The following is a 243,793-nucleotide window of genomic DNA, read 5'->3' as shown; positions in this document are numbered from 1 at the left end:
AGTTCTGGAGGCTGAGAAGTGCAAAATCAAGGTGCCAGCAAATTTTCTATCTGGTAAGGGTTTTGTCTCTACCTCCCAGAGGACATCTTCTTGTGGGATTCTCAGGAGACTGAAGGGCAAAAAGACACTAATCCAGTAATGGGGGTGGAGCCCTCATGTCCTAATAGCATTCAAAAGGCCCCACCTCTTACTACTATGACATTGAGGATTAAGTTTTTAACATTAATTTTGCAGGGACACAAACATTCAAATAGCAGCACTAGTTTTTACTAAACAACCACTTTTCTTTGTGTTTGAAATTTTCAAAATAAAAAGTTGACGGGCAAGAATAAGAAGTTGCAACACGACTTCTTTAAAAAAAATTCCTTGGGGTTATGGTTTGGTGGTAAGGGGGGGTCACTTCAAAACTTATGAGAGGCAGGATTATAGCTCTGTGCATTTTCGATAAGATGTTTGGCACAATGCTTTTTAGGAGCTTAAGTTATACTTTCTTAAGAGTTACGATTTTAAACAGAGACACTTGAGAGGGAAGAGGATGCAGTTCCTGCGTTATGAAACATGTTCTATAGCCAGAAGCTTTAATTACAACTTCTTTGGAGTTCATATTATATCGTCCTCATTAATCCCCAATCAGAGGGTTGAGTCATCAAAATAAATCTGCAGGATTTACTTACAGAGTTTATTATTGAGCAGCTCTGCTTCAGTTTCCAGGGATATGATATATGACACCCTCTGCCCTTTGACTGCTGATGTGTCTCCTGATCTCCAAAGCCAAAGCAGAGTCCAAGATTAGGGCAACATCTACTTAAGGGTGTGTTTCTGCAGGTGCTGGTTGGGACATGACGACTGAGTGTAGGAATGATTCAATGCTGAGAACAAAGTGGAAACTTTACTGGGGAAAGAAAACACTTCTGGTAGAAGTTTAAGTTAATGTTCATGTATAACCCTATCAATTGCCCCAACGAGGAGGTCTACACAGGACGTGCGTGAGTGCGTTTGGAGCGGGGATATCTTTGTAAGGTGACTTGGAAACCCGACTGCGGTTCTTTGGAGAACCAGAGGTTTCTCGCGGGCCCGGAAGAGACGCAAGACCAGGATTTCTTCTGGATTTCAGGAAGGACGAGACCCAAGGCAGATTAATGCACTCATTCTGACATTGGTGAATTCAAAGTAGATTCTGATCAGATCACCCCTCCCCCTGCTGTTTTCGGCCCCGGCACTAAGCAGGACTCCCCAAGCTCTGTCGCTTGCGGCGATTCGCTGTCCCAGGAAATTCTCCGTCCTCAACTCGGAATCCGTGTTCCTCGCCGGCCCCGGGAGACTCCCCTGGCTGCCGGCATCACCCCACTCTGGTCGCACTGCCAGCCCAGGCTGCAGAGAGGGGACAGGGCATAAGAGCTGGTCGACTCCGGGGAAACTTCGTCGCCAGACATGCCTGGGGTTTTCGGGCTTCCCCAGCGCCCCCACCCCGGGCCACGCTGCCAGCATTAAAGTGGCGCCGCAACTATCTATCGCTGCGCTCTGCCAGGCGGGTTCCGAGCCGCAGAGACCCGGGCGACCGGCAGCGCCGCTTCAGCACCGAATGCACCCAGGAGGCGGCCGCCGCGGGCCAGGGGCTCCTGGCAGGGGACAGGGAGTGCAGGGAGACTTTGCGCCACGATGCTTTGTGTTCCTGCCGCAGGGACGCGAGGCGGTCTCTTTCCACCAGACTTAACCCGCCCGCAGCAATAGCCATGGAAGTTGCAGCGGCGCAGAGCGAGAGCGGACCCCTTGGCGCCGCATCTTTCTTGGATGTTTCTTCTCACAGGCCACTTCTTTCCTCCTTTGGGTAAGTGGACTCAGTTTGTAAATGGTCAAAGAGTAGAACTGGTGGTGATGGAAGCGAATTAGAGCAGTACAAAGCGTTCATGTGGTGATTGTTTTCTTCGTCCTGGGAGGGGGGTCTTTCTAACCTCACCCCCCACCCCAGGGCGGTCCTTCCCAAATCACGCAGTTTAGGAAGAGTTGCGTTTGATTTCAGGCACGTTGCAGTGGAGGGTGCTGGGATTTATGTATTTATTTATTTTTGGTGCATTTTTCTCGCCACAAACTTGTCTTTGAAAACATTCCAAGAAGGGAGATTGAAAGTGGAGGTTAAGAGGAAGCCCTAGAAGTTGACGACTGGGGACAAGGTAAGACGGGAGGTATCCAGTGATTTAACAGGGAGATGATCCTAAGGGTCAGTGACTAATGTCTTGATCCCAGATCAGCAGCTCTAGACCCTCATCCTGCTCCCCACCCCAGGGATGTCAATCCCAGTCCTCCTCAACCCTCCAGTAACTGCCCCGCTGATGCTGTTCTGGGGAAGGTCTTTCATTAAGGGGGACCAAACATAATTTCTAGGGAGGACCTGCAACCAGGGATGCTAAATATATGTTTGGTTGATTGAGTGATGATGTATACTAGGTCTGCATTTTGTGCCACAGAAATCTGTCTTGGACAGTGAACTAGTTCCTTGATGTTGACCCAAGTATAACCCAATTTATTTTGCAAAGGAGCAGGGACTGGAGTCTTGGATAATATAAAGTATAGATCTTCATTACCCCCAAAGAACCCAGCTGACAGCTTCACAGATTCATGGGTCCAGGGACCAGATGAGTTCACAAGGTTCTGGCATTAAAAAGTATGGGCCTTTGGTTCAGGCAAACTTGGATTTGAATCTCTGTGTTGTGACCTTGGAAGGATTTCTTCATCCTCCGGAGCTTTGGTCTTCTCATCTGATTAAGGACTCCAGTAGGAGCTTCCTCAAAGAAATGTAGGGAAGATGAATGGTGAGGAAATAAGAGAAGCTGAAGGAGCATCCAATAATTTCAGTTTTGCTTGCCCATCCCTGGAGGATTCAGAAGGGAAGGAATCTTTCTCTGCTGACACCTCTCTGATTTGGATGGAGGTAAAAACATTGCATTGCAGTGACTGGGCCTGCGAAGTTATGGAGGAAAGGGCAAAGCAAGGCTTGATGGCCCTTCTTAGAATCAGCTCTCTTCCGGCTTGGGAACAGAATTTCCACTCTTTATGGTGTCTCCGGAAGCATGGATGGGAGGGGCAGAAATTCTGAATATCTAGTTTCCCTGTCTTATCCATTGTCTCTGTCTTCTACTAGAGAAGGTAAATTGTGAAGGTAGCTCTGAGGCACCTGGGGAACCTGCCCAAAGGGCCGAGGAGTCAGAATAGTACCACAGGAATGGTGCTTTCCCTGTAGTGGTCTGCAGAGAACCCAGGGTTCCAGCTTAGGCTGTCTGTAGGGTCAGTGACAAAGCATTTAGCAACTTTCCCATAGACCACAGGGGCCCTTCATGGATCTTGCCCTTGGACTTGGAGACCTGGATGTGATGGGGAAAATGGGGGATGGATGATGGAAAAGACTCTGCTGACACATCACTCCACAGGGCTCTCAAGATGCCCTGTAGTGGCATGCAATTCAGAGAGCAACTTCTAGGGTAGGGTTTTAGGATCACAGCTGGGTGGCTGGGGGAGGCAGTCACTTTCTCTTTCATAAGCAAAGGCAACAACAATCTAACCTGACCTTCCAGAGGCACCAGACTCTAGGTCTCTGTCTTACTGTTTTCCATATGGCTGGCACCTAGCACTCTCAAGGCATGCAGAGGTGTTCAGTTGATGCATATGTTGAATGAACAATGAATTTTAAGTAACCTTATCTATACCCCAGAGTAATGACTTTAAAGACTTCTGTGGAACACTGCTGCTTGCAATTCATGCCTTCATTTAATGAGCATTCCTTGAGCGTCTACTATGTGCCGGGCCCCATTGCTAAGCATCCCAGGGAATTTTATATTGATACTTCAGAGTGGCCTACTCCAGAACACTATCTGGCTTTTCTGGAGACTTCAACACAAACCCATGTGGTTTCCCGCAGGGGTAGAGACTAGGGGTGGGGACAGCGCTCCAGGTTTAGCCACTTTCTGGGAACATGCTTGGGAGTCTCTTCGCACTTCCCGGTCCTGGGTCTCTGGGCTCCCCAGGGCCACCGCTCCCTGTTGCCGCCCGGCCTTGGCAACTCTTTCCTCCGGGGCCCGCGGCACTTCTCTCCAGCCTTCTCCCCAGCCTCTGAGCGGAAGCCCCAGTCGGGTTGCCGGTAGCTGGGGAAGGGACCAGGCTGCGCCTGGGGAACGAGCTTCCCCGGATGGGGAGATCGCAGCCAACGCCGAGCAGTCCCAGAACAAAAGGCTCATGGCTGGCACTGGCCTTCTTGGAGTGCAGTGGGGACGTAGGTTCGGGGCTCAGGCGGGAGAACCAGGAGCGGGAGGGGACTGGAGTGAAAAAATGAAGTGACAAAAGAAGGGGAGGAGGCGCCCAGGGTGGGAGCGGTGAGAAGAGGTGATCCCCGAGGCAGAGGTCTGCGGCGGGGCCGCAGCAGCCCTTCCTCCGCCTCCTGCAGAGCCTTCCAGGCAGCCAAGCGTGTCTCCGGCTGCAACTCCACGGAGCGCGCCGCGGCCGCCTCCCAGCCAGCCCACCGGTCGGCCGTGCCAGTAAGTAGCAGCGTGCCCGCCGCTCGCTCTCGCCCCGCCCGGCTTCCCAGCCGCCGCGCCCGCTGCCTCCCGCCGCCGGGCGGGCAGGTCCGCCACCGCCCACCGCCCGGGGCCGGGCGTCCGGGCTCAGCGCACCTCCGGGCCAGGAGCCTCCGTCCGCCGCGCGCCCTGCGCTCTCCCGGCGTCTGAGGCGCGCAACCGGGAGGGTCGGCTCCGCCGCGCGCTCCCAGGGCGCCGCGCCACCCCTCCGTCCAATGGCTTTCGGGGGGTGGGGAGTGGGGGGCGTCGCCCGGGGGCGAGAAGCGCGGCTGGGGTGGGGCGTGTGCGCTCTGTGCCGCGGAGCTAGGCTGACGTGCCCGCCAAAGCGCGCGTCCGGGAGTGTGTGTGCGAGTGTGTGTGCGAGAGTGTGTACGTACACGCCTTCGGGGGCCGGTGACACTGCAGTGGGCTTCTCCCCAGCCTCGGCTTTCCGGCTGCTCAGCCCCCAACCTGCCGCACGGCTTTTGGAAAGCAGCTTGGTGGCGCCTCCTCTGCCCCAGCCTTCCTCTCCATCCTTTCATTCGCCCCTCGCCAATCTTACTTTTTCTTTAACCCACCCGGCCGCAGACGACCACCCCACAACCGTTGCAGACACCCAAGCCGTCTCTAATTCTTCCCTAAGCCAGTATTTCCCCGCCTTTCTTCGGAGTTCCTCCGCGAGCCACTCCAAGGCACCCCCATCCTTGGAAATTGTTTTGTTGGGCTGCTGTACCGAGGCGTGTAAAGCTCCAGGGCTTTATTATTATTTTGATTCTTTTCATTTCCTCCCCTTCTGGGCAACGGAGCAATGAAATTTCCAATCGAGACGCCAAGAAAGCAGGTGAACTGGGATCCTAAAGGTTGGTATTGCCTACTTTTGGCTGCCCTTGCCCTGCCTCCATCCCCTGCCTGTGCGCGCTTCCGAGTGAAAGCACTCTTGCCCCGGCAGCGTGTGTCCTGAGGCTGGGAAATGCGCCTGGGAACCGCAGCGCGGGTGGGAGGAGGGCGGAGGCAGCGTGGGTTCGGAACCCAGATAGCGCCTGTCATTATCACATAATCATTGTCCCTCCTGGATTTTTTCAAAATCTATTTAAAGATACAACAAGCCGGCCGCTTGGTTTGAAATCGCACCAAGTGTCGGTATTTGCGTTTGACTTTGGGTGTGCAAGTGTGTGTGTGTGTGTGTGTGTGTGTCCTTTGTTTCTGGTGATCTTTGTCTCTCTGGCAGATGGGTGGGGTGCTTCTCCTGGACCTGGAGCTGTACCGCAAGCCCTGAGTGTCCTCAGTGGGAAAGGTTTCCTGGCAGCAAGTGAGACTCGGATCTGCAGCCACCGTCCCTGGGGATGGCCGTTCGCTTAGGGCGCGGAGAATAATGGAGCCCATAGGGCCTCCGAGTCTTCGTTCAATCTTATTACCAACCCCGGCAGCTAGTTTGGCTTAGGTCGGAGCAGAAGGGGGCGGGGGAGTGGTTTTTGAGAAGGGTGGGGCTGGCAAGGGCTCTGGGAGGGGTCGCTCAGTGTGCCCGCCCACGCAATGGTGTGGTTTACTTGCTTTTACAAATGTTGGTCCATGTGTCCTCCCTGCAAAAGCCAGAGTTATAGGCAGATTTGTGTAAACCTAGTGTTGGTCTCCGCGCCTGAAATTAGCATACAGATGTTAAGGTTCCTCCCGAGTGATTAATAAGGGAGCTGAACACATTGACACCCGTGTCCAGTTGTAAGCAGATGCTCTTCAGCATGTTCTTAGCCCATCTGAAGGCTGAGCTGGGCTAGCTATTGCCTCTGGAGTGTGTTTTGGGGTTGGAATTTATTTGGGATGTGTGTGTGTGTGTGTGTTATGTTTAATGTTCTTTATGAAAGCATTTCTTTTCCAGAATGGAAACAGGAAACCCACTCAATTTGTTAAAGAAATGTCTTATGAATTGACAGGTAGCTGAAGACTGAATGGGGAGGTATTGCCCTTTAAAAACACTTTAAATACAATCCAGACCTGCCTTGTCTTTAATTCTCTAGGAATATTAAAAAAATTTTTTTATTCCTGCAGAACATATTTATCAAATCCCAAGCACAGTCTTAGGCACTGGAGATACAATCAGAACAGGGCAGGCAAAAGACTCTACCTTCTTGTAGTTTACAGCGAAGGAGACAGATCTAAATTAATTATGGAGGAGTGTGTAATTAAAAGTTTATGTATGCTTCTTGAGCATCAGGGTTTTAAGGAAGTGTTTGACAGACGAGAATGACAAGGACTAAAGGAGGCAGGTGGCCAGGGAATCCTTCCCTGAGGAGATTAAACCTGTACTGAGACCTGAAGTAGTAGTTAATTGACCAGTGAGAAGGGGAATTTTTTGCAGAAGAGGGAATGCCAAGTGCAAAGGTCCTGGGGCACATACATTTGAGAACCTCTGAAAAGAGGTTCATGACTGGAGCACATGGCAAGGGAGCTTGTATTTTGAGATGTGACTGGGGGTCCGAAAGATCAAATTCCAAACCCTTGGTGTCGTTGGAGGTGGGTAGGATTGTGGGGTGGGAGGATGCGTGCAGTCTTTTTTTTTTTTTTTTTAATTTAATTTTATTGTAAACAAATGAGACACATGTTGTTTCTCTGTTTGTACATCGCGTGCAGTCTTTAAGTACGGAAGAGTTTCTAGCTGAAGAGCGACATGATCTGAACTAAGTTTTAAAATAAAGTCCGTGTGGCTCTTGTGGATATGGGGGATGATATACAATGGTGCATGGGCCGGGGGGTGGCCGTGGGGATGGAGAAGTGAAGGGAGGAGGGAGCTCTGGAGAACGTGAGGTCATCGGGAGTGGAGGTGGCGCCACCGGGGCCTGGAATGGCAGCCACGTGGGACCACGGTTGAGAAGGCCCATGACTTCCATCTAGGACTTGTCCAGGAGATTCCCTGGAGTCACCAAAGTTGTGGTCAAGTGGGCAGTTTTCTCGAGGGTGGAGCAGAGGTCTTCCGGGCTCTCTGGCAGAGAGGAGCACTGTGGCACTGATTTGTGAAGCTGGCCTCGACTTTCTAAAACACATTTCTGTAGGAGCATCATTCTACAGAGGCACGTAAGTGGAATGCAAATGACCTTTCCACGTGTTACAGTGAAGAAAAGAACGGAAGTAGCATCTGCGGTTACTGTCGTTGTCACAGAACATAAAAAGACCCCAATAAACCAGTGTTACATACCAGGTGTTTTATGTATGTTATTTTGTATTTTCAAAATACCGATGCATGTTAGTGTCCCATGTGACCCTTGATGGCCATCGGGAGGGTGCTAAGCTGCCTTCCAGTGAGGTGCTCTGACTTATGCATGGTTGTTCCTGATGGTGGAGGTGACAATGGTCTTTCCTAGTTGGGGACAGAGGCAGGAGGAGAGTAGGGCTTGAGAGTGGTGACTTAAGTCTATGTAGAATTATGTGCCAGACACTGGCCTAAGGATTTACATATATTAACAATTTTTGCAAAGATCTTAGGGAAGAGGTACTGTCCTAATTTCAGAGAGGTTAAGTTACTTGCCTAAGATTGCACATCTGGGAGGTGTTGGGGCTGGACTGGAATCCAGGTTCTTAAACACATTTGGGGTCTATATCTCTTAAGTTATTGGGACCTCTGACTCTTGCCTGACGGGGCTACCAAGGATTAGGGACAGGAGAAGATCATTGGGAGGAGGAGACAGAGGAAGAGAAGCTGAGGGGAGGAGGAGCAGGGGCAGCAGGAAGGGGGAAGTAGTCCTCGAGTGAGCTAGTGTCCCTTCAGTTTCCTTTCTCCATCAGCTCCTCTAGCCAATGGGACCTTCAGTTTTCCATCTTATGGACCAGTCACTGGTCACTGGGCAGACCTTGGTTATGTTCCACAAAGGTTCAGTGTTATACACCAAGTGTCTTTGGCAGAGCAAAACAGGGGAACCTAGCATGTGATAGGCAGGTGAGGTGCAGTTCACATTTCAGGGACTGCAGGTTGGGGTGTCAGACCCTCAGGTGGAGATGCTCAGGAGCTATGGAAGGAAATTGTGATTATGATGTTTGGCTCGCAGCTCCATTACCTGACAATTTAATAGCACCAAATGAAGGTGGTTTGAGAACAGATTGGTTTTGATTGCTCTTAGATGAATTAAGCAAAGCACTGTCAAGAGGTGTATGTGCACAAATGAAGCCGGAGTATAAAACGATTAGTCTTTGGTGGGCTGTGTCCTTCCTCCATAGTCACAGAACTGAGCCTTCAATTAAGAGGGGTGCTGTTTGGGTAGAATCTAAGTCTTAGCTCTCATAGCAGAATTTATATGCATTTTCGATCACAGGATCATTTAGTAGTGATTTTCTGTTTAAAATTAGAATTTTCTTTCTGCTTATATGTGTTAATGGCTTTTAAAAGCCAAATGAAACCAGTTGCTGTAGCCCAAGCCTGTAGTCCCAGCTACTCAGGAGGCTGGGGCAGGTGCATTGCAAGTTTGAGGCCAGCCTTGGGAAGTTAGTGAGTCCCTGTCTCAAAAAATAAATAAATAAAAATAAATAAAAAATAAACCAGTGAGATCAGCAAACAGTAGTGCCATGGCTTGAGGCAGGCGGATCAGTATAGTGTAAAAAACTGTGAACTGGGGGGGCCAAAGAATGAGGTCCCAGAACCAGCCGTAGCAACAATTAGGTGTGTGATTTTGAACTTCTTGTTTAGCCTTTCTGGGCTTCCCTATCTTCCCATGTAAAAAGGATCCATTGACCTGGCTTTTGTGAATCTCTCTGGCTTTATCTGACCTTTGGACCACTTGACTTCCCTTTGTTTCTCAAGTCACTCTCATTTCTGTCTCAGGGCCTTTGTACTTGTAGTTTTTGCTGCTCATGATGAATGTTCACTTGTGTGGATGAGGGGTGGATCAGAGAGGATGGAAATCTCTAAGCATCTTGGAAATTCCAGGTCCCCTCTATCTACATGTGACAACATACAAATAAGGAGAAAGGAAGAATGTCTCAATAATGGGGCATCAGAAAGGACCCCAATATTCCCACTTTCCCCCCAGCTCTCAGAAGTCTGTGGAGCACTGTTTCCTTTTCCACCGGGAACACAAAGGCTGAATGGGAGTGAGGTAGGGATGGGAGGGTGGGCTCATCTAGCCTGATAAAGATATGATCAGTGTTCTGTTCATGAGGGATCACATCTGCTGTTGGAGTGTGGCTATTTTTCGGTACTTTAATCCTCTTAAGAAAGAGGCAAAACCAGGATCTTGGAGCTCACTTTTTGTGCTTACTTTTTCTCCCATGCATACTTTAAAGCAGACTTCCAAAGAGGCCCGTGGTGTATGTGAGTAGCACGTTTCAGTTTACAGAACGCTTTTCACAAATGATCTCATTTGTTCTTTAAACAACCCTATTTTTGTAAGATACGAGAGTCTTAGGTTTACTGATGGGTAGACGAGATGTAGAAAGGATAAAGGTACACGCAGGCAGAGCTGGGGCTAACCAGGACTTCCAATGCTTCCATCCAGAGCAGTTTCCCTCCGGTTTTCCCTTTTGCCAGAATCTCTGTCCATGCCATACTCTCCCACTCCTGCTTACCCCAATGCAGATGTTCCTCCGAGGGGTTTAGAAGAACCTGACTCTCTGTGGTCAGGAAGCCCTTGGGTGATGGCTGAGTTTAGCGGGCTTCCTCAGGCTGACGTGGTCATTACCCCAGGGGTCAAGGGGAAGACCCTGGCTCTCATTCTGCTGTCCTGGCTAAGAGATTTCAGCCTCTCATGAACAGGAGCCAGGTTCAACTTCTAGGTCCCTTAAGTGCTGTCTTTATTAATGTGTTTGCAAATACACATTTGCATAGCTTAGATTTTCTGGAAGGAAAATTATCTATTTTTGATTATAATATCCAACTTTCAGGAGAACACATTCCAAAGGGGAATAATGTGCCCAAATCACCACAATTATCTTAGAAAGTACAGAAGAAGGATGTTCCAAAGATGCTCTGGGCCAAGATTTGGCTCAGGGCTCTTTTCCAGTATTGTCTAAGGGAACTCCTCTTCACCAATCCCAGTCATGCAGGGTGGAATTAAGGCTGGATGGTGCCGGGCACAGTGGCGCATGCCTGTAACACCCGTGGCTCGGGAGGCTGAGGCAGGAGGATTGTGAGTTCAAAGCCAGCCTCAGCAACTTAGCAAGGCCCTGTCTCTAAACAACTACATATATATATATATATATAAAAGGACTGGGGTGTGGCTCAGTGGTTAAGCACCCCTGGGTTCAATCCCCAGCGTCCCTGAAAAAAACCAAGAAACAAAAAACAAACCCCAAACAACCCAATAAAAAACAAACAAACAAACAAACAAAACTCTGCTGGATGGGTTGCTTTTGCTCTTCATCCTGTCTCCAAAACATCTGTGCTTTGACTTTATCTTAAATCAGGTACCTTTAAAAAAAAATGCAATCCAGTCTTGTCCCAGACTGGGAAACTTTCTTCCACAGCTGAAATATAGTGTGAGGTATATCTAATACAGGCACAGTGAGTCGGTGGGTTCCTCTTTGCTTAACTTATAGGGACTCACACCCAGAGTGTTTAATGATGAAGCAGAAAGAAGCCATTATACCCATGGTCAATCAGGAGGTGTCAGTTTGGACACAGCTCCTTTGACTGAAGCAGAAAAATGATTAATAGTAATTGTTTTCCGCCCAGACTCAGATTCTGTCATACAGGGCACTTACTAGTGAACCAGGGAAGGTTAGCCTTGGCGAGGGGCTCAGCTCTTCTTGGCTTGGTTGGGGAATGTACCTAAATGGGACATGAGGAGTGAGGTCACCATGTTGGCCACTCCCACTGGCTGATTTCTCCCCTTGAGAATCATGAAGTCAAAGGGCCCTTCCCTCACAGGCTCTGATCCTCTGGCTCCCTGGGTGGAAGCTGGATGTTTGGTCTGCGTCAGGCCCACCACCATCACCCACAATGAGTGAAATAAGCACCTCGTATTTACTTCCTGGAATATTTATTTGTGCTTTGTGGACACAGTTTGACAGTTTGAGCTGTTTTTTTCTTTCTTATTGGTGAGTCCCATGAGTTGAAAATGAAGCCTGACTTCTAGTCCTCCACTTCAGGTTGGAGAATGGTGGTGAGGGTCACTGCCATCGGCCAAGGAGAGAGTGGACGGCAGGGCAACTGTGTTCTCTTTGCCACACCCAGGGTCAGGCATCAGAGGTCGTGAGGTGGGGTGGGATTTGAGGGGACTCTAGTGTTTGTACTTCTAATAGCTTTCGGTCCCATCACTGCCCCTTTCTGTGGAAGGAGCTTTGAAGCAGCTTGGAATAGTGGGAAAACAGGATTGGAGAAGACACGGCTTGTTACCACATATAACCAGCAGATCACAAGCAGCTTCTCCTTCCTTCCTCCCTTCCTTCTCTCCTTCCTCCCTTCATCCCCATCCCATTCCTACAGAACTCTCATCTCAATTTCAATTTCTTCTGCAGCACATCCTCATTTCCCCCATTCAGCTGCCCAACATTGGGGTAATGGTGATGTTTTCAGTTTAAACAAAAGACACTTGACGAGGCAATGAGATTTGCCTGATGATAGAGAACTTGGGAGTCACAGTAACCTTTGTAGACAGCCAAAAAATGTCAATATTTTAAATTCTGATATACAAGCTAGCAACCGTTTTACTATTTCTGGGAAATGAGTTTCATATGTGCAAGCAGGCCTGGAGGTCCCCAGAATAACAACACATCAAACATTTTAGCAGCATAAAGATAAATAGCATAACCTAGTGACTTCATGTGACGTGAGCCTGGCAGGCTGAATGGGGACGCTCTGTGCTAGGTGTGGTACCTGACGGTGAATATCACCCACTTCGTCAAGTGAGACAAGAAGTCAGGCCACACGTGTCTAAGAAAATGGGTGAGGGGAAAAGCTTAGAGGGGAAAAGTTTATATCCACTAACATATATATATATATATATATTTTTTTTTTTTTTTTTTTTTTTTTTTTTCTTTACAACGTGAGGACAGTCTGTTGTTAACTATTTTAACTACAGACCAACGTGGGTCAGCTCCTGGAGTCTACTTGGGGAGAATGTTGCTTTACACCAATGACATTCTTTTTTTTGTGTGTGTGTGGTGGAATGTGAGGCAATATGGGAAATGGTTCTGGTAAGTCTGGTTCAGTGTATGCATTACAATACCCTGAATGTGGTAGTCATTTAAGTTGGACTCTAGCAAGATGTCACCTTCAGTACCATGTGAGAGCACAGCGAGGGTGGGACCTGGGTCTGAGGGCTGGCTCTGACACTTGCATGGAAGAGGAGGAAGTTGGATAATGATCACTAAGGTCTCTTTGTTTCCCGATTGTCCTAATTTAACCTGCATCGTTTACTAGTGGCCGATTTGGACAAGTAATTTCATTTCTCTGTGACTTGGTCTCCCCTGTAAGACAGAGATGATTACTTCCTTAGTCTGTTATGCAGATTAAATGAGGTGGTGCATGCAAAGCTCTTGGAAGAGTGCCTGAGCAAGGTCAGGGCCTCCTGAGTGACAGCCCGTGAGTGCTGTTTCGAAGTTCTGTGGATGCAGGGCAGGCTTCAGCTCAGCCTCTTGAGAAGCCTCTGGGTCACTGTCCAGATCACCTGGGAGGATGGCCCAGAGCAGACCCACCGTTTCTGAGACCAATAGACTCCCAGGGTTTTTGGTCCAGGTTTAAGAAAAACTTACGCTGTTCTGGCTAAACCAGACAAAAGACCAGTGGAGGAACATGATTTGGAATCACAATACTTCAGTCTGAGTAATTGACTAATTTTTTTGGCTGTACATCTTAGTCCATTTGAGCTACTATATCAAAATACCATAAATGGGGTAGCTTATAAATAGCAGAAAATTATTTCTCACTGTTCTAGAGGTTGGGAAGTCCAAGATCAAGATGCCAGTAGATGTAAATTTGGTGTCTAATGAGGACCCATTGTCTAGCTCATAGATGGTGACTTCTTGCTGGGTCCTCACATGGCAGAAGGAGTGAGGGGTCTCTCTTGGGCCTCTTTTATAAGGACACGAATCCCAACAGTGAGAACTCTACCCCGCCAGAACCTAACCACCCTGTAAAGTTCCTACTTCCTAATACTATCACTGTAGGGGTTAGGATTTCAGCATATGAATTTTGGGGAGGTCACAAATATTTAAACCATCCCACTGCGTGGAACTTGGTCAAGTCACTTAACCTTCCTGATCATTAGTTTTCTTCTAAGTAAAATACAAATCACAGTAAAACTTCGCAGTTGCTAAGATGGTCAATTGAGATAAATGAGATTTATGAACTGCTAAATTCTAGACCAGCATTTCCCCAAGTGTACTCTATTACATAACAACTAGTCTCAACAACTACTCTGAGAACAACAACAACAACAACAACCAGTTATTGTCAAGTCAGTTTGTAGGGTGGTGTACGCTGAGTCCTTCATGGAAGGTCTCCCAGTACCTTAGCATGTTACCATATTGCTGTGTAACCCCAGCATTGAGTGGCTTAAGCCAGTGATAAACATTTACTCTTTCCTGGCTTAGGGACTGGGGAACAGCTCAACTGTGTGGTCTGGCTAGGAGTCTCTCAGGGCATTGTGGTCCATGTCCCCGGGTTGCTGTTGTCTGATGGTTTACCTGGGGCTGGAAGATCTGCTTCCAGGATGGCTCATTCATGGGACTTGCAAACTGCTGTAGGTTGTGGGGAGAGGCCTCACTTCCCGCCAGTGTGGGTTTCTCCGTGGGCTGCTTGTGTCCCCTCAGTACACAGTGACTGGCTTGCCCCAGAGCAAGTGATTCAAGAGAGAACAGGGTAGAACTGGCAATGTCTTTTACGACTTAATCTTAGAAATCACATATTGTCACTGTGACCATGTTCTTTTCATTAGATTCCAGTCTAAGTTCAGTTCACATTTGGGGAGGGGCGGGAGGAGGTGGAGGTCACTTTGGAAGGGAGGGGTGTCAGAGAATTTGAGGATATATTTTAAAATCCCTGTGAGCATTTTCTTCCTGTATTTATTGCCTATGTATTAAGTTCTAGGCACTATGCTAAGTGCTTTAGAGTCATTATCTCACGTAATCTTCTTTATAATCCAAAGAAATAGGTGAAATTATTCTCTCTGCTTTTTAAACAAGTAGGCTTAAATAAGTCCCCCATAGTTATGGGCAGTGCTGTGACTTGAATCCGGGCTCGTCTCCCTCCGCCTTGTGCTTTTTCTCTGACGATCCTGCAGTACAGAAATCTGCTTAATTTTGTCCCTGCATTTTCAACTAAACTGCAGAACCATGATTCATTTAACTCCTTTTCCCCTTCCTTGTACCCACTACATTATCCCCAAAAGAAAGTGAGCATGATGATGGTTTGTATAAAACACAAATATATGGTCCTTTGATAGATCCCAGGATAGCCAGCAGTCCAAACTTTTGATATGATTCAAATGCAAAAAGCGGCTACAATGCTCTCTCACGTGGGAACCATGCTGTGCAAGTCTGTTAAAGATTAACAAAAAAATGACCACACAATCTGCCCTGTTTTTCCCTCACCGGAAAACCAGAGGTTGAGTGTGAAAGCTCATGGTCCCCCTTCTCAGAGACGGAGAGCGCTCCTCTTGGATAAAGCTGGAAAAGCCGGGAGGGCATCTGGGCTGAGCTGTAGGAATGCCTGGGAGCGCATGTCTGTGCTTCTTGTCTGGGGTGTTCCTGGCACGGTGGCAGGCGAGGGTCTGAATGGTGTGACTAAGGCACACGTTAGAATCTCACCCCACGGCAGGGACAGTGTGCCTGTGGGTGCTGGGCACACTCACAGATAAAAGCCACGGGTGGAGAGAAGACCGTTAGCAGTCCTTGTCATGTTTTGAGTAAATATATATATAAATATATTTTTGATGCCCTTGTTTTTTCTGTACATTCTTGAAAAAAAAAAAGGTTTCCTGGCAGCCGGGTACCTTTGATGCCTGGGGTTCCCACGTTTCCCAACGTTACACGCTTGGCTTCCTCCTGGGGCGATTTTGTATTCTGAAGGAAGTTTTGGCGCTTCTGTGTTCGGGCGGAGGAGGGTGAATGGCGTCTCCTTTGAGTGCTACTGTGGACTTGAGATGACGGGGAGCCGGACATTGTTGGCTGTGTCACTTTCTGCACAAAATTACAAAGACAGGGTCTAGGGCAGGGTGAGAGAGGGTCGAACGAGGCTGCCTGAGGCCCTGTCACGTTCCAGAGGCAGCTGTCATGGTGTCTGTAACCACAGCAACCAGGGGCCAAAAAAGTCTGGGGATGCCCATGTACCATTGTACCAACCCTGCGTCCTGTCACTCCCTCTTCTGTTCCTTCATCCTGGAATCCCCCCTCACCACCGTGACCCACGTTGAGGGTGGTTTCTACACTGCTTCTTTTTAGTTTCCAAGGAACTCTACACTTCCTGAGACCCTGTCGTCGCTTCCTGGATCCACAGTGGTATTCACTGTGACCCAGACCAAGCCAATGCACATCATTTCCTTACCATGTCCACTTTCACTATGAAAAATTGCTTTGTAAGGCATGGAGTGTTCAGACTCTAGATATAACTAAAGCCGTGCTTAAAGATGGCGGCCCACGGCACTCCATGTTTCCAACAGCTCTCTGGGTTAGATCTTGAATTTTTGAATGGGTTCTTAAGGAACAGAGAAAGCCAGTGAGGCATGGTCACCAGAGCTCCAGTCTTCAGTCAGAAGATTCGAATCTTGACACTGGCTGGAGAGGGAGGTGTGGCAGGGTGGTATGAGGTTGGCAGGTGGGAGGTGGTCAGATTATGCAAGGTATACCAGGTTATATTAAGGAGTTTTTTTTTCCCCCTGAGTTTAATGGGAAGACCTGGAATGGTGTCAAATAGAAAGATGAAACAATTAGGTTTTAATTCTAAAGTTTATTTAAGCCGCTCATAAATCAACCAACAGATCAGCAAATGTTTGTGGAGAATGAAGGCACAGGCACAGTGCTGGGTGCTGGAGTCACCTCGGGTGTCTGTGTCTTCTTGTAGGAATTGATGAAAAGCATCTGGGTGGAGAGAAGCTTTTTTTTTTTTGACATCTTTGGTTTATGATAACCCATTCCAAACCTGCAGTTTCCCGTGGGAGGTGTATCTTAAGGCCACGGTGATTGTGTGTTCAATTTGTTTGCTAAAATAATCCTTTCCCTGGCTTTGTCACACAATCCTGGATCCTGTGATAATCTGCATATCTGGTACCGACAAATCAATAAACCAGAAGCCGTGGCCTCTCCACATTCTCATGTACTTCAGACGTCTCTTGGAAGCATACGGCCATCAGTCCAGCATAATGGGCTTAAGAACAACTGCCATAGACCCTCCTCGCCTGCTGTCACTTTGTTCCTGATGTGTCCGGGGGTATTGCAACATTGAGGTATTTCTCCTTCGACTACAATGGAACCCCTGCGAGTCCTGTCCTTGTGGCCTCAGCTCAGAAGGCACCCCCAGGGCCTGCATTAATGAGAGGCTGTCTCACTAATCCTTTCTCTGCCTGGGTGAGAACACAGCTTCTCTAGGAGCATGAATGCCTGCTTGTCAGGCAGTAATCTCTGCATTCAGCTTCGGCTCTAAAGACAGACACAGCTCGCAGCCACGGGGGGTGGGATTTGAGGAGCCTTCTAAGTTGTGCCTACATGACCCACACTGCTCCTTCCCATGGCTACCAGGATGCCTACGATCCATCAGTGACTTCATTCACCAGCTGTTGCCATTCATCCATCTGGTTATTCTATAAACACTTATTGAGTAAGTGTCCATAGAAATGGGGCTGGCCGCTGAGCACAGAGCAGTGAGAAAGCACCAGGGCTGTGCACCCAGAGGATTCAGAGTCTGGCCACCAAGACAGGTGTGCAATCAAGGAATTAGGACGTACCATGATCAATGCATTGGTGGAGATAGGGATTAAAACTTCCTCTCCACGTCTTCTTCAACACGTCTTGACAAAGTGTAATTGGAGTTCCTCAGGCGAGGGGCTACCTCTCGGTGTCCGTGGGCCCAATGGAGCTAGTTGTACGAGCTGGGCCAGGAAGAACTGATCTGGGCGAGAACAGAGGTGTCATGTATTGATGGACTGGCGCAAAGTCAGAAGGGAAGAGCTCAGAGGTGCTCTGCCGGGAGCAGACAGCGCTTGGGAGGGCAGGAAAGGGCCCTGAAGACACACTTCCACCAGGGCAAACGTCCAGGACTCACCAGCTCACGTTTAACTCCCTTCAGAAACTGGGAAGGACTTTTGAGAGCTCTAAGCCCAGTAAAACTTCTCAGAGAGGACACTGAAGTCTAGATTGGCTGTCCTTGCCCAGACAGCAAGGAAGGGTCAAAGCGAGTCTTTGAACCCCGTGTGCTCACCTCCATTATCCAGCGGTGCCTCTTGCGCTGATGGCAACATATGCTGAGTTTGTCTCTCTCTTCTCTTCATGAAGAGTGTCAGGCACGGTGGGGCACACCTGTCGTACCAATGGCTCAGGAGGCTGAGGCAGGAAGACGGCAAGTTTGAAGCCAACCTCAGCAATTTAGTGAGTCCCTAAGCCACTGAGCAAGACCCTGTCTCAAAATAAAAAATACAAAGGACTGAGGATGCCGTTCAGTGGTTCAGCACCCCTGGTGGGCTGGGAGGCCGGAAGAAAAGAAAAAAGAATTAATGAAAAGCTGTAGGCTCAGCCAAGAGCTGGAGTGTTATTGATGCTGAGGTTTCTGCCGGTCAGCGGCAAGTGCTGATGTGCACGAGCTCTCCACCTCTTGGAGAGACAGCCATCCAGCCAGCACAGATGTTTGCTGAGTGCCTTCTTTGTGCCAGGCACTCTTCTGCACCCTCCAGGTACAGTGATGAACAGGATCAAGTCTCCAGGCCCTTGAAATGTACCATGTTGCCAAAGCTCAGCATCCCTTACAGACCCTCATGTTGACTTCTTCTGCAGTCTAGAAATCTGTTTCAGGCACACATTGGACAAGTCGAGGGGTTCAAAAATGTTACAGCAAGAATGAAAACGAAGGCATGTGATATGTTACATTGCTCTGCAAAAAAATGTTTCGCTTGGCGAGTTAGGATGAAATGAGCGTCCATCCTGCTGAAGTCAGTAACAGTCCATTAGAAAATTCAGTGATTTCACAGAAGGGCTCCCAACTGGCTAGCTTGTATTTAAATTCTGTTAAGAACTCCTGTTAATGAGGACTGTGCGTCCTGCTCATGAACACTGAGAGGAGAGGCGAGGTTGGGTCTTCCCCATGGTAGTGGCATGTAAATCGATCTCTAAGGAATTGCAGTGTGAGGTACTTAAATACGCATGTGGGTCCGCACACAGGCGCACACTCTAGCAGATGGGAACTTTTTGCTACACACGGTTTCCAGAGTGTCTAAATATATGTCTTCTGAATAGGGGGAGATTGGGGCTTCTCTTTGGGATGAGGCTGGCAGTCTCTTGGCCGCTGGGTCAATAGAGGATCAAGGATGCCAGCATGGGTCAGAAGAGCCTAAGAAGGCAGCAGATGGCTGAACTGGCTGTGGTGTCCGTCAACGATTCAGGGGTCCTGAGAGTCATACCTGGAGTTTGAGGAAGTCAGCGAGGTCACACCGATGCTGGCAGGGCTCTCAGCTGAGTGGGGAGAGACTGGAGGAGCCGTCCTGCCCGAAGCTGCCAGTGCTTTCTGTTCCATTTTGAAACTGGTCCTGTTGACGATGGTGCTGATGACCCAGTTTTCTAACTGGCTGTAGCTAGAGGTGAGATGTGTGATGGGAAGGTGTGGGTGGCCCCAGCTCTGCCACTTCCCAGCTTCAGATCTGAGGTGCATACTTACCTCTCTGAGTGCACGTAGCACCCGCTCCCTGAGATCCAGAAATGGTAGCAGTTCTCGCCCATGAGGGATGGGGACCGTTGTGAGACTTAAATGAGATGCACGCAAAGAGCAGAGCACAGTGCCTGGACACCAGAAGTACCTACTGAATGATGGCAATGATGTAACTGGTAGCAGGTTTATTTTTTTCTTTTTCGTAGTAGATCTTTACGGAGGGTCTTCAATGCATTAAGCAAAGTACTCAGTGCATAACACATAAGATATAATTTATTTCATTTCAGGAAGTGGGCAGGCATCCAGTCTGAGAACTTCTGGAATTGCTTCTTGGTGCTAGTGGCCTTGGTGACCTTGAGCAGGTTGAAGCACACCATCTTGCTCAGGGGCTGGTCCTCCTCCACTGTGACAATGTCACCGATCTGGGTGTCCCTAAAGCAGGGGGACAAGTGCATGGGCATGTTTCTACAGCACTTCTCACAGCAATGGTACTTGTAGACATAGTGGAGATAGTCCCAGAGGATTATAATGGTCCTCTGCATCTTCATCGTGGTCACTACACCTAGCAGGGTCTGCCCTTAGATGGAGAGGTCACCAGGGATGGCCTGTTTCTTGACAATGAGGCACCCTCAATGGCCTCTTTGGGTGTCTTGAAGCCCACACCAACGTTCTTGTATTGCACGAGCTTGCCCGTTTCTGCCAGCAGCACCCTCTTCTTGTTTTGAGAGGTGGGTGGCTGCTTTTGGTAGCCATGCTCAGTCTCCACCTCTGCCATCTTCCCGGCCTCCTGGGGAAAAAAAGCTATGATTTATTCTCACAGTAGCCTGAATCACTTTGCTTGTTCTTTTCCAGTTAATGTCCTGATATTGAGTCAACCAACCTAGATATTTGTTCATGACTTTCAAAGAACCTGTTCTATATCTGTTTAAAAAAACAAACAAACAAACAAACAAAAAACCCAAAAAAACCCCCCAAAAACCAAAATGCTAGCTTCTATAAGATACATACCATAAATTTACCTGTTTAAAAATGTACAACTCAGTGTTTTTGGTATATTCACGGAGTTGTGTGACCATCACCACTATCCCAATTTAGAAATTATTCACAACTCAAGAAACAAATCCCACACCTGTTAGTAGTCACTTTCCATTTCCTCTCAGTCTCTCCTAGTCCCAGGCAACCACAAATCTTTCTATTTTATGGATTTGATGATTCTGGACATTTTCTATAAATGGAACCACATGTGACATTTTTCACTTAGTGTAATGTTTTCAGGGCTCACTCATGTTGTGGTGTCCATATGTATGCTGAATGAAGAAATGAACAATCATCCAGGACAGTAGTAGTAGCTCCATTTTGAAAACAAGGAAAAGGCTGATGTAACTTGGTCATGGTCATCCCACTGGAAGTACTTGAGCTGGGATTTGCACACAGTTCTTGGCTTCAAGGCAAGTCCTTGGTTCCTCTTGCCCCCTCTGATCTCTGGCCGGACTTCCACATCAGCTGAGCTTCATCTCTGTAGGCGAGTGAGTCCTACTTGGGAGGTTGCCCTGGGTCTTAGACCTGACTGATCCTCGTTGCTATGATCATGGGAGTCCCTGATATTCTCCAGCTACTTCACGGAGGATGTGGCTCTATGACTGTATACCCACATGGTGACCTCTGAGACATGCATTAGTCTCAGAGGTCTCCGTCAAATTCTTTTGTCCATTTCCCAAGGATTAAAATATGACCTTGTGTTTTAGTCAGCTTTTTTGCTGCCATAACCAAAAGATCTGACAGGAACAATTTTAGAGGAGGAAAAGTTTATTTGGGTCTCATGGTTTCAGAGGTCTCTGTTCGTAGATGACTGGCTCTATTCCTTGGGCCCTGATGTGAGGCAGAATGTCAGAGTGGAAGTGCTTGACAGAGGCAGCTGGGAGCAAGGTACCAGGAAGGGAAGGGAGGAAGCGGGGTGAGAGAGAGAGAGAGAGAGAGAGAGAGAGAGAGAGAGAGAGAGAGCACACTAGCTCTGCTCCACAAGGACAAAATATGTACCCCAAAGGCATACCCTCGGGACCTACTTCCCCCAACCACACCCTACCTGCCTACAATTATCCCCTACCAAGGGATTAATGCCCTGATTAGGTTAAACCACTCCTAACCCAATCATGTCACCTCTGAACCTTACTGCACTGTCTCACACATGAGCTTTTGGGGGGATACCTCACGTCTAAACCATACCACCTGGGAAAGTTGCAGAAACGCAAACGATGGGAGAAACATACTCTCTGGGTTTGAAGCCAGGCCGTCCAGTCACCCAGTGTGATGAAGGAAAGGTCATCTTGCTTTGCTCGTCTTTAGTAGTCGATGGAGAAGAAACACTGGAGTGTAAGATGGCGCCCTTCCTACCGGCATCTTCTCCCCTTCCAGGACTTCTCTGGAGACACAAGATTGGGTGTCCATTCCTTAGTTGCTGAGACAGTAGTGTGGGTGGTGGGCACGGGGAAAGGCTGAGCACAGGTGGCCCCCTGGACAGGGAGGCACATTTTGTTGATTACCAGGGAACTAAGTAGTCTACAAAGGTGAGATAGCACATCCGTGAAGTATTAGTCTTCCCACATATTTCCCCCAAAATGGCAGTTCTAGCCCATGCTGTTCTAGGGAAAAGGCTCCCTCTGATCATTAAAAATGCAAATGAGTTTTCCACGTTGCTTCTACCGAAGAAGGACAGTAACCTTGTGTACTTCCAGGTTCCTTTAGAAACATGACACCTTGCTTTGCTGTAAAACTAGTGGGAATTGGCCCTTGAATTAACCAAGTGCCTAGAAGCACATGATGGATCATATGTGCTTGTCATAAGGGAATGTGGTCAACTGTAGGTTTCTCATGCAAGTGGTTCCAATTCTGGTCTCAGCTGATGTGAGACTTTCAGTGTCAGCTCCGTACGATGTAGTGGAAGCCCAGTGCCTGTCCTTGTCCTCATTGTTACCAGTCAGCACACGCTGACCAACTTCTGACTGCCAATTCTTGCATGTTTTCCCCCTTTTTCTTATTTGAAACAACTTTGCTGCTCCATGGAAGGCAGAAAGTGGTGGGGAGGTAGTGCACCCCCAGTGACAGATGGCAGATAGCGCATAACCACCGCAGTTCCCTCGGTCTTGGGGAGGAGAACTTGGGAATATGTTTTCCCAGGTGGGAAAAATTCCATTTGCCTGCAGTGTGGCTAGCGTGACGCTCTATGTTTTATCAGTGCTCCTGGCTGCCTTCCCTTCCCTAGCTCCTCCTCTCCAATCCCCTCCTGGTACTTTCTTCACCTTCCAAACCACTTGTGCTCAAATCCTAATTGCAGGTTCAGTTTCTGAGGAAACCAAATGAAGACATATGGGAAAGCTTATTCTCCCTGCTTCTCTGCCCCATGGGAGTGAGGGGAGAGGCTTCGGTGCCCCAAGATGCTTGACTTCTCAGGCGGACTAAATGGATCTCAGGGGATGTAATATTAGCTACCTAGCAGCTCTCTCCCCAGGACATCTTCAGTACGAATCCTGGTGCTGGTAAGGGATCCAAGCAGCTGGCAAAGAGAGGTTACGGCTTGATGGGGCTTGTCCCAGTTTGCTTTCATAATTCTCCTTCTCAAAAGAGGGCAAAGTGAAGTAGAGTTGATTCTCATTATGATAATTATTATGTGCTACACTCTTGCTGCACATACTGAATGAGCAAATGCAAACCATTTCTTCCAGGGTAACACTGGGCAAGCTTCCTGCAAATCTCTGGTTCAGCAGGCTCGTCCAGTGATCCAGACATAAGCTTGTTTTATGTGTGTTCCTGTTTGAAGTCCCCTTATCACGTCGTCACATAGTGTTGATTCATTTAGCATGAGCTTATGGAAACAGCACTGTTACTCATGCCTGAAGGAAGCTTATCTAGCACATATATTGTCTCTAAGACACCTCACGTCTTCTTGCATACAGGGACTCTAGACACTGCTTCATTTTAAAGAGAGAAATCACCCACAAAAAGTACAGAAATGTGAAAGAGATGGCACTAACTAGATCACAAAAGGGACAGACGCTTGCTTGCAGTCTGAGAGCAGGAACAAGAAGTCAGAATGTAGCCTCATTCAGCCTCAGCTCTGGATGTGTGTATCAGGTGATTTAAAACATTTTCACTGTGCTGCCCAGGCTTGAAAATGACCACAAAACACCATGAATGTTGATTTTGGGGTTACAAGTAAATTTTATCAAATGGCAAATAACGAGGGTCAAGTGTCTTCCTTTTTGGGGAGTTGCGGGTACTGGGGATTGAACTCAGGAGCACTCAACCACTGAGCCACATTTCCGATCCTATTTTGTATTTTATTTAGAGACAGGTCTCACTGAGTTGCTTGGCACCTGACTTTTGCTGAGGCTGGCTTTGAACTGGAGATTCTCCTGCCTCAGCCTCCCGAGCCGCTGGGATGACAGGCGTGTGCCACTACACCAGGCTTCTTATCTCACCACAGTAAGACTATTTTGGTTCAGTGTAGTTGTAATCATGTGGACCAGGTTCTGGGACAGATACTGAGATGTTAATGGGATGGTCCCTGCCATTAAGGGGCATCTATTCTGATGGCCCAGGGAACGCCAGCTCCAACACAAGACAGAATATGTATTTGAGAAGAGAGAAAGAGTTCTGTGGGGATGTGAAGACGGAAATTGAGGGTAGGAGCCAGGAAGGACTGGAGGGAAGTCCTGGATGGATCTTGAGAAGCATTTGACATTTGAACACCCATACCAGATTGAAAAAAGATTCAGTCTGTCAGAGCGACCTCATATTCTGTGATCAATAGCTAGGCTACCTGTGGCGTTTCTACCCTCTGATCCTACTTCAGTCCTCCATGGATGAAGGGGGTCTTCTCCCACTTAAGGCCAATCCCTCTACTTCCACTGGGGACCCTGTTGCTCTTTGGGACCTGTCTTCTCCTGAGCCATCAGTCTCTCCCTCTCCACTTGAATATTTCTACCTGCAGGTAAATGGGCTTCAGGATCGCCCACCATTCCCCTGGACCCCCGTCCCCTCCAGCCCCCATCTCATTCCTCTTTGCCCTTCACAGCAACATGGCTGGAGAGAGTGGTCTGAGGTCACTGTGTCACTTACTCACCTTGCATTCTTGCTGAGCCACCCCACTTCCTGGGGACTGCTCAAATGCAGGTCAGCAGTAGACCTGCATCATCTTTCTCTGAAGTGTCCATTAGGATGCTTGCTGCTGTATGTTGCAGAATGTCCTGCTAAAGTGACTCACACGATATGGACATTGACAGCTAAGAAAGCGGTGTGCTCACTGAACAAGGGTGTTCCAGGACTGACTCAGCAGTTTTGTAATGCCACCAAGGGCCCAGATTTGTTCAGCTTCCTGCCCTGTCTTCCTTCATCACATCAGTAAAGGCTCCCAGGTGGTGGCAAGAGAGCCAGCAGCTGTTATGTCCTCAAATCAGGGGAGGAACTGAAGTGGCCTCTTCCCTTCCCTTCTCTTCCCTTCTTCCTTCCTTCCTTCCTCTCTTCCTTCCTTCCTTCCTTCCTTCCTTCCTTCCTTCCTTCCTTCCTTCCTTCCTTCCTTCCTTCCTCCCTCTCTCCCTCCCTTTCTCTCTCCCTGCCCCCTCTTTCTCTCTTTTTCTTTCTCTCTCTTTTGGGGATTTAACCCAGTGGCACTTAACCACTGAGTAACATCCCCGGCCCTTTTTGTTTTTTTATTTTGAGATAGGGTCTCACTAAATTCCTGAGGTTGATCCTCCTGCCTCAGCCTCCTGAGCTGGGATTACAGGCGTGTGCCACTGTACCCTGCTCGTTTGTTTCTTTCTCTCCTTTCCTTCCTTCCTTCCTTCCTTCCTTCCTTCCTTCCTTCCTTCCTTCCTTTCTTCCTTCCTTCCTTCCTTCCTTCCTTTTTTATCTTGGAGGATTTTTCCCCTGGGAACCCCTGCACATACTTCTTATGTCAACCCCTAAACCAATCACTAGCAAGAGGGAATGGTATTGTCCTTATTATACTGGACCAGTGAAGATTCATTTCAAGTTTATGAGTAGGGTCAACTTTCTTTGAAATGCTGTCATTTAACCAACATTTAGGTAAAACTGGGTCTGTCAGTAGGGTGGGAGAAGGGTGAGTGTGACCGTGACAGGCAGTTTTTGCACATCTTCACCCCACACGGGTTTCGATGGTCAACAATTCTGCCCTTCTTAAAGTCCTTCCTTCTGTCACTTGTATTTTTAAAGCATTTTATATTTTTAATGCTCCATCATAATTATCCACAATGGTGGGATTCATTGTTACCTATTCTCATATGCACGTGACAGAACAATACAATTTGGCCACTATCATTCCCCAGGATTCCCCCTTTCTGTCACTTTCTTTGTGACACTGTATTCTCTGGGTTTTCCACCTTCCTGGTCAGTTTCTGTCATGTTATTCCATTTCTACGTGGCTGAAGGCCCACATGCTTAGGTGGAGGCCCTCTGGTCTTGGTCTGTCCATTACCCCTAGTGATCTCTGCAGCCCCTTAGAGCCACGACAGTGGCCCCACTTCGAGTTGTGTACCTCCAGCTGCCTCCTTGATGTTTCCACTCATGCATCAGGGCTCTTTCCCACTACAAAGACTAACATAGAACTGTGGAGTGTGCTTCCCAAATCTGCCCGAGGAACCCCAGACTTCCTCATTTCAGCAAATTGCACCACCATCCATCTATTAGCTGAGACTTTTTGCAGGAAGTGTGAGTCCTCTCTTACCTGCTCCTGCCATTGCACACTCCATTCAGCAGCCATTCCTGTCCACTCCACTTCTAAAATACATCCCTGTTTGATTCTTTCTGTTTCTGCTGCCTGCTCCCTGGCACCATGCATCTTCTCGGTTGGATGACTGACACAGCTTTTGATTGGTCTCCTTACTCCCGCCTCTGGTAATGGTTTCTCCATGGATCAGCCAACATGAGCTAACCATTCTGTATTGGGCCTCTTCCCAGCAGCTGAGGTCCTGCTGCTGGCCTGCCATGCCCTGAGTGGTGGCTGCTGTTAACTTCTTCTCCCGACCTTGTCTTGAGGCACCTCCCCCAGCTCTCTCCGGACTTCTTTCTGTCCCTTTGACAGACCAGCTCTTCTTTACCGGAGGGCCTCTTCAGGACCCGCTGTTCCCCTCCTTGAGTTTTCTTCTACTCATTCTTCACACGCCCAGCTCCTCCTCACCTCTGAGATCTCATTGCAAATGCCACGTCCTCAGAGAAGCTTTCTGTAACCACCCACTCCTGCCGAGCACCTTCTGTCATAGCATTATGCCTATGACTCCCTCAACAAAATGTCTGTTAATTTTATAAACGAAACTGAAAAATTAATAAACTACAACTCCTAAAATGATATCACCAAGAAGTCAAGGGAGGAGAGAGTCTGAAGAAGCTGAACTTAATTGGCAGTGCTAAACGCTCTTGCAAAGACTGAAGATAATGGTAACGATAACGAGGGCAACAAAGATGATGATGATGGCGATGTGATGTTGACAGTGCCAACTACCATGTATTGTGAACTTGAAACTGTGCCAGATGCTTTGCTTATATTTCCTATTCCTCTTCCTTCCTTCCTTCCTTTCTTTCTTTCTACCGGAGATTGAACCCAGGGGCACTTAACCACTGAGCCACATCCTCAGCCTTTTTAACATTTTATTTAGAGATAGGATCTCCCTAAGTTGCTTAGGGCCTTGCTAAGTTGCTGAGGTTGGCTTTGAACTCACAATTCTCCTGCCTCAGCCTCCTGAGCTACTGGGATTACAGGTATGTGTCACCACGCTTGGCTATATTTTCTTATTTAATTCTGACAATGTCTCTACTGTCAGAGAATGTTCTATTTCCATTTTATAGAGGGGAACACTGAGACTTAGGGAGGACAGTCACACTGTCTACTATACAGTAGTTTCCAATTCATATTTTCTATGTAAATAAGTGAATTTTCTCCAGATCCTGGAGTTGGTTAAGTATGGTTTAGAGACAAACTTAGGTTTGAATGAATCCAAAGTTCACGTTTATAATCACTGTTCTATATTTTCTCAGATGATGGAAACAACCCTTAGTGAATTGATAAGAGGAAATACAATATAGGATAGGTGTTTTCTTACTTATTTTAAAATTATGAGGAGTAAAATGAATTTTAAGGTCAAAATTTCCTGCATTTTGGTCTCTACCCAGTTCATTTGAAGACATAGTTGAGTTTTGGGAAAGTATAAGGAATAAGTTCACACTGATTGATTTTCTTACTGAAATACCCTGAAGATGTGCTCTTTATGCCTTGAGTGCAGAGAAGAACTGATTTGCTTGATGCTATGGTGGATGCGTCCCACACCGAGTTCAGTGTTTGGCCATCAGGTAGGACAACGGTGTTCAATGTTTTCTGGACATGCTGGTTTTTGGTTTCTTCTAACATGAAGCACCTGTGCAGTCTTGGGGTGTGCTCAGCACTATTAGAGACTGCACAAGACCTTACACAACATTATAGACACAGTCTTGCCCTTGCTGAGTTCATAGTCTAATTAGGGGATGAAACATAAATGTGGGTAAATGCAAAGTCACAAGTGAAAACCACTAGTGCCATTGGCGAAGAGTGACGTGACCCAAGAACATGAAGTGGAAGAAGCTGGTGGTTTTGAGCTTCCATGGCTCAGGGGGAGGAGTATGCATAGTTTGGTGAAGAAAGAGGGGAAGATGGTTCAGCACAAGCAAGTTTGGCACATTTGTCAGATTTGCCCAAGGGACAAAAAGGGCTGAAACTTGTTGGGAAGGAAGCAGGGGGAGTTTGAAAAAGGGGGAAACTCAGTAGAGGAGGTGGGATTAGGATGGTAGTGAGAGCTGCTCGGGTTTCTGAGATCTGATGAGACCTGAAGGAACATTTGTGAGGGATAAACCTTGCAGTGGGTGCCTTTGGGAGCAAAACGAGCTTCAAACTTTTTTTATGATTATTTTTTATTTTATTTTATTTTTTTGGTACCAGGGATTGAACCCAGGGGCATTTAACCACTGAGCCATATCCCCAGTCCTTTCTTTGCATTTTATTTAGAACAGGGTCTCTCTGAGTTGCTGGGGCCTCTTTAAGTTACTGAGGTTGTCTTTGAACTCACGATCCTCCTACTTCAGCCTCCTGAACTGCTGGAATTACAGGTGTGCGCCACCGTGCCCAGCTTCAAACTTGAAATACTCGTCAGGACAGGCTTTCTTAAGCTCCTATACCACCTTTACTTTTTAATTTTGAGGGAGCTATATTTAAATATCACCCATAGCAGTATTTACTTAGTAGTTGATTTCACTTTTAAAAACTTAAACAAATTTAGCTTTGCTGTAAGCTACAATATCTACTATACTTAATACTTTCCCTTAAACTTCTAACCCCATTTAAAAAACTTAAATAACCATTGTTTTACCACAAGCAGTAGTACCTATGAAAACATGGATATTTTACGCTTATTCTATTTTTCCTAGTGTGTGTTAAAATAAACCTATGGCCACTGCAAAGAGGTCACATCTGTGTGTCACCTAAAGTTATCTTGTGGATGGCCAACCACACAGTTTTGGGAACACCCCAGGATGCTGTTAGAAGTCTGTAGTTGTGACATGATGAAACAGAATGAATGGGATTCAGCCTGCATTTATTGAATACTTAGCATGTTTAACCCCTTGTGTTGGAGAAAATGAAAACATGAATGAGATGTGATCTTTACCTGGAATGACTTGGGAGCCAAGCAGGCAGAGAGAAGCACGCCGATGAGAAGGTGAGATGTAGGATCCCAACCCCAGTCACGTGGAGCAGCTTTTAACCATGCCATCTGACATCAGCCTTGTCACTTGAGTGGCTGAGTGAGCTTCCAGTCTGGAACTAAGGCTGGTAAGCTCTTTCCACATGCAGTTCACTTGGGTGAGTATTTGCCAGGCATTATGTGGTACTTTTGGGAATATGAAGGAGATGACTATGTTTTAGGGAGTGATAAACCAAAAACTAAAAGATGGAGTGGGAAGCAGAGTGGGACAAAGACCACAGGGGAGATGCAATGGGTGTAGGCTGAGGGATTGTGGGAGGAGGAGTGGGAAGCCAGCTCTGGGGCCCAGCAAGGCTGCCTGGAAGATGTGGCATTGCAGATGGATTTGGAAGGGTGAGATGCCAAAGGCAGCAATGGATGGGTTTCCAGCAGAGGGAAGCATATCAACAAGGCACCAAGGAGGGAAACTGAGGCATCTGTTTGAGAAAAAAGCAAGTCTCCAGTTTGGTGGGAAGAAAGGTGGCTTCTTGTAGGCACCTGAGCTACTTGGCTGAGTGTTGATTTATTTCTGTAGGCAATCAGGTTCCTCGGAAAACTGTAGGATACAAGTTGCATTCCAGGTAACAGTGAGGTGGGTGTGCATGATCCAAATCAGAGGGAGGGATAACTGCAAGATGGAGACTGTTGTGAAGAAAGTGTAGCAGTCTGCGTGAGGAATAAAAAGGTTGTGAAGGGTCACAGTGACACAGGTCTGGGCCAGAGGGAGACTGGGGGAGGGGAGAAGGATGGTCTAAATGGTTAGTACCAAAGGCTGGGACCAACTGGCCTCTCGCACAGTGGAATCAATCATTTCTCTTAGATTACAAAGTCATCTGTAGGTATGGAATAATGGGGGATGTTGATTGATAGAGGAAAAAGATAATGATCGTGGTTCTAGTACGTGACGGGTGAGGAGGCGGAGTCGTTATTCTTCGCTGCGAAAGAACAGAGGCGGCCGAGCTGTAATTAATTCCTTTATTTCATCCGTAAGCATACTCAAGGAAAAATAGCCTATAATTTCTCTGTGGACTTGCATGTGTGAGAGGCATGGAGGTTGTACTGAAAATGAACATTTCTGACTCTTGACCTGCATAAGGGTAACGTGTCTTGGGAGAAAGACCCACTGTATCTGCAAAAAGTCATGTGAATGAATCATTTTTATCCATGAAGTAGGTATTTCCTCTTCGATTTCCCTATCTATAGGAACATTTGCATGATCTGATTAGTCTATTTTGAACCTGGGTCTTCCACCTGAAAAGGATCTGACAGTCAGTGGCTGTGGATGAAATTCTGCTTTCACACAAAAAGGCTCTAATGAGAATCTGTTTAAGCAAAGAGCAGATGCTGGCTGAGCCCGAGCAGAGTCAGGGATTTAATGTTCCCACTGCAGGGCAGAGAGAAGGGGGGCCTGGGAAATTTCCTCAGAGAACCTTCTAAATGTGTGAATCTCCAAAATCCATGCCCTTGTCATCTAGTCATTGCTTCTAGAGTTCTGGTGCTTTATCTGTTTTACGTAATGCTTGCCTCTGTGTACCTGGGAGGGAATGCACCGATTTTAATTGCAACGAACAGAGCAAAGCAACTCTTGGGAGCTGCACTGGGCGGGAAATGGAGGTTGAATTCTCCTGGTGGAAACTTCTTTTGAGGTCATGATTCACGGGACTTCATTCCCAGCCTCATGCAGGGATTGGTTCAGATCCAGAAATAGTTGGAAGTCGATAGCCAATTTAGTGCTACAAGAAAAGAGAACGTGCTGTTCAAAGAATCTGTATCCCCTGTTATCAAAGAGGCCAATGCTATCCCAGTTAATAGCAACCCAAAGTGTGCCCCGAGGATGTTGCCAGATGTTTCTGAATAACCACCTTACATCTTATGGTCTCAGACACTGCAAACCTTAAAATAGCATCTACTTTGAAACTGGCTATTAAGAAGACACTAAATTTTTTGAATCTGTTACTAGATCTAGGTCTCCAATCTAGCAGCAACACACTGGAATGAAGTTTATTTATTTATTTTTAAAGTGGATTTTAGATGGCTGGTCTCTGAAATGGTGGGTATTTAATTTTTATCACGAATTTCCTAGAGCCTTAACATTTTCTTTTTAAATGATAGAACCCCATAGTAATGTAGTTTAATTCATTTATTCATTTATTAATGTAGTTTAATTCATTCATGTAGTAGAAATTCATTTATTCATGTACTTATACATGTATTTATTCATTAAACAAATATTTGTTAACTGGTGGCCAGGCTCTGTGTGGAATCCTGAAAAATAAGGATAAGATCCATGGATTTTACTTTTCTATTTCCTCAAAAGAAATGTTCTATTGCCGTACATTAATTCTAAAATGATTTTTAAAGACTCTTGAACATTTCTGAAATCAGAATGTGTCTTAGTACTAATGATATGCCATATTTTAATTGGCACTTCTAATTTTTAGAGGCACACGAAGAGTAATGTATTTTGTAATTGATGATATATTGAATTTGCTAGGAATATTTGCACAAAACCAAATCAACACCAATGTAATGGCCTCATTTGGAATCAGTACTTATGTTAAGCCTCTAACTTTAGGCAATAAGATGAATCCAGAACATCAGGACACAGATGCCTGGATGTCAGGTTTAGGGGAGAAAAATCTGAAGGTGTTTGAAGAAGCTGTGTTGGCAGGAAGAGAAGTTCTCCTGTGCCTCATGTCTCTGCACTTCTCTCCTGCTTCATAAATTCATTGCAATGTGACTCTACTGGCAGCAGGAGAAATGAGAACTAGCTGGAAGGGCTGTGGTATAGGAGATGGGGACTCACAGCAAGAGAGCTCAGGATTAGTGTGTGTACCTCCTGATGGTAAAGAGAGCAACAGATCTACCCTGTTACAGCGTCCATTTATCAAATGGCCTACTACCATTGCCCATTTCAAATATGCTATTTTAAAAATAACAGCCCTGCAAGTTAGGTTTTCTTTTTTTATCTTTTTTTTTGGGGGGTGGGGTGGGGGAGTACCAGGGACTGAACTCAGGGGCACTCGACCACTAAGCCACATCCCCAACTCTGTTTTGTGTTTTATGTAGAGACAGGGCCTCACTGAGTTGCTTAGCATCTCGCTGTTGCTGAGGCTGGCTTTGAATTCTTGATCCTCCTGCCTCAGTCTCCTGAGCCTCTGGGATTACAGGCGTGTGCCACCGTTCCTGGCCTGCAAGTTAGGTTTTTATTGAGCACTGTTCTTATCCTTGTTTCCTGTGTGAGTTGGGCTCAGAGAGGATGAGTGACTTACTTTACATCACACAGCAAGTATGTGGGAGAACCAGGGTTCAGGCTTTGGTCTACAGGGTATCAAAATCATCTCCACTTCTAAGGTGCTGCACAGTATCTCAAATCTCAAAACGTGCCTTGATTTTATGTCCGGCAGCGTGAGGTCTCAGAAGCCAAGCAGGATTAGATTATGAAGAGCTACATAAAGAACTTTAGAATCTAAAATTTGGGCCACTGAGCAAGATTCTACAGATGTCTTGAGTAACTTCCTTGTATTTTGTGGGTCAGGCGCACAACTGGGCCAGATTGTGAGGAAATGATACTCAGTGGGCCCAGGGAAGTAGTAGTTTTCCTGGTGAGATAAGGGCTAAGTTTGAAAATTTTTACTTTAATTAGACCCCCAAAAGCAGAAGTGCTATTGTAGCTAGGATTGCAGGACTCAGCGATTGGATATTTTAATAAAGTCCACAATCCCAAGAGAAGCTTGCTGCAGGGATGAGCAAGTCCATAGTCAAACAATTATAATTAAGTTTCTAATATTTAAGATGTTCTCCTGTCAGTGAATTCCCTTTAGGTTTTGGACATCAAGGAAATTTAAAATATTTTGTTCATTATTTAAAATCACTAGGTGATTTGCTATGAGACATTGATACTAAGATATTGAACCAAGAAGAATTTTACAAATGTTAAGAAAGATTCTAAGCTTTCAAATGCCAAAGGTAGTTGTTCAAAACTGGGAACTAGAACAAATTCTAAGTTAGCGCCTATTTGTAATTTCTTCCTATAAAGGCAACAGAACAAAGTAGATTTTTTATTAATTTAGAGAAAATTTCTCCAATTACTGGTCAGAACAATCATCTTACATTGAAGAGAACTAGAGTCTTCTAAATTAGCATGTTAATGAATGCACAGTGAGAAATTTATATGAAGGTTATAGGTGACTGTGTTTAATGTTTCCTGAGAGTGGGGAGCAACATTCTCAGTGCCTGAGAGAAGGTTGGGCAGTGTCCTTGATGTAGGAGGAGAAGGAGAAGGCTGGCAATGTTTCAGGCCAGGGATTGAACTTGGAGGCAATGCTTTGCTGCTGGAATTGGTCTTCTGAAGGCTGATCTATCTGTGGACTTCGCCCCTGTAGCCCCATGAGGACATTTGTATGCTTCTGTTGATTGAGACTTGAACCTCTCTGGCAGGAACACCATCATGGAATCAATGAACCTCTTCCAAGTGCTGGAGAATCCTCCCCACCTGCCATTGCAGGTCAAGCCCTGAGAACCCAGGCCTGATTGTCCCAGGGCTTGTCACACTGCACACCCCCAGAGAGCAGCATTCACAGTGTCCTCCTGGAGCTGTGCAATTCACGTGGCAGCCCCGAGTTTGGACAGACCTCTCATGCCCCTACCCAGAACGTCCAAGTCAGACCTGTGATACACGTAGCTTGGCAAGCCCCCAGCTGGGGTCCCAGATGCTGGCGACCCCTTCTGCCAACTGCCCTGGTCTCTCTGAGCAAGCCTCCTGCTGCTCCTTCGTAGTGCTGTTTCTTTCTTCTAGAAGGTACCTTTCTCCGGTGACTGCTCTCGTAATGGCTGGAGACAGCAGATGGTTTCTGAGTTAGTTTGACCTCTTCTTAGCAAGTTCTGCATAGATGACTGTTCAGTCTTGAGCATCAGGACCTCAGTATGAACCCCAACTCAGCAGAAGCAGCCCCCATAACCTTGCCTTGTGACCCAGACACCCTTCCTATGAAAGCTGCAGGGAAGTTTATGAAACGGGCAGATGTGGCGCTTTGTGGGGTACAGCGGGGAGCCAGGGGCAGGGTGCCCAAGACCGGCTCCTGTGCACAGTCTGAAAACCACGTTGCTTGGGAAAGCCAAACAGGGTTGCCATGTCAGGGAGCGTTTCCCACTATTTATAGTTCTGCTGTGTTTGGATTGTTTCTGGTGAAACAACAGTTTGTGCAGGTTGTGTGGGGATGAAAATAAACCCGGTGCTGCCCATTTCCGTGGCAGAGGACCACCTGTTGGGCCACCGTGGTGCGCCTCTTCACTGTTTACAGTTCTGCCAGGTGAAATCCTGCTTCCCTGCTCTGGACACTGACCAAGGAGCTTTTGGTGACTGCTGTACTTCTGTGCAGACTTGCTGGGTGGCTGTTTTTTTATTTTATTTTATTTTTTTGTGAATGAAAAGATCTGCCTCTGGCTCTGCATGTAGCAAATGCACCATGTACAGAAATTGTTTTACCATTTTCTTGTGGCTGTATTAACTTGGGGCTTTGTGCTTTGTAGAAAAGTCAGCAAGAATCCTCCATAAAGCTTTTTCTGTGAAGGGTTTCATTCTTGCAGATAGTAGAGCGTTCAGGAGGTCCATCTTACTCCATCAGTTACAAGTTCTGGGATGTTTGGTAAATCACCTAACTTTTCTGGGCCTCAGTTTCTCCATCTGTTAAATTGGGGCAAGAGCGAACCTGGGTGCTGGACCCTTCAGGTTTAATGAAAACATTCAGTGAATCACTAAGTTTGTACTGCTGCTGAGACAGGCTATCTCTAACTGAATGGATTAAAGCAACACAAATTTATCCTTACACTATTTTGCAGGTTACATTGCCTAAGCAACTGCTGTGGGGCTAACGTCCAGGTGTCCACAGGGCTGTGTTCTTGCTGGAAGCGCCAGGGCAGCACCTTCCCTTGCCTTTTCCAGCTTCCAAAGGTTGCCTATACTCTTTGGCTCTCCACTTTATTGCCCTGACCTTTATTTTTATTTTTTAATGTTTTTGTTTGTGCATTTTAGTGATACATAGTAGTGAGGTCATTTTGGCATAATCGTAAGTGCATGGAACACAGTTTCCTCCATTTCCGTTTCCATTGCTTCCTCTTCTGCCCACCTCCTCCTTTCCCCTTTCCTCTTCCTCTGCTCTACTGGTCTTTCTTCTGTGGTTGCTTTATAGGCATACATAAAGCTAAAACTCACTGTGGTTTATTCATACACATACAGGGCATAATTTGGTCAATTTCGTTCTGCAGTTCCTCCCTTCTGTTTTAATGGGATCCCCCAACCTGCTTTCCCCTCTTTTTTGCTTTAGCTTTTGCATGAGAGAACACAGTCAACCCTTGACTTTGAGTTTGGCTTATTTCAAAGCATGATGTTCTCTATTTTCATCACTTTACCAGCAAATGACATAATTTCGTTCTTCTTTATGGCTGAGTAAAACTTCATTGTGTATACACACCGGGTTTCCTTTATCCATTCACCTGTGGATGGTCATCAGAGCTGGCGTGGCTCTTGTGAATTGTGCTGCTAGAAACGGGCTTGCATGTATCTTTAGGCACTGCAAATGAACTGTCTTGAAGCCTCACCACCACTCTAAAGGAAAGGTATTATTCCCATTTTAAGGATAAGAACACTGAGGCTTAGAAAGCTTAAATATTTTTTCCAAAGTCATGTAGTTAATGGCACAAGCTTAGGACCTAGGCCCAAGCTCATGTGACGAATCGTTTCAAGGCACACTACCTTAGACAGGTAGCTATACCTTGGGCTCACTTCTTAACAGGGTCTGTAAATCCCTGATTGAGTGGCCCTGATGGGGGGGCAGGTAGGTAGTGGTCCCAGGCAGGCAAGTGCTACATTCCTCTCAGCACTTCCAGGGAGGGCCAAAGGGTGCAAGTTCAATGTTGTTTTCAAGTGAAGATAACAGAAGGTGCTATTCATCCCCCAACGGGTTCCTCCCCAAGATCATTTGTCACCATGCTAATGGGGTCTGCTTCCACCCGAGGGAGTTTGTGGCTAGAAGAGGAAGAGACAGTGCAATTCTGGTTCCAAGATTAATATGAAACCACCTGGTGGTTTTCAGAGGGAAAAAGGAGGCACACTCAGGTGAGTCAGAGGGAAAGGCAGCCTTTCAATCCGGGCCACGGAGGGCAAGGCTGGGTCCCACCTGAATAACGGATTCAGTGGTTATGAGACTGGCCCGGCTGCTGGGTGACTGGTACCAGTCCACCTGATGTTGACCTGGTGGGACGAGGGGAGGAGGGGGCGGTCACCGAGGGAGCCTGTCCAGAGGGTGTCATGGACTGGCAGAGGAGAGCACCGTGCTGATGTCGTCTGGCCCCTTGCCTTGGCAGTGCCACGCGTGAGCTGGGCAGGCTGTGGGTGCCTTAGGGATTGCATTTGTATTGCCTCAGTTTCTCTTGGGACAGCTTCTCTCTCTCGGCCCTTAGGAGACATTGCATTTTAGACATTTTTGCGGATGGGGCTCCTAGAAAAATATTTATGTTGTGGTGCATAGAGTGTCTGTACATCCTGGTCTTTTTAGAAGAGTCTTGATTTTGAGTAATTGATTTTTCAATAGCGACTGATGAAAGGAATGATACATGTAATTTAATGGTTGAATATTTATCAGATTTTACATATTTAAAAACCATAAATCAGAAAAATTCAATGGCATAATATGAATGACTTTCTTTCCTCCCAATCTTTCACTTTCCTTTCCTCAGCCTTCCTTCCTTCCTCCCTCTTTCCTCTCCTCCTTCTCTATCTCTTTCTTCCTTATTATGGGATAGACATTTGGCTTGCAACTTTGGATGCAAAGGTGAATTATTTCTTGTTTCTGACTGTCAGGGATTTATAGTCTGATAAGAGGCTTTGTCTGGCAGGATGCATTAATTGAGCATTTATTATGTAGCAGGCACCGATCTAGATTCTGGGATACCATGATGCATAAAACAAACTGAATCTTATGTCCTAGCTGGGTGGTCTATTTTCTAATGGGAAAGGACACACAATGAATAAGCAAATAAGTACAGGATACAATTTTAGCTAGTACTAAAAATGAAGTGCTGGGAGGAAAATAAAGCCAGGCAGCAGGCTAGAGAGTGACTGGCGGGGCTAGTGGCTTTTTTTTGCCATGGGATGATGAGGAGGAAAGGAAGGGGCTGCCCTGCACAGATCTGGGCAAGAAAGTTCCAGGTGGAGAGAACAGTAAGTACAAAGTCCCAGAGACTGAAGTTAACTTGGACAAACTAGAAGACCAGGGTGGCTGCGGGTGTTGAGGGACAAATGGCAGGGGGTGAAATTGGAGAGGTGAGTGGTAGCCAGAATGTAGAGAAAGAAGGGAAGGAATCCGGATGTTCCCGGAGTGCAGAGGGAATCCTTGGAGGGGTTTCAGCAGCGCATTGTGGGGATTGGACTTACCTGTAGGCCGGCTGGGGGAGGTTGAGGTGGGAGCGAAGAGCCGTGGTGGAACATGGGATATGTGAAGAGTAGAGTAAACTGGGCTGGCTGTGGGCGTCGGGCAGAGTGGAATCAAAGATAAACTGTGGCTGAGGTCCTGGACAAGTGGCGGTACCATTAACCAAAGCTCAGGAGTCTAGGGGAAGAGGCTGAGTTGGAGTGTGTCTTGTGAGTGCAGCTGAGACTTCTTTACAAATCATGCTCAGCGTGAGCCCCTAATTGGACACCTAAGTGGAGATATTGGGTGACCGGTGAGTGCAGCTCCTTGTCAGGGGTGCGCACTTTGCTTTGGGCGGGGCAGACCCCTGTGGCAATCTAAGCCACGATGTCAGTGCCGAGGAAGGAAGAAAACAATTTCCGTGAGTGTTGACTTGTGACTGAGACCTTGAACCTGAACTGAGAATAATGGTGCAGATACTACTTCCAGACCAAGTTTTTGAACTGAAACTGTCCAAGGGCAGCGTGGGGTAGACTGTGCAAGATGTTGTGCTAATTGCTATGGGGCATATTGAGATGTCATGAGAAGTCAACAAGTTAAAGATGAAGACAAACACAGTTGGCTTTCAGTGAACTCGTCTCTGGAGTAGCTGGAGGCTACTGATAATCCATAATGGTAGTTAAAATAAAACTAGTCAAAACAAGACGCAAAAGGAGCCTAATGCAAACTTACTCAGTTACCATTGCATTCCTTGCTCAGGAGTACATTTGCTGTTCTGTAGATTTTACCTATTAATCAATCATTGTTCTAAGTGGCAATTACTAAGTATTTGTTACAGCCATTCGATATACTAAGTACGCAGCAATATCATATATTGAATTTGCAGCTTAATCCAGTGAGGCAGAGTTATGGTTTGGATCTGGAATGTCCCTCAAAGGCTCCTGTGTTGAAAACTTGGTCCCTACAGTGGTAAAGTTCAGAGGTGGGGATTTTGGGAAGTGGTTGGATCAGGAGAGCTCTAATCCATTCGATTAATCCATTGAAGGATTCATAGTAGGATGGTATTATTGGAAGTTGGTGGAAGCCATAGGAGGTAGGTCAGTGGGGGACAGCATTATTGGAAGTTGGTGGAAGCCATAGAAGGTAGGTCACTGGGGGATGGCATTATTGGAAGTTGGTGGAAGCCATAGGAGGTAGGTCACTGGGGCATGCCCTGGGAGTGTATCCTTGTCCCTGGCCCTTTCTTTGTGCTCTCTCTGCTTCCTGGTTGCCACGGGCTGAACAGCTTTGCTCATATGATATGGATTCCTCCTCTAAATTCAACCACCAAGCTTGTTTTTAGGTAGATTAGATCATATTCGATATGTAACAGAATGGAATATACAACAATATAAATATCTACTTAATGCATTGGTATGTCCAAGAGAAACATGGACCACCAAAATATATTCAGACTTTAAGAAAAATACCCTTTCTTCAAATGGAATTTTATATCTCTATCTTAAATTGCTAAAGTTTGAACTTTGTCCAATTGAATTTCCACTTAAAATTCAAACTTTTAGAGCATTTCAAGGAAGGGTTTTGTTCTAAAAGTTTGAACACCTTTGATCTATTCCACACTGCTCTTGGATATTTTTAGTTCAAAGATTTTTGTCTGTAAGTAGTATTTGTGTCATTAGTCAAACTTCAGGCTCAAGGTCTCAGTCACTAGCTAAAGTCTTTCCTACTGGCAAAATCTGCATTGCCATCCACTGCAACCTTTAAAGTGCCAATGCAAGCACAAATCCATAAAATTAAATGTCATCGAAAAGGGAGGAAGAGTTTATTCTATTTTTAAGACTTCAGTTTAATTTAGATCATATGCCTGGGAGGACTACCTGACTGATTTTGTACACAATATGTCCCAGAAAGAGTGATCATATTGTGGTTGTTGTTTTCAGTTTTCCTTTTCAGATAAGTTTGCTGGATGCAAAGTGATAGAAAAGAATCTTAAAGTGTGATTGTCACTCTTTTCTTTAGCAGACAGCAATGTTTGATAAATACATACAAAAGTTCTGCACTTGGGATGAAAAGAAATGTGAATTTTCTGATGCAAGGATGTTTCTCATTCAGGCCCCAGCAAGCTTGACCTAGAGATGAAGCAGGCTTTAAAAAGGAGGGGTTGCCATGTATGGCTGTGCAGGTTGTGTACTGAGCAACTGTGAACAGCACCTTTTGGAATTGTGCAGGGTGGCAGCACTGTCAGGAGGACCTGGATTCCAGCTTCTGAGGATTCCTTAGCATGGGAGGCCTTGGTAGCAAGTATTACATACTGTCATTTCCAAGGAGTGCCTTTCTGTGCCTCTAAAACTTATACTTAGAACATTTCTTCTGGAATCTTTGGTGAATTTCCAGGAATAAAAAAGTGCTTGGTTTGAGCCAGAGTACAATTGTGCTGAAATGGAGGATCTTGGGGATAGAGGTAGTCACCCTTCATGTCTGGCCTCAACTGGCTTAGCTCACTGATGAGTTCTGAGATATTCTCCAAAACAGGTCTTCTGAACTTCAGCGTTTGAACTCTGAGGTGTGGCCTGGTTACCTGCTTTTCACTCCCACTGAGATAGAGTCCTGAATGCCAAAGATGGAAATTTGGGATTTTAAAGGACTTGGTACCAAATTAAGAAGCAAAAGTTAAATTTGCAAAATTAATATGAAATCATGGCTTGAACTCCTCTCTCAGAGAACGTCATGTAACAGAACTCAAAGGTGGCAGGAAGTCCGAATGTAGAGTTGGATGGACACTGGTTGAGGGAATTGGACTGGTTGATATTCACATCCCCTTTAAGTGAATAATTATGTTATTAATTTTTTGATATAGGTATGTAACAGTGGAGTTCTTTGTGCATTTCATTCATTCATTCAAAGTATTTGTTGAGTGACTGACATATGCCTGGTTCCACAGTAGGCCCTGAGTATATAAGAGTGAACCAAGTGAGCAAGGCGCCTGCCCTCAGGGAGTTGATAGTCTAGTGGGGAGGCTGCTGGGATGATAGCAAAGCAGGAAATAATATACTTACAGTCAGGCTGCCTGGATGGTAGACAGTAAAGGGGAAGACCTATGTATTGTTCAAGGTTCTCCAGAGAAAAGGACAAGTAGTATATGTATTTATCACATATATATATATATGTATATATGTATATATATAATATATGTCTATATGTGTCAAATTAATATGATATATATCATAAATATGTATTTATTATATATGTCTCAAACAAGTAGGATATATATGTATCATGTAGAGAGAGAAGGAGGGAGGGGGAAGGAGAGTGAGGAAGAGAGAAAGAAAGAGATATTTTATAAGGAATCATCACACATCACCACACCATTATGGAGGTGAGCAGCCCCAAGATCTGCAGAGTGAGTCAGCAAGCTGGAGAACCAGGAGAGCTGATGATTTGGTTCCCGTCGGAAGGCCACCAGGCTTTAGGCCTGTGCACAGACAGCATTTCAGTCGCAGTTGGAAGGCAGGAGGAACTCTCTCTTATTTGGGAGAGGGCCAGCTTTCTTTCTCTTCAGGCCTCCAGCTCACCCGAGGGAAGGTAGTCTGCTTTACTCAGCCTGTTGATTGAGGTGTAAATCTCATCCACAAGCAAAGACCATCACAGAAACACCCAGAATAAGATTTGACTGACTATCTGGGCACCCTGTGGCCCAGTCAAGTTAGCATAAAATTACCCAGGCTATTTAGACAGGCCAGAAAAGGCCTCTCTGATGTGGTCACATTTGAACTGAGACCTAAAGGGTGGGAGGGAGCTGGCCTTGGGAGGATTGGGAAGGCTTCCAGAAAGAGAGGAACTGAATGGAAACTGAATGAAGGCCGGGAGACAGAGGGCGAGGGGGTGTTGTGAGACGGAATTAGAGAGGCAGGCAGAGGCCGTCACCGGACCTTGGAAGCCATGGTAAGGGGCGTGCATTTTGTTCTAGATGCAGTTGTGGGAGGCCCTGACAGGTTTGAGCAGGGAGGGCCGTGAGATGATTGGTGTTTTGAAAAGACTTTTCTGACTGCTTTGTGGGGAATGGATGAGGAGGGGGTGCCAAGGAAGTGAGGATTGCTGTGAGGGGGCTGTGGCTAAGCCTCCAGAGAGATGGTAGCCTGGACTGAGGGTAGTGGTAGGGAGCCAGCGGGCAGGGGCTGTTGGTAGATCTACTTTGGAGTAGATGACAGAACCTCGTGGAGACGGACAGAGGGAGGGGGACAGACAGTGAGGCTTGCCTTTTTGGCTCGAGCACATTAGGTGGCTGTTAGTTTTAGAGACACATGTGAACCCGTGTACCAGGCAGCGCGGTTCCCAGCAGCTAAGTCATGGAACCAGCCAGGTGTCTGTCAACAGACGGATGAATAAAGAAACTGCAGTGTCTGTACACAATGGAGTCTCATTCAGCCATAAAGAAAGAGAATGAGATCATGTCATCTGCGGGAAAATGGATGGAACCAGAGAGCATGGAAGTGTGGCAAAATAAGCCAGACTCAGAAAGACCAGCATCGTCTCTTTTCTCTGTCCATGGAAGCTAGAGGGGAAAAAGAAAAAAGGTACCTCATGAAAATAGAAAGGAGACCATTAGGGTAGAAGAAGATTGGGGGAGGGACCGGAGGAGGTGAGGGGAGGTTTTGGGGAGCGAAATTGATCAGAGTATGTTATGTGCATATGCCAATAGGCCACAATGAGGCCCCTATTCTGTATAATTCATATGTACTAATAAAAAACATAAAAAAATTGGGTGGCGGTTAATATCTCTCTGGAAGATAAGCCTTCTCTTTGGTTGGGTTGGCCGGCAAGCACAACTTAGTCTGTAAGTTTGAGATACCACCGAGGTATCTCAGTGTGAGACCGGAGGCATTTTGACACACACATACAAATCAGGAAACTCTACCTTCACCGAACTCTTCCATCTAGAAGCTACCACATGGTCTGCTTCTAGGAGTAGCCACTGGGCCGTTGAGGGAAGCCAGTCTGTTGGGAAGGTGTTTCTGGTGATGTAGTTAACGTGTCCACTGAATTCTTAGTGTACCTCATAGCACCGAGCACATAGTAGGCCTTCATCAAATACTAATTTGATAAAAACTTGTGTCCTGGGTAAAAAATCGGGAGATATTGTTCCATGAATGGAAGGAAGAAATGCACTACCGTTGTTCCTGTGGTCCAACTTAGAGAAGTGTGGAGTGTGTGGACGTTCTCAGCAAGTTGTACAGGAGGCTCTTCTGGGTGTGTGGAATCAAGTATTTACTCCATGTGCTCATGGTGCAAATGGCTTTGCTAAGTTCAGTGCCTCTCATTTAGGTTAGCTTCAGTGCAACTGGCTTCCTAGGGGCCATTAATCATCTTAAAACGGTACGGAACTCTTGGAAATGCCCACAGAGACCGAGACGGCCAGGCCGAGTAGCCCATTTGCTATTTTAATTGTTCATACCGAGTTCCACGCCTTTCTCTCTCCTCCTTTCTATGAGATGGAGGAATTGTAACCACAAGCCTATTTTAAATGACCTCTTCAGAGGCAATCTCAAGGAAATTAAGTATGGTTTGAATTGACAGCATACGATGAATTAAATATCAGCTAGGATTTTCTGTGAAGACTCCATTCCTTGGCTGAAACCTGAGAACCCAAAGGTTAGATTTTACTATCTATGAAATTTTTTTTTCTCTTGTGGTTTCCCCAACCTTTGCTATTTACAAGGATCAAGGATTGTCCATTGACAGTTAACATGCATTTACATGGCAAGCTGGAGATGGTTCTTTCATTGTGCACTAATTTAGCAAACTCTGCAATGGCCAGTAGTCAATATTGAATTTGTCTTAGATTTTTGAATATTGTTCCATGGTACTTATAACTGGGGAGTGTTTCGAAAAGAAGTATGTTTACAGCAGCAGCTTGTGACCCATCACATAAAGATTTTGCCTAGGTAGGAAGTTTGGGTCTGAGGGTCTATGAGCAGGGACCCTCATATGTAGGGAAGAGGAATTGAGTCCTTGACAATGTCGCTGGAGCAAATGCCTGTCCGTGCTTGCGTTTTGAACTGCTACTTGAGGAGCAGCTTAAGGCCCAGCACGGGAGCTTGGCAAATCTCCATACAGTCCCTATGACGTTTGCTGGATGACTTTTCTAGATGTAGCCTACAGAGCCTTTTCTGCATACATGGGAGGGGAGGGGACAGTATGGTCCCCTGTCCTTCACACCCAGTTGATCCATTTCTTTTTCATTTTCTGGCTCCTGGGTAGCAGGAGTTCTGCTCATCGCCTTTGGGTCCCCTGGTTCCTGAAGCACAATAGGTCCTTGGCCAACATTTGTCAAATTCCTTTCATGCACTTTAGCTGAGCCACTAGTATATGTTGTACGCTGGGATTGGGATTGTGGAGGATTCAGACAGAGACGAAAAGGTCCACCTCCAAGGGCATGTTCAGGCACTGACTAACCGGAGGAACTGCTAGTAAGAAAGAATATCTTGAGAGTGGGATGAGGTGTTGTTTAGCAACTTTCTGGGGCCAAAAATTGCCCTGGAGCCTGATTCAACCCCGCAACTTCCCAGACAGAACTATTGATTCAATCCCATTTTAACCCCAAACCTAGGTGTTGCAGGCTCCACAGCTGTCCATTTTTTTGAAGGGATTCCACTTCTCCAAATTTTCAGGAAGTCTGTTGACTCCTTGAAAACTGTTAATATTTCAAAATGCTTCTCAGCCTCTAAATGAATGGATTTGTACGTCTGCTACGTCACCGTCTCCCTGGCCTCACGAGGGTATTCTTTTCCCTTTTAAGTTGCTCTCTCCCTCCAACCCGCGCTCACTCCCAGCTTCTGATAGCTGCATTTGCAGTAAATCATGGAAATCTTGCTGATGTCAGCAGTGCTGAGGGGCATTCAGAGGAGCCACTTTAGAGGAAATTACCCAGAGGGCGATGCTGAAATGCAGAGCTGTTTTGTAGAGTATTTTGTACAAACTGTCTTCTCCCTTTGACGGTTCTTGTTTATTTTTGCAACTTGGTAGACTCAGTAAAGGAAGAACCATCTAAATTTTTTTTTCCATTTGATTTTTTGGGGGGGAGGGTAGGATATTTTAGCAACTATAAAATGCGCCAGGAGCACTGAGCAGCTTTGTTGGCAAACAGAGGTGGCTGAGAGTCTGCTTGCCAAGCAGAATGCTGGGGCCCTTGACCCTCTTGTCTGTGACCCAAGGAGAGGGCGACAGGGAAGGCACACCTTATTCTATATAAATGGCTTATTCCTAAAAACATGCAAACCTAAACCAAAGCCTACTTCAGAAGCACACAGAGCATGATGTTTAAATGCTTTCTGCAGAAAACCCATCGGTAAAGTAAATATGTGTCGTGTAGAATAAGAGTGCTAGATGTGATTTCAGGTTTGTTTGTAGTGAGTTACACCTTAATGTCTTCATGACATTTATCCTGACAGGTGTCTCTGAGCAGGGGAATAGGGCAGGACTGCTCTGGAGCACTGAGGACCAGTGGAGACTATGGGTTTAGGGTGACAGCAATCCCCGAGGCTGTTCACTTTCTTCAGCAGCCTGGATGTGGACTCTGAGCAGAGAGAAGGGATAACAGAGAGGGTGGAATCTCCTGGTGGCTCCAGGAAGAGAAGGCGAGAGAGCTGGGCCCGTTAGCTGAAGGGAGGCGTTGAACGTGGAATCTAAGCTGGGTGTGGAAGTAGGAGAGAACCCAGGGAGGGCATGATAGAGTGGGGAGAGCGGGAGGCGGATGCCACGCAGGAGTAATGACGGAGAGAGCTGGAAGGATAGGATGTGCAGGTCAGTGTCAGGGTCAGCTTAGCTGCTGCAACAAAATACCACAGACTGGGGAGTTTGAAACAACAGAAGGCTCCTTGGTTCTGGAGGCTTTGAAGTCCAGGATCAAGGGAGCGTGTGGTGAGGACCTATTTCCTGCTTTGTAGAGAGTTCTCACTGTGTCCTCAAATGGTAGAAGGGAGGAGGTATCACCTTTTCCAAAAATCACCTCCCAAAGGTGCCATCTCCTAACACCACCACATTGACGATGAGCTTTCAATGTGTGAAATTTTAGGGGGACACCAACTCTCTCTCCTTAGCAGTCAGAACCTCGTTGATTCTTTCTGAGGTGGAAATTTCTCGTCATTAGGCTCAAGAGGTGGCCATGGGGGGAGGCAGTTGTGATAACTGCTATTGGTGCCACCAAGACCACTCAGGTCTGTTTTGCTCTGCGTACCCCTCCTCCAGCTCTGTGGCTTGTTCCTTTCTGGCTTGTGCCTACGGTGTCCTTCAGAGGACTGTCCTTGGTCTACTAGAATCTCATTTCAGGATGCTTCTAGGAGCTTATATGCCCTCGGGGTTTTATGCAGCTAATGACTGACTGGAAAGGTGTATGAATGACCAGCTCTCAGGGTGAGACCAACTCCGAGAGGGAATTTAGGCTCCAGAGCTCCCTATGGCCCAGGCAGAGACTGAGGCTCCACCTGGAATTGTTCTGACTTGACTTCTTGCCCTTCTTTCTTCTCCAGGCTCCCCTAAATAAATCCCTTGCAATAAATCACAAGCAGATCAGCTTTTGGGGAAGCCAACCTGTCAGTGGGTGAAGTGCAGCAGAAATGATGGTAATGGTGAGGAATTTGAGGCAATGGAAGGCTCGGTGTTGTATGGATTGAGGATGCTGGAGTTACTCCGGAGCAGGGCAGAACCGGATGAAAGGCTTTGGGGAATCAGGGGAAGTCAGGTGTTTGACTGATGGTCACAAGGAAGGGAAGGAAGTGGAGGAGCCAGAGGGCTTGGGTCTCAAAGGAGCAGGAGTTTTGACCCCAAAGTGTACAGTATTGATTTTCTGGGGCAGTGTGGACCTGATGTTATGGCTGAGGGAGTTTGTATTGCTTCTACCTGAGAGCCACGCTCAGGGCAGTGTCATCAGGGGAAGCCTTGGTGTCAGGGAAAATGGTGCAGGAAGGTTCCGTGAGGAGGCTGAGAATGTGGGCAAGTTCCTCAGCTCTGCAGCAGGGTTCTGGACTGGTCTTGGAATAGTTTGGGATGGGTGGTGAGGGAAGTTTGGATCAGAGGAGAGGAAGCTGAGAGGAAGAGAGGTCAAAGCTGTGTGGCCCAGCCTGCCTATTCCTGGCCATGCTCATCTCAGAAGAACTGGTCCCTCAATCGCCTGGGGGATGGTGGCAGCCTGGACAGAGTGTGGAGTCTGGTACCATATTCCTGGCACGTGGTGAGCGTGCCCTGGCTGAACAAGTGAATGAGAGATTCCTCAAGTGTCTAGCGCCCCCTCCTTTTGATCCTTGCCAGCTGTTAGTATGCTTGTCACTTTCATATGTTGTGCCTTGATTAATAAGGACTTTGTCAGAGCATCCCTAGCCACTGCTGTTGTCATGATTAGGCAGAATGTGATGAATGGATTTGCTAGGATTAGGGAACCAGGGTGAAATCATAGAATCTTTCTTCCTGCTAGATTTAAGTATATTTTTTGGTTTTGTTTTCTGTTATGGATCTGTGGGGAGAATTGGCAAGATCAGCACAATTGCTTATGATCTGTTTGTGACTGTAGGTACTGGAGGGACTTTGTGGAGGTGACGATGGTGCGTGAAGGGAAGGAGGGTTGGAGAAGGGAGAAGGACCCTGAGCCCATAGGGCACTGAAGGCCAAGTAACTGTGAGCCTGGGAATAGCTGTGGGGTTTTAAGAAGTGAGGTGGGGCTTTTAGAAGGATCTCCTGGCTGCCATGCGGGACCTGGGTGGAAGGAGACCCCCGCAGGAGCTCAGTGAGGAGGGGTAACAACTTTCCCAAAGACAGGGAAAGGCAAATCTCAATCTTGAAGGAACAGGCCTGCCAATAGGATTTAAAATAGGATTTAAAACACTTGGCCCTGGGGGAAAGGAGATATTTTGGGAACTGCAACTGCTTATATTATTTTTAATCCCAAAGGGAGGAAAAAGATCTTTCCCTTTAAAAGTGCTCTAGTTAATTCAAATTGTGGAAAAAAAACCTACTGAGGGCAGTAGGCAAAATATGTTATTCAGAAAGCGTTCTGGAAGAAGACCGAGGAACCCAGCAGTGACTGCACACCTCCAGGTCTTGAGCTTGGAGTCAGGACAAATGATTCCGTCTCACCAAGAGGCCAGTCTGGCGTCTACTGGGAGAACCAGGAGGCGGGCAGCCCCAGATCCCAAAAGATGAGCGGCCCTGCAGGAAGCGCCCCAGCTGTTCTGGCCAGCTCGGCACACACGAGGAGTAGCTCTGGTCCGAGGCTCTGTGTCTGGGTGGGTGAGGACTATTTCACTGGAGCAATACAGGCATCCCACCTGCCACCAGGAGCCACCTATCCTGCCCAGGAGTTCTAGAACAGGGATTCTGTTGAAGAGGCTTTCCTGGCAGCTAGAAAGAGAAGAAAGCAGCTAGATAATACTGTCCTGCATTGACTCATCAAGCGCACAGAGACCTCCTGTGGGCCATGCCTCGTGAATGATGCTGGACACAGACTCTAAGAATAGGATCTACCGTCTCTGATGCTCAGGAGACCACATGTGGGTTCTCCCCCAGTTCCTCTCTATTATTTCTTGTTCTCCTTTGGCATTTGACTCCCCTCTTCTTTCATTGTCCCTTAAATGTCGCTCCCTGGAGCACCATCTCGTACTCTCTTCTCGTTTTACAGCTCCCTCTGGACTATTCATTCAGTCCTGTGGCTTCGGTGCACTTACATTCTCATCCCTCTCAAACTGAGGGATCCAGCTGGATTTCCCCCGAGTTCCAGTCCCTTGTGCCTGGTTTCTCCTGGAAGCTCCTCTTGGACATGCCACAGCCTACAAACCTCAGCCTCCTGCACTTCCTGTCTTGGAGTTCACCCTGGAGAGCACCGTGCTCTTAACAAGCCAGAGACCTGGGAGTCAGCCTAGACCCACCCTCGTCAACACTTCTTTCTTTCCATCCGTCACGGGACCTGTAGATTTTACTTCCTTAACACCCCTTGTGATGACCCAAATCGAGGTCCTCATCATCTACCCCAGTAAATTCCTGGCCACAGTCTCTTTGGAGGGATTCTCACTTTGCCAGCCATCTTCTGTACTGCTGCTGGAGTCAGCTTGCCAAACTCAAATCGGACCCCATGGCTCTTCTCTCTGCATGGGCCTCAATGGCTTCCCACCCTCGTTAGTCAGACTGATAACCACGCGCCCCATGCTCCCTGATGCCCAGGTGGTGTCTGCTGACCCTTTGACAGGTCTGCCCTCCCCACTGCCTCCCCCTGCCGTCTGGCAGACACCTGAACCTCCTCTGCTACATCGCGGGCACCCTGTCCGGGAAGCCTTTTTCTGATCTTCTTTATGGGAGAGTCCACTGCTCCTTCCTCATGTCTGTCTGTACCCTGAGCCTCTGTCCAACATGGCACGTGCTCACTGGTGCCATTTGTTGCATAGATCTCATTGTGCTCCTCAGCCCCTGATGATGTGGATCGCTGACATTGTCCACATACGTGCCTAGGACTGACCCTGAGCAGCACGGTCCTCATGGCCTGCATCTTCCCACAAGTGCTGCTACTTCTGTGCCTTTCCAAGAAGGTGGGAAGGAAGCCCAGAGAGGGGGCTTATGCTCTCCACTCTCCCTGATGGTTTCTGGGAGGGATGGGGCTGCAATGGAGCTGGAACCTGGGGTGGGACTGGAGGACCCCGGAAACGTTCCCTAAGAGCTTCACTCTTAGGAGTGAAGAAAATGAACAATCCTAAGAACTTCACCCCCTGGGCTCCATCTGCTGGTAGAGAAGAATCCTGACTGCGCCATGCCCTTGCTTTATGAATACGAGACTCTCTTCTCGTGTCAGGAGAAGATAGGAGAAACCATTTGCTTACTAGTCCTGATATGGAAGTTGCTGGTGCCTTGAGTCCCAAATGAACCCAGATCCTTTGTACTTTCCTCATGTTGGACTGTCCCATGACGGGACAGGGCAAGAAAAGCCCTTTAGTCTGAGGTTCTCGAATCCACGCTCACAGTTTGGCCCTAGTCAGAGGGACTCAAGGAAGGCAGACAGCAGGGAAATTTTCCCTGTCTGGTACCAGGGAGGTGACTCACCATTTGTGATTTGAAACACTCGATGGTTTTTTTTTTTTTGAATCTAACAAGTATTTTGTACCTATGAATAAAAGAAAACCTTCTAGCCCTTCATGAAGAAAAGAAGAAAGCCCAGATCTGAGTGTTTGGATCCTCACTAGCATTCATACACACCATGAAGACCTCTCCTTGGACTGTTCATTTTCTGAGAAGTTTAACACCTTGACTCTGGGTATCTGTCTCTGGAAAAAAGCACAATAGTGCCAGGGCTGACTCTACATGATAGATTAGCTGCAGCCAAATTTTCTTTGGGTCAAGTGTGTGAACTTGATGTCATAAATGTTGACCTGAGACAAACATATGGAGGGATGAGTGGACCAAGTCAGCATTGGAAGAGACCATATGGAGGAGCCCCCGGGTTGTAGGCACTCCACTAAGCTCCGTCTTGAGGCCGAGAGGAAGGGCATCTGATCATCCTGGGGAGGGGCAGTCACGGGGGGCTTCTAGGAGGTGGTGACCCATGAGGTGACTTTCAAAGTATGAGGAGCCTTTGCTAAAATGATAGAGTCAGGAGGAGAAAGGAATCTGGGAATATAGCCGTTTCTCTGGACAATCCACAGGCCAGCATTGGAAGGTGGCTCAGTGTGGGCCGCTGGGACGCCACTGGGTTTGGTTGGGGCAAAGGTTGCTTGTGGGGGTGTGGCAGAAGGTGAGTTTGGGAGAGAGCTGGCGCCAACTCCTGGAGGGGGGACTCTGGGCGCGAGCCATGCAGCCTGACCTTTACCCTGGATGGTTGGTGCCTTCAGGATCTTAAACGTGGGGGCAGTGAGCAGATTCGCACCGAGGCTCCAGGTGGCTGGGATGTGCAGGATGGAGTTAGGGGGCACAGGGCTGGAGGCTGTCGCAGTGATTCAGGTGAGAGAAGACGAGGGTCTCACCGCGAGACGTGAAAGGACAGATGGGAGACAAGGGGCAGCCTGTTCTCAACTTCCTCTTCCCTCCTTCAGTCTGGCACCTTTCAGTCGGCCCTGGAGGGTCCCAGTCATCCCGTGGTATCTTGGTCTTTTCCATCTGGAAGAAGAGGCTGAAGTTTTCTAGAGAGAGCAATGTCCAGCCCCCAGGGACAGCCTCCCTTCCTCTGGCCTTTAGGGAATAGAGCTTGTGCATTTAGTGCGTGGAGCTAAGCCTTCCTGCCTTTCTTGCAGGGACTAGCTTGATCACTGAGGGTACAGGGGGGTGTCACATGGGGACAGGGAGAGTGCGATTTGACCCTGGGGGTATGTGGAATCAGAGCGGGCACACACTTGGCTCTAACTGCTGCGGTGGCAGCTGCAGGCACCTGTGGTTGGCCCACCTGAGGGGAGGCTGTGTGCGCTCATCTCTCCTGCCCTCTTCCTGCCTCCCTCCTCCCCAGCAGCCTGCAGAAGCCTACAGGGGACTCTAGGCAAGCTTTACAGTGGGGCTGTTGGGAAGGGCTGAGACTCATCAACGCAGGTGGCTTTGGGAAGGGCTGAGACTCATCAACGCAGGTGGCTTTGGGAAGGGCTGAGACTCATCAACGCAGGTGGCTTTGGAAGGCTTCCAGACCTGGGGTTGGGGTAGGAGGTGAGAGGTGTTCTGTCTCCTGCCGCTGCCTTTGCAGTCACAGTTGTACTTTGCCTGGGTCAATAGGCAGAGTCATGTTGCCGTGGGACAGTGGCACCTCTGAGGTGGCTGCATTTCAGGTTTCCAGGAGACCCTGAACCCTTCAGACGCCGTTTGTGTCAGGCAGCTCGGGGTTAGGTGTCTGAAGACAGACTCAAGCATGCCACTGCTTACTAACTTGTGAAAAGCTATTCAAGGCGTCTCTCTGAGCCTCAGTTTCCTTACCCATGAAGGACAGCAGATAATGATCCCTGCCCTCCGCAGAAGGTTTTGTGAAAAAATGGGCTCATGCATGCATAAGAGCTTTGTCAATTGTCCCACTACTCTGAAGGCAGGGATGTGTCACTCATTCACAAACCCCCAAACACAGTGCCAGGCAAACTCAAATGTTTGTTGATTGAATCCATGAACAAATGATGCAGTGAAGTCCACGGAGCTTGGGAGAAAAATCTGAAGAATATAGAATTACTAAGAATTGGTTCAACCATGACAAAACTGATTTCCATATGTATTCCCACATCCACTCACATTTAGGGAAAAAGGAAATATACTGACGTGTGAAGAAACGTTTAAAAATGACCAATAACTGAAGAACGTTATCTTCCAACATTTCCTTTCCTTGTTCTGCTGTACTGGGAATGGAACCCAGGGCCTTGTGCACAGTAGGCAGGCACTCTACCACAGAGCCTCATCCCTAGACCCAACATTGCCTTTATTATCAACTCTGCAGCCATTTTGCTGACAAATATTTTTCTGCTGGAACTGTGAAGTGTTCTAGGCTATCACTTTATATGATGCATCCATTATTGATACATTCTACGGAAAAGAACTCCATCACCACTAGGAAACAGAAGTAGTTCATCTCCTAGACTTGAAAATGCTATTATGCCAGTCTGAAGCTAAGGCCCTTTCCTCTGAAGTTGCTTTGTTTCCTACTGTTCTGTTTCTTTGCCACACGGGAGAACTGATACTGAGTCACGTTATTCTAGTTTCAATCCTGGTTCCACTACTTGACCTTGGCTAAGTCATTTAAACTGCCTGGGTCTCAGTTTCTGTGTCTGTGCAATGGGGCTGGGTGGTGACAGTCAGCAGGTGTCTGCGCGAGTCTGTTAGAAGGAGTGTCAGTGACCGAGATCCTCAGTTGCTGTTGAGAAATCCATTGTTGGAGCCAGGTGAACTGGACACGCCTGTAATCCCAGCAGTGGGGGAGGATGAGGCAGGAGGCTCACAAGCTCGAGGACAGCCTCTGCAATAGTGGGATGCTGTTTCAAATTAAAAGATAAAAAAGGCGGGGACTGTAGCCCTGTGGTAGAGGACTCCTTGATTCAATCCCCAGTAACACACACACACACACACACACACACACACACACACACGAGAGAGAGAGAGAGAGAGAGAGAGAGAGAGAGAGAGAGGGAGGGAGGGAGGGAGGGAGGAGAGAGGAGAAATCCATTGATTGCTGGGCTTGCATGGCAGGTGCATTTCCTGTGGGTCCCAGAGGCTGAGTGGGCGAGGATGCCCTGGTGGGGTTATTCCTGGGTTCCTGGGAGACCCAGGGCTCCTCTGAGGCCTGACTTTGGCTCAAGAGCTCCTTGACAAAGTTGCTGAACCTCCGTAGACTGCGGGTGATGCGGAGCACTTACATTGCCCCTGCCTCCCCTTTCTTCACTCGGGCAGATGGACAGTGTCCGATGGCCCTCCCAGCCTCCCCAACTCCCTCTCATTTTCTCTCCCACAGACATTTCCCCTAATCAAATCCATGCACATTTAATGCCTTCTCAACATCTGCTTCTGGGATGGCTTGGATGCCCACAGTGTGATAATCCTTCATCGTGAGGTCTGAAGGCAACTATGTAAGCAAAGTGTTTATCAGAGTGACAGGCACAGGTAAGGGCTCACTGTGTGGCAGGGGCTCCTGCCACCTTAGCAATCATCACCACCATCAGCATCACAGGTCCAATTTGGCTTCTTCACTTGCACCATGCACAGAGACCTCCAGAGGCTCATCCCAGGTCACAGGACAATTTTGTGTTAGTTCGAGAACAACTTTGGTGTCTGAGGAGAAGAAATGAACTAATTAAAACACCCTCTGGAAGTTTTTGCATTCTAAAGAGTTTATTCAAATTCCTTTCTGGCCATCAAAATGTGCAGTCATGTATGCTAAAGAGGCTAACTCCATTTTTAGTCAAGTGCACAAAAGGTTTTGCAACGCCCTCAGGTCCCTGCCTGTACTCCTGACTTCTATGAATGTGCTCCAATCAGTAAACCGGGCAGCTCATTTGCTGTTTGTGACGACCCTCTGGTTACAAACAACAAGAAAACTGCAGTTATTATTCACATGGCACAGATAAGCAAACAGAGAAGCCAAGTGACAGTTTCAAGGTCACCCAGTCACTGACAGGTTTGGGACTAAAGCTCTGATTTTTGCTCCAGTGCTTTGGAAACTCAGGAGTTGCTGGATCCTGTCCAAACTCTCTCCCAGGACATTCTCCTAGCAAGCAGGCACCAGAAACTGGTCTAAGAAGACCTTTCTCAAGCCCAATTCTGCCCAGCTCTGGGCTGCTAGAAGCTTTAGAACCACCAGTGATGCAGATCAAGGAAGGGAACTCAGCTCCAAGTCATCCTTGGTCGCCTGATGAGATTTTATCCTGATGTTAGTTACCTGGCACTGTGGATAGAGTGTGTTCCCTAAGCAGACTGTCACCATCCCAAAGCTAGGGGGGGGACAGTGATTTATTTTCTGTTCAATCAGTGATATATAAATGCTTGCTATTGAGGGTGATGGCAAATCTGGGTGGCATTTGTATGTCGTCTGAAGGAATAATCAACAACAATAACAACAGAAAATAAACATTTGCTGTTTAACATTTGCTTGCTCAGGCACTGTGCCAAGAAGTGGAGATCCAGTGATTGAAAGATGAACTTTCTGACTCTTAAGAAGTTTATAGGCTAGTGGGGGGGACGCTCAGGCCTGGAAGTGTCCAGCTTGGGCTGACATTGAGGAGGATGGCTGTTTGCCAGGCAGACGAGCGGGTGGGGGGAGGAGGCTCCTGACTGTGAGAACCTTGGAAGAGGTGTGCTGGTGTGAACAGAGCCCTGCTGTGTTTGAGGACCTGCTGTCCAGTGCTGCTGGACTGTCAAGTTGCTTTCCATCGGACTCTTCTCGGCATTGTGTGTGTGGTTCGGCTGTGCCAACATTACTTCCCACTTCTTCAGCCATCATGGGCTGCCCACTGGGTGCCAGGCACCATGTGGGACATTGGGGATTCAGAGGTGGGGTGGACACGCTGCCTGTCTTCATGGAGCTTCCAGTCTAATGAGTAGTCTGGACAAGCGACCAGGCTCCATCAGCAACACAGTGCGGTGAGCTCTGGGCAAGGGGGACCTAATCTAGTGGAGGGTGTATTAGCTTCCTGTGGCTGCTATAATGAATTGCCACGAACTTCAGGGCCTCAAGCAACACTAATTAATAATAACATGGTTCTGGAAGTAAAAGGTTCAAAATTGGCTTCACTTGGCAAGGTGTAAGGCTGGCTCCTTTGTAGGTTCTAGGGGAGAATCTTTTCTTGACTTTTCCAGTTTCAGAGGGACCATGTCCCTTGGCTCCTGGTCACATCTCTCCCACCTCTGCTTCTTCCTTCATGTCTCCTTTTCTGTGATCTTCTTGTGATTATATTGGGCCCACCATAATCCAGCATAATCTTCTCACCTCAAGATCTTTAATTGACATCTTCAGAGTGCCTGTTGCCATGTAAGGTCAGAATCACAGGTTCTGGGAGTAGGATGGGGATATCTTAGAGGCTCTTCTTCCACAAAGTGGTGGCTGATTCTAAATCTTTAGATGGTTCCGTCTGAGATCCTAGAGAATTTTGCATTCATGTTAAACCCCAGGGAAATTTAGCAATACATGACTTTATTGTAAAAAGCAATATTCAGTAAAAGACTGATGGTCAGCCTAATTTCCAAAGAGAAAAACTGACTTCGAGGGTCTAGGATGACAGGCAGATGTTTACAGATTTAGATTCTTCAAATGGCCACATCTACAGCTAGGTGTTGGCAGGATCATTGCCATCTTGAACTTGGAGTGAGGTTCCTGATTCACTTTGACTTCCCCAGTGCAGAGAGTGGGCAGTTCAGTCCAGCTGGAGCGGAATCATTGGCCGCACTTAGGTTGGCCATCTCCTAATACCTTGTTTACACAACAGCCAGGCTGCACCACCAGAGGCCGTGATAGCAATTAGAATTATAAAGGGGGAACCGAATGGAAGTGCCAGGATGGGTCAGTGCTCTATAAGATTTCTGCACAGCTGCACTACGTGAGGGACAACTCCTCCAACTCTCTACCATTGCAGAAAAGCCGCCAGCTTAACCTATTTATTTCCAAGGTAATGAAATTGCCCTCACGGAGAACCAGGGACCTTAGAGAATTCCATGTGTTCTGAAAACCAGGGAAAATTTCCTTTTCAGTAACTTTTTATTGGAAGACAAGAGAAGACAAAATTCTATCACTAATAGGCCAGGAATAGTTACATCTGAGCTATTGCATTTTCTATTATGAAATAAATCCGGGATCGATTTATTCTTATGATTTTGTCACAAAACTATGTAAATTAATGCAAAACATGGCCTTTGTTTCCTCTGCTTGTTCTGTCTTTTTCTTTGTCTTCATTACTGATGGTCTTCAGAAACCCAAACCTTCTTTGCTCTGTCTGATTTTTGATTCTCCTTCCCTATAGCAAGATCACCCTTCCTTGATGACGAGACTGTCTTCTTTTAGTCATTGATATTCATCTCTTCTCTGCATTTGTACTTGGATAGAGTAACTGGTCTCCCTCTCCTGTTTAATTTTCTCCAGTTGAACATAATGCCCGGTTTTCAAATATGTTGATTTTTTGATTTAAACAAGGAAGTTAAGGGAGGAGATGAATCATAAAGAACAGGGAGGTGGTTTTCCAATTTGGATGCTTGTAAGAAAAATGTAAGCATTTCAAATTCAATTAATATTTTTTTTTCTTTAAAATTAGGACTCCTGATGGTCATTTTTAAGAACTCAAAATGGGCACCTAGCAACTGATCCAATTCCCTACCGGCAGCCTTGGTGAACCAGTTTTTAATCCTCACGTTGGAGAGCTGGCTTACGCATGACATCTGTGCTTTGTTGCTGACAAGTTTTGTGCCTTGTGTTCATAAACAAACCCTCTTTCCCCCTCTTCCCCACCCTCAGTGGCCGTTCCTGCAGCAGCCCCGCCGGTGTGTCAGCCCAAAAGCACCACTAACTCGCACCATCCCCAGCCGGCTCCCCGCCTCTCCATTTCCTCCCGGGCCACCGTGGTAGCCAGAATGGAAGGCGCCTCCCAGGGGGGCCTGCAGACCGTCATGAAGTGGAAAACCGTGGTCGCCATCTTTGTGGTCGTGGTGGTCTACCTCGTCACGGGTGGTCTCGTCTTCCGGGCGCTGGAGCAGCCCTTCGAGAGCAGCCAGAAGAACACCATTGCCCTGGAGAAGGCGGAATTCCTGCGGGATCACATCTGCGTGAGCCCTCAGGAGCTGGAGACCTTGATCCAGGTGAGCAGGGCAGAATCCAAGTGAGGAGGAACCCGTGGGGAGGGCGGTAGCGTTGATTTTGTCTTTGTCGGTCACTGAGTTTTGCCTTTGGTGGAGATGCTCCTGGTGGTCAGGGAAGAACTCTCCGGGGTGGGCAGTGTTGGCGTTGACAATATGCAACAAGAGGGACCTCGAGTGCAAGGGCCCTGACGTGGGAGCAGGCTGTGCCCTGCGGTCACTTGGCTTTGGATCTGGTAGCCAGAGGCAGCAGCAGGAGAAAACACTTGGGACTCTCCAATTCAAGTCCAGCGACAGGTGTTGATGAACGTTGTGGATCTGAACTCTGAGAAATGCTGGGATAAGAGGAGGCCCTAGAAGCGAAAGAAAGGAGAATTTTAAACAAGCAGGGATGCGTTAATCTATCCAAGGTCAGTGAGGGTGAGGTGGAGAGAAGGCCTCCTGGTTTGTGGGTGAGGGAGCTGTTGCAGGCTTGAGTGATTTAGTGGTTTCCGGGCAATGAAATAATAAGGATCAGAGTAAGAATAATGGCCAAGCTTGCTCTTCTGGGACACGTTTGATGTGTCAGGAAGTGTGCTAAAGCCTTTACATACCCTGGGTATTAATGAGAAGAGATCCTGAGAACATGAAGGCACAGGACTTGGGAGGGAGCCTGCAGAAGCAAGATGGCACCCACAGGGTGGGGTGGGCTTGGCAGGGTGGCTGTGGGAAGGTGGGAAGAATTGGAGCAGGAGACTTGGGAAGTCTGGAGACCTCAGTGTCTAGGAAGTCTGACTGAGTCCAGAGGAGGGCTCTGCCTTGGGGGTGAAGGTCAGCTGCCCAATGTCGAGGTTAAGCCTTTCTTCTTTAGACACCTTCCTGAACCATCAAGAGAGGGAGGTGGTGGAAGGTGGTGAAGCAGGGGACAGTCTCATCCTTCTGGATCTTCTAAGGTTAGAAGGCAGGGAGATGGAAAAGACAGCTTCCACAATTCTTCACAGGTCTGGGGTCTCATGCATTAAATTCTGATGGCTGCCACAGCCCAGGATGGTGTAGGATCAACAAGTCTGGGCTGGCTTGTGATTTATTTATTTCAAATGACACTGAGGAGGCAGGGGAATTTGTATGCTCCTCATAGCCTGGCACCTTCATAACCATATTCATATTCTTTAAAAAAATTTTTTTGGTACCAAGTATTAAACCCGGGGCACTTAACCACTGAGCTACATCCCCAGTCCTTTTTATATTTTATTCTAAGACAGGGTCTTAGTTACTTAGGGCCTAGCTAAATTGCTGAGGTTGGCTTTGAACTTGGGATCCTCCTGCCTCAGCCTCCCAAGTTGCTGGGTTTGCAAGCATGCACCACTGTGCCTGGCTTAAATTAGTCTTGATAATCTGACTTGCCTCTTTAATAAAAAGAACTATAAATCCTCCCACCCCTGTATAAATAGGATTTCATAACTTTGCATTGCTTTGCGTTTGATTGCTGTCTGCTAGATAAATACTTTTGGAGTGAGGTATCAGAGTACATCGATAACATTGGTGATGTCACTGAGCTTATTCATGCATTTACTGATTAATTCTGTAGTTATTTATTACTCATTCCTTGACCCTGTCCTTTTTGAAAGAGTTCAGGGACCAGAGTGAAGGATAGTGGGGTGAGTGCAGAGGTCCTGATTCTGTAGCTGCCACTAAGACGGGTTTCCTGCTTTTTTTTTTTTTTCCTGGTTTATTTGGTTATTCTAAAGTTTTTCAGTGGATACATACAAGTCATGTATATTTATGGGGGCACCTTGTAATATTTTGACATGTGATGTGTACATTGTGTAATGTTCAAATCAGGGTCAGTGTATCTATCTGCTCAAACATCTATTATTCTTTGTGATGGAAACACCTTTTCTTCTAGCTTTTTAAGGGAGGCACAGAACACTATTGTTATCTACAGACATGCTGTGGTGCATTAGAACACCAGAACATCTTCTCATCCAACTCTGACTTAGTACCCTTAACCTACCTCCCCTCCTCCCTCCCTCCCTTCTCTCTCCAGCCTCTGCTATACCGACCGCCATTCTATTTTCAGTTTCTATGAGGCCGACTTTTTTAGATTCTACATATGAGTGAGATTGTCCCAGTCTTTTCTTTAAAACATAAATCGACCATAATTTACATCATGCAGACGTGGTAGATCTGTTTTTAGTTTTTTGAGGAATCTCCATACTGATTTCCATAAGGGCTGCACTAATTTACATTCTCACCAACAGTAGAGAAGAGCCCCCTTTCCTCCACATTCTTGCCAGCATTTTTTTTTTAATAATAACTATTCTGGATGGGTTGAGATGGTATCTCATTATAGTTTTGATTGGCATTTCCATGATGGCTAATGATATTGAGCCTTGTCCCGTATATTTGTTGTCTATTTGTATTATTTCTTTTGAGAAGTGTTTATTCAGATCGTGGCCGCTTTTTTTAATTGGATTACTTTTTTTGTTAAGCTTTTTTGAGTTCTTATACATTAATCCTCTGTCAGATGAATAATTGGCAGATATTTTCTCCCATTCTGTTGTTTGACTCTTCACTCTTGATTGTTTTCTTTGCTGTATAGAAGCTTTTTAATTTGATGTAATCCCTTTTTGTTAATTCATACTTTGATTTCCTGAGCTAATGGAGCTTGATCCAGAAAATCATTGCCTGTGACAATATCCTGAAGCATTTCTTCTAGTGGTGTCAGAGTTTCTGGTCTCTTACGTCTAGGTGTCTGATCTACCTTGAGCTGAGTTTTGTGCTGGGTGAGAGATGGAGTCTTCTGCATGTCCATATTCAGTTTTCCCAGCACCATTTATTGAAAGGACTATCCTTTCTCCAATGCATGTTTTTGGTGCCATTGTTGAGAATCAGTTGGTCATAGATGTGTGGGTTTATTTTGGGATCTCTACTCTGTCCCATTGATCTACCTGTTTTTATGCCAGTACCATGCTGTTGTTTTGATACTGTGGTTCTGAACTATGTCCTTTTTATTTTTTGGTACCAGAGATTGAACCCAGGGTCTCTCATCCACTGAGCAACATTCCCCGGCCCATTTTTTATTTTTTATTTTGAGACAGGGTCTTGATAAGTTGCTCAGGGCCTTGCTAAATTGCTGAGACTGACTTTGAACTTAGAATCCTCCTCCCTCAGCGTCCTGAGGGAGGGATTACAGGTGTGCACCCACCATGCTCGACTTGAACTACGTCTTAAAATCAGGCATTGTTCTTTTTGCTCAGGATTGCTTTGGTTATTCAGGGTCTTTTTTTTTTTTTTTCCTTTTATACGAATTTTAGGATTGTTTTTTCAGGTTTTGTGAAGAATGTCATTGGTGTTTTGATGGGGATTGCATTGAGTTTTTGTCTTCTGTTTTGACCTCAAAGATTTTTCTGAAATGATGAGTGTGTACGTGTACATGTGTGTGCACTTAAGGTGATTTTATAACAATTAGAGAAAACAACTTCATTAGGCACCCGCGATGAGTGGGGCACCTTATTCCCACGATCTCATTTAATCTTTCCATGATGCTTTAAGTTGGTAATATTATCCCCATTTCGGAGGTGATAGTCCAAGAGGTTGAGTAACTTTTTAAGCTCCAAAGTGGGAGGGTTGGGACTGGAAGCAGGGTCTGTCTGACACTACCCTGGGGACCCTTTATGTAGGTCTTTCTTTATAAAATGCTCAACTCTCAAACTTCTGTTTTCTATTTAGCAGTTTCCAGAATTTTAGTGATGAAAAATCATTGGTGTCCCTTGTTCCCTAACAGGAAACATTTCTTGGTTTCCTTCTACCCAGCCGGGTGTTTGTCCTGGACCTGGGGCACTTCCAGATCTCCACTACTGTGATTTAACGATTTACCTTGTTTTCTTTCTCACAATATAGTTAAACAGGTTTAGTTGCTGAATTCGTCAATAAAGAACCCAGTCGTTAGCATTTGCCCTTGTGTTTACACTTGTGAACCAGGGGAGCATTTTCGCCCTTTGTGACTGAGCAGCACTCCGCATAGTGACCTGAGAAATGGTATTTAAAAATAGTTTGTCTATACATTTGGAAGGATTTCAGTGTGCTGTGGTCTAAGCCGCAAAAATAGTATCACCGTATCTTAGCAGAGCCTGAACGGAGTGACCAGTGGGTAGAAAATGAGATAGATGGTATTTATTTGGTCATGTCTCTTCTCTGCACTGAGTGAACCCACCATAGAGCTAAGCTGGATGGTGTGACTCATATTATTAATAACTAAAACAGAGTATTCAGAACAGCACGATCCCCACAAAATGCCTGGATAGGTTAGATGAGCCATAGCTGGTGAGTGATTTTCTGACAAATTAAGCCACTTTATGGGGTGCCGTGGGACTCTAGAGGAGACTGATGGCTCACTGTCCCTGAGAGGTGAAAAATGATAGATGGCTGCTACGGAGGAGACGCTGCATTCATTCATTCATCCACCCACATACTCGTTCTTTGACCTGCTGTTGGACTCCTGTTCTATCAGGGAACCTCTGAATGCTGGGAATGGACAAGTCGAGAGGCAGACACACTTGAGCTCTTGTTAACTAGCCTTTCTGTGCTCGGGTTTCATCACTGATAAACTGTGCAAACCCCTCCCCTTCGGGTGTTGGAGGGGCAGACCCATCATTCACCAGAAGGGCTTTGAACTGCGGTGGGCACGTGAGCACTGAAGACACGGACCCGTCACTGCAGTGGCCACAGCTCTTTTCTGCTGTTCGAGGAACTCCAAGTTCAAGCGGCAGTTCTTCATGGGGTTGGGGTCAGTGGGCTGAGGGTTGCCTCCAGGGGTCATCTGACAGCCTCTGGGGCAATTTTGGTTGTCACACTGAGCGGTGATGACTGGCCTCTCGAGAACAGAGGCCAGGGATGCTACCAAATATCCTACAATGCACAGCCTGCTCCCTGCCACCCCAACAATAATCGGATCCAGCATGTCACTAGGTCTAGAAGCCCTGGAGGAAGAGGCATGTAAGTCAGTAATTAAAATTCACTGAACTAGTTATTTGAAATATGCGAAAGCATAGGAGCCCCCAGTGAGACAATCAGAGGTCAAGAGACATTTTGTGGCTGCTTATCTCCTTTGGTCCCTACATCTATCCCACGAAGAGGGTCTTTGGTACCCGTGTACGGATGAGGAAATGAGGCAGCAGAAGGTGAAACTACATGCCGATGGTTAGCAAGTGGGGGATTCCAGGACTGGCTGCCAGCTGGTCTGGCCCCGCAGCCCAGGTCTGAACCACTGCACGTTTGAAGAGAGACAGGAGATATGGGAGGGGGTTGGATAGGTAGGCCATGGCTGCAGGGCAGTCCAGGGGCCTTCATGTGGCCCCTTGAGGGAGCTGCAGTGGCCAAGGTGGCTTGAGCTGAGCGGGATGGGAAGAGGTGGAGGAAAGGAGTCTGGAAGCGGGTGGGATTTGGAAGGTGCTTTGCGAGCCTGCTGCGGAGTTTGGGGTTTGTCGTGGGAAGTGGAGAGTCACAGGAGTGTTTAAGCAAGGTGGTGACACGACGGGAAATTCCTATGGAAAAAGAAGACTTTTAGCAATGAGGAAGTTGGGTTGGAGGATGGAGCTGTTGCAGGAAGGACAACCAGTTAGAAGAGAATTGCAACGTCATAGATGGGAGATGCTAAAAGACGGAGAAAGGGCTGCATTAGAGAGTTGACAACAACAAAAACAAAAACTTTAAAAATTTTTAAAATTTTATTTATTTATTTTTAATCCTTTTAAGTCATAGATGGATGCAATACCTTTATTTTAATTTCTTATTTTTATGTGGTGCTGAGGATTGAACCCAGTGCCTCACATGTGCTAGGCAAGCGCTCTACCGCCGAGTCACAACCCCAGCCCTGATGAAGAAAACTTGAGCATAACTTCTTCCCCATTCAGCAGAGACTTCTCGAGTGCCTGCTAGGCACTCCATACCCCTGTCTGTTCAGGCAGAGACCAAGTAGGCCCTGCATACCCTGCCATAAGCACCGGACCCTGGGGTTAACCTTCTCATGTTTACTTCTTTCCACTTATGGCTGTGTTACTTGGGCAAGTGTCATGTCCCGGCCTTGATTTCCCTTTGTTTTTTGTAAAATGGAGATTGTGATAATAGACCCTCCTGTGAGGTTGTTCTGCGGTGAGAAAGTGAGGATGGAAGGACACAGTTCAGTCACCTTTCACTCTTGTTCCTGCTACTACGTATTTGTTAGGGAACAAAGGAAGCAAGAAACCAGGAATCTAAATTGGGTGCACTCTGGAGTTCTCCTCAGGGAAGAAGAGAAAGCTCCTGAAATGCCCTTTGGGACTTCGAATCCTTAGTTTTTTAATTGACAGATTTCGCTTGTCCCTTCACAGAAGTTGCCCAAGTTACTCTGTCTCCGACTTGAGCCCGTTAGCAATTAACTCTGAGAAGCCTGAGGATCTTCTGTGCAGGGTCAGGCCCCTTCCACATGGACCCTTCTGGAAAAAGGAGACACTAATCCAATTCTGCTAGGTTGTGTCTGGTGTCCTAGGAGGCCACTTAACTGGAGTTGGAGGTCAGGTTCAGCCCACTGAGAGAGGATCCATCCATCACTAGACTTTTACAAGGGAGATTTCCTAGGGAGTTGCTGGAATCATAAAGAATGGCTATCACTTAGTGGTCTGCTTTTCTCTGGGCACTGACCTCAGGGCCTCTGTCTTCTAACTCATTTAGCCTTTGGATAGTTACTATCTTCATCATCATTCTGTTTTAGCAAAGAATAAATAAATTCTAAGAAATTAAGTAATTTGTCGAGGGCCATACAACCAGTAAGTGGGTTCACTGGGATTTGAGCCTTGGGAAGTCCGGCTCCAGAGCCTACCCACCCAACCATGGCTTATTTGCATCAATGGTGAGTATCCCCTATGTTTCTTCTGAAAGATTTTACTCCAAAGAAAAAGCCTGAAGGGAGAAGGAGAAGTGATCTTGGAAACCTGGGTTGTCTGACTTGGCGCTCTGTGAGTGTGGCCTACTGCTCTTTCAAAGAGGGGAAGGCATGGGGTCAGACAGAGGGTACCTCCACTCACTGAACCTGAGCCCTTCTCATTGGGATTGCTGGGAGGTGTGAACATGACATAGTGTCTGGCAGAGTGCCTCAAATGTTCTGGAATACTCTTTTCTTCCCCCATTTTCTCAGAGTGAATTGCAGGGAATGCAACTGAATAGACAAAGATAAGCCTGCTTGGAGAACTTGAATTTGTTTGGCAGTGAAATATAGTACATTCAATGTGGCTTTTTTTTTTTTCAGTGCAGGGGATCGAACCAAGGACTGTGGCACTCTACCAACTGAGCTATATCCCTAGCCCCAAATGTGTTTTTGAAGTTACAGTTTCCATGAACTTGATTTGACAGTCCTTCTGTCCTGAGAACTTCTTTACTCCATGCTGTCAAGTGTCACAATTGCCTGTCTTCCTATTCCTAGTACAATTGTCTGAGAAACTTGGTGCTACTGGCCTTGGAGAGAGTCATGAGGGACTCATCTTCTGTAATCCTCAAAGAATAAGATCATGAAGAGTCTTTGCTGGTGATGGGAAAGGAGGGATGCTGCAGCCTTTATGGGTGTTGATTTGTAGCAGTCATTTTTCAGAATGTGCATTCTCAGATGTTTTTGGACTTCAAATACTGTCCCTGGAGATTTGTGGTCACCTAGCTGCTGTTTCTCCTGATAATAGGAACATCTTGAAGGAGGGTGTTCTCAGCAGTTGTTTACTGTTGGATGAGGTGCCTGCTAGGGAGGGCTTAGGATTTTCCGTCCTGATTGTCTGGATGTGATCCTATCAGAGTGAGCAGGTCACCTTACCACCTAAAATGCTGACTTTCCTGGCTGTCTTCAGTCCTTGCCTCAGGCAAGTTACTTAGCTTCTTAGAATGCTCTTGTCCTTAAAATGAGCACCTTCTTTTTTTAAAAATTTGTTCTAATTAGTTATACTGGACAGCAGAATGCGTTTTGACTCATTGTACACAAATGGAGCACGACTTTTCATTTCTCTGGTTGTACAAGATGCAGTCTAAAATGAGCACCTTCTGCTCACGGTAGTCTCCTTTTCTGAAGAAAGTCCGGATGTTTTCATCTGCCTGACATAACCTGGCCTGGACTTGCCTGGAGCCTGGGCCTTTGGGGGAGATGTCTCTTCTCATCTTGCTTTGTCTACCCCTCTCTGACTGGTTCCATGACAGATTATGTTGGTGAATAGCAGCTATGTCTTTGGTTTTCACTTTGTGACCTCTAAGTGATTTTTTAAAAAAATTTATTTTTCTAAGTGATTTTTATCCTTTCCAAATGGAGTACTGGGTATTTGCTCAGTGCTTGGGCCTTAGGCTGTGTTTAATGAATACTGTTTGGTACCATTCATTAAATACCGAGTGTGAAGGCTGGGTGGTAGGTAGTTTGTATGTATTACTGAGCCTCATGTGACTCTCCCGTTGCCCCAAGAGGTGACCACAGTTAATGCCCCATTTAACAGAGGGTAAAGTTTTCATACCTTTCTAGTGGCAAAAGTAGGATTTGAACCTGGATTTCTCTGACTTCAGGACTCATGCACTCTTAATTAGATTCTCTCCTTGGCTAGACACCATGGACTATGGAGTGTGTGCTGGATCAAGGCAAATTCCTCCTCACTAGGGAAAATCCACTCAAATGATTGATGGGGAAGCTTCCCTGGTGGGGGTTGGTGCTTGCTTTTTGACATGGTCTCCTTCCTCCCTCCTCCCTACTAGATTTGTAGCCTTTCAGATACAGAGAGGGTGTCCATGGACACCCTGGTACTGACTGTTTGTCTCTGGCACACTGACTCATTTCTGACACCACCATGTTTGGGTTGAGGAGGATTCATTTTAAGAGATGGGCAGCTGCATGAGAAGACTGAGTTCCATACTGAGGTCCTGGTTGTGGACCTTTGAGGTCATGGTGACCAAAGCTGCTGTTCTGTGGATATAGAGAGGGCTAGAGATCGTGAACTGCCAAACCTTTGTCTCTAGAAGCAGATGTTGGGTAATTTGTATAATCCTCGAACATTTCCCAAGGCTGTAGCATTTACCATTCTCTGCTGCCAAGACCCATATCACTCTCTCACTCATTTATTAATTTATTCATTCTATGAATGTATTGACTGTCTGCTGTTTTCGAAACACACACAGGTGCTGGGGTGTAATGTGAGTAAAAGACAGATTTGGTCCTTGCTCTCTTGGAGTTCACAACCAGGAAGACAGAATGTCCACATTTTGTGATTCTGGAGTAATTGTTAATAGTACCCCATCATCTTTCAAAAGCATCCTGGCTTCAAAAATACATTTGTCGGTAGTAGGAGAGGGAAACCTTGTGCACACAATCACATAAATGTGTGAATAAAACCAGGATGAGAGCTGCAAAGGAGAGGTGGGTAGAGCCATGGGACACCTGAGAAGGACAACTGACTCTGGGACAGGGATTCTAGGCAGGGAATGCCAACAGACAGAGGCCAGACTATGCAGAGACTGACTTTGGATTTTATCCTAAGAAGTTACATGGTTTCAAGCGTCGGGGTGAAATGGATCTTGTCAATGAGTTCATTACCATTTTGATCTTCATGTATATAAACCCAAGGCAGGGCAGTGGTGGCTAGAAGCTGATTTTAAGTCATTTGTTCATTCATTTAACAAGCAAACGTTTATGGGACGCCATAGTTGGAACTCTGATTAGTGTTTTTCTCTGAGTTTCTGACCTGGTGTGTCCTCAGTGGAGCTGAAACTCAACTCCTGGGGGCACCCTTCAATGGGCCCTCCGTGTTGGGTGGTGCCCCACTTGGTCCCACAGATTAGATATTCATATTTTCACTACATTTATTAAGGTTCTGTTGGGTAATCTTCGCTTTTCTCATCTGCCTTCTTCCATGACTGTGAGCTCTCTGTGTCTTTTTGATGTATCCCACATTTCTGGTCCAGTGGTGAGTCAATGGAAGGTGCTTAAGTTTTGAGGAATGAATCAATGGTGCTTCTTGCATCTGTTTTGGAGACTGAGAGCCCTTCATTTAGAACTTTCACAGAAGCAAAGCAGAAAATTCTTTTGTTTCTATGGAATAGAAATGCCCTTTCTTTTTGGTCTGGTTGTAATACTTCCTTCAAAACTTTCTGTCTTCTTTATGCATGAGCAGATTCTCTTTGGGGGTATTTATAATCCCCAACACTTTACATTTAGGAATGTAGGATTTGAAGGAAAGTAGCCTGTCAGAAGGTATGCACCTGAGATGACATGCATTGGGCCATGGGTATCCTAGCTGTGGCTCCACAGTGTCCTTTTCTGTTCTAGGCTGCCTCTCTTCCAAGCAGTTTTTTGTCCAGGAAGTTTAGGCAAGATCCGAGGCAGCAGGTGACCTCTGGTGAGTACAGGTCTGGGTTCTTAGGGACCAAGGACACAGCTCTGAGGGGCTGAAGTGATTCCTCCTGGCTGTTGCCTTGAAGTTAGAGGTGCTGTCTGTTTGTCAGTGAATCGATCATGCAGAAGATTGTTCAGTATTTGCAGGATCAGACCTGCAACCCCTGGCCTGCCCCTACAGGCCTCCACTTCATTATTATTATTGTTTTTATCCCCAGGGTTGTTGACTCCATCACTCTTTAGTGAAGAAGATTTAAAGCTTTTAAGCCAGAGATTAAAGAGCTAATGGAAATTGGCATGCCACTGGAAAATGAATTTGCAAACGAGAACTCACTGTTCCAAACAACAAAACCCCCAAAACTCCCACAAAAATAAAACCAGACCTCCAAAATGAATGGTACCCTGTCCACATTTCTATACAAATGTGCATGTGTTTGCTCTCATTTAAAGCATTTCTGTATTCAATGAAACAATGAGATTTTGATGGTAGGTGATGTGTACAACTATTCTCCTTACGTATGATCGAATATATTCATTCAGATAACTAATCTTTACTGAATACCTGTCATGAAGCAGGTGCCCTTTTAGGCTCCAGTGATGACAAAAATAGCAAAGAAATGCAAGATGTCATCATCCTGTCTTTAAGAAGCTCGCAGCAGAGCATTGACTGTGTCACTAGCTAACATCGCAGTGTTTACTCCTATATGTGCTAGTTGCTCACGTTGTCATTACAACGAGTTCCTTTGAGACAGGAGTAAGGAAACAAGGAACAGAGGAATTAAATAACTGGCCAAGCTTAAGTGAGAGGTAGAATTGAGGTCTGGACAAGGCAGTCTGGACCTATGCTTTTTACCCATGATGCTCTAGTCCTTGGTTGGCAAGACCAACTTGGCTTGCATGGAGTCCACCTGTGAGGAGAGTATAGAGAGTGATGATTGTTCCTGGCTGGAGGGACGTGCCTTTGTGTCTTACCATAAGGTGTTGAGGCCGGGTCAGTATATTCTATTTAAAACCAAAGTACATGAGTTATCTTTCAGTCTGCAATTAAGGGCAGCTATTCAGTCTATAGAATGTTTATTCTCCCTTCCTTCTGGATGGAAATGGGGAGAGATGAAAAGCTTGCTGGTGCAGGTTAACTGACTTAGTAAGCGAGAATTTTACTTTTTGTTTTTAAATGGGGACAAAGTTCTGATTTTTCTCTATTGTCCTAGAAGGTGACATAATAAAGGAACTTTAGAAAAATGTTTACAAGCTGGACAGAGGGCTAGTTGTGGAAGACAGGAGAAGGCTAGCGTTAAAAGAGAGGACTTTAACTAGTCTCAGCTCTGTCACTTACTAACCACTATAACCACGGGCAACCTTCTTCTGTTTTCTGTTGTCTCATTTATAAAATGAGAATAGTAATAAGATGTATTAGTATAGCATTTTTCATGAGGAATGAATAAGATTCTAGCACATTGTAGGTGCTGGCTGCTATGGTTATTGTTATGGGTATTTTATAACTTTTTTTCAAAGTCTCTGGGGTGGTCTCCACTTCCTTGTCTGTCCCCTTACCAAACTATGTTTCAGAGATAGGCTGGTAGTAGGTCCTGACACTCATTCTCTAAGGTGGAGGGGACACAGGGCATTAAGTATTAATTTGAGATTAACATTGAGCACTTGAGAGTTGTAAGGAGTCCTAAGTAAACAGCTACAAGAAAACCAAGATAGTAGGATCATCTTTTTTTTATGATGTCACTAGTGATCTGTTAACTTTCAGGCCCTCTCCAATGCAGTGATGGTAGAAGGAATAATAATCTTCCATTTAGTTCAAAGTGCAATGAATCAAAATTCCTACACCTGCTTTTGTAGCCTATTAAGTTATTTTATTATTATTAATATTATTAGCAGAAATTGGATAGATTCATGTGCAATAGGAATAATTTCAAATGCAGAGATAGCAGGGCATAGACATCAAACATTCTCTTCAGGACCAGGGTGTTTTTTCAACATCACTTGGGAAATTTGTTATTCAGTCTGTAGAGGCTGAGTCCAAACTGAGATGAAAGGGTGACAGTTAGTTAGTCTGAAAGTTATTGATCATATCAGAGCAGATGCATACAGTCTTGCTTCCTTAGTGGACTTGATGCTTTCTTTGTGTTTTAAAATTCCTCTTATTTTTTCCTTCCATATAGTCAAAGAGAAACTATTAATTCTACATGATAAGGTACAATTTGGAAAATAAACAAGCTCCCCCAAATGTGGCTTTGTCCCCATAATGGTGTTTAGATAGATTAGTCATTAGTACACATTCAAGGTGCTAATGAATTGAGTTTTAGAACACCCTCTACCCAAAGGATTAACTTGGGGTCTCAAGGAAAGCCAGCCAGCTTATGACCATGTGCTACGGATGTGCAGACTAGTTCCTCTTGCATTCCACTTAATTTCCAGATTTTCTGCTCATCTGTTCCTTCTGCAGGTGGCCTTCACTATAGCTTTATAACCAGACTGTTAAGTTCTGATGAAAGCCTGCTACCTGGCTCCCTTGGGGGACCCGAGGAAAGGCTAAATATTTGCACATAACTAAATACTCAGGGCAGCAAGGAAATAAACACCATCCTAATATTCACCATGTCTTTGAAGTTCCCTCTCTCCTTGCCTTTATGTGGCATCTCTTTGTCGAAGACTGAGGTGGGATGACTGTTTAGCTGGCCACTTGATTATGGCAGGTCCCCTCAGGCCAGCATGGGCCTGACCCCCATATTGTTCATCTACGTGGGTGGAGGGTCAGGAAGTGTGGCCTCCTTTCTGTTCCCCGTTGTCCTCTCACACACCATTGAGTGTAAGCAGGAGTGGAGAGCTGGGTCAAGTGTCTGAAATGGGGAAAGAGAAGAACTCAGGGTTGAGAGAAGCTGCCTTTCCAGAGTTTGGCATGGTGATCTTCCAGTTGACAATTCTAATAGCATCACTTGCTATCTCTGCCATGACCCAGTGTGTGCTGTGGACCAGGAACTATTCTAAGTCTCATGTGTCCCATGAGGACAGTTACAATACCCATCAACATAGTCACCATGAGGTATGAATTCATCTGTGCACTAGTTTGTACCCTGAAAAGATTCCTGTAACTATTATTACCCTATAAGAATGACAAGCCACCATGCCCAAAATCTTGCATGCATTTAAAAAATATCCTAACAACAATCCCCCAATGAAGGTATTAGTTCCTCATTTTATAGATGAGGAAACAGAGGCTCAGAGAAGCTGAGTAACTTGCACAGGCTGAACATTTGTCACTTTATCCAAGAACTTTCTCTGTTGCAAGAATAATACCTGAGGCATTACACTCTCTGCCCCTCTGTACTGAAGCCAAGACGTCTTTGAACACCACACAGAAGTGCTGACTGGGTGTGGTTCCCAACTTCCTCTCCCTCCCTCTGTTGTTGGAAATATTCCCATGCAGCCTTGCACTTGGATACAAAGCTCCCTCTCCCCCAACTCCAGCATATTCATTTCTGGGTCGATGAAATCTTTTTATGTGAAGTACTTGGGAAGCAGGAGAAGGAAAAAGCAATCATGGCAAACAAATTAATATTGTGCCTCCACTTTCTCCTGAGGCTTTTCTGCCACAGATGAGCGAGGGACGAACAGAGAGAGGTTGCCACCTGTTGTTGGGGTTCCCAATCATTAAGGGAATGTTTGAATTATAGTATATGTGGTCCACCATGCCTTTATCAAAGGATCTGTGGCTTTCTTTGCATTAAGAACTGAACGTGTGCTACTTTAAATACACTTATGAAGTCACTTTCCACACTCACCCTTGCCTGCCTCAATCCTGACTTGTTATGTCATTCCTAAATCCCTTTGCTGACCATGCCCTGTAGGAATGAAGAACGCTGGGGACACAGAGAGAGCCCCGTGTCCTCAGATGAGGTCCTTTCTTTTTGTCCCAGTGGTATAAGCCATTAGCAAAGTGCATCCTGGGTTACACTTGGGCTGTGATAACAACCTAACTTTCAGTCTGCAAGTGGGCTGGTTTGGACAGCAAATCCAGTACCCTGGCCCTTGGTGCCCATGAATGTGGGATGATTCCTTGTTTTCCTCGGCTAATCTGAGACCAACTGAGTGACTATCGTTCCACTTTTGTTTGTCTTTCTTTCTGATGCCCCATAAGGACACAGAGAAATGGATGATCTCACTGAGTACACAGATCATAGGAGAAAAGCCCCAGACAGTTAGTGGTCCCCTGTGGGCCATCGTTTATCCCAGGGCAGTGTGAACACTCATGATAGTGTCTTGTGCTGTCTGGAGCAGTGATTTATGCAGCCAGCATTGCCTCACGGGAGAAACCTGGGAGGGGTTGTGCCAGGGGGAGAGTCACCTCCGCCCCTCTCTCCCTTCCCATCAGCCTCAGACCTGGCTGACTCTGTGAGAGGTTGCAATTTCTCTTTTATACTTTCAAGGTGGTTTTAATGCAGGGTATGGGGGAGAAGGGAGGAAGCGGAGAGGAGAGAGATACAGATTCCTTTAGAGCTTGCTCTTCTCCAAGTCTCTTCCCCAATTGTAAAAAAAAAAAAAAAAAAAAAAATGTTACACACAGATTTGGGGGTAACTTTTGTGTTTGTCTGATTTGTAAAATGTTTTCCTCTTACCCTTCTGGGAAGATTTATGCTTATGTTTATTACTTTAGTTTGTTTATTCATTTATTATTGCCTTAGTATTCACTCCTCAATGATAAGCCACTGGGTGGTGGTGGAAATTTCAACTTAGAGGCTAGAAAGGAAATTCAAGAAGGAAAAGAATTGAAATGTAAAGTAATGCCTTCTTATCTATAGGAAGCTCTGTATTCATCCATCCGTCCATCCATCCATTCATTCATCTGTCCATCCATCTGTTCATCTATCTTGGTGCTCATGGAACCTCTCTGAATTTGATGGTGGTTGAACTTGTTGGTGAACAGCTGATGCTCATTGAACCTGAGATCATGAGTTGAACTGATGCTGATGTTGGTTGAACCTCTACCCTATAACCTCTTTTGAGTTCAACTGTACACAATTCAGTTATTTCATTATCTGTATGCTCAGACGTTCCTAATGAGCTGGCTTATCTTTACTTTGCAGCCCAAACAGAGAGATTAAAAGCATTAAAGCAAATGCATTTAGTTTTAAAATGTTTTAGTTGAGCTTAAATATTAAGATCACTGGAAATTACTTTAGAAAATTTGTTGAAGTTAGAACTATGAACTCATTTAGAATTATACTCACCGAGTTAGAAATGATTTTTCTACTATATATATGTGTGTGTGTATATATTTATATATTTAAATGCTAGAAGGATTTTTAACGTTTTCATTATAAAGAAATGATAATTGTTTGAGGATATAGTGTCTGCCCTGATTTGAACATTGCAGAATTTATGACATCTGTCAAAACCTCACATAAATATGTACAACTTCTATATATTAGTTAAAATTTAAAAAAACAATGCTTCTAATTCAAATGATATCCAGTTTTGCCAATTCATTTTAATTTTAGATAGAACTAGACTTCTGGAGTTGGGGTTTATCCAAAGCCTTATTACAAGTTTGGGCACTTTTAGGAGAGCTTATTTTTTTTCCTTCTTGCTTCTAGTTCTATATATTACTCCAAGTGAGTTACTTCAGATCTTCAGTGATTCCACTGTGCCCATAGCAACCCTTATATATATTTTCAAAAAAATGTTTCCTCTAGACATTTGGGTATGTTTCCCACTTTACTGAAGATTGAAGGAGAGAGAAGAATTTACATCACGGATATGAAGCAAGTTCAAATTGGTTATTAGATGGAGCTGCTCTTCACAAGTTTCCCAAATTGCTGCTCCTGAGCTTGACCCTCCCTCTTGTCAATTGATGCCCATTTCCTTTTTTCATTCTTTTTCAGGATTTTCTTTGTCTTTTCTTTGCCCCCCATCTCTTTCAGAGTATAAAATCAGTTTTTTCCCCATTTTATTGCATTTATTTTTTAAATCTTATTTTTAGTGCAGAGCAGTTAAGTTCTCACCAGGTCCAACAGGCCAGTGAAGTTTGGGATCTCTGCTTGCATGTTCAAGGACGTCATCTAATTAGAAATGATCCTTTGAAAAGTCCCTTTGGCCTAAACTCTTGGACAATGGCTACCCTCCTCCTCCTTCTCCATTTGGAGGTGGGGATGGAAGTGGGAAAAGTGGAGTGTGTTCTGGGCACCATACATAGAAGAAAGGGGAAACCTCTACTTTGGGCTAATGGGATTTTAATCATGGCTTCTCTACCTCTTGGCTGTGTGACCTAGGACAAATTAGTTAACTTTTCTGTGCCTGTTCCCTCATCTCTAAAGTGAGAATTATGCTACTGTCTTGCAAGTTTTGGAAAGGATGAAATGGAATGATGTTTCTAATGCACCTGGCTAAATGCAGGCACTTAACAAATGTTAGTTTCCTTTTCCTTTTAATTGATAAACACTTTCCTTGAGGGTTACATATGTAAACATTAAATATTTATAAATTGCATAATTCAAGAAAAATGAAACTTAAAAAGACATCTTACTTTAGATTTTTGATGAAACAAATAATCATCTTGTTTGTCTTTTCTGCCAATCTGTATTTTTGTGTGCTGTGCTGGGCCTGCTTATGATGTTTACGTGTGATTCTCAGCACTGGGAGACTTGCAGTTTTATGGGTGATGTAAATATTGGGTGTCGATGGTGTGATTTGAGACAACCTGAGTGACTGAAGCCTGTAACTGTCCCTGGGGTATTGTTTTCAAGTGGGCCCATTGGGAACTGGATGGATAATGAGGAAATAAACACCAGGCTGAGGCTTTGTGGTTTGGTCTGATGGTACTCCCACAGCACAGTGAAGAAGGGGTATTTTACTAGTGGAAAGGACTCACCATCTGCCTCCCCTCAAAAGCTGAGTAGAATATAAGTCTGATTGAGTCAGCGATCCTTATTGATATCCTTGTCAATTAGGTGGGTTTAAACCATCGGCAGAGACAGTTTGTACACCTCCCTTGCAGTTGGATTTTGAATCCTAGGGATCCAGGGCTTCTGTTAGAAACAGTGGCCGCTACATTCTTCATAATATTCCATATTCTTAGGGGCAAGAAAGAAAGGATCGTCCAAAGGCTTACACAAGAAATCTTTAGCCCTGTCGTTCGGTTGATTGTCTGACTGCCAAATCTAACCTGTTGCTCATTTTTGTACCTGCAGCCTGCCTTGTTAAGAATGATTTTTGAAAATTTAAGCGGTGATGAAAAAAAGAAAAACATGTAACAGAGACTGTATACAGATTTCCAAAGCTAAAATATTTGCTCTCTAGCTCTTCATAGAAATGGCTGCTTGTCCCTGGTCTACAGAGTTTGAAATAGCTCATTAAATATCATTATTGAAGGAAAAATGTAAGGATATGGATTTTTCAGGTGCAGTCTGGTTTGAGACAGCCACCATGTGCCTGTTTAAACAAATGGGCATTGCTGCCGATGAATGCAACCACATTTCAATATTTGTGTCTTGCCCCCTCTACATAGATTTATTCCAGCTTTGTCCTGGGTTCTGAGTGTCTGTTGTTTTTCTAGAAATAGTTTATATGTCTGTCACCTCCTCTCTGAAGCCTCCACTTGCCACCTTCTCACACAGCTCCTTTTGAACTAGGCAGCGTGGACCTGAGCTGCAAATGACCGCCCTTCATCTCTGCTGGCCTGAAGTGGCGTGGCCGGGCCAGTTCAGGAAGGGCTGCTGAGGGGTGTTGCATCTTACTCTGCTCCTGCTGAAGCTGGGGAAGGGCTTTTCGGTGTATGTGTCATTGGTGCAGAAATGTGAGCCCAGGGAAGCGGGCAATTGTGAGCCTGGAATGTACAGACTGAGTCTCTCAGAAGTAGGACCTGTGTTAGACCCTGAAAAAATGGGCAGAGTTTGCATAAGTGAAGGTACAGAGGAACAAGGGAACATCTCACGAGGTGTCCTGCCTGGGGTGGAGACTTAAGATGGCAAGAGATGAGAATGAGCCGTCATTGTAGTGGAACTATTAAGACATGGAATTCCAAATCCCGTAGCCAGCATTGGAATTTATTTTAAAAAAGAACAAAGTGTGTGTGTGTGTGTGTGTGTGTGAGAGAGAGAGAGAGAGAGAGAGAGAGAGAGAGGGAGAAAGAGAGAGAAAGCGTAGATATTACAGCGATTCCCTTCACATTTCAGTTAACCATGGGCCACATAGATGATGATGGTCCCATTGGCTCACATCGCCCAGTGACTTTATAACAGCTTCAGTTTATGTAAGTATACTCTATGATGTTCATGCAAGGACAAAATCACCTAACAATGTATTTCTCAGGACCGTCCCTGTCATTAAACAACACAACTGTCTTGGTTAAACCCTAATAGACAGACACTGGGCTAAGGATATCAGTTACATGGACCATCTATCTCACTTAATCCTCTCAACAACTCTGTGGGGGAAGATCTCCTCCCTGGTTTGCAAATGAGTTAACTAGGTGGAGAGTGATTGAAATGACTTACTCAAGGTTGCACAATTAATAATAGGCAGAGCCAAGAGGGCCTGACTTGGGAGCCTAAGTACTTAACTCCTGTGCTGTTGAAACTAACTCAGCATCAAACATTCCAACAAGACAGTGAAGAGTAGAGAGAGAGAGAAGAAAGCAATTAAAATCCTGCCTTTCAGAAATGACCAATCAGGGTGAGCATTCTAGAGCATTCTATGTGTACGCAGGACAATAGGTAGATGTTTTGCGTGACCCAGGCCCTTGTGTGCCCGCACGTTTATATATAAGCGGGACCATGCTCTATATCTTAGTTTCCCCCTCCACCTAAAACTCATTTTCTAATTTTCACGAACGGGTGAGTGATATTTTGCTTTCCGATCGTACCCTCATCCACTTAACCAGTGTCACTAGATCATTGCAGTTTCTTAAGCAGAGGAGTAATCTGTTGGAAGATTAAACAAGATTTTAACGGAGTCTCGTGCTTTTCCCCTTCCTTTGCAGCACGCCCTCGATGCTGACAATGCGGGAGTCAGTCCGATAGGAAACTCATCCAGCAGCAACAGTCACTGGGACCTGGGAAGTGCCTTTTTCTTTGCTGGAACCGTCATCACCACCATAGGTATCCATTCGTTTGCTACTGTCCTTCTTTCCTCTGTGGGCTGTCCCTAGTGATGGCTTGAGTACAAGTGCAGGGTAGAGGAAGTTCAAGGCTGAAAGGAGGCTCACGAAGCACCACCGAGTCAACAGTCACTACGTGGCTTTCAGTAAAAAGCCAAGCGGAATGAAGAATCTCCTTTCAGCATGAAAGGTTAGGGAGCTTTTCGTTTGAAAGGACCTAAAGGAAAAGGCTAGGGTGAAAAGTACGAATTGGTCAGTTGAAATCTGTCAGCTCTGTTGAGCTCGAATTTCTTTTTAAAGATCGTACTTCTTACTAAAGTTATGTATGGTAGAACCAAAGTGCTCTACAAAGTCTGTTTTGAAAAACCACATTCCTGCCCCATCTCATTTTCTCCACCTTCCGAGAGACAACTGCTTTCATGTCTTTTGATGATCTCAGTGTCCCTCTCCTTGTATTTAAATACCACGTTTGTATTGAAACCTTTGGAACTTTTGGTTTAGGAGTTATTTATTGACTTCCCATTGTGGAGGATGAGGAGTTAGTACACTTTCTTCCTCTCCACATGGCTGCAGAAGGGCTCTTGTCCTATCTTCCTGATATAGTTTGATTAGAAAAGAGTTGAATATCTGCCTTGGGTTGACTAGGTAAATGCTTTTTGCAACTAACTGGTCATATGGTGAACTGTGATCCCTCCTCCTCCTCCTCCTCCTCCTCCTCCTCCTCCTCCTCCTCCTCCTCTGCCTTCTTTTTATTTGTAGTAATGAGAGTTGAACTCAGGGGTGCTCTCCTGCTGAGCTGTATCCCCAACCTTTTTCATTTTTAAATTTGAGATAGGGTCTCGCTAAGTTGCCAGGGCTGGCCTTGAACCTGTGATCCTCTTTTGCCTCAGTCTCCGGAGTCATTGGGATTACAGGTGTGCATCACCAGGCCAGGCTATGATTACTTCTTTCCTGCACAAATTTTTGTCTGATTTTATCGTGTGTGTGTGTGTGTGTGTGTGTGTGTCTGTCTGTCTGTCTGTGTGTTTTCTGACACTTGGGGCGTTTTGTACTTTTGTCTTAGGAGCTAGCTTTGTAATGATAAGAGTATACAAAACCACAGTGTTCTATTCATTAACCAGGGTAGATCAGATCCCTTTTATAGAAGATGGCGTCTTTTCTTCCTCTCCTCTCACATGGTGTTAGTCAATACCACCTATTAAATAAATGTTTGCTATTAAATGATTAAATATGAATATGCTTCTGTTATATGATTTGCTGTCTTTAAGTGATAACTTTCGGCTCTCAGCTCTTCCGTATAATGCAGTCAGGGAACTTACTCAGCATCTCAACTCCCTTCCCCATCCTGTCCCAACTACAGTTCATTGTATCATTTGACACATAACAGTTTGCACTCTGTTCTGTAACCCTGGTGCTCCCACTGGCTTTAGTTGAGGCTCTCTGGGTAAATCATGTCAGCGCTCCTCTCTAGCCTGTCTGCCATACTTCCGGTCATCGTCACTTACTTGACTGGAAGTCATTCTAAGTAGTACCTTATGAATGGCTCAAGGCTGCAGTAGTCCCTGGGATCTTGCAGTGCTCAGGGTGATAGACTGACACTTCACAGACAGCTTGAGAGAAATGAACTCCATCTGGCTGACTCACCTTTTCTTTTTTGCTGGTCTTGTGGGTGTCCCTGTGCTGCCTTTTGATGTTAGTACTGCTGTGGAGAAACCTGGTGCTGGCCAGCCCTGCATTTCTCCTTTCATCTTCTTATTTTTCTTTTGAATTTTGAGGTCGGTTCTCGCTGAGTTGACGAGGCTGACTTTGAAATTGTGATCCTCCTGCCTCAGCCTCCCGCTGTCACTGGGATTGCAGGCCAGCACCCCAGTGCCTGGCTTGCCCTTTTATTTTGATCTTGATGTTTTAGTTGAGCTTCTTGAAAGATTATTTCCTTATATAGCCCTACTATGTTTTGTCCCTTTTATTTTAAGAAAGTCTTCTTGATTGTCACTTTTAAACAATTTCTCTGCCGTGTGCTTTCGGTTTTGTTCTTCAGGGACTCCAACTACACGTGTATCCTAACTTTGTTGCCTGACTTCTGTGTCCGTCATTTTCCTTCTACTTGTTTGTAACTCTGAAGATGTTGTTCTGTTTTTTTTCACTACCATCCTTTCTGTTCCTTTGTGTGTGTGTGTGTGTGTGTGTGTGTGTTTTCATAACACCTACTCTGCTATGTGTGTGCTCCTGCTCATTTTATTTTCCTTTCTGGGAGCATCGGGGTTATGTTTCCCTTCCCAATTTGTTCCTGAATTTCTTCGATCACATTCTGTCTTCACTTGTCATCTCACACTCCTTTCCTGATTTCTTGCATTTGGCTTGGTAGTTTCTCTGTGAAGGTCCTTAGAGGTGACGGTTACACCATTTTTGTCTAGTTTGGGCAATGTTTTTTCTGGTGTCTTGAACCCATTGGGAAGTTTTGTTACTCTTCACATTTTTTCTTATGGAGCCTTTATATTTATGCTGGGCCAGCTTCTTTTTAGAACACTTGACCCTGAACAAACTGGGTATTTGTGGACCAGTGCTTTGTCACATCTTTTGGGGGGCTTCCAGATAGGACTTCCCAAGCGTTCTCCATTTCTGCTGCCCCTTTCTGAGACAGAGCATCTCTTACAAGTGTGGCCCCTCTGTGTTTTTCTCTGCCGAGTCCTGCTGCTTCTGTGTTCCGCACCAGGTTAGTTTCAGGGTGGCTTTCTGCTCTCCCTCTTCACCTTATTCCACACTTGGTGCAACCAAGAACATCTCTTTCAAAGTTCAAGGTGCAAGTCTCACCGTCGTACTTGGGCATTTGCTGGCTCCCTCTGAGGTTTGCCTGGGAGGGGTCCTTCCATCGTTCTTTGCGCTTCTTCTGTTTTTTCGCATTTGGATTCCATCCATTCTCAGCTTCTTTTGGGAGTTCTTACACACATTCTGTAACCTATGGACTCTATTTTCTCTTGCAGCTCTGTAGAAAATGAGTTTGAGGAGTTTCTGCCCCCAAACCACAGTGCAAGTTCTCATTCAGCAGACTGGGAGATACACAGGCCCTTCTGGCCCCTGGCAGCAATGGGCAGCCCTCCAGAGACCCTCTACCCTCCTGGTGGGAGGGCTCCTTCATTAAAACCCCCTTATACTTTCTGGGAGGATCTCCTGTCCTGCTTCTCTCTGGTGCTCAGCCATGCCTTCCAGAAAGTTGTTTCCTTTGATGCACAGCTTCGGCTGTCAACTTCCTATTGGTGTATATGTGTTTTAGAGGCTAAGGGTTGTTTTAGAGGCACAAATTTTTGGTTCTAGCCTTTAGGACCTATGTTGCTTCTACTTTGGTGAAATCAAGAAAGTTACATGCAACAAGAACATTTGGGATGAAAGAGAATTGTCATTCTTACTTAGTCTTTGTGTCAGGGTTCTTCAGAGAGTTAGAAGCAATGTGTGTGTATGTTGTGTGTGTGTGTGTGTGTATTTTCTAGGGAAATAGGCTCACGTGATTGAGCCAGAAAAATCAATGGTGTAACTCTCAGTCCAAGTCTCAAGGTCTGAGAACATAGGGGGCTGTTGGTGTAAATCCAGGAGTCCAAAAGTTTGAGAACCTATAGTTTTGATGTCCAAGGGCACGAGACAAGGGTGTGCTCCAACTCTGGGAGACAGAGTGGAAGTCTTTTCTCTGACTTTTCTGTTCTATCCAGGGCCCCTACTGAGCGAATAATATCTACCCACGTTGGGGGTGGAGCTTCCCCACTCAGTCCACCAATGAGAGTCTGCTCACAGACACACCTAGCAATCATGCTTTTCCAGTTCCTTAGTCGAGTCAAGTTGACAATTAAAATGAACTGTCACCGTCTTTTGATCTAAATATATGGCATACTAGATTTATACTTGAAAATCTGCAAACATGTTAACATCGACAATGGCAAGTGTGCACAGTGTTCGTGGGTGTGTGGCTTAGCGGGATTTTCTGACAACCCAGTCCAGGTTAGGTCATGTTAGTGCTTGATCTCTCAGCACCCAAGAAAGGAGGCATGTGGCCTGTCACCATTTGATGTATGGGCAAAAAATACAACAGACCTCACAACACCTGAGGGCATCACTGCAGTAGATGGAGAAGACCATGTCAGGTTAGGTTGTGTTGACAGTCTGGTTATTAAGATGGGGAAATGTCTTGCATTTTGGAGGATTTGTTGTAAAATAAAAAAAAAATTGAGGAAGTCTGGGCCACTTTAAGAGGTACATTTTTGAAATCATATCTGGTACTCAGGCTATTGGACCCATGAGACAATAGTGTGTGTTAAAGACAGAAAAAGAAAACTTAATTTTCTTGTTTTATGACATGGCAAAATTAGTGGTCTCTTTGATACGTTGAAAAAGGTTGTAGCTATGACAAAATGCCCATTCTTGGTGTTCATTGTGTCAACTCGTTAGGAACCAGGAACTTGGTTTATTGAACTGTGTTTGCTGACTTCCTCTCTTTCTTATTGGAGGTAAATCTGGAAAAAAGCCTAGGCAACTGCCATTCATTTTCTTCCCTTGATAGATTGTTCTGCCGGGAATTTTCTAATACGAAACAAACAGTAAGAAAAGGGCAATGGTAAATGGGGTCCTGCTCATCCCTTTGAGCTCCAGATGGAGCTGCTCATGAAGCATTAAGAAATAGATGTTACATCTCTCACTTACTGGAGTCAATGTTTCCTTTTTTTCTTTTTCCTTTCTTCTTTCATTTCCTTCCTTCCTTCCTCTCTCTTTCTTTCTTTCCTTCCTTCCTTCTTTCCTTCCCCCTTCCTTCCTTCCTTCATTCCTTCCTTCTTTCCTCCCTCCCTCCCTCCCTTCCTTCCTTCCTTCCTTTCTTTCTTTCTTCCTTCCTTCCTTCTTTCCTTCCCCCTTCCTTCCTTCCTTCCTTCCTTCCTTCCTTCCTTCCTTCCTTCCTTCCTACCTTCCTTCCTTCCTTCCTTCTTTCCTTCCTTCCTCCCTCCCTCCCTCCTTCCCTTCCTTCCTCCTTCCCTCTCTCTCTCTTTCCTTCCTTCCTCCTTCCCTCTCTCCCTCCTTCCTTCCTTCTTTCCTTCCTTCCTTCCTTCCTTCCTTCCTTCCTTCCTTCCTTCCTTCCTTCCCTCCCTCCCTCCTTCCCTTCCTTCCTTTCTCTCTCTCTCTCTTTCCTTCCTTCCTCCTTCCCTCCCTCCCTCCTTCCTTCCCTCCCTCCCTCCCTCCTTCCTTCCTTCCTTCCTTCCTTCCTTCCTTCCTTCCTTCCTTCCTTCCTTCATAGTTTGCATTGGATTTTCTACTACCTGCAACCAAAAGAAAAAAAATATCCTAACTAATTCACACTTACGGGTCAGAACTCACAGATGCCCAGTACGTTTCTTCTGACCTCATGACCAGCCCCACCCTGCTGGCCACTGTAGCTGGCATTCTCCCATCATTGGGTCACATGATCTTGATTTGAAGTCTGAGGAAAGCCATCCTAGCCGGTGAGCCTCTAGGCTTATGGACCCATATCCTGGCCACTGGGGTGGCATTTCCACTACAGTAGGAGGAAGGACATTGTATCACACCAATTACGGGCAGGATGGGAATCTCTTCCAAATTTAGAGGGCTCTAAAACAGGAAACTACTATGAAACAAACATGCTAACAAAAATAAAACCCAACTCAAAAAAGTGTACTTTTGGGGCTGGGGCTGTGGCTCAGTGTTGGAGTGCTTGCCTCACATGTGTGAGGCACTGGGTTCAATCTCAGCACCACATACAAATAAACAAAATAAAGGTATTGTGTCCATCTACAACTAAAAATATTTTAAAAAGTGTACCTTGGCATCATGGTACACAGTTAGCACTGGAGACTGAGTCTTTTATTCTATTCAATGTAGAAAAAAAACTCTATTTTTTCTTATTCTCTATCCAAAAAGATAATGTATTACAAATTGAATACCATTTAAACTGGCTAAATTTTAATTCTAGAGTAGAAGGTCTTAAGAAAGTCATACAGTTAGAGAATTCCAAAGAAAACTTTAGTACAACATAAGTAAAAATAATGAGGCACAGGAATAATTGTTTTTCCAATTACTTAGTGGTAAATTCATTCATTGCATGTGATAGTAAGTGTTATAAGAAAACTCAGGGCCCAGTAATTCTCTAGTTCTTCATAAGAAATTTCCATTATTTAAGAGTTAGGAAGATGGAGGGGCCGGAGTGAAGAACTGAATTCTCATTAATTGTGAAATACACAAATACTAACCTGCTTGCCTGAGCTCATATAGTTTGCAACACAATAATGTCTGTATTTCCTCACACTGTTAGTGATGTTGGAACTTTAGAGTTCTTTGAAAAGCATGCCTTCGATGGTTTCCTTTGGATCCACTGTCTACAGTGTAGACAGTGACTTCTTGTAGGAGGCTTAAGCTTTTCTACTCTTGGAATGCTGATAACACCACAAGGAAAATCTTTGGGCAGGAAGTATGGTGTTCATCTCTGGTTGCTTCCTTGGAAAGATAACCCAGGCATTGCCCTGTCAAATGGCAAGGACCATTTAAGTCCTCACCCAATTGCTTTCAAGACTCTCATGAACAGCAGGAGGTTAGATACTTTTCATATGCAAAAAAAAAAAAATGCTCATTATTTAAAATGGACAGAGAGAGAGGAAGAGCTATCTTAGGAATAATAAGGTCTTTTCTGAAAAGAAGCACTACTACTCAATATCAGAGGTTTCTTTTATCTGAGGATATCAAAGTACTTCTTTTTTAAAAAACTTTTCTCATGCTGAGATAAATGGAAAGATTTATACTTGTAGAGCTGACCCTGTATAGCCACAGATTTGCATCTGTGGATTCAGCTAACTGTATACAGAAGTTTTTCCTTGTCATTATTCCCTAAACAATATAAAATAACAATTATTTGCATGGCATTTACATTGCATTAGGTGTTACGAGTAATTTAGAGATGATTAAAGTATATGGAAGGGGCTAGGGTTGTAGCTTGTAGTGATAGAGTGCTTGCCTAGCACGTGTGAAGCACTGTGTTTGATCCTCAGTGCCACCTAAAAACAAATGAATAAAACAAATGTATTATGTCCATCTATGACTAAAAAGTTTTTTTGAAAAATAAAGTGTATGGAAGGATATGCATAGGTTTATATGCAAATACTAAGCCATTTTATAGAAAGGACTTGTGCATCTGTGGATTTTGCTGTGTGCAGGGGTCCTGGACTCAATCCCCCGTGGATATTGAGGGACAACTGTAAAGCAAAGGGAATATGTTTTCACATTTCTACAACCAGTAGCCACACCAGAAGGAAGACCAGAGTCTGTTCAGTCTTTGCTGAGGGTACCCTGCAGCCTTTCTCTTTGCTGCATAACTAATCCTGATGTAAGAAAGTTCCATCTACCTTTGTTGAATCTGCTACTGGATTCCAGCAACTAGCTTTTCTGAACTGGAGCAACAATGCTCATTCCTTGTGAAGATGCTTTTCCACAAACCATAATTTGTAGAAAGGCAGCAAATGATTGCATTCTTACCATCAGCTATGAAATGCAATTAGATTTTAGTCTTTGAGGCATTTTCAGATTGGGTCAGCTGGCTCTACCTGCATCAAAGGGAAGCCCTTGGTCCCAGGTAGTAGACAGTAATGGTGTCACTTGCAGCCTCAGTTAAGGATTATACCTGCCAAGGTTACTGAGGCAGCTGCTTGTACTTATCCAGCACTTAGATTGACTGTTTAACTCAGGGCCAATGGAAATAGCAGTCATTGAGCCTAACAGTCAACCAAATGCTTACCAGGTACTGAGCTCTCTGCTCCATGTGCCTGATCTCATTTAATCCTGCAATAACAATGTGAGGCAAGTTCTGTACTTTTATATATGGGAAGACTAAGGCCCAGAGATGTTAAGTAATTTTCCCATAATCTCACAGTTAGTAAGCAATGGAGCCAAGTGTCATTCACCAGGACCAGCTACTTAATTTGTGGGGCCCAGTGAAAAATGAAAATACATTCCTTTTTTAAAAAAGAACATCAAAAAAAAAAAAAAAAAAAAAAAAAAAAAGAACATCAAACTGGCAACAGCAGAGCATTAAACCAAGCATGAAGGTCTTCTAAGGGTGAGACCTAGTGTGATTGCTGTTTGCACATCCATCAAGCAGACTGCATGCACCGACAGGCTGCTTTCAGAATGCACACTCTTAACCAACCAGCCCTAGGCTGGAAAAGATTTGGCTTGGCATGTAAATAGCAAATGGAAGCTTCTGTGTGTGTCTTGGGTATGAGTCTTCTTCAGACACCAACTCTCTTCACAAAAGACTTGGAACTGTCTTCTAGCTGGTGGTGACAGAACTGAGGCCCTCCTGGTCCTGCTTATTGGTAACAGCCTCTTTGGGTGTGTCCCTGCTGGGATGGTGTCTTTTGCTGAAAGTCACCAGAAGGCATTTGATGGAGGAACTTCTTGGACTCCTTTGGCTCTATTAAATCCAGTTCTAGCATTCTGGGCGTTCTATGAATAATTGCTTGTCCTGTAGCTGTCACTCTGCTTATTTCTTACTCTCTATTGCCTCTAGCCTTCCAAGACACACACATACACCTCAGATTAGCCATGAGTCCACCTGAATCATTGAGTCATTCCAGCTCAAGGTACAGACATTTTGTCCCTTGTCCTGGTGCTCTGTGAGAACAGTGGAGTTGCCAGAAGGAAAACGGGAACCAACCATCTGTTTTTTTTCCTGGGGCTTAGTTTTCCTGCAGTCATACTGCTCAGAAGCAATCCCTTCCCACATAAAACCACAGGACCAGATGATAATTGCCAATACTTACTGAGTGCTTGCTTTATACTATGCTTCTCTTGTATTTAAACTTCACGTGTAACTCATACTTCTCATGTAACTCATTCAATCTTTAAAGGCTATAAGGTAGGTGATTTCAGAGGAAGAGAGTGAGGCAGGGAGGCTGAATAACTTGCCCAAGATCTAGGGTCAGTCAATGGAAGAGTCAGAGCAGGAACCCACACTGCCTCTAGTTCTAGAGCCCCCATGTAACATTCATACCCCGCTTCAGAGTTTCACCAAGCATTCTGGAAGGATAGGCAGGGTAGCCCAACAGGCTTGGTACAGATAGAGCCAAAAATCCAGGAATGGGGCCTTTTCATTGCTTCTGAGAAAAGCTCCAAAGTGTAAATTCTAGAATTTTCCCAGTGACAGCTTGGGGGGTTGAACATTTCCTCTGTATAGTTCACCCGAGGCAGGGAACACATTACACACAGGCCTGTGTAGGAGATGCAGCACTGCTTAAGAATGGTGGTCACATTCTGTCCACTATGGAGACTGTCACCAAAGAAAGATGCCCTCAGATATATTTAAAGACTTATAATTACTCTTGTATGTGTCTAAGAACTTCCTTTAATTTTGTTTTAGTGTTCTAGTCTGAAAACACTAGCAATTGTAATAATAGTTTTTCGCATTGGTAATACTTTATAGCTTACTGATTTTTTTCCCCTGCATTTTAAAAAAAAAAAATCTTTCCACCACAAGCAGAGGTTAGTGGGTCTAAGGACAACCTGATAGTATAAGGTCAAATAGGCTTCCATCTCCTCACGTCTATCCGAGGCTCCCTGGGTGACACCCACATGCCCTGGACACAGTCTCTTACCCAGGAGGTGGGGAAGGTGTCCTCTTTGAATACTGGAGGAAGCACATAGCTCTTGTGCTTCCTAGGCAGATTCACATGCAGTAGGTTCAAAGCTTCAATTTGCCTGCATCAGCAATATGTTTCTTTCTGCAACTCTCAGGCTAAAAGGAAATCTATATTCCCTAAAATTGGGCAATTATGAGACAGCCAAGCTAGAGTCTTCAATGTCTCCACAAGTTTCTAGAATGTTTTCAAGAGTCATCATGAACTCACACAAAGTGACGTGGCATGATTATTCAGATTATTCTAGAGGAGAATACTTGGCAGAATTATTGGGAAAAGTTCTGAAACCTTTTTTGCACATTTAAATCAAAACGATGGTGAATAAAAGAAATATAAGATTATAAAGCCTTGCTTGAACACTCATTTAAGAAATGGAAAACTGTAATTTAAATAATTTGTGATAAGAGGTTTGATTCTGGACAGAGAATCGAGAAGGAAAATAGCCAAGTGACTCATCTACAATGGGCAAAGTCATCAGCAAGCCCTCCAGGCCTGTGTGGGGATGACTGATGGACCAATCCTCAGCACCATTCTTTACGACGCTTCTTTCCAACGTGTTCATGACCATGGAGCCAATACCTGGCCAAGTGGCTTGGATTCAGAAACAGGTCCCACATGAAATATCCAAATTTAGAAGAATGGTTCAGTGACCAGACTGATGAGCAAAAGACTGTGGTGCTAACTGGCATGAAAATAAACATCAAATAATTAAGGCTCTCGTCCTATGTAAATTGTGTTAACCCTATACGCATTTTTTCTCCCAGTAATACTTCATTTAGTCCCATTCATATAAAGTGAGCCCAGTATACACTTTAGCTACTTATGTAAATGCAAAACTCTTAAGCATGTAGGTATTGGTGTTTTCAAAGGACTATGTAAAATTCACATTCATAGGATTCAAACATCCACTTCACCAGTAAACATTTATTTAGTACTGCTTGCCCTTGGTGCAAGAAGTGGTGGGTGGAGAGGCAGAACTCAGAGGTGGTGTGGAGTTCCCAGTCAAGAGATAAAAAGAACCAGGCACAACTAGACTTTCACTTGGAAAAAAATAGTTTTGCCAAGTATTGTCCTCTAAAATAATTGGAATAATCATGCCTCTACCACGTCAATAGGTAGACTTCACTGTTAATGGGGAAAAGAGGCACAGAGTCTTTGTTTCTCCACTGTTTATTGTTTACGCTTCCCAGGGTAGGACTGGGCAAGTCACAGGTCCTTTCTGAGTTTGCACTAGACCAGAGTTTCTCTCCAATGTGCAGTACCCATCACCCTACAAAAGCAGATGTTGAAGAAAGCCACAGTCTATCCAAGGGAAGAGGAAGCCCACAAGATAGAACTGTAAAGGAGAAGCCCTGCCTGATTTAAAGAGGCAATGGCGAAACCTTTCCAGATGTTCAGTTTCCCCAAACCAATCGTGTCCATGGTGTTTGGTGTTTCTGAAGAGGACAGTACCATTAGCTATCAGAAATGCAATTCTGGGCAGACACAAATATTTTGTTAAGATCTATGAAACCTTACAACTGTTTACAAGGAGAGAAACAATAGAACAATGTTTCCTATGTGGCCTTCAAAATGGGATTCTACTCCCTAAGACTCATGAAGTGGGGAAATGAACAAATCTTTAAAATAAGAAGTCTGTGGATTCTTCGGTCAATAGTCTACTTTCTCTTTCATCTCACCTTTCTTCTTCTCTCTTTCTAATATTTCTTACCAGGGTATGGGAATATTGCTCCGAGCACTGAAGGAGGCAAAATCTTTTGTATTTTATATGCCATCTTTGGGATTCCACTCTTTGGTTTCTTATTGGCTGGAATTGGAGACCAACTTGGAACCATCTTTGGGAAAAGCATTGCAAGAGTGGAGAAGGTCTTTCGAGTGAGTACTGCATCTGTTTACCCTTAACTCCTGCCACCTGGTTGGCTTTACTTCCGTAGGATTCAGAAGGTCTTATCAGGGGTACCATTCATTTTTAATGAAATAGTTCAATGTTAAGATTGTTTTCCGTTTTGATCAATGGCAATCACAAGTACTGTGCCCAAGTGCCCTACTGTTTGAATCGCTTCCTACTATAGAGAGGTATTTCTGGAATCAAGAGACAAGAGGGTTAAGTATAAATTTGCCAACACGGATTTTGTAAAAAGGTGAGGCATACTCAGTGTCTTAGTCTGTTTATGCTGCTATAACAAAATGCCTGAGGCAGGGCGAATTGTAATTTGGAAGAAATTTATTTCTCATAGTTTGGAGACTTGGAGTCTGAGATCAAGGTGCTGGCAGGTTTGGTTGTCTGGTGAAGGATCTGTTCTCACCTTTCAAGGTGGCAGCTTCTTGTGGCATCCTCTGGAAGAGAGAATGGCTGAGTCTTCACATGGCAGAGGGGTGGAAGTTAAAAAGGTCATAACATTGCATGAAGCCTCTTTTAATAGGACCTTAATCTGATTTATGAGGAGGAACCTTTATAACATAATCACCTTTTAAAGTTCCCACTCTTAGGATTATCGTATTGACCACTAAGTGTCAACACCTGAATTTTGGAGGGGACTCATTCAACCCATAGCATTCAGTTTCCTTAAAGATGGAAGATGGTTTCCTTGGTTATTTTGCAATAAGGCAGAGAATTATAAATCCATTTTTGCTGTTGGAACTCCTCCACTCCATTTTACTCCCATATGCAGTGTCTCCAGGCTGATGCTGATTTCTTCTCTGAACTCTGCTCTGTGCCTTCTCTCTTCATGGCTCCTCCCTACCACTGCTGAGTGTCCCCTCAGTAATGATATGTGGATGCTACTTCATGCTAAGGTGTGGATAATGTTATTGCCTTAATGAGGTTTTTCCCCTCTTGGAAATATTTACCTTTACTCAAGGGACAAAAATCTCCACCTACAGATTTTATTTACTAAAGATGATATACCTAGCACCAGTAACAGGCATGTGGGGTTGACGTGATTGGACTGAGGGTCCCAATGCCCTTAATTGACACCCGTTCATATGAGTTTCAGGGAACTCTTGCTTAACACAGGCATAAGGTCATTTCTGCTCTCTTAGTCAGTGTTGGCCTAGTTCAGATCCTCTAGACCTTCATCAGGAAGTTCTTTCTTACAATGACTTAATTTTTTGTTTTAATTGGCAGTACTGGGCATTGAACCCAGGGGTACTGTACCACTGAGATGTATTTCCAGCCCCTTTAAACTTTAAATTTGAGACGGGGGTCTTGCTAAATTACTGAGACTAACCTTGAACTTGAGATCCTCCTGCCTCAGCCTCCTAAGTCACTGGGATTACAGGTGTGAGCCACTGGCAGATGACTTAACTTGTTAAAATGACAATTTTTTAAATTGGTTCTTTTTAGTTATGTATGTCAGCATAATCCATTTTGATATAATTATACAAGAATGGAATATATCTTCAAGTTCCATGTACATCTTGTGGATGTACATGGTGGTGGGATTCACTGCATCTTTTTCATATATGAACATGGGAAACTGTCGATTCATTCCACTTTCTTTCCTTTGCTTATCTCCCATCTCTTCCCTTCATTCCCCAATTGTCTAATCTACTGCACTTCTATTCTTCCCTTCAATGCCCCCCCCCCCTTATTGTGGGTTAGCTTCCACCTATTAGAGAAAACATTCGACCTTTGGTTTTTGGGACTGGCTTATTTCACTTAGCATGATAGTCTCCAGGTTCATACATTTACTGGCAAATATCATAAAGTTATTCTTCATAATGGCTGAGTAATATTCCATTGTGTATATATGCCACATTTTCTTTATCCATTCATCTGTTGAAGGGCACCTAGGCTGGCTCCATAGCTTAGCTATTGTGAATTGAGCTGCTATAAATATTGATGTGGCTGCATCACTGTAGTATGCTGATTTTACATCCTTTGGATCTATATTGAGGAGTGGGATAACTGGGTCAAATAGTGGTTCCATTCCAAGTTTTCTGAGGAGTCTCCATATTGCTTTCCAGGGTGGTTGTACCAATTTGCAGTCCCACCGGCAATATATGAGTTGGACACATCCTCGCCAACATTTATTGCCACTTGTATTCTTGATGATTGCCACTCTGGAGTGAGATGGAATCTCAGTGTAGTTTTAGTTTGTATTTCTCTAATTGCTACAGATGTTGAAAATTTTTTCATATATTTGTTGACCATTTTAGAATCTGGCAATGGTGGGTAAAGAGAATAGGTGGCAAGCTCTGAAGCTGTGGTCCCCTTCCCCCCCACAGGATAAGAACTCCCAAGTGTTGACCTTAAACCTGTCTCCAGAATCGGGGTTTACACTTCTCTGTAGCAGGAAGCAGGGGAGCTCCTAGGGGCAACTTGAGAATGTGTTGGTGTGTCGGCAGTGAGAAGACTGAGGCACTGTGGCTGGGCTGTGGTTACCTTCATGAGCTCTGATTCTGGGAAAGCTGCCTCAGTCAGCTGCCACTGGCTAAGAGGCACAGAGTTCAAATCTACTTTTGAAGGTTCTGGTGATCATTAAATGAAATAATGTGTGGGCAAGAGCGTGGCACAGGGCCAGATGCAGAGTTGGGCACTGCCCAGTGTTTGCTCTGAGAGAACTGGTTGGCAGGCTGGCTGCTCGCTCAGGTTTTATCTGGGTAGCTCTGTGCGTGAGTTTTTCTGGCTGTCCCACAGACTTTGGTCCCCGGGTGCTGGCTGCCCAGCAATCTCATTAGAATATGCACCTGGGCTCCTCGGTGGTCACCATGGAAACCACCACACATGCCTTCTCTGCTTCTCAGATGTTTAGGGCTTCCTGAGCCAAGGGCAGCCCTGTCTCCAAGAGCTGTTTTGAACTTCTCAGAGGCACCTCTCAGCCATTGTCCCATGGCCCTTTGAGTTAGGAAAAAACCCATCTGGCCACTCAGAAGAGCAGGATTCACACGGAGAAACGACTGATCCGGCATTCTTATTTTCATGTAGCTTCTCGAGCTCTCAGCTTCCTTCGTTGTAGAAGGAAGGGTTGGACTAAATGCTTTTCAAATCTCCTGTTAGCAAATAAAATCTAATAATAAAATAAAATAAAAAATTAGTTACTGTATTCTAAATGAGAGAAGAGGTTTCAGTCATTTTACTACATCTGCTACCAAATTGGGGCGCTGAGTTTCCCCTAATGAATTTCAGATGACAAGCAGAGTCTGCTGTTCTCCTTCCTCCTAGAGCTGACTCTGAAGGGATCCTTCAGTGGACTTGGGAGCAGAGCCATTTCTGTTATTGAATTGGCTGTGCTTGATGAGTGTTGAGGGGCTGTTGGAAGGGCTGACCACATTCCAGGAGGGATGTAGGCCTACTTCCTGAACAGAACCATGACTGATCTGCAGCAGTTCCCTGGCTGTGTGTGAGGTTGAGGTAGAAAATCTCAAAGCTCTTGGTCATTCTCTTAAGCTACCTTTAAAAGGCCATTTGCTTAGGTAGGTGGTCGGGCAATGAAAATTGTATAAACCAGCAAAGCTTGGGGCTGTGAATTTTCAGTTCTCCTGGGGAAGGCTCTTTTTTAAAAAATCTGCATGATGATTATTAAGTCTTTTTCTTTGTTAGGTTTTCTCTCAGCTCTTGGGAAGAGAGGACCTTTTGTGGAGAAAATATGTAATATGAACACAACCTTCCAAGTGTCTGTGTTCTGAGGTGACTCTGGTTTGGGTCCTTTTAACATATCTTAGGTCCAATCCTCATTTTGAAGAATTGCTGAGGGGTGCTTATGACTTATGAATGCTTTTGGCAGAAGAATAATCAAATGTCTGCCTGTTGGGGTTTTTGTGGAGTGAATTTAAAAAAACAAAACAAAACAAAAAAACCTCTTTCTTCTCCTCTGGAACTGAGAACTAACAGAGAAATAGAGGAGTCAGGCAGATCAAAATGTCAGCTAAAGTTGACCAGAGAACACAGTTTTAGCTCTGTTGCCAAAAGGACTTACTCGTTTACTGTTGCTGTGTCACACACATAGAAGCTTCGAACTTCCATCCCTTGTGTCCCTGTCCTGTAGGTCAGTGGCCTGGTGGGCTTGGATGGTGGTACGCTCAGCATATGACAAGACCAAAATCCGGGTATGGGTCAGACTGGGCTCTGGATCCCGTGAGCTTCCAAGCTCATTCAGGTTTTGGCAAAAAATAGTTCCCCATGGTTGTAGAACTGAGATGCAGAATCCTTCCTTGCTTTGCCTCTCTGACTCCCCCTCAGGCTCAGCTGGAGAAAGCTCTCTGCTCTTCAGGGGAGGGCGCTCACCTCAGGCCTGGGAGGATAATCTCCCTGTCTTGGGGTCAGCGGCGTCACCTCTTATCCCGTAGTTGTGGGAGTGATGACTCATCATAGCACAGGTTCTGGGGATTAGGGTGGTTTATCCTGGGGGGTCATTTTAGACATTCCCCTGCTCTCTCACACACCGAGTCAGAGAGTCATAGGAGCACAGACCTTCACAAGGACAGCTGCCCCTGTAATCTTGCCGCATCATGGAGAGAAAAGCAGAGTGTCCTGCTTTGCAGGAAGATGGTCCCAAATGGCAGAGAAGGGGACTGAGCTGAAGGTTCTCAGCTACTGAGTCTACCAGGAGCTCAGCTTCTAAGTCACCTGTCTGGTTGAACAGTGGGGATAGAGGCTCAGAGTGTTAAACTGGATGAAGTCCCTCTGAATGGGACAGGAAGCCAGGATAATGAACGTGCCTTGCTATACCACTTCATAGTGGGTTGAGGATTTGGACACGTATTTATTTTACCTAGCAAGAAGTCTGGAGGTAGGCAGGGTTGGTGTGTCAGTCCCACAAAGTCAGGCGTAGCCCCATTTGTTCTCTGTCCTCCTTTGCTTATTACCTCATGGTTTCAAGATGGTTGCCACAGGACCAAGTCGCCTGGTTGTTACCAACCACACTTAAAACAAGATAGAAGGGATGTGTTTTCTTAAAGACTATTTTTTTTTTTAAGAGAAGCCTTAGGTTCACAGCAAAACTGAGAGAAAGATGCATAGATTTCCCATGTATACCCTGCTCACATATTACCAACATCCTTCATGAGAGTGGTATACATTTGTCACAGTTGATGAACCTGACGGACACATCATTATTCCTTAAAGTCCATAGTCTATGTTAGGGTCCACTCTTGGTGTTGTGTGCCTGTGTTTGGACAATGTGAAGTGATATGCATCACGGTGTTGAACAGAGTATTTTCACTGCTCTAAACATGCTTTGTGCTTAGTCATCTCTCCCTCTCACCTAACCCTTGAGAGACATTAATCTTTTCACTATCTTCATAGTTTTGCCTTTTCCAAAGTGTTATATCTGAAATCATGCAGTGTTAGTCTTTCCAGATTGGTTTCTTTCACTTACTCACCTATGTATTTAGGTTTCCACTGTTTTTTCGTGACTTGTAGGTCATTTCCTTTTATTGCTGAGTAATGCTCATTTTCTGTATATACCCAGTTAACTGAGGCATTCACCGACTAAAGACATCTTGGTTGCTTCCCACTTTTGGCAAGTATGAGTGAAGCTGCTATAATCATCCATTTATAGGATTGTGTCTGGGTATGTGTTTCATTCCTTAAACATCAAGAAATATGATTGTTGTATCTATGAGTATGTTCAGTTTTGTAAGAAACCACCAGACTGTTTTCCAAAGCGGCTATCCCATTTTTTATTCCCACCAGACATGCACAAAAGTCCCTGTGGTTTGCATCTTGGCCGGCCCTTGGCATTGTCTGAATAAGGGCCACTCTAATAGGTGTGTAGTGGTATCACCTTGTTTTAATTTGCAGTTCCCTAATGACAGATGGGGATGATCTTCTTATATGGTTACTTGCCATCTATGTGTCTTCTTTGATATCGTATCTATTAATGCCTTCGACTCACTTTATAATTGAGTTGTTTGTTTTTTAATTGTTGAGTTTTACAAGTCCTTTGTACATTTTTGGGTAACAATCCTTTGTCAGATATGTCTTGTGAAAATATTTTCTTCCAATCTATGTCTTATGTTTTACTTCTCTTGACAGTGTCTTTTGCAGAGAAGAAGATTTTAATTTCAATAAAGTCCAGTTCATGGATTGTACCTTTGGTATTTGTCAAGAAAGTCCATTCCAATCCCAAGGTTTTTTTAATATTTTTTTCCATGTTATCTGGGAGTTTTGTAATTGTATATTTTACCTTTAGGACTGTGATCCTTTTTTTGAAGAATATAAGGTCTGTAAGGTCTATATCCCTGTGGTCCCCTGCCCCACCTTTGGTATGTGGTTGTTGAGTTGTTCCAGCACCATTTGTTGAAAAGACTGTCTTTCTTTTCTGTTTTTGGCTTTTGCTTCTTTGTCAAAAATAAATTGACTAGCCATGTGTGGTGGTGCATACCTGTAATCCCATTAACTTGGGAGGCTGAAGCAGGAGGATTACAAGTTCAAGGCCAGTCTCAATAACTTAGTGAGGCCCTAAGCAACTTAGTGAAACCCTGTCTCAAAATTAAAAAAAAAAAGAAAAGAACGAGAAAAAAAAAAAAAAAAAAAAAGAAAAGAAAAGAAAGGGCCAGGGATGAAGCTCAGTGGTAAAGTACCCCTGGGTTCATTCCCCAGTACCTCCTATTGCCCCCGCAAAGATAACTTGATATGTATGTATTTTTTTCTGGACTCCCTATTTTGTTCTATTGATCTATTTATTTTTTCAACAACAGCACACTCTCTTGATTAATGTAGCTAATCTTGGAAGTCGAGTAATATCAGTTCTCTGACTTCTGCTTCTTCAATAATGTATTGGCAGGGACTCCTTTTGTGGGAGAAAAATCTTTCTTAGAAATTACCTTGTAGACTTCTTTTTCTGTCTCACTGATCAGAATTGGATAACATGACCATTCCCTCCTGCAATGAAGGTTAGGAAAGCAAGTATCTGACAAGGGGCGATTGGATTGACTTAGACCAGTGATTCTCAAAGTGTGGTCCCTCAACTCTGCATCAGCACCCCCTGGGAACTTGTTAGATGTGGAAATTCTCTGAGAAGTTGGGCCCAGCATTCTGTTTTCCAAGTTCCCCGAGTAATTCTAATGTCTGCTAAAGTTTGAGAACCCCTGGATTAGAGGAATGATGTTTCATCTCTTGGGGCTAAACACATTGCTCTGATGAACAAAATTAGAATTCTATTAGCAAAAAAGAAGTTGGAGTAGGCAATTGATAGCATCTCCTCTGGTGATCTGCAGCTGGCCACAAGAACCACTTATAAGGAAGCTGGCTTCTCTCCCTCCTGTCACAAATGAGGTAGTCTTTGGGATCTTTGGATTAGTTAGGAAAGGCTAGTTTATGTCTGGTAACAAACAGCCCCAGCTTACTTTACTTCCTGCCAGGTCTGCTTCAGGCCAGGTAACTACCCAGGCTACAGGGTTTGCTGTGGCAGGGGGAGAGCAGCCAATTGAAAACTGGCTTTCACAAGGTACCTGGTGAGAGACTATTGTCCTGGACTAGCCATGTGGTCCCACCCAACTGCAAAGGGGGCCTGCAATGCACTGTTTGGTCTCTAAGGCAGGGAGTGGATGGGGGTATTCTTGAGTACTAAAAATGTCATGTGTGTATTCCCAGGTATGCACTATTGGGCCCCAGTCTAGGGTGACAAGCACCCTGGAAATTTAGATACAGATGGCTGTGCATCCCTTTTTGGGGAGTGCTATTATGATGAGACTCAATTTCACATCTGAGAAAATGGCGTCCATGGCTTGTTAGGCCAATTGCCTGGAGCCACACAGTGAGTTGGTGGCAAGGCCTGGATTTGAACCAGTGAAACTCTTCCAGGTGGGCTGAAAATATTTACTATCAGATATACTGTATTCATCCACATCATGAAACCAGTGTGGAGTTTGACCTTTTTCTTAGCATATTGTGCTTCCTGGGCTTCCAGAGGGAAATCTGGGCAGTTATCAGGGGAGGATAATCATTTGGGATAAAACAGGGCTGACACTGGATTGCAAAAACAGGTTTTGAAGTGAGGAGCCTCTCTCCCCTGCTGTGGGTTGGCTCTTTCTCTGGGCCCTGCTGACTGTTACTTGGTAGCATGCTATAGAAAAATGGGCCACATTTTGAACCAGGTTCTGCTTGCTTGCTCTGAGCTGGACTTTGGCCTCTGGGAGGAGGTTGCTGCTTCTTTCCTTTGGGCTAAGCAGCAGGTTTTCTGATATTTCCTCTAAAGTCAAGGGACAGTCTTTTCTTTTTCCCCTCTTTGGTCTTTCTCCCCAAGGATCTGGCGGAAGTGTTTAAATTGCCTTTGGACCCAGAGGAATCTGGGTGTAACTGATAAATAACACATTGCCCTAGACTTTGTGCCATGATCACTTGGTGACTTTAGAGGCTGGCAATTGCTCAAGACAGGGTGACGACAATCTCAGTCTGCCAGTGATGTTCAATTAGTGGGCTTATCCATCACTTTGGATTGCAGGAAGCGACAGGTGGTGGAAGGTAGGCTTCTGGAGGCCTCTGCCACATACTTGGCCTGAGTCAAGGGAAAACTTGGAAGAGTGCGCTTGGCAGGAGGCTGTTTCATGCAAGGTGTCTCTGAGCTTGCACCCAGCAGCGGAGTTAACTTAAAACTACTATTATTTCAAACAGACGAGAATCCCTGGTTTGGAAACTGGGTGTTATTTTCAGCACTTTGGGTTTGACCACAACTTCCAATTTTTATCAGTATGGAAATGTTCACTGGGAGAGTAGTTACACACACCAGTGTTGTGCCCAGATAGGCAGGGCGGGAGGGCTAGGTGGTGAGCTGACTTTTAGTTTAAGGGTTCCATTTTAACAGCATAGAAAAGATGTAATATTGGTGAACTGCTGTTTCCAATTTGGTGAGAGTGTCCTTATGCAGGTGTGTGTACCCGTGTCTGTCTGCTCTGATAACATAGTTGTGCTGGTGCATATTATATTATAAATTCACAACAAATACTTCAGTCAGATTAATGTTACATGGATAATGTGAGTGTTTTTTTTTTTTTTTTTTTTATCAGAGAGAAGATCCTGGTTTTAATGTAAATGACTGCTTTCTTACTTTCCCTAAGGACTAGAAGGAGGTGGGAGGTAATTGTTTTAAAATGCAAAATAAAGGCAAATAATTTCAAAACTTTATCAACCAGATCTCTTCCAAATTAGTTTAGGGATATTCTCTAGCGTTAATGATAGGCCCAGAATGTACATTTGGGGCGACCTACATAAACGACATCCCTAAAGCAGACTCCACAACAGTTCTTAAAGACTGCCTGTGACACAGTTTTTCCATGGATGGTCCCTTCTTTTCTGCCTTCCTCTAATGCAGAGTTGCTCAGTGCTGGTGTGATTGACATTTTGGTCTGCATATTTCTTTGTCCTGGAGTTGTTGTGTACATTGCAGGATGTTTAGCAGCACCACTGGCCTTTCCTCACTAGATGCCAGTATGGTCACTGTCCACCACATGGCAGCCAAACATTCTCAGGGGTAAAATTGCCCCAACTAAGAACCACAGCTCAGCTGGGCGTGGTGGGCACATGCCTGTAATCCCAGCTACTCTTGAGGCAGAGGCAGGAGGATCACAAGTTTGAGGCCAGCCTGGGCAACTTAGTGAGACCCTGCCCTAAAATAAAAAGGGCTGGGGTGTGGCTTAGTGGTACACCCTTGCCCAGCCTGTGCAGTGCCCTGGTGCAATCCCTGGCACCAGGCAGTGGGGCGGTGAGAATCATGACCCCCCTGGAGTACAGGTAGGGAGACTCGCTCCACAGGCCCTCAGCTGCACCCCCCGATCTTCCGCATGAGCTCCGGAGCGTCTCCGTCGGTGGCCCTGCCCATTTCTCCAGTGCCAGTGTCACCCCTCCTCAGAACTCTCCTGTCTCTGCTGGGTTCTCAGAGAGGTTTTGGAGATTTTATTTTCTGGGAATAAGATCATTTTTCACCAAGAAGAGGAAATGCTTGGAGACTTGACTCTGATGAATGTACATAAAGAGAGATGTTCTGCTATCATTCTTCAGCAGCACCCCCTTAGCTGGCCCAGTAGGGACTCATTTAATATAGGATTCTTTCTTTTCTCAGCTTATCTTTACTACCTGGCCAGCCTCCCCTTGGTGTTCCCTGTTTCCTCCTGAGATCCCTGAAGGAACTTTTAATGGCCTTTAAAATGCATCTTCACGCTTTTCTGTAAACAGTCAAGTCATCAGACTATGCATAAAACATAACGACTTAAAATACAGACTGGGCAGTGTTTAACATTTAAACATTTTTAAGGTAGCTTTAAAGGCTCTCTTTTTCTTTCTGGCGAGCTTTGATCACTCAGGGACAGATAAAAATGGCCAGTGGAGAGAAAGTTGCTTTTGGCCCTGTCTTATCTGCTTCACAGGTTTTAACTTTATTCCATCAGTGAATTCAATTGGATCATGGTCTCTGATTCTTCTTTATGCACCTGCTGTATCTTCCTAAGACTGGTTCATTATTAGCAAACATCTCTTTCTTGGTGTTTTCTATTCTTGGAGCTGAATCTAGGATTTAGTTGGCCCCTTGCTCACGTCTACTGCTACTGTGCAGCTAATACAAGTGGGTTTATCAGGAAGGGGCCAGTTGTTCCTTGATGGTTGACTTACCTGGGGCCATATGCACAAAGCAGTTGCCAGGCAGGGGTGTTCTCCACTCTCCGTTCCTCACCCCATTGCACCACTTGGTACAACTCCATGCTGAAAGCAGAAGGAAACAGACAGTTCAAAGCCAAGCCTCCTGGGGAGCTGAGGCAGCTGGCCTTGTCCTCCAAAACAGTTTCCATTTCTATACTCATTGACTTGCCTCAGTGACTCATTTCCATGGTTTTGAGGTCATGGATTTTGAGGGAGTCAACACCAAGATTTTAATTCCCACTGGGGATTTAATTCAGTCCTAAATGTGAAGTTTGCTTTGCTGATAGTCTGAAATGTCTCTTCTTTTCAAAACCTATTTAACTATCAACTCATTGTGTCATTCAGATTTTGCTAGATGTCCCTGCAGCTTTTGACATCCTTAAAACATCTCCAACCTTGGCTTTAACAAGCTGCTGGAACCTTCTTTACCTTTTCTAGAGAAAAGATGGAGCGTGCAGGCGATGAAGCGAAAAAAGTGGCTGCAATAGTCTGCTTCTACCAGGAAGTGGGTGACAGGGCTGTTTGTCCCCAAGGCATTTGGGACCTGGCCTCGATCCTCATTCTTACAGTAAAGTCCTTTCCGACAGTCAGTAGGTATTGCCAACGTACAAACCCCACCAAATCCAAAGTAGAAAACCTACAGGGCTGCAAGCTTCATTCAGGTAGTCTTTAGGGTGACTGGTCTCAGTGACGATAACATCTGTGTCAAGGAACAACCACCAGCAGGACACATCTCTGTGTCGGATGTACATGGGCTTAGAGCAAGGTTTTATGTCCTTCCATCCCCTGCTATATCCTCACTCCTGTGCTTATAGCTGTGTGACCCTCTTTGAACTGTCGTTTCCTGGACTGTGTAATGGGTTAATAATGCCGTTCTCACAGGATTGTTATGAAAGCACCAAGCAAATCCAAGTGCTCAATAAGTACCAGTCCCCCCCCAACCCCCATATTATCTTTATTTTACTTTGTCTAGATTCAGATCCTTTACAAGTGAAGACAAGGAAGAGAAGATAGGGAAGGTCCAGGATGGGCCTTTCATCTTTTCAACATTTTCTCTAAAATAGTTTTCAATAACTGTTCAGTGTTGCCTAATCCAGTTGAGAATTATGTTGGGAAGGCAGGTGCAGTTGAGAAAATCTGAGAATGAGGGGCAAGAGATTGGTGTGGAAGAGATCGAGCCTCTGCTTTGCTTCAACAATGAAGAGTCACCAACAATTGCTGAAGATGATGATAATGAGCATATACTGAGCAATTATTATGCATCAGATCCTGTGATCAATGCTTTATATTCAGCATCCCTTATCAGATCCCAAAATAACTGCGTGGGGTGGTCATGCTGTCATCCCAATCTGCCTGTAAGAAACTGAGGCTCAGAGAGTTTAAGTAACCTGCCCATGGTCTGTCCTCAAGAGTGCAAGGCAATTCTAACCCAGATGCTTGTTCTGAAGCCCTGTGCCACATGTCCTGTTGGCTCTACAAAGTGGTTTGAGCTCCATGTCCAAATTTTCAGGTCAACTTTTTTCCCATGCCTTGACCCAAGTCTCTAAACCATTGGTCCAAAAGGAATTTGGTAACCTGATTTATCTACTTCTTTTCACTTTCTGTATGTTAACCCACCCCTAAAAGAAAGTTGTAGAAGTTTTTCTTTAAGTATTGTCCAATAGAGGCAACTAGCTAGAACGCTTTATGGGTATTCATTATCTGCTAGATCTTGTCCATTGATGAGACAATTGCTTCCTAGAATTCCAGGAGTTTTATTACTTAAAATGTTTTATAGCTTTCCCTTTCAAGGCCACTGAAAGCCTAGTGTTGCTTTAGGTCTACCACATGATAACCCATATCTAAAATTAACAGGTACTTTCATGTTATGAATTTAATGCAAGAGTTTTATTAGCACTCACATTTTTATTAGTATCATAAAATCAGCTTAATAGGTATATGATTTCCCAGGTTCACCCTTTATCACCAATTTCCACAGACAAGTTTGGTTCCTCTGGAAGGCACTGATTTAATGGAATAATAATCCTTTTCTCTTTTATGGAGTTCTTTCCTCTCGTAAAATTATACTTATCAATGTAATTTTTTTAAACATTTACTTCATGCTACTTCTGTGAGCCAAGGAAGTCATAACCTACTGGTATAGATTCCAACAAATTTGGTTCCTGAAAATTGACAGACACCCTTACTGAGTGAGGTCTGTCTGTCCGGGAGCTGGGCATATGATCTATGTGTTTATGCTAGGGTGGAACTGAGAGTGATTTTCCACATTTGTGATTGGTACATTATAGTTGTACATAATGGTGGGATTTGGTGTTACCTATTCCTACATGCACACAACATAGCAACATAATTTGACCAATATCCCTCCCTAGCACTTCCCCCTCCCTCCCCTCCTCCCACCTCCTGGGTCCTTTCCTCTATTCTGCTGATTTCCCTTTGCTTTTCATGCAATCACCCCCCAACTTTCCTTTCCTTTTCTCTCTCTCACTTCCACATAAGAAAGAAAACATATGACCCTTGGCCTTCTGAGTTTGGCTTTTTTCACTTAACATAATGGTCTCAAGTTCCATCCATTTTCCTGCAAATGATATAATTTTATTTTTACTTATGGCTGAATAAAATTCCATGGTGTATATATATATCACATTTTCTTTATTCATTCCTCTGTTATTGGACACCGAGGCTGGTTCTAAAGTTTGGCTATTGTGAATTGCACTGCTATAAACCTGGGTATACCTGTGTAGCTATAGTATGATGACTTTAATTCTGTAGGATAAACACTGAGGTATGGTACAGTTGGATCATAGGGTGGCTCCATGCCTAGTTTTTTTGAGGAACCTCCATGCTGATTTCCATAGTGGTTGTACATCCCACCCACTAACTATGTAAAAGTGTTCCTATTTCTCCACATCCTCTCCAACATTTATTATTGTTTATATTCTTGGTGACTGCCATTCTGACCTTGAGATGAAACCCCAGTGCAGTTTGGACTTGCATTTCCCTAATTGCTAATCATGTTGAACACTTTCATATAGCTGGCCATTTTTTTTTTTTTTTTTTTTGCGGTGCTGGGGATCCGAACCCAGGGCTTTGTACAGGCAAGGCAAGCACTCTACCGACTGAGCTATCTCCCCAGCCCTAGCTGGCCATTTTTATTTCTTTGTTTGAGAAGTGTCTCTTTAATTCATTTTCCCATTTATTAATTGGGTTATCAGTTGTTTTGGTGTTAAGTTTTTCGAGTTCTTTATATATTCTGGATATTAATCCTGTCGGAAGAGTAGCTAGTAAGGATTTTCTCCCTTTCTGTAGGTTCTCTATTTACTTTCCTGTTTCCTTCGCTGTGAAGAAGCTTGTCAGTTTGATGCCACCGGTTATTAACTCTTGGCCTTTTTTCCTTAGCTTTAGAGGTCCTATTGAGAAAGTTGTTGCCTGTGCCTGTGTGCTGGAGTGCAGACCCTAAGGATGATTTCTAAATGACTGTCATGCCTGGAGTCACTGATGAATCCCTAATAGCTTTAGGACTTTTTGCCTTAGGGAATGGGAAGATGTTGAGAATACACATTATTATTGAGAGGGGAGCTGATGTTCTGAACATCACCCCAAAGAGGTAACTCCCTTGGGAGGTGCCAGCAGGACGGACATGTGCGGTCACACTGCGAGCAGCTCTGAGGGCTTTGTGTAGGGGAGGGCTGGCAATGAACTGCAGTTTCCCAGGCGAGCCCAGGCGGGGACACATGCCTCATCTCCTGTTAGAGGACACTGTGCTGTTGGGAGCATGCCTTGCTTTTTATTTTCTGAGAAGAGCTGCGTTTGTGCTTCACAGCATTTTTTGGACTTAATGGCTTTACGGGGTAACTTGGAAGGTTACTGCTGGGGGTTTGGGTTCTTGTTAGTAGAGAGCTGTCTCACCCTGTGGGTGGCGGGTCCCCAGGGGCCTGAGGTGCTATTTAAAAGATCAGAGAATCCTTTTGAGCATCAAGCATGGCTGGCAGACAGAATACACCGTTGGTCTCCCTCACATACGGGCTGCCCTTTTTTGAAAGTGTGTGGAGGATAGGTCATCCGTAATCCATTTAAATTCATGTTCAAGGTTCAGGCCTCCCTTTGCCGCATCAGTTGGGATGAAAATTTCTATTGTTACCGGAGGAATCAAGGAATGATTATTAATTTTTTAATGTTCAAAAGGGATTCCCATACTAGGAGAGGTTGAGAATGCTGAATTTTCAAATTAATTAGTGCTGCGTGTCCATGTCATCCTGGGTTTCCTTTTTTCCCATCAAATTAGCAGTTTTGGTCTGGCCATAGTCAATGTTACAAAGAGGTTCTTTTTTCCTATAAAATGACCCCAGCTTCATTTTTTTTTCTTTATGCCTATTTTTTTATCGTGGCAAAATACATCCAATGTAAAAAAATACTATTGTACCTTTTTTTTTTTTTTTTTTTTTCTGTGATGTGGGGGATTGAACCCAGGGCCTTGTGCATGCAAGGCAGGCACTCTACCAACTGAGCTATCTCCCCGGGGCCCTCGTACCCATTCTTAAGCAAGTTGGGTGGCATTAAGTGCATTCACTCACCATCCATCTCTGGAGCTTTTTCATCCTTCCCAAATGACACTCTGTACCCATGAAACAACTCTCCATCCTCCCCTTCCCCCCAGCCTCTGGCAGCCACTCTTCTCCTTTCTATCTCTCTGAATTTGTCTCCTCTAGGTTCCTCCTAAGTGGAACCGGACTGGATCCTTTTGTGTCTAGCTTATTTTACATACTATATTGTCTTTCAGGATTCATTCATGTTGTAGCACGTGTCAAAATTTCCTTCCTGTTTAAGGCTAATATTCCATTGTAGGCCTATACTGCATTTTGTTTATTAGTTTATCTCTCGATAGGCTTTTGGGTTATTTCTACCTTTTAGTTATTGTGAATAATGTCGCTGTGTTTGAGTCTGTGTTTTCCATTAATTTTGGACCTATGCCCACAAATGGAATTGCTGAATCATGTGGTGATTCTACAGTTACTTTTTTGGAAATACCGCCATACTGTTTTCCACAGTGGCTGTCCCGTTTTACATTCCTGCCAGCAATGTGCAAGCACTCCGATTACTTCACTTCCTCGCCAACACTTGTTATTTTCTTTTTTTCTCCCTTCAACTTGTATAAGCCACAAAGACAGCGTTTGATCAATTGTGATCTGACTGTCCCTAAGTCCTGCTCCCACAGCTTCTGTTGGGTTCCATTAAGGACAGAGAGGAGAGGCCATGCCCTGGATCTTGCCTCCCTTGGGCACCTGCCCTCACCTCTACCTGTGTCCACATGCTTATTCCCACTCCTTTCTTCCTCCGCTTCCTAGCCCTGCAGCAGATCTGGAGGGAGGGAGGACGGCTCAAGGCCAGGCACACCTGGGTCTCTGCATATTGATGACATAAGTCTCCACCAGGCCTTTCTTTGACTTTGAAATCCTTTCATTCAGCTAATAATGATTCATTCTCTAGCTCCCTACTGTCGCTGTTCCTTCCTACCTCTCCTCAGGTCATTTTAATAAGCAATTATCAAATAACACCTACAGTGTTCTCAACACTTTGGGGGCATGTGGCAATAAACAAGAGACTGTCCCGTCTCCCAGGGAGAAAACAGATATGTAAAAGACCAGTGTCCAAAATATCTTGCAGAATAACCCCAGGGCTAGCACCAAGCGGGCTCTGCATTCACACTGCCTCAGTGTGTAAGCCCTGACTGACCACTTACCAGTCACGTGACCTCAGTCTGTGCCCCATTTTCTTATTTGAAAATGGGGGTGACGATGGCACCTGTCTCTTGCTACTTACTTGAAGAGTGAGAGCCATGCCTGGTGCAGAGTTACCCTTGAAAAACACTCACTACTCCTAGAGCGCTCTGCTCTGTAAGCTCTGGGCGCGCAGAGGAGGGTCTTGTGAATTCTAGCTTGTAGATTAGACATCACACAAGCACCTGCTTTATCTTTCCAAGGCACTAAGATGTGTAAGACTTTGAAGCTAAGTGCGGCTGTACCTGTCTTGTCTTACACCCCTGTCGCACCTGCTCAGTGCTAAGCACGTTGGAGGTGTTTAGTAAACACTTATTGATTGTGAATTGGTTTGGAGACACGATCTTGGTTTGTTTCTCTGCACCCAGGGTATGTAGGCTACTCGGCACCCATGACAGACCCAAAGGAGGAGGAGATGTACGCTGGTGCCTCCTTCTGTCCTACCCTTCCTGGGAGAGGTTGTGGGGGTGGACGGCATTGGAGAAGAGGAAGGAGCCACAGAAAGGACAGTAACAGGGGCAAGTGGGTGGACATGTCTGGGACCAAACTCCAGTCATCAGCCGTTGCCCTAGGAGGAAGAGCTGCAGCAGCCATGACTCAGCGAGCCCTTTCGAAAGTCAAATGAAAAAAAGGAAGAATACAGATGGCGGGTTGGTTGGCTCCTCCTGGGCTCCAAGGAGTGTGCCCCTGCCCTGCTGTCACGGAGGAGAAGGTCACGCTCTCCAACCTGGGCTGCGCTTCCCTGGCTGCCACTGTTTACTCAGATACTCTGCCACCTACAGAGATTCTAGTAAGAAAAGAAAACAAAATCAAAGAACAAGAAAGAACTTATTTGGGTTGCATGCTGATTGCCTCTCAGCCTGCCCTGCTCTGACTGAGTCCTGAACACGCCTGCCTCTTTGTGTTTTTATAAAGCATCAAAGTGATGCGGAAAGACACCAGAGGAAGATCAACACCTCCTTCCCAAAGATGGTTGGTGCTTCACATCTCAACAAGGGACCCTCAGAAGATGGGTCTTGCTGAGCTCAAATGCCGTCATCCTGTTTAGATACTGTCTCTTCTGCTGTTTCTCCAACTTGGACTGAGCCACATTCCCTCTGTCAGTTTTTCCCATTCTTTGTCAGAAAAGGATTTGTGAGCAACATCAGCTGGGGGAATGGCGGAGAGGACGGATACTAAATTATCATCATTAATATTGTCTACTGATCCACGCCCACACCCGCCAGGTCCCTTTTTACTGCTGAGTAGGTGTAAATAATTGCTTCGGGCATCTTGTGTCAGGACTTCCCCTTCTAATTCTGACACTGCTTTGCCGATTCTTTGAGCAATTAGAGACAGGAAATCTATGTTGTGCCATTAAAAAAAGAAAAATAAAAATTTTTGTATGATTTTAAGCGTAGAGTACAGGGAGCTTTGGTATGACTCAGAGTTGGCACCAGAGCCAACAAGAGAGCAAATATCAACATTTAAAATGAAGAGCACGCCACGTGAGCACCATATGGTGTTCTCGCAGTGTTGTCACGGGCTGCTCCTGGCTTCCATCCTTTCCCTGACATCGCTGTTTGTTTCTTGCCCCGGCTGCTCTTTAAAAATACTCTCGGTTGCATTTGGCCTTGGTTCTGCGTTTGTATTAGGTAGAGCTCTCCTACCAACCTTGTGGAGGCCTGTCAACCTTCTCCCCAAGAAGGGGAGGGAGAGGACCTGTCCAGATGGCCACATAAATGTGTGACACCTGCTTCCTTGAGCCACTGTCGGAAGTTTAAGAGTTGATGGGCTTGTCCCCTGTCTGGAAAATGGGCATCCTTTGAAAAAATGATCATGTGTCTTTTTTATGATTCTTGCAGAGATGTCTTGAATTCAGATTCTCTCCTGCTGTTAGAGAAACAAAAAAAGAGAGAACCCACCTACCGAGTTTTGTGAAAAGCTCATATTGATCAACAATTAAAAAGAAAATAATCCCAGTGAACATTCTTTCCTGGATGGAGAGCCTCCTTGGTCACGCCTGGGGAGAAATCTCTGCTTTCCCATGGGAAGCTGAAAGGGACTCTGCTTGCACTGAGGGTCTGCATGCATCTTTTTCTCTAGATTTTGTGTGTGATATTTATGATGCTTCAGTGCCCCCCCAACACACTGTCAGCACAAATGTCAGTTTCTTAGGGTGGCATCCCAACCTCACCTCTGCTGCCATTTGCACCTGTCTAGAATACATTCGCCTCACTGTGTTGGAATTCCGTGCTGGGCACCTGCCGCCCATCCGCCTGAGAGCTGCATGCTCTTGGGTCTCACCTGCATGGCTGCCACTGTATTTCTAGATGCTAGCGGCCCGGCAGCCAGGAACTCCTAACCCATAACCAGGCGAATAAACAAATGAGCACCGCCAGACATGTCCTCATACATCTCAATGTAGAAAATGACCTTGAAACCAACAGTAGTGTTATATGCAAATGAATGTCAGTGGAGAGAAAAAAAGACCTTAACCTTTGAAGTGCAGTTATTTTGATGAAAAGGTGGTTCCGAAGGGGAGCTGCCCCCTGATCCTGCTTCTTACCAGCGGAGGGGCTTTTAGCTCATGGGGCGACACCTTGAAGTGTAATTGTACAGACTTCTCAAGATGACCTTCTTAAGTACAATCTACAATTTGCCTTCACCCAGTGGTTCTGAATCCTGTAATATCCAATATCCCCTTCACTAGCAAATATTTATTAGTGTTTTTTTACTGCGTTGAAATGAACACCATAGATAGGCAGCTGACCAGACACATAATTTTTGAAGACTCCAAAACCATTTTTCTAGCTGCCATATGAAGGAGAAATAAAAAGAAAGTAATTTATGATAAAAATGTGTCGCAGTAATAGGCGCGTGGTTGCGAAGTCTGCTGGAGGAGAGGCCTGCTGGAGCAGAGAGCCTTCGCATCCCCATGTGTCAGCGCCAAACGCAGACTGCCTCAGGTGTGTGGTCCTGGTGACCAAGACGCCGCCGGGGACTTCCCTCTCGCGGTGTGGTTTTCCAAAATAGAGAAGGACTCTCAGTGAGGTCCAATCAAGATTCAACCTCCTTATATTTTACATTGTAAAATTCAGCTATATTAAAGCAGGACAAAATTCTTTATGTGTGTTTATATGTAAAAGGGAGCGAGTGAGGCTCTTGGCTCAGATAATTATAAACAGAGTTTTTTTTTTTTTTTTTTCTCAATGGGATATTCAAAACTCATATTAAATGTGAAATCATTCTGATTGTGGCACGGACTCCTGAATTGCAGGATGTCTGAATATCCTTGCTCCACCCACTTCAACTATGCCTCTCCCGTTGTGACAACCAGAACCACCCAGAAGGATTTACAAACCACCCCCAAGGGTGTTCTAATGTTACAAAAAACTTCCAGGAGGCCCCTTTCGAGAATATATATATATATATTTTATGTTTATATATATGACTCTTTCCTTGATGATGTTCCTATGCTATTAATATTCAATGCAGCTTTTTAATTTATTTTTTAGGTTTTCATTTTTTATTGGGTTTTACTATTTTAATTACATTTACTTTTCACTGTTTTCTTTGCTGGCAAGCCTGAACACTTTCACAAGTGTTGGCTTATTGCTTTTTTTTTTTTCTTGAAAATTTTTAAATTTGTTCTAATCAGTTATGCATGACAGTAGGATGCGTTTTGACACATCATATGTAAATGGAGTGTAACTTCTCATTCTTCTGTTTGTACATGATGTAGAATCACACCAGTTGTGTAATCATATGTGTATGTAGTGTCATAACGGCCGATTCATTCTCCTGTCCCCCATGCCCTCTTCCCTCCCTTCACTCCCTTCTGCCTGATCCAAAGTGCCTCTTTTTTCCCCTAGCCACTCCCTTTATTGTGGGTTAGCATTCGCATATCAGAGAAAACATTAGGCCTTTGGTTTTTGAGGATTGGCTTATTTCGCTTAGCATGATATTCTCCAGCTCCATTCATTTACCTGCAAATGCCATAATTTCATTTTTCTTGGAGGCTGAGTAATATTCCATTGTGTATATGTATCACATTTTCTTTATCCATTCATCTGTTGAAGGGCATCTACGTTGGTCCCATAGTTTGGCTATTGTGAATTGAGCTGCTATAAACATTCAATGCAGTTTAACAAATATTTATTATGTGTGGCTGTGTGCATGTGTATGAGCATATGTATGTGTACGTATGCACCCATCTGCCTGTGTCTATCATATATACTTGCACTAGCATTTTATCCTATAAAATTCTGACAGTTTATCTCTTGTTGGATGCATAGCTTAATTTTCTCCGTGGAATAGTTTATCTTAAATAATTATGCCCGTGTTTTCTTTAGGTGCTAAAATATAGGGCCAAGTGTGAATAAATACACTGCGCTGGCCAGCCCGGGCACAAGGATAACAGGGTGCACAGTGTGACGGGGAGACACACAAACACATAGCCAGACAGCAATGCAGACCGAGCGGCTCTGTGGACAGAGAGCATGTAGGAACACAGACAGCAGGGAAGAAACACTAACTTTGACCGAAAGGTGTGTGTGTGTGTGTGTGTGTGTGTGTGGCCGGGGGTATTCTTCCTGCAGGCAGTAGGTCAGAATTGTGTTTTGAGGAATGAGATTGAGTTCGATGAACATTAAACAGGGGAAGACCCACAACATTCTAACAAGCAGAACAGCCTTTAAGGAGGCTCAAGCTAAATAACAAAGAGCTGGCTGCGTGAAAAGACACAGAGAAAACGTAAGTGCATGTTTCTGAGTGAAAGAAGGCCATCTGAAAAGCTGCCTACTGTGCAGTGTCCACCATCTGACATTCTGGAAAAGGCAAAACTGTGAAGATGGAAAAAAGATTAGCGGTTGCCAAGGGTCAGGGGGCAGGGAGGAGTAGCCAGGTGTAGCTCAGAGGATTTGTGGGGCAGTAAAACACTCCGTGTGAGACTGTACAGCTGGATTTGTGTCATTGTCCACACCCACCTGTTGTTATGATTTGGATCTGAAATGTCCCTCAAAAGCTCACATGCTGAAGGCTTGGTTCCCAGTGTAGCAGCGTTCAGAAGTGGGGCCTTTGAGTGATTGGGTTGTGATGGTTCTTACCTTTCCAATGGTCAGTGGATTAATTCATCGGTGGATTCATTCTGGGGTAGGGGCTTTGCCACGAGGTGGGCTGCTTTGTTGACCACTCACTGTTGCCATGAGGTTCTGCCCCATCACAGGACTAGAAACAGTGCAGTCAAGTGAAAGTGGACTGAAACCTTTGAAACCATGAGACAAAATAAATCTTTCCTCCTTTGAGTGGATTTTCTCAGGTATTTTGTCACAGCAACAGAAATCTAGCACATCCATAGGACGTACAACACAAAGAGTGAACCCTAATGAAAACTACAGCCTTCCGGGGTCAGGATATGTCAGTGGAGACTCATCAGTTGCAGAAAACGTTCCACTCTGGTAGGGCTGTTGATAAAGTGGGGGGGCAACGCATGTGTGGGGACAGGGAGTAAACGGGATAGCTCCGTATTTTCCTGCAAGCCTTAAACTGCTCAAAAAAATCTTAAAAAACAAAGGGCATAGAAACATGTGATGGTGCTGTATTGGGGCTCCCGTGAACAACCAATCCCTCTAGAGAGCAAACTGCAAAATAACTGAGATTGTAGACGAGCGAGAGGGGTAGCAAGTGCTTGCCAAGAGCAGGGCTCCCCAGCAGTTCTGCTCAGGAAGGGGGTTGCCGCTTTCTGTAGGAAGAGGAGGCGGCACAGAGGGGCGGGCAGGATGCAATTTCCGAGTTGGAACAAGCCCAGATGCTTGGGGTTTCTACTGCCACCTTTGGCAAGCGTTCCTGGGATTCTGAAGGCTCAGGCAGGGCCCATCTCTCTTACTGTACCACGGGGAGTATTTAACCCCTTTCTTTTGTAGGCTTCCCTCCAGGGCATGACTGCCGCCCTTTTCCCAGAACGGTGATTGTCAAGGGCATCGTGCTGTGGGTTCCGGGGGGAGCCACAGTGATGATGTTGTTGAGCGCGGTGACTGGTTTCTCTCTTTCCCTTTGCTCCTCCTCATCTCGCCCCTTCTGCTCCCCTCACGTCTCCCCTTTTATTTTTCTTTCCTTAAAAAGATTACAAAGAGGATGCATGGGGAGTGCAGGGGGGAGTACGAAGGAGAAAATTAAATCACGTGGCTGTGCCGTGTCCGCAGAGCTGCACCGTTAACGTGTCGAGGGTTGGATCTCTGAATTTCCCCAGCCCGTCGTCCCACCGGCACCCAGCAGCCCCCCTCCACTTCTCTTTCCACGTTCCCCGGCCCTCGGGGACTCGCAGGACTCCTCCCCACGTGTACCCGCGCCTGTGCCGCCCGAGGCTGCTCCGTGCCCATCTCGGCTCTGACCACAGGCTTTTCTATGGCAGTGCTGCTGGTCCCCTCGTGCCTCGAGGGGTGATGCTCCTGCCTGCTGGCCTCTGGAGGGAGACTGGCACTGGTTCCCCGATGTAGGTACAACCCCTTCCACACTGTGACCGAGTTCAGCTGTGCCTCTTAAGAATTTTTTAAGATTTAGGAATGGCAGAGAGATAGTTCCCAAAGTGGTTGTCAGTCTGGTTGTAGTTCTGGCTGTTCTTGGAAACCAGGATCCCAGGCTTGTCGCCAAGGTCTTCAGTTGGGCTGTGTCCCTGACCTGCGACTGAAATCATCTTACCTGAGTGACTGTTGCCAAGGTCTTCAGTTGGGCTGAGTCCCTGACCTGCGACTGAAATCATCTTACCTGAGTGACTGTTGCCAAGGTCTTCAGTTGGGCTGAGTCCCTGACCTGCGACTGAAATCATCTTACCTGAGTGACTGTTGCCAAGGTCTTCAGTTGGGCTGAGTCCCTGACCTGCGACTGAAATCATCTTACCTGAGTGACTGTTGCCAAGGTCTTCAGTTGGGCTGAGTCCCTGACCTGCGACTGAAATCATCTTACCTGAGTGACTGTTGCCAAGGTCTTCAGTTGGGCTGAGTCCCTGACCTGTGACTGAAATCATCTTACCTGAGTGACTGTTGCCAAGGTCTTCAGTTGGGCTGTGTCCCTGACCTGTGACTGAAATCATCTTACCTGAGTGACTGTTGCCAAGGTCTTCAGTTGGGCTGTGTCCCTGACCTGTGACTGAAATCATCTTACCTGAGTGACTGTTGCCAAGGTCTTCAGTTGGGCTGAGTCCCTGACCTTCCACTGAAATCATCTTACCTGAGTGACTGTTGCCAAGGTCCTCAGTTGGGCTGTGTCCCTGACCTGCGACTGAAATCATCTTACCTGAGTGACTGTTGCCAAGGTCTTCAGTTGGGCTGAGTCCCTGATCTTCGACTGAAATCATCTTACCTGAGTGACTGTTGCCAAGGTCCTCAGTTGGGCTGTGTCCCTGACCTGTGACTGAAATCATCTTACCTGAGTGACTGATGCAGCTTAGCTCAAAATCAGAAAAACCTACTCGGGCTAACTTAAGCAGAAAGGAAAGATTTGAAAAAGGATATCGGATTGCTGTCGCCTCCCTGGAATGACTGGGGAATCAACTTTGGAAGGTACCCATTCAAGAATGGTGGCCCAAATGGCACCACGAAATTGGTCCTGCAAGAAATCACTGCCGAGTCTGCCTGAATTCTGTGCTGGAAACACCTGGGTGACCAACCACCTAAAACGGGATATAATACAACCATTGCTGCCACCAGCCCCAGAAGGGAGGCCACGTGGTCCCTGCTTCTTCATATGTCCCTGGTAGTTTGTCTACTGTTGCCAGTCAGCCCTCCTCACACAGAAGCTCCCAGCTGGTGCTGTTCAATCCCACCTTGATCACTGGCAAAGATCTCCTGCCGTGTCTCCACCCCACACAGATGTCCAAGTCCCTCACCTTCTGTTCAAGGGACTTAGGAGGGTCCAGGGCCCTGGAGAGGGGGCTTGCATGGGAGTGAATCATTTGGTGCCCACACTAGAGAAGAGCTCTGCAATTGTCTCTTCCACTTTCTCTCTGGTCCCCCAGACTGGAGGTTCTGCTTGTGCCTCTGAAGACCCGGGGAGGACTGGGTCTCTCCACCTCCTTCCTGTCCAGGCTGAGTGGCCATTTGGTCTTCTCTTTCCCCACCCCTAGCCCACCCTCACCTTGTCTCTGGGAGGAAAACGTGGTTCTGCAAGCATCCCTCAGTGAACATCCGCCTTCACTTAGGAGCAGTCCTTGCAGGACCAGGAGAGAAAAGAGGGGGAGGAAGATGGGGGAAACCATCAGATGAGAACTTTAAGAATGGCCCTGTCACATCCAGGTCACCATGTGGCTCAAAGTTGGACTTTCGTCTTTCTGACCGTGGCTGCCTGGGTCACATGCTGTCTCACAGCAAGAAAGGCTGGGGAAGTGAGTGGCTGGTATTGTTCAGCTTCTGCGCTGGGAGGAGGGCTCTGTCTTTCACCAGTCTGAAGAAGGGGTTCAGTGGTGGGTGGATGGAAGGGACGACCGGGGTCCCCTACGGGGGTCGCCGCGCTCTGTCATCTCAGGAGCTCAGTTCCATCACAGCCCCGTCGTACGGCTTGGAGTCCTGCAGCAGCGTCAACAGAAGACTGCAAGCCCAAGTCCACCAGGGCCGGCTTGATTCCTCTTTGTCACTCTTCTTTCAACATGAGGTGAATATCAGGAGGTCTGGAGGTATTTTTTTTTGGCATTAGGGTCTCCGTTTCTGAGTCTTCTGTGAAGAGTGGTTTAAACAAGAGCCTGTTAAACACTCTGTAGGAACAGCGTGATCTAAAACTGTGTTTTAGAGGGAATGCTTTCCTAAAGAGAATATCTGCAGTGATAATGCCGAAGGGTAGATGGCGGTGGGCTTTGTCTCCTGGAGCGCGTTTCCGAAGCCCGAGCGCTGCGATGCCCGAGCGCTGCGATGCCCGAGCGCTGCGATGCCCACGTTTTTTTTTTTTTTTCCACGTGCACAGTTAACAGAAGGCAAAAATATGCTTCAATCACTATCTTAAACTCTTTGACAGGGTTTGTGTGTAACTTAATTCTTCCAAAAGGAAAAACGTGTACTCAGTAACCAAAAACAGGGACTTGTACTATGTGTGTTCAATAATTCAAATAGGTTTCTACCTAGTCACTCTAATCAAATCCCTTCTAATCTAATTAAGAACAATGCTGCTCTTTAATAATTGCAGGTGAAAGATAGATTAATAAACAGACGAATTATGCGTCCATTCATTTGTCCACGATCCGTGCAAACTTGGAACCTAGAAGCTCCCTGAGGCATCTGTATGCAACTTGGGTGAGATTCAAAGAGGACAGACCTCTCGGTATCTGGCTAGATGATTCTGCCATGAGACTGTTAATGCAGGAGCAGAGCACAACCCACTCAAGCACATTCCGAGTTCACCGGAACTTCCTTGGTCTCCTCGCAAGGCTATTTCTCGCCAAAACTAATCCTGCATCTTGGATTGTTTGTAGCCACTCCCTTTACCACAATGGTGGAATCTTGGGGTGCAGATGATGATGGGAAGACAGTTCAACGGTGTCTTCAGGCCCCTTTCTCACTTTGTGGGGTCTTTTCTCTTCAGGGGAAATTACACATTATGTATTTGCCTGTGTGATGTTTAACGTTTATCTTGCCTCTAGCTCTGTGAGCGTGGGACTCAAGAATGAGTTAGCATAATGCCCAGCAGAGAATGGGTGTGTGATAAATATGAATCGAATGAAGGAACAGAAAAATCATAGAGTTCAACTTCCTTCATAGCTGGAAAAATATCCTGCTTAAGACATTTTCTCAGTTCTGGATGTTTCTCTTGACTTCCCTCAAAGCAGGACTTCTTAGTTTACACTTTCTCTCCATCTATAAAGCTATGCTCCCTTCTCATCTGAACTTTTTTGTTCCCAGTATAAGTAGAAGGCTCATGCTTGTCTCTTTCTTTCTTTTCTTCATTTTATTTCTATCTCTGAAACAATCAGTTTAGATGAGAGGGCTTCTTATACCTTCAGGCAAATTCTGGATCCATCAAGTGTTGTTCCACCTGTGCTCCTGTGCTTTTGATACCCCAAAGTATTTTTCCTCAATTGTGTTCCTAAATTATTTTTAAAGACTTCCTTATTTTTTCTTGTTTCTCTTTGCTTTCTTTCTCTTCTACTTCACACATCTTTCCCTTTAAGATTTCTTAATGCTTATTTCATTATTCTTTGTAGTTTTATTCACATAAGCACACTTAGTGCTTACATTATTTATTTATTTATTTTTATGTGGTACTGAGGATTGAACCCAGTGCCTCATACATGCTAGGCACACACACTACCCTGAGCCACAACCCAAGCCCCCTATGTGTTTACATTAAACGTGTTTGTCTGATAGTACCCAGTTCCTTCAATTTACTGACAAATGCCATAATTTGATTCTTCTTTATGACTGAGTAATATTCCATTGTGTATATATACTGCATTTTCTTTATCCAGTACTCTGTTGAAGGGCACTAGGTTGGTTATATATTGTGAATTGAGCTGCTATAAATATGATGTGGCTGCATCACCATAGTATGCTGATTTTAAGTCCTTTGGGTATATACCTACATGTGTATCTAAACAGAACAATTTTTTAAAGTGTTTGTCTGAAAAAAGAAAGGAAGATAGAAAGAAAGGAGACAGAGAGGGAACAAGGAAAGAAGGAGCTATTTGGGGGGTATTGTTTAATTCCTAGGCAATTTTGTAGTTATTGACCTAAATATGGCTCATCTTGGAGGTTTTTTAAAAAGTAAAACCTCTTGTAATAGGCAAAATAAATAAGGATACAGAAAACGCATGCCTGTTTTTCACTTACCTTGATTCCTGGGTAACCCAGCAACTCACAAATTCCTTCCCTCTGAGTTACTCATGCCTGAGTATGGGGAGTGGGGAGCGGAAGCAGGAGAAGGAGTAGACAGATAGTTCACGGTGCAGCAAGTGAGCATGTCACTCCACCGGGTGATTTTTGCAGCTGCATTATCACTCTGAGCCCTGCTCGCCCCGCTCACCCCAGACCCTGTGCAAGGTTCTGGTCCAGGGCTCAGGCTTCCGTAAGGACTTCCCCAAATTCTGTACCTCCTTGTAGGAAGGAGAGCGCCCTCAGCAGCAGTTGCCTTCCCTTTAGGAGAGCTTTCTGTGCCGCGGATGGTCTGACCTCTTCCCTCCTTCGCAGTGCAATAATCCAAACTCTCTCTCAAAAATTTTGCATGGTGAAATCCACAGAGCCCCGACTTGGCCAGTCTGCCATTTGTGGCAGAGTTAGAGGCCGATGTAAGACGTTCTGCTAAAAAAATAAAGATAAAAAAATCTTCATACCAGGAGTATTGGCATCAGGGGAGAGAGTTGTTGAGATGATCTGGGACTTTGAAAGGGCCCCATAGGTAGTGTCCCCTCTGTCCCACCCCAGAACCAAGACAAAGGAGATGATAGACGGAAGCATAATATTACTATACGCTCAGTACTGGAGATTGTGACTTCTATTGGTGGCCAGACGGGTTTCCTATTTCAACCCTAGAATTAGACAGGAGATCACAAGGGGCACATTTTTAGTCCCAAAACGAAGGGGAGCAGAAGAGGGTGAGTGCACAGTTCCTGGGTCAAAATAAGAGCTGCGTGACCTTGTGTGTCACCCTGGATGGAGCGCCTAGAAGGAAAGAAACACTGAGGTGGGAGATGAGCATTTATCCTATCGGGGGATCTTGTGTCCCCTCTACGGTGCACTGCTTAGCCAGGGAGCTGCGGCCGTGAACCTCGTTAGGCGGTGGAGGAGAAGAGCGAGCCCACCTTTCGCCGTCTACAGCTGTGGTATTATTTCTGTAGCATTACTGTTTGCTTGTGTGTACGAAGGCGGGGAGGGAATTCGAGGTGAGGACGCGGTTCCTCTTGCTGCTGAAAGCTGGTGGAGTAAACTTCAGAGTTGGGATAGGCAAGCAGCTGGGCAGGGCATCTGTCCGGACTTGGTGGACACGGCTCATCAGCAGGTGTCCTTCTTTCCTTTCCATGGACCTTCCTTTCAGGCACAGACTGAAGAGACTGAAGAGAAGGCCTGTTTGTCCACTGTCTGCATGCTTCCTCCATGTGATGTGACTGCTCATGGGTCACTCCAGCCTCTGGGATGTGGCTTCAGAATTCTTTTTTTTTTTAAATTTATTTATTTTTATTATTACCGACTGAGTTTTGATTCATTGTACACAAACGGGGTACAACTTTTCGTTTCTATGGTTGTACACAATGCAGATTCACACCATTTGTATGATGATACATGTACGCAGAATAATGAATGATGACACATTATGGGGCGGGAGGCGAGGTGGGGTAATAGAAGAATGGAGGAGCTTCAGAATGCTTGGTTAACGTTGCTCCAAAGGTCATCCACTACAGTTGGCATGCACCAGAGCTACAGGAATATTATTCTTCCTTTCCTTTCTCCCAGTCGATTAAAAAAAAATCATTGGAATGACATTAGGTACTAAATTTTGCCTTCAGAGGTTACCAGGACAGGATATCATGATCAGCACCTGCAAAGACTTTTCAGTCAAAGACTCAGATGTTACCCCCCTGAGTCTGGCCACTGGACTTGGTGTGCATGAGGAAAGACCTTAACTTTCCTCTCTCTTTCTCTGCTGCTGTGTCTTTTGCAACTAGAACCGTCTCTGGCACATAGATGTTCTTAACAATGATGTGCTGGATGAATTAGCTGGTTGAGTTTTGAATGACAAAACCTTGTGTTCCAGTAACATATTATTTTCAAATGTTAACAGTCACCAACTTCCAAAGATTTTCATTCAAGTCTTCCTGGAGTGGAACAACTCGGAGTTTTATTATCTGTGTCCTTATATTTTTTTCTCCATCCCAGATACACCTACATTGTCAGTCTGCTGAAAACAGGACTGAATTGGCCAATCTGTTACACGTTGCAGTGTGACTCAGAGGCGGAATGTAACCCTTTTTTAAAAAAAAAAAATAGATATTTTGCATTTGTGTACTCAGCTTTGGAGTAGGACATATCCAGCAGTTTCCATGGAGACTTTACTACACTATTCTCACTGATGTGTGTTTACCCACCATGGAGATGAGTAGCAGACAGTGCTTAAAAACTCTCTTCAAGTTTATAGACTTGCTGGTTGTGATGTTGAAACTCTTAGATGTAAGGGGACCTTTTAGGAAAAAAATCTTTGAAGAAATCATAATAATGCAAGAAAATAAACTCAGTTCTTTTGTGAGGCAGCCTCTATTATCTTTCCGTTTTGAGACGTTATCCTTGGTTCAGTTGCATTACCATGGTGACAGGTTTGCATCTTGACCAGACCAAATGACAAACCAGGACTCTGCATATCTAAGCTCCTGCCCTGGGATTCTTATTGCTCGATCTTTGAATGCGAAGTCTCCAGTGTCCTGGCTGAAAATCACCCTCTCCCTCTACCCCCAAACTGCTCAGCCAGACAAAACCGTCTGGGCGGTTAGTTTCAGAATCCTAAGAAATCCCATAAAGATGAGAAGAGGAGAGAGTACGAGAGAGGAGTTAAAATGGAATGGAAACAAGAGCTCACAAATGAACAGAATTATATGTGCTCTTTAAAGTAACATGTGGAAGTCAACACAAGTAGGCTGGGAATTGTGCTCGGTGATAACTGGCTGTGTGGTTCGACCCTCTGAGGTCTGAACAAGCAAACAGCCGGAGTTGTTCTTGCTTACGTCCCTCTCTCCAACGCGGGGCTCTGAGTGCTGGCTCCCCTCCTCCTGTTTACAGAACCTATTTGCTCCTTGGGATAATTGCATACATAATTTTGCCAACTAAATAAACTCTCCAGGGGATGGGTTTTGAGTTCTTCAAAAATGCCTGCAGCCAGCGCAGGTCAGGCATGGGAGATGGTTTTGCTCAGTATTATTTGAACAAGGAGCAGCAGGAACACATCATCTGTTCTAACCAAATTGACAAAATGTGAGGGCAAGACTGGGCAGCAGGAGACAACCAGCCTGACTTCTGCCCGAGTCCCATACCAAACCCAGACACCAAAGATGGCGGCCTGAGGACACCTCAGCTCTCTTAGATCTGGGCTCCAGGGTTCTGTGGGCCACTCTGCTTACTGGTAAATGAGCACTTTGATTTTGCCTAGCAACTGTGTCAGGGGAGCACTGCTCTGTTCCACCAGCGGTGTGGGCCTTGGGATTGGGGGAGGCAGGGAGGACGCGCATGGCCTGTCTCTCAGGGGTCCTCTGCAGCTGGCTCCAGACGTCCCAGGCCTTGTCTGCCATTCTTAGCGGTTCCGGAAGGATGCTGAAAAATAAGGGGAAATGAATTGAAAGACGAATAAAAAAAAGCTTCCAGAACTTTTGTGAGCTGACAGCCTCTGAGAGCCTAAGGTGGAATTGGCACTCAGGGGCCAGGGAAGAATGAAGACTTTTCAAACGAGGTGATTATAGAAGATAATGATCCAGGAAGGGACAGCCAACATTGACCTGCAGCTAAATACAGACTCTCTTCAGCCAGATATGAGGGAATATTCCTGAGCAGCCCAGAGAAGCGAAAACTGCCTACATCTAAGGAAGGATTTCAACTTTTACAATGAAAATGCCTGTTAACAACCTCTTACCAGGCCCAGTGCTAAGCTTTTACACGCATTTGATCTTCCAAATTACCTGGCCAGGTTGGGTTCTTTTATGTCCATTTTATTGAGGAAGAAACTAATGCGCAGAGAGGTTGAGCATCTTGCTTGAAGTCACTCAGCTCCTTAGCAGCAGGGGCAGGACTGTCTCAGGCACTCTGCTCCTAGACCCTGAGTTCTTAAACACATTTCAGAGTAGAAGCTAATGGGCATAAGTGACACGTGACATGGTTTGTGGTTCTGAGGTGAAAGCTACAGCTTAAAACTTTCAATTAAGGCAACAGTTTTGTTGTTGTTAATGTCTAGAGGGCAGCAAAAGCAAAAGTGTCCAGAATAACAGATAAAACCTATGCCCACACACTTTCCTTTCATAATGAAGTATGGGAAGGCTCATATTTTCTTTCTTTTTTTTAAATTTATTTTTATTGTAAACAAATGGGATACATGTAGTTTCTGTTTGTACATGGAGGAACAGCATACCATTTGTGTAATCATACATTTACATTGGGTAATGATGTTTGATCCATTCTGTTATTTTTTCCTTCCCCCCACCCCTCCCACCCCTCTTTTCCCTCTGTACAGTCCCTCCTTCCTCCATTCTTGCCCCCCTCCCACCCCCATTATGTGTCATCATCCACTTATCAGTGAGATCATTCGCCTTTTGGATTTTGAGATTGGCTTATCTCACTTAGCATGATATTCTCCAATTTCATCCATTTGAGGCTCATATTTTCATACCCCTACACAGGTGTGAGATATTTATTTCTTGTTATGATTTAGATATGAGGTGTTGCCCAAAAGATCATGTATGAGACAATTCAAGAATGCTCAGGACTTAAAATCAGTGTCCTATGGTGACGCAGCCACATCAATGTTTGTAGCTCGATTGTGGAACCAAACTAGATGCCATTCAATTGATGAATGGATAAAGAGACTGTTGTAGATATACACAATGGAATACTACTCAGCCATAAAGAAGAATAAAATTATGGCATTTGCAGGTAAATGGATGGAGTTGAAATGAAATAAACCAATCCCCCAAAACCAAAGGCCAACTATTTTCTCTGATAAGTGGATGATGATACTTAATGGAGGTGGAGTGGTGATGGTGGCGGGGAGGGGTAAGAGAAGAATGGAGGAACTTTGGATTGTGTTGAGGAAAATGGGGCAGGAGGGAAAGATGGTGGACCGAGACAGACATCATTACCCTAAGTACATGTATGATCACATGTGTGGTGTGACTCTACATTGTATACAACCATAGAAATGAAAAGTTGTACCCCATTTGGGTACAATGAATCAAAATGCAGTCTGTAAAAATAAAAAATAAATAACAAAAGAATGCTCCGAGGTGAGATGATCAGATTATGAGAGCTGTAACCTAATCAGTGGATTAATCCAGTGGCATGGGTTTACTTTATTGTGGCAGCTGTAGGCAGGAGGGGTGTGAGTGGAGGACGTAAGTCACTGGGGGTGTGGAGCTCTCTACTTCCTGTCCTGTCATGTCCTGAGCTGCTTCCCTTTGCCATGCCCGCCCTTCTGCCATGATGCCCTCCCTCCTCACCTTGCTCAGGCCCAGAGCAAGAGTCAGGGGACCATGGAGTGATCCTCTGACACTGTGAGCCAAAACAAACTTTTCCTCTTCTAAGTTGTTCTTGTTGAGTCTTTGGTCATAGTGATGAAAAAACTGACTAAAAGATGCTAAAATTACCCCAAGTAATTAAAATGCTCCAAGCATTTTCTGAGCGTCACCCTTGGGCACATGGGAGAAGCAGCCCAGGGGCATACTGGTTGGCTTGAGTGGTGAGCCAACAGAAGCGTTCGCCTTGCTGATAAATTCTCCAGTAGACCAGGCAATCGAGACGTGGCCATCTAGCTTTTGTTACACTTTCTCTTCCACCCAGCAAACCCACCCTGCCAGTCACTGTCTTTCCTTTGCCCATCTCAGGGAGCCCGGGCAGATCTCCAGCTTCAACCTCATTTAGTTTGCAGTTGCGTTCACATCCTAATTTATGGCTTAACAAGCGTCTCACAAACATTTAATTCACTTTAATTTCATTATGCATTTGAGGAGGGCGATTGATAGAGGGGGAGACGATGTTCCCCCTCGCCAGCAATTAGACGAACTTAATGATCTATGGTGTGGTCTCCTTTCGGGCCTTGGGTTTTGCATGCATGTCTACAAACAGACTTAGACTAATAAGTTCCTGGGTCCCCAGAGGGGCTCAGCTGCCCCAACAAAGCCCTACCTTAGTTTCTGATATGGAAATTCGTGAGATGGACAGAACATTCCATGTGGCTCTCAGGTAATTCATCTTGAAATGATATTTTCGTGCATGGGAAAAATTCATATTTTCATACACAGTTTCAACAACATCGTCAGATTGTGATTTATTTTTTTCAGATGACTTTTCTGAGAAGATGAGGAGGGGGCAGTGGGAGAGTCCAGATCCCACTGTATAGACTGAGCACCCTGCTGGGAGTGAGAGCAGGTGACTTCTTTGTGTACTTCTTTGGCTTTCCTGGACGGACTGCCCAGTGGCTAGCTCTTGCTGTTAGTCTTCCTTCTCAGAAGGGGCTCAGGCTGGTCTGCTCTTCAGTGGGAGTGTGTTAGGGAGACAGCTTGGCTTGGTTTGGTGAGTTGCTGAATAACTTGGAAAGCTGTCTCCATCTTTAAGCACGGGTGTTAGTGACACCGGAACTCTAATCTGGGCTCTGTCCCTCTCTAGTTGCAGTGTTTTATGCAGGTCCCTGAACCCCTCTGGGCACTTGTCTTGCATCAGTAGAATGAAGTATCTGATTGCGCAGGCCTCTCTCTGCTCTGTGATTCTTTGCCTTCTGACTCACCAGAAGGCCGTGAATAAGAGGCAGATTGCGTGATAAAGATTTCCTGCAGCGAGAGCTCCCACAGCAGTGTGCTTTTCCTAACATCGATTTAGGCAATATAGACAGACCATGTGCTCTGGTGTGGGACATACATTTCTTTTTAAAATTACTTTCTTGGTGCATTAGAATTGTATTTGATGGTGGCATTCATTGTGACATATTCAAACACGCACGTGACATAAGCTTGGTCAATTTTATTCCCCGGTATCTTTCCTCCCCTCCCTCCATCCCCTTCCTCTCCTCTACTGGTTTCCTTCTCATTTCATGAGATTCCCCCGCTCCTTTTTTCTTATTTTCTCTCTAGCTTCCACCTGTGAGGGCAAACGTGCGATCCTCTCAATCTGGCTTGTTTTGCTTAACGTGATGTTCTCAAGTCCCATCCATTTTCCTGCAAATGACATGATTTCACTCTTCCTTATGACAGAGGAAAGCTCTGTGGTCTATACACACCCCGCGGTTTCTTTATCCACGCAACTGTTAAACGACAATCTTCAGCACCAATTCTGGGAATTTCGAAAAGACCTGGAGGGTTATTCTTCTGAAAAACAACACAGTGTTGTTCTGAGTGCACGGGGCGGGGTTTCCCAGCGGTGCTCCCTGTCCACCTCTCACCCCTGGGCAGGAGTCCTTTGCCCCCATATCAGCCTACTTCTTCTTGTTGTTCTTTTTCTTGTTATTTTTTTGGTGCTGGGGATTGAACCCAGGGCCTTGGGCATGCGAGGCAAGCCCTCTACCAACTGAGCTATCTCCCCAGCTCCCCCTTATATCACTCTAATTCCCATTCTTAAGGTATTTTACCATCAAACGGCTGACTCTTTCAAAAAGTGCCGCCAGCTGAAGCTCCTTCTGTCCCTTTAGACAGTGACCCTGTCATTCTGAACCCTATCCTGTATCTTATGGGCCAACGTACATGATGGACACAGCACCAGCTCAAACAATTATGTTTTAAAATAAAAGCGTGTTATAAACGTATAGCCTGTACCACGTGGGGAAGGAAGTTGCAAAACCACCGGTGCTTGGCTGGAATTGTCACAGATGAGGATGGGTGTGGCTGTGTTTCCCTTTCATTCAAACCCTTGGGCCTGAGTCCTTTTTTCTTTTTTTGGTGAGGAATGTTGGCAACGATCCCACTACCTCTCATGAGCCAATCGGGTCTTTCTCCCCCCACCCCGCCCCCGAATGTTCTTTGAAAAACTAGTCAGGAAAACTGGGTGCAAATCCATGGCTGCCAGTGTGGAAAGAGCTCCAGCCCCCTCCCCTCGCTCCCTAACGGAGGGTGGGTAGTAACACGTGAAGCTCGGCAGCAAGCCCTTCTTGAGAAACCTTCGTGTTTGCCCTCGTGAGGGAGCGAGGGTCAGTATTTGGGCTGCAGCTGCAGAACCACGGCGAGGGGTGTTCAAAGCTTGAGCTAAGCCTGACCTGGTGATCGTGGAAGGGGGTCAATGTCAACGCTGAGGCGCCCGAGATCTCCTTGATCACCTGAAAACTGTGTGTGCCTGTTTCTAGGAGAGGGTCCGCAGCGTTCATCAGATTTCCACAGAGCAGCCTACGACTGAGGAACATTTAAAGTTTAAAAGCATCTGTCTTCTGAATCCAGGGTGATGCCACTGACCTGCCTGTCAATGTTTCTCCTTTGCTCTTCCTAGAAAAAGCAAGTGAGTCAGACCAAGATCCGGGTCATCTCCACCATCCTCTTCATCTTGGCTGGCTGTGTTGTGTTTGTGACGATCCCTGCTGTCATTTTTAAATATATCGAGGGATGGACGGCCTTGGAATCCATTTATTTTGTGGTGGTCACTCTGACCACCGTGGGATTTGGTGATTTCGTGGCAGGTAAGCACCCTGTGCATCCCAGTCACTGGGGTGCTGGTGGGGGAAATCATCTGTGGTTTTAAAAGTCACAATGGCAGATATTTGCGGGAGAAGCCAGTGAAAATAACTCCTTCTCGCCACTGCTGTGCACAGGTTCATCTCCAACCACTTTGTCCCATGTGATGTAAACAGCAGAAGGTTTTGAGTCTGCCATGAAAAGGAAGCAACCTCCTCCTTCCTAGGATGCTTAGTGTCCATATATGAATTATGCAAGAGCAAAATGAATTTCTCACGGAATCTTGGTTCTGTCAGTCATGTTAAACGTGCTCGAATCCACTCACAAAGGCTGCGTTAGCAAAAGGCAAATGTGAAACTTGAGAGGAGTTAGCATAGAGAATGGCCTAGATGACCTGCAGATTAAGCTTCCGGACACTGACATGAGAGCCACTGCCTCTCTAGGAGTTGTTCTGGGCATGCTCAGATGAAAAATTTAGGGCTGGGAGATGAGCATCGACTCGAGGGAACATAATCTAATGGAGCCTGTCTAAATATATGTAGAAGGAATAATCTTCATTGTAAAAATAAGTCACTGAACTGTGGTTTTCTAAAAATATTTTTTAGTTGTCGATGGACATTTATTTATTTATATGTGGTGCTGAGAATCGAACCCAGTGCCTCACACATGCTAGGCAATGGCTCCACCACAGTTCTCCAGGAACTGTGTTTAAAGAAGTGAAAGAAAACCATCATCAGTTTCACCCAGGGATTGGAAGTTTAAAAATGAAACGAGATTCGGCTTCATATGTACTGCTTTCCCAAGGTGTGGTAGAAAGGCAGGCGTACCAGGAGGCTTCCACTCCGCCTCCTTCTCCTTCCCGCAGGCATAGCTCCAGATGTTCAGACACTTGATCATTCTCTACTTCAAGAAGTGGACACTTTGATCAGACCACACTATCATAAGTTTGAAATGGTTAGTGTGTGTGCGTGTTTCTTTGGACATTTGCGGGCCGAGCTCCCAGGCAGGCTGTATTTCGTTTGGTGTGTGATCCCAGCAGTGCTTTGAATTCTCCGTGTGGTGTGGTGAATGTAAGGAGGACAGGGATCTAGTCTTTTGGCATTTGGTAAACAGGAAAATCTGGAAGGATGTTGGGAGGCTGGTCAACAGGAGCACAGGTGCCTCCAGGTTAATTCCACAGCATAGATAACTGACAGCTTCTGACTATGCAGATGAAGACTGAGGCTCACTTGGTAGAAATGGTAGTGTTTTCCTCCCCTTCCTTTTTACGGGCTATGGATGAAGAATGGCAAAGTCAAAGTGATTAAGATTATTTATAGAGCTGGGTGTGGTGGCCCACATCTCTAATCCCAGTAACTTGGGAGGCTGAGGCAGGAGGATTGCAAGTTTGAGACCAGCCTCAGCAAACAACTTAGCAAGACCATGTCTCAAAATAAAAATAACAAGGGCCTGGGAATATTGCTCAGTGGTTAAACATTCCTGGGTTCAATCCTCAGTACCAAAAAAAAAACCCCAAAACAACAAAACAAAACAAAACAAAACAAAGCAAAACAGAATTCTGGAGCCTGGCAACCTTTCCTTGTGCATAGTACTCAAGCACTACTGTCTAGAGGTCTCAAGCTTTGGAGAGAAACTACCCAGAGAAACTGAGAAAAAAAAACATGAACAATTGTAGGTGTGTTGAGGATAATTCTCTGGCATCATCCATAGCTGATCCATGGAAAACTCAATTAAGGCTCTAATCTAAGGTAAATTTGTGAAAGAGCAGATGGAATTTAGAGCTATTTCACAAAATCTTTAAGAACCCCAAAGCATAATTTGCAATGGGTTACGCTTCAGAGCTCTCTGCTACCACTGGGCTGTCTCGAGGACTGTGTATTATGAGACTCTTGTGATGAACCCTGCTCTCTAAGCACTTAGCTTGATTCAGTCTGTTAACCTGGGATATACATAGCAGACCCTGGGGAGTGTAAGATTTTTAAAAAAATATGCTCTTCAGTTATTATTAGCCTCATGGACTGAGCAATGGTACCCACCGGCACTTTGCCACGTCTTCACTTGCCCAGTGAGCATGTAACCTACGCAGTCCTGGGCATCCACATGGTTTTAATGTCCTTACTTATCCGTGATTACAGAGCCATATTTCCTTTGTTTCTGCAGAACAGGTGCTTATCATTCACAGTGCTGTCATTAAACCAGGCCTTCTAAGTTCCAGCTTTCAGGGCTTACATAAACCCATATGGAGAATGCTTGTATTAAAAGACTTCAAGTTTGTCCCCACCCTTTTTTATTGATATGATCAAATCTGCATCCACAGGGATTGGCTCCAGGCCCCCTGCAGATTCTCAACTCTGCAGATGCTTGAGTCCCTTACATAAAATGGCATAGTATTTACATTCAATCTATGCACATCCTTCCATATGCTTTAAATCATTTCCAAACCACTCGTAATACCTTATACAATGTAAATGCTATGTAAATAGTTGTTATACTATATTGTTTGGGGAATCATGAAAGGAGAAAGGTCTACCTGTTTGGGTCAGATGCAATTTTTTTTCCAAGGATTTTTGATCTGCTTTTGGTACAATCCGTGGATGTAGAATCCACAGATTTGGAGGGCCAGCTCTAACTCTGAGAGTGACAGGGAAGCCGGCCCAATCATGAAAGCAATATTCATGGCTCATAGTTGATCTGACATGGTCACATCACGCTATGAGAAATGTAATTGGAACGTCCACCCCACAGGATTGATTGCTGGTTTATTTTGTCCCCCACTGTGGGACAGCCCAGCGACACTTGAGAGCACACAAAGTTCAAATTAGCACTGAGCTGATGAAAGGATCCTGGGAAGGGCGCTTTCTGCATTGTTCACTAGCGCACTCTAGTGACACCCTGGCTTGGGCGATAGTGACGTGGGAAGGTAAATATTTACTCTCAGCCCAAAGGAGAAAGCTACAGGCTTCTCTGGCTTAGCACAGAAACGAAATGAACCTCAAAATCCACTTGGTGTTGTAGGAACTCAAATTGTATCGTACAGAAAGCTGCAGGGGGTGTTGCTTACAGGGATAAAAACTAAGCCAGCTACACCGAACTGCTGGGGACTTGACTGGGGCAGTGAGATTCTCACCTTAGGAGGTGGCAGTAGCTGTCAAGCCCTTGCCGTGTGGGTCTGGGTGTGTTTAGAAGACCCATAGGGCCCGGGGTCCTCCAGCCACAGGTGCTCAGTAGGGCTTTGGCGTTGCTAGATGTGGTCACAAAGGAGATAGCTGGAAAGCCGAGCAGTCTCCCATCACCTAATACTGTAGTTCCTAACGCATTGCTACTACCTGTCACCTTGGAAACGGCTCCTGTCTGCGTGGCGGGCATCAGTGCCTCGGAGAGTGAGGACAAGCTGCCGTCAGTCATTTCACTGAGCTTCCTCGCTTCTTAGGAAGGTGGGCTGGGCTTGGAACCTGGTGTACACAGCTGCCCTCAATGGTGCTTGTAGGAAAGCTAGAATAAATGGGCTAATTATTTGGAATAAATGATTTGTCCTTTCACCAAAACAGCTAGTCAATACCATCAGGCAACTGGCCAATTCGGTTTGATGGATTTTAACTGTAATCCTTATTTATAAAATAACTGGATTGGACTAGCTGTCCTCACAGGTCCCTTTTAGTTCTAGCTTATGGTGATTCTAATTACTCAGCCTAACTGACCCTTTGGGTCCGCATCATGTAAACACCAGCTCTTAGTTAGCACTAAATCACTAATTCGAGAGACAAAGCCTCTGCAAGGCCCCTGTGCCTTGGTAGTTTCGTATGAGCTTAGGATGGAAATGGTTCTCAGAGTTCAAAATCACTTGGGATCATTTGACCACATCGTTTGATTTTTATTAAAATAAATGTAGAGAAGCGTAAAGGAAAAGAATGAGCTGCACCCGAGCCGAGGTGCATTAGGTTAAAGTCACTCATTCTCCATACTCAGGTCGAGAAGAGGAGGGTCAAGTTGGCTACTGGTGCTTGTCTGTTACAAATGTCAAGGTCAGTGGTCAAGAATCAGAGTTGAGTCTCAAGTCAGGCTGTCCTGGGGAAGGGGCGTATAACCCATCCTGTTGGTTATACAGCAAGCCCAACTGCTGAGTGTCGTACGGTGGTGGCATAGCATCTCTGCCGCATGGGCTGGGTACATTTGCTCTGCAAAGACCATTTGCTAGATGATGGCCAAAGTAATGCTTGGTTGTTTTCAGGGGGAAACGCTGGCATCAATTACCGCGAGTGGTATAAGCCCCTAGTGTGGTTTTGGATCCTGGTCGGCCTTGCCTACTTTGCAGCTGTCCTCAGTATGATCGGAGACTGGCTGCGGGTTCTCTCCAAAAAGACAAAAGAAGAGGTAGGACCCCCTTCTGAACTGCAAATATCCTTGACCTCAGATTAGCTCCGGTGGGGAAACTGCCTGTCTCTGTGGCTGGAGTGTCCCTGGCTCCATGCAGGCCTCTTAAGGCTTTTGGGGTTTAAATCTTTACCTCAAATGACAAGAAGAGCAGTCATTTCTAGAAACTTCTTTGGGCAAGTGAGAAAATATAGTGATTCCTTATCAGTCCACAAATCTTAGGAAGACTAGTAAACAACAACTGACTTTTCAAAAGGTCAATGAAAAGAAAAGAAAAGAAAAGAATAGTAAATAAAGTCAGACTCTGGCTGGGGGGGGTGTACAGGTGCCCCCTTCAGCAAATCAGACTCACAAGGAGAGCCAGCCTGTCCTTTAGGGCTCAGGTGTGGGAGTGCAGCCCAATGCTGTCTCTATGTCCGTTTTCTACAAGACCCAAGTTGTGCACCACTGGCCCACCATGTTCAAGTGGACCCAGCTGCCCCCTCTCACTTGTCCTGTCTCTGCCCCCTTGTCAGACCCTCAGAGACAGATTTGCCCCTGTGGCCATGGGCACAGAGTCTTTACCCCTGTAAATTAATGTGAGAACCTACACAGAAGTAAGAAAAGGAAAGATGAATTTTGTGGTTTAAAAAAAAAAAAATCATGTAGTTCTCTGGGAACAGAGGAAAAGAAATAAGAAAGTAGGACAAATGGAGGAGAAAGAAAGAACTAAATGAATGAAGAGAGAGAAGCAAAGCCAGAGAACAAGAGAGGAATGGTCCCTTTAAGGGGAGCTGTTTACCTCATTCTACATAAAGGGCCCTAGGGGAAAGTTGTTGAAGGAGAAAGTTTCCCCATCATTGCTGGGCCCACATGTTAATTTTCCTGGCTGCATAGACACTGTCAATACGGTCGGAGTCCCCAGATGGCTAACTGATCAGCTATAACCAGGGAGGAGGGAATGACATACATATTGACGTTCCTAAATGCAAAAATTGGAGTCACTCATCTCTATAGGGAAAGACGAGACGTTACCATCTGCCCTGTTCATTAAAGACCAAGAAATTTGGTGCTGATCCTCAGGCAAAACTTTACTTTCTAAGAAAGTAGGTTCTGTGGACTTTGGCAAAACAGGCCCCTTTCCGGCACTGGACCCGGGAAATTTGGTTACCAGGTCCCAGGAGGGCCTTCTTTGGCCAGAGCAAGCTGCACAGCAGATATATGGTCCAAATATAGGGTCAGGATCAACCATCACACTTTGCCCCAGACCTTGGGGGTTCCTAGGACATAGGAACTTTCTGTTTTTAAATCAGAACAGTCCCACACAAACTGTGATGCTTGCGCACCCTACCCAGACAGATATTGAAAGGACGGGGAAGGACAAACGTCTTGCCGAGCACCATTTTTGGGTCCAGGACTGAGCTAGGTGCACTTGTTTATTTTTGGTAATGAGGGAAACCCTGTGAGTTAGATTTGATCACCCCAGTGTATGTGGGAGGAAGGAGGCCATATAGCTTTAAAAAAGATTCAAAACACGACTGGAAGCCCAAATATTAGTTTCTCCACTAGAAAACTGTTCACCTCTGACTCAGCCACCAATTCCCAGTCACAGGCATCCTTTGGGTTCTCTCTCATGTTCCTTCCGGAGCCACGTTAGTCTCCAGCCAATTTGTGATGGGCGTTTGGGTGGGAAGAAGTACGAGGGCACAAGTAGCATTTGGCCTCTTTCCCTGGGCATGTGCTCCCTCCCCTCCTGGGCTCCCCAGAGACCACCTCCTCCAGGGGCACCCAAGGGCTGTGGGTGCTGGGGGGCCCCAGGTAGAGAGGAGTTTCTCAGCATGTTGTTGCTTTTCCGTCCCTTGGCCAGGTTGGTGAGATCAAGGCCCACGCAGCCGAGTGGAAGGCCAATGTGACGGCCGAGTTCCGGGAGACCAGGCGAAGGCTCAGTGTGGAGATCCATGACAAGCTGCAGCGGGCGGCCACCATCCGCAGCATGGAGCGCCGGCGCCTGGGCCTGGACCAGAGGGCCCACTCGCTGGACATGCTCTCTCCAGAGAAGCGCTCCGTCTTCGCCGCCCTGGACTCGGGCCGTTTCAAAGCCTCATCCCAGGAGAGCATCAACAACCGGCCCAACAACCTGCGCCTTAAGGGGTCGGAGCAGCTCAACAAGCACGGACAAGGCGCCTCTGAGGACAACATCATCAACAAGTTTGGGTCCACCTCCAAACTCACCAAGAGGAAAAACAAAGACCTCAAAAAGACCTTGCCCGAGGATGTTCAGAAGATCTACAAGACCTTCCGGAATTACTCCCTGGATGAAGAGAAGAAAGAGGAGGAGACAGAAAAGATGTGTAACTCTGACAACTCCAGCACAGCCATGCTGACGGAGTGCATCCAGCCGCAGGCTGAGCTGGAGAACGGAATGGTACCCACAGACGCCAAAGACAGGGAGCTCGAGAACAACGCGTTACTTGAAGACAGAAACTAAAGGTCAAAGACATTGGACTGGGACTAAGCAGTGTGTGGTCTTTTTTTTTTTTTTTTTTAAATATATATATATATTCACACTGAGACACGTGCCTTAAACAGACTTCTTGTTAGTCCAAAATTACATAGCATTGAAGAATATATTTCACTGTGCCATAAATGACTGAAAGCTTGCTCTGCCAAAATGAATCAAGGGACAAGAAGTTCGTTTCGGATAGCAGCTGCAGGACACGTGGGGGGCGCTCGTGCACACAGCAGGTGCACTGGGCAGGTTCCACTGCACCTGCAAAGGGAGTGCCCATGGTTTTGCTGAACGGCGGTAGCGCGCTCTGGCATGGCACGTAGACAAGGGCAGCTATTCCTTAGGCCAGCCTCCGACAGGAACAGTTGTGTCTTTTAGGTTTCCTCAACCTACCTACCATCAGTGACACATCACACAGAGAAGGGGGACCCTGTTTGCTGGTGAACTGGTAACGGCAACGAGGTGTCGCGTTGACATTTTGGCATGTGCTCTGAGCTTGAATTTTGATACAAACCATTCCGTGCATAATACCTACTCTTTCTAAGCTCCAAACGAATGTCTGTGGGACCCGAGCGCACCTGGAATTTGTTGGAAGCAGATCAGAGCACACGTGTTAAAAGGTGCAATTGCTTTTCTCATTACAAAAGGAAAATAAAAGTAACCACAAACACATCACACTGTGGCAATCACCTTAACCACTGGCACAAACCTACTGAGTAGGGTCCTTCTCCCAGGGGCAGGTTGTCCACAGGTACCTGCCAGCATTGGGGGAGACTCGGCCTCAACCACTGCATGGTTACAGGCAAATCGCGCGTTTCCCTCAGTGGGTGTGATGGTGAAAATGAACTGATTTTGAAACGTCCATGTTCACTTTTCTACTGGAACTTCAGTGATAACTTGTTTTGATAAGAGGGGGGGGAAATACCAAAACTATTGCCTTGCATGATGCCAGTGGCTTGCTGTTCTGTCTAGCCGATTCTAAATTTTTACAAAAACAGACATCCTGCATTTCTGAGACGTACCGAAGAGGACCATGGCATCTTTTCCATCTCAGGGCTTCTTGTCCCCTTGGGTGTCTTAGGGGTAGACATAGTCTTGAGATCCAATCTTGCTACTTCCAAACAAAAGGAAAATTAATCCCTCAACCTCTCCCTGCATAGTAAGATTGAAATGTTTTAATTGCTTGCAGTTAAGTGCCATTAATGTCATTTAAAAAGTAATACTTAAAAGGAAACATTTAAAGTATTCTGTTTATTTTTATGTCGGGCTATTCCTTTGTCCTGGAAATAACACTTCCTCTCCGTGCTTGTTTCTTTATCTCATATTTGTTTTTCACTAAAATGGCAACACTCCCTTGATTGTTTCAAGGCAAACAATGACCACCATGTGAAAATTATGGTTGTTCACCAGGCTAGAACATTCAGTGACGCAAAGTGGAGGAACTGCTAGTCATAGGTTTTGAGGGAATAATCTTAAATAGATTTTCATCAGAGAGGGGAAAATATACATGAGGTCATTATTCTGTGTGTGCCTGTTTGTGTCATATTTGGCTGTCTGTCATACTGGTTCAAGTTAGCTCTTCGGGCCACACGTGGACCTGGAAAACTTCAGGAAGTTTGTTGGTCGTGAGTCTTTCAGGCTCAGTCCCACCTTTGGGGGATTTTGCGCGATTTTATGTATCTAATCCACAAAGATTTTATATAACTAATCCACATTTATCAAATGATCACGACACAAATGGAGACTTCCAGAAACCATCTAGCACTTCTGACTTTTAGGGGAAAATTACGCCCAGGGCAGCCTTGACCGTCGGTACCACTGAAGACCCATCCTGCCTCTTTCCCATTCTCGGCTCTCCCTGTCTGCCGCACATGCAGTTCCCGCCCCCGCATCCCAGCCCCAAACCTTTAGGCTCTAGGTAAAGTTCTTGCATTGCTATTGAGAAGGAGCCAAATAAGACTCATCTATGAGGAGGCCTTTCCTGTCCACCTGGCTCTAAACAGAGGCTTGGGGAACCAGGCGTAGGCAGGTGTGGACATTGGTTTTTACCATGGGAATCAGTCCATCCGGCCCTGTGTGTTATAAGACGTTGGCAGATAACTGGAACCTTCTTATTCCGACAAATTTACGTTTCTGATCAACCAGTCCATGGACCTCATTCATTTATGTTTCCACCCCATAGTACCTTGGTACCTCTTTGGGTGTTAAAATTTCATGCCCTAGAGCCAGATCTGGCAAGGAGGCTTCCCCCTGTCGTTTATCCTGTGTCCTCTGTGGGCCAGGTACTGAATCAGGCACTTTATGGATGTTAGCTCACTGAAACCTCACGACACCACACAGGAAGTGTTTGCCAACCATTATACAGATGAGGACATGGAGGCTCAGGGAAGCTAAGTAACTTGCCCAATGGCACACAGCAAGAAGGCGGTAGAGCTGGTTTCAAAAGTATGACCAAAGTCTGCTTTCAACTTTCAACTTTGCTACAATGTCAGTCGTGCACTCTTTGTGTGTGTGTGTGTGTGTGTGTGTGTTTGTGTACGTGTGTATTTTTCAAGCTTCATGGACACAGTTTACAGAGATGAGGGGAAGATGTGGAAGAATCTTTACCCCCCAGAGGGCATGAGGTCTTTGCATAAAAGTGGCCTAAAGGGTTGCCCTTGAAGACATCTACTGTGTGCTATTTTGGTTTGGTTTTGGAAATACTGTATATGGCACTTTTTCTGTACTGTCACATGCCCTTCAAAGGTACTCTTTGCACTTTACTTGCCTACTTTGCAGGAACCCCACATACAGCAGGAATAAAACCATTCAGAGCACCGAGCTGCATATCTACCAAATGGCAGGGCTGTGGGCGTTGGCGTGAGCATTCATGCTTCCCCAAAGAGTCCACGCCCAGTAACACAGAGAATCACAAGGAGCCTCGAGCTGGGAGCCCGGGAACCTCTGATAGAACCCCTTCCCTGTGTACAGTGGGGACAAGGCCCTGCCAAATAACCTCAGAGACCACCCTCTGTGGAGAGTGATCTATTCGATATGTGGGCAAAGCGTTTTGAACACTATGAAGTACTCTCCCAAGGAGAAGCTCAGAGGGGATAAGAGGTTGGGTTCCTCCTCACATGCAGCTGCTGGGATTTGAGGAGTCAGTTGTCTAGAAGTTACCTGAACCTGAATGCTACCTTTAGAGAAGGGGCCAAATAGCCTGTAGAACACACGTGGTAGTGCAAACCTGTGACACGTTCCCTACGTGCGTCAGCACAGCCCAGCCCTTTAATCCGCATCCGTACCCCACCACAAACCTGTAAAATCAACACCTGAGCTTGCACACAGGAAGGGCACATGGCGTCTTCAGCGGGTGGTGGTGTTTCTCACCCGACATGGCACTCAGTGTTTCCTTCAGAACTTACCTGGTGGTTTACTGGTGAAAGCCAAGGGACAATTTGGGGAGATCAAAGCAACTGGATGCTTGATCCTAACCCAGTAGTGATTTCAGCGAGGTGCCATTTTGGGGTAGGATTGTGCAGTGTGTGGGGTGCCTGGGACTACCGTGCTCCACAAGTCACAGCCTGTGGGCTCCTCAGTTCCCTGCACCACATGGGCACCTTGGGGGAGTGGGGCACAGAGAATCGTCGAGGGCTCTTTTTGTTCCGCAGTTCTCTCATGAAACATTCTCCAGTCAGTGAGCCAATTAAGAAAGTTATGAGTTGGATTTATGACTACTGGCAAATGGTCTTGCCCTTTATAATTAAAGGTGAGAGCTTAGTCTCCTGCTGTTTTGGGGTGTGTTTTTTGGGTGATTGATGGAGACCAGATATATTTCGGAGACTGGTGTCCAAATTTAGATTATGCCCTGTGTAGTCTCTCTGCCTTCCCCTGTAGCTCAGTGGCACGCTGTGACCCGGGGAGTGGATGCTACACGGGCATTTTTTGCATGGTGTTAAGACTAGTTAAAGAATTTTAAGCCTTGCTATTTGCAGTCAGTTGTGCTAAAATAATCCCTTTGGTTACTTCATGAATTCATGTACTTTCATCCCTCTCTCTTTCTCTCTCTCTCACATACAAACATACACACACACACACACACACACACACACACACAGAGGAAATGGCTACTTTGAATTCTGTGGGGACCATTCCCTGTTGAAAGTCTTTGTTGTGTTGAACATTAGCAACCCACCCCCTCACCTCCCTCTGAGATGATGTCATTTCCTGGCTAAGTCAAGGCCACATGTCTGTTTGTCTGCTTGTTTAGGGAATTAGTGACACTGTGTCGGGCCAGGGTTTGGGTGGGGCAGGTTTGGAATTGCCGATCAGGTAAGAATGTGAGCCACCCCATGTGGACCGTGGTTTGGGGACCACAGGGAAGGCGTAGGGAGACAAACCCGCAGAGCCCTCTGAAAGAAGAAAGTAGGAACACGTCTGCATTGCACCCCACAACCCTGCTTTCTGCATTCCACTAATGTTTCTAGCGGGGATTTTCTTCCTCACTGTTATGATGCTGTGGGGTGCAAAGCCAGTGGCTGAGTGAGTAGAGGAAGCGTAAGGGCTAGTTAGTAAAGGCCTTTCAGAGAAAAACGCAATTCTCTGAAGCACAGGCCACCCTGATTTGGCCTGTTAATTCTGCCTATGGAAACTCTGAAATAGCATGCTAGTTACATGGCTCTCAGTGAGCTCTGCGTGATGACTGGCAGATGTGGCAGGCCGTCCATGCCCCATGTAAACCTGGGCCCTCCCAGGGCAACCTGGGGGTCACAGACATCAGTGCAGCGGCATGAAGGAGAAACGAGACCTGTCTCTGGTTTTAGTGAGAATGATTTCATTTTCACAAGTGCCAGAGATTTAGAATCTCCTTTGGGTTCTTGGTTCTTAGTGAAGAATCCCAAATAGTTCCCTCTGCGTTGGAAAAAACAAACAAAAAAAATTCCTTGGTAAGACTCCTGCCCCGTGGAAACAGCAGGCCTGAGCTGCAGAGGAAACTGCAAAACCTTCTTTTGCTGCCAGGATTCTGAGCTCCAGGGGAGGAGGCACAGCGGTGGTGCCTAGAAGTGATATGCAAACTACCCCATGTGCCAGCCCCGCCCCACTCCTCCCCCCTGCCCCCCCCCCCCCCCCCCCCCCGTCGCGAGGGGACCCAGTGACGAATGATGATAAACCCATGTGTGCAGGTGTTTTACCTATCTTCTCTTTGTAGGATTTCATGGTGCTTAAAAAAAAAAAAAAAAGGCATTTTACAGATAATGTGTGTGGGGGGGATTTCATAATGTTCTTAGGAAAAGTACAAAAGCAAATTTGCTTGTGTCATTTCAATAAGCTGTGCTGCTATTGTCTTTATTTGATGATGTAATTTTTTTTTTTTTCAATGATGGAGAAAATTGCAACAAAGACCTTCTGGAAGATCCAATCTAATGCTTCTCCTGTGTTCCTTTCTCTGGTTGGGGCTGGGCATGGTCCGTGGTGGCTGGGCGGGGAGCTCTGCTCAGGACAGGTGTGCTGGCCAGACACTGACCCTGGCCCTAGTCTGCACTCACTCCTAACATGCAGTTATCAGCAGAGACTCACTGGAAGGAGGAGGAGCCCCAGCCCCCCTAGGAGAGGCATCTTCAATAACCCAGTGTCGTCGCTGCACATTCACTTTAACATCCTTATTTGTACTTGATCTTGATTGCATGTTGCTGGGGGTGGACAGCGAGATAAATCTCATGTTCTAGAAGAAAAACTAAGTCTGGACATTGTGACAGGTCTGACAGTCTAAAGAACAACTGCGTGGGTGCTTAACCTTTCCGGTTGTGTTTGATTTTGCTCTTGCTCTGTCTGTCCATCAGTCATGGGCTTATTAATAATGGGCAGAAATAAAATGACTACCACTTTTGAGCACCTGTTGTGTATGAGGTACTCCGCTGGGCAGGCCACAAACATCTCGTTTAGCCTTCCAAATAGAACAATACATGGAGTACCTTCACTGTGTTGGTAAAGACTTTGAGGCTCAGAGAGAATGAGAAACTTATATCCAACTCAAGTTAGTTTCAAATCCAAGTCTCACTAGGTCATGGAGTTCTCAGGACATCTACTTTGATAACTTCTCCAACAAAGGTGATGTGATTCTCTCAAACCTGTCCTCACTGTCTCTCCCCTCCAGTTTGGGCCATGATGTCAAAAATGCCTTCTTGGCTGTGGGTTAGCATGGTCAGATGGGCTGGTAGCCGATGCTAAGACCTTTTGCCTGGCTAACACAATCACACTGCTGCAAGTGAGCTGGTCAGGGACAGATCTGGCTCATATTTTTATAGTTTTCCTGATCTCGGAACAGTGCAGAGCACATGTTAGGAGCTCATTGTGATCTTTTGAAAATGTAAATAGGTCAGTGCATCTCCTTGGCCTTTAGAATAAAAGCCAAGAGTGCTGACCTCTCAGGCCCTGCGTGAATTTGTTTCGTTGTCACTGGTCTCTGCCACCTCCATTCTGAATTACTTGCAAATCCCTCAATTGGTCCATGGTTTCTCCTATCTTCAGGTCTTTGTCCCCACTGTCCCTTTTGGAAGTCCTGCTCCCTTCTGTGCCCCCTTTCCCATTCCATTACCACCCAGCTCATTCAAGTCTTTGGGACACGGTGGAGAGGGACCTTCATGAAGCTTCTTCTTGCTCCTCCCCATCTCTTCAGCTCCCGCGCCCCTCCACTGTACCACGTGTTAGGCTGGATTTAAACTGCTGTTTTCCTTCTTCTATGAAGATTATAAACTCGTCAGGGCAGGGGCTGTGCATCTCATTTCCATCCTCAGCGCTGAGTAAGATCCTGACACAACATAGACTTTCAATTTATTAGTGGAATAATTTTAATGTCCTTGTTGATAGCATATTTGCATCTTTCAATGCAGATTTAATTTTTTTCCCCACGACTTGGAAATCATTTGGAGCCAAGGCTGATGATATAAGTAACTTATCCAACACCTAAGTATTATTTTAAAAAAAACAAAGTGTGCCTGCAACGTAATGAGTTTAATTTGTATTTTGTATTTACAAAGAACTCCAAAATTTTAATTATTGATAGTTGTTGAAACAACTAGAGACTGGAAAGATGCCTGCTTTGAAGAACAGTCCTCATTTATATATAAATAATAGATTGTTTATTTACAAGCCAATCTTATTACTAGAGAGAGTTGGAATGTTTATTCACTTAGCTCATATGAGATTATGCTTCATGGCATGTTAAATATATGGCAAGTGTGCCACAATATCTTACTCCTGTGCCCAAGGCAGACATCAATCATCAATCACAGAATTCCTTCCCCATTAATCTAGGTGCATTCTTAGAATCCCTTTTAAGATTATACTCCCAGTTAGAAGTTCTCAAAATATAGTCTCGTGGCCCTCATACATCCTTGAGATTCTTTAAAGGGGTCCATGAGGTCAGAGTTAGTTTCCGAATAGTATCAAGATATTATTTGCCTTTTCCACTCTCAGTCTCTCATAAGAATATGGTATTTAGACTTGACTAACTTTAGTCACTTAGAGGACAGAGACAAGGTGATCTGATAACTTTTGTTGAATATCAAAAGAATTTTCCGAAATGATAGTAAATGTGCCTACATTTCTTAGAGAATTCAGAAGTACCTAGATATAACAGTTGTATTAGAAAGCACTTCCTGCTTACCCCCACAGGAATAGCCCATGAACAATTTCTCTTTGACCCTGCCCTAGCTGCTCTATGGGGCCTCGGGTCCCTCAGTTCCTCTCCAAGTGTCCCTAATGGGGACTCACGTGTGCTCTGTTCTGTGAGAGTAAATTTTCTAGAAGCCCCCCTCCTCTCTCTCTCTCTCTCTCTCTCTCTCTCTCTCTCTCTCTCTCTCTCTCATTGTTTACATGGGCCTGGCATAGGGCACAGCACAAGGTAGGAGTTCAAAAGATATTTGCTGAATAAACAGCAAATCCAAACCTTTGGTCTTCAGCAAAGGGACTCTGCAGAGAGTTAGAGAAAAAGAAGAGAGCTCGAATCTGAGGTGAGCTGGAGGGAAGGTCAGAAGGATGTGTGAGGGGAGGCTAGGACAAAGGGCACAGTCCAGCAAACAGCACCTTGGGTCATTTCTGCAGTCAGAATGCTGACCGCGATGGTCACTTTTTACCTGATTACTTTCACGAACTTGCCTCAACAATGGCGCAAACACCCTTGGAACAAAACAATTCCAATTTTGAGGTGACTGTGTGAATTTGAGATGGCGCACAAAGAATATTTCAAATTTTTGAGGAGGTTTTTCTTGTAAAGAAAATGTCATTAGAAGAGTTCAAAAGTAAAAAAAAGAAAGTCTTTTCTCACACAACCTATGTAGAAGAACTGTGTTTATTATAATGAATTTTAAAGATCATTACACTCTTCATTATTGTATTTATTATTTGAAGTCATTCTGAATACATAAGGATTTTTCTTCACTCAGAATGTGATAACATTTAAATATTTTCCAACATAATAATCTATGTTCTTACCTGCAAAATGCTTACATCAATGGCCCTTTTGAATTATTTGCAAATGCCTGAGGCACAGAACAACTATAGAACCTCAGAAAGTATGAATTTATTTTGCAATGAAGAACCTTGGAGAATCCTTTTTCTGGAATCAACAGCATTAGTAGCAAATGCAAGAAAATGGAAATATATATAATGCTAGCATAATTTATGGCTACTCATTTCAATATTTTATGTGGAACATTTGTCTACACCTTAAAGAACATTCTGTTCTTCAGTTGTTTTGAATCCACAGAAAGAAGAAAAGTAAAGAGCCCTTCCATTATGTCCACTAGTGAATATGAATATAAAACAATTTCTCCACTGAATTATTGTCCGGGTGGTGCAGGGCTGGGGGAAGAAATAGCTAATGACAATGGCTTGGTTAAAGATGTACAATCCATCTATTCACTGAACCAAAATCTATGGAGCTCTACTATGCATGAGACCCTGGCAGAGTGACAGGGGCAACGGGCCTGTGTTCCCTGACCTCCAGGATCTCACAGTGTAGGGGTAAGTAGCCCTACGCTATGTGCTCCGGGGATGTAAAAAAACTGTCAGTAAGATAGTATGTGATTAGGTTCAGAAGTCCCAGGAATGATCACCAGGGTGACAGGAATTAAGAGGGCCGAGGATCAGTGTGCAGTCAAGGTATGTGTCCCATAAGGCGGGGAATCCTAAGGCAAGTGTAGGCCCTTTAGGGAGCAGAGCAACCTGAATGGCTTCAAAGCACAACTCTACGTGATGATTTTTAAGGTTGATCTTTTTGTCCCGAGGGTACTATAAATGCACGCTCATATAGGATTCCTTTGTTGTTGTAAAACATTTTCTGTGAAGTGGGGAGTGCCTTAAAATGACTGAAACGAACCACAAACGCTAGGCCAAACTTAAAAGGATACACAGAAGATTAACTCTTTTGGTGGCCAGTCACCACAGGACTTATAACTCCTCTGAAAGCCAGTGTGATTGCACAACCTGCCGAGTACTAACGATTCGCCTTCTCCCTGTGTTTCCCCCTTTTCTTGAGATCGCATCAAGCAGATCTCAGGTTCTGGCTTCATTTCCTCCAGAAAGGAATACAGTGGCAGGAGTATCCTGGGCTCCTTGTGTCAAAATCCTGACCCACAGGAGGACTGCATTTGATGCAGGGCAGTGTGACTTGGAACACGCTGCTGGCTAATACAGGCTCTGGCCTAGGTCAGGGACAGCACAGAGAGGTCTGGGTTCCCCACAGAAGGGTGCCTGACGAGAACCCTGTCCAGCACCATGGACTTCGGCGGAGGAGACCCAGGTTGGCCCTGACAGAAGGTTCATGAGTAGGGCAGGCAGAGAGGAGAGGGACATCATGCCCACTTTGTTCCCTAGTTTTACTGGGGTCTCAGGGGAGTTTCTAAAGTCCTCCAGACCTACCACCTCTTACCTTTTGACTGACTATAGGGTATCAGATATCTAAATCCCTACTGCACTTGGTCTTACTCACAGGTACCCAAGCAAAACCCACAGGGGAGTGTTTTACTATTATAGTGAGATTAAAATGACATGTTAAAGATCTGAAGGCAACTTTTGGTCACACTGACTGGTTCTAATTGGAACTTATTATACAGATTTTTATGGTTGGTAGACTTTGCTTTTAGTTATTCTGTTTTCTTGGGTCTTGGAATCTTTGGTCTGTGTAAAGGTCACAAAAGCCCCTCCAATCCCCCTACCCATTTAGGGTAATTTATGTTCTTATCAGTAAGAAAGAGCATCAGTTTCCTCAGTCCAGAGAAAAACCCTAAAGATAACATGTTGTTTGTCGAGGAATGTGACATCCTATTGACTTAAGCCAGAGCAGGACCGGAATTGCCTTAGACAAACTGCTTTTTGAAAGAAAGCATGTGAGGGGCCAGCACCTAGGCCCAGTCTGTAGAGTTATCGCCTTAACTTCATATTCCTACCGCTCATGCTATCTGCTCCTGTCAACACCGATAGCTTAGTAAGAAAAGGTAAAGGAGAAGAGATATGGGCTACATAAAAAAATGTCTTACCCAAACAAAAACACTAAGGAATTTAGCTGTACTTGGGGAAAAAAGTCCCCCAGTCTGGGAAGAGAAAAGTGAAAAGAAGCAAAGGAAGGAGCAGAACTCTGAGATGCCTGCGTGGAGTATGTGGGTGGATGGAACCCAAGGTTGTGCTTCTCACGTGGGGCATGGATTCTGCAAGGGGCAGAGGGTGTTGTCTCAGTGTGTCAGAGAGGGGGCATGAAGGGGTAAGCCGAACCCACTGTACGGCAGGGTTCAGGGGGTCCCTACCCAGCGTGCTTCATGCTGGCAGTCACAGAAGAGGCATGTCAGGAAGCAAAAGGTAGCCTTGGGCTTGGAGAGGGCCAGGCTCTGAGCAGGTGAGAAGTTGGGGAGAAAAGATTTCAAAAACAGTCTAAAGCAGGAAGAGGTGTCCTAAGGTGATTAATGACCATAAAAAATGACCCCAAGAGAACTTGACTTCAGGGCTGAGAGAGGGTCTTCAAGGAGGAGATGGGCAGAGGGCGTGGGCACCTGGTGACTGGCCCCAGGATCTGTCAGGGGCGGGCTCTGAGGGCCCCAGAGCCGCACCGTGGCCTGATCTCTAAGATGGCGCCTGGCAGCTTGCCAGACATAGCTGCACTCGTAAACAAGTTTCAGGAAGTAACTCTGGTTGGCTGTTGTACGTGAGGCGATCCTGGTATCTGCCTGGAGACGTTCCTTGATAGGCTGACTTTCCTGGTAGTCTACTCTCTGATAGGCTGATGTTCTCAATATAAGTCTGAGACTTGTGGAATAAAGTGCTTTTTTTGGTTCCTGTGATGAAGAAGAACGCACGCGTTGTGATTGTCCCCGCGGGCGGTGGGCGATCATAAGTGGTGCCGAAATCCGGGAATGAAAACTTTACAAGGATAAGTAAGAAAACAAGGTAAGATATTCTAAAATTTTAACAAGTTAAACTGGTTATAAAAAGGTCAAAAACAAACAAGCGAAAGGCAGCCTTAACGTTCGCGGTACGCGACTATCCGGACTAAGCGGAAAGTGGTCCAAAAAGGAAAGTAAAACAGTGGACTAAGCGGAAAGCAGTCCAAAAAGGAAAGTAAAACAGTGGACTAAGCGGAAAGCGGTCCAAAAAGGAAAGTAAAACAGTGGACTAAGCGGAAAGCAGTCCAAAAACAGTGAACTAAGCGAAAGGCGGTTCAAGGACTAGATAAGCATGCGGAACGCGGCTTACATTGTACAAGATGGGGTCTGAAATATCAAAAGTTCGTATGCAACAACCCTTACAGGAACTGCTTAAGGCCAATGGTACACCTTTAAAAACCAAAACTGCTAGAACATTCTCAGATACAATAGAGAAGGTAGCTCCTTGGTTTTTAGATGAAGGATTATTAAATATTCCACAGTGGGAACATCTTGGAGAGGATCTTCATAAGGCAGATCGACAAGATCCACTGCCTGTTGGAACTATGGCTATATGGTCTTTAGTGAGAGGGTGTCTAGACACAAATAAGGACAAATTTGTTGAGCCCCTTACAGAGGGAAGTCAAGTTTTAGAGGAGATAAAGAGGAACGCTCATGCCGTTCACAAAAAACACAAGAATCGGGAAGTAACTCTGAAGGGGAACTATCAGGAGAGGAACTAGCTCAACATGTTCAAAACTGGACAGCCAGACTCGGAACTCACGGGCAATAGTTAGAGCTTGGCCATATCCTTTGCCTTTAACTAATACCTCCTCCTTACTCCCTCCCATATTTAGCACTAATGCTTCTACGGGATTGCCTACTACACTATATGATCCAGAAATTATACGGTACAATGTTTCCTCTGTAGTTCTTCCTGGAACGCTATGCTTTGATATACCTACTAATACTAGTGCAAATGTTTCTAACCCTTGTATAGTTCTTCAACATCAAGTTCAAGGTCTATTTTATAATGCTTTAGAATCCCCAAATGTTTTAGCCATAGGGAAGCTCGCACTGCAACGGAACTCTAATGACTCTATTGTTTCAGAATTCATGAAAAATTTAACAGGAGATGCTGTTTTAATTTCAGGATTAATGCCTCGCAAATATAATGCTATGGGATCAAAATTCTATACCCCTGGAATTCTCCCTCCATGTAACCCTAAATATAGCACACCTCCCATATGGATAGGCTGTCAACATGCTGGACCAGCTTCTCCTGTTCAACAAGGGTTTTTCTTCACTCCCAATTTTACCTCTCTCAGTGCTAATGATAATTTTACAAATAATGATGTTCATTTAGGCATGAGACATGTCAATCCTTTTGACAGCTGGCTACTCTTCACTTCGACCTCAGGATATACTAACTTACAACCTTTCTTTGCTCTCTTAGGAGGATCATTTAGGCTATGTGCTTGGAGTTCCTCTAAATGGAGGAGCTCTAAATTCTCTGGCGCTGCATCGAGCGCCCACTGTACCAGAAATATTACGTTTCCACCTATAGTTTGTGTGTTTCCCCCTTTTATGTTTCTGCTAACTAATGAAACAACTGTTTCTCTCAATGTTGGAATGCTTCCAGGTTCTCACGGGCAGTCTTAATGCGTATTCCTACCTTCCTACCAGTCCCAGTCTCTGTTACAGATACAGAACTGCCAGTGCTATTATCAAGAAACAGAAGAGATTTTGGCATCACAGCAGCTGTGATCATTGCCATTGCAGCCTCTGCAGCAACAGCATTGACACAACCATACAGACAGCAACAACAATCACTTGGCTGAAAATACAGCTGCAGCCTTACAGACTAAAGAGACCCTAACCAACATCTAACAGCAGGCATACTCCTTGTAAATCAAAGAGTGGACTTACTACAAGAACAAGTGAATATCTTGCAAGAACTTTTGGGACTGGGATGTGTTTATCCTTTAAGAGCAGTGTGTGTCACCCCTATTGCTTATAATAACCTTAGCTCTGTGGCTATGTTATCTAAAAATCTCTCTGTCTACCTTACTGGCAATTGGTCATCTACGTTTGATAATTTAACCAGTCAGCTACGAGCTGAAATACTCAGAGTCAATGCCACCAGGGTTCAAGTTGCATCGGTATCCGAGATGTTCTCTTTGTTATCTAAAGCCCTGGGATTGACAAATCAGTGGGCTGGAACAGTAGCTGTTCTGATTATTATCTGCTTAGGGATAGCCTATGTTATACGCAGCCAAATCAGAGCTCGCCAAGATGCCTGATGTCATCAACGGGCTATAGTACAGGCTTTGACAGCCATTGAGACAGGCACATCCCCCCAAGTATGGCTAAGCATGCTGGACCAGTAGACAAAGACGGGTAAGATCTGTGGAAATGCATACCAACCTAAGACAGGGTTCTGACGCCTGGAGGTCAGAATTCCAATGACGGGTAAGGATGTAATTTGCCATGGACAACCTAAGACAGGCATGGTCCCAAGTCATCTTTTCTTTATTTAAAGAATAAGGGGGAAGGATCTGCTGTTTTCTGCTGGGATTTCTGGCAGCTAGTCCTGTGCTGTGCTCCACAAGAGAAAAAAGGATTCCTTAGGTAGAGGCAGCGGGGGGGTTAGCCCTTCCAAGGTCTGACCAAGCATTCAAGGCAAAATAAATCACCTGTTGGTATTTGGGACCGGAGAGGGGAAGCCCACTTGAAGACTTGAGGCCAGGTACCAGAAGCACTTGGCTTCAACTCAACCCAGCTCAAGCCTCCCCAAGCCCACACGAGGACAGAGTGGTCAGCTAGTGTGAAATTCTGTGCTGAACTCAAGCAACATCGGGTTTTGTGCCTCTGCACGAGCAGCTCTTTTCTGTTGAAGGTGAGGTGAAAAAATATGTGATTACCAAACGGGGAGACAAACCTAGAGAAATTACATGGGGCTTTACCCAAGTTGCAGAGAACTGGTAGATAAGAGGAGCAGGAAGGTTCAAGGTGATTCCCTGTTAAATAAAAATTATGCTCACTACTCCCCAGCTTCTGTATCTTTAAACCTAGGTTTCTGGGCCTTTTCTGAAAAGAAATCCACAAGATGTTCCAAAGATAATTAGAAGAAAGCAGCAGGTGGCCAGTTAAAAAATATTTTTAAACATAAAGAGGTTAGAATTTCTGTGTTAGAAACCCCTACAGATACTGCATATGAGTCCATAAATATGCACTGAGTGCACACATGCACAAAACTAATGACTTTTGTTATTAAATACTTTCACAAGTATTTATCGAATAATTAATGTGAGTTATTGCTGTTACTTCAACTATTATTATTTTTATTCTCAGCTGTTATCTACATAGAAAAATACAACTAATCCAGTGGGAAAGATAAGTAACTCATTATTTGGCCACTGCAGACTTTTGGAAATGTGGGAAAACCATTTGGCTCGTGCCTGGAGATGTCTGAAGATTCAAGGCCAGACACGGAGAGAAAAAGCAGAGAGGAAACAAACTTCTTTTTTTATTTTTTATTCTTTTATATATATATATATATTTAACCCTAAGAGAAAAGGAAAAGCCTATCGACAGTTGCTGGCTTGTTGAGAAATTCAAACTTGACCCTGCCTCTTGGCCATGTCTCTGGTATGTAAAACCAAAAATGAGATTATTCCTGTTTGCCGAGGAGGGCGTCCCAGGCACGCCGCAGCCTGAGGTCGCAGCCACCGCCAGCTGGTGACAGGGCTGGAGTGCAAAGTCAAGACACGCTTAGTTCAGTTTTCCTCACATTCTTCTCGTTGGTGCTTCCTTGCCATGAAGCCCCTGATCCAAACACAAAACCCATACCAGAACAGAGGTAATGGGGGCTCCAAGAGATGCCACCTCTTTGTCCTTCTCTCTGCAAGGTCACTTGGATGAGTTTCTTAAGGGCAGGATGTCTGCCGCCAGGTGCCTGTTTTGTTAGGAGTTCTTTCTCCTCGGCTGGAAGATGGGCAGCAGGCCAGGTGGGCATCCTCCGCCTATGAGACCTCCTGAGCGCCACTCTCCCTGTCTCAGCTGAGTGCTCTCAATTAGCAGCCAGGCTTCAGCTGCAGCGATGTCTCAGGACGACTCAGGCCTGAATACAAACTGCAGCCTGCCCTCCTCCTGTTGGTCCACCTGAGGAGAGGAAGGGGAGTCAGCAGTCAGGCAAAGGCCAGAGTGGTGCCAGGGAATGTCACAATACCACCGGCTCTGTCCCCACCTGTTAGCCACCATGGTGAGCAGCCCGGGATGGGCACACAGTGCCTAAGGAAAAAGAGCAGCTAAGGACAAAGTACTGCTGGAGGGGACTGTATAAAGACGTCTGGAATGCTGTCCCTGGGTCACATTGACCCACCCTCCTATGGGTTCTCCCCAGTGTGTCTCCTGGAGAGAGAGAGAGCGGAGACAACAGACTGGCTCCACCTCTCCCTCCTTCCGTCCCCCATCTCACTGGGTTTCAGCTCTGTGATCGCTGTCCCCTGCTGTCCCCTGTGCCAAGGGCTGGGCCTCGCCAGAGGCTCCTCTCCTGCACTGGCTGCGGTCGGAGCTGTTGTCTCACCTCATCACGTGCTTCCCGTGCGCCCTTTTAAACATCGTACGGTTCTATTAAAAAACACCCCTGGGCCTAGGCTGAGCGTCATTTCTCCTTGGAAGGGCCCCCACCTCCTCCTTTTGGTCCTAGGAGGCAGGAAGGATGGCACAGGGGAAGCGTGGATACTGGGGGTTTGAACAAGAGTCAGTGTGCACTTTGGAATTTCAGCTTTGGCTCGGTGAAAATGTTTGGGATTTCCTTAATTTTTTCTTTTCCTTTTTAAGTCCATTCCACAGGCCTTGCGGTGCCTGGGAGAGGCGGGTGATGATGGGTGCAGAAAGTGTGCCAGGTGGGAGGGGACTCGGGGGTGGGGTGCCCTTCCGTAGCAGGGCTGTGAGAAGCAGCAGCATTGCATCCCGGGCCCCCTCATGGAGAGCCTGCAGGGGCCAAGCCACGTGCTCAGAGGCCCGTTTCTTGGGTCCCCGTGAGCCGGGAAAGCCTGTCCTTGCCAGTCATGGAATCATTACAGTCAAGGAGTGGTTTGCATTGTCTCGCCCCAGGCATTGTCATTGTCCTTTTACGTTCCCTGCTGCTCTTGCTGCCTGCCCGGGCCCGTCACAGACGCCTCGCCATGGCAGGCCTCTGTGCCACCTCTGCTGTTCCGGGTGTCCTCACAAATCTCAAGTCATTGTTCCTTTTTCCTTCCAAACACTTCCTCAGGAGTCAGCTACCTTAGTCCAGTTGTCTGAATCCAACCAAGCTGTGTGGGGAGACTCCCATTTCCCTGGGGTTAGCAACAGCCGCAAAACCAAATTCCCCTCTGCTGCCGCCGACTAGGGCTGCAGGCGCGCGGGTTTCGCTCCAGCCGTCCTGAGAGTCCCTGAGAGCGACTCTCTCAGGCAGTACTCATCATTCTCCTCTTCACTGGCTCAGCTGGGCGATGGCTCTGGGGGCTGGTAGGCAGGTAATAGAAGATGCCAGAAGGTCCTGCGTCTGATATTTAGCTATGGGACAGACATCCAGGGCGAGGGCCAGAGGGTGCTTGTGCCAAAGTCATTGAAAACATTGCCATCAAGTTTGCTGCTGCTGCTGCTGCTCCTACCCACAGCACCCTGAGTAACAGGGAGCTGCCACATGTCCTGTAGCAGTTTAGCAGTGGGGACTAGGACTGGATCTTTCTTGTCACTTAACTTTTTGCCCACAGACTCTATAACTCCAATGTTCACTTTTCATAGGCGGAATCTTGCAAGAAACTAGGAGAGATGTGTCAACTGGAGAAGGGATATACAGGGACCCTTTCCAGTCCCGGCAGGGGAGGGGGATGAGGTAATAAGATCTGAATCACAGCTCCAATCACACCACAGTTTCTCCAAATTCAGCTCAAGGACTGAGACCTGCCAATGTGGAGGCAGAGAACTTTGAGGTCACTTTGTCTAACCTCCCCACAGAGTGCACATTGCCTCTGTAGACATCCTGATCCATGGCCCTCTCCAGCTGTGGTCTGCACATTTGTCTCATGAGCGGGGAAGGATCCAGAATGGAACACAGTATTCCTGATGGAACAGCCTCATAGGCCAGGTTTTCCTGGGTTTACTCAACATAGGAAGCATTGTCTCCAGCACATGCTTTGAACTCCTGGGAAGATATTTCAGGAAGGTTTCTACCTCCTCATGCCCCCGCTGTTGACCTGCAGCATCGCTGGCAGTTGATACTTTCTTGTGGTATCTGGCCTTAATAGCTGTCAACCAGCTAGCATGCCATTTAAGTGACAAAGGGGAATAAGAGAGAAAGGAGAAAAGACATGAGGAGAGAAGACACAAAACAGGCACCTGGCAAGAGGGTGAGGGAAGCAGTAAAACCCAGAATGTCCTCAAACCCATGGCTCCTTCTTCCATGGGATGACTGGGTTTCAAGTGCAGGGAGGGAGGAGATGATTATTTGTTCATTCACCACTTCACGGAACAAACATTTATTGAGTGCCTACTGTGTTCCAGGTATGGTGCCCAAAAGTGGGGATCCAGAGAAGAGGTAAGACATTGTTTGCATCAAAAGGACCTCACTTTCTAGTGAGGAAGCTGGTCAGTGTCGAAGAATGTGGTCACTGAGATGAAAGAGGCATCTTGGACATACAGGGGTGTCACACAGGGGAGGGACGCAGGGCCACGGGTAGCTGTTGGTCTGAGGGTGGGAGCAGGCGAAGGTTCCAGGCAGAGCAGAACCATGGGCCAAAGCTCAGAGAGCATGTGGGGGTGGGCTCAGGGTACCATGGGCCATGTGGGAAGACCAAATGGGCACACAGGAGGAGTCGGGCCCTTGGTCTCCTCCAATACCATAGTAAAGAACTTGTACTTCCTCTTCCAGGCTGTGGGGCAACACTGGAGGTGAGAAGAAGGGTGAACTCAAAGAAGGGCATCCAATCAACACTCTGCCTACGAACACAAGCCCAGAACCACAGGGGGGATACGGGACATAGCACCGTGGAGGTGGGACGTGCTTCCAGGTTTGTCAGGGAGGAAAGGCATTTGATAACGGGGTTAAAGAAATGTCCTCACGCAGCAGAAGAGAGCAGCACTGAGACCCAAGACTTAATGACTTCTCCTTAGAAACTAATTCTACAATGTTTTCTGAGGTTTTTTTTTTGTTGTTGTTGTTTTGGTTTGGTTTTTAGCATGAATGTGAGCTAGGAACTGCAGCTCCTTCCAGTTCTTGTTTCATCTTTAACTGTATAAATGCTTATTGGTCACTGACCAACCCTCTGTCCTCTCTCCTTTGCTTCCCCTCCCTTCCCTATCTTTTCCTTCTTTTCTTCCTTCCCTCCTTCTCTCTTTCCTACCTCCCCTCCTCCTTCCCTTCCATGTTGATTGACTGTCCATTCCTAAATGCAGGCAAAACTCCTTCTTTCCATGATGGGATCTCCTGACGTGGGCATCTCTTAATTAAGGCACAAAAATGTTTCTCTTTATCATTCATCCTTAGGTGAGGTCAACCTGACTGAGCTCCATTACTAGTGGGAGCAGAAGAGAAGTGTGTGTAAATATACGAGAAATGAGGATTTAGCCCTCCTCTTTGTAGAGTCAGGTTATGGAGGGCTCCAGAGTGGAGAAACCAGAAGAGAAATCAGTGATGTATAACATCAATCAAGTAGATAATCAGTATGCAGATGCTGAATTTTGACTCTTACTCCAATAGAGCATCACTGTCATTCATTGGAAAGCATCAGCAAGCCTCCCAAGCTGTACCAGTAAGGTTGCTTCTCAAAGTCAAATTTTCACTTCTACCTCTCTCTAGTCTCAAAATTTCAGTTTTATTCTTTTCTGTTTTATCAGGTTCATGCAAGGGGATTGCAGAAATTCTCCTGCCACAGGAGGTATTAAAAGGCAGAGCCCCACAGTATCAGAGCCAGAAATAGCCTTCGAGGTGAGTTTCATATTTGTTTGACATGTTTTTAGGGAGTACCTCTTTACCAGGTTCTGTGTTCACTTCTGGCCTGGGGTTACATGGGAACACAAAAGAGAGAACTCTTTAACCTGTTTACTCTATTTTGACCACAAAATGACTTCTTCACTGAGTTGAACTCACTGAATTATTCAGGAGTTTTTCAAAACTTTCTGGGTCTTTTGACTGTCTGCTTGAGAGTCCTACTGCTAAATTTAGATGGTGTTTTGTCTGTGTTGGTTTATGTACTTTCTAGTTACCCTTCTCTTCCCCTCCCTTCCTTCCTTCCTTCCTTCCTTCCCCCCTTCCTTCCTTCCTTCCTTCCTTCCTTCCTTCCTTCCTTCCTTCCTTCCTTCCTTCCTTCCTTCCTTCCCTCCCTCCCTCCCTTGTTTCCCTCCCTTCCTTCCTTCCTTCCCTCCCTTCTTTCCCTCCCTTCTTTCCTTCATATTCATTACTGCTCTGCCATGTGCTAGGCTTAGCTGGGATACTAAGATAAATGACCTATCATCAAGTGGGAGATGAACAAGAAAATGAAATGAGTAGCAACTACAGAGGAAGGGTCAGGCATTCACTTGGAACGTGCGAGCCATCTAAGTCTGCAGCTCCGAAGCCCGCGGAGGCCCTCCCCCAGGATGGGGGCTGTGGCTTCTTACCTCTGCCAAGGTTCCATTCAGTTAAACTGCCCGGTGGGCTGCTCCTCTTGCCACTTGCACTTGCATTTCCCTCAGAGACACAGCCTCAGCTTCTCTCTGTGTGTGTCTGACGACACCTTGAATCTCAAGGTCGAGATCGAATTTCTCCAACTCTCATTGATTTTTTTCTCTACCTGTGGTTTTTCATAGGGTTTGCTCCATCCTTCTCTGTGAATTTCACAATGAATTGGGGTCAGATTTTCTGTAGGGGAACAGGTGGCCTGTTCTCTAACACAAACTTGAGGAGAAAGCTACTTTGAGGGGTTGGCACAAATGTGAATTTTCTAGGCAACTGTTGGTGACTGAGCAGGACCTGGAGGCTTCTTGCCTGTGTATCTCCAGAAACCTTGAGCTCTATTTGGAAGCATATATTAGACAAGGAGAAAAACAGTAGAACATCAACATAGTGTGCTTCCATTAAATATTTTTGAACTGCTCTTGCACTGTAGAGGGTTTATTGAGTAGATAATATGTTTAGGAGTAAACTTCAAGCAATTGGACAAACATTGTGATTTTATTATTGACCAGAGTCACTTTGCCTTTCTCAATGTAATAAGGAGAATACTGGACTTCCTAGTTTTTGATTCTCCTAGAGGAAGATAACTTTTCTAGAAGATGACTTTTCTGGAAATACAATTTTAGTTGTCATTCAATTAAGGATGAAACCTTCAGCCCACCCTCAAAACTCTTGCACACTAAGAGCCCACGTGTAACTGCCAACCAACCCTGAGGCATCCAGTGTGGTTCCTGTCAGTCTTCACAATCTACTTCCACAGTTAAGCAAAAGAGGAAGAGATCACTCTCTTGGCTGATAGGAGATCAAAATAAGTTTAGATAAAAAGCCACGGAAATAATTGTAAGGAGTTCTTACTCCATCTCTCACCTCCACCCTTATGAGGCTTAACCCAATTAAGTCTCCAGAAAATGTATCTGAGCTCCCAGGTACACAGCTGTTGTGGGTGTTGGATGGCACCAGGATCGGAGAACCCAAAACTCCCTCCTTAACATAGGTGGTGGCAAAGGGAGGGGGACAGGGGAAGAAGAAAAACAGTCAAAAGTCACCAGATGTCCTCACAATAGAGTTTCCATTTCTCTCCTTTCTGTTTAAAATTCAATGTGATGATAAAGATCAGAAATGAGAGTCACCATATATTTTAAAAAAAAAAACACTGTTTGGAAGGGAAATACTATTGATTAAGAGGAATACTGAATTTTATGACTCCTAAAAAAAAAAAAGAGAGAGTGGGTATAGGAAGATATTCCCTAAGCTTTTGTGTTCATCAAATTTTGTGACATTCTTTCCCCTGCATATTCATATTCCTGTTCAGCTTATCAGAGGTCTCAATTTCCCTTCTCCTACCTTAGCATTTCTCTTCCCTTCATGATCCTAGTTTTTTTTTTCTGTCATGTCTCAGGGACATTGACTTTGGACAGAAATGGTTTGGGTTTGAGTCTTGATTTTGGCACTTACTAGCTTTGTGACCTTGGGCAAATTAACCTTGTTTGGTGCGTATGTTCTCTCCTGTAAAACAAAAATGATAATCCCCACCTTGTGTGATTATCATGAGCATAAACCAAGCTACTAAGCCAAGTGCTTAGTATTTGTTGATGTCAATATGCACTCAATCAGTGCTACCTTTCTTCCTCAGAAGAACAACTGTTGTTTTACGTCTAAAGCTTTGCTCTTGGTGAGTGTCCTCAATTATCCCTTTTGTTCCAGATTTCGTAGAGACCTTTCCTGTGTCTCTTGCATTTTCAACCTTTTTAACTTTGAGACCCTTTTCTATACGAAGGCACCCACACTTGGTGAATTCTTCTTTGTGACTTGGAAGTTATGGGAAAGGAAGAATCAGTCAGGAAATGAGGTACCCACGGTTTCTTCAGGAGATGGTTAGGAAAAGACTTGGATATAGTGGGCTCACTTGTTTATTCATGAAATAAGGCCATGAGTGTGGGGAAGAGCCCTCTCCTTAAGCATGTGAACTGAAGAGATTAGATCCTTGGGGCATGCCAAAGGAAGAGGAGAAATCATTCAATGAGTCTTATAGGGAGTTAATGAAGCAGGAGTGGGGCTAGAGAAATGGAAACGTGGAAGAAGGTGGTGGCCAGGGCTAAAGCCCAAAGAGGGATTTTTGAGAAAGGAGTACCAGAGTAGTACTCACAGAAGGTAAAGTCTGAAAGGTGTCCATTGAGCCTGCCTTTGTGATTTAGGAGGCAATCTGCAACCACTGCTAGAACATTTTCAGCGGTGAAGAAGTGAGAACCTTGATTGGGATAAGCTGAAGAAAGTGGCAAAGGGACAAAGTAGGTTGATTTGTCAGAAGTAGGTTGGTTTGTCAGGTTGGGAAGACAGAGTGGGTGCTAGAGAGGATGGAAGATCAATGGAGACCTTTGCTTTTTCCCAAACTACAGCAGGTCCTGGGGCACATTTATGAACTGCACAAATGGAACCTGATGAGAGAAGTCGAGAATGTCGGGGAGAAAAAGGAGGCTCTGGGGAGGTAACAGGGTCTTGGGCCTGGAGGAGAGGAGAAGGAGCTACAGGCAGAGCATTGGTGGCGGGATTTCCTTGAACACAAGAATAGACAACATCCTCTAAGGAAGACGGGGTAAAGATGAGTCCAAATTCAGATTCATTCATAGGCATAAAGGATCTTTCCTGACCCTTTTGTAGTTTGAAGGAGGAGGCAAGGCCAACTTCCTGCTCACAGGGAGTTGGGGATGGGATGGGGAATTGGTAAGAGTGGTGAAGGTTTGGGATGGCTGTCATGGGATGTGGGACAGGGTTGTTATGGGACATTGTGATCTCAGAAGAGGTGCAGAGGCCCTGGGTGTGGTGACTTTCTCAAGCAGTGCTCAGTAGCACAGGGGTAGAGAACAGAGGAGGGGGAGAATGTTTGGATCGATCCAAGGTTGGCCATAGGCCAGGTGGGGCTGGAAGACAAGTGGCTTTGTGGCATAGAGGAATGTTGGGAGGAATGGGAAAGGGATTTACTGGGAATCTCACCATGAATCCTCCCAGAACAGGAAGGGAAGCCCACAAAGAGGAGACGGGCTGGGAAGGAGGGATGGGTTTATAGGGTGAATGAGGGTTGAAGAGCTGGCGTAAGTGAGAAAAGAAAGAGTAGTTGGGAGGAAAGGAGAGATGGTGGGTAAGTCTTAGACTTTAATATTTCAAAGATGGTGCTGTTTTAGGGGGTAGTCTGGCTGTTGGAGGAATAGAGGTCTGATTTCTCTGGCAGACCTTTATTAAACTTGCTTATTGTTCAAGTCAGTACTATAACTGCACTTTTCTCTTTGTCTTGGAGGTAGAGTCCATTTGTGTAGATTGTGTAGGTGAGGGCATCCAAAACACCTTTCTTTCCCTAGTATTTAGGGATTCTGAGTCTGGGTCCCTTTGTTTGTCTTTCTCTCTTCACTTCCTTTTATGATACTGAGTTACTTTTTAAACAGGTCATTCAATTCCAGGAAGTTATGGACCTTAGACATATGATAATACCACTATCTTAATTTTTAGATTCCTGTCTAGCAGGGCAGGTCCAGGTGTTTGCTTCTGGCTATGGTAATCCAGGACAATAAAAATACCCTTGGAGTGACAGCACATTCGTTCACACAGATACCAGAAGAATGAGACTTCTTAGTCACTTGGGGATGTGCTGTTTGGACCTCAGTTCTACTACCCATATACTCCCTGGGATTAAGATACATAGCTGGATTCTCAGATTCTTTGCCTCTTTCAGGGAATCTGCTATTTTCTATAAGCAGTCTTGCAGAGGAAGAATTCATTTTTGGTGAAATTTCTCCTTTGGGACTTTTGTTCTTTCCCTGAACCTCATACTGTGGGAAGGCAAAGGAATTAAAAGGGAGCTCGGAATTTGGGCTACGCCAAATCCATACGTCTAGATTGTGAAGAATCTGTGATTCTTCCATAAAGGACTCCCCTTTTCCGATATGGTAGAATATTTCCTCAACTGAGAGTTGAATTTGAGCAAGTCACTCTGGGTCTCAGAGTCCAACCCCATGGTGCCATGGTGTGGGGATATCTGAGCACACCCATACACTCTTATCCATTTCACATAAGTGGCTATCAGGAGGTATGGGCATCTTTGAGAGATTTTGGAGAAATTTTCCTTTGCTTTATTAAGGAAGTAAATGTTTCTCCCTGGGTGCTTTCATGTATCTTCTGCAATCATGCAACATTGGAAATTAGAGAAATGAGTCTCATTACTGCAACCTGTTTAGTTGATCTTCTCTAGAACTCATCTGTTTGTACAATTGCGTTTCTAGTGTTGAATGCAGGGAGAACCTGTTTAGTTCCTGTTCTGCCTTCAACAGGCACGAGTTACCCACACACCTGCAGAGGCAGACAGTATGGTCCCTTTTCTCTTCTGAAAATCCTCCCCCTTTTTCCCACCATTTTGGATTCCAAGAGAAAGTAGCTAGGAAAATCAGTAGTTCCATTTCAGTTTTCTTCTGTTTTTGTTTCTTGGGTTGTTTTGGTGCCTGGTTTTCTTTAGGCTTCAATAAAGAACGTGCTCTACCTTTTATTTATTTTTTTAACCTTTGAGCTTCTAGAGAGACTGCAGATATATTCTCCTACTGTATGTCACTTCCTGCCTCTCTTGTGTTCTCCTCGCATTTCTTCTCCCTTTTTGCCGAGTGTTCATGACAAAAGGACATGGACTACCTTCACAATATTTTACCAGATAAACCCTTGATTAAATGACCATCAGGCAAAATTGAATTATGTCAGTCAATGGGATCCAGGAAATGTCTAGGCTATAAAGGTCAAGGTCCTTGCTACCCAAAGAATAAACCATGGGACAACCATCTCAACAGCCAGTATCATCAAGGAACTCCTGAGAATGTAGTCCGGAGCCAGAAGATTTGCATTTTTTTTACAAGATCCCCAGATGAGTCATTTGCACATTAAAGTTTGGAAAGCCCCAGTCATATGATATGTTAAGAGAACAGAACGTGGCTCCATCTGAGCAGCTGGAGGGAACAAAGAAACCCATTGGTTCAGATAATTCAGGATTTTATCCGTCACACTATTTGGTTTATGACTGCCAGAGTTGGCTTACCCTCAGAGGTTTTATGGTTCTTTAAAAAAAAAATCAGAGGGAGAAAAGAGAGACCAAGGTAGTCTTTTGAGGACAAGGAAAACACTTGTGGGTTGTCCTCGCACTGTGGGCATTTGTCTCATTTGCCTTGATGGGGAGCCTGTCTGTCATCCTGCTGCCAAACTCTTGTGAACCCAGATGGCACTTCCTTCTGAGGAAGGAAAAGCATGTGGCTGGAAATAACACCTCAAATGCTAGCTCTAGTTTCCATCCTAAGATGTATAGATGCAAAAGTAGCACCATAATGGAAATTACCAGTGGGTTTTCAGGATAAGTATTAAGGAAGAAACAAAAACCCATTTCGATACCTTCTATGACATATAAGCAAGTTCGTTTTGGACAGTAGCGTGAGGAAACCATTGAAGCAGGCAGGAAGGACCTTTTCTTTCTGTGGGTCCCCTACTGAGGACAGGTGACAACCCAGGATAGAAACAGGACGACGGCCTGTTCCCAAGAAGCCCTTCGCCTGGGCCTCACACTGTAGCAGAGTGAGATGCTTTATTTGCAACTGTTTCTGATTTGGGAGAAGAGGAAACAAGTGAGCCATCATTTAAATGAAACTGGGATCACTCCGGCAGGCAGCAATAACCTGCGATGGTGCTTGGAAGTGACTAAGTGTTTGGGGGCACGTGAGAGCGTACGAGAAGCTTGGATTTCTTATCATTCATCTTCTTTGTGAAGGATCTCTTTTTTTTTTTCCACTTAGGCATTCATCACACTTCTTTTGCTCTAGCTAGATGAGCTTAATCACTTGTGGAAATGGATTCTTTCAGAGCAACTCTCTGGAAAATGACTACTTTGGCAGTTGCAGAGGGTTGGTGACAGTTTTAAATGAACCAGGGACCCCTTTTCACTCTATTGTAAATTACTTTAAAGGTCAAGAATAAAGGGCTCAGGAATATCTGGCAATTAGAACTATATATCCCTCAGTCTTGTCTCATCCCCAATTCCTATGCAATTAAAAAAAAACAATTTTAAAATTATTTTTAATATACATGCTCAGTGTGACATTGTATTAAGGAGGAGAAAAGCATTGAACAACTCATCTGTGGTCACTTCTATGAAAAATGCACAGTATGTAACTTCTTCCTCCAAATTAAACAAATAGGAGCACTTATGAAATTTATGGATGTTGTCTTTACAAAAATGTTACTGTGCTGTGTTTATCTGTTCTCTTGGCCTGCTTTTGCAATCAGCAATACATTTTATTTCTTACATTGATCAAGCCTCTGTGTAAATTTTAATGGAGAATAAGAAATAGGAATAACTATGAGCTTGGGTCTAATTAGAATGGGGAACAAAAGGGGGAAAAAAAAACCCAGGAGCACTGAAGTCCACGAAACACATTTCATTCCCATTGGAAATCATATGACAGAGTGGCCATTTGGTTTCTTGCTATCTTTTTGTGACTGCATGTGTAAACTTGCACACCCTGACTCTCACTACCGTCTCTCTTGCTGTTGCCTCTTGCTGATTCCACTCCTCATTTTTGAAAATGATTTGTGACTCCTGGAGTTTTCTTATTTGAAGACTCTCAGATGCCTTCAACCCTTGCTCTCCTTCTGTCTCTAGAGCTATCTTATGGGTGCATAGGCAAAGCCTAAATATGTAAGCTCCTATGGAGTAGGGAGAGAAACCAGCCGAGGACAGAACAATTGGTTCCTTCTTATCTTGGTTTGTAGAAAATGAGTTGACCTCTCTTAACTTCAGCACTTACTTTGGATAGTAGTTTATAGGTGTTTCTGAAACTTTGGGACAGTGGGACTGTCTGATAATGCCCCATGAGTTTCCAGAAGCACAGCTACTGCCATGAGTCTCCCTTGCTAAGCACTTGAATGAGGCTGCTGGCATCCCACTGGAGAAACTTCTGGGCATGCGGCTGTTTATATCCTGGGCCCATCCCGTCTGTCCACCCTTATTTCTTGGTGCTCACCTACCTCAATCTTTCATTCAGACAGTCCTTTCACTTCCCTGAGGTTAGCTCCATTGACTCTACAGAAATTCTTGGCCGTTTCCTCCTCCCACAAAAACCGCTTTCTTTTTTCCTCCCCTTGTGAATCCCACCCATTCTTACTCAAGACTCAGCTCTTCTGTGTAGCCATGCAGGCTCCCGTACTTCTTAGCTCTGGAAGCTCACTGCCACAAGTGGGCACGTCGCAGTTGGCATTCCACACATTTTGGTCACTCCGTTATGTGTTTACGTGTGTATACTTGGTTACATGCCCATGTACACGAACACTCTTGTCCCCACCTGAAGCAAAGGACTCTTTCATGCACGATTCAGATTTCCCATAAATTGATGAGAGAGTGACAGGATACACAGATATATATTTGCTCTCATTTCATAGAAGCTCAGAGGCCTCACAAATCACTCAATCATTATAAAGATGGGCATGGATTTTCAGTTTCTTGTATCAGCCAGGGCTGGTCACAGAATGAATTAGGAACTCTGTATTTTCTTTAAGTCCTCAAGGAGATTCATACTGTTTGTCTGAACTGCAGACTAATCACAACAAAAATGTAATAACAGGGTGCATGAAGGTAGGTGGAGAGGGAATAATACACAAGATACAGAAATAATGTGAGCTGATGAAGGAAGAATCCAGATGACTTGGAAATGTGGGGCTGAAATCCAGTCTCCCTCTCCTTCAGCCTTCCCTCCCTCCTTGGTTTTCATCTGCTCAAGCCTGCTTTATGTCTACTGGGGTAATGCATAATTTTACATGACTTTTAAATTTCCATCAGTGCTTCTGGGAACAATTTGTGAAAGGGAAATTTGCCCATGGGTATTTTATAACCCAAGGGGCATCTGTAGGGTACAACTGTAAACCCTTATAACAGGGCCAGGCTGTTTATTCTATGTTCTCAGTAGATCCTGGGAACTAAGTCCTTACTCATGGTAGCCAACTGCCCAGTGAAATGCACTGAGGTATCCAGAGCCGTAGGATATGAGGAAATCTGCTTCTAGTGAGCTTACAGTGGTACTGCTGTAATTACCCTAATGGCCTGCCAGCTGCCAACTTTCATAAAACCACACATTTCCATAAGGAGGTTCTGCCTTCTTTGGGGACAGTGGACTTGAGAGGGTGTCTCATTAAGAGCTCTGGTCGGTGGAGGTTCCATTGTAGGTATAGGAACACAGAACCAAGACCCCTTAGCAATCTTGGGGCAGTGCTTGCTGTGGGGAGGGTGGAAATAGCACTTGACAACAAGGACTGTTAAACACAGATGAACCCTTGGGGTGCCCTTTTCCCAAAAAGAGGCAAAAGGAATTATTTTTGATAGTACAGAAAATGTGCTCTAGGTAGTATAAGAGGAAACCAAAGGCCCAGACAATTCCTTTGGGTTCAGAGAGAGGGAAGTTGCTTTTTGCTTCCCAAGAATTGATATAATCTCCAATCCCCTCTCCTTGTTAGTGTCAATATTTCACTTCTAATCAAAATCAGCGGATGGCAAGGCATTTGCCTTTGGCATTCGGGGTTCTCCCAATACATGGGCTTCTTCCTGGTGGCCCTCCCTTCAGGCAGCAGAGCTCTGGGATTTCTCTCCATTCCAAGTTTCCTCCCACCCCTTTTCTTAGCAGACAGTACTTCTCAGTGAGAACCATTTCTGCAAATTTGAATTCACTCTCTGCCTTCTCTGCAAGCATGCAGATAGATAGTAAACTGTGGGAATTGAAGAGTGGCTCCTATTTCTCTGTTCCATTTTTCTTTTCACAGAGGTGTCCAGTGAATTCCCTCAGGTGGACACTCTATGATGGCACACGGAGGAGGCCAGGTCAGGCCTCTCTCCCTACTGCCTGAACATACTGAGATGAGAGTGGCCTGGTGGATTTCTTTGGATTCACATTGGCCTGAAGGACAGGTAGATGGGAAATGTGCTGATTTTGCCAACATGGTCGTCTTCTGAATGACTCAGTATTAGTGTAACCAAATTATTTTGAACTCTGTCTGTCCAAGCTTTAGTTTGGGGACATATTGTATATCACCCCCAACTCTTCCAGCTTCAGAGTGGTCAGCAAAACAGGCCTCCTTACCCCCTGAAGATCACAGGGTGGGCAGTGTCAGGCATTTGTTCTCCTGATCGCCTTATCCAAAGTGTGAACCTCGGCGCCTGCACACTGGGTCCCCCACTCTTCTAGTTCAGACAACTGCCGCTAAAGCAGGAAGAGGTGACTCCGCTTCTTCCCTGGGTGGTCCGCTACCATCGTGGTGTCACTCCTGTGCTCCTGGACACAGGGGCTAGTCCACCTTGTGGCCCTGCTCCAGCCATGCCCCACGGCCTAGGTTCCTTCTCTTTTCTTGGCTCCTGGTCTTCGCCTGCAAAAAGTTCTTACACTTTCCAGGTGGGACTGCTGTTTTATCCACTGGGATCTCCTCCTTCCTTTCCTTTTACCTGAAATTACCTGCCTGACTTTCTGCCCTTGGAAAACTCTTTTTTTTTTTCCCCCCCCTCTATTTTCTGGGTGAACTCAGAAGTTTCTCCCCCTGGGAAACCTTCTCTAATTTTGTTTCCTGCTACTCGGTGCATGTATTTGGTTCTGCCATTATCACTATCCGCTTACATATTTGTCTCCCCTAAAAGGCTATGAACTCCATGAGGACAGGGGCCTTGTTTGATTCATTTTTTACATCCCCAGAGCCCGAGGGCAAAAAAAAAAAAAAAAAAAAAAAAAAAAAAAATCAGGTTGTCAATAAATACTTGTTGAATTGACTCATACAATCTCCCTTTCACAGAGTGTCTCCCTCACTTTGGGTCTACATAAACTCATGACATAGGACTTCTCATTCTCTGATTGGGTGATCATCTGACAACTTCACTCTTCCAGTGTATATTTCCAGGGCTTCACTGAGGTCTAACACTGTATTCCCTCTCCACCCACCAGCAGACCTACCAATTCAAGGTCAAAGGATTCAAGGAAACAGTGGGAGATTTGGTCAACTTAAGTCATGGTGCCTCAAATCTGAGGGGCTCAGGTGGCCTGGGGGCTAACTGGAAACCCAAGTGCCCCAGGCAGAATTGCCGGGGTAGGATGGACACATCTTCTGTTTGTTAGAAGATAAGGTCATTTGTTGGTTGTCAAGTGCTTGGAGGTACTTAGAAGTCACCTCCTTGCTTTTTGGTATGTAAGGATGACACTGAGGGTGACATTTGGGGATGAAAAGAGAAACGCCGATTCCCAATCATTCTCTCCTCCTGGTTGGAACATGGTCTGCGTGTCAGAGGATAAAGGGAAACAGAATGGTCAGCAGAAAGGAGGGTGGAAGCGGCAGGCAGGACATTTACCTCCATGAAGGATGTCCCCGTCACTTGGAACTTAGCTAGGCATTTTTACAAGAAATTTGTTGGCACGGTGCAGGAAAACTTTAATAGCATTATGGTTAGAGGATATCATGCTACGTGAAATAAACCAAACCCAAAAAACCCAAGGCTGAATGTTTTCTCTGATAAGTGGATGCTAATTCACAATAAGGGGCGGGGCGACTAGGGAAGAAAAGAGTTACTTTAGATTAGGTAGAGAGGAGTGAAGCCAGGGGAAGGGTCTGGGGGAAGGAGTGAGAGTAGAGTGAAACAGGCCTTATTACCTCAGGTACACGTATGACGGCATGACCCATGTGAGCCTACAATATGTATAGTCAGAAAAATGAGAGATGACACTCTATGTCTGATCTATCAACATGCATAAATGCATTCTACTGTCATATACAATTAATTAGAACAAATAAAATAAAATAAAAATTTAAAATAAGCATTAGGAAGCAACAGTCAGACTAAAATCACTTAGAAAGTAAGCCAAAGCATCTCCAAGTGTGCCGTCTGTTACAGGCAGGAAGACTCATGCTCTAAAACGGCGGAAATGCAGCTTTTAGAGAAAGTTAAAATGTATCCGTTTAGTTACATTCGTTGAATGAAGTCAACAAGTGTGTGTCTCTTGAAAATGAGACCTCCTGGGGGGCTTAGAAAAATTGTGAAATTCCATTTTTCTTTATTAACACAGATTATTGTGACCCTCCCCCCCTTTTTTTTTAATGGGCATAAGTCAAAGGAGCAACTCCACATTTCACCAAATTAAAAACAAAAGCAGTATCAGAACTCTTAAATACAAAGGAAAAAAGAAGACACAAGGAAACCTGGTCTGGTAGCTCTTCATGCTTTTATGTTAAGGTTGCAGGCGCCACCCAGCTTTCTCTGAGAAGGAAACGCTTGAGTACCAAAGTATTATTAAGATTTCCAACACAAGGGCATCTCCTTAGAATTTCACTCTTGCGTCAAGAGTGTTGAGTAAAGATTTGTTCTGCTGCTTTTCCACGGAAGTTGGTATTGACCTCCTCCGGCTTTTCATTAGGCCTGTGAAGATTGCAAGAGTCAAATACCTAGCAACTGATTCCTCCCTAAATACCTCTAAAATGATTTGCATTTTTAAAAAATGGCCAAAAGAATAAATAGGATTTCCCATTACGTACTATCTAAATACTGAAAATGTGTCAGAGCATATTTGCTACGTTTAATTACAAGTCTAAAATTGTTCCCTAGAAGTCGCTAGATTTCTCGGGGGATTCCTAACAAGTAGAGGAGAGAAATGGCTGCTGGTGAGCTATGCCTGCTATGGTTGGACAGGTGGTGCTGCTGCCCTCTGCGAGGACTCTACCTGTGGGAAAGGGGAGAAGAGGGGCTCTCCTCCAAGGGCACCAGAGAGTCAAGTAGGCGCTCCAGGGAAGTGAGGCCGCAAGACTGTCTGGACTGGAAACAGGGCCAGGACCCGTGCTGAGAAGGCAAGGGACTTAGGGTTGGAAAAATGGAGTTAACGGAGCAGGCTGCCGACCATGCCTGAGGATGCAGAGGAGGTGACGAAAGGAAGGCTGGTGAGATATGAGATGCTGGGTGGAATCTTCAGGAACCAAACCGCCTGGCTGGAGTCCCTGTCCTTGGATTCTGGGAGATCTAGCGTCCTCCCGAATACAGCCCCAAACTTTCTGTGAAGTTTGAATTTCTCTTGTTCACTCTTTCCCCACTTTCTGGGTGGAAGTCACCTCTTTCACTCTCCTGGACCCTAATAATTTTTTGTATGTTTGTTTTGATTTTTGCCTTTGTCATCCCAGATTGAAACAGCTGCTTCTTTTTGTGTAGCTAAAAAAAAAAAAAAAAAAAAAAAAAAATCTGTGTTAAAAGAAGAGGTTTTAGCACCTCAAAGAATAGGAAACAAAACTCACTAATTGCTCCAGGATATAGAGGTCTTTTCACAGGCCACATGTCTCCCTATGTTCTCTCTTGCTCTGTCTTCACTACCTGCCCATTTCTTCCAAGATCCCAACTTCACCCCCTCCCACAACTGGCAGCATCTGCAGACAGCTCCAAAATATCGGCTGCTTTACTAAGTAGAGCGATTTCTCGCTCACTCTGGCTTAATCCACACCCATCTATACTAGCTCAGTGGCTTCACTTTTTATATCCCCAAAGCCCCGTCAAAGTGGCATCTGAACAGAAAAACCACCTACAGGAAGACAGGCCTTGCACAGCCCACGGCGGCAGAAGCAGTTGTAACCCTCTGTTATTTTACAGAGCATTTCCCCATTTCCTCAAGTGCTTAGAAGTGAGTATGAGAGAATGAAAAGAATATAGAGGCGACAGGTGTGTGCCCCAGGTTCCAGACCTGTTGGTACCCAAGGAGCCGGTGAATTCCCCGTGTGGATTTCTATCAGGTTTACTACCTTCACCCCAGGAGGGGGCCAGTGGGTTGACGGCTTGGACAGGCAACTTGGGACTGGTAGTGGAATGGGCCATTCAAGACTGAGCTCCACATGAACTTGGGCGAGCACCTACCCGAAATAAAAATGGTCCTTCAGACATAGTGGCCTCCCCTTTTTTGAGCCTTTCCACAAGAGGCTCTGCTCATTCTTGGTGTCTCAGCAGGCACAAATTCGTGCCTGTCCCCTCTCTGCCTCCTGCTTCCCATGCTGCACTTGGCGATTGGCTGTTGAGATGCCTCTCATAGACAGTGTGCATTCTCTGCAGCAGGGTCTCCCTGCTGGGTGCAGGGGAAAATAACTTATCCTAAGTGAGTCAAAGGGAGCCAAGGTGGGCTTCTAAGCTCTGGCTTTGCTTCTCCTCTTTGTGACCTCCTGCCGCTGTGGCTATTGTTGGGTTTGTGTTTGAGAGACCTTTCTTTTCTGCTATTTCTGTGGTGCCACACAGACAGGTCCTCCTACTGTCACTCCCCCAGGACGAAGGGGTTGCATAATTTGACACCCAGACAGATTCTGCCATAGTTTAGTTTAGTAAGATGTTCACTTTTTAGAGACAAAGCTCCTGCTGAAAATCCCCTGCGTGGTGTCGGGGGGGGGCAGCAACGTGAGGGTGGCGGCTGAAGTCCTTTCGTGATATGGAACTGAAGAACAGTGCCGGAGTGAGAAGAGAATCTGTGGTGGTCTCAGTCTATTTGAAGAACAAAGGGCTAAAAATTAAAATTCAGGGCTAAGTTAGAGTCCCCGTCCCCTCCCCTCTGCCTCCGTGACAAGCATCCTATAGGTTCTTTGTCTAGTATCAGTTCATTGAGCTCTAAGTATGCTTCCTTTCCTGAGAAATGGTACTGCTTACAGCGTAGAGGGGTCATTTGTTTTAAGGATATTGGCCTACTGCCTCACTTCCTGTTAAACATCCCTGTTTTTATTCATGCAGCGCAAGACAATCCCCACACGGGTGTTCTTGCCCAAGAAGGTGTTTGGTGACTGTTTGCTACGTCTTACAAGACCAGCACAACTTTTAAGCTTATTCAGAGTAGAGAGACTCATCTAAGAGCAGGGTCTGAAAAAGGGCTGCTTGGATTTCTAATCCTCTCTGGGTGGGGTAGGACTCTGCTGGTTCAGAGGGAACTTCAGCATCTCTTCTCACTCATGAGAGCACAGGCCAGATCTTTGGAAAGCGCCACATCAAAACAAACTACGATGTTATGATTCTTTTTTTTTTTTTTTTTTTTTTTTAGAATTTGCATTTCAACATATTTGAAACTCCCATGGGATTGTGATAGGTCTGAAAGGTTCTTTGATTATTGTGATCCTTATTAAGCACAAGTCGAAATTGAGAATCAGAGTTTCAGAGACTCCGATTCAAAAAGCCAGATCCCAAACTCAGGTCCTGTGCCTCTATTGGTATGTGTCTTGCCAGCCAGCCTGAGCCAGCAAGGCTCTCTGGGAAAGAAGGGCTGTTGGGTTGAGCTCAGGTCTGTTGGGCGGTCTGCAGAATCAGAGAAGACCAAGGCCTTCTCTGACTACATCATCACCCTGGACTGAAAGGGAGCATCAGAATATCCATCCCCACCTTCTGCTAAGGAAAAGGAAAAACTCATGCTTCAACAGGACTCTCAGGTTCTTTGCTTTCACAAATTTTATATGCAAACTGTGGGCAAACTTATTGACTTGAGTGGTGCTCGAAATGCCTTTTTTTTTTTTTTTTTTTTTTTTTTTTTACCCCTAAATAGTTCAAATATCTGAAAATCTTATGACAATTTTCCAGGAACCTGCATAGCCAGACTTGGGGTGGTGGGAGGTAAAAAGTGAGGGAGGCGGCTGGCCTGGGTGGGGAATATTCCCTGTGACCAAAGTGTTATAAGGGCTTGAACTGAAGGAACATGCAAAGCAAGAGCTGAAAGAGCTGTTGAGCCAGAGGAGAGGATTGCAATGAATCTCTGCCTGGGATCAAGAGCCACAGGAAGGAGGGAGAAATAGTTTTATGAAATATTAGTAGGAAGGTAGTCCTGGATGACTCTTATTAGTGGGTACTCTTGCATGCCGTGGTCTTCTAGATGTACTCTATAAAGGAACGCATAGGTGAACTTGGCTGCATTTAGATGGTCAGGGACAGGTGGATCCCCCCAACTTTTGGGTATCCTCATACCCACCAATCACAACAGGTTGCTCCTGGATACGCTGGTGGAAGAGTGTGCTGGAGGTAAGAAAGGAGATACCCAGAAATTGCTGTTCTGGTTTATGTTCTTCCCAGTGAAAGTAGATACTGAAGTTGGCCATGGTGTTCATGGAGACAGAGACTTCCCCAGTGATGAAATCTGGGACCCCAAGCTGGGTCTCCAGGGTATGTGGGCAGTGAGCCTGAGGCTTGGTGAACCAGGCACAGGAAGAGACAGAGATGCGGGCAGATGCCTGAGAAGAAAGGTTGACAAAACTTGAAGGCTATGGGGTTATGGCCTTGGTTACAACAAAAGCTTCCTGGTGGTAGTTTTCTATTTTGAGCACAAGAAAATGTGCTTTCCACTTTTCCCCAGGAGAGTCAGAGGATAGCTCCTATACTTTCCTTGACTGAATATACTGTAAGCACTAAAGCTTAGAATCACCAGGTCATAGATTTCCATGAGAGCTGATAAAAGCCACAGGTCATTATTGCAGGGAAAAAGAGAAAGCCCTGCATATACAATTTTTATTTTTCAGCGTGTGAAACCCTGGTGCTCACTTGTGGGTCCTAATTTGAGCAACTGCCTTTTACTTTTTCTTTTTTGCATACCAGAAAGTATATAGGAATCCCATAAGGTATCAGTCCATTGCCAAAGCGCTGGTGGGAATAGTGAAATGTGACTGAGCTGATGCCAGAGGGAATGTTCTAGAAGGAGGAGGGTGGTGAGTTGTGTGAAAAGTCCATGCCCTGGAGACCAGACTTATTGTTTGTAGGGCAGGTAGCAGGATTTTATTGATTGATTGATTTTTATTTCCTGGCACACGTGCTGCCTACCTACAGCACAGCTGCACAGCATCTGGAGGACATGTATAGACAGATGCTTTCATTCTTTTGGGGCACTGGGGGTTGGAATGGAGCTAGCTGTGTGGCGGACGGAGATTGGAGACTTCTTGTCAAACTCGGTGGCCCTGGCCGGTGTGACCTTATCAGCAGGTGAACGTCAACACAAACGAGTGGAAGGAGGGACACGAATTTGGGAAGATGACAAAGCTGAGAGCAGAAGCTCTAAAAGTAAAGCGTGCACTCAGAGCCAGAAGGGTCAAAGTGCCAAGTTCATGACTTGGAAAGATGGACTGCAATAACACAGATACTGCCAAGGCCAGGGGCACTGATAAGTTGAACAAGGATGAGCCAAAGGAGTCTCATCCTTGCGCGTGGTGCTCTTAGAGTCCTGTGCCTGGGGAACTGACTCAGAAACCCGCGGTCGCATCCTGTGGGACAGCTTAATGGTACTAGACACTTGAAATAATATGATCCCAGAGGAATGAAAGTGTACCTAGAAGGCAGCCCCGTTTAAGTTGTGAGTGACTGTGGGTTGGCAATGTTCTAAGTGTTTTCCAGTATCCTGTCCACTTTGAGGAGCCTTGTCCCAGGCATATAGTCTCTGCCCACCTTCCTTGGTGTGAGGGTTTTCTAGAGCCTACTCCTCTCAGGCTCCCCCACTCCTGTTGTCTAGACTTTCTGTGGATTCTCAGAGAAGCTTAAGAAGCGCTCTCCTATTTATCCCGTGAAGAGCTTTACACAAGTGCGTAGCCCTAAGCTGGAGGGCATCTCTCCTGGAACCCATCAGTGAGGACCATTTTTCCTCGAACCCTCTAAGCTGGGACACAGGGACTCCAATGTGTGTGGGATGGTCAGAAGAGGCAGTTGGGATGAGGAATTGTTGGAGTACCAATCCGTTGCACAACAGGACCAAATATTTGAAATCAGGGCTGTTCTGGAAATTCCATTATGGAGGAAGGGTCCTGTGTCACAGCTCGGGTACCTTTTCAAATTGCCCCCACAGGGAATGGGACCCAAACAAAGTCCCCTGATTATCTTTGTGCTCTCATGTGGTGCTGAGACAAATACACCAAAACACACTAACACCCTCCTGTAGTCATGGTTAAAAGGCAAGTTCTCTACATGTTGCTAGTGTTCAGTGATTAAGAATTTAAAAAGGTTTTCGGCCACTTGTTTGAATAACTTATAAAATGCTGCTCTTTGCGCTTTCTTTCTTCTCTTCCATAGCCTGTGAACTTCTTGTTTCTGAAACATGAATCAGTTGCTATTGGAATATTATTTAAGGGGACACATGTCAATGCCATTCTAAAAATGGTACCAGTTTACACCATCACTTAAAAGGGTGCTGGACTACACATCAGAATTTGGTAGTGTGACCAACTTACTCTCTATGAGAGATAGTCATAGTAGGGAGTGGTCAGAAGGTCTGGGGTGACCCTGGATATCTTGCCACCAACATCACTTCTAGGGCAGGGTAGGCTATGGGCCACTGAGTCCAGCAGCAGATCCTGACAACTAGGTTTGGGGAAGTGGGTACAGCTGCTCAGCTTTCCTGGGAGATCCAGGAAGCTCTCATGGTGAGGTGGGACCTAGGTCCTGAGGATTCAGAGGACGCCAAGAACCCCTGGCTGACTGGCTATTACTGGTAAGAAATCTCATTCATCCAAAATTCTTTGAATTGACATACATTTTGTCCCCTTCTGTGTTAGGCACTGCGTTTGTATTACAGATCTAGAAATGGTCAAAACTCGGTCCCTGCCTTGAGGTCACAGCCCTCTAGACCAAGGTAATCAAGGCGAAGCAAAGTTACAACAGAATTGAAAGTACCATCCTGGATGAAATAAGGCAGGGGCCTCTGCAATCTCAAACTGAGAGCTCCCTCCTTGTTGGGAAGGGGGATTCAGGAAAGGTACCTAAAGGAGGGGGTCCCTGCTCTCCATCTGGGCCTGGTCCCTGGGTGGGGTGCAGTGCAGGCAGAAGGGTGGAGCTTTCTAGCCGAGGGTGATCACTGCTGGGTTGTACAGTCCTGAGCTATGGTTGGGTGTCAGAGTTCCTGTCCTTTCAGGGTTTTAAAAACCAGACAATCTGAAGAGAGAGAAGGGAGAATCAGAAAAGGACCTGGCAACAGTGTGTACAAGGCATGAACCCTGTTCTATGACCTGAGGTATATTTTAGGCAATCAGCTTGGGATGCCCGTGGTGCCGGGGCCCCAATTGCCCTATTAGAGTGGCATGCAAAAGGTAGTAAAGTGCCCATAGGGGACAGGAGGGAGCTCAGGTGTGAGTACTGGGTCCCAGAGGTCCCAGTGACAGCCAGGGTGGTTCCAGGCAGTGCAGTAGCCCAGGCACCACCACTCTGGCTGGCTACAGGCAGGGGACCTAATGCTAAGCCTATTAGATGGGCACAGGGAGCAGAAGGGACAGGAGGGAAAAGAGAGCTGAAGCCACCTGATGACTTCCCTCCTCATACCAGCCTTGGTTTGGAACTAGACCAGAAGGAGGCGCTGGCCTTTGCTGGGTCCAGGCAGTGGTGGGGAGCAGAGAGCTGATGGGGAGTATGATCCACTGAGAGAGAGTTTACACTAATGTTCTGGAAAGCTGGGGCTTTTCTGCATGGGAGTTGGGCTGCACAAGAACAGTCATGTACGAATATGTGCCTAATTGTTTTTGTACAACTTGATGGTAAAGTTGAGCGGGAGTTTCCCCAATCAGACTTGGACCAGTGTCAAACCCTCTGTCCAGGCAGATAGCAGGCAGTCCCTGTCCCTGGCTTGCATGCCTCTCTCTGCTCAGGATGCCTCCTGGGAGACTATGGAAGCCAGCAGGCTACTTCTAGATTCATAATTACCTGCCCCTTTATCTTGCTTTCCCCAACCCCCTTTATTCAGGTAGTCCACTTCTACCTGTACTGTATGGATCCTGCCTTCTGGCCCTGTTCTGATGCCTGGCTCCAGAGCTTTGCCTTAAGGGAATTGAGCCTTTGTTCCCTTGTTTGCAATCCCGACTGCACCTTAACGTGCTTCTTTGTTCCTGCCCCTCCACGACGCTTGACCCTAGAGCCCAGCTTGGCACCCCCATCTCTAATCCCAATTGTGCTCTTGGTCATAGCTTCACCAATGGCATATCTCAAAGTTGAACCTCTGCCAGGGGCAAAGTACATATTCAGAGAAAAATATTGTATATGTGGCCTACGTGAATGACTTCTGAGGAAGAGAGAGTGTAAAGAGTAGTAACTGCCTTTTGGGTGAAAGTTTAAGCTCAGGGCCAGGGCATTTCTTGTAGATAAGTTTTCTAAAGCATCAGGACAAAATGGTTTGTTTAATAGCAGCTTCCAATTCTTGAAATCTGTATGAAATTTGGCCCATTGGTTCAGTCAAAACTGGTATGAAATGGCATTTGTCTTTATGTTCTAAGACTCTAGTGGTGAGTGGCTTCATTCTTGTTTCTTGCCATGTGTATCATTCACAGCCCGATTGTGCCAGGGTGGCGGGGCAGGTTGCAGACAGTCAAAAGGAAGCGCCTGGAGACAGCACGGGAAACGTATGTTTTACTGGGGAAAGCTTACAAGAGAACAATTATTGCTCCAAGGAGAAGTCGGTGGTGACAGCCTGAGAGGTAGCACGCCGTCCCTCAAGGTGTTTGGCCAAGCAGCACCTCCTGTTCCTCGTGGGGTTTGTCCAGAGGTGGCTGGCTGGATGAGTGGCATGCATCCCTTCCACCATGGCCTCGGTCTCCCATGGGTCCCCACTCACAGGGGGGTTTTATATTTTAGGCTGCAGAAGCAGTGACATCATCAGCATTAGCTTGCTTAGTTTGCTTGTATGGCCAGCATCCCAAGGAGCCATGGTCCTGGCGTAAATGCAAGAAAGTAGTTTTTTACAGATAACGCTCTCTTGCCACTATCTTCCCAGTATGCATAAGAGAAAGTCAGTGTCCGTCACGATAATACGTATCTGGACCTTCTGGCCCCAGCTTGCTCTCATTGTTCCCTTGACGTGGCTAGGTTTTTGGGAACAGAAAGGAGGCATTCAGGGACATGGTGGTTAACTGTCCCCCTTTCCTTTAGTGATGATACCCGATGGGTGGCGAGAACTCGTGATACTCGGATTATGCACTTACGTGTTTCCCCCAACTCAAAATATCATGCCCAATACCCTTGTTGTGGGGTTGTTTTATTCTTTAGTCGATCTAGCAGCGTTCCTTTCAGACCAGGGAGGCCTACAAAAGAGTCAATGAGTTAGGTTCTCAGCCTGTGATGAGGTCACCTCATTCCTCTTTGGAGACGTTCTTTCTAATGGCAGTTCTTGGTCATGTGCGCTGACTCCTTTGACTAAATCTTACCTGAATGTATCTATTTCAGTCCAAAGTTTCAAAAATAGTGAGACATTATGGCAAAAAAAAAAAAAATAGGGAAATGTGTGACTGCAGTTTTATAATTAATATGAGTGTTTATGTAAGTTTTGCTTTTACCAATACTCTAGTAAAAAAGTATTCAAGAAACTCATGGAGTATTTTTGGAGGGGAAGAGAAATTGGTTCTTTTTAGAGATGCAGAGTCTGGGCCAGTTGAGCTCATGAGCTGATCGAGCCAGCGCCCACCCCCAGGAACGCCTGCAATGCCAGCTGCCCCTGGCTGATCCCTGTCTGAAGCTGGCAGCCCCGGGGGAATGTGAAGAATAGACTGCACACCCAAATGTAGGTTACATGTAGGGTTTATTTAGCCTGTGACTGGGAGACTTAGGGAAGAGCTTGCCCTGGAGATTAATTGCCAGCTGGTGTTGATGATACTTTGAGTTCCAAACACCTCCGAGTTTTTATTTCCAGGAAATGGCTGATGTCTTAATCATGGTGATATGAAGGAGCCACCTTTGTCCACTAAAATAGAATTTATATTTAGGCTTATTTAATGAGAGTCTCTTCCTCGGATGCCAGGCAGGTCACCTCCTTTGGGAAGGAGTTAAACAGCTGGTACAGGCCCCTTGGGGTGGCAGAGAGGCTACTCATCAGGGCCCACATTGTTCCTCCTATACTCCTGAATGCTGAAGAGGCCCCAGCTCAGGATCCCTCAGAACTTCTTAGTAACTCCAAGGATAGGATGGCAATGTGGAAGGGGTTTGTTGTTTGGATGGACAGTTGTTTAGAAAAGTACACTAGTTGAAACTGAAATTTATATGGAGATGGACATGTTACCTAAGAGCAAACAACAAACAAAAAATACCCCAAAATCTAGGCATGATGCCTTTTCTTTTCACAGGGAAGGATTTCTGTGTGTTCTGTGCTCAGGCAAGGAACTGTAATTATAAACAACCACAGGAAGAACACCAAGGGCTAAATGCAGGAGAAGACCATCGGCCCCAAATTTGGGCCTTGGTTTTATCACCCTTTCTTTGTAGTCTGTGTTTGGTGCACGTGTGTAAGCCCCTGGGTGCTGAGAGTTTACGGTTGGAATTCATCTTGATTGGTTGGTGCCTATACCATAAGCCAGGGGTTGCAAATTTTGAACATCCGCTCTGCCCAGTCTGGAACAGAATTGGAAAAGGAATCGTATCTGAAAGAATATGAATGGGGCAGAGGTGACACTCCCCGAAGGGAAGAGTCCCACTCAATGGCAGAGGAATAGGTGAGTGGCAATTGACTGGACAGCCCAACATGGGCATCAGTGAATCTGAGCCTTTAGAAGCCTGTCTTCAAAGATCCAAGTATGGAAAACGCATTGACGTGTGGAGCCCAGGAAAGGGAGTGGGCTGGAAAGTGAGTGCGGCCGGGAGCCCCAGGGAGCACGATGGACAGAGCTGGAGTGTGAATTCCTTGCTGGGACTGGCCGACAGGCACGTGGCCGTGGCCGGGGGAGCTGACTGCGCTGGAGAGAGTGCCTGGGTATCCTGGCCCCCCAGCTGTTTCTCCTCCTTGTCTCTGGCACTCCCACACGGACCCTGTCCTGTGGTGTGCCCCAGCGGAGGGCCAGCCCTCCCCCTCTCCTGCTCCCCACCGCATCTCATGACCTTCACTACTTGTGAGAGGGTTCAGAATGCACCCAGGTTGATAATGCATGTATGCCCTCCTTTTGTCGGTCTCAGGAACTCAAGAGCAGCAGCCAAACTTGCATGGTGCTGTGGTTATGGTGTATCATCATCCCTTCAACTTTCAACAGCTGTGATGTGTAAAAAAATTCAGGCATATCAATGCTTTGGTTTTTCCTATCAGATTCACTAGGCTACCCATGGACAATTTAATGTAACCAGATTTTTGGATATGAAAGGTATTTGAATTCAGGATGCTCTATGTAGCTTTTTTCCTTGAGCAGACAACTGTCTACTTCATTCTAAGGTGTGATATTAAGTTGTATTTTATTCCTTGCCATTACACTAATACAAGGTGCAGGTGCACCGGACACAAGCTGAGCTTGGATAAGATGAATATTTTCCTCCCAGTAAAGCACATGGGGATAATTGAGAGTGGATGCTATTCACAAAGTTTCACATGCTCTCTTATCTTTTGGTAAGCCTTAGATTGACTGCTTCTGATGCTGCTGTTTTGTGGGGTTTAGAAGAACCATTTCATGTTTAATGAACTAAAGAATGCTACTGGATAAGAATCTTCAATTTCTAGTATGTAGGTAGCCAGTTTTCACAATGTGCTGCTTCAGTGTCTTATGAAAGTGAAGACCCATTCAGGTGGTCTGAAAGTCCCTTGAAAATTGGTCGATGTTGCTATGGGGAAATGATCCTCAACCTCCTATAGAAGGATCAGGGTACCTGGGGCAGGGCTATACACAGCACTCTGAGCACAGGGTCAGAGCTAATGACTTCTTGCATTGACCAGAGAGAAGTCCAGCAGAGAAGGGGGGAGGACACTACTGAGAGAATCTCGATTACTCCATCGTCTCCTCTCTCCTTCATCCACAAAGAGGCCAAATCTGCTTAATGGTATATGGAAAGAGACTTCTCTCTCTTACCGTAGCTTCACATCCCTGGATAAATGTCTTCTGAAGTTCGGACATGCTGTAATTTGCTGTAAGAGCACAGAGTTTACTAGAAGTAGGTTCCAGGTGGGTCCCTGGGGAAGTTGAAAGGTGAGAGGTTATTGAAGGCAACTTGTATTAGGGGGGTAAGGAGAGCAGGGGTGGCAGCTAAGCAGGCTGCACTTGAGTTTTCTGAGGGGCAAAAATGTTGCCCCAAGGCATCAAGACACATGTGGGAAAGGATCCAGGGTTAAGCTATCTTGAAATACTATCTACCTGGGTGAGGAGTTCCCAGAGACATCTAGCAGGGAAGGAGCTGTTGGGTTTGGAGTCACAAGAACTCCACCAGGGAAGCATTGTTTGGGTTAGAGACAGTGCCATAGGACCACCCCAGGTGGTCTTCCGAATCCACAACTGTCCCCCTCACCAAAGCCAGTATTTGCATGACAGAGGTTCTTCAGAAGTCAAGAGATCACCTCACACAGCACCACTGGGGTGAATATTCTGTTAATCTTGTTTATCTCCTCCCTCCTCCCTCTGCACCTGGAAATCCAGAAGGACATAGTGGGTGGAGGAGGTGGGGTGGGAATAAGAGAGAGAAGGACAGACAGATGACTCCTCCCCAGACACTGATGCACAAACCCGAAATAACAACTGAGCTGGGTGGAGAAAGTTTTAACTGAACCCAAGGTGAAAGTTTTGGTTTAGAGTGGTCTGGACTAGATTTTTTAAATTCCCAAAGATGGAACTATTTCATTGTGGCTGATGTTGACTTGTATGGGATAGAATCTGTCTCAGGTATTGGTGGGAGAAAACAAAAGCACTTCCTGATAATATCACACCTAGTTAAATCCTGTATAAATCTGATGAAAATCTGCTTTCCAGAGGTACTGGTGCAACTTGCTTACATTGGCTTTGCTACATCTGAAGACCTAGCAAGACGGCGGTAGTTTTAGGCACCGAGTGCCTGTCTTCATTCTGGATATTTAAGAATAGGCAAGAATTCACTCAAGGGAGACAAAAGCATAATGCTTTTCCAGGCAAGAGTATCATGAAGAAGACCATTCCCCTTGTCTTTGTCAAAGTCAGACTGTGGCTGGAGTTTTTCAAGATGATTTTCATCTCTTCTCTTCATACCCATGTAGTCCCTTCCTCTTCACCGTGGGTGACCAATCCAATGCTTGCCAAATCTGTTTTCTCCACAGGAAACACTTATGTTTAAGTACCAAATAGGGCTCCTGATAGGTGGTCAGCCACAAGTTAGTTAAACCTTTGGGGAACCGTTCTGACATTTGGGACTTAATGCCCTTGGGAAGAACCCAGAAATTTTTTCACTGTATTTAAAACAAGAATCAAAAGCATTATTGATTCTTATGCTGAGAAGAAGTTTTTAGTTTGAATCCATCCCATTTATTGATTCTTGATTTAACTTCTTGTGTTTTAGGGGTCTTGTTAAGGAAGTCATATCCTAGAGTGACTTGGTGAAGATTTGGGCCTACTTTTTCTTTGATTAGTTGCAGGGTCTCTGTTCTAGTGCCTAAGTCTTTGATCCACTTGGAGTTGAGTTTTGTGCAGGGTGAGAGATAAAGGTTTAATTTCATTTTGTTACAAGTGACTTTCCATTTTTCCCAGCACACCATTTGTTGAATAGGCTATCTTTTCTCCAGTGAATGTTTTTGGCACTTTTGTCTCGTATGAAATAACTATATTTATATGGGTTTGTCTCTGTCTCTTCTATTCTGTACCATTGATCTATGTGTCTCTTTTGGTGCCAACACCATGCTGTTTTTATTACTATAGCTCTGTAGTATAGTTTAAGGTCTGGTATTGTGATGCCTCCTGCTTCACTTTCTTGCTAAGGATTGCTGTGGCTATTCTGGGTCTAATTTTTCCAAATGAATTTCCTGATTGCTTTTTCTATAATAATACGATGGAATATTACTCAGCTTTAAAGAAGAATGAAATTACGACATTTGCTGGTAAATGGATGGAGTTGGAGAATATCATGCTAAGCGAAATAAGCCAAGTCCTCCGTAAACCAAAGGCCGAATGTTTTCTCTGATACATGGATGCTAATTCACAAAAAGGGAGGTGGGGATAGGGAAGAATCGAGTCACTTTATATTAGGTAGAGGTGAGTTAAGGGAAGGGAAGGGGTTTGGGGGTAGGAAGGACAGTAGAGTGAAATAGACATTGTTACCTCATGTACATATATGACTGCATGACCGATGTGATCCTACAATATGTCTAACAGAAAATTGAGAAATTACACTCCGTTTATGTGTGATCTATCAAAATGTATAAATGCATTCTACTGTCATGTATAACCGATTAGAATAATTTTTAAAAACAATAGAACAACAACAACAAAAAGAATCAAAAGCAGGCAAGTTTGTGTCTCATCTGTTCCAAAAGCATTTTCTTTTTTCTCAGAGTTTATTTTAGAAGACTTATTAATAGAGCTAAAAAAAAAAAATCCAATACCCAACACCCAACTGTTCCTTCATGAAGGACAGGTCGGTAATCATTTATGCTAATGGTCCTGGTTGGGTCTCTTCCTTTCCCACAAATTGCCCAACTTGACCACATCTCAATCAGAAGGCCATTTTCCTTGGTTACATTTCTTGTTTATATGTTACATGTCTCAAAATATCTTCCAAAGAGTAGTGAGGGACTGCTATAAGGGCACCAAGAACTTAACTGGAGCTGCGTTTTCCGGTTGTCCTTTTTTCTGTAGATGATGATGCTTTGTTCGAATCCTGCTTCTCTTTGCTGAGGCACAGGCAGGAGAAACAGATGAGCAGGGTTCAGGAATAAGAATCTGGGTTCTCTTTTCAACTCTGCATGAACTTTCAATGAAACCTGAGTCTCAAAAACAAACACACTGTTGAGTCATTTGAAGCTAGAGAGAGCTGTTCCATAGCACAGGGAGCCTTGCTGGAAGTTAGGCCTGTGTCGCCCTTTGTTTAGGAAAAAGTCAACTCCTGACACCCAACTTTCAGTCTATATGGTCTTTTCCTAATTTCAAGCCCAACCCTTAAAATCTGGCTTTTGTTCATTTCCCTTCCCTGACTTTAGTCAGATTTCTCATTACTAATGCATATTTTATTTAAATTGGTTTAAATTTGAGTTGAACCTCCTTTTTTTTTTTTTTTTGGATGGTATGAGGAAAGCAGGGGGAACGTGTTCCCAGCTCTCATGAATAGAAAAAGCTAGTAACTGAAGGAAATGCTTCCCAGGAGAGACCCGGGGATGAGGACATCTTGGGAATCGTCTCCTGGTTTTGCAGGAAACACAGAATGAAACTTGCAAACAACCCCCTTTTTAAAGTTGGCATCTCTTGACTGATGATTTGAGTCTGTCTCTCACCTTGCTGAAGACTCAACCCCAGCAGCTGAGGCCAACTCATACCTAGATTTGGCTTTGGTCCATGCAACAAAATTTCTACAGCAATGTTTCTTTAATGGCCCAATTTACTACATCTCCTTTCATTTTAGTGACAGTGTGTTGGCATATTATTTTTTAAGTAATCAAGAGTGACAGGGAAACTGACTTAGGGAGCAAGACTTCTGAATAGAGACCTCTCAACAGCCAGGAAACCAGGGCAGTCTTTGATGGCAGATGTTGTCTGCATTCATGAGGGGCTCCCACATCTCCTTACTGGGATTGGAAACTTTCACTGATCCTACAGCTTTCATGGATAACTGAAAATTTTCTTAGCTATCTCTATTTTTTCTGGGCCAATGGACACATCCACTTGTCCACAAATGCTGATGGGATAGCATTCCTCAAATAATAAATGGCCCACATTGAGAGCAGTGCAGGTCTTCAGAATTCCCATTGTCATGTTCCCTGGGAACTTCTGCCCATGACTGACCAACAGGCCTGACAGCTTGAGTGGCAATCCTGGCTGAAATCTTCTCCTGGACTCATTCTGTCCCTTTGGGGCTGTGTCCTCGAAGCTGGCTACAACTTCTGTTGGGGATTCACTGGCCTCAACACCAAGTCGGTTTCTCTGTTCTTGGGGTTCCAGCTGCTTCCATGCTCTTACAGCACCACCAGCCCACAGCTGAAGCCATTTAGGATGCCTTAGTGTTACCTCTGTAAGAGGAGTGACACAGAGGGACACGTGCTGAGGAAGATACTTCAGGAACCAGGAATTTTTGAGAACATCAGAACTTTTCTACAGGATGGCCCTTGCCTGCTTCCTGGGATCATAAGAAGCCAGTGCAGAGGCAAAATTTCACTCTTTTGATTATAACCACTCAATGCAATTAATTAATTACTTGTCAGGAATCATGCAAATGATCATGTTCCTTGGCACAGACATTAAGCATATACAGCTCAATACAGTGTTGGTTTAACTCTGAGCAAGGAATTATGGTAAAGATTGTTATGGAACCCAAGGAACGACAGGCAGAATGACACAAAAAATAAAGAAAGAAAAAGAAGAGAGAGTTGATGGCACACGCCTGTAATCCCAATGACTTGGGAGGCTAAGGTAGGAGGATCTGAAGTTCAAAGTCAGCCTCAGCAATTTAGTGAGGCTCTAAGCAACTCAGTGAGAGACCCTGTCTCTAAATAAAATAGAAAACAGGACTGGGGATGTGGCTCAATGTTTAAGCACCCCTGGGTTTAATCTCCAGTAACAAAAAAAGGGACAAAAAAATAGAAAAGAAATGAGCACATATAAGAGGAAAACCTACAGAAATATGCTTGTTCAAAAGAAAAGAAAAAGAAAAAAATCTGAAAGGAAGGGAGGAGACAGAGCCACAGCAGATGTAAGATACAGGCTACCTTGGAAATGTCTTGAGTGCAGAATGAGGCAGGGGTGTGCATTTGTTACATATGGTGACAGTACATACATATCTAATTTTTCTCCCTCTTGAAAAACTTCCCCAAACCACAGTAACATTAAAACAGTAATATTGGATTTTAAAGCTATAATGAGGAATGGGCCATACCTAACATTTGCAAAGTCCTTGAGCAAAGGCATGGATGGCTATGCTGTTATGTTTAAATATTTAAAAGGTATAAATGAAGCTAACAAGCTGTTACAGTATATTTTCACCTTGAAAAGGATATCCACAAAATGACAAAATTGAAATATTTGTGCATATTCAAATCAGTTGATACCAAATAAACTCAAAGGGCAACTTTAAAATTAATTTCACTTTTGTCAAAGCCGTGACTTGCTTTGGCAAGAGACAGTGGTGAACACATGAAGCCCAACCCCAGCACACATACAGCTTATTCTCATCATGTGCAAAGAGCCCTTTCTTGACATACCCTGAGGCTGAAGGTGTGCGCCTTCGCTGGACTGACACAGGAAGAAATTCTTGCAGGCCCTAGATGTTTTGAAGGCTACTTGGAAAGGGGATTGGGGGATTCTGTGTGACCACAGTGTTATTCCCAAAGAGGATGGTGAACACTCTGGGTGACCCTGTCCCTTGCTTCAGGAAATCTTGGCCTCCTAGAGATGGGAGCAGCTTAGAGCATCACCTTCCCTTGCCAGATTTGAAGTGATATCAATGAAATGAAGGAGAAGCCCAGAGTAACAAAATTTCTGAAGCTGGAAAACAAAGAATCAGTAACCAATTTAGCAGATACAAGAAGGCTAAGTTCTTAACCAAGAGTGGATTTATACCACAAAGTCCTCAAGAGGTTCTGGAATTGGGAGGTGGGTGTCCAGAAAAAGGAAAAAAAATTTGATCCACATTGAGATGATTCATGTGAAATATAAAACTACTGGAGCACCAAGGATCAAATTCCAAAACTTCCAGGGAGAAGGATGTGTGCATGCACACACACACACATATGTGATCCAAAAATTGAAAAGCACATCTTTTGCAAAAGAGTTAGAAAAATGAGACATTTCTCAATAGTAACACCACAAGATAAAAGATACTTGGACAATAACTACAAGATTCTGAAGGAAATAAAAATTTCCACCCAAGAATATTCTATTCAGGCATGCTATTCATGAATGTGAAGCTAAAATAAGGACATTTGAAGGCAACGTGAGGGTGGTTGCCAAATTTTTCTTCCATATAACTCTTTTGGGAGAAGCTAGTAGAGGATGTGTACCATTAAAAAAAAAAAGTCAAAAATAGGAAAACAGTACATGGGAGAAAATTTTATGTGCTCACAATACCATTTCCTCTTCCGAGCACCTGGGATGATACCACATCCCAGCATCATTTTTAGTCATGTTAGAACCACAGGACTGAATCCTGGGCAATGGATTATGGGAAAAAGTGATGTAACCTCTTTCAGATCTGGCCCTTAAAAATACCTGGAATGTGTTCCTGGTCTCTCTCTCCCTTCTGTGGTCACTTTGAGGATTCATGGTCTGGATGACTTTCTTTGAGAAGGAGAGTCACCTGATCTGCCTTGGACTGTGACATGAGTGAGAAATAGAAACTCATGAAGTCGAGCCATAATTTGGGGCTTGTCTTTTGTAACAACTAGTGTTGCTTTCTCACACTCAAATAAAGTGGGTGATGATGGAAGAGAAATTTGAACTACGTGGCACTTGTTTAGTGCCTCACTGGTGTGCAGTGAGGGAGCTAATATCAGAAATTAGAAAGACAAGGAGCCAAATTATACAGTGGTAAGCACTGGACCAAAGTGTCACTTGCTGGGGTATGAGAACCAGCAGCCCAAGAACAGTCAAACCGGGTACTTGTGAGTGGTACGCGAAGTCTGGGATTCCCTTGGGAAGTTGTTAGAAGAAAGAGATGGTGTTGGAAAATAATTGGTTGGTCTGCAAGGAGAAACAAAGGGCACAAAATTTTGAGGCCAGATCTGGTTGTAAATTATACTATACTATATTAAAACGTCTCAGAAAAAGTGATTTGAGTGTGATGGTTCGAGCCTAGCAGCCGCTGTGTGGGTGCACAGGGAGGTGGAGGAAATGGGAGAAGTCTGCGCCTGAGAAAGCAAAGCTGTGTCTAGGACTTTAGCTGTGGTTGCTACACATGAGCTGGTTTGAGAAAACACATTCGAAACCGTAAGGTTTTGAAGGCATTGGTTTGCTGGAGAAACCACGAATCTGATCAAAATAACCTCAAACCGTTTGAGACCTAGAACACCACCTGAGGCCCAACCTCTACACGCGGAAACAAGCCTTCCAAGGCTCCATAAGACTCCCTCAAACGGGGCACTGTTTCATCCTTGGAGAAAAGGAGCACACACAACACCATGGCCTTGAAGTGCCCCTTTCAATTCCCAAGAACCTAGTAAATTAAGGGAACAGTGCAAGTGAGTCTGGGCAAGCATGTCCAGGTAAATGTGGTCTTGTAGGACTCTGGCTTTCTTCCATGTATCCTGGGAATTAGGGCAAGTCAGTGTTATCTGTAGAAATCTGCTTTCTTGCACAAACGCTGGGAGAGTGGCTCTTTGGGTTGCTGGTTACACAAGGCACAAAGCAAACTAAACAGATTAACGACTTCATTGCTGTTGTAGCTTAACACGTAATTCTCTGTCTCTGTGGAAATTGGTGCAGATTTGAGGGCACTCTGGAGAGGATGAGAGCCACTGTTGTAGCAGGTTGCCAGGAGGGATGGAGATGCTATTTTCTGGAGTAAAGTCATTACTTGGTGAAGTGATTACTTGAGGAAGCAACAGGAAGGACAGAGGACAATAGGCCCAGCCTATTGTCACGGAACTTTCCCTGTAAGCATTTTTCAATGAACTTTGTGCCTCACATGCACAGGTCCTCTGTGACCAAGGAGAGTAAAAATCATAGTCTCTCAGAGACAAAAGAAAGGGGTCATAGAGCATCATAGCCAAAGGAGCTCCTTGCAGAGAGCAGAATCAAGCCCAGCTCAGGAAGTACTCCTTCCTGCATGTTGTGGGCAGGGGTATCTGTCTCAGCACTGGTGAGATCTCAGAATCGCTACAGGCAGTGATTCCCTGAGGTCTCTTGTTCCTCAGCTTTTTGGGTAAAAGTATTTATTTTCTTGAGCCACTCCTTTACTTTGGTGTTTTTTGAAGGCAAAAATTTTGATTTTTAGTTTATAGGTTGCCGGACCAAGAGAGTCGGAACTGAGAGACAGTATTGCCTATCACTTGGTGGTAGGATGGGTCTCTGGGTTGTCTTTCTGTCTACACACTAGAAAAATAATGCATATGACTCGGTGAGAGAAAGTCAGACTTTGCCAGAGATAATGCTAGGTGTTGTCACATACTATTTCCCCTTCTTGGCATGCAGGAAGAACATAGGTCCCAGCCCCCGTTGCTGGCTCGGTCAGTTTTGTGATTGAGTGGGAAGTGGGAGAACCATTTCCAGGCCTGGCCCTTAACAAGGGACACAGCTCCCCAACTTGCTGTTCTACTCATACAACACTGTGGAGGCCCATGTTCTAGAGGGAGTAGCGAACAGATGGAAATTCACACACCAGACACACGGCCATAGTCACAGCTGACTGCGACAAGTGTGAGAAATGACAGTGTGATGTGCAAAGCCTTGAAAGGCTGAGGTCGGGGTCAGCTAGCACCTCTTACTCTGAGAAACACACGGACATTGGAATTGGGAGATGCAATGATAGCTACTCATGTAAAATCCCCAAGATGAAAGGGGTGTGCCAGAGACTTCAGGGCCATCAGCCAAGACTAGGGCCCATCTGAAGGCTCTGCCAAGGCATCCCCAGCAGAAGACTCTGACAGCATATCTGTTCTGAGAGTCTGTCTTCAAAGGAGACTCAAAATCCTGTTGAAAAGTTGGAGACTAAATTAGAACTAAGGATGGGGAGTGAGAAGGGCAATAAACGCCAGGAGAAAGCAAAATGTTTTCCATAAAAGAAGAGGAAGAAGGAAAAAGAAGCTGTAGTGTGTTTTATGTCTCACTTATAAATATCATATAGAGTCATAATTTTATAATTTTATAAGTGATAACATAACCATCTTGAGGAAAAAGAGAGAGGGATAGAAGATATGCAAGTGTTGGTAAGAACAGAGGAGGAAATGAGACTCATTTTTCATACAAGAAAGCCAAAATCAATGTTTAAAAAAAAAGATGTAGTAATAATAGCATGTTATTCATGGATATGAATAACAAATGGAAAAGAACCTTTTATGACATTCTTTCATGTCAGAGAAGGAGAATATCAGACAAAACCTTTTCCAATAATTTGGTGCCAGTCACCTTTACGGTAGCCATTCTTCAGCCAACCTATTAAAAGAAATGAGACTTCTTGTGTTGGAAGGATAAAGAAGTCCTGCATTCAAATGATTCATTACTTTAGTCATCTAACTTTGTCCCATTTTTATAGGCCACCTTTTACTTGCACAAATGACTTAAGAATGATGTCCTTGTCAATGATTTCTTCTTAAATAAATCAAAAACCACAGTTGTGGTTCTTTTAAGAAAATACCATAAAACTACTCTTGGTATATTGGCACTTAAAAATGACTGGTGTTCTGTAAAATTTTTCTCTGGATTTCTTTCTACTTTTGATATGTCAGTGGTCAGGAAATCCAGCCAATGGACCAAATCTGACCTCTTGCACACATCTTTTTGTGTGACTTGTGAACTAAGAAAGGTCTCAGTTTGACTCTCCTCCATTTGTATATATAAGGCACAAAAGTGGTGGGAAGTCTAAAATGGAAAAGTTTCTCTAATAAAGAGGACCGAGGAAGTTAGCTATTAATACCTACAGTAGGTGCTAATGGATGAACTTCTCAAAGAAACAGTTTTGTTTATTTTTTTAATCTCCTGTGTCTAGTTAGTGCCTACCACAGAATAAGTGACATTAAATGATCATTAGCTTGTCATCCCAGTGTCTGATGCCTAATAAGTACGTGACAAGTGAATGACTAGGTGAAAATAAACGGATATTACAATGGCCCTGTCACATGTGAAGCAGGGTGAGAGATGGAGCATAAGAAGAAGGTCTTGAACTTAGCACTCCTGAAACTTCATAAGATGAAACACTTTGGATGATGATATCAATAAAGTTATCAGTTGACTTGCGTGGTGTAGTACAGTGCCCTTTCAATCTGGATTGCCCAGACTCCTGGGGTACCTCTCCTGGCATTGAAAAGTTTTCTTGTTTTCCCCTTTCCCACTTTATCCAAGAAAGGTAAACACTTCATCTTTCCCAACCCTTACTATGACCAATTGCTCTGTGCTATAAAATTCCCCAGGCCACAGATAATTTGAAATACTGACTTGAAGGGAGAGTCAATTTAATTGATTGATTCAAGGACCCTGAAAATCTCCCTTTCCTTTTCCTGCCTTCTACATATTTCTAATGAAGATAAGGCATGGTATTAGAGAGGGAAACACTCTGGCTCCTGTTGGTGTGTTCTAAACCCCAAATATTACTAATTGTAGGCCATGGGCCTGACTTTCATTTAATGACCAATTCTTTCATCCCTCATCATTTTTAAGAAATGCATAACTCTTGAAAGTCAGAAGAAGGAAACGAGAAGAGTGTTGATGAGAAAATTTGAAAGCACTCTCCTCCCAAGCATATTTATTTAAGTGATTCATTCTAGTTGTTCTCAAGAGAACCAAGAGGAAAGCATCCTTGAGCAGCCCAAGTAGACTAGGTTAGTGGAGCTTAATTGAAAAAATGTACTTGGAATATTTTTAAAATCTGTCAAATCTTAAGTTACCTTGGATAAAGTCTATGGGTGAATTCTTTTGTGATTTATTTTAGTTTAAATGTGCTTTATAACCATCACCATAAACATATATTGAAATTACAACATCCATCCCTTTTGCACCCTGTAAAAAAATGCTTTCTATCTTTTGACACAAGGAAAAGACAGAGAAGAAGGCATGATGAAAACCTGATGAACCACATAGTTCTTGTTGGATGTAACTCTTCATGACATAAAGCAAGCTTGAACACAATCTCTAATGAAATTGGTGGTTGTGTAAGTCAGCTTTTTCATGGCTGTGACCTGACCAAAAGAACTGACAAGAACAAAGTAGAGAAGTTTATGGAGCTCATAGTTTCAGGGGTTCAGTCCATAGATAACCGACTCTATGGCTCTGGATCAGAGGTGATCATCATGGCAGAAAGGTGTGGTAGAGGGAAGTAGCTTAGGACATGGTACCAGGAAGTAGAGAGAGAAAGACTTCTCTCACCAAAAACAAATACATACTCTGAAGGCATGTCCCAATGACCCAGCTCTGCCAGTCACACCCTACCAGCCTACAGTTACCACCCCGTTAATTCCTATCAGGGGATGAAGGCACTGATTGGGTTTAAACTCTCATAACCCAAACATTTCACCTCTAAACTTTCTTGCATTGTTTCACACACAAACTTTTGGGGGACACCTCATATCTAAGTCATAACATTTGGCCCTGGCTCCCAAAAGCCCTTGACCATCTCACAATGCAACATACATTTAGTCCCTTTTCAAGATTCCCCATAGTCTTGACAGTATTACCAAAAGTTCAAGTCCAAAATCCCCTCTGAGACTCGAGGCCAACTCTCAGTGTGAGATCCTGTAAAAATCAAAAGCAAGTTACATACCTCCGATAAAGGCATAGAGGAAATACTTCCGTGTGAAGAAATGTGGAAATAGAAAGAAGGAATTGGGCCAAAGAAAGACTGAAATCCAGCCAAGCAAACAAATCCTGCAGCTGGGGGCACATGGCATTGTGATGTTCTTTCCAATAGCTTGTGTAGTTCCATTTCTATGGGTGTGGTGGAGATTCTCTCAGAGCACAGAAAAAGATAACCTGATGCCATTGGTATCAAAGCAAGCCTTCCTCAACTCACTTGTAACATTGCTGCTACTATGTAGTATATAAATAGAATGCCCAACTAGAAATATGTATTACCTCAAATGGGAAACAGAGAACTGAAGCGATGACCCCATCTTGGATGTTTCTTTCTTCCATTTTTTTTTTTTATCTCTGTTAACAGCTCCTGCTCATGGTAATCTTGCTTGCTCAGCTGCTGTAGTGAGAACTTGAGTTGTCTTAGGAATGGGGAGGGATCTGGGCTGCTTGAGTGGGAAAGTCCTGAAACCTGGAAGTCTGTGCTCTATAAAAGATATTGAGAACAAAAAACTGCTCAGAATTTGGAACAGAGGCTCCTCTGGGCTGGTCGGCATAATAAAGTTGAGTCCTCCCATTCTCTGAGTGATGCTTGGTGCTTCTCCACCAATCTGTTACCCTGCAAAATTGGCATTGCTGATTGCAGCCCACATAGCCTCTCTGTTGGCTTAACTCTACTCAGTTCATACAACTTTTCTCGGCTGACGTTTCATGGTACTGGTGTTTCTTAATCTTGGGTGTCTCCACTATAGCTTTAAATTCCTTCTCATATATCCATGCATTGCCCTCTTGAGCAGCCCCAGGGACTCCAACCCTGCTGCATTTTGCCTGGCCTCTTAGACCTTCCTTTGAAATCCTGATGGAAGCCTCCATGATCCCCTAACGTTGTCATCCTGCATTCCTGCAAAACCAGCACCATGTGGTTGCTGTCAGGGTCTGCTGCCATCTTGAGCAGTAGCTAAGCCTCTAGGGACCCTGGTTGTGGCAGCCCTCTGAGTGTCTGGGTGGCTGATCATGGTGAAATAATTTCCTAGGTTCCCCAGTGCAAGTAGGGTGCCTCAGTGGTCTGGTCTCAAAAGAATTTTTACTTTTACTCCCTTGAGCCTGGTCTTAGGAATTCCTGAGATGCCCTCAAGTCATCTTTCCTATTGTTTCTAGGTAAAGTATTTAACATTTCTTTAGTGGCTGTAATGTCTTTAACAACCATATCTTCCTTAGCTCGATTTTACTGTAAGTTTTCTGACCAAACTGCATCTTTCAAATCTTTCTGATTTGATGTCTGCTCCTGATTATCACAATAAACTTGGCACTGGCAATATCCATGCTACTGCCTGAATGCTATGCTGCTTAGACATTTCTTCTGCCAGATTAAGAAGTCCATCGTCTTTAAATTTAGCCCTTCAGAAAGTCTCAGGACATGGTCAAAATGTAGACAACTTCTTAGCCAGAACATAACATGAAAGGCCTGTAGTCCACTTTCCAATAAGGTCCTCCTCTTCCTTTGAAACCACATGAGCCCCATCTTTACTGTCTGCAGTTCTATTAGCATTCTGGTGTTCTGAGTTCCTGCCAGAATGACCCATTACTTTCCATTTATAGCAATATAATGTTCCTATCTTACATCTCTAAACTTTTCAAAATTCCTCCTCCAAATTCCAAAAAGTTCCCAAAACCTCTTAACCCCACGGCCAGCTTAGTGTAAGATCAGATGGAGATAACTGAAGGAGAGATAGGCCAGCTGTTCCTTCGAGCATGCACGGGCTGCCTGATGCCCTGTCCCCATCCAGCCACCTGGGACCATCCTAGCATTCTGGCCTTTTTGATGACATAAGGCACCAGAGTCCATATGGCTACTTCCTGCTTATTAGGGGGTGGTGTGGGAAGAGGGCTTGGAAGTAGGTTCAGTGGGGAGTCAGCTGTAGGAGTGCAGGAGCATTTGGTTGACAGCGACCCAGGCAACTTCACTGATTCAGTTCCGGGCAAATCTGAGGAGACACGGAACACTTATTAGTAGTAATCCCAGAACCAGGATTGGTGTGATAATGGGGGTAAGCCAGGTGACAAGAGTGGAGTTCCCTTTCAGAAATCAGGTCAATTGAGGGGTCCATGGTAGAAGTCTGGTTGGGGAAGAGCAGATTATAAAGTCATCTGGGGGTGGATTCTTCTATGAGAGAGAAACAAAAAGACATGAGTACTGAAATGAGATTAATACAGAATAAATGTTGCAGCATCTGGAACATGGCAATGAATATCATGAAGATGATAGCAGTCAATCTCTCGCCAGGAGGTGGAAGAACTGAGAAGTTGTTCCCATAACCAGGCCTAACAAAGGCTGGAGAGGAAAAGGCCTTTATCTGGGAACTTTAACATTGTCAGAGTTATCAGGAATGTAAACACAACATTTAATTTTTAATGCCATTGAAAACCTTAAGGAAAAACCTTAAATAGCTTTTAAGTGATCATCTCACATACATATAACCAATTTAGTTACACACAAACTTGTTGAAATTTGCTCTTTACTTACACACAGACTTTCTTTGCACTTACTTAGACCCTCATGTATTTCATTACAGAAAGGCTTTACTACCCAGAAACATTTTTTTCTCTCTTCTACTAAATATATTTCCATGTCTAGTACCTTTTATTTTTCTCTTTCCTATCTGTTGATACCTTTTTGTTCACATTCTGAAACAACTCTTATGAAAATTTGAATTTAGATATATTACTCCATTTTTATAAAATGAAATATTTTGTGTTATTTATAGTACTCTACTTGAAACACTGTTGAAATTTTTGGATTCCTTTGTATATAGAATGTATCTGTTAGGACTTAACTCTTAGTAACCTTGTTTTTATTGATGACACAAAGCAATTTTAATCCCTTTTTATTTACCAATCTATGAAAACACCAATGATGTTTAAGTATGTTACCCTATGGAATTTAAGGAGTTAAGAGTACTTGATGTTATTTAACAGCATTTTAACTTTGTAAATTAATCAGATGTCTCTAAGAAACACATTTGAGTTATCCCATACATGTCAAATCTAATTATTTTACTGTGAAAGCCAAGATATCAGATAAGTATATTGAACAGTATCTGCCGTATCTTTCCTGTTGAATAAAAGTCCTAGAAACAATTGATTAATATCAATTAACATTTTATAGACATCAACATTTTATTAATTTGACCACTTAGAGACTTGTAAGTAAAGAAATTTTAAAGACATTTTATTTTCATTTGTTTACCTGATTTGAATTGAACTTTTTAAAATCATGTGAATTAAAGGTACTTGGATCCATTTTTAAAATTTTAATTTCATGAGCGCTCATTATGTCAATTTTGAATCACGTACATGATTTTTTGGACACATGTATAGACAACACAATATACACATAACACAAAAGCAAAGACCTCGTAGCTTTTTATAGGTGAATCTCCATTGCAGTGTAACAGATGTTCAAAAACTCTAGTTGAATGAAAATAGGACTGATCAAAAACAATGTTATGAGCTCAAAAAATATAGAATTTAAGGAAAAAAACAAGAGTCCTGGAAAAATGACATGGCCGTTAATTATTTTAGTAAAGCACTATATGGTTTACTTTTGCTGGAGTTCAGGTAAAAGATTCTTTTTGCACGTTTGGGGAGAGTTATGTCTGTTAGGCTGACCTGGTTGGCACGGTCTTGTGCTTCCAGCTGGATGCAAGTCTGTTCATCTGAAGTGAGAGTGGAAGAGAGAATTACATAGACATCATGCCAGGTGAGGCCATAGGCCTGAGAGAAATATCTAAACTCTTTAATGTAGGTAGAAGAATCACCCAAGAATCAGCAGAGAAGGACCCTAGGTGCTTTTCAATCTGGGAAAGATCCTGAAGTGAGAATGGGACATGGACCCTCACAATATCCTCTGCACCAGCCACCTCCTGGAGAGGACAAAGGAGTTCCAGTTTGGGGGGGGGGGTGGGCGCTGATGAGGTTGGGTGTGGATGCTAACAGGAGAGGAGAGAGGTGAGGAGGTGGAGGTACCTTTTGGGAAAGGAAAATGGAGGGTGGAGAGGTGTGAGGAGGAAGGGCCCAGTAGCTGTAGGAGGAGAGGACAGAAGAGGAGGAAGTCTGGCCTGAGTAAAGAGGGGGAGGATGGGAGGGTGGAGCTGAAAGTAGTTCTGGTGGATCTGAAAATGAGGAAGAGGATGCAGGAGAGCAGTGTTGGAGGGGCTCGGGGCCATCTCTGGCTTGGGGAACTTGGGCAGTAGAACAGGTAGAACAAAGGGAAGGATGAGAGTGCAGATCCCAAAAGACCTGGATGTAAGGCACTTTTGACCCTTTCTCTGTCCGGTGACAGTAATTGTCCAAATCAGTGAGGATGTGAAAGTCAGAAGTTCCCTCTGGAGGCCCTTTTGAGCCATTGCCAGGTCACAGTCAAGTAAAAGACCAGCCACTTTACAGCATAAGTCTTGGGTGAGTCCTAATTTAGTAAAATTAAAGTACAGGCAGCCCAAAGGAGTCTTGGTGTCTAACTAAAGAGGAGTCAGTATTCCCCATGACCTTTCAGTATTACCTGGGGGTGAACAAGAACAGAAAGAGGTATCCCAAATTCTGATCATGCTCACCTGAGGAATGGGAAGTGGGCTAGTTGGAGACTGGGATGTCTCCTCAACCTGCTGAGGCCTCAAATGCAATGGGCAGGAGTCTGTGGCATGTGCATGACTTACGGACAGACCTCTGTAATGGAGAGTGCAACCGGAAGGCCAAGGGAAATGCAAAGGAAACTTACCCAACTTCTGTCAGTTCGAATGAGGAGAAAAGGATGGTGCATGAGTTCCCTGGTCCATCTGAGGGAGAGGGCTGATTTCTTCCTGATGGGGAAGAACAAAAGACCCTCCCGGGTTTTGGCACCAAATGTAAGATCAGATGGAGGTAAGCAAAGGAGAGATAGACCAGATGTAGTTGAAAAAAGAACTTTATTGGCGAGGTTCACCAGTCCAACAGGGTGAGGGCTGGAGAAGTGGTGCACATTCTGGCTGGGTGGTACCTTTATAATCTGGGGTAGGCAGGGGAAGCTTGAGGACCTCATGTCCTCCTGGGATTGGCCAGGGACTCTGCTGACTGTCAGGTGATTGCAAGGCACCATTAGGGTTTATCTCTCAGCACCTGATTGGTTGTTCCTTCATGCATGCGCGGGCTGCCTGATACCCTGTCCCCATCCAACTGCCTTGGACCACCCTAACACTTAGTCACTACAGTGACCCCACTTCTCGGTACCAATTTCTGTTTTAGCCAGCTTTCTCATTGTTGTGAACTAAAGATACAATGAGAACAGTTTTAAGGAGGAAAAGTTTGTTTGGGGGCTCACAGTTTCAGAAGTCTGTTTGTAGGTGGTCAACTCTCTTGCTTTGGGCTGGAGGGGCAGCAGAACATCATGGCAGAAGGGTGTGGCAGAGGAAAGCAGCTGGGAGCATGGTACCAGGAAGCAGAGAGAGAGAGAGAGAGAGAGAGAGAGAGAGAGTCCTCTCACACACAGACAAAATATATATCCCAAGGGCATAACCTCAGTGACCCACCTCTGCCAGCCACACCCTACCTGCATACAATCACCACCTAGTTAATCCCTATCAGTGTTTTAATGCTCTCATTAGGTTAAGGTTTTCACGGCCCAATCATTTCACCTCTAAACCCTCTTGTATTGTCTCACTCATGAGTTTTGGGGGACACCTCACATCCAAACCATAACAATAAGATATGGTGATGCCACTTCTGGGCTTACAATTATCATCCTGAAATTGGCTATCCATTGGCAACTTCCTAGTAGGCTCCTACTCTGATCCTATCCTACCTGTGCAGTCATAGCCCATAGCTGTTGAACAGGCTCATTCTCAAGAGATGGTTGAGTCCATGCATCGTTGGCCTGGAATCTCTCAGATGGAACCAGCGTTTGTATTGGACCCAGGCATTTTCTTTTCTTAGCCCTGTTCAAACTTCTTTCCGGCCTTCCTAACCCCAGTGGAGAAGATCAATGCAGGAAAAACAACATGCGAACACTGTGTGACCTCCAAGGACTGGGCGGCCTGACTGCAGGAAGTCTTGTCTGGGCTCGAGGCACCTAAAGCCTTAGTGGAAACCCTCCTCTAGAAATATTGAAACCTCTAGTTTACAATTGCATTGGAATAAAGATCAAAGCAACCAGGCTGAATTACATTCATTTCTTCTGAATTTAAGAGAAGGTAAAACAGTTCTGCAGGCTCCTAAAGTGGTTGGGCACCAGGCACTATGCCTGTGGTGCCCAAAGGGGAAGTCAGGCCTGGTCCCATCTGCTTATACCCTGTCCTAAGTATGTTTACTAGCCCCATCTCTTTCCCTTGTTTCTTGTTGTATTTTAAATTGTTTAAATAATCTGTACGATTCAAATATTTGTTTGGTACGTGAGCCTTTCTCTTCTGTGACGTTTGAGGTAGCTTGCAGAGGAGCAAATCTGAATTACATCAGGGTAATTCCCTCTACTGGATTCCCTAAAGCCAACCATTTACATTTGGTGCACATATGAACACCCTGATAAAATAATATCCTGATCTGACCTGAGACCTCCCTTCATAAGAGGTTAAAACTTAAGAATGGTAACTGCACATTAAATTCTGTACTATTACCAGGGAAACAATGGAAAATAGCAAATTGATTTATTCTTAGCTGTATAAAATAAGATCCATAAGTACATAATGCATGGCATATATTTACATATTTCATTAGAAATGTGTATTAAAATTAGCAAAATTATTTTCATAACATTTTCCAAGTATACTGAATCAGACAAAATAAAGAAAAAATATCACATGCAAAGGTGGCGTCGTATGGTCTAAGTTGCCCTCTTTCTGCATGTGACCTACACCCAGCTTCAGTGTCTTCTGTAGTTGATAGGATGGCCTCCAAAGATGTTCATGCCACAAGCTTTGAAAACTGAGTGTGTTAGATTATATGCTGAAAGGTATTTTGCAGATGTAAATAAGGTATTATGGACCTTAACATAGGGAGGTTATCTTGGATTATGCAGATGGGCTTAATCTAACCTCATAAACCTTTATAAGAAGTAAATTTTCTCCAGCTGGAGACAGAGAACCATGGCAGTGGGAGAACCCAAAGGGGTTTGAAGCATGAAAAGCATTTTACTCACTGCCATTGGCTTAAAGATGAAGAACACCATTTGTAATCAAGGCTCTAGAGACTGAGAACAACCTCTGTCCAGTGAGGTTGCAGGACTTAGTCCTGCAACTGAAAGGATCCAAACTGTGCCAACAACCCCAAGGGGCCTGGTGGTCCATTTTCTTGTAGCACTTCCACAAAGAAGAAAACTGACGGCATCTTGGTCAGGAGGAATGAAAACAGCTGAGCTCATCCTAAGGAACTGTGGCATTTCTGAACAACAGAATTGGGAGAAAATAAATTTGTGTGGAATTAAACCACTGAATGGATGGCGATTCGTTGTGACAGCAAGAGAAAAATGAACACAAGCCCTTTTAATTGTCAAGAGAATGCCTTTTCTGCCATTGGCATCTTGGTTTGATGATTTTTAAATTTTATTTCACCTAGGTAAGTGGTACTGAAATAGGACAATGTGACCGTGTCTCAGTCACACTGTGGGCCTCCATTGCATCACTGTAGTGACACTAGTAACATTCAATTAATATAAAATGTGAAGAGATTGGTTTTTAAAAATCATTCATTTATTTAATGGCTCACATGAGTGGAGAATCAGGGAGACTGTCTGTGTAGAAGCTCAGTGGCTACAGCTCTGAGATAGAAGTCCCTTGACCCTGGACTCAGTTTAACTAAGAACAAGGTCTTTTGGCCTAGAAAGGGAAAGTGAAACACTACATTATTTACCAACCTTAACACTTGACAGATCAAGCATACCAGAGCTCAGAAAAATGTTCTTTGAGTTCTTTACTCCAGGCCTGAGTCTATTCTTGATCCATGGTGGGAAGAAGGATTTATGAGTGGTTCCTGTTCAATCCAATTTATCTCCATGGTCCCAAGTCCTGTGTCCTCAGTCTACTGGGTCATCTCTTATGTTTATTCCTCTTGCAGTACATTGGGAAAACCTCCTCTCATTTTTAGACCTGTACTTCTCCCATACACAACACTCCCATTAATTCTTTGTACCCAGGATTCTGCATCTTTTTCTTGACAGCCACTGGTTAGTCATTACACCAGATTGTTCTCCAGAATAGCATGAAGTGGTGTTGATGGTGATGCATGTGGAACGGTGAGTGAGGTCTTGAGATCTTTTGGGCTGAACCATAAGACAAGGAGCTTCTTGACATTGCCAACATGAGCCTCCTTTTTTTATAATTCCAAAATAATTATGCTCAAAGAGTCTTTGATTCTCCTACCATCTTGAGCTGAATTGTCAAAAATCCCCTATATTATTCTAGCTTTGTTACATGTCATGACTGAAGGCAAGAATTGGGGAAGGGAGAACAGAAGTATGATTGGTTAGTAGAACAGAGAGAGAGAGAGAGAGAGAGAGAGAGAGAGAGAGAGAGAGAGAGAGAGAGACTTACTTACTTTGTGACAGAGAACCGTGACCTTCAGCCTGTGAATGCTGTCAGTCCATGACAAACCAAAAGGGAGGGAACTGGGGGACAAAAATTCTGACTTTACTCTTCTTCCTCTATCCAGTATTCTTCAGGGGCTCCCCCTTAGCTGTACTTACAAGAAGCTAGAAAAAAGGTGACCATTTTATTTAGTCCATTTGTATCAGCCTCTCAGAACACAACAGCTTGGAGATGAACTGGAGGGTAACTGGCCTAAATAGCATGGGACTAGGAAGAAAAAGACTCCAGCAGGGCTCACTGAATATGGTCCTAAAGTCCTATAGAAGTAGGGGTGCAGGAATTGAGGGAGCATGAATGTAGTGGAGAATATGCTCTGAGGAATCTGAAACCCTTAATCCAGAGTACTAGATCTGAGGGGACAATGGCGTCATAGGTAATGACCCCGGGGCACTATGGGACATCCTGATAACTACCTTGACTCCAGAGGATAGTTTTGTGGGCCCTTCAGGGAGAGCTCTCTCCTCACTTACGACTATGGTACTCAGATCCCCTGAGAACTCTGCATGGATGAGCACACATAACCCTTAGGAAGCAGAGGGGTGGACAGAACAAGACACCTTCTGGGATTATTACCCTATTCATAAGCATTCCTGTATTCTGGGAACAGCCCTTGATATATAGGAGTTGGTTTCTTGGTTGTACATATGTACAGAATAATACTCCCCTTTGGCTATGGTTGAATGATTCAAGAATGGTTACCTGAACTTCGTCAGGCTAATTTGAATCCTTCATTAGTATTTTTCTAACTGGAAATGCACAAATTTCTTTCCAGTCTGGGTGAAGGGGACATCACTAAATGGAATATTCAGCTCTGGTTCGTTCCCTATTTCCTGCCACATGGAGGAAGCCATCTATTTTGGAAGGAAACAAGATCAACTCACAAGAAGCAGAGGCAAGAAGAGTCAATTTAATTTCTCTTGAAGTTCAGTCACATCTGTGAACTTGACATTTGGCTAATTCAGTCCTTTATTATGTAAGTTACCCCAGTATTCTTTCAGTCAATATCCTTTTTGGTCAAAGCTTGCTTGAGTTGCATTTATAATAATCCATACTAATTCTGTCACATATAGTACAGCTTACCCTATGGATCAAGTGATAGGGCATCGAAAGCTAGAGAGATACTAATGGATGGAGGTTAAGATGAGAAACTTGAATAAAGCTTTGACTTAGAAGGCTGAGGAGGATTATTTGGTTGTGGAGTATTTGGGGCAGGGAAAATAACATGTACAGAAGGACAGTGGTTTGAATTCCAAAAATATATTTACAGATGAGGATGAGTTGGAGTCAAAATGTGTGTAGTGGAAAACAAAGTTGAAAAGGAGTTTGAATTCCAGACTAAGCAGTTCATGCTTTATTATAATAGACCCTGAAATTTTTGAACATGGACATGATATTGTGAAAGTTTTATTTCAGGAATAGTGACTGGGTACTATGTAGTGTAAGTTGAAGAGAGTAAGTGATGTTAGATATCTGAGTTGGAAGGAAATTTCAGTCTTCCCTGTGAGAGGGAACATGGTGAGAGATTGACTTCTGTCATCATCACCATCATTATTATTACTATTTTAGAGGAGCAAAAGTTTGTCACTCACAGTTTCGGAGGTATCAGTTCATAGATGGCTGACTCCATTGCTCTGGGCCTGAGGTGAGGCAGAACATCATGGCAGAAGGATGTGCAGGAGGAAAGCAGCTCAGGACATGGAGCCAAGAAGCAGACTTCACATTATTTAGAATGACTTACACCTTACATTTTTAGTTATTTACAAATGTTTGTAAATAAGTAAGGAATTCGAATAATATTATGCCAACATTGTCAACATGTTAAGATCATTTTAGTATTTTAGGTTACAATTTTAAAATAACTCCCTAAAATTGTATTGCTGAATTATTGACGATGTTTGGTTCTTGCTGTTTTAATTGACAGTAGATTTAAAAATAACCTCTGTCAAATTAATTAGAAAGAAATATAGAGATAATGATTTGAGATGGCGGATTAGAGGAAGTCTGCATTCCTGGTTGCTCTGTGACTTAGGATCCAAGCAGCAGGACTATCTGCTTCTCAGAGAGGCGGGGAAAGAGGCATTTCACTAAAATACAGTATTGGACAGTCAGAGGGTCTTAAAGACTCAGAAATTTGGGAAAGAAGGAAAGAGTACATTGGAGGCTAGTCTGGAGGCAGCAGTAGTGGCACTGGTTCAACACATAGGGAGGGAGACACAGGGAAATGCAGACTGGGTATGGAAAACTGTGAGATCCTAAAAGCAGGCTGAATTTAGCTGATCCAGAGGCTGCTCTGTGTGCTGATGTGTGAAAAGTTCTGTTTCCCAATTGGCTTCAGAGAGCTGAGGTGGGAGTCATGTTGAGGTGGGACCTGTCCCGAGGTGGCCATGCTGCGGCTGCGGCTGCAGAGCTGGGAGACCAGAGCAAACACTGCCCACCAGGAAGTGCCAGGAAGTACCTAGCAGAATGTGAGTGTAACAGGCCCAGAGAAGATTGTACCTAGTAGGAGTCAAGTCAGAAAAGGGAAGGGGAACCTAACTTGCTTCTCCTTTGAGTCTGGTGCCTCATGTAACCAGCTGAAGTTGATTGGAATCTGAACAGGGGTGTGTAAATACACTCAGAGGCTAATTCTGGGAAGGCTGTGCTCATGGGCAGGAGAGTGTGTGGAGGATTGGCTCCTCTGCCCCATCAGTAGAGTTCTTGGGAGGCTCCTGAGATCCAGACCCCAGGCAGAGATGGGCAACTGCCAGGCCCTAGGGGAATGTTGATCTAATCTCTACAGAGCAGACACCACCCAACAAAGCCCCCAAGGCCTGATAAATCTAACCACAGCCACTGGCACTCCCCTCACAGAACTCTGCAGTGGTGCCATTCTGGGAGGGTATCGATGTGGTCTGTGCAGGTAAAGCTCCAGCTTCCATCCCATCTACCTCGTATTGATGAGGAAGGAAGCTGGAACTTATCTCGACCAACTTCAGTCTTAGGCCACTCCATCTGGCAGCTTGTGCAACACAGAGAGAAAGGGGTTAACAACCCCTAGCCCTTTCTTTCTCTCTCTTTCCATACCTAGCCCAAGAAGAAATGGAAAGAAAGCCAGTTGGGCACAGACAGTGACCATCCATTCTCATCACCTATTTTTTTAATAAAATTATTTGTTCTTTTTAGTTATTCTTCATAGCAGAATCCATTTTGATTTAATTATATAAACATGGACTATATCTTATTCTAGGTAGAATCCCATTCTTATGGACCACATCAGTGGAAACGATTCTTTCATTTTTCATTAAGAATCATTTGTGTGTGTGTGTGTGGTAATTGATATTGTAAATGTAGGAGAAACCAAGTATTTATTTTAATGCCGTGTATGGTTTGCATAGGTTGTTTCTATTGTTTGTTTCCCCCTATTCTGTGAGGTTCTGGGAACCTACAGGAACACTACAAGTTCATAAGTAGAGACTCTGTTGCTGAACTAAACTCAGCAAAAAGACAGTGAATCTTGCTGTACACACAAATTCATAATACTCAAACTTCAGTTATACTTTAATACAAAGAATAGAAGAGACAAAACCCCAAACTAGTAACCAGACCCCAAGTGTGAAACTGGTTAGGGGTGAACCTCCAGGACCTACTCATGGACATTCACTGCTGCAGAAAAAACAGAATTAACACAAAGGCAATGGATTCCAAATCTATGGGGGGTGGTCAGTCTAAATCACTCTAGAATACTTTGGTAAGTGAAGATTGTGGCATGAAAAGGTCCACACATAAGTGGAAGAGAAGTCCCCCCAAACAAGAATACAAGAAATGTGTAAAAAACAAGGTAACATGACACCTAAAATTTATAATTTACCAGCAAGTATTCCCAAAGATATTGAAGTGGATGAAATATCAGATTAAAAAATTTCAAAAGAATGATAATAAAAATGCTCAATGATTTCCAAGAGAACACAGAAAAACAAGTGAATGAATTAGGGAAGTCAGTAAAGTATATGAATGAGAAATTCAGTGAAAAACAGAGATATTGAAAAGAAGCAAACAGAAATCTTAAAAATGAAAGACACGGGCTGGGGATATAGCTCATTTGGTAGAGTGCTTCCCTTGCAAGCACAAGGCCCTCAGTTCAAACCCCAGCACCACAAAAAAAAAAAAAAAAAAAAAAAAAAAGAAAGACACAATAAAATGTTCAGTTAAAAGTCTCTAATAGAGTAGACCATGCTGAACACAGAATCTCAGAGCTGGAAGACAAAGAGGCCAAATTTGACCATTCAGACAGTATTAAAGAAGAGAAATAAGTGATCATGATCAGGATATACAAGAACTGTGGGACAACATTGAGACCAAATGTAAGAATCATTGGAACTGAGGAGGGGAGTGAGGTGCAGGCTAAGGGAATGGCTAACATCTTCAGAGAAATAACAGAAAACCTTCAAACCTTGAGAGTGAGATGGACATCCAGATACAGGATCATTCAGAATCCCAAATAGGCATGACCAAAAAAAGTCTCCAAAACACATCATAATTGAAATGCCTAACCTACAGAACAAGGATGGAATTTTTAAAGCCTCAATAGAAAAACATCAGGTTACATTTAGAGTCACACCAATCAGAATCACTGTTGATTTCTCTACACAAACTCTAAAAGCCAGGAGGACTTGGAATGATGTGTTCCAAGTCCTAAAAGAAAATAACTGTAAACCTGGATTGGTAAATCCAGCAAAGCTATCCTTTAAAATTGATGAGAAAACAAAAACCTTCCAAGATAAAGGTGAATTAAAAGAATTCATAACTACTACACTGGCACTACACGACTTACTTAAAGAAATACTCCACACAGAAGAAATAAAAAACAAATCCCAGAACTTCACAAATAAACAAATCTCATTTGAAGAGTAGCTAAGCAAACGAGAAACAGGACCAAATTAAACATTATAAATAAATCAATGTGACAGGAATTAACTTGCCACTATAATAACATTGAATATAAATGGTCTCAAATATTCAATTAAAGACATAGTCTAGTGGCTGGGCATGGTGGCACATGCCTGTAATCCCAGTGGCTTGGGAGGCTGAGGCAAGAGGATCACGAGTTCAAAGCCAGCCTCAGCAGCATAGTGAGGCCCTGTCTCAAAAAATAATACATAAAAAACATAAAAAAGGGCTGGAGATGTGTCTCAGTGGTTAAGCACCCTTGGGTTCAATCCCTGGCACCCTCCACCCAAAAGCTGGCAGAATGAATTTAAAAACAAGACCCAACTACATGATGTCTGCAAGAGATTGTGCCTTATAGTCAAAGGACAGCCACAGGCAGGGGTAGGTACTCATATGTGACAAAGCAGACTTTAAACCAAAATTAACCTGAAGAGACAAGAAGGTCATTTCATACTGGTAAAGAGAACCATTCAGCAAAAAGATATAACAATAATATTTATGCCCCAATATGGGTGCAACTAATTACATAAAAGAGACAATACTGAAATTGAAGCCTCAGATAGACCCAGTACAATAATGCTGGGTGATTCCAACATACCTCTCTCAGTATTGGATATGTCATTTAGACATAAACTCAGTAAAGACTCTTTGGACCTGAAAAGTAAGAATCAAATGGACTTAACAGACATCTGTAGAGTATTTTATTCAACAATATATGAATATACCACAGGGAATTGCACCATCATGTACATCCACAAGAAATTAATTAAAAAAAAAAAACAACTCTGGGTAAATGGTGGAAGTATCAGTAGAGGGAAGGAAGTAGGGATGGTGGGGGAGGGAAGGGAAAGGAAAGGCACTAGGGACTGAATTAGAACATGATATATTCCCTGCTTTTATAATCATGTCAAAATGGATTCTACTGTTGTGTCTAAAAAGAACCTATAAATCTAAAAAATATAAAAATTACAAAAAGGAAAATTAAATAGAGATTAGTAGAGGAACAGGACCAGAGGCAGGAGGTGGGGAGGGAGGGGGAAGAGCTGGGAAGTGATACTGGCCAAATTACATTGTTAAATGTTGTGCATGTATGACTATGTAACCATAATTTCTATCATTATGTGTACCTATGGTGCACCAATAAAAATGTGGAAAGAGAAAAACAGGAAAAAAATGCACGCTTTTTATTTTTTTTATTGTTGTGATATAATGGGTTCCTTTATATTGCAGAAAGAATCAGTTGCTGTGGAAGGCGAGCTCATGTATTCATTAAGAAATCTACTGCCCTAGCATCTTCTAAGACTATTTTGACCTTTCTGTTCACTCTTCATCCTTTCAGAAGAGCAGCTGCTGGTAAGGTCAACTAGTATTTTGCAACCAAACATTTGTTAACCTGATGAAAATCTAGGAAAAATTTCTTCTCTTTATGAGTAATATTTAGAGAAAATAGACTACCCATTGCGATGTGAGAATATAGAACATTAAAATGTCTTAAATATTCCATGGATCCCACATCTTAAGTACTATATTTCCAACAAAATTTGATTCTCCCCTTTATTGACACAAGCCCACCACGCTGCCCTTCCACACTTGCATTTAGGAGAACATTGAGCACACAGGTGGGAGTGCGTGTCCCAATTATTCTTGAATTTGGATGTGACAGACGTGAAAGTTCCCTAGTGAAATACAAACAGAAGTGATATGGGCGAATTTTGGTGTCACCTCTGTTGTTGGAAATGAGCTGTTCTCTATGTTCTCACTTTTCTCCTTGCTGTCAGTTGGAAGGCAGTCATGATAGGAAATAAGTTTTTTTTGGTGGTGTAGAAGCTTTAATCAGATGGCAGGCGACACCCTAGAAGATGCCGGGCCCCCATACTACCTTTTGGAATAAAAAGACTCACTTACCTTAGACAGGTTGGCCTGGCTAGCAAGTGGGGCACAAGAAATCAAGTCTTGAGAATTACTATGGGAGGGTGGGGGGCGTGTGGCTCAGCTCAGTGGGAACTTGCTTGTCTACTAGGTGTGAGGCCCTGGATTCAATCCCTAGTATCTTTAAAAAAATGAAGAATAACCATGAGGGGATGGGAACCCCACCATGAAGGGCTAAGAATGCCTACTTAGAGGATTGTGAACTGACCCCAAAGGTATTGGAATATGGGAAGGGGGAGAGGAGATTTAAGGTCTTTCCGAGCTGGCTTAAAAATCAGAGATCTGGAGAAGACAATAGTGCAATAGGGAGATGAATTGGAAGTGGAAATCTGAGGTCTGTCAAGAGCCCATTGAAATGACTTTGAAGGGCAATATATGAGTAGAGGTAGGAACAGGGGTGGGAGATTGAATTTAGGATATAGAGAGACCCCAGAGAAGGAGAAACCAACAATGCAAAGGGGGAGAGGGGATGATTGACAGTCATGTTCTGTGCAAGGCACAAGGACCTTCTGCACATGCTTTGCTTTCTCACATTGTAGGTCTTGGATCACTCAGGTGGTAAAATTAGACAGGCCTAGAGCTATCTAGCACTGGCTTGCATCAACTCACTTGAACTGGCTGCTAAATTCTCAAGAACTTAGCTAGTTTTAGTTAAAGATGGCATTATCAAGATTAAACCATATGAACCTAAAATTAAATAAATTTGCATGACAAACAAAGGTAAGGAATACTCTGCACTCATATCCTAATTATTTTACTACCTTTTTCTTATTAACTGTGTTCTTGAGGTTATTTTTGCCTATTTCACCAGTACAAAAGGAATTCTTGGTAATGGCTTTCCTGCTATGCTTTTCTCTTGATATCTCCATTTTCAGTGATGTTGTGCTGATATCTTGAAATCCTGTGGGGGTGGTAGGAATATTTATAACCCAGAAATTGGTAAACACTAAAAATTAGGTCTTGATTTATTTTCTCAGTTGTCTGGTCAAAAGGCTGGCAAATCATGGCCTATGGATCTGCCACTCATTTTTGTGAAGCACGGCTTTCTGGAACGCAGCCACGTCCCTTGTTTTCCTAATTGTTTATGGCTACTTTCCTGTTACAAGGGGGAGGACTGAACGTTTTGCAGCACAGACTTTATGGCTCACAAGCCCTTGAAGAATAGCCCCTGATCTTAAAAAAGTGATGAAGAAATGTTCATAAACAAAGGAGTGTTGCTTGTCGCTGTTCCATTCGAATGGTTCAAAATACTGAGAAGATACACTTTCAAAAAATGTTATTCTATTCAGCAATGCAGTTGCTCATATTATGGGTGAATTCTCACCTACACCTTTGTTTTCTTCTTTTCTTTTGGATATAAATGTTTTTCAATAAATGTTCAGCTTGGAGCCACACTCAATCATCAGTTGTAACCACACGTTGGCTGTGGATATAACAATTCAGCAAAGATCAAGGAAGGCATTTTATGAGAATCCATTTCTTCTATGGGATTCACAATAAAGATTATTGTGTGTCCCCAGACACCACCAATTGTTTAATTACACTTGAGTGAAACATCTAGAATGGATGAATTCTTAGAGACAGAAAGTGGTCTGCCTGCATAAAGATATTCAGTTGTGTTTTTTTTTCAGTATATTCACAGTTATGGAAATATCACCATAATCTAATTTTGGAACATTTTCAATGCTCTGAAAAGAAACCCCATGTCATACACACTAGCAATTATTCCCCATTGCACTCGTTAATGCCTCTATTCCAGACCCAAAGGAACAGTGAGTGAGATTTTTAGTATATTGCTACAGCTATATTCAGCTGTTTAAAAAGAGTATTACATATTTTATGATTAGTCATATATTGCACAATGCATAGTTATAATAATGATACAATATATCATTTTTATAGGGAAACCAGTTGTTAAATATTTACTGGCACACCAATGGACAGATCTAGGGTCAAATTATGAAGAATTTAGGTAAGTCAGTCACTCTTTCTGAGCCACTGTGTCCACATCTTTACTCTGTTACAGTAAGAAGTTATTACTATCATTTCCTAGACAATGGACAGCAAATTTTCCTGTAAAGTGCCAGGCAGTGAATACCCTTGACTTCGTGGGTCATTTGGTTTCTGTCACAATTACTCATCTCCTTCATGATAGCACAAGAGCAGCCATAGGTAATACACAAATGAATGGGTACGGCTGTGTTCCAATAAAACTTTATGCAGTAAACTGGCAGCAGGCTGGTGTTGGCCCATGAGCTGCAGTTCGTTAAATCCTGTACTGGATTATACATTTCTCAAAGTTGTAAATTGTGTCTATCTTTATAAAACTCATGTCCTTAAAACTTGGCAAAGTTCCTAGAACACATATTTAAAAAAAATTTTTTTTAGTTATAGATGGACACAATACCTTTATTTGATTTATTTATTTTTATGTGGTGCTGAGGATCGAACCCAGTGCCTCACAAGTGCTAGGCTAGCGCTCTACCACTGAGCCACAACCCCAGTCCCTCAGTAAATATTTTTGAACTGTGAATACAAAACGGCAGTGAGAATGAATGAACCACAGCTACCTAAAACAACCGGGCTGGTAGTCACATGTCTGGCACAGGAAGCCAGAGGTTGAAGAATAGATACCATGTAGATCTATTTCTATAAAGTTCAAAAACAGGCAAAACTAGGCCCCTGCTTCTAGCCATGATGAGATAGCAGAAACTTAATTCCCCTTCCCAGCCAGCAACAAAATAAGCAGACAAAACATGTCCACAGTGGTTCACAGCAACGCACGCAGGTCGCACTGGACTGTGACCTGAGAGGAAGGGGGACAAAGCAGAGGTGCCCTGGGAAGGTCCCGTTTACTGCCTAGATCAAGTTTCCAGGTTGCAGCGCAGGAAGGAGGAACCCCAGCACATGCCAATGAAAAGCTAGAGATTGTGAGACTGGATAATAAAGCTAGTCCAAACTGTGTGCTGTCTGATGTTCCTACTGGTGGTGAGGAAAAGAAGCTTTATGAACAGGATCTAGAAACTGAACAGCAACTCTCTGCCTCTGCCCCACAATACAGGGAGAGGAACACCAGAAAAATGTGAACTCGTGTTTATCGGCCTGTGTTTTCTCTCAAGCCTTTATGCACCTCTGTGTCTTCTCCGTGTCTGACATTAGGTCTCTTTTCCCCTCTTTGGTACAAAGCTGATGAAAGCACACAGAGTGACCTCCTTGTCCTCTTTCCCGTGACCAGAGTTTGGTAAACTGTAGTCTGTGGACAAATCCTGTCCACCATCTGTTTTTCAAATAGCTTTATGAGATATGATTCATATGCTATGCCATCCACCCAGGTACACTTAGAACTGTGCAATTCAGTGGTCATTGGTATGTTCACAGAGCTGTCACCATGATCACTACAACCAATTTTAGAACATTTTCATTACCCCCAAAAGAGACACTGTATCCCTTAGTTATTAACTTCCAATCCCAAGTTTGTTTCTTTATAAATTCACATTTTCTGGATATTTCATTAAAGGAATATTACAACCTGTATCCTTTTGTGTCTGGCTTCTTTAACACAAGATTTATAAGGCTCATCCATGTCATTAGATGAACTAGCACTTTGTTCCTTTGTATGACTGAGTGATATTCTGCGGTATAGATATGCCACATTCTGTTTATCTAGCCATTGGCGATTGAAGGATACGTTGTTTCCAATATTTGGCTGTTATGAATAAGGCTATTAATATTCGCATACATATTTTTGACTGAATATAGGTCTTCGTTTCTCTTGTTTATACCTAGGAGTGGGATTGCTGGGTTAAACAGTAACTTTATATTCAACATTGTTGGAGGCCGTATATGAAGTATGGATTTGTTTGAGCCATTAAAGGCAGGGAGGCTTCCTTGCTGGGGGAACTCCTGGGTGAAATTCTCTGGTTTGAGAAAGCCCAGATCATGCTGGTGCCCTAGCTTAGCTCAGTCCTAGGTTCAAATGCAGCCACCCAGAGATGGGCATAACCTGCCAACCCCCAAACAACCTGTTTTCCCGGAGAAGCTCCTTACTGAATCCCTTTGGTAAGTTTCACTATAACTGAAGCATTCATAGGCTTTTCTCTTTGTTAGGATCAGACACATCAGTTCTCTTCCACCTATAAAGCCCTGCTCTAATTATTTTCCTGTTTTTTTTTTTCTGTGTGTGTGTGTGGATTTATTTCTTAATATTACTTCCTAGCTTTTATTTCCAGTTGATCCACACCTCTGACAGTTACCTACTCCTTCCCCATGCAGGTTGTGAGTGAGAAACACTCTGTTTTTCAAAGTTGTTCCACTAATTTACATTTCAGTTAGTGAAATATGAGGATTCCAATTTCCTCACCTCTTTAACACTTGTTATCATCTTTCACCTTGATTTTAGCCATTCTCGTGAGTGTGAAGCAGTGTCTCATTGTGCTTTGATCTGTATTTCCCTGATGGATAATGAGAGTGAACATCCTTAACTGTTTATCAATCACATGCATATATTTTTAGATTTCCATTTGTTTGTTTTTTTAAATAAAGTTTTATTGAGATAGTCATGCTTTTTTTTTTTCCACATTGTCTATGGCTGCTTTTGTGCTATACCCAGTAATGTTGAATAGTTGCAAGAGTGACATCTGGACCACAGAGTCTCAAATACTTCAAGAGTAAACAAAGCCTTTTATGTAAAGAACATTCTGAACCCTGCCTTGGACCACAGGCTTCAGCCATCCTAGGTTTTAACAACCATCCCAGTTTTTCTGGGACTTAGCTGTCTTCTAGAATGCAGAATCTCCATTGCTAAATACTGGAAAGTCTTGGGCAAACTAGTATGAATGTTCACCCATCCATTGTTGAATGAATGAACAAAAAAACTACTTTCTGTTTTGGAAGCAAGGTTCATGGATGTCGCCACCCGCGGCAACAATTGCGCGGGTATTTATCGGAGGTGGACTGAAAATAAACTGCTTATCCTATATTCACTAATTTGTAGAGGAAGAGAGACTTTGAGAGAAAGGTAGGCATTGCTTATAGAAAGAGAGACTTTGCTTAGAGGAAGAGAAAGTTTGCTTATCAGGAAGAGAGACTTTGCTTAGAGGAAGAGAAAGTTTGCTTAGAGAGAAAGTTTTAGAGAAAGATAGGCTTCTACGCTTATCAGAGATCTATTTCTTCTTAGAGTTGCGTCCCGCATCCTGTGAACTAGGTGCTATCTATGTGAGGGCTAGCTGCTTCTTCTAGCTGCTGCTTCTCTCTGCTAGCTGCCACTGCTTACTGCTACTTCTTCTCTCTGCTAGCTGCTGCTGCTTACTGCTGCTAATCGTCTTCTGCCTACTGCCTGCTTATATTCCCTCCAGGAGGCGGAGGGCAGGGCCATGCCAGTTGAGATTAGGTGAGGAGCCAGCTGCTCTATCACGGCAAAGGTCAAAATGAGCAGGCGTGAGCAGGAGCACTTGGGAACACCTGTGCACGCGTTGTGTGCATGGACTTAATTGAATACGGCCAATGATAAATCACCTGAGTGTGCTTATGTCAATTAACCTCCTCACTGCCGATGTGATCAAAGCAACCTCTGGTTGGCCGCCAGGCGCCATCCCGGTGCAGCCCACATGGCACAGCCCCCAATACATGGAGACACCCCCCAAATCAAGTATTTCTAAAATGTGAAGATTTTATCAGGATTAGCCTTTCCTAGGAGTAGAGTAGAGGGACTTGCAAGTGTATCAGGACACAAGAGAGCTCTCCTAAAGATGAAACCACAAAGGGGGTAACCAGAGACTGCCCTGGAGACACACAATGGTCCTTCACATTTCTGAGCTTCTGATCCACATCTGCATTCAATTCTGTCCCTGACCTTGACCCATGTATAGTTTTCTATTGTTACATAAAAAGTCACCACAAGCTCTATAGTCTAAAATATCACCCAGGGAGAAGTACTTGTGAAATGAGTGTCGGCATCTCTGAAAATTCTTTCCCTCATAAAAGCAATGGGAAACTGGCAAAAGTCATCAAAGTTAACTTTTCCATGAACTCTTGCAATGATATGAGGAGAATTTAAGAATAATAGCTGAATTATGGTATAAACAGAATTTGGCATTGAAGATCATTGAAGATCATTGTGGCTCCAAGTTCCACAGTACCCTTGAAAACCAACAACCTTACAACCACTGACTGGGAAACTTGCAGCCTCACCTTTACCAGAGGGGACGAAGAATCGTAGAAATCCCATCCCTGGAGAACTGTCACTATTTAGCCTGTCTGGCAGCTTGGGAGAACCTCATTTACACAGCATGTCTTCACTTGACCTGAATGAATCAGAGATCACTCAGTGAGAGAAACCCAATCCACAGGACATCTACTTAAAATATTCAGAAATCATCGTTTACCACTGCAGGTGCCCGAAGTTGTGATACCAACTGGACTGATTTTTCCATAGGGGGCTTTGAAAAGGTCCAACACATTCCTGGAGATCTGTGAGGCTACATACAGAAAATGAGGGCTGTGCACTTATCCCAGAAAGATCAGAGGAGGCCCTAACATCTCACCTCTGGAGACCTTGAATCTCTGCTTAAGCAGGAAATGAGCTGAAGCTAGGGTTATAAGGTGTTTCAGCAGTGAAGGTGCACCCCAACACACACAAAGGACCCCTTGGGAAAGGGTGCAAAACATGCTTGTTTCGGGCATTTAAGAAAATGCCTGAATATCACTAAACTAATTAACCCCCCCTAAAATAAGTACTAAAGGGAGTCATTCAGGCTGAAATGAAAGGACAGTGGACAGTAACTGGAATACACATGGAGAATAAATAGCAGTAAAGGTAACTGCAAGGAAAATATGAAAGACATTATAAATGCATTTTTATTGATAAAATTTCCCCCTATTATTAAATAAAGCCATAATTATAAATCTCTGTTAATGAACATATAATAGATAAAGATATAATTTGTATTACAAGAATAGCACAAAGAAAGATGAGGAGATGGAGCTCTATAGGAGCAAATTATTTTTGTAAACTAATAAAATCAAGTTGGTATGATTTTAAGTGAGGTTCTTATAAATTAAGGTACTAAGTATTACTATTAGGGCAACTACTAAGAAAATTTAATTATGACAAAGGGACTAAAATGGTATATTAGAAGATTCCCATTTAACACAAAAATAGAACTAGAAAACTATAGAAGAATAGAAGAACAAAAAATTAAGATATATAGAAAATAAGTGGCAAGTGTAAATTCTACCTTATCAATAATTATGATAAATGTAAACAGATTAAACACTTCAATAAAAATCCTGAAATTAGCAGAATGGATAGACAAATATGATTTCATCTATTTGATGTCTAGAAGAGAAACACTTTAGATCCAAAGTGAAAGTGAAAGGATGGGAAAGATATTCCATTCTATGCAAACAGTAACTAAAAGACAAGTTATATCAGCAAAATAGATCTTAAGTCAAAGATCATGAGAAGAGAAAAAGATTATGTATTGATGAAAGGGTCAATTAATCTGAAAATCAATAACATACACATACCTAATAATAAAACCCTAAAAATATGAAGTAGAATTGACAGAATGGATGAAGAAAACAACTTTTTGCAGAGTAATAGCTGGAGAGTTTAATACCTCTGATACAATAGGTTCTAAAATGATGAACTTCATACCAACTAGACCTGAGCCGTGTACAAACCACTTCACACAGCAATAGCGAAATATATATTCTTCTCAAGTACACAAGGAACATTCTCCAGGAGAGACCATAGATTAGGTCATAAAACTAGCCTTAATACATTTAAAAATCTTGAAATCATAGAAAGTCTGTTCTCCAGTTACATTTAAATGAAGTTGCAAATAAATTTGGAAAGTTAGTAATATGTGGATCCTATCTAAACAAAACAATCCTAAATGACAAAAATGTGTCAAAGAATAAATCAACAGAGACATTAAAAATACTTTGAAGTGCTGGGAAATGATATTGACCAAATTATGTTGTTACATTGTATATTGTGTGCATGTATAAATCTGTAACAACAAATCCCATCAGAATGTACAACTATAATGCACCAATAAAAAATGTGGGAAAAAATTAAAATGCTTTGAGATGAGGAAAATGAAAATACAACATACCAAAACACATAATATGCAGCTGAATCAGATTTTAGAGGAAAACTATATCTGTAAATGCCCATATTAATAAAAAATTCAAATGTATAACTTAATCTCTCACTTTATGAAACTAGAAGATAAACTAAACTTGAAGAAGAAGGGAGAAAACAAGAAAGATTAGATTAAAAAAATCAGCAAAATACAGAAGAGAAAAACAATAGAGAAAATCAACAAAGTTAAATGTTGAGTTTTATAGTTTGAATCTGAAATGTCCCACAAAGGCCATGTGCTTGGTTTCTGATTGAAGACGTTGAGAGATAGTAGAACCTTTAGGAGGTGGGACATAATTGGAGGAAAAAGATCACTGAGCATATATCCTTGAGGGTATACTGGGACCTCTCTCTCTCTTGCTTTCTGGATGCATTGAAGTAAGCAGCTTTCCTCCACCACGTGCTCTCTGTCATGATGTTCTGCCTCACCACAGGCTCAAAGTAATAAGGCCAAGTGATCAAGGACTGAAACTTCTGAAACCATGAACCAAAATAAAACTTTAATCCCTTTAAGTCTATTATCTCAGGTATTTTGTCACAGTGACAGAAAGTTGGTTAACACAGAAAATTGGTACCAAGAAGTGAAGTCCTTTCTGTGACCTTTCTGAACCATGTGGTTCAGAAGTCTTTGTAAGCTCTTTGGGGAAGGATTTGGAAAAGCTTGGAGAAGAAGGTTACAAAAGTTTAGGATATTATTAACAGAGCTTAATGCACAATTTTGATGGGAATTTAGAAAGTCTGCATGCTGTTAAGAATGTGGAGAGTAGACTGTGATGATGAAGTTTCCAGAGGAAAAGAGGGCTCTATTGGGAATTGGACTAGAGGCTATTTATGTCACACTCTGGCAAAGAACTTGGCTACATTTTGTCCATGACCTGAGATTATGTGTGAGGCTGAATTTAAAGGTGATGGAATAACTTATCTGGTAAAGAAAATTCCAAGGTAGAATATCATTCAGACTGTGACATGGATTTTGCTGAATGATTTTAGCCAGACTTATAGTGGGAATTTGAAACAAAAAGCAGAGTTAAAAGATTTTGAAAAGCTTGCCATTTTACCAGAAAAGGAGTGAGTTTAAAATTGTGTCCAAGGGGGTACGATTGCTAAAGAGATCAACAGCATTTAAAAACGGCCAAATACTTTGCACTCAAACACTAGATCAGATGCCCTGAAGGCATCTCGGGAATTAAAATCCACCCATCACAGGTTCAAGGGTGTAACCGTGTAAACTCCTTTGAAATACTGCTTAGAGGAGAGAGCTCTAGGATGTTCTGCTTCCACAGTTCCATCCAAGGAATTTTCCCCCTGGGATTTGTTTATTGTGTTTGGTCATTCAGGTTGCAGCCATGGTCCAAAAAGTCATGGTTGGTGCTTCTCATGGTGATAGACCTTGGTGTCAACCATGGGGTACTGGTTTTGCAGCCAAGCAAAATACAACAGTTGTGGGGTCATGGAGACTTCCACCAAGTCTTCTTTTTGAGAGTTGGAGTTTCTTCAAATAGCTCTTGAAAGGGTGATGCATGAAGCTGGAAGAGTGAAACCAAATATGAAATGGACACCCCAGGGATTTGGAGATGCCAGGAACATGAGACACCTGCCATGGAACAATTTAAGGCAGTGAGCAGAGCCAGCCCAAGAAAAAGATCATGTGGGCTGCAGCTGACAAGGTCTTTGGGGTGGAACTGCTCAAGTTCTTTGGTGCTCACAGTATGTCTGTGTGACCCAGATGCCAAATGTGGAACTAGAGAATTTAATGTTTGACCTGAGGCTCTGACTTTTGGTCTGATTCCTTCTTGCCCTTTCCTTATTTCTCCCTGTTGGAATGGATTTACCCTGTGCCATTATATATATATGTATATGTAGCTTTCTTTTTGATTTTTTTTTTTTGTGGTGCTGGAGATTGAACCCAGGACCTTGTGCTTGTGAAGTTATATCCCCAGCCCCTCTTTTTTATTTTTATAAGGCTCAGAGACAAGTGTTTGCCTTGAGTTTTAGAGGAGACTTTGAACTTGGGCTTTTGAGCAAGGCTAGAATTGTTAAGACTTTAGATATTTTGGAGATGCACTTTGCATTGTGAGATGAACATAAGCCCTTGTGGAACAGGGGCAGAATGTTATAGTTTGGATCTGAAATTTTCTCAAATGGCCATGTGCTGAAGGGGTTCATTGCTGGATTGTGGTGCTACTGGGTGGTAGCAGAACTTTTAAGAGGTGGTGCCTAGTAGAAGGAAGGTAGACCATTGGGAGCATACCTTTGAGGAAGATATTGGACTCCTGGCCCTTGTCTCTCCTCTTTTTGATTTTTGGCTACCATGTGGTAAGCAGCTTTGACCCACCGTGTGATCCCTGCCATATTGTTCTGCCTTACCACAAACCCAGAATGAGATGGCCAAGTGATCATGGACTGAAACCTCTCAAACCATGAGCCAAAATGAACCTTTCTTCCTATGAAGTTTATTTATCTCAGGTATCTTGTTATACTGACAGAAATCTGACTAACATACAGAATCTTTGAAAAGATCAATAAAATGAACAAATCTTCAGTTAAATTTTCCAATAAAAAAGAAGACTCGGGCTGGGGAGATAGCTCAGTTGGTAGAGTGCCTGCCTTGCAATGCCTCGCAAGCACTTCGCCCTGCGTTCGATCCCCAGCACTGCAAAAAAAAAAAAAAAAAAAAAAAAAAAAGAAGACTCAAATTTACTAAAATTAGGAATGAAAAAGGAAACACCATTATTGAATTTATAAAACTAGAACAATGAGAGGGTACTATAGACAATATCCCTACAAATTAGAAAGCTCAGACAAAATGGACAAATTTCTAGAAACACCTAAACTACTGAAGCTGATTCAAGTTGAAATAGATTATCTGCCTACATAGACCTACAGCAACTAAAGGGATTAAATTAATAATAATAATAAATAATAATGATAACAATAGCAACAACAATAAATTTACAAACTATACACTTAGACAAGATCAATCTCAGAAGGGTAAAATTTTCCAAACATTTCCAAACATTTATTAGACTTAATATCATTTCTTCATAAATTATTCTAAAAAGCATAAGAATAAGAAGCAATTTGTAAAGCATTCTGTAAGTTCAGTACTATCCTCGCACCAAAATAAAAAATCAAAGATAAAAACTATAGCTGGGTACAGTGGTGCACACCCATATTCCCAGTGACTAGGGAAACTGAGGCAGGAAGATGGAGAGTTCAAAACCAGCATCAGCAAAAGCAAGGCACTAAGCAACTCAGAGAGACCCTGTCTCTAAATAAAATACAAAATAGGGCTGGGGATGTGGTTCAGTGGTCAAGTGCCCTTGAGTTCAATCCCCAGTACCCTGACAAAAAAATAAAATAAAATAAAACTGTAGACCAATATGATTTGCAAATACAGACACAAAAATCCTCATCCAAATATTATGAGGAAAATATTACTGAATTCTGCAATATAAGTAATATAATGCTGGGCATGGTGGTAGATGACTGTAATCCCAGTGGCTTGGGAGGCTGAGGTAGAAAGATTGTGAGTTCAAAGCCAGCCTCAGCAACTTAGCAAGACCCTAAATAACTTTGCAAGACCCTGTCTCAAAATAAAATATAAAAAGTGCTGGGGATGTGGTTTAGTGATTAAGACCCTCTGGGTTCAATCCCTAGTTCCAAAAAAAAAAAAAAAAAAAATAGTAGTATAAGTGACCAAATGGGATTCGTTCCAGCAATGTAGGTTGGTTCAATATACAAAATAAACTCATATGAAACACAATATTAATTGCATTAAGAACTGAAACCACATGATCTTCTGATCTTCTCAATAGATATAGAGATACAATTGAAAAAAAAAAATCTAAAACCTTAGTGACAAAACACTCAACAAAAAGCAGGAAAGACAGGAACTTCTTCAATGTGATAAACAGCCTCCATGGAAATCCCACAGTTAACATAAACAATGGGAAAGACTGAGAATTTTCCCTTGAAGCTCAGGAACAAGACAAGGATGTACACTCTCACACCTTCTATTCATAATGTTGGGGGCAAGGAAAAGAATAAAATATGGACAGGTTTGAAAGAAAAGTAAAACTATCCTATTTGCAGATGATATGATATTGTGCATAGAAGATCCTAAGGAGTCTACCAAAAAAAAAATAAATAAATAAAAACAAGACTATTAGTGCCATTTAATGAGTGCAGCAGGATTGTGGGATGCATGATTTATACACAATGTCAATTTCATTTCTATATACTAGAAATAAACAATCTAAAAATGAAATTAGAAACATAATTCTATTTACAGTAGCATTAAAAAGATGAAATGCTTAGAAATAAATTTAACAAAATGAGTGTGTCTTAGTCCTTCTGGTCTGCTGCAAAGAAATACCACATATGGGGTATCTTATAAACAACAGAAATTTATCTCTCACTCTTCTGGAGGCTGCAAAGTCCAAGATGTGGGTGTCAGAAGTTTCAATGTCTAGCAAGGACCTGCCTCTTCATGGACAGCTGTCTTCTTTTCTTACCCCAATGTCATATGAAGGAAGGGGTAAGAAATCTTGCTTGGGCTATTTTTAGAAGGGCACTAACCCCAGTCATAAGTCTACCCCCATGAACTAATCATCTCCCAGAGCCCCACTTCCTTATATCATCACCTTGAGGGTAAGGATGTCAACTTGTGAAGTTTGAGGGTGAATAAATAGTCTATAGTGAAGTGTAAACTATTTATGCTGAAAACGATACAACATTATTGGGAGGAATTAAAGAAGACCTAAATAATTGGTAAGATATTAAGTGCTCATGTTTTGGAAGGTTGTTAAGGTGTAATCCCCTCCAAATTTTTCTGCAGATTTAATACAACTCCAATCCCCCCACCCCTCACCTCCCAGAATTTGAAAAACTCATTCTAAAGTTTATGTGGCTATGGCAGGGACTCAGAATAACTAAAAGAAAATTGAAAACAAAGGATCAAGTGAAGGACTCACCTTCATGAATTAAAAACTTACTACAAAGCTGTTGTAATTAAGACTGTGTGATATGGACAAAAGAATAGACATATATTAATGGAATAGAACTGAGAGTCCAGAAATAGACTATTACATTTATAGTCAACTGATTTTGACATGGGAGCCAAGACAATTCAATGAAGTGGTGAATAGTCAAACCAATGTTGAAGGGACAACTACCCACATGCAAAACAATGAAGTTGGGCCCCTACCTCACGCCATATGCAAAAGTTAAGTAAAAATGAACCAAAGACTGAAATATGACAACTTAGAAGAAAGTGGTTATATATCTGTGTGATCTTGCAATAGTTTCTCAAGTACGACACAAAAAGCAAAACAGCAAAAGAAAAACTTAGAAAAACTTGTACCTTGAGGAAATAAAAAGCTTTTGTGCCTCAAGGCACACTACTAAGAAAGTGAAAAGACAACCACTTTCAAATCGTATTTCTGATTAGGGGTTACTCTCAGACATATGAAGACGTCCTACAATTACCCAATTAAAAAGGCAACTAGCAGAATATTTGTCTAAAAAAGATACATAAATGGCTAATAAGCACATTTAAAAAAATGCTTAACATCATTAGTCATTAGGAAAATGTAAATTGAAAACCTTAATGAGTTGTCGCTTCACAACCACCAGGATGTCTAAAATACAGAAGACAGACATGGACAAGTGTTGGCAAGGATGTAGGGAAATTGGAGTCCTCATGCATTATTAAGGGAATTGTACAATGGTGCTGTCAAAAGGGTTAAACATAAGCAGGTGAGATGGTGCCCACTTGTAGTCCCAGCAACTCAGGAGGCTGAGAAAGGAGGACCTCTGGAGTCTAGAAGTTTGGGACCAGCCTGGGTAACATAGTGAGACCCCGTGTAGATATATTTAAAAAGGTCTACAGAGTTACTCTTCCATCCAGTGATTCTACTCAAGGTGTATATTCAAGACACTCGAAACTTATTGCCACAGAAAAGCTCGTATACAAATGTCAAGAACAGCATTATTGGGCTGGGGAGATAGCTCAGCTGGTAGAGTGCTTGCCTCGCAAGCACAAGGCCCTGAGTTCGAGCCCTAGTACCGCAAAAAAAAAAAAAAAAAAAAAAAAAAAAAAAAAAAAAAAAAAAAAGAACAGCATTATTTGTAACAGATAAAATAAATGAAAAACAATGAATATACATTAACTGATAAATGGATGAGCAAAATGTGATGTATTTGTAGAAGGGAATGCTATTCAGTGCTAAAAGGCATGAAACACTGATACCAGGACAATGTGGGTGAATTCTGAAAGCAGGGTGCTGGGTACGAGTCCCGAAATGCAAAAAATCACATGACGTAGGATCCCACATATGCAGAAGGCCCAGAAGAGGCAAGTCCAGGGAAACAGAAACTGGCATAGTGGCTTTCAGCAACCAGGGGCAGGGAGAATGAGGAGTCACTGCTAGAAGATATGAAATTTATTTTGGGGATGAAAAAATATTCTGAAATTTGATGTGGTGATGGTTGCACATATGTGGGTATATACTGATAACCACTGAATTGCACACGTTAAAATGGTGAATTTTATAGTAAATAAAATATCCATCAATAAAGCTGTTTTTTAAACACCTATTGGTTGGGTTGAACTTGAGATCATTATGTTGAGAGAAATGAGCCAGACTCAGAAAGTCAAGGACTGTATGTTTTTCTCTTACATGTGGAGAAAAAAATCTAGAGAGAAAAAAAGAGGAGGGTTGGTGTATAGAAATCTCAAAAATAGAAGGGAGTAGAGTAGAGTACAAGAAGGAGAGCAGGGGAGGGAGAAGGGGAAGGAAAGGCGAGGTATTAAGGAAAAAAATTGGTCAAATAGTGTCATGTGCATGTATGACTATAACAAAATGAACCCTACTATCATGTATAATTATAATATACTAATAAAAAATTGTTCGAAAACCCATTTGCAAGCTGGCAGCTGTCTAGGGCAGTCTTCTGGCGTGAAGTGGCTGCATGCTCCGTTCAAGTTGCAATGAGGTGCTTGGATGTGTTTTCATCTGAAGCTCGAGTCCAATCCCAGGCCCATTCCTGTCCTCAGCAGAATTCAGTGTCTTGACCTTGTAGAGCTGAGGCCCCTGTTTACTCACTGGATGTCAGAAGGTAGCTGCTCACTGCTTCTAGAGGCCACCTGCCTTCTTCGTCACGAGTTCCCCTCGAGTTCCAGGCCAGTGATGAGCTTCTGGGTATTTCCTGTGCTGCAAGTCCCTGACTTCTGTAACCAGTCAGAAAAGCTCTCTGCTTGTAGAGGGCTCCTACATCAATTAGTCTCCGTTGAAGGTCAAGTACTGGGACTTGAATTACATTGACTCCTTCAAGGCAATACCTCTATTAAGCAGTTGGCCATTGGGTATGGGAATGAGATGGGTCATCTTAAGAATTGTGCCGGTTACAACCCAGATCTATACTTATTCTCCTTGGGGAAGGGGTGATTGTGACCTTCATTTAGTCTGAAGTGCCATGATTTTGAGATTCTGTTCAGTATTTTGAACTTCTCCAACTGGGTTTTAGGACTTTTTCTCAGAAACAGTTCACAAGGACATCTGGCTTTATTTTGCTCCAACCTTGACCCTAAAGGATTGGTTTCAGGCTCAGTAATACTTACAAGAGTTACCATGCTTCCTTAGAAAGCCCAATGGGAGGCTTCTGGTGGTGGAACTTTAGGCCACAAGGTCCACAGTGATGGCTCTTGTCCTGGTGTTTCTCAGTTGGGGAAGAAAGGATGTTTATATATAGCACAGCAGGATAACCATGGTTGACATTCAATTGCATATGTCAAAAGAGCTAGTAGATAAGATTTTGAATGCTTCCAAAACAAAGAAATGATTCATGCTTGAGGTGATGGGTATGCCAGTTCCCTGATGTGATCATTATGCATTGTGACATGCATTGAAATGTTGTACTTGACCATACAACTCTGTACAGTTATTATGGGCTAATTTTTAAAAAAAGTTGGGTGGGAGTAGCGTCCAGTCCTGTCATTCTGCCTTGACTTAGTATCCAGTGAGATCCATTCTTTGAAATCACTTCTTCATATTTTCTTCACTGGGATCAAAGTCATTTCAGACTGGTGAACACTCTGGCTTAATCTTTACGGTACTGAGTGTTCATCGAGGTGTGTTGGTCGGTTAGAAGCTTTCAGGGATAGGGTATGGGGTGGGTAGTATTTTATGACGGGAAGTATCATATGGAAATAGAAAAAAGAGAAGTCACATTTCTAGTCCAGAACCTGAATAAGAATGACAAAAATCCCAAGGACTATATTGAAAAATCATCTCTAAAGGGCCACATAATGCCAATATCTAATAATTACCAGGGGAATGAAGAATCCAAGTGAAGGCTATTTCGAATACTCTCATGTACCTGGTCTATGAAAGTGTCAGGGGGCTATTTCCTTTTAAATTGATTCCTGGGAGTCAAAAGAGACTATCCCCACCAATTTCTGACTAATAGCAGATTTCATTATTCATAGACTAATTTTGCAGAGGAAGGTTACAGAACCAGGTACATCTCAATTCTGCTCAATTTGGAACCCAGAAGGATGATTGATGGCAAGCTGGCTGCTCTCCAGGCCCTTACTCCTGAAGCTCAATATTTACATACAGATACTAAACAGACCTCGTGCAATCCTGATGAGCCTCCTGATGAATATTTTCTTACTCAGAATAATCAAATTTCAAGAATGCGCTGCAGGAAAAAGCTGTCGCATTGCATTACATTAACGTTGTGACTCACATGGAAATTGTCAGTTAACTCAATTGCCAGGGCCCAATCATTTGCAGGCATAATTTAGTTCGCTTAGAGTTAAGAGAACAAATGATTAATAAAAGCTCTTATTTGGGATTGTTGAAGGCAAGCAAGAAATTGTGCTATGTCTTAGATAGTTCAAGGGAGCAGACAATGCCCTGTCATTTATAAAGCAACTCCCTTACAGCCCCCTTTGAATCTTAGGACAATGCTATGAGGAGGTATTATTATCTCCATTTAAAAGCGAAGACTGAGGATTGGAGTCAGTGCCCCATTCAAGGTCACTTGACTGGTTTGTGGTAGATTGGGGTGAGACTGGAGACATCGACCCTTGTTGTGGCTTGAAATACACCCCTCCCCCAATTCCCAAAGATATGTTCAAGTGACAACTCCCAGTACCTCAGACTCGGACATAGGGTTGTTGCAGATATGATTAGTTAAGATGAAGCCATATTGGGGTAGGGTAAACCCTTAATTCAATATGGGAGGTGTCCTTACAAGAAAAGGAGAGAGACACAGAGGGAAGATGGCCATTTGAAGTCACAGAGACACAGGAAGAATGCCACCAGAAGATGGAGGCAGAGAGTGCTCACCTATAAGCCAAGGGACACCAAGGGTTGGAGCCAACACCAGAGTTAGAAGAGACATGGAACAGATTCTCCCTCAGGGCTCCTGGAAAGACTCAACAATTTTATTTTGGCCTGCTAGCCTCCAGAACTGTGAGAAATAAATGTCTGTTCTCTTAGGCCTTCCAGTTTGTAGTACTAAGAAACTAATAATATCTCTCGCAAATAATAAAATTTCCATTTATAGTGCCCTGACTGTGGGTCAGGTATTTTACCTACTTTAACATGACACCTCAGGGGTTGGAGATTTAGCTCAGTTGGTACAGTGCTTGCCTTTCAAGCACAAGGCCCTGGGTTCAAATCCCCAGCACTGCAAAAAAAAAAAAAAAAAAAAAAAAAAAAAAGAACATGACACCTCTTAGGAACCCCTCAAGTTACATTATCATTGACATTTTCATGACTCAACTTAGATCAAAAAACTAATAAATGGTGGAATTCCAATGCCAGGGCCTTGGTTTCAACCTGTGCTCTGTCTGCTTGTGTGTGTAAGTGGCAGTGGTATTCAAAAGGTTTGTGGCAGGGTTAGGGAAGGCAACTTTTGATCTTCTTGAGTTAATTCTTTATTCTAGGTTTTCTAGTTAACTTGGTTGAATTCCACCATGCAAACTTACATGCTATGATAATGATGATGATGATGATGATGATGATGATTATCATTCCTGGAGATTGAACTCGGCAGCACTCTTTTATCACGAGACAGAGTCTTGCTGAGTTTCCAAGACTGGCCTTGAACTTGCAGTCCTCTTGCCTCAATCTTCAGTCACTGGGGTTACAGGTATGTAACATGATGCCCAGCTACAGTTATCATTAATAATCACAAAACAGTGCCTGACACAGAAAATGCTCAGTATTTATTCAATATGCAATAGTAATAACCCCGTAACCTGTTAAAGTCCTTCAAAATTCACGAAGAATTATCACATAGACGCTTATTGGGTTTTTTTTTAAAATTGGAGGCTACTCTAAGCTTATTTTCAAGCTTTTTTATTTCTAAGGTTTTTTTAAGTTTTGTGATATTATCCCCTACCAGACAGTAAACTTCAAGAAGATAATGAATAGGTCATATATTCTTTCTCCTTGAGTGATACTGATTCTTCCATGGATTTCACTGGAGATATTTCTGTGGTCTTGAAATGATCACCCATGTCATCCTGAAAATGGTCAGAAGGAATAAAGTGGGCCAAGTGTGGTGGCACACACCTATAATCCCAGAGACTCAGGAGGCTGAGGCAGGAAGATCACAAGTTCAAAGCTAGCCTCAGCAACTTAGCCAGGTCCTAAACAACTTAGCAAGACCATGTCTCAAAATAAAATATACCACAGTTTCTTTATCTATTCATCTATCTAAGGGCATCTAGGTTGGTTCCACAATCTAGCTATTGTGAATTCAGCTGCTATAAACATTGATGTGGCTGCGTTACGGTAGTATGCTAATTTTAAGTCTTTCGGGTATAAGCCAAAATGGAATATTATTCAGCCATAAAGAAGAATAATATTTTGGCATTTGTAAATAAATGAATGGAATTGGAGAGTATCATGCTAAGTGAAATAAGCCAATTCCAAAAAACCAAACACTGAATGTTTTCCCTGAGAAGTGGATGATGATATATAATGGGGGCTGGGGTGGGTGGGGAGTGAGAGAAGAATGGAGGAACTTTAGATTATGTAGAAGGAAATGAGAGGGAGGAGGTATGAACAATGGTGGAATGAGACAGACATCATTACCCTGTGTACATGTATGATTATATGAATGGTATGAATCTACATGGCGCACAACCATAGAAACGAAATGATGTACCCCATTTGTGTACAATGAATCAAAATGTGGTCTGTAAAAAATAAAAAATAATTAAAAAAAATAAAATAAAATATGAAAAAGGGCTGGGAGTGTGGCTCTGTGGTTAAGCACCTTTAGGTTCAATCCCTGGTACAAATAAATAAATAAAGTGGGTAATTTACATGTAAAAGACAAGACTGAAAGAGTTTTAACTTCCAAATCATAGAAACCATCACTGATATTTCCCATGTGTTACCATGAACATTTTGGTTCTTTCTGCTCTTCAGTACACGGTGGAATAAGCACCAGCCCTGCCACTCCCTTTACTCCGGCAAATGCAACGCTAGGGAGGGATCAGCTCTCCAGTTGGTCCCAGGAAGATGGTGAAATCCTCTCCAGGATTTCCACCTAAGCTAGGATCACCTATCCAACGTCCTAGATGTGTCAGTGGTGTGCTCATGAGTTATGGCGTTTGGACTTCTTGGGTGAGGACTAGATTCCTTGACATGGTATGGTTCATCTTTATTTTTCAAGATGTTTTTCTCTAATATGTATAGATTACCTAGGTGACTTACTCCAAGTTGAGATAGGCAGACCTAAATTGCCAAATTCATATTTTTAGTAATACGGGATATGTCTATGAAATATCATTATGAGATGAAAAAAAAAGATGAAAATATGTACACTATGGCCTCAGTTCTCTTTCTACTATTTGTAGACATGTCACTTTGAGCAAGTGACATATTCTCTATGAGACTCAGTTTCCTTACATGTAGACAATAAAATGTACTTGCAGGGCTAATGTGAGGATTAAGAATGGTATCCTTGACAGTTCTTTATAAAACGTTGACAAGTCACAGTTTGTCACAGTGTTCCAGGCTGCTATAATAAAGTATGATAGACTGGGTAGTTGGAGCAACTGAAATTTATTTTCTTAAAACTCTGGAGGCAAGATGTCTGGGATCAAGGTGTGGGTAGGGTCACTTCTTCTTGTAGCTGTTCGGAGATGAGGGTCTGCTAAGGGTGAGGATGTACGATGACTACCTAGTGCACTCAGACATCGGAGACCAGGCTCTGAAGGCACAGGTCTAATTTTACTTAGGATTGTACAAGACATATATAGGCACATTATCCAATCAGGTTAACATGCTTGTTAAAGCATAACAGAGTCAGCCTATAGGTGAACCATACGTCGAGGTAGTGTAAACAAACCAAGTATGCCTAAGTGATTCTGCCCAGCAACATTTCTGAGACAAAGGACCTGGGGAATGGTAAGCTCCTGCACACAGCGGGAGGCAAGGCAGCACAGCCAAGCTCACATCACAGCTTTCTGGGATGCTTGATAAGCGAGGCCTCCCCTCAACTCTTAACTCAGCCTCAGCAGCTGCAAAGACCTTCATTCCATGGCGAGCCTTTACCATTACCTCACTTTCTCTGTCCAGACTGTTTGGCTTACTTAGACCATGGTGGCAGCAACTGCTGTGAGATAAGCTTGAGACCTCTCTCCCTGGCCGGTAAATTGTCTTCACATGATCCTTCTGCTGTGCATGTTTGTCCTAACCTCTTTTAGAAAGAATACCAGTCATGTTGGATTGGAACTCACCCCAAAGACCTTGTTTAATCTTAATTAAGGTCACTATCTCTAAATCAGTCACATTATGAGACACCGAGGGTTTGAACTTCAACAGAGGAATTTTGTAGGGACATACCTCCATCACATCTGCAGCCCACTCCCCCTGGACTTTGTACTGTTTCTCCAACACCCATGAAAACTAGTCTGCTATGCTGCAATGTCCCACCTGCTTCTTGGCAGATTCAACCTTTCCTCCCTTCCAAAGTCCAAATGGAATCTTTAGGAAGTGTTTTTTTCTGATTCCCCCATATTCATAAGAAACTTGTCTCTCTCTTCAGGCTCTTAGGATTCGTTGCTTGTATCTGTGTCAGAGCAACATTATATCTTTCTTCTGCATCCCTGTATGTCTTGAACAGTATGTGGCACATAGTAGGTGTTCAATAAATAACCCCTTGAACCACACTGAATGCATTAGTTAAACCAACATTTTTCTTCTGGCTTAGTTGGGAAATTCCTTCATTGACCTCCTTAGTGGAGTACCACTGAGAAACTTAGAATAAATAAATGGATTTGATTTTTCCTCCATGTACATTTTATGTTTCAGAAACCTATTTTAGGATATGTTTGAGGCAGCCTAACACTTATGGATGCCAACATGAATGTTAAATGACTTTCATGATTTATATATATATACCTTGAATTTTTAATGAACATGACAAAAGTTATTCTGCTCAGGAAGTCCACAACATCGTGTGGGTGATTACTTAAACTGCTGGAGGAGGAGGATAAATAGTGCAAAAAAGAAAGTCTACCGTGAAAACGCACAAAGATGATTCAAACGAGCTGTTTTGAAACGTCTGGAATGTAGATATTTGTATTTTTGGTCCTGATCATTTTACTTAGAATAAATTTCCTAAGGATACTTAGGATTGAAGTGCAACCACACTAGCGCTATGTGGAATCATTCTCCCTTAAGGGACCTTCTGTTTCTCACACCTCAACCACAAAGAAGTGGACTCTTAATGAAATCTTAAAGCTAAGAACGTGCCTCACACACGTAAATTGTCTGGGCTGGCTGCTCTTGTAAACCTGAAGCAACCCTAAATCAGGTGATGGATGGTCTTCATTCTGGGGCCGCTTACATCCAGGTAGAGATTCCATCCCTATATAAGGAGGGAGAAGGGATTCAGATGGACATCCTGCACTCTCCGCTTCATCTAACCTACTTCCCTTCTTCCTGATCAAATTTGCCCCTTTCCCTCAACTTACACCAAAGGTGGTCTAGCCATACCACTCTTTGCTGAAAAGCATTCAGCCAGCTCCCTGCTACCTGCAGATAAACTTTCAGGTTCCAGCATGAGCTGAATGCTCATCATGTTTCAGCCTCTGCCTGGCTTACCTCGGGTCTGTCCACTTTGTGCCTTATCCTAACTGCTCTCTGGGTCCGTTTAATGAATGGCATAGGCTTTCTTGCTTCAGTGTCTTTGCACATGATATTCCCTCCTATAGGGAAGGTCTTCCACTGAACAAATTTCTAGTTGACTTGAAAAACTAAACTTCTAAGTCATTTCCAATAGGAAGCCTTTATTAGCCTTCCATCCTGACCACTCCTAACCAAGAAAATCAACTGGTCATTCCATACTACCCCATATTTGCACTTACCTCTTCCACTTTTGTCCTTGATATATCATGTGTTGAGTTCAGCACAGTCCTTGCCTCAGAGGTCAATAACTCTTCCTTTACTCTTGATAGAATGGATGAATGAACAGGCAAGGGACAGAATGATTATATTGCATTCTCTTTAATGCTTTACACTTTTACCTTTTATGTGGTTCTTCTTTTTATTAAAATGACTAATGAGCACTTACTCTGTTTGAGGTACATTTATGCTGATTTTGTTAGAATATTAGCATAGTTGTTTAATTTAATTCTGAACAACCCAGGTGGTAGGTATTATTATTCTCATTTTACAGGTGGAAGAGTTAATTTTCTTGACTCTAGGGAAAGTGGATGATTAAGAGAGTAGAGTTTTGTACACTGTCTTGTTGAAAAATATATTGGACTGGCACTTACTGGACTCTCCAGCAATTCTATAATTTATTAGCCTGAGTAACCAGGGACATGACACTTTCCCTCTCTGGGCTTGGTTTTTCATCCACAATAGAAGGGACTGGCCCAATAATTCCTAAGTTTTTCCCAGTTCTAAGAGTCAGTGATTTTCATACTTTCCAATATAGCAAGTTGAAATGTAACCCTCCTCCACACCAATATGCTACATTCACACAGCTGTGATTTTGCTAAAAATGGACACTTTCTAAATGTTAAAACAGTACATGTTAGAGAATAGTTTAGATTTAAAAAAAAAAAAAAAAAAAAAACAACCAAACCCTTTGCTCTGCTAAAGGATAAACACTAAGGCCCTGGATCCCACTCCGTATAAAACCATTCCAGACTGGAAGATATGAAATGGCATTGTTTAAAAGATTACATTCAAATATATTTAGCTACCAAATAGATTTTTGGATCTGAAAGTATGGTAATTGAAATGCAGCCATAAACACACACTTGGTCGTCTCTCTGACTTGGCTCACAGGGTGGGGAATTCTGTACCACACACCTGCGTGTGTTAACACAGTCTGTGTTCTGTGTAGGTCTTTTCTTTATTGAGATACCTTGTGAAGTTTGAAAGTTGTCCATAACAACACCCCTTTTCTTCACCTGGTTTCTGAAATGATTGAAAATAAGACAAAACTGTTCAGCAGATGGAGATAACTACATCCTCATTCTGGGTGTTAAGGATGATGTTGGAGAATATGACTTATATCTATGGCCAAGTCAACTTCCTAGTACTGAGCCCTAGAATTAGACAGACAGTTACCCAGCCCTGCTAGATTAAGCTGAGCCTTTCTCCTAGCAGGAGTATGAATTAAACACACTCAGTTTCTCCTCACAAACTCGCCATGGAGGCTGCCGGTTATCCCCTCAAGTCTCTTCTAACCTCCTTCTTCTTTGGGAATAAGCCACCCCACTTTTGGTGGGGCACAGTGGCTCCTCAGAACAAGCTCTGCATTCCTTAGTCTCTCTTGCAGCCAGACGTGGCAACGTGCTTTGGTTTCAGGTGATAGGAGCCGTGCCCAATTTCTAAGAAGAATGAAGGTCTGAGTTTTCCTCCAGTTTTCTCCTTACTTATGACAAGAATGAGAAGCAGGACCATGGAATGGAAACTGGATTTTGAGAATGGTAAACAAACTAGAAGGATCCTGGGGCCCTGGAGACGTCATTCTATCCCTGGACCACTTACCTTGGATTTTGTTTATAAGAGAGAAGTGGCCTTTATCTTGTTTAAGGTACTATTATTTTTGGCCTCTTGTCACTTAAGGCTGAAACCTATTCTGCCAGTCTTCGATCAGACAAACCATTCCATATCCTTGAGGACTGTGTGAAGGATGGAGTGATAAAGAGGTGGTAATGGGCAGAAATGTTACACTGATTGCTGTCTCTTCACACTAAAGAAGTGTTGGGTGGTAGGGAGAGAGAACTCCCACCCCAACAGGTTTATTCACTCAACAAATAATCATATTCCACTTCTATGTGTCAAATACTGCTCTAAGTTCTTTACAACTATTGATTAATTGAATCCTCTTAGTAATCCTGCAAGGTAGGTACTAATAAAATCTCCATTTTTCAGATGAGGAAAACAGATAGGTAACTTGCCCCAGGTCACGTGGCTTGGAATCGATGGAGCTTGGATGAAAACCCAGGCAATCTAACTCTATAGACCATAATTTTATTACTACACTGGGTAGTATGTTATGAGGGACAGGGAGAGAGACTCTCATGATACTCGGTTGCATTTAGAATCAATGGAGAGGTGGCAAAAGTAATGGATGATTTTGTGGCCACTTGAGATGCCCTGGTGTCTGGTCATCCCCTCAGCAGCATGCATCCATGACTACTTTGGTGCCACCATTACTGTCACGGTTACTCTCTGCTATTTCCAGTCACCACTTCCCAGGCATCTGCTCTCCTGTTGCACTCAAAGATTGGTAGCTTCTACTACATGACATCTTCTTATGTATGTCCTCTACTCTCCATGGCTTCCTCAGTTTGCATGTTTGTCTTCCCTATTGTCTAGTGACAACATTATCTTCTCTGAAAAGGTTAGGCAGCTGCTTCTAGTACTGAGTGCACAGTTAGATACAACTTTTGTGCCCACTGTTCTCTTTGGATAGTCTTTCCAGACTCTCAAGTCAGCAATAGTGCTATGGGAAACTCCTCACACAGTTTAGTCAGGAGACATGCCCGCAGGGATTTTGAGCATGCTGTTCCCTAATATTTTCTTCTCATTATTCTTTCTTTTTATATCCTGTAGGTGAGTGTGAGAGGCAGTTTGAATATTTATCATAATAGACAAAGATGTACATGGAATCTTCAAATTTTGGTCTTTCTTTTCCTACATCTCATCAAAAGGATATAGAACGACTTTTGAACATGCATCTAAAGATATCTTCCAACTCACACCTCCTTCATCTAGTACAATTGCACCAGACTTCTTTATGGGGTGTTAGCCTGCTTATCAGTGAGGGTCTTTGGACTGATGACCACTCTGATCCAATCTACTGTGACCACAGTAGTTGGGTATAAATGAGAGTGGAGACTGTAATCCTGGCTGCCTATCCAAGCACCATAGACACTTCTTCCCAGGCTCTTCTGAGAGTAGCAACAGAAGATAAGACATAGCAAGGAGGACTATGGGGAAAGATGGGCATATTCACTCAAGATTTCATAGGCTGAATAGACTTTACATAACCACTCTTAGGAACTTCAGATGTTTAGAATTTAAATTAGAAGGCAGTCCACTGAAGTAGAAAAGAGAACTGGATGTGCCTGTGTCTTTTTGGCATGCAGATATCACTTCCTTTGGATATGTACCCAGAAGTGGAATAGCTGGATCATATGGTAGATCCCTTTTTCATTTTTTGAGAAACCTCCATGTTGTTCTCCATAGTGGTTTTCCTAATTGAATCCACCTAGCTGCTTATCAACAGATAGAGAAATGTGATAAAGAAAATGTGATCTATATACAAAATGGAATATTATTCAACTATAAAAAGAACAATACCCTGCAGTTTCTAGCAAAATGGATAGGACCAAAGAACATTATGTTAAGTGAAATAAATCAGACACAGAAAAATGCCGCATGTTCTCTTTTATATGTGAATGTTTAAAAAAATTGATCTGAATGCATTGTATGGCTTGGATGTGAGTTGTCCCCCAAAAACTCACGTGTGAGACAATGCGAGAAGGTTTAGAGGAGAAATGATTGGGTTATGAGAGCCTTAACCCAATCAGTGAATTAATTCTCTGATGAAATTAAGTGGTAGCTGAAGGTGGGTAGGGCACGACTGGAGGAGGTGGGCATTGGGGGCATGACTTTGGGGTATATATTTTGTATCTAATGAGTGGAGTCTCTGCTTTCTGATCATCATGTGAGCTGCTTCCCTCAACCACACTCTTCTGCCATGATGTCCTGCCTCACCTTGAGCCCTGAGGAATGGAGCCAGCAGTCTATGGACTGAGACCTCTGAAACTGTGAGCCCTCAAATAAACTTTTCCTTCTTTAAAATTGTTCTTGTCAGGTCTTTAAGTCACAGCAGTGAAAAGGTTGGCTAAAACATGTATAATAGTGAATATTAGAGTCTGGGAGGGTTCTGGCGGGTAGAGGAGACAGAGGGAGGTTGGATAACAGATACCAAATACAGAAAGATTGAATAAGTTCTGGTGTTCACCAGCATAGTAGATGACTGCATTCACAATAACCTATTGTATATTTCATGAAAAACTAGAAGAAGTTCAAATCCTCCAGACACAAATTAGTATAAGGAAATGGAAATAGTTACTCTGATTTGGTCAATACATATTATATATATGTATTGAAATATCATGCTGTACTCCACTAATAGGTATAATTATTATGTGTTAATCAAATAAACATTTTTAAAGGCTATGTGTGTGTGGCTTAGTGATACAGCACTTACCTAACATGCCCAAGGCCCTGGGTTTGATCTCTGGTTTGACCAAAGGAAACAAAACAAAACAAAACAAAAGGATGTTGATAACAATGGAAATGTTAACTACTCTGATTCAAACAATTAAAATAATAATACGTAATAAAAAAGAAAATTGCATTGGATTAGAAATTCTGATCTGAGCTCCTGGTCCAAGGAGAAGAGGCTCCATGCTTCCCGTCTTTTCTTTCATTTTCTTATCCTCCTTTATTTTTATTACAGGTGTGCAGAAATGGATTAAATATAGTCTATAACTTATGGTATTCTCTTATGATTGATTGATTTGTGAATGGTTTTGCTGAGTGATTAATAGTAACCATACTGGCAAATGACATTTTAAACCAAAAACTAAGGTCTCAACTGACATCTTTATGTACTTGTATTTGTTTGCTATTGCTGCACAACAATTCCCACAAACATAGCAGTTTTGAGCAACACCCACACACTCCGTCACAGGTTCTGCAGGTGAGGAGACTGGGCATAGCTTACCTGGGTCTTCCGCTCTGGGTCTCATAAGGCTCATGTCATGTTGTCTGACAGACTGTGATCTCTTGAGACTTGAGTTGTAAGCTCCTGCAAGGGGTTGACTAAATTTATTTCCTTTAGACTGCAGAATTCATGGAAGCTGGGATCTCTGAAGTCAGCAGTGGAGAGAAACAGTCTCTGCTGCTTTGAGTCTCTGATCTCTAACCCCTGTTTTAAGGGCCCGACTGATTTGGTGAAGCCCACCGAGGAATTTTTTTTTCGGGTGCTGGGGATTAAACCCAGGGGTGCCCTACTACTGAGCTACAGGCCCAGCCTTTTAAAAATATTTTATTTTGAAACAGGGTCTCATTAAGTTGCTGGTTGAGTCAGGTTTAAATTTGTTATCCTCCTGCCTCAGTCTCTGAAGTATCTGGAATTACTGGCTTGCACCACCATGCCTGGTGAAAAATCTGTCTTTTCATTGAAGTCTACTATTTGGTACTCAGTTGCATCTTCAAAATCCCTTTGCCTTTGCCATTCAACAGAGCTTAATCACAGAAGTGATAGCCCATCAATTTGCTGCATTGTATTAGTTAGAAGCAAGTTACAGGTACCATCCACACATAAGGGAAGGGGATAGTACAATACTGTGGGTCATCTGGGGTCCTTTCAGAGTTCTGACCACCACACTGCCTGTATGGGATTCATCCAACAGCCCATGCACTTCTCTCTCTTCCTCCTAAATCTCTCACTTGCTATTCCCTCATTTTCTTTTTCTCTGTAGATCTTTTTATCTTGAGATTTTCCTTGTTTGTCGCTTAGTATTATATTACTAAGACTCATACATATTGGTATATGGTTTTATAATCCACTCATTTTAAACTACTGTTTAATATTCCACTGAGTGAATATTATGTATTTATTTGCTATCACTTTGATGGACATTTGGGTTGTTTCTAGATTTTTTGCTGTTGTGAAAAATGTTGATGCAAACACTTTAATATCTGTCTCCTATTGATGTATAAGAATATATTTTGAGACTATATAAAGGAATGAAATTTCTAGGTCACAGAATATATGAATTTCAACTTTAGTAGATAATGTCCAACTTTTCCCAATTCACATTTCCATCAGCAGCATATAGATACTATGGCTTTATTTTATCTCTAACGCTTGGCATAGATATATTTTTACATTTTGACTGTAAAAAGCATGGAAATTGGTACTCTATTCTGGACTTGCATATCTCTGCTTACTGATAATATTAAACTCCTCTTCATATGCTTGCTAGATATTATCATCTTCTGTGAAATATCTATCCATGGCTTTGCCCGTTTTATTAAATTGTTTGTGTTATTTTAGTGTTTATTTGTAGGCATTCTTTATAGAGACAGCTTTACTTTCCTTGTCAGAAATATAAAAAGAAGGTGAAGAAGGTGATTGCTAAATTCCTCCATATGAAAACTGGAAAGATAATTCCCCATGTGCTTACTTCGCAAAGCTTATGTGAAATGTAAAGATCAAAGAATGTATGTGAAAGTGCACCAAAAAGGAAGTAATAATTTGTTTTAGGGTAAAATAAGACTGACACTGATAAATATAGAAACATCCCACTTTGGATTGGGAGGCAGTGAACTATGACTGATTAAACACACGGATGTTTTCACCGGATTGCCAGGTCCCAAAACTTGACTCTGAGAATTACCAACAGTGTGACCTCAAGCGATTTATTTAACCTCTATGCCTCAATTTTCTTATCCATCAAGTCAGATCAAAATAGCATCTACCTCATAGTGACTTTTTAAGGATTAAGTGAATTAACATATAGATAACACTGAGAACAGGTTCCACTGCAAAATAAGCACTGTTAGTATTTGCTGAGAATATTATTTGACCAGAATTTCCACAGGTCCTATTCTGCTAATCAAATTAAGGATAATCCCTGTCATACACCCGTATAGTGTATGTTCTTTTAATATTGACTCATTTCTAACAAGTCAAAATGGATTATTTTTTTCACAAATAGCTCTTTGTCAGTAGTGAATTAGCAGCTGATGAAAAATGAACTTAGACCACTGAAATATGCATATAATTACATAAAGCAAATAATACATCACATAATAATACATCATATAGTGCATAACTTTACCTCAAAGCTCTTTTTCAGCTATAAGGGATGTTGAATTACTTACTTCGGGCTGCTCGATGAAGCATGACAAGAACGCATGACAGAACTTAAATTGCACTACTTTGTTGGGCCTGAAATCACATTTCAAAGCAATAGTTATTAACCAAGTAAAATGGACTGCCAATTATCTGAATAATGAGAAGTAACATTGTTCTATATTAGCTTTTTTTCCACATTAATAAAGTTCACTTGTTCCCATTTGTTCACCTTTTCCTTTGTTCTGCAGAGCCTTTCTTAAGATTGCTGAATCTGTGGTTGCTTTTATCCATTCTAGACAGACAGAAGGAGTCTGACTCTTCCAGCTAATATATTTTTAGCAACCATTAAAGCTTTCATATCCTGTTTTTCTGAGCAACTGGCATCCTGCAGCACGCGGAACCACCTGCACTCAGCCTTCAGGGAACCGGGCTGCTTTGCTGATGGGTTAGCTATCAACTGGAGGCATAAACACTGCATGCTGTGTGTAAGCTTGGGAAGGTAGCTGATTATGCTCAACATGGCTATTAATAATGCAAATGTGCAAACAGAAACATTCCTAACCATTTCAAGACATGCTTCCTCCTTTCCTCTTCCTGCTCCCTTGCTCCCCACTTTCCACTCATCGGAAGGACCTAACAGCAGCTGAAGATGGTGGGGGGCGGATCTCCTCCAGTAGATTCTGGATCCTGAAAAGAACGAGAAGAAATTGACAATAACACCACCCATCAGGAGGAAGAGAAACAGCATCTGTACCTGCCTGAGAGTCATACTTGTATGAAGGGTTTGGAAACCACAGCTGTGCAGAAACCGGTAGAGTTCCTGGCAGAGACTCAGGTCTGAGGTCAGGTAGGGCCTTGTCAAAGACAGTCTAGTCTAACTCAGTCCTGTCTAGCCAAGAGTAAGGAAAGACTTGTAAGCAGGGAAGGGTTGGTCTGTTGGGAGGACCAAGCTCTTTATTCCTGCCATCATGGTAAGAACACCTGAAACCATGTTGCATTCAGGAGCCTTGTCAACTGATATAAATCTAATCTCTTAGTCTAAGTTCCCAAAAGAGTCTTAACATGATCATTGGTAAGTATTCCATTTATCTATTGACACATAACCAAATGTCCCAAAGCCTGTCGGCTTACGACAACAATTTATTATCCGACATTGTTCTATCAGCTGATGGGGCTCGGCTTGGAAATTCTTACTGGAATCACTCAGGGCTGGAATCTTCAGAAATGGGCCAGATGTCCAGAGTGGCCTCCTCTCCCACAGGTCTGGTCCCTTAGGGCTCATTCATCTGGCACATGTGGCATAGCATCATTCTGTCCCTTTGTTGTTCAAAGCAGTTAAAAGGCAATCCAGATTTGTCCAGAGAATGGAGCGGCATGTGGGCGCAAAGGGGAAAGAAACTGAGGGAAACCATCTTTAGAGAGGAGCTACTAGAGAGGTACCCAGCCTTGAGGAAGTTTCCCAGGAAACATACCCCATGAGAAGCACAGAGACCTCTGGTGCTGGGTCTAGCGGGAATTCCTTCCTGGTTAACTACTTTTCATCCTTTAGTTCTCAGTTGGTATGTTGCTTTCCCCAGGTCCCTTTTCTAAAGTAACGAATTATTAAATCGAGTTCTGCATTTTTCCTTTATAGCATTTATCACAGTTTGTAACTACATATCACCATGATTTTTGATTTAATGTATGTTTCCGACACTGAACTGGACTTCACGAAGGCAGGCACTCCTGCTCACATGCTCTCCATTGGTTTCCTGTTCTTAGTGTGGCTCTGGTTCTCAGTAAGAGCTCAGGAATGACCAAATGGGTGATAGCTGAATAGGAACACATCTGATCCTTTCAGTTGACTTCTGTGGTTCGTGCAGAGGTTTCCATGAGAGTCCCTCTCATTAATTCATTATGTTTAGAAATCATTATTTACTGAATACCAAGAGCTAGACGCCAGTGGGTAGAACTGAGAACAAGAAATCGGACGCGAATTCTGTCCTTACAATGTGCTGTCTATCTGGGAAGGCACACAAGTAACCACACTACGATAATCCAGAGCAGAAAGTGCCAGAATAGGTAGAGCAGATTGCCATGGTGCAACACATTCTCTCTCTCTCTCTTTCTCTTACATACACACACACACACACACATGCACACGCAGAATTTCACATTTTATGGTTTGGATATGAAGTGTCCCCTACAAGCAACTGTGTTAATTCAGGAATATTCAGAGGTAAATAATTGGATTACAAAAACTGTAACCTAATCAGTCCATTCTAGTTTGAATGGCAGATGGTGTGTGGCTGAAAGAGGTAGGTCCCTGGCCATGCCCTGGAAGGTTTCATCTTCCCTGTGGCTCCCCCCTTTCTGTCTGCTTGCTGGCTACCAGGAGATGAGCAGCTCCCCGCCACCATGCCCTTCTGCCACGATCCTCCACTTCACCTCAGGTGCAGAACAGTGGAGTCCACTGATCATGAACAGAACCTCTGAAAACAGAAGCCCAAATACACTTTTCCTCCTCCATGTTAGTCTTGCCAGGTATTTTGGTCACAGTGACATAAATCTGCTAACACATGTATAATTTCAGGGGTGCATGGATTCTAGAGTAAGAACCTCTGCATTAGTTACAGCAGCATAAAACATGCTGCACTCATATCTGTGGGTATATTACTTTGGGTTTACTTAAAATGCCTAGAGAATGTCCTTTGACAAGAAGATAAACAATCCTTTTACAAGTTAGATGTTTATGGTAGAGGAAAGGTAGAGTCCGTCAGAAGTGCTGGGAGGTACATGGGGTCGAGAAAATCCAAAAATGTTCCGGTGTCAGAGATCAAGGTGTTTGACTCTTGGACATGACATGCTTGCATTTCAGAGCACACAAGCCTTGAAATCTTTGGATCCTTGAATCTGCTCTGGACATATTCTACACATGTATTTATCTAAATGTGAGTAAAATACAAAGCAGTTGTAAAATTACCCAGCAATGGTGAAGTTTTATTGTTTTAGGTCAGTTGTTCATTACAACTCTTAAAAACAAAAGAGTCAGTTCCTAATGTAGAGGTAAGGACTAGGAAATTTTTGTTCTAAACGTGAATTTACTGAACGGTTTTGAGTGGAAGAAAGACATGATCATGTTTACACTTAAAAGACATATCAGATGCTGCATGGAGGGTAGACTGTAGTTTATAGGGCTTTTTGTTGTTGTTTTCTTTTGGTACAGGAGATTAAACCCAGAGGCACTCTACCACTAAGTCACACCTCCAGCACTTTTTATTTTTTATTTTGAGAAGGGGTCTTGCTAAGTTGCTGGGGGTCTTGCTAAGTTGCTCAGACTGGCCTCGGATTTGTGATCTGCCTGCTTCAGCCTCCCAGATCACTGGGATTATAGGCACGCACTAACAAGCCTGACTACCAGACTGCAGTGTCTGAATAAAACAAGAAGACCAGTGCGAAAGCTGGTGCAATCCAGGGCAGGACCTACACAGAGCATCCAGTAACTCACCAGAGTAATGAAAGGATTTCAAATTCTATCTTGTTTGTGTTTTAAAAAACCAAGTGATGTGTAGACGTTTCAATTGGGAATATGAGAGATGCCTTCAAACCTATGAAATGTGGTCATGATAAAGATGATGAAGATTATTCTGAATCTTATAAGATAGAAACCACAGAGCACGAGATCTGTGCTCAGAAGAAGAACGCATTTTGTCTGTGGGAAGAAGGAACAGGGTAGGGAAACTGAGAAGTCACCATGCCCCTATTCCCAACTGTACTGGAGCAGGGGCTTAAGAACCTCTTGGGGGAGATGTGGAGAGTCTAGGAAGCTATTGTGGGTCCAGATGATGCCTTGACCTCAACTAGGAGACTCACTGATTTGGGGAACTATAAACATGGCCGCACTGAGGCCTGCGGAAATTCTCATGTTGGTGCCATACCACCAAAATGAGAAGATACACCATTGTTACTCATCTTGAAGCTCTTGAGAGAAGAATTCCTGAATATTTGGCACACATCATATCTCAAGTGGAGTGTGCTGATTATTTGGTAGATGTGCATGAACTTTCTTCTCATTTCTTAGTGACAACTTCTCAGATTTTTCTTTAATTTTCTGTAGAGAGAAGGCATATGGAAAGAGTCTAGGCTCTAGATTAGAGAAACCTAACTTGAAACTTTCTGTCAAAACTTGTTAATTGTGTAACATAAGAAATTTTTTTGTCTCATTTACTTATCTATTAAATGAGGATAACATTACCTATGTTCATATGGTAGTTATAAGAAATGATCTGTATGTTTACAGAAACTTATAGGAATTTAATATATAGGAAGCCATGCCCAGGAAAAATTCTCCCAATTTTTCTTGTGCCAGCAAATGGAATCTAGTCATTATGTGTGGAAATTGGACATTATGAATCACAGTAATTGAAGAGTTAACCAGCAAAAGGAAATGCTTACTGATTGAATTGATAGCATCCTAACTACAGGATATTATTCTGTTTCTTCCATGTTGATGCATCTTTAAAGATAACCATTTGCATGAGTTTTAAACACTCTGAGAAATTAGCCACAGTTCCGAGGCAGTGATGTATAGTGCTGGGAGCTTTCTTCAGAATGGTGCTGGGAAGCAGGAGAGAGTAATTGAGCCTCTCCGATGAGTGCACTTCTTCCTGTGGATACTGGGTGGGGTGAAATTGGTCTTCAAAAAGACATGATTCACCGTTTATTGGAAAAACTGCAAAGTTCCCTATGAAAGTTGAATAGAATGTCAGTTCATTATACTGTAGTTATTGATATTGCAATCTGCCCCCAATGAATGCAATTACAAATCCATTTAGGAAAAATATGACTGGAATTTCATTTGCTCTCACTTAACCTTTTGATGCCTGGACAATGTTTTGCAGATAAGCCTCCAACCCTTTGGGTTATGTTCATTTTGGTATCTCCAGCACCTGCCAGAGCACTCTCACAGGGGTGGTTTTTTCTAATATTTACCGACTGATTGAAAATGTTCTCATTATGTAGTGTCTATTGTGATTTTGCCCATCTGACACAGGGATGCTCAGGAACTAGCTAGAAAGTTATCTTTATGTGAGTATTTGCTGTTCATGCCTCCCTGACCCCAGTAGTCTTGATTTATAACTAGAGTTGACCTTGACACAGAGTCGCATATCTCTACATATTTATAAGAATGACTCACACCAATGCATTAGTACACTCAACCTGTTTACATACATCTAGACTTTGTCTGTTTTCTCAGTTTCCTGTAAAACCTCAAAGTTGAGGAGGAAACACAAGCTCCCCTCTCCCATTCTTAAGAGGGTGCCAGAGAACTGGTCTATGTGCCCTTTATGTCTTTTATGGTAATCTGTTGATCCTACAAATATCATCCCCTCACATCAACATCATAGCCATCCTATATATGATGTGACATTTGAAAGGAGCTTACCTAACAGTTGATTGATGAGGGGGATTCAGGTTTAGTGGGGAAAGCTGAGGCAGTTCTCACCTTAAGAGCCAAGTAGTAGGGTTCCAGGAAAACTGTCATAGAGTTTAGGAGTTGATGCTTCAAGAATGGGAGGCTGCTATCTCACCTCCTGCAAGGATCCTGGCTGAGCCCAGAAGCATGGCACCCATTCTTGTTCTGCCAACAGGGAACAGGGCAAGAGATGGCTGCACTCTGTGGCTCTAGGGTTTGGGAGAAGGGCTTCTTGAATATAGAGAATAGAATTTAATTTCAGCCTGGAGAAGTCTGGATGCATGAGGGTGGATGTTTCTAAATGCAGTGACTGGAAGGAGGGAAAGAAGAGAGATGCCTTTCCCTCTGTAGAAGGCAACCAGGTTTAAGCCATCTGGAAGGAACCTTCCCAATGGGGTAGCACATGTGTTGAAGGAACTCCACTGTGGGAAGTACCACGAAAGATAGGAGCTGAAAAGTGGTCCATGGAGAGCAGGTGGAGAGCACCTCACACCACCCGGGAACTGAACAGTGCAGGGTTCCCACCTTGGCTCTGAGTGCTCACACACGTATCTCTCAAGAAGCCAGCATTTGGGTGGAGGTCACACAGAAGTGGTGCCTAGGTTGCCAAAGGAAAAATATACCAGTGACCATCTAAGGAAAAAAAAGATGTATGCCCCCTCCTCTAATCCCTCTACTCTGGGTACTGACCTTGAAAAAGGCCAAAAGAGAAGGTGGAGGAGCAGGTCATGATCAACCTACACCACAAATCCCTCAGCCAAAGTCAGGCCTGGGCAGAGGAAGCTGGTGATAGGGAGAAAGAAAAGGGGTGAAGCTTAGAATTAGAAATGAAGTTTGAGTTTTATTTTAGGTTGGACAGTACACTAAAGTATCTGAAAATGAATTTTTAAGACTAAAGAGAGATTGTTCATGGGGAAAAAGGCAATTAGAAGATCACTGGATTTGTCTCCAAAAGGTAGAGAAAGGAGATTCCCTAGAACATGCTGGAAGCCATGAAGGAGAAAAACAGAACAACTGCTGTGTTTATTTGTTAGGTTGCCTCCATGTGTAGTGCAGCTAGCACCAAAGAATCCCTGGAGAGGTGGAGGTGGGACTCACGCACACAGCTCACAGCCCCAGGTCTCTTTGCCAGAGGCACTTCTTTCTCAGTCTCTTCCAAGTCTGTGGAGTTGATGGTCCTATTTTCCATCGTGGTGTGTCATGGGGCACAACTTACAGACTGATCACCACTGAGAAGTCCAAATTTGAGAGTCTTTATTAAGCCGGCCGACTGTCTCACACAATGCCCCAAAAAATGGCTATTGGGAGAACAGCCCCAACCACAGGGTTGTAGGGATTCTTATACCAAAATTCACATCAATCATAAATGTCTGTGGCTATGATTTGAAATTACAAACTAACATCATGAGATCATCAACAGAGGGGGAAGTGGGTCACCTAGGTACAAACTAAAGAATGGTTACTAACAACCACACAATTACCGTATACATGGTACATTCGTTAGGCGCAATAGGGATCAAAAGAGAGCAATTTTTTATTGCATAAGAATTGTCAATTTGTATTGTTAAACATGTCACACTAAGTAACTGATGATGGGTACAGAGGCGGGGTGTTCCCATGGGAGAAGCTTATTTCCAACGTAACATGGAGTCTCAGAGCAAAATGGAGTCTGTTTAGTCATTTCCCTTAGAGTCTGGCCTATAACATTCTCATGGAGCCAGATCTGTCAGCCCATCACAGGTGCTCAATCTCCCTTCTCTAGACACCCACATGCAGGGTGTAGCACTGAGGTTGGGGTGCAGGGGAAGGCCACAGACATCTGTGTACACTCACTGTAGACTTCTTTTTTCCAAGAATAGTCTGAGCTAGGTTTACGGGTTGAACTTCATCTGATAGAATATGCTTTCATTAAGTTTAAGAAAAGCAAGAATTGTGCTCAAAAAAGAAAACAAAGGTAGTTTCTTAAGGCAATCCGGATTCTCAGTGGAAAAGTCAGTGGGGTGTCTGGAGTGTCAGACATGAAAAGCTCACAGTGGGATTTGGTGTGTGCTTTTTATACCCTCCTTACACACTTCAAGTGAATTTCCTATATGGGGACATTGTCTTCCACCTAATTGAAAATTTCTGAGCTCTTTCTTATGTTATTACCCAGACGGTTTTACAAAATGATTTTGAGTTCTCATTTGCTTTTAGTAGATGAGCTCATTTGGGAAAGGAAAGAGAAAAAATTATTAACTGATGAAAATGACAGGACAGGCTCTTTTGTGGAATCCCAACAGGAAGGGTGTGATTAAATGGAGTTAAAAGTGTCTTTGAAACAGCCCCTCCATGGTAGAACTATAGTAGAAGCTAAGGAGTAACAGCATTTCAGATTTTTAAACCGTGTTGGCCTTTTGACAGTCTCTGCTCCAACAATCTGTTCAAGTGTGCATTCTTTGAAGGCAGGGATATTTAATCCACCAGCAATCCTGTTGATTCTGTCTCCAAAACATATTTTCAATCAATCCTCTTTTCTCTATCTCTGTTGCCACTACTTTTTAGGTGGGGCACCTAATTAGTCCCTTTGCTTTTAATCTACTCTTCTTTGATTCATTCCCCACATATTAACTGAGGCCACAGTAAAAAAAAAAAACTGATGGACTACTGAATGTATCACAATTTATTTTTCCATTCACCTATTGAAGGGCATCTTGGTTGCTCTCAGGGTTTGACAATTATGAACACAGCTGCTATCAACATCTATGTGCAGGTTTTGGTGTGGATGTAAGTTTTTGACTCATTTGGGAAAATAAACACAATAATTGGATCATATGATAAAAGTATGTTTAGCTTTAAAGAAACTGCCAAACTATCTTCCAAAGTAGCTGTTACCATTTTCCATTTGCACCAGCAAGAATGGGAACTACTGTTGCTCCATATCTTCTCTGGCATTTGACGTTGTCAGTGTTTTGGATTTTGGTCATTTGGATTTCGGTCATTCTAATAGATATACAGGGATTTTCCATTTACAATTCTCTAATGACATGCTATTGAAATCTTTTCATATGCTTATTTGCTGTTTGTATATCTTCTTTTGTGAGGTGTCTGTTAAGGTCTTTTAACCAAGCATTTGTTACTTGTTGCTGAGTTCTTATTAATGCATTATAGTTATACATAATAATGGGGTTCATTTTGATAATTCATAAGTGCATATAACATCATTTATTCAATCCCCGGTACTTTCTCTTTCCCTTCCCTCCTCCTTTCCCCACTCCCTTTCTCTACTCAGTAGGTCTTGCTACTATTTGTTTATTTTTAGTTGTTGCATTATAGTCATATACAAAATTAGAATGCATTGTGGTATTTTTATACACGCACATAACATCATTTGGTCAACTTCATTACCTAGTTCTTCCCATCCCTTTACCCTCCTCCATCTTTTCTGGTACTCTGCTTACACTCAACTAATCTGCCTTCTAATTTTGTGAGATCACCTGTTTTTATTCCTTTCTTCTCTCTAGCTCATTAGGGAAAACATTCGACTCTTGAGTTTCTGAGACAGGCTTATTTTGCTTATCATGTTCTCATGTTATTGCTGAGTTTTAAAACTTTGTATATTTTGAATAAAAGTCCTTTATTGGATGTATCCTTTTTATAATTATTTATTTTTAAAAATTTTTTACAGACTGCATTTTGATTCATTGTACACAAATGGCGTACATGATTTCATTTCTGTGGTTATACATGATGTAGATTCATACTATTCGTGTAATCATACATGTACACAGGGTAATGATGTCTATCTCATTTCACCATTTTTCATATCCCCCCTTTCATTTCCCTCCACGTAATCTAAAGTTCTTCCATTCTTCTCTCACCCCCCACCCCGCCTCCCCCATTATATATTATCATACACTTATCAGGAAAAACATTCAGCCTTTGGTTTTTTGGGATTGGCTTATTTCACTTAGCATGATATTCTCCAATTCCATCCATTTATTTGTAAATAAATGTATCTTTTTTTTAAAATACTTTCTCCCCTGGGTTCGATCCCCAGCACTGGAAAAAAAAAAAAAAATCCTGCCTAAAATACTTTCTCCCAGTTTGCAGCTTGTTGTCTTGTTTTCTAACATTGTCTTTTGCAGAGCAGAAGTTTATAATTTTAAATGAAGTCTGGATTGTCGATTATTTCTTTCATGGATCCTGCCTTTGATTTTGTACCTAAAAAGTCATTGCCATACCTAAGGTCATCTAGATTTTGTCCTATGTTATCTTGTAGGAATTTTCCATTCTGGTATATTACATTTAGATTTTATTATATATTTTGAGTTAACTTTTGATAAGGATGTAAGGTATGTGTCTCTAAGTCCATCTTTGTCACTAATAGCATAATACTATACACTTGGTCAATTATAAAGAAAGAAGGTTTATTTTGGCTAACAGTTCTGGACTAAGGTCCAGGGATCTTTTTGGTGGTAGAATCCCAAGGCAGTGCAAGACATCTGTGTTAGTCAGCTTTCTCACCACTGCAACTGAAAAACCCAACCAGAACAACTGTAGAGGAGGAAAAGTTTATTTGAGGGCTCACGGTTTCAGAGGTCTCAATCCATAGAAGGCCAGCTCCATTCCTCTGGGCTCAAGGTAAGGTAGAACATCATGGTGGAAGAGTGAGGCAGAGGGAAGCAGCTCACATGATGATCAGGAAGCAGAGAGAGACTCCACTGACCAGATACAAATATATATCCTTAAGCCACGCCCCAATCCCACCTCCTCCAGCTACACCCCACCACTTCAGGTATCACTCAGTTAATCCCTATCAGGGGATTAAATCAGTGATTGGGTTAAGACTCTTACAACCCAATCATTTCTCCTCTGAACCTTCTTGCATTGTCTTACATGTGAGCTTTTGGGGTACACCTCTCATCTAAACCATAACAGCATCACATAGTGAAAGACAGGGAAGACAGGTGAGTCCTAGTCTCTCCTTCCTATGAGGCACCAGGGTTCAATTAAGGGGCTCACCATAGTGAACTTACCTAATCCTAATCATCTCCCAAAGACCCATCTGTCAAAATGATAGTTGGACTAAGTTTCCACTCAATACCTCACAACTGTATTAAATTTCAACATGAGTTTGTGCTAAAACCATAGAAATTTTTCTACACTTTTTATTCCAGCACTGCTTGTTGAAGAGACTCTCTTCATTCCCATTGTGTTGCCTGTGCTCCTTTACTGAAGATGGATTGACCCTATGTGAGTCTATTTTTGGTCTGTCTTTTCTGCTCCATTGATATTTTTGTCTAATTTTTCTCAAATACCATAAGATCTTGGTTTATAGTTAATTTAGAAGTTGGGTAGTGTTGATTTTCTAACTTTTTTCTTCTTCAATATTGAGTTACCTATTTTCTGTCTCTTCCTAGATTTAGAATCACTTTGTTGATACCCACAAAATAGCTTGCTTGATTATTTCTCTAGTCCTCTACTTTCTTGGTGTCTTTTAAAAAATTAAATTTATTTTAACTGGCATATGTAAACAAAAATTGTACATATCAGTGGGGTAATGTGATGTTTTGATACACATAAACATCTTGTGATGCTCAAGTCAGGTTAAAAATATCTGTCTCCTCAAGGATTTATCATTTCTTTATGCTAAAAGCTTTCAAAATCCTTTCTTTAGCTTTTAGAAATGTACAATACATTACTGTTACCTATGGTCACCCTACTGTGGAATAGGACAAAATGACTTGCTGCTACCTAACAGCATCTTCGTACCCATTGATCATCCTTTCTCCACCTTTCCTCCTGCCTTCTCTCCCCAACCTCTGGTAACCACCATTTGACTCCCAATTTCCATAAGATTGACTTTTTTTAGATTTCACAAATGAGTAAGATCACACAGTACTTGTCTTTCTATGCCTGCCTTGTTTCACTTGACACAATAATCTCCAGTTTCATTTATGTTGTTGCAAATGACAGGATTTCATTCTCTTTTTATGACTGAATATCATTCTATTTAGACTATGTACCACATTTTCTTTATCCATTCATCAGATGACAGGTGGTTAGGTTGTTTCCATTACTTGTCTGTAATAGTTCTGTAAGAACATAGGAGTGCAGCTGGGTTTTTTTAATATATAAAGATTTAATTGCTTTTGAATGTATGTGTTCATTGGTGGGCTGCTGAATCAAATGGTGGTTCCATTTTCAATTTTTTAAGGAGCCTCCGTACTCTTTTCCGTAATAGTTCTATCTACTTAAATTCCCACCAACAGTGTGCAAGGATTCCCTTTACTCCACATCCTCACCAGCACTTACCCATTCCTTTACTTTTTAAAAAAGTTTTTATTCGTTCTTTTCAGTTATACATGATAGTAGAATCTATTTTGATATATTTATACAAGCATGGCATGTATTTATTCTAATTAGGATCCCATTCTTATGGGTGTACACTATGGTGAGTTTCGCTGTGGTGTATCCATACGTGTACATAGGAAAGTTATAATCTACATGTATCTTGATATTTAAAAGGGGTTTCTTGTAGGCAACATGTAGGTTGGTCTTTTTTATCCACAGTGACAATCTCTGTCTTTTAATTGATGTATTTGGACATTGAAAGTGAATATTGATATAGTTTGATTAATATTTGCCATATTTGTTAGTGTTTTCTTGTGCTTGGTTCTAATTTTTGTCTTCCATAACTTTTCTGCCTCTTATATGATTAAATTTTTCTTTCCTTTCTTAGCATATCAATTCTGCTTCCAGTTTTCAGTGATTGCCATAGAATTTGCGATATACACACACATTTACTAATCCAGGTCCACTTTCGATTAGCACTATACCACTTCATAGGTAGCGCAAAGTACTTACAGTAAAAAGAGAGTCTTACTAATTCCTTTCTCCTGTCCCTCCTGTCCTCCTGTCGTTCCTTTCACTGATACATGAGCCTATGCACACACACAAACACACACACACACATATTCAAATGCTGTCGAACTTACTGTTATTATTATTATTATTATTATTATCTTTGCAGATCAACTTGGGGTTGAACCCAGAGCCCTGCTGAGCTGTATACCCAGCCCTTTTTGTTTACTTTTGATACAGAGTCTTGCTAAGTTGCCCATGCTGGGCTCAAACCTGCCATCCTCCCGCTACAGACTTGCACCTGGCTTGTATTAGTATTTTGAACAAACTGTTATTGGTTGTATCAATTAAAAAGAAAAAACATAAAAGCTTTATTTTACTTTACTTTGTTCTTCCTTTAATGCTCTTCCTTTTTTTAAATGTAGATATGAGTTTCTGACCTCTATTGTTTTCTTCCTTCTGCAGAATTTTTAGTATTTTTTACAAGGAAGTCTACCGGGAACAACTTCCCTTCATTTTTGTTTGTCTTAAGATAGTTCTTTTTTCCTCTTTACTTTTGAAGGATAATTTAACAGGAAACAGAATTCAAGGTTGACCATTTTACCACACTATGATTTTCCTCCCAACAGTTTTAATATTTCACTCCATTCTTACTGGATTTCTTATAGTTTCTGAAGATAAATTTGATATAATGTCTATCTTAGCTCTGTTGTAGATAAGGTGTTTTTTTCTCTGAATTCTTTTAGGATTTTTTTTCTTTATCTTTGATCTTCTGAACCTTGCACATGATATGTCTTGGTATAGTATTTTTTTTTTTTTCTTTTCTCTTACCCTGCTTGGTGTTCTCTGAAATTCTGTGGTTTGGTATCTGAGATTACTTTGAGGAACTTGTCAGTCATTATTGCTTCAAACGGTTCTCGTATACCTTTCTCCTTTTGGCATTACCATTATGTGTAGGTTATTCCTTTTACGGTTCTGAGAATTCTGTTTTCGCTCCAAGATTTTGTGACATTGCATCATTTCTTTCAACAAACCACTCTCCTTTATATATGTATGAAAAATAAACACGTTTGGACTATATTTTATACATATCGAGAGGAGCAGGATGACAAGACTTTTAACTTGGCATATTTTCCTGAGAAAGACATTTTTAATAACTTCTATAAAGAAGCTAGCATCTGTAGACTTCATTTTTCTTCACTGCCATTCAAATACATTTTTGTGAGCATTATTAATTCTTTAACATAATTATATCTTTGGCTCATATCATAAAACATGGATACTATTATTATCTATCATCACTGTTCATTAAAATGCATCATCAAAGACAGCCCCAAGTCTCCATAATTGCATTTCCAGTAATATTGTTTAGTGTATTACATTCAGGAAAACTCACATGGAATTCATAAGAAGGGACAGGAAGGAAACACTGTGAAGGCTGAGGCGTTTTCTGTTGGAGCCAGGTGGTCACTGATGCACCCAGTTCATCCTAATGGGGCATCTCTCACCAGCCAATGAGCTTGGAGTTGATGATTTCCAAAGGGGACAGACCCTGACTTACTGGAGGATTTCACATAACCCACCCCACAGCTCCT

The 243,793-nt window shown here is 43.9% G+C and overlaps 1 protein-coding gene and 1 pseudogene across 3 annotated transcripts; one reads left to right on the top strand and one right to left on the bottom strand.

The window, feature by feature from the left end:
* Positions 1 to 1,295: 1,295 nt before the first annotated feature.
* On the top strand, positions 1,296 to 130,427 carry Kcnk10 (potassium two pore domain channel subfamily K member 10). 3 transcript variants are annotated; one of them, XM_047534728.1, is made up of 7 exons: positions 1,296 to 1,828; positions 56,427 to 56,767; positions 76,120 to 76,237; positions 87,625 to 87,785; positions 123,377 to 123,563; positions 127,787 to 127,929; positions 129,776 to 130,427. In XM_047534728.1, the coding sequence occupies exons 1-7, from the start codon at positions 1,792 to 1,794 to the stop codon at positions 130,394 to 130,396; spliced, it is 1,608 nt and encodes a 535-aa protein (XP_047390684.1). In that variant the 5' UTR covers positions 1,296 to 1,791; the 3' UTR covers positions 130,397 to 130,427. The 3 variants fall into 3 exon arrangements, with proteins under 3 accessions (XP_047390684.1, XP_047390690.1, XP_047390676.1); XM_047534734.1 differs by lacking the exon at positions 1,296 to 1,828 and adding an exon at positions 2,122 to 2,171; XM_047534720.1 differs by lacking the exon at positions 1,296 to 1,828 and adding an exon at positions 5,135 to 5,404.
* LOC124974160 (40S ribosomal protein S11-like) lies at positions 19,593 to 20,089 on the bottom strand (annotated as a pseudogene).
* Positions 130,428 to 243,793: the final 113,366 nt, after the last annotated feature.

This window comes from Sciurus carolinensis, chromosome 2 (genome assembly GCF_902686445.1).
Source record: "Sciurus carolinensis chromosome 2, mSciCar1.2, whole genome shotgun sequence".
Taxonomy (NCBI): Eukaryota; Metazoa; Chordata; class Mammalia; order Rodentia; family Sciuridae; genus Sciurus; species Sciurus carolinensis.
This window is presented reverse-complemented; position numbering and strand designations above follow the sequence as displayed.

Coding starts and splice junctions, on each gene's coding strand:
- Kcnk10 (XM_047534720.1), top strand. CDS start 5,353: ATGAAATTTCCAATCGAGACGCCAAGAAAGCAGGTGAACTGGGATCCT. Junction 5,405..56,426: donor GGTGAACTGGGATCCTAAAG/GTTGGTATTGCC, acceptor CCCCACCCTCAG/TGGCCGTTCCTGCAGCAGCC. Junction 76,238..87,624: donor AACCGTCATCACCACCATAG/GTATCCATTCGT, acceptor ATTTCTTACCAG/GGTATGGGAATATTGCTCCG.